We start from the raw sequence: 224,389 nt of genomic DNA, 5'->3' as shown, positions 1-224,389 counted from the left end.
GCTCCACATCGTATACAGCGGAATCATACTGTACGGTCCTCAAAATAACTCCCCCCTCACGCCCAGTCAGGAGACATTCTGACGTTTAAACAAACTGTTTTGCTGTCATTTAGCTTTTTTTTTTTAATGCATGGGTTTGTTTGTTTGAGACACAACAGGACCAGCTGTCCTTCTGTCATGTGATGTGAGGGATCAGTCAGACCCATGTAGATATACACTGTTTTCTTTCATCGCTTGTCTCGGGTTTCCAGTCCAGGGGGGGGACGACAAAAGAGCCTACGACCAGAAGGTAAACAGCGCTGCTACATTCCAATATTGAGGTCTGTGAGCGATCACAGAAGAGCCCAGTTGTGAATTTTTGCCTTTTGAATAATTAAGACTGTAGGATTCTAGAAATGAGCACAGGGCTGTACAGATTTGCTCTGTGATGAGCCGCGCTCACATTAATTATGCTAAATATGACTGTGCTGAGTTACTGGAGTCTCAGTCCCTGCATTTGTCACAATGGGAGCAGCGCGCTTCTCCTGCCGCTGAAACTGTTTATGTTATGCATGACTGGATCTACTGTAAGTGTTTTCCAGCACAAGGCCATGATTTATAAATAGCACCGCGTCCCTCTGTGAGCTACCATAACTGTTGAGAATTTGTAAATGCATATTTAATTACCTTACTAATGCCAGCCAACATGCGCTCATAGTCAAATCCTTGCGTTGCGTTGCGTTCTCGATGCCCCCTTTTGCACCTGCCGCTGGTTTGAAGGAGCCTGGTTCTTATTGAGACATCAGTGTCGACGCCTAAATCACTATTTGTGTGCGTTTGGTTTATTAATTAGGCTGCACTAGCTGGTACAAACTCAGAACACTTGGCGAAAAATATCAAAAGCTGACGCCTGTGTCATGATTAATTTCACAGTGAACAGTCTCCACGATGTCAGTGGTAATTAGGCATCACCCATTGCATAACACACCATGTGTTGGGGTGGGTGGCATGTCTGTGTGTGCGTGTGCGTGTGTGAGAATGTGTGTGAGTGACAGAAAAGAGGGAAAGGTGAGGGAAGGGGGGGTAAGAGGACTGCGGCTTTTTAGTTACTCAGAAGGACTTTTTTGATCCATTAAAACAAATAGATTTAAAAAATAGAATGCGTTGCCGTTTCTGTATGCTTTTTGTGTCGTTCAGGCGTTTCTCTCTCATCTCAGATGTGAAAACAGGAACTCTCGGCAGTCCAAATCTTTTCACCAGGTGGTTGAAACAAATGCAGCCGGGCTACTTTCATCCTCACAGCATGATTACTGTCCTACATTGTAGACTGTTTTATTTATAAAATGTCCTATTTATTAATGTATCTCTCTCTCGCAAAGAATTTTTATCTCGTAGCTATATTAAATCTTTATTTTTGCCAGTTTGGAGACATGTAATTTTCATCCGTGTCCTACGGTGCGCCTGGCGAAGCCATCTGCATAAACTTCAGTACAAACTTTTACTACAAAAGTGGTTTATTAATCCTGAGAGTGTTTTTTTTTTCCCCTCTTTCCCCCCCAAAGATAAACAAAGGCCCTTAACACTGAAATTAACACAGATTGGGATTTGATGTGCGGTGCAGCCAGATGGCTTGTGCGCTCGCTCTCTGGCGGGCTGGCAGAGCAGCTGAGGACGGAGGCACTTCCAGAGAGGATTTGAAAGAATCTAGGCCAGAGAGAGTGGGGCTGCTCTCGGAGACTAGCCGCCAGAGCTGTCATGTTTTAGTGCACATTTTCTATTTGAGGAAGCCGCTACACAGACGTGCAGTGTGTGTGTGTGTGTGTGTGTGTGTGTGTGAGCAGTGACTGGAAGTGAAGGAATGCCTTCATAAGAATGGAGAGGAGGCCTCCTCTTGGAGCTCCATAAACAAGCTAGCGGGAAACCTAAATTCTGCTCTGCACTTCCTCTCCCGTCCACCCTTAGAGACATTTTCAGAATCCATCCCATAATGCTTTTCTATACAAGGTAGTGCCGACGTTCATGCGCAACTTTCAGAGTCAGTCATTATTCAAAAGCCTAGCCGCCATCTGGAAAGTGGCAATGTTGGCTGTTTTCCTGGTGTTGTTGCTATGGAGGGAAACTGCGCCTGTGTGAAATTGCAGGAATCACGATACTTTGCTAAGGTGTAAATTTGTCTGGCTTTTGATGGTCATTTTTTTGCAACCAAGACCGCGCCAGCACGGAAGGGTTAAATTGGTCAGAAAGTTAACTTTGTGAAGCGTGAACAACTGATTGTAAAACAGGATGAATGAAAGAAGAAGAAGAATAGACATCAGACAGAGGGCGGGGGGAGCTCAGGCTGTACTGGGCTGGGAAGCAGGTTCTCGGTTCAAGCCCCTGTGCGGGCAAAACTTAGAAGGTGTTCTGGTATTATGGGGAAGTGCCAGGGCACCACCAAGGTACCCTTGAGCAAGGTATTGAACCCAAATGCTGACATTAGGCCCTGCAATGACTCATTCAGGTTACCTGCTTTTGCCCATATAGACTCCAGCATCTTCCCCGTGACCCTGAAAGGGATACAGCGGTCAAGGAAAAGGGGAAAAAAAAGAAAAGAATTATTCCACTGAGAGTAGCCACGAGTCCACCAAGTTCCCCTTTTTCTTATTGCTTCAAGGCCAGAGTTCATTTAAAGTTGGTCGCTATTAGAGGTTTTACCAAGAAGTGTTTAGTAGGGTGGGGAAGGAGTGAACAACAGCATTTTCACATGACCTCAGCTTTAAATGAGCTCCAGGTTATCAGTGTATCTGATACATTTAGTACCACTCATGCCTTATTTTCCAGCCTTGTTCTTCAGGACACCTTTGTCTTCCTGAAAATATATGCGCAACACGTCCATTGGCGCGCTAGCCACAGAAAAACAGGGCGCGCTAAGCTAAACAGCAGATCCACATTAATTGCAAACTGGCAAAGTTGTTGATATGACTGTGCACGGAAAGCCAGGAGTCTGTGCACATGGCCCGAAGTGCCAGACACCACCTTCTGTTTCGATCTATGCCCCCCCCAACTGCACTATTAATGTGGCTCTGCTGCACCGAACAGGCACCACTCTCAGGTGCCGGAGGACAAATTTCGTTTTATAAACTAACTTTTCTTTCTTTTGTTGTTCTGTTCTTTAGCAACCTCATTATCTGACTCTGCAAAGGGCTGCAGATGTGCTTCCAGCATCTCTGAGGAATTTCATGTATTTTTGAGATTAAAATACCGACAGCAGCCGATTCTCCGGCTCAACAAGTCAAATTAAATGTGTGTTTGTTTTTGAAGCCGATGGAATCGGCGACGTAGAGGTTAGACAACCAATGTGCCATTTGTGTGTTCTGACAGGATGTAACTGGGTTATCGGTAATTGTTGAACACATTTTGCTCTCATGTAAAACAACAACTTACTTAGCAAAGCGTTAAATTGGTGTTTTGGTGTGAAATGAAGGAAGCAGTTAGGCCATTAAATGATTCATTAGCGCACAGCATCGCAGCAACCTTTCTTTTTGCCAAGTTTCCAGCACACCAAAGACATTTTTCTTGCATGCTGATGATTGTTTCTGTCTCCTGGGAACTGGTTCACGTACCAGTTGCAATGAAAGTTGCTGGCGCAGGTCAATAAAAAAAACTTAGCCCCAGTCAAAGGTATTTAGACTTCCTGCTGGTGGATAGACCTTCACCCAGTCTGATGTTGGGTTGGACTCCATGGATGGATGGATGGAGGTCAGGTTGGTGAAATTAGTCAGGGCCATCCTCATCATTCTCAGGTTATATCGGCTGTCTAATATCATCCCTGTTACTTTAAACAGACCTTCCACAAACCCAGCGCTCATGTTTTACCCCTCTTTCCCTCTTCCCGAGGTTGCTGTTACTCCAGTTGGCTGCACCTCTCATAACGATGTCTTCTCTGCTGCGCAAACATGACCGCACACTTGGACAAAGTCTCATGTTCATTATTGAGGATTTTCTTAAAGGCCCAGAGGAGTTTTGTTTGATTAGACAGTGGTTAAAACTCAGAAAAGCCCCTTTGGAAATCATTTATTTCTCATAAAGAAGAGGCGGCAGATGTGTTTTAAATTTACTTTTGTGTCAACTGCTGGCTGAAATCCACATGGGCCTTTACATGTGCTTCAAGGCCGCTATTGAACATCTACAGAAAACGCCTTTATGCGCTCTTATTTTTGAAACCACAGACTCGGCTCTTCCTTCGTTTGTCGTTGCTGTGAGGGTCTGCTCTCATTTTTGTTGTTACTGTATGCAGGCAGGAATCCTGGGCCAAAAGGAAGGAGAAATCAGGAAAAATGGTAACCGCCGGTGTCTATTAACAAGCATAACTCACACCGTGGGCCCCACAGGCCCTTCCAACGGGGACCTCTTGTTGTGATTTGTGGAGTGAGTTTTGTGGAGTGAGAGTAGTGGAATCATCCATTAATGTCACCCCTCGAACTTGGGAGAGCAGAATGAAGCCCGTTTGTTGCGTAATCACTGCGCCCAAAATGGGCAAGATGGTGAAAAACGAGAGATTTTTCTGGAAAAATTGGACAAAGTCGATTCTTAATTCGGAGGGAGATCCCTGATTTGCAGTGGTGAGTAGAATAAAACATAATAAGACAAGAACAAGGAATTAAACGCAAGCGCATTGAGCAAAGTGTCCGGTCCCTGTTGTATTTACTCATGCTAATCATCTTGTTTTTCCGGTTTCTCTAGATCAAATATTTTTGTGTTCTGGCAACATTTGCCGCGGCACACTAGTCGAAACATAACCAAATAACTCCGAGGGAGACGAGCAAGTTTATATCCTCGCAACAGCTGCTTCGGATTTCCTGCTTTTGTGTCTCCATTTTTCTTCTTCTGCTGACATTTTTCAATCGTGTTGAAGGCCAAAACGTCAGACTCAGAATTCTGAAGCGGGGATGTATATTCGTGCTAAAGATGGCACCACCTCCTTGGCTCCTTGCTGTGCTTATAGGTCGAACGTTTGCATTTTTCTTCCCTGGTCTCCACTTTGTGCGTCCTCTGTCACCCGGCGTCTTTGGCGACATGATTTATCTCTGTGATTGCCTGTGTAGGAGGGACATTTACTGTAACAGGGAACTTGGGAATAGGATTTACTGTTCCATATGCCTCTCAATGACATTATGATGATGATGATGATGATGATGATAATGATGATGATGGTGACAGATACGAATCGATCCTGATGGTTTGAACAAGATGTAAAATCCATTAAATTTGTTTGAGAAAACTATGTCCTCATATCAAAACTAAAGTCATCAAACCGATTTAAATGATGATAAATAGTCACCATAACCCCGTCGTGGAATTATCAGCACTGCTCACTATTTCATTTAGATGTCAGGTCATATTTTTCCTAATAACACCAAGGATTATCAAGTGCAACGCCGGAAAGAACTGCTTTCATTTACGCCTCGAGTCTTTTCCGGCTCTTGACTGATTAGTTCTGCATTTACAAAAGCAAGTGTTGCACAAGTCTCCAAGGGCACTTCAGGGTTAGTGTGTGAGTGACACACACCTTAACGAACCCTACCGTTAGTGATGCTACTACAGGGACGCTAACGCGTCGCTTGTCTTCACTGTCAACCTTTGGATTCACAGTTAGAGGAGTGCATCATGCAGAAGCGACATTGAATCTGTGGCAGTCGACACCTCCGGTTTCACTTAATCATGTGCAGGCAAACCCAAAGGCAGCTTTGGACCTCAGGTCTGCAAGTCGGGTGTCTTTGATTGTGGCATTGAAGCCTCAACTTTAGACAGCAGACAAGTATTTCTCGCTGCGTTCATCCCGTCTCTGTCTGTCTCTTGCAAAGGCATCATTCCTCATCCACCCTGTTATCCCGCCACATGTTCCATTTCCCGTGCATTAATCTCACTTAACTTCAAACGTCCCTCTCTTGTCTGTTCCCCCAACATAAAAAACACGTTGCAGTAGCCAAAATCAACCACCCCTGCAAAGCTAAATATTATACCAGCATCACTCGCGACTGCTGTTGTGGATGCAAACTCCAGGATGACTGTACAACGCAGGCAGAACGGCCGGAACACTGTCCCGGCGAGGCTGGTATGAACTCGTCTCAATGCTCCTGAGCTAACCTTTTGATAAGCCCTGGAGAGTGGCTAAATTAAAGGCATTAAATCATGATTTTGTGGTGTGCGAGGGGACTCATGGAGACATCCCCTTCACACTCTGCTGGTCAGGGTAGAGGTGCGCAGTGGTCAGCGCAGACAGGTCATCCCACAGTGGTGATGGATCGCTTTCATCAAGGGGCCTACGGGCTCACTGGGGAAATGCAGACAGTGGCTGCTGCAAGAGGAACCGATATTTATCTGTCAGGGGTTCAGCTATCCGGGACCGGAGGAGACAGGATCAAAAACTTGAGAGTTCAGCGAAGGGAGCCGCTGTGAACGGTGATATTAAGAGTTATTATTGAGCAGTGTGTCTGGTCTGGTCTGCACACAGTGTGCACAAAGTTCAGCCTCTAAAGGAAACCTAACCTTTTACCTAGGAGACACGTATTCCTACAACATGACTCACTGCAACACATCGCTGCCATAATTTAACAGCAAATTGGGGCATTTTGAGATTAAAATGAAGCCAATTAGTGAAGCCACAGCTGATTTTAAAGCAATAATTAAGAGAGAAGCACAGCAGCGGTTTTAGGATTTATTCCCTCATCGCAGACCTGCCTCTGCCTGGACTGCTATTAATATCCCATGAGGCGTTTGGGCACACTGCTGGCAAACCACCAGATTTCCCGGTTACCTGTTTAAACAGCGTTGCCAGCTATTTCAGGAAGGCCACAATTAACTATGCATTTTCAGAGCTGTTATTCTTGTGAGCTGGTGACACTGTTTCGAAATCCCAGAGGAATTTTGCAGAATTTTGATATTTTATGTTTCATTTTTTATGTTGCTCCCCTTTCTTCAATTAAATATTACATCAGCACCATCAACCGATATTGTAAGGTTTTTTTGTTGTTTTTTTTGTCGAGTCCAACTACGCTGACACAAATATTCCACCGCAGATCTCTGCTTTAGTGATGAGCGACTCTAATTTTTTTCTCCCACTCCTGAAAATAGCTGCTTATCTCTGTAACCACTCCTAAATGTAGGACCACTTAATCCTTCATAACTGTGTCATTGTTGTAGGATTGAAGTGCAGTATAGAAATGCTTCTGGAGAATGTGATGTTAATGAATGGCACCTGGGTTAATAAGCCTTTCCAGGCGGCGCAGCCCACAGTAGCGTAAAACTTAAATGAGAACGCGGCTGGCTTTTGCAAAAGTTTTGTTGAACTGTAAACCGATTTAGAAGTGGGATTCCTGACGGATGCAAGCAGCTAAACACAGAGGATTAAATATACTGCTCAATTATGGTGCAAGAAACAAAGAAATCTATTCAAAGTCTTTTAGTCTATGTTATGTTATATATATGTGCATCGTTATCTAAGCAAAATATATGTTGACCATTAAAAAGAGACAATTCATTGATTTTTCTGTGATTTTTGAACAATGAAAACAACAAAACTGAGTATTAGCCTCGCAGGTTCTTTAGTGTCCGTAGAGGCAGGAAGGAGGATGATGGGATGCACGCAACGCGCTGATGACACCAGGGTCTTGATGCGCTTTCGTGTTCATTTCAGATGTAAGTTGGCGATGGACGTTGCATAAATGCCTGTTTTAATCAAATGGAAACGCTGAGATGCTACTGGTGCCAGAAATCTGCGCCCGGCTATCCAGACAGAGCAGGCAACCGAGTTTGGATTCATTCTGAGCTCCAGCAGCCCACACAGCAAGTCAAGTACAGTAGTAGACACACAAATACAAGCACACACCACACAGAGCTGCAGAGGACCAAGACAAAGATGCACAATAAGACAGAGAGAGAAAGAGAGAGAGAGAGAGAAAGGCAGAGAGAGGGAGAGAGAGAGGCAGAGAGAGAGGGAGAGGGAGGGAGAGAGAGAGGCAGAGAGAGAGAGAAAGAGGCAGAGAGAGGGAGAGAGAGAGGCAGAGAGAGGGAGAGCGAGAGGAAGAGAGAGAAGGAGGGAGAGAGAGGGAGAGAGAGGGGCAGAGAGAAAGGGAAAGGGAGGGAGAGAGAGAGGCAGAGAGAGAGGGAGGGAGAGAGAGGCAGAGAGAAAGGGAGAAGGAGGGAGCGAGAGAGAGGCAGAGAGAGAGGGAGCGAGAGAGGGAGAGGGAGGGAGAGAGAGGGGCAGAGAGAAAGGGAAAGGGAGGGAGAGAGAGAGGCAGAGAGAGAGAGGGAGGGAGAGAGAGGCAGAGAGAGGGAGAGAGAGAGAGGCAGAGAGAGAGGGAGCGAGAGGGAGAGAGAGAGGGAGAGAGAGAGGGAGAGGGAGGGAGGGAGAGGGGCAGAGAGAGGGAGAGGGAGGGAGCGAGAGAGAGTCAGAGAGAGGGAGAGGGAGGGAGAGAGAGGCAGAGAGAGGGAGAGGGAGGGAGCGAGAGAGAGTCAGAGAGAGGGAGAGGGAGGGAGAGAGAGGCAGAGAGAAAGGCATTTAGAGGGAGAGAGATCTTTTCTTTTCAAATGTTTGGATCTGATTGTTGGTTTGACTAAAATTCTTGCGTGCATGCGTGCGCTGGCTGTGTGTACCATGGGTCCGTGCTGGTGGGTGGCAGAATCCACACTTGAAGCCAGGGAGTTTGCTTGCCCACCAACACAGTTACTAGACAAGACATTCTAACTCCATCTTCACAGACATGAAGCTTGGTTCTCCATTACCTTTGCTTTTCTCTTCCATTCATTTTGACAAGAATGGGATGGCTTTTGTAAAGGATTTGCTAAATTTCTACACACATTTCTCTCATGTTACTTGTGAGTTTAATACCAGCTGACACGATTGAACAACGTCCCTGGTGTTATAGGTCAGGTGACTCAGGTGGCAGAACGGTTGCCCTAGTGACACAAAGGCCATTGGGTCGATCTTGAGCCCCTGTGGTGTGGATGCTAAACTTCTCTGTGTGGATCCTGTGTGAATGTGTGACTAACCCTTGGAGCGCCATCGCCGCTCACCGTGCACCGTCTGAGAAAAGCCGGCAATATCCTGAATTCTGGTGCTCCAGCAGCCCCAGTACACCATTCCTTCAGTACCGTGGGAGGGAATGAAGCCCCACAATTCACCGCAGAGGCAGCGTGGCAAGCCACCATTCACGGCTTTAAATGATGATATCTGCAAAGCAGCGGAGCAAAGATGGATGAAGACTTCCTGAAACTGCAGCTTAATCACAATGGAACTACCTCAGCCCCATCTGCTGCCACACTATCAGTAGAATTACCATCACTCCGTGATTTCTTATATTGAATCCTGACGTGTTCTCCATCAGATTATGACTTTGCCCACTTTGCATTAGTGAATTCAGGGTCAAGCGGCTGCCACGCCAGGTAGCGTAACAATGAGAAACCAGGCAACATTTTACACCCGTGTGCTGACGTGAAGTCCAGGTTGGCCAGGATTTGATTTCCAGTGCTTCGGGACTACCCGTTGAGAGGGGCGTCGTGATGGTGCACTTGTCTCAAGCACATAACACTCAGAGGCGGCTGGCTGCCTGTAAAACCTTTTATTTTTCCTGTTATTTTTGTTATAAGTGTCCATCAAGTGGAGGGGCAGGTAAAGGAAGTTCGGGGGAGTGAAGGTGATGCATGAAAAAGGGATTTCAGCGCTCCCCATCCCTGTTTTTTATTATTAAAAGGCAAAACTGGATTGTCTTCCATAAGCAGCAACTTAGATCAGTTCCTCCAGCTGCAAGTCAAAAAAACGAAGGCAGATATGAGCATGAGTACCGATGCAGGAAGGATTTAAATTCTTCAGCTGGATAATAAATAAATGCCAGATTAGGACAGGGGGAGCAAGTGGGGCAGGTATGTGTCGGCACAGGAGGCGAGCAGAAGGTTCAGACAAGAATCATCAGTTGTTTTTAATACTGATCTGGAGCGGTGAACAGGCTGGGCTGTTCCACAGCGGACGAGTGGACCAGGAGTTCGGGTCTGCATGAGTGAAGAGGAGGAGCCAGGTCTGTGAATCATGCCCACTCACTGAGAGGCTGAGAGGGGAAGGCAGACACACAAGGACGAGAACCCGTGAGGGGAAAACAGGCTAATGTTGCCATGGTTACAAATGCCTTATGGCTTGTGGTCACTATCAGAAAAAAACAAGATTCCCGTGCAGAATAGCGCCCGCAACTTTTGAAAAAACTGATTTATTTGGCCTTGCGATTCTTGTATGTAAGATTTGGAGGTGACACTTATTAAAACACGTGCACTCTTAAAATGAAAACATATCCAAGTGCATGTTTTCCAACCTTTGTGCACGTGTCTTGCTTCATCATCGCCTCTAATAAATTCCCTCTTGAGACCTTGAACCAAACTCTCCTAATAACAGGAGGCTAAATAATTAGCGAACACATAAAGGAGACCCGCATTGCATCAAACTGGCAGGCCTCAGATCTTTAAAGCACATATGTCAGCTGGTGGATTTGACTGGGATCCAGCGCTCTGGTAATGAAACAAGGGGATGAGGGGTGAGTCAGTCACTGGCCTTTGTTAATTGCATGTCTCACGTCATCCTGGCTGGGACACATAATTGGAAAAGATCAAGAGGATTTGCAGTGTTAATGAGCTTCCCGTGAACCCGATTCATATTTTCAATACCAGGGGAGAATTTACTACTCTTTACTCTCCCGATAAAGGCGAACTGTTCCAGACTGAGGTGGGGTGGTCCCTCCTGTCGCGTGTGAGGCATTCGTCTGGAGGAGTCAGCTGAAGAAAAACAATTATTGCTGCAAAGTTTCATTTATAAAGTTCAAACACTGCAGAATAAAGAAAATGTGAATGCATTTTTGGGGAATCACAGCGTTTATTTACATACAGGGAAGTCGAGGGTCTCTGATCAATGGCCATGATTTGGAGCCTATGGAAACCGAGGACCTTGTAAAAACCCACACAGGCACTGGGAGAACATGCAAGAACCACAAGCAAGAACCCTGAAAATGTCATCCCATAATATCCTACTAGGAACCTTTTTGTTGTTAGGTGACACTGCTAATAACTTTATGTGAAAAGAAAACAAACCACAAGCTGCTTTTGGTCTTTTTTGCTTTTCTAATGGAGTGCAAATAAATATACAAAAAGTCCAATATATAATGACCTTATTTTCAGGTTACTGCGGCAACCTGAAGCATGAGTCATGCTAGGTAAGGATCTGGGGTTATTTACGTGCATTTAAGATGGAAAAACATATTTTCCGAAACCACTTAAATATAGAACAGACTAATGTGGAATTATTGCCAAATGTTCTGAAACATCATTTTAATGGCAGTGAGAAGCTTCTTCCGTTGCCAGCAAATCAAATGTGTGAGAATACTGTGAGAATTCCCATCATTCCCGCATTGAACCCTTTCAGGTGTTTCTAAGAGGGAGATGTAGCGCATGAAGTGTACAAATGTTTTACGTACGCGTGAAATTTCAAGCATGTTCTCAGGTAAACGTGGCTTTCCGCAACATTGTTTTCCCTGTAAAGACGGTGTGTTCTCCTCTCAAATGGGATGTAAACATCACTCAGTGACACCAAAGCTTTTTCTGCGAAGCGCTTCAGAATTTTCCAGAGTCCTCCGCCTGTCGGCTGATGATACCAGGACAGAACTGTTCTCGGCTCGGTTCCGCAGCCCCGGGGACGACTGCAGAACAGTAATGGTTTGCAGCACACGGACCTGGACAGGCGCACCGCGCAGCCTCTGCGATCTGAAAAATTCAAACCAGCTCTTGATTATTTACTTCAACAAGTCTGTGCACAATCTGTTCTCTTTGCTCTGGGGATGCCTGAGACTTTTATTGTTGTTGGCGCGCTTGGATTGGAGATGAAAGCGGAGGCACCAGAGCAGTGGATGGAACGGAAGAGTTGTTTTAATCTTAAGCTTCTTTTAACCTTTCTTACGAATCCCCCCCCCCCCGGCCAACTTCTGCCATCCACCTTGACCTGCCAGCCAGACAGGGAAGCTGACAGCACACCCTGGTCTCCAACTGATCACACAGTTAAAGCTTTTGGGTTAGATCTCAACCATCGCCGAGCACCGGCGTCAATAAGAGCCAAATAATAATATTAAAATTCTATTTCTGGGTAAAAGCCGCAGTCACGTCTGAAGTAAATATGAACCTGTTTGGAGCTCCCACCCTAAATCTCTCTGAAAGAGCAGCTCTTTCCAATGTCAGTCTTCCAAGGAAAGCTAACAGCCGCTGAGCAGCAAAAAACGTGGCCCACAGACAAAAGGTCGGGGGGGGGTGGGGGGGGGGGGGGTTTGAATGTATCCTGTTGGGAACATGTGTACAGGTGTACAGCAAAGTGTGTTTGTGGCTGAGAGGTCAGGAGATACACTTGGGTGGAAATTGAAATGTTGGCCGGCTGAAAGGTCACGATCAATACGTTTCTCTTGGTGGAGGCAACCAAATGACTTTTACCTGTTCACTTATGTCTCTGTGAGGATGCGCCGAGCTCCCCGGCAGAGCTCATGAAAAGCAGAGATGTGCACGTGGCACTTGACACACACTAAATGGCAGATTTCAGAGAACGGACCCAGCCTGACCGTCTACGCCGACTCAAACCCGCTGACCCGTGTTTCCATGAATGCTGCAAGAAGAGAGCGGGAGCGACGGAGGATGAGGCGGAGAGGTGAGCGGCGCGGGGTGGGGGTGGGGGCGGGGAGCTGATGAGGGAGAGGCTTTTACTGGATTTAATCACAGTAAAACACTGAACTCTTATTGGGTTATCAAAACATTTTATGAGAGCAGCTGTTCTAACCTGCAACACTACAACAGTGTCGCCAGTGCAAAATAAATCAGCAGCAGCCCTCCGGGTCACCTTCTGCGCCTCATTTAGAGCCCAACTGCGGCACTACTGTGGAGAAATAAGTTGTTGACATCGTTTGGAATAGTTGCCTAATTTGCTTTAAACCCCTTCATTATACAGTGGGGTCCATCTTTAGATGCAAATGTGTATTAAATATAGAGCAAATTAACAATAGAGAACCTGTTCAGGCGTGGAAGAAGAAGAAGCAGACAGCGACGATGGCTGAATCCGAGGCTCCCCAAGGATGACGATGCACAGCAGAAGTAATCTACGCACTTCGGATAAATCCAAAGATCAGACGGCGAACCATTTTAATTAGACTTTCCACTGAAGAAATGCTTGAAACCTGTCCACAGCGTGTTCCAGATATCAGCTCTAACATCAGGGAGAGGCGCTTCTCTCGTATTCTGGTCATTTTTTATGCCGTGAGCACCTCCACGGTACCGAGGTGCTGGCAGAAGATGCACTTAAACGTGTCAAACTTGGACAAGTGAAACCAAAAATCTGAATTTTTTTTTTTCAGAATGGAAATTGAAAACGCTGCTTGTTTTATGTTAAAATACAGCCTTTAAAGTGGATAAATGAATATTTCTAATGCTAATCGGAAGCCTCAGAACTCGCAAGGTTCCAGGGCCAAGCTCTGATGGACAGATATGAAACCAGCAACAGATGGGGAGAATTGATGAAGAGTGAAGAAGAGACAATCCTGAGCGGAGCAGGATTCATAATAAACCATTCATTACTCCAGTCGGAAGAGAGCTCTGGTGGAGAAGCAGAGCCAAACTCTGCTCATTACACCGCGATTAGCTGGGAGCTAATGTACGCTGATGCGCAGACATTGAGGACCTCGCCCTCCCGAAAGATGAAACCAACAGAAACCTTTGCCCGGCCATGAATATCAAAGCCTAATGTCGAATTCATCAACATTCACATGAGAACAGTGGGTCGCATGACACCGTGTCAGGTTAGAGGTCTCGTTTCTTCACAAACCCGAAGAGACAACTAGCAAATGCGGCCGTTCCCTTCAGCCAGATTGGTCTGATTTACTGATCCGCTTGAGTCTTCGGAGTTTTTACATGCATCAGTTCTAAACACTGTTTCTTAGCTGTTAAACAAAACTGTAAACTGAGAAGTAAAGACGATATTTGTCTTAAAGTTAAACTTCACTCACTAAAATACGTAAATGGCTACAATATAACGTGATGCATCGTGATTATTACACAGATAGGAGGATAATGGATGCTATATAGAGGATGTATACACATTTATCACCACGTTGGGCAGTAATTCACGTATATAAAGAGATTAATTGTTGCGTAATTATATCTTTCCATTTGCTGAACATGTTTTTTTTAAATATTAAAATGAGAAAACCTGAAGACCTCCATAAATGGCACTTATTCCATATACTGCATGCCCGCTATTACACCATTTTCATCCTTAGAAGGTTAAATATGAAAGGCTTGTTCACAGCACATTGTCACAGTTGCTGAATTTAGACACACAAAGTCAGTGTGTTTCCAATTCAAAGCCTTAAAAACCTGACAATGTGGCCAAAAGGCCTTGAGATCCAACTGTCACAATACTGAGGGTCCTTGAAATGAAAGCGGCTGAATGGAATTCAACCTTTTTCTTGGCAGCCCTGAACTTCCCCTGTCGTGAAGTCGAAGGCGTCTCCTCTCTGAAAGTCCCGGATTCAGTGAATCATTGCGAGCAGGACGCAACGAAGCCTCCAACACGTGCGTCCCTGCAGTCCACTCATGCTCCTGCCTCAAGTAGGAGGAAGGATTCACCGGCTCTGGAGCAGAAACCATGAGGAGACCCGTTACCTAGCAACCACGGCGGTTGTCTCATGCTCCAGGTGTAACTCCAGCAAAGACGGTAGCCCCATGTGAACCAAGTGGGTGCTGTGCTATTTGAAAGCTTGTTATTCCTGTATGGAAGGATAGCTGAGGCTGGGCTTGTGTACACCGGGGCAGCTGCTGAGCTGGGTTAAGGCAGGGCATTATGGGCCCCAACGGTTCTCCCTGCTCCCACTTTGGCTCATTAATCATGCTCAACTGTCCCTCACTTTCACAGGCTGCGGTCAGTATGTTAGAATTCACTCACTTTCTACCGCTTGTTCCTCCACTGAGGGTCAGCTAAAACAGGCTGTTGATTGTACATCTTAATGTACGCATAAAGGCAGACGTGGAGTCGCCTTTACACTTCTGCTCTTTCTCTTTCTGCTTCTTTATGAGATAAAAAAATTTCAGTAGCGTTCTGCATCTTCAAACTGGGTTACACCCTAGTTTAAACACTTCAAATGTATTTTTGGGGTTTTTACTCATCGGTGGAGGAGCTGCTCAGACATCCGTCGAATCCACTACAGTCACACGTACATTAAAAAACACCTGCTGTCAGGTCACATTAGCTGGTGTGCAGCAGTTGGGATTGTTCACTCGCTCAGATGGAACCGGATCCGCACATGTTGCTGTTTTTATGTCAAACTTGGCTGGAAAAACCAGCAACAGATGTGAGAACTTCCCAAAGCTTCTTTATCGTGTGAAAATCTGCATTTTTTTTTGGTTATTTTATTTGTCATGACATACTAAATCGATAAAAACACCATCAGTTAGACATCACCGTTTCTATATATTTCTCCCTGAGTGATAAACAAACATTTCAAGGCCTCATCATGTCAACGCTCGGAACAAATGTGTCACGCTGCTACAGATTGTGTAAATCAAATCTGCCTCCACTCCCACATTTAAGATCTGTCTAATCTGCACAGGATGAAAACGCGTTCTATGCCGGTAATCTTTAACACATTTCTAATTTGGGAACTCGCATAATCTGTCGTTTATACAGCACTTTGATATCTTAAATGCAGTGATTTATTTATTTTTTTCATTATTCCCCCGCAGGATTCTGCTTGAAGCGGTTCCAAGATCACTTCAGCCAAGAGTCTGTTGAATTTTACTGAAGTAGACTGAACAACTATGAACTCCCAGAAGAGAAAAGTGACGGAGCGGCTTAAAGAGCTGGGAAACAGCGCCCCCTATCGACGGGCCCGTCTGCTGCATAATATTGCAACACCGAGACTTTCTGTTACTGGAAATATAAAGTATACATGATTCCGAAATACTAAAGTTTAAAATGTTTTAATATGAAGTTTAAAATGTTTTAATATGCATTTGAGAACCTTGCAAACGTTATAGTAATTTAATTGAGAAATTAAAGAATTTGGAGTCATTTTGCAATATAATTTTTATGTATATATATATAGTGAGGATAAAAGAATGACTGTAAAATGTCAGCTGTCTTTAACAGAAGCGTAAAACAAAACTTGAGATCGAAGCAGATTTTCGCTCAGACCATTTAGTCACCGACAACTGTTGCTGGATGATGAAGTTATCGGGGAGATTTTCAGTCAGTCAGCAGCAGATCTGAGCCGACAGACTGGCTCTGACATCAGAAATTCCTGTAGGTAGGAGTTTGTGAAAAGACTGGATGAGAAAGGACTTATTCACTGACACCATAGTTGATATTCACAGTGAAAGACATCCGTCAATGCCCAACTGCTCACAATGCTAATTTCTGACACATTTCTGTGAATTATTTGCCAGATCGGTGGTGACATGCAGTGGCTGCTGTTATTGTGCATCATAGTTCACATCACATTAACTGTTGTATCCGAGACGGTGTAACGCAGTTATACAGGCGGTGAACGCATCACTGAGGCTGGTTTAAGAAAGCTGGAACACGTCTGTATCTCAAGTCAATCTAAATGTATAAATCAGCTTCATTTTGATTTCAAGCCAGTGAATTAATTTGGATGCAACTCACATAGGCGCGGGGGGATCAGAATCATTTAATAATCTTTCATAGTGTCAGTTTATTTGGCTTTGTCTCCGCGCCTCTCTCTTTCTTCCAAACTGAAGTATCAAGATTCGCGGCCCGGAGACGCCCCCTACTGGCCGGGGTGGGAACACGCAGCGGCCACTTTCGCGTTTCAAAGGTTCCAACGCTTTTAGCTTTCAATCAAACGTGAAACGTCAATCAAAATTCGGAGAGTTTCAGAAATTTGGGCTTAACGAAATTAAATGCTGTGTCAACAGTTCTGCTAAAAAAAACTCAACTGATGTAAAACTGATGCAAATTGTGTGTGTGTGTGTGTGTGTGTGTGTGTGCGTGTGTGTGTGTGCGTGTGTGTGTGTGCGTGTGTGTGTGTGTGTGTGTGTGTGTGCGCGCACATATATGTATATATAATGGCCTTTCTTTTCTTACTTTCTGCTCACTATGCTGCAACAGTAAAAGAAAACTATTAGCATGATTTCAACTGTAATTGCTCTAGTCTGGAGCACAAAAATGCCGTCTGGTCTTCTTGGATTACTGCAGAGCTCACTGTAAGCATGTGACATGTTGGGACGCGCTGCTGCTTCTCACAGAGATAAGACTGCAGGACCAGTGATTTCCCTGAGGAGAAGCAGGACGTCTTGGATGGGATCAGGCCCGGGCGATGTCTTACTCTGACATGTGTCAGGCTCCATTAATTCCGACTGTTCGACGCAGTGACCTCTCTGACTGTAATCTACCATAACCGGCTCTGACGGATTAACACTGTTGTTAATGTCTGCAGGTTTTTCTCTTTTTTTTCTCCCTGCAGAGTAGCGGATTTGTCATTGATCTGAAGTGCGTTCTAATGTTGGCTGAGGTGGCTTAAAACAGCAACAGTGGAGCTCTCACTGACTTAAACAAAGATTTCGTTTTTTAAAGTCATTCATGCATTTCTCTTCTTTTTAGGGTTGAAAGAATGATTTAATTTCCCTGTTTGCTCTGCTGTTATAGCCGCCTTCTCTCAACTACCTCTTTACTTTGCTGTAGCTGAAGGTCAAGATGCATCAAATGTTCCCTGCAAGCAACAGTACAAAGTATTGAACTTTATAAAACTTTCATTCTCTTTCACCTTTTCCCCAAGTTTATTATGTTGCAGGCTGAGATTAAAAAAACAGTTGATGTTCGCTCTACACTCAAAACCCCCGAATGATAAAGGCAAACAGAATTCTTTAGCTTTTTGCAAAAGGATTAAAAAGAAAAACGGAAACATCGCCAGACTACAAAAACATTTGTTCCCAAGAGCTTAGTGGCCGCCATCATTCTGAAATGAAAGAAGTTTAGTCCCGCCAGGACTGTTTTCATGGCTGTCTGACCAAACAAAGTCATCTGGAGAAAAGGCTCTTGATAGAACACCAAAATCAAGCACTCACTACGCTGAGCTCCAGAGATCAGAAAGGTCCAGGTGTGCAAATGGTCCAAAAACTCAATATCAATTTTATGACTTATTTTTATACATTTGCGTAGGGGGAAATGCCTAAAAGGCTTTCAGCTATTTTTACACACGTCAGTGGTCTGAGAACCAGGTGTTGAGGCGCCCTCTGCTGGCCACTCATGTAAACTGTAGTCTTCTGTTTTATCAATAATTTAAGTATTTAATAGAATTATGGATTTAAAAAACAACAATGCCTATTTTTGCTCACGTCTTAACACACAAGTATAAAGGTCAGTTTAGGTCAAGGAGGAGGTCAAGGTGCGTTTATTGAAAAATAAACTTGAAAAGAAAAATTTCAAAGATCAGTGACATCACTAATCTCGTTTGGAGTAGAAATCGAAATCTGACTTTTATGTAATCCCATTTTAGATGTTATTCTAACTAAACTAATGCCAAGAAGTAAACTTCTGGTTCTTCTTTTCAGTTAAAAAAATCTTTCGTTTGAGGACAGCTCACGAGTGATTTGAAGATAGCGAAGGTCGATTAATCATTTTAGCATTTTAGGGTCTGAAATAGATGAGCAAATAAATGAGCATAGAAATATCTTCTTCTTTCCTTTTAATAATGTGCATCTTTAAGTTATCAAACATAAATTATCTGTTTCTTCATCTATATTAAGTAGTTTTCATAATTATGAAGAGAACTTTGACCATTTAATGTCGCTTACACAATCATACCACTAGAGGGAGACGTGTCGTTTATTTTCATTGATTTACGCGAGATCAGAAAGATTATTTTGAAGTTGATTAAATCAGATCAGGCTATAAGGTTGCTGCTCCGGTTACAGTCTTATGCAACTGAGGCTTTTTCCTGTCAAGTTTGGTGCTCACTCACTGTCGGCATTTAAATCATTAACAGGCATTTACAGATTTAGGAGCCATTGATGAGTTGGGCTAAACTGTTCATGTGCATTCTTTCATTTCTCTTCACTCCAAAATAAACGTCCTTGGTTCTGGTTGCGATAAAAACACAGGTCAAAGGCCATGTTTTACATTCTCTTTATTTCTTATTAGTGGTAAATGTGGTTCTAAATGTGGAACAAGCAACAAATTAACCTCTCATTTCTAGAGCAAAGAGTATTTAATATTTACTTCTAAAGCAATAATTGAGTAAAACTTTATTCTTATTAAATTACATGAAAATAAATGACATTTTCTTGTATGTATTACATTGTTAAATGCTCTGTTCCCTACAGATGGTGCCTGTACATTGTGACATACAGCTTTATTAGTTTTTGAACGGCCTCAGGATGCGGGCTGCTGCTGCAGCACTAAATGTGGGCTAACTCATCTGATTGTGCACTGCTGGCAGCAGAACCTCGGTCGGACTCACCTCCACCCTCCTCTGCAGCAGGTGGTGGTGCAGCAAGGGAACGGGAGCGCATGGAGGGAGCTCACCGGGGGGGGGTGGGTAAAAGTGGCATTGCGTCTAATCCGGGTTTAGGCTGATATTTGACTGCCCGTCCTCTTCTACTCTCTTACACAGATCTCTCTTCAGAGACTGTTTGTTTACACGCGCACAACAAAATATGGTTATAATAGTTATTTATGTGTTTGTGTTTTTGAATTTAGAGGCTCTGCTAAGGACAGAGGGCTACACACATGCATGTCTTTACTGCCATCCACGTTCAAGCACTCTGAATATCCCGATCTTTCATTTTCAGAGTTGGCGGATTTGTGGCCAAATAAAAGCCTTATTTATTATTGTAGTGGCATTTACACGCTGGGGCCATTAGGACCCTGGGGCGGGAGCTGCTCCTCCCTCGCTCATTAACGTGACAGCTTGAGCGGCCGACCAGTCACAGACTGGACCTGAACTGGGAAGAGTTTGACGCCGAAGACGCCAACTCCAGATCCACGGCGATGTCTCTCGCCCACAGCTGCTCGTCAGGATCACCGAGAACCTGCGCTTGGATTAATTCTCACCCCACTCTTTTGTAGTTGCACAGAATCTCCCGAATCTTTCTTTTGTGTGTGTCAGGGACTGAAAAGCAGCCGGCGGATCAGCTGTGGACTGGAGAGGAGGCTGGATGCTCACACGTGTCCCCCTGCCTCCCGAACGCACCCGCTCCACAACTCTGGATAAAAGTTGCGTCTCTGCGCTTGATTTCGCTTTAAGCTGGGACATAAAGTAGTCCCGCAACATGTCGCTGAGCAGAAGTATCGAGTTCGAACATTTCGAAGAGAGGGAAAAGCCCCACCGGACGCCGAGGACCAACTCCGGGTCGCAGTCGGGCTCCAAAGGCAACGGAGTGGTCCCCAGCCCTGCGCACAGCGCGCATTGTAGTTTCTACCGCACACGCACTCTGCAGTCCCTCACAACGGAGAAGAAAGCCCGCAAAGTGCGATTTTACCGCAATGGAGACAAATACTTCAAGGGTTTGGTGTATGCCGTGTCCAACGACCGCTTCAGGTCCCTGGACGCTCTCCTCATGGAGCTCACACGGTCCCTCTCGGACAACGTCAACCTTCCCCAGGGGGTCCGGACGCTGTACGCGCTGGACGGAGGCAGGAAGATCACCAGCCTGGAGGAGCTGGTCGAAGGTAAACATGGAAACGCCAGCATTGATAGACAGATAATGCTTATTGACCAGGACGCGGTGGAGGTTTGAGGTTAATGGTGCGTGAACGGCAGCGCCGCCTCGGGCAGGACGGAAGTTCAAAAGGTCTCTCAGAACATGTTAATGTCGCTGTCATTGAGCGCTTCAAACGCTCAGTTTCACTCTGAAGGGTCCATTTATGCAAACTCTGAACTCTGCGGGGCATTATGATGGGACAAAAGCCTTCCCAGAAGCGTTCCCATCACCCTGACACCTCTCATGGGTTTCCCAGAACCGAGGAAGCAGTTAAGCAGAACCTTAAAAGTTTGGAATTAAAAGCACCCGATCATAAACCCAAACTCAAAGTCCCATTCCAGTAGAGTGGGCCCATCTTAAAGAGAGCATGTTTAGATGATTACTGCAGTTGGAGCTTTTGCTGGAATGTCAAACGTGTGTCAGTGGAAGTGGAGCACGGCGCCGCTAAATGGGCCACACTGCCACACTGTCACTGCACTCCTGCAGATTTACTCACCCCGCAGCGACAGCCGCCTCTCACTAACGAGCTAATCTTCATGTTCCGCCCGGGCGTGTGTCTGTGACCTGACTGCAATCCTGTGCAATCCTCACACACACACACACACACATGCACACACGCCATCATCATGGCTGCTCTGACTTGTAACTGTCTTTGTTCTTTTTGACTCGGTCTTGCCCAAAGGTCAAAGTGGAAACTTTACAATTCGGGGGAAGGTTTTATACCAAATTACCCAATTTAAAATCAGTTGCAAATCCAGCCAGTCACAAGAAGACAGGCTTAGTTTGAGTTCCTTTAAAGAAAAGGTGCGTTGCCTTTTTGGTTTTGCTGTTGTTGTGGGTCCTCCTGAGTTGTGGTCAGAGTTTTATCCTCCTTCCCTCATGGGCGGAGGGGAACGGTGGAGAACAGGAGTGCACAGATCAGCAGTCTGCCTCCATAGACTGAGGCTGCCGAGGGGCCTCTTTTGTCTGCAAACCTAATAAGCAGCGTTCACATGTGTCCCTCGCGGCTGGACGGGATTACTGACCCAAACTGTCAACTGTAGGCTTTTTCTGCAGACCTGCTGGGTCCTGTGTGCACAGCAGCTTACCGAGGCCGTTTCTTTCCATACAAAGACGGGTTTTAGACGGACTTAAGAGGACAAATGCATGAGCGCAGCAGCAATATGTCTTTTAATTCACATGTGATGTGACGTCAACATCGATGCGGGATGTGTTGTAAAACCTGAGTGTCATATTTGTGCGACTTTTCTGGTGAATATTTTAAGAAAGGCGATGCTGGATTGAACTCCGCTGGGTCAGTCTTAACAATCTCTGCATTTCCCACAATGCATCCTGATGATCTGGATCCCCTAAACACCCACTCATTGGGTTCTTTTTGTTATTTCTCTTCTTCCACTAGTCACTTGGATGTCTCGTGCTAATTAGCTTAGCTCACATTCTGCTAGTGAACAGGAAGTGTATTTATCTTGCTGTGTGATGTTTCCACTCAGATGGCCACAGTTTTAGATCATTTTAGAGCTCTGTAGCTGTTTTTCTTTGTATCACCATCACCATTTGAGTCGTCCCTCCACCGTCTGGGTGGTAAAAGTGACCCGCTGTTATTGTTCAGTCACTGGCCCTCGCAGGTAATTGCCTAAACGTCTCTGTGAAGGCTGACCTCAGCTGTCGCCTGATGGTGGGCATCTGCCCCCCCCACACCTGAGATCTCTGCCCCACGGGGAATAAACCAGTCACCAGTCACCATCTGACGGTGTTTCAGCGTTCTGACGGTGCCTCCTGGTGAATGACGGCCCCAGTTCTCTTTTGTTATTTTTCACATTGGGTACGTCCCATCAGCTGTGGCCGAGTCTTTTAATTAGCCTTTAGATAATTACGGGCCTCATAAACCCTGGTATAGTGGGCCACGTGGTTGTCTTTGACCTTCTTTCTCTGTAGCCCAGTTTTCTGGCACAGATCAGATGATTGTTTTAATTTCTCAGTCGGTATCATCACAGGAAGTTAGTGGATTATGCTGCAATTTCCCCCATAAAGCCTTCCGGGGTTTCTCTTGAACCATAAACACGGGCGTAAAAGGCAGCTTTTCCTCTTTTATTTGTAAGCAAGCGCCTGCATTCTTGCCATAGTTTTGATTTTCCAGTCACGCCCATGTGCATGTTCACCACTTTGTTCTTGGGAGGGAAACATTTGCACGTTAACTCTTCAAATGGAATGTTGGCGGATAAGAAAATGTGCTCAGCTTTGGAGGAAGGCCAGCGAAGCAGCTCAGACAGCTGAAAGGGAGAGGACAATGTTAGCCCGGGCTCTGAAAACGCCTTTTTGTCTCAGCTGAGGAGTTTTAACTCTTGGCCGTCGGGCTAGTTTGTAAAGACGACACAATATTCTGACTAAATTCCTCAACTTCCGCCTCCTTTTTCCTCCCTCCAGGTGAGAGTTATGTGTGCGCCTCAAACGAGCCCTTCCGGCGGGTGGACTACACCAAGAACGTCAACCCTAACTGGTTGGTGGGCAGCAGGTCCGCCACGTCGCGCTCCCTCCCCTCCCTCCTCCCGCTGAAAAGCGAGCTCCAGCGCGAGTCCAAAGACTTCATTAAACCTAAGCTGGTCACGGTCATCCGCAGCGGCGTCAAGCCCCGCAAAGCGGTGCGAGTGCTGCTCAATAAGAAGACGGCGCACTCCTTTGAGCAGGTGCTGACCGACATCACAGAGGCCATCAAGCTGGACTCCGGAGCCGTGAGGAGGCTCTACGCTCTGGACGGCAAGCAGGTGGGTCCCAGCCTCGCCAACATGTGTGAACACGCCCCTTAAATGATACCATTTTTGGAGGGATGAGGCCGGGGGAGTTGAAGAGGAACCCCAGATTATGGGTCTGAGCTGAGCACTTGAGCTGGAGGTTTTATCTCCAGAAAACTGCTGCGATCTGTGGTCTTCAGCTGAGTCAGCAGTTTAGGCGATTACATCCTGTTTAACCGTCAGCAAGTAATTACACGGCAGAATTATTTCCAAAAGACGCTAATGAAAACCCAGATTCATCTGTTTATTTTCCAAGAAGCCACATGGGACCACTAAAATAATATCCCCCCCAGACCCGTGCCCACACGTGCACACACACACATACACATACATCTTATTGTTGCTCCCTATTGTTGTAAGGGGGGTGAGTTTCAGCACATGGTGCCCCAATTGGGCAGATTTATGTGACATTGTCCCATCTGGAAGAGGTCTCAGACTATAACTTATTATAATGTGAAGTGTATTTGACATAACGTCTCAATCCTGACCTTCCTCTCCTTTGATATCTGCTCACTTACTGCGTATTTGCTCCTTCGCTCCGCGTGTGTTGGGGCAGATGGTCGGAGTTCTCGGAGGCTGTACGGAGCCCAGTTCTTCTGTCTGAGCCCATAAAAAATGAAAAATGCTCCCACAAAGTGTGTGTATGTGTGTGCGGGGGGCGGGGAATGCATGGTTTACAGGAGTTAGATTTATGTGCTGGGCTCACAATAAACCAGTCAGTTATCAGATATCCATAAATCAATGTTGATAGCTGGGTCTTATATCCCTACGATCACTCCTGTGGTGCTGCAGGACAGAATTTCCTGAACCTCATGTCTGGCGCCAGCCCCCAAACTGGTCCTTGAAGGTCCCATTTCTGTCCTACCAGGTAGAAACTCTTTCACCTGGGATCCCCCTTTTCTTGGAAGAACCATTTTCTTCCTGGCAGGTCAGAAAACCAGGCTGGATTTCAGCACCCCTGATCAAATCAGAGTTCTGTAGATCCAGATTACAGCAGTCTCTGGCAGCTTTAACCCTAAATCTCCCGTCTAAAGTGAAATTACCAGGGACATTTCTCTTGTGGCGTCTTATTCAGAACCATGTAGTCTGATCAGAGGTTTACTGACTCATCAGGTGATGCCAGCCGTGTTTGTTGCTCAGGATTATAAAAATCTGGATTACTGCAACGCCCTGGTTGCTGCTGAGAGGATGGCGGATTGGAGTGATTCCACGCAAACGTCTTGGCCCGTAAAGCTTGTGTAGGTGCTGCGAGTGTTGCCGCGTCGTCGTCTGACCAAATACTTTTGTTTTGCTTAGTCATAAAACAGCCGGTGCGAGTTTACCAGACTATCTATTCTTCTAATCGTACGAAAATATGCTGACGTGCACGTCTGAGAGCTGCCGGAGGCGCCGCACTGCACTGGTCAGTGGATTCATGTGACCTGTTACCATTGCGTAACGTCTGACTCTGCGGCATGACAACGGCGTCGATGATGAAGATGATGAGCTTGAAGCTTTAAGGCTGCCAGCGCTCCTGCTGACCAGGTTCTTTTGCGCGTGTGTCAAGTTTTTGCCCTTCGGTCCTGTCAGAGCGATGAATCCAGCGCAGTGTAAGTGACAGCGGCGCGTCTGTCATCGCAACAGATTCCATGTAGACCAGGTTTGGGCCCTAAAAGTCTGAGTTCTGGGCGCCAACGTCTGTCTTCCCAGAATGGTCACACGCAAAAGTTCAGAAGTTTTACTGCCAATGAAACCCTCTCGCCCCTAAAAGAATAGAACATCTCAAACAAAACCTTAAGATATTTAAAATTGCTCACACAAATGATCTCAGACCAGTTTGCTTCATTAAAAGTAAAACGCTGAAATCCGAAAGACTGAGGACGCACCCACAAACATGCACGTGCTCCAAATGCCTCCCAGAAGCATCCTGCCATCTGCTCCTCCCACAGACCCATTCGTCTGGGGCCCTGTCACCACCAGATAATTAGACTTTCATGGTGAAAGTGCAGGTGTGTGTGTGTGTGTGTGTGTGTGTGTGTGTGTGTGTGTGTGTGTGTGTGTGTGTGTGTGTGTGTGTGTGTGTGTGTGTGTGTGTGTGTTTCTTTCTCAATACATCTCTGTCCACCCTCCTTCCTTCATTCAAAGCTGCTCTTCTTCAGCCTGAATGTTAATTCTAGATTTGGGATATTTGTGCCAGCAAGTTCAGCTTTAAAGGGGAAAAAATGTCAGTTCACATCCCAGAGCCGTGGAAGCAGAAGTGTCTGTGTGTGTTTGTCATGCGCGCACTGCTTTTAATCGATCATATCATTATCGATCCGCATAGAACACGATGAGGAACATTTGATCTGGCATTCACAAATGTCAGGAGGAGAGAGGACAGACGGACATTTCAGAGTCAATAGTTCCGTTTTTGTCTGTTTAGCGTTGGCATTAGCGCTGTGCTAACTCTCACCGCTTGCTAACGTCAGTATAACTTTAAAGGCAGCTGATCCGATTTGGTAACATTTTGCGTCCGTCATCATCTGAAGTTGAGCTGGGAGGACGTGTTTGCCTATCTGAAGCTCTTTTCCATAATCAGCTATAGCAAGAGGCCGCCTGTTTGGATGTTTGTTTCCGCAGCGGTCAGGTACTCTCTGCTGCGTAGCTAAAGCCATCAGCGGTGTGCACCCCCGACAGCAGACAAAGGTCACTCTCGGGTCTGCCCGCTGCAGCAGCTTATCAGAGCGCAAAGTTATGACACCACAGGCAACGGATGGTCCAGAAATAACGAAAGCAATTAGCCAAAACACTTTCCCTGCGTGTAAATGATGCACTGCGTCATTAAGAGAAAGCAGGGCTGATGGCGGAGCATCATTTCAGTCTCTGGCAGACAGCTGATGACTCTGCAGTCTCTGGTTTGGAGTTTTCAGCCTGGCATCGTCAGACCGGCCTCCAGCGAAGCCGCACAGTGGCTCCATCTGACATGAGCTGTTCTCAGGCCAAGTCTGGATTTGCTGTCAATATTCAGGTCAACTGAATTTAAACTTGCTTATTCTCTATTGTTCAATGCAATTCATGCACAAAATGACCTCAGTGGGAGCACATTCCTCCCCCCCCCCCCCCCCCCGAAATGTTCTCCGCTATAGGTTCTCATCCCATCTTGATTATTGATGCCAGTTTAATACTTGTCGATCTGGTTTGTAAAGCAATCACTCATGTGTAAAGCTCAGAGCGAGAGAAGAATTGGCGTATCGCAGACCCAGTCAGCCCTGTCAGCCCCCCCCCCCCCGCCTGGCAGATGGCGTGCACGCACCCACACATGCACACATGCGTCATGACTGCTGCCTGTGGTTGGCGACGCGTCCGTACTTCGCTCCGCTCTGGTGTGACGCCCTCAGTCCCTGCACCCACCAGCAGGAAAACAAAGAGCCCGCAGCCGCCACGAGCGGTTGGGGGGGCGGGGGCATCATGGGGTGAACGGGGCTGTCGGCCGCTGTCCCCCCCCCCCCCCCGAGGAGGGCGTCCATTGTGTGCGGTGTGATCTCAAGTGTTGTTTTGCTTCCTTTGTGCTGGCCTGGCCTCGGTCCATTCTTTATTCTGCCCACACGAGTGCTGGGGTTCAAACTTCAGCCCACGCGCTGGCGTTTGTCTGCGGGGCTTCAGTCACGCCAGCGGGATGAGTGTTGCCTTAACGGATTTTCCTGAGAGGGAGATTTGGAGCTCTGCATCCTGACATCCCTGGCACCTCCCTGGCGTTGATGGGGGAGTCGCACATCTGACAGGAGTGAAGCCATCATATCCCAGCAGCACCTTCTGTTTTAAATGACATTTGTCAGTAAAGCTGCAGTGGATGCGCAGCGCTGACCTTGGGGAGCTCCCACTTCCCCTCCCTTTGCGTGTCCCCTCCTCCCCACCTTGGCTGTCTCACGCATGGGAGATTTACCTGCTCTAATCCAGGAATTAGACTGTATCAGGAAGCAGCCTCTGTGTGTGAGCGAGAGTTCAAACGGAGTTGATAATCCGACCGGTTTTAGATTAACTGTCACCCTGACAGACTTAATTGGCATCAAGGCATCTGGAGAGTCCCCCCTTATCACCCGTCTGGAGGATCCACGAAGTTTGAGACTAAAAGAGAAGCCCGGAAGTTCAAATTTGCTGCTCTGACTTTTTGAATTCACTGATTCATTCGAACCTAAATGACCCCTCGCTGCTCCTGGCCCACATTTCCTCTGTTGCCACGCAAAGCAGGGCAGAAAGCACAGGCGGCGTGAAGGACGCAGTCGGAGAACAAGAGCAAAACAAGGTCAGATAGGAGAGGAGAACTTCAGTTCACCCTCCAGACGCATCGCCCGGCAGAAACACGACCCTGGAAAAAAGAGAGGTCGTCCTCTCTGGTGGAGACATGCAGAACCGATGCATTTTCAGAGGCCAATAATGGGTTTATGAGGGGGAAATTCTTGCCGATGATGCTCCAGAAGGATGTTGTGGCGTCCCGCTCCAGGTGCAACGTTGAGACTTGCATCTTAATGTGATTTAGGTTTTCCTGCAGGATTTCTGCAGGATTTACGCTAAGAGGCTAAAAGGCTGCAGATTTATTTAGATCCTTTGTTTTCCTTACCGGATTAGCTCATGGGATGACTCGGCCTCAGTCAAGTTCAAATTTACTTAATGTGTGAGATTAAAGTGAGATTAGGGCACCGTTCCTGCCCCTCCAGCATTCCAACATGTATTATGAGCGACCAGGTCATTTAGATGGGACATTTTCATGGTGTCGCATTTTTCACCTTCACGTTACTTTTTATATTATTGAATAATAATCTTAATTGAAGGCGTTTAACATCAGATTTTTTTATCCTTCAGTTCATGAATAGAACCCATTTTGTCCTCTTTGACTCTTCTTTCTTTCAGCCCATGCAGGAACCATTGCTCTCCATTTGTCTGCCCTCTCCAGGGCATCACAGGTTTGCTGAAAAGCACTTTGTCACAGGCCACAGCAGCGTTGCTAACCTTTCTAACAAAGACAGATGTGTTCTAGCCCCTCTCTTTAGCCTCAGATCTGTCCTGTGCCAAGACAACTTCATAAGTGGATGTGGGGCAGAATTCAGACGACCAGCATCTGATTTGGGATGATACAGTTATTTTCTGCTGTTACTTAAACACGGAGCTGTGAGTTATGCAATCTAAGTAGGAAGGGAAGCAGTTTGTGGAGCCCTGGTAGCTCATCTGTTGTCACACCTACGGTAGCCTGTAATGGAGAGGTCAGAGGTCACACACGCACACACACCTGATGTGGGTGTTTTACAGTTGGATGCATATTCAACATTCAATCAGTGAAAATATGCTAAATGTCTATATTTTTATACTGAGGGAGGAAGCAGAGCCAGCAGTTCTTTTTTCTTCGTCCAGCTCTCCTCTCCCAGCTTGGCTCCGTTTCCTTTTCCTGTTTTTGTCTTTTTTTTTCTTCTTGACTTTTTTTTTTCTTCTCCTCCTCCTAACTCTCTCATTTTGACGCATCTTCAACCTTCCCCCCACCCCCATTTCCTTCAGTCCATCACCATCTCGGATGTGCGTGACTCTGACCTTTGAGGTTTCAAGCAGTTATTTTTTTTATGTCCATCTACTTCCTGCTGCTGTTTCGGAGACATTTGACTTCCGTTCTGCCGTTCAGTCTCAGCTGGAGCCGCTTTAACGCTGAGCAGAGACAGTTTGACCCACAGATGTCAGTGCTCATCACCTACATCTATATTTAGGTCTGATTTTCAGCTGAAATCATCTATGTGGTGCATTTCTGCATGTCTGCCCGTGTGTGGGTGCTGGCGTCTGAGGGAATCGTTAGCAGATTTGTCCTCCTACGATACCTGTCCACCTACAGCTGCAGAGGCGATCTTTTCTCTGTGTGTGTGTGTCTGTGTGTGTGTGTGTGTGTGTGTGTGTGGGGGGGGGGGGGGGTGTAAATCACAGGCATCAGCAGAGAAAATGACGCTTCTGCTGTGAGGCAGGATTGTCCGTCTCATGACTGCAGGATCTGGGACTTTGCGGCGTCCTGACCTCCGTCACCATGTTGTGCTCTGTGTTTCTCAGACGAATAAATTCACCGTGACAACTAGGACGTGAAAGTGGAGCTGACACGGTTCTCTGTGAGGTGGCGCGCTGCTGCCCGCTGGTTTTAATATTTAACCCATTATTTGATTTACAGTGTCGTAGATCTAATTTGATTGAACAAAATTTCTTAAATAGCAGTTGAAATTGGTCTGATAGAAAAATAAATAGTGTAAGAACAAATTTGCCATTTTAATGGCCGAGAGGTGACTCGGTTCCAGTTTATAGAAAGGTGGTTTAAATCCAATGTAAGTGAAGGTAAAACCAAGCGTGCGTGATTGCGTCATCGTTCCAGGAGCCTTAAATGTCTGGCTCCTGATCTAAAGTTGTTGTTTTCCTCCTGCGGCAGGAGATAATCTCTGATATTCTCTGAGCATCGTTCCCTGTCGTCCTCCCAGATCACCTGCCTGCAGGATTTCTTCGGGGACGATGACGTGTTCATAGCGTGTGGGCCAGAGAAGCACCGTTATGCCCAGGACGACTTTGTTTTGGATCACAGCGGTAAGACTTCCCCAGCAGTGAAGACCGGTAGGCCTGAATTAGACTAACTTAACATCTGTGTGTGTGTGTGTGTGTGTGTGTGTGTGTGTGTGTGTGTGTGTGTGTGTGTGTGTGTGTGTGTGTGTGTGTGTGTGTGTGTGTGTGTGTGCGCGCGCGCGCGCATGTGCCTGGGTCCTTCCTTGCTATTCTTCCCTCTGCATGTGCATGCAGTGCTCACTTCCTCCAGGAAGTGGACGGCAGGAGCTCGTGGGTGCAGAAATCCCCACCCCCCCCAGCGATGTTCCTACAGGATCCCTTTGAGTTACATTGGCTTTGTTTGATTAAATTAATTTTGAATGTTAAAGCGCTGAGTTTAAGAGTCAGACCAGCATCTGCAAATCCTCACATTCCATTTGGATTGAGGTTAAATGGCAAAAAAATGAAAAAACAAAGGACTACCAACAGTCTATTATTAACGTCCTGTCGGATTGGGGGGAGGGGCGGGGGGGTATCCTGACATCCTCTATTTCTGAGGAGGGGCGACTGTGGGTCGCTCATACTCTGAGAATTTGCAGCTTTGTCCCAGTTAACTCTCCTGCGCTCCACTTTTAAGAATTAAATGGGGACACAAAAGACACTCTGCTCTGCTAAAGCTCCAAAAGCTGCTCTTTTTCACTAAATAAGTCGTAAAATGTAAGATGCTAACAATCATTTTGCAAAAGTTCTCATGTTCTTTTTGAACAAACCTTAATTTTCTGCAGATACCCGTGAACTTAAACGTAATCAGCAGACCTGCCCCACACAAATATGCTCTGTCTGTGCATTCTTGGACTTGGGAGATGACAGTAAAGACACAGTGGAGTGACGTTAGCATGATGTTTTCTGCAGAATGCAGAGCGCTGAAGTCGTCTCACGGACGAGCCGTCAGTCTGAACCGGTCCTTTAAGAGCTGCGGAGCATTGCGCCGCTGCAAGTCTCCCGGTGCAAGTAAGATGTGGTCATTCACACATGCGGCGCAAAGTTTCGTCCACTCATGTCAGGTTTTCCCAACATTACATGTGTGAAATCAGATTCCCAGTGATGAGAAGATGCCTGCAGGGAACCAGTTGACCTTGACAGCCTGATTTTCACTTTTCAACAGTTGAGCACCAGTGGCGTTATACTTTACTGCTCTGTTTTCTTCTTTTTCAGTCGGGGCAGCGAAACATGCTGCCCAGTACTCCACCAGTCACTCTCCAGTCAAATCTCCAGGTGAGAATGGGGCCACTTCATCTTGCCTTTCTCTTCTTTGTTGTATTTATTGGCGAGCGAGCTGCCTCTGACGCCTCAGCGCTCAGCTGCAGCAGCCTTTGCTGCTCGACCTGCTGAGGAAACGCGGCTCTCGCTAACAATGCACAAGCGAACCCGCTGTCCTTACGCAACAGGCAGCAGATGGATTCACTTGAAAATCTTCCTGGAGGTCGAACTGAGCTCAACTCAGGAATGACTGAGTGTTGGACTTGAATAGAACCAGACACTGACATAAGAACCCCCCCCCCCCCCTTCCCCACCTTTCCTCAGACGAGTTTAGAAGATAAAGAGTTTAACTTGGGCGCATTATGTCAGTTTCTGTGCCAGAAACGAGAACGGCGGGAGGGAGAATTAATCCGTCCTCGACTGGATGACTCACTCAGACAATTGAAACTTTCTCCCCCTTCGTGTTTTATTTTAAAATCCTATAACGGGAAGCATGTTTATGACACAGTGGGCACGGAGAACGGCAGAAATCAAGTGTAATAATGGGCATGTGCTGCGTTTCCTGATTGGATCGTTTGGTTCTTTCTGTAATTACTGAGAAATGAGCAGCAGCCAGAGCTGTTCGTGGTGTTTCTGGAATGAGATGATGATGACTAAATGACAGAAGCTGCACAAACAGAATCAGCAGCTGAAGGATTTGCATTTATTACAGCAGAACATCAGCAGAATAGAGCGACTGTTTGCGGCCCGCAGAGCGCCCTCTTGTGGAAAGAACGCGCCCTATAAATACAGATTTATAAATCTATTTAACTTTCAGAACTGTTTTCGGTGAAATGAAACGTTCTCATGTTCTCTATGTTCTCTTTTCCGCTCAGTTAACGGTGTGTCGAGCGGCCAGGTCTCAGCTCCACGCTCCGCCAAGTCCCTCGACAGCCTCCGACCCGTCGCCAGTTTAAAGGTAAAACTACACCGCGCCTCTTTGTGATATTCAGGAGTGATCACGGCGTCTCGGACGAGGGGCAACTGACAACAGATGGAGATGAGTAGACGCACGTAAATGCTGAACTCCAGAGGGCCCATCGATAGTCTAGAGAGCTCAGATTCATAAATAAATAAATTTAGATAGATTTGGCTGGACATTTGGACCATATTTACCTCAAAATTGAAGCGATTACATCACGTATGACACATTTGTGTTCACAGGTGGAAATGCTTAAGGTTCTGATGGGATTTATTGATCCATTTATCTGTCAGATATCCCAGTCCAGCCAGTTTAATAATCCCAATCAAGATGAATCATTAATGACAGAATGTTAGTTTTATTATTCGCGTCCATAAAATGCAGCAAAAACAAAAGATTTTTTAAAAAAGACAGTCAGATAATCCAGAAAAGCATATAGGAAATCTGCTGTTTCACTTAATTTAAAGGTATCAAAGTACAGCATTTCTATTTTTGGGGGTGTTTTTGTGTGTCCAGATCCCTCCGCATCACAACTCCTCATCAAATGGATCCCTGGACAATCACCAGGAAGAATCAACTAATCAGCTGAGCCCAGAAGGTAACCTCAGACCTCAGGTTTGATTTTCCCTGTATTCCCTTTGCTTCCCCTGACCTCTGACCTCTGCCTCTCCCCCCGCAGTGAACGGTAACATTTACCAGCCTGCTTCCGCCATCTTGGACCGTTACAAAGTTGGAAACGTCATCGGAGACGGCAACTTCGCCGTGGTCAGAGCGTGCGTGGAGCGGTAGGTGAACTCGGGTCACGTGACCACACGGCAGGACGCCGGCGGCGGTAAATGCTTTAATGGTAAAGTACTGCTGACAGGCGGGCACACGCGGACAGAAATAACCCTGGATTAAACCCAGCGGGGAGCTGCCTTCGTTAGCTTCTAATCCCCACAATGCCACACTAACCAGGAAGGAGGGTGACCCCCCCACCCCCCATCCATGGTGACGCTGATGGATGCAACAGAACTCTCACGTTCTGACTGAAGTTCTGGATCTGTGGGGCTCCAATGAACTTTAACCTTTTCTCCAGGTCCACCGGAAAAGAGTTCGCCTTGAAGATCATCGACAAGGTCAAGTGTGCTGGAAAGGTAAACTTGGTTCTGGGACGTCACTGCTAAAGAGATACATGTTGTGAGAGTGTGCACGTGCGTGTGCAGGAGCACCTCATCGAGAACGAGGTGGCGGTGCTGCGGAAGGTCAAACACCCCAACATCATCATGCTGATGGAGGAGGTGGACACGTCCTCTGAACTCTACCTGGTGATGGAGCTCATCAAGGTACCTTAACCATCCCAAAACTGCGCGAGTTTGTCCGTGTGACCCGATTTAACTCGTCCTTTTATGGGCGTGGCCACAGGGGGGCGACTTGTTTGACGCCATCACGTCCTCGGCCAGATACACGGAGAAGGACGCCTCGGTCATGGTGTCCAATCTGGCGGCGGCTCTGAGGTACCTGCACGGCATCAGCATCGTCCACAGAGACGTCAAACCGGAGAACCTGCTGGTGCGTCCACGCCGGCGCCACATCGTCTCTGGATTCAGCTGCAGGCTTTAACCCGGCGCTCGTTTTCTTTTCAGGTGTTTGAGTATCCGGACGGCACCAAGTCGCTGAAACTGGGCGACTTTGGCCTGGCCACTGTGGTGGAGGGGCCTCTGTTCACCGTGTGCGGAACTCCGACTTATGTGGCTCCCGAAATCATCGCAGAGGCTGGGTGAGCTCTAGCCTTCGGTCACCGTTTGGAATTAGAAGGAATTAGAATATCTGTTTAACGGTCTGCTCTGGGCTCCTCAGGTATGGTCTGAAAGTGGACATTTGGGCTGCAGGCATCATCACCTACATCCTCCTGTGCGGGTTCCCCCCATTTCGAAGGTGCGGTCTCTTCGTCCTCATCCAGCCGAGCTCCTCTCTCAACCAGACGAGCGAGCGGCTGGTCTGATCTCAGATAGTCCTGTCTGATCTGTGTTCGTCTGCTTTGGTCTGCAGCGAGAGTAACCAGCAGGAGGACCTGTTTGATCAGATTCTGCGGGGGCAGGTGGACTTTCCAAGTCCTTACTGGGACAATGTCACTGACTCGGCCAAGGTTGGAACACACACACACACACACACACACACACACACACACACTTGTGCAACCACCCAGACAATCCTTTTGGTTTCTCAGAATATTTCGGACCTGCTTGTAAATGTCAGCATCCCATCAAAAAAGACCGGTCTTCATCGTCTGCCTTCATCCTCCTGCAGGAGCTGATTGGAAAGATGCTGCAGGTGAACGTGGAGGCGCGACACACGGCTCAAGACGTCCTCTCCCACCCCTGGGTCACGGTACGTCACAGCTGCACTTCTGCCCGCGCACGTGCATCAGAGGCGGTTCAGCGTCGGCTCATCGGCTCCTTCTGGTCTCCTTTCAGGAGGACGTGCTCTTTGAGAACAACATGAAGACGGAGGTGTCAGGTAAACTGAAGATGCACTTTAACACTGAGCCCAAGCCCAGTGACACCACGGCCGGAGTGTCGGTCATCATGGTGAGCACCAAGAACGTCCACAGAAGAAACCCTGAACATCTGTAAACCTCACTGTGGTTTAATGTTTGTAGATTTTCCTCCAATTTTTGAGGTTTGTGACTGGTTTAATCATAAATATGAGGCAGATTTCCAAACATTTACGGCTTGAAATGAATGTTTGACCCAAATACTGAAGACTGAGCTCCTCATTAAGGACTTTATATGAATATCTGGCCTCAATCATCGTCACGGAAACCTTGTCAACGTGCCAGATGGGAATTTAGAGCGGGCGACATCATGGCTGTAGTCGTCCTGTCTTCCTTCGCTCGCACCACTTCCTGTTGTACAGTTTGACTTCCACTGCTGCTCGTGTCCCATCCGCCATTGCACTCTTCAGTCTGTCTGTCTGAACCGGGGAGGGGGGGCGTTGTCTCATGACAAGTGATATTTGATCCACGCGGCTTCATTTCTTTGTTGTAAATCTCATTTGACAGTTTGAGGTGTAAGCCTGGACCTCGACCTCGGTTCCTCCTCCTCCTCCTACTCCTCCTCTTCATCCTCCTTCTCCATTCTTCCTCTTCACCCCCTCCCTCACCCCCGACCCAGGACCACAGGGGACGCCTGAAGCCGAGAGCCGGGTACACGTCTTCACACCCCGCACCAACCCCTGCCGGCTCCCTTCTTTCCTTTCCAGCCATCGCCCTTCCCTCCGTTGTCTTCCCTTTTAACTACAACAAATCTAGACCCCCCTCCTCCCCCGCTCCCTTCCTTCCTTCCTGTTTTGCTCAGGCCTCCTCTGTTTCTCCCCCCGCCAGATCCAGTAACCGCCATCAATAACAAACTAACAGGGTCCTCGCCAACACATTCTGTCCGTTTCCTCCTCTTGTTTCTGCATGTTTCTTTCATCCACCACAAACCTTTGGGAAATTTTCAGTGATATTTCAGTATTAATATATTTTTGCACGTTTCCTCAAACAAGTTTGCCTCCATTTCTGCCACTGATAATTTCAAAACGGCTCAATTAATTCAATTAAATATATCCTCCGCTGTATTGTTGGTTCTACTGTACTCTGCTGCCACCTGGTGGGGAGATGTGGACGGCGCAGCTTCCGCAGAGCTGGACGCAGAACCTTAATGGCTTTACTGCCTGTAGATTCCCTTCAGTTAAAAAATGCAAGGCTGGGGTTATTCTCTATGTTCCTATTGTCTGCAGTATCCACTAAAAAAGGAAAACAATCAATACAAATGATTGATCTGGCTTCAATCTCGTTCCTGAATTTCAGCCCTTAAATTTTGCATTACTGCCAATAAGCTTGTTAGAGAATCACACCAGCCTGCAGCCTTGCTTCTTTAACTTTGTTCCGGTTCATTCTTCTGAATTTCAAATGCTGAACTGATTCTGAATCAGGAGTGAGCCGGAACAACGGTTCACTGGCTGTCACGATGTTGCTTGTGCTGACTTGATTTGGTGATGCTGTGAGTAAGACTAGTCTCTGTCCCTCTTTGCTTCTCCCCTGTCCCTGCATTACCCCCCCTCCCAACATAGCTCCAAGGTGATGGTATGTACTGACATTCATCTTTTATGCAGCGCAGGGGCAAATAAGAACAGAATATATCCTTTTGTTTCATAAAACAAAGCTTGCTTGTTCCTTATTGGCCCTTTGCTGCACATAGAGTAGCGCTGATCGTCTGACTTGTTTTATTTTGGGGTGTGCGCTGTCTGAAACATCCTTTGTTTTTTTCTTCATTTATGTTCCTTCATCGTGTGTTCATTAAAAGTTGATGAGCATTTGATCATTTCAGACGTGAGGAACTATCTGAGCGATTATTGTTCTCGGAACGATCTGATTGTGGTTTCTTTTTCACTCTGACAGAGCACAGCTCTAGATAAGGAGACCCTCCAGCTGACCACCCGTCAGCGGCCACAGATGGGGTCCGCTGGACGGGCAGCTCCACCTGCCCCCGCAGCCTCGCCAACAAAGTCTCCAACCAAAGAACACAAACCTGCCGCAGCGTCCGCCGCCGCCACCTCCTCAGCTTCGCCACCTAACAGTGTTGGTTTGTTGCCGTCTGCTCCTGCCAGCTCAACATCCCATCCTAGAATAAAAACTCCCCCCGCTGCACCCTGTGTGTCTCTGGAGACCCCCACGCCCCCAGACTTCCCCGCTGTGTTCAGCGACGGAACATCCCCTCCATCATCCCCATCCAAACCAGACCAGAGGCCCATTCCTCCCAATTCCCTCAGTAAACCAGCTTCAAAACCATCCTCCCCCTCCCCAGTCTCCCCCATCCAACCACTTGTGTTCTTCCCTCCAACCCCCCCGACCGGACGGGAACCTCCCCCCATCCATCCCACCCTATTCCCCTCTCCTCCTTCCACTCCTCCCACATCCCAGACACCCCCCTGTTCCAGCCCTTTACCTATGGAAGAGCTCATGGAGGTGATTTAACGCCCCCTACAGGTCAAAGGGCGCTTTTCTGTGAGTTTGAGTCTTGATGTTTATATTTATTGATGGATGTGGTGAAGGGACAGGACTGAACTGACTTCTTTGAGACTTTATTTGGCGTATTTGCGTGTTTCCTGCTGGTTTGAGTTTACCTCTACAAGCATTTCAGCATTTGTCTTTAAACTAACCCAACTGTGAATGCACAGGGATGGACGTAAACACCCAATAATGATAGCTAGGACGCAGAAACAAAAGATTTAGCCACTAAAACCAAAGATGAGTGTGGAATTCTAACTCATCCCCATGAAAACACTGCAGTTAAACCCGCCCCAACTGCTATAAATAACTCTGCTGTACACTGCAAATGAGCCATTTTAGTATCTAATTCAGCTGAAAACTGAAGTGTCGTCCTTCCTGATGTGTGTGAGCAGTTGTTGATCTTATGCCCTCTGGACGCAGACAATGGAATATATAAGCTGTATTCTGGTAGAAACCCCACATTTGCTGGAAAATTGTGATTCCAAAACCACTTTCTTTTGTTTAGCACCTGTTAAACTCCACATGATTTTTAAAGTGGTTTACCATCACTCTTGACCTCTTCAGGCCTTTCCCTGCGCATGTCCCACCCCCTACTTCTGGAACAGTCATTTAGCTGCTTACTGTACTGAAGAGGCTTATCTAAATCTTCTCATCATTTCAGATGGACCAGTTTTCATTAGAAATAGAGGCCTGTAATGTCCTGTTTTAAAAACGGCAAAGAAAAATAAAAATGCACAAGTTTCCAATGACTGTCATTTGTGTGATGCTGCAGGTTGGCCACTAGAGGGGACTGTGGAGTCACTTTTAAACCTTTAAAAACCAAAACCGGTCGGTTCAAGTTATAAAATTCAGTTTTTATTGTCAGAAGTTTGAACACAAAACACTCAAATGATTGGGGGGAAAAAAAAGGTTGATATTTAACGGTTGTCATAACTGGATATTCAAACCACATCAAAGCGCAATTGCTGAAGGAATGTTTTTTTTTTTGTTTTTTTTTTTCAAAAATCTAATAGAATTGGTTTAGTGAAGAAATTGATTTAATTTTAGTACTTAATGATATAAAATAAGTTCCTTCACTAAACTACACACTGCGACATGTCATTAGCTGCTTTGGAGACAGAAGTCAGGTTATACATTTGGACTTTTAGCGCAGATCATTTAGACAAATGATTAACCAGGTCAGATTTAAGAGGGAAAAAAAGAATGTAAAGGTCAAATCTGACATGGTTTTTCCAACATCCTCCTTATTTAAAGCTTGTTTTAATCTCAAAGCAAAGTGTCTTTTCAACCATGGACAGAACTGACTTCTCAGCAAGCAAAGATTTACAGAGGGGAATTAAATATGGAGGACGACATTTAAACAGCATATATAGATATTTATATGTGGAGATTCCCTCTTTGTATATCTGTCTTCATTTATTATTGAAGAGTTTCATATTCACCAGCCTCTGGTGTCAAAATATCAAAAAACTCTTTCACAAGTTCTCTCTCACACACGTCTACAGAAAGAAAAACACCCACTCACGCTAAAGTACACAAATATTTGGATTTTTAAGTCAAGAGAAAAGCCATTAGCTCTCTGACCCCACCTTTCTTGTCAGAGATGAAAATAGATTCCCAGAGCTAAAAATAGATCTGTTTAGCGGTACAGTAACACAACCCCCACCCTGTGATTTATATGAAAATTTTCTATCTAATCTACAAAATATAGCAATGCCCTTTTTAAAAAATAGTTTCTACTTTAACTGGACAGATTTGATTTTTTTTTCTCTTCATCTTTTATCAGAGATACATTCAAGATACAGACAGAATAGTGCTTTTGATAAAGGTCCGAAATGCAAACTCTTTCTGGACCTCTTCATGATCCAGTTCTGTCAGTCAGGCTTGTGGTCCAGAACCAGCTCAGTACCTGGTCTGGTACTCGTGGTGCCATCTGTTGAAGTCGTTGTAGAAGAGGACGATGCTTCCAGAGGCCATGCCGGTAATGATGCACCTGAGGGGGTTAACGACGCTTTAGCCATGTGAGCTTCTAAACTTGACACAAAACCTCACTTAACTAAGGCAGCTGTGCAGAAATTCTGATCCAAATCAAGAAGACATAGCAACAAGATGGAGTTCTTTTCTATTTGTCAATAAAGCTCATTTCGATCATCCGGGGCTGAACTGCTGCGGTGCCTACCTTTGGTCATGTGACATGGCCATGGAGCGGATCCCTGCGTCGCAGCCGGGGTAAGTGAAGAGCTGTTTGAGGTCATGGACCTGCCAGACGGAAACTACGCCTCCGTCTCCGCCCATGAGCAGGTACTGACCGTCACGGCTGAGAAACATGGCCTGGAGACGAGGAGAAAAAGCTGCTCAGTCTCAGGGGCAACAAAAAAAAAAAAGGTGCTCAAATAAGACAGAAAAAATAAAACACTGAAACCTAAAAATCAAAACACAGGAAGTTGTGCAACCTGGAACAAGCTGTAAACTCTTCTGTCAACGTCAACCTGCAGTGTGATGTGTGTTTGATCCTGGGTCGGCACCAGAATCCTTACGGGTCTCTGGACACTGACCCTGACTGGCTACAGAGACGGCTCCCCACTGTGAGGCCCGGTGATTTACTGGTCTCATCTGCTTTTCCAGCCAACCGTAACATCTGGACGAGTCTCTGAGGAGGCGCACGTGCACAAATCAGCTCGTGTTTGGAGTCTATTACGGACGCGGGGCTCAGTGGAGGCTGAAGCTGGAGCGGCCCGCAGCATCAATCAGCGAGTAACTGTAGCCGGTGAAGTGAGGAGGCCGAATGTGAGTTCTAAAAGCGGCAAATGACGCTAATTTGGAGCCTTGCTTGTTTGCGGTTTCATGACGCCGCGGCCTCTGAGACGCCGCCATCTCCAGCAGCATGTGTGTTCAATCAGGCTCATGTGAGGGCGAGAAATGGAACTCCGCTTGGTAAAGCAAACAAGAAGAAGCCTTTCCTGGCAGTACACAGCCGACGGACGCCCAACCAGCGCCGCCTAAATTAGGCAAATGTTTTTGATATAAAAAAAAAAAAAAGCCTTTTGGGGAATTTCCCACCACGCTGGGGATCAAATGAGTTCTGGTTCTCATTCTCAGCACCAACAGCAGGAGGAGGGAGGCAACAGCTCTCGCGAAGGCGCGATGGGCGACGTGCTGGCACGAGGCCTCCCGACGCCATCCTGGGTGAGCGGGGGGGTCGGATCACCGTCCAGGACGGCTGGGAATGGAGCGTGACGCTGGTTTGATTAGTGTGCCGCGGGTTCGGGTCCGTGCGTTTGCTAATTGGGTTGTGTGTCAACATTCAGCGTCAATCTGACAGCGGCGATTAAGAGAACGTGTGAGGCTGCGAGCCAAAAAAAAAGCAAAGTGTGTGTGTGTGTGGGGGGGGGGGGGGGGGGGGGGGGTGAGGGGGCAACAACATTAAACCCACTGACAGAAGAGTCCTGCCTGACAGGACGGAGCCGTTTCTGTAATATCTGCTGAGTGACGGCAGGTCGTCATAGCAACACTGTGGTTTACTAGTGATGAAACTACAGCACAGCTGGACCCCCCCCCCCTCCGTCCAACAAACAAACAGGTGTGACTGCAAATGTGTCAGGCTGTTGTCTGTAGGTGTCGCCATGACGATGAACTATTGAGTCACCTCAACTTCGGCCCATGAATCTGGCAAAGCCTATTAAATAAAACTGGGCCTTTTGTGTCGTGTGGACGGGTCTGAAACATAATCTGGTGCTCAAGGTCACAAATGTAAATACAGATACAAACGTAAGTACAAACCCACCACTCGACTTAATAACAACACCCACGAAATGGGATTTTGCAGCTATTTTCCAGTCAGTTTTGTTGCATTAATGCAGCCGAATATTCACTCATGGAGTCCGTGACCTTACTGGAGCCCAGCAGGGGGGCTGGGGAGCTGGCAGACATGTCAGCGGGGCCAGGTAGGAGCCTGCAGACAGACCTTATAAATCAGCCCTCTGCCACTGGCCACTCAAACAAGATGGCCGGCGGCTCTGTGGGAGCCTAGATGGCTATATGAGCTCAGATGACTTAAAAAATGACTCCAGCAGAAACACGTGCTCTTTTAATGCCCAGATTTTCCTACTTCTTTCAGGGGAGCGCGGGGTGGATTTCAAGACTGGGGAAGGTAAAAAGTTTATTTATGGTGCCGTTAATCCCCCTGTTACACGGGAAGGCGGCAGTGAAAAAAAACGGCTGGAATTGTTACTCGGCATGAGTTATACCAGTACTAAAAGACTGTAATCCATTCAGGATGGCTTCTGTTGCTCAGCCCCGGCTATTAGAATAAGATGCCGACATTCCGTCTCTCTCTCTCAGCGTGGACGTTGCAGGCTGGGACGGACACTTATTTATCTTGGAGTCGTAGCGCGCTGAGACTGAAGGCTGAGAAGATTGATTCTGGTATAAATACAGCTGGAGGCTGAGCGCCGCGGCGTGGAGCCCCGGGTGACGAGGGCGAGGAGGGGGTTAAGACTCTCACAAGCTGGCTCAGGGATGTTAGGGTTTCAGCCACACGGCTGAATTTACAACAGAAGAAGAGGCGGCACACGGCGTTCCCAGTTCCAAACACTAAGAAGGAATGCTGGGAATGTGTCTAAAGCACACCAGCCACTTTCCCAATCAGCGGTTGTCCGCTCGTGCTCGTCCATCATGTCTCGCAGGGGTTGGACTCCAGGCTCCGAGCGGAAACGGGCCGGTGGGCAGGTTAGAAGCCCGGCCGAGACGTTTCTTAATAGGAAACAGGCCTGCGGCTGTCTGTCAGAGCTAGCTTACATTTCCCAGGCCAAACCGGAAACAAAGGGTCAGGAAAGTGAAGGCAGTAGCTGCTATCTTGTGTCACTCCGACCACAAGGGAGGAAACGTGGGAAATGGGGAATATGTTGTCCTGTGCTGGCGGATGGTTAATGGCGCTGGAGTCCAGAGATGACCGCCCCTCTGGAATGTTCTCTGCCAACGCGAGCAAGGCAATCGGATCCGACGGCAGCGCTGCAGATCAAAAGGTCCCGTTTCCTCTGTTGTTTGCACGTGAGACAGAACAAAACGGACGTGAAGTCACAGCCCGCTTCCTCCCCACGGACACGGTGACCCCCAGCTCAGAAAGCCTTTAATCAGCGGTGTGTGTGTGTGTGTGTGTGTGTGTGTGTGTGTGTGCGCATGCACGGCTCCCTCACCTTGATGCTGTCCTCCACCTCCAAGTGTCCCAGCAATTTGCCGTTGACACTGAAGAGACAAAAGTGTCCCTTGTCATAGTAGATGATGCAGTTTCCTTCAGTGGAGGACTGAATGAGACGAGGACGCAGGCAGTCTTCGGGGGCCTCCAGGGTCCGCAGCAGGTCCCCGTTCATGGAGTGGATCAGACAAGGACCCTCTGAAGAAACAAAAAGGTTGGTGAGGCGGAACAACCCACTAGCTTTAGGACTGGCTATCAATGGACGCGTCTCACCTTTGCAGCCGCTGATGACGAGGCCCAGCTCCGCACACACGCTTGCACAGGTTACCTCGCAGTCGTGACCAGTCAGGATGGCGCGCGGTGTGGTGAACTCTCCTGGAAGACACGTTTGTTTGTTAAACGCAATTACACGCCGTGGCCACTAGAGGGAGTAATACATGGGACGAGAGCGTAACTTCATTCAACCATATCAACATGATTTTAATGGTTTCAGATGACCCAATATTTATTTTAGGTCTTTTTGCACATTTTTGATCCTCACTCACTCTCCCTTTCTAGCACTTGTCACCCTCTGCCTCTCCCCATCTCTGTGATTTCACCCTGACTGCTTTCACTGGATCCAGATGGTTTTGTGCAACGGAGCCCTCGGAGGGAAGGAACGGCAGTGAAGTACGGGCCAACTCATTGTAAGACTGTTTTGATTTCAGCTGTCAGGGTGAGTGACAAAACAAAAAAATCGCCTCCCATTTCTCCCTCAACGTCCGCCTGCAGTGCAGACTCTTGTTGTTTTATCAAATGCGATTTAACAAACGTCGACAGATTGATTGCAGGCAAACGCTGTTTCTAAACATTTTGTCCCGGTGTAAAAGTGTTGGATGGATGACAGCAATTGTGTAGCATGTGTGCTTATTCACAAGAGAACTGGCGAATTCTTTAAGAGCAGAGTTCCTGTTTTAAACAGATCTTTGCTGTTAGAGGGTAAAAAAAAAGCAACATTATGGAGAAAGTCCATTTATTACCCCAACAAGGTCAACCGAAGTCCTAATTAAAAGCTGTGTAAGCATAGTTAAAGACTAATTAACTGATTCTGTTAGATCTTATTATAAAATACAGAAAGCCCAGTTTTTGTGTCGAACTACACAATTTAGGAGGCAAATCCTAACTGCTGGTATAATAACAACAGAAAATATTCATTTTGTTTGGACCAGTTGGCCCTTTACGCTGGCTGTTCCTCTGAAGTCTGGTCACATATCCTGAAGATCTACTCTTAAACCAGCGTCACATCTGACAGCTAAAAATAATCAAACCAGTGTTTGTACATGTAGAAAAAGAGACTCTAAATTCTGATTGTGTTGTTAACTGTAGTTACCTGCTTTAAAATGGTAGAATATTTTGATATTCTGAATGTGATATTCGAATTTTTCCCATTTAGCGCAAAGGGTAAAGGCCAAACACACTTAAAAGAGGACTGAAATAAAGCTGTGAACACACTCAAAATAACATACAAAGTACAACTAACCAACACTGCCTTGAAAAGTTTCCCTCTCTGGCCAGGAGGTGGCAGTGTTGCCCGAGGAATTTCTACATTTTCTAGCAGCAGGCATCAAGTACTCCCCAGGTCAGCGTGTGCACGTACTCATGAGAGATGAGAGGCAAGGATGTTCACAGGGTGTTAGGCATCAGGAGGAATGTGCATGTGCATGGATCTGAACTCACTGGCATGCATTTAGGGACGGAAAGTGGGTTTGATTTCTGGAAGAGCAATAAAGGCAACTGTGTCTGCCTTTTCTCTGAGCTTCAAGAAGGCTCCTGCGGTCTCAGGCAATGGAGCATCACACTGTGGCGGAAAGGGGATGACGGGAGCTCTGTCTGCTACAGCACGGAACCCTGCATTACAGTGCTCGCATGTGTGCAGCACAGGCGTCGCAGCATTGATTACAACCACAAACTACTTGCAATCAACAGCCTTTTCTTAAATATGGAAATAAACCGTTGAAGCGCATGACGTAAAATCAGAAAGAGCAGCGTCTCGTGGATACGTAGATGCCGAGAACGAACCGGTTAGAGAAATAAGACGTTTTGTAGAACCTGGTTTCAGATTTTTCGAGTGAAAACCTGATGTGACTTATTAAACCAATTACGGTTTGTCATAAATTTCATCCCATTTGTTCCGGATCGCTTCACAACATGTATGCCAACGTGAGCTGACCAAATTAGCACTGAGAAGCAGGCCAGAGGTCTGTGTGTGTGTGTGTGTGTGTGTGAAGCTTTGATCATGGCTGAAGCCATATGTTATGGCCACGCCGGGGAGGCCTGTGACATTTTTCACTTTTATCGACTGGGGCGACCCCGTGGCCCTCAGATGGCGGTGAACTTTCATGTGCAGGCCAATGACCCCCAACATCACATTTAACGTCTGTAAGTGGTCCTAACTTTCACTCACATTAAAGACAGGTTCTCTCTCCCGTGCACATTTCTGAGAGCGATTCTGGTGAGACAGTGCTGCAAAATCCAATCTGGCTCGTCACACGGAGCCTGTTGTTACTCTAGGGTGGGGGTGGGGGGGCGTAAATCACACAACTGCGTGGGAGAGTGCACGCTGGGAGGGCACCCACGTGCCAGGCTGGTGTACTTACTGCCCGGACTCTCGCCGATGCTATTGTGCTTCCCGTTCCAGTACCACAGCAGGAGGGTGGCGTCCCTGGAGCCCGACAGGACGTAGCAGTCTCCCCCGATGTACGACTCGGAGCGGGCCAGGCACGACACCACGTCACGGTGCCCGAACACAATCTGGGTCAGTTTGCCTGCAAGCAGCACACAGATTTGTTTCGGAAAAAGGCAAAAACATGTGGTTATAATGCATAATCTCATAATGCTGGTGGAGAAAACTCAACAAGAAGTTGTTATTTGTAGTCCTCCAGTCCTGCCATGTGTTTGTTGTTCATCGGTCCATTTGGCTGCTTATCTTATTTACTTTCACCTCAGCTCACATGTCTAATAATTCCTTGACGACAATAAATATGTTTCAGTTCCCTGTGTGTGTGCGTGTGTGTGTGTGTGTGAGCTGCGATTGTATATAAAAAAGAGGCTAATTGCTGTCAGATTTCCAGACCACAGCTCCTCCGTCAGCTGTCTAATATTAATTACATTCATGGTGTGACCCCTGCAGTCAAACAGTGTTTGGCGCTCGTGACATATCCACCGTGTCAGAATCACTGTCGCGGCCATAATTGAGCTGTATCGCAGGAAAGATGGGGGCTCCCAAAGTGCGCACACATCAAAGAAGTCCAATGTTTGACGTCTTTATAAACAGTGAAAATAACTTGTGATGGCTGCAGCAATAATGGCTACCATGCAGCTCATATTTATACACACTCATCTGCTCGGAGACGCTTGCGCGCAACGGGCGAATTACGCTGGATGTGTGTGCACGCAGGCGTACGAGGCCGTCTCTTCGGTGCACCAATCGAGCCTTGTAATTGATAAAATCCCCGGCCGTTCTTCGACCTGGGGGCTTCGGGGACGCTGGTGGCAGCTGTTCAGCATATGCGATTGAAGTGTGCTCCGCGTTCCAGTCGCACAGCCCGGTGGCAGCAGCACAATAGAGCCGTCTCCGTCCTCCAGGCCCTCCTTCCCTTCCTCCAACATTACACACACGGAGGCCCCAGCCTGCACAAATTGAATCAGAGCGCGCTGGACTGCTGATTCTGATGAGGCTGCTGAGAGGAGCTGAGACGGGGGCTGGAGACAGTCTCATTTAGGACCCCTGACCTGGTGCGTGTGCACGTGCGTGTGCGTGTGCTGTACACATACAGGTACGAGGAGGAAGTAATGGTTTTTACTACGGTGTCCTTGGAATTTTTTTTTTTCATCTAACTTTAATTATTTCTTAAAATTCTTTTAATGGTGTAAAAGTTTGAAATAATTCAATTAAAAAAATCTTTAATTTGATTTTTAATTCCCCTCATTTTTCATCTATATAAAGATCATGCGGAACACAAAACTGTTTAAAAAATAAATGATCTACTCAAATATAAATATACTTAAAATAAAATCCAAACTAACTATGGAAGGTAGAAATATGAACAGCTCAGAAATATTAACAGCAGTGATCAAACTCCACCGTGCGTGTGCATGTGTAGGTTAAACTGTTTCTCTATTAAAATGAAGAAAGTGACCTGAGGATGGTGCTAGAGGAGAGGCCACGCACTCATTAACTTTAGGAGCTCTTTAACACCATTTTCTGCTAAATCTGCTCACGTCTTTATTAGACAACCAGTAATTAGGAGGTCAGAAAAAACTTATATTCAAATGCCTGAATGACAATGAGTTGACTAGCTTCATTAAAGTGCTAATTACCGGTACACTAACAAAAGCACCCCCTGATGTGGCTGGTTGGGTCGGTACCGTTATGTTTCATCTGACAGACTTGGAAGTGGGTCAGAGACTCAGAGACTACAAAATACATAACAATTGATTCGGTTACAACCAGAAACAGGTGTGCATTTGCCGGCCATATGTGCGAAAGCGGACTGAATTTAAAGTACAAGTGTTCGACGATCGCGGGTAGTTTTCTGTTTGTTGTTGAAAGTCGTAAAAACATCAAAGCGAAGATCTGACGGCGAGAGAAAATGTGCATGTTGAGATGCCAAATATGATTTACCCAAATTGGGAAGTGATATATGGATTTTTAAAAAGAGGACGCGCTATTTTGAAAGTTACATTTGAGGCAACAAATTCACAGCCTGTAATGCTAAAGTTCACCATATATAGTAGATTTTTGCCGTTCACCCAAGTGCTGTGTGTGTGTGTGTGTGTGTGTGTGTGCTATGCTAATACCCGAGTCGGTGGAGTAAACCCGGAAGCTCTTGTCCCAAAAGCCACACAGGAGGATGAAGCGGTTATCGGCTGTAACGACGAAACACTGCGAGCTGATCTGAATGCTCTGATCCAGCAGGTCGGAGATCTGACGCCGATGGTTGCCCACGTTATTGGCTGCAGAGGAAAGAGAGCAGGTTTGAAATCAACAGATGCGCGCGGAGACGGAGCAGAGGCGGTTCACATAGATCAGCTCCTCTCAAAGAGCTCAGACTTCCTCGCACCTCGGCTCAACCTTCGCAGCTCAGGGCAGAGATGATTTGTGAGGGAGTACATAAAACATCCTGGAGGTTAAGTTTACAGTACTTCACATTTTTCGTGAGAGTCTAAGAGTCTATTCTGAGTAATTGCAGTCTTGGAAAAAATATGCAGACTATTCAAGCTGCTACGCACGCTGCACATTCTATTCCACCAAGGATCGGCCAGGAAGCTAATTTACTGATGATCTCTATTGCAAAAAAGTGGTATTTTTTTTGTTCCTTTTGCAGAGAGATGCGTACGATGTGAAATATTTCACATTTGGTGTGACAAATAATGGAAAAACAGGTGTCGGAGGAGACCGTTTAGCTAGGAAACCTGAGACGGTCCAGCATACCAACTCCGGCCAATATTTCATCCCATTTTTAGCATTCCCCCAAAGCTCCAGTTGGCTCAACGCTCATCCTGAATTTACTGTGTTTACTGCAGACCTCTCGGGGAATGCAAACAGTGCAAATATATCAGTGACACACAGGGGCACACCCACAAATGTATATCACTGAGAACACTAGTTCTGATTTAGGGTGACAAAATGGGAGATGGAGGAAAAAACAACAATGGTAGTCGGGAGCATAAACTAAAACGACCAAAGATTAAAGATTTAATAGTAAGATTTGCATTAAAAGTGTACTTTCTGTCACTGATATCACACTCGCTTCCCTCACTTGCTTATAAAAGCGCAATCCTGTACTGCAAACACGCCCCTGAGCCCTGGTTCTCTTCAGCGGTCTAATGAAAAAATAAAACGTGTGGAATAAAATGTGTCTGGGGAGACAGAGTGACCACGACGCCAGAGAAAAAACAGCCCCTTGCAGATGTGCGTGAGACTGCGAGAGGCTGCAGGGAAGCGACGGAAGCGAGAGGCGGAGGGGGCTCTTCTCTCCCCGCTCCGTCCAGTGGATCCCATACATCACCGGCCTCGGCACTCTTCCCCTGCTCATCAACAAGTCGTGAAGGATGAGAGGCGCCCATATTGTCCTGACAGCCGTCCGCGCCGCATTCTCAATCACACATTATTACCACATTCATATTCATTTCCACTGACACGCGTCCTTTCCCTCCGCTCAAATTAAACCAAAGAGGATGCAGAGAGGGAGGGAGGAAAGGGTCGGTGTGGGGTGGTGGGTGGGGGTTGCAGTTGATGATGAAATGCCGGCCTAGGCCACAGCTCATTGCATTCCAATTTGCATGCAAATGGTTCCACGCGAGAGCAGGGCCTATATCATGAAGAGTGAATCGGGGCAGAGGCTGAGAAACAACTCTAATCTAGCGTCCAGGGACGCGCTGCTGCACGCTGCAGCACGCCACCAATGTGGCAGCCGGATCCACAAGAAAACCCCTAAAAAATCCGTCTGGATTTAACAAGTGATCTCCTTTATAGTAAGGAAATGACATCAAACCTATGAGAGGGTCGATTTCAACAGGAAGCTGGTACTGCTGGTCTTGGGCCACTGAGCTCTGATGACCTGACAGAGAAGAAGACAGATTGGATTAATGCTGGAATCGTGTGGCCTTGTGAAGTTGGATTATAATGCGCTCAAAATTAACATTAACATGACAGTGGCCTTGCACTGGTCAGAGAGTTACCGTACCCACATTATTGTCTCGTGTTCTCCACAGGAAGGCAAATAATGATACAAATTAAACAGTTTAAAAGGGTTAGAGATGAGGAAAATATAAATCCAAGGATTTCAAAGCTAAAGCCTTATTTTAAAGGGTATTAATTAATCATGCTGTTTATTTTAAACCCTGACTTGCTTCACTTTGGTCTGTGGTGCGCATGGATGACTTTGAATTGCTCGTCATCCTGATGAAGCTGAAGATATCAAATTTAATGTTTCTCGCGCTGCCGGGATGTGGATGTTGGGTAAATAAGGTTGTGAAGCGAGCGTCTGATGTATAGAGGTGGACGTGAGACCTAATGCCGGCTGCTGCACGCGTCACATTTGATACTGCTATCCAGTAGACGCAGTCAACTGTCTCCCAAATCAACGTCCATCCTGTGGAGACCGGAGGGGGTCTGAGGTTGACATGGGAAAATTAAACCCCGAGGACGAGAGGAGTATGGAATTAATTAGGATTTTGACGTTAGCTGCTAAATATTTACTTGAAATCAACCTGATGTGGCGACTTTGAGATGCAAAGACCTTTGGAATTAAGGTGGACCAGGAACCGACCACGGACTGACCTGCTAAGCCGTGCCACTTGTTGACGGCGAAAAGGCGGTTGGCGGTAACGGTGATGATGGCGGGCACCGTTAAGCCCGGCTGGGTGTTGGCGGCAATATGAGTCACGGGAGAGTTGGACGGGAACTTCAGTACCATTATGACGTCCTGCTGCATCTGCTCTGTGAACATCAGCGGCGTCTGCAGGAGAAGATACTGTTCAGGCCGGGAGGGGAGAGGACAGAGGCGAATGGGCGGGAAGGAAGAGGCGAGGAACCGCGGCAGAGAGGGAGGAAGAAGAAGAAGAGCGGGGAAGCAGCGGTCGGTGTTAGTGGGGACAAAAAGAGAAGAAGAGGGAGAAGGACGGACAGAAAGTTAGAAGGTTTAAGTAGGACAGAAGAAAGTTCGTATTGCAGTAAAGATAAAGTCTGGAAAAGGACAGACCTGTCTCAGCTACTCTACTACCTGTGCTTGACAGTCAACCTAAAGAGGTGTAATATGGAACCTTCTCATCCATAAACACAGCTCATTTACTCATTTAAATCTGACAGCTCACTACCTCCACATCACATGAGTAATCCATTATCAATCAATGGCGCTCGTGTGCCTTTAACCCAGGTTCCCGACTGTTTGCCCGACTGCGTTAGAAGACTCAAATATGTAAAATTGTTGAGAACAAAGTCGTCAAAGCGGGTCTGCTGAGACACGGCCTCACATGGCGTGTTTGTGCTAAGCAGCGCTAACGCGGCGCCGTTTTTTCCTCTTTGCGTGTAAAGTAGAGGAACATCAGTGTTAACATCAGGAGGAGACCCGAGTGAATCCGGGGCGCCTGACAGCTAACCAGACGCACTGACAGTATCATTACCGCCAGCACGGGCAGATTCCGACACACTGACAGCGTGCTGGTATGAGGGAGGATTGGAAAAAAGCGCAGGAACACGGAACAGCAGAGAGAACAGGGCGTGCTGAGGCAGCCCGGAGGGGTGGAGAGGCTTCGGAAAGTGTCTGAATAATGATGTCGCAATATAACGCAGGAGAATTGCATGTGGAATAAAAAACAAAAACACAGAGATGAATGCACCCCACAGTTATCCGAAGGCCCACTCCTGGCCTGTGCCTGTGTGTGCATGACTGTGCTGGGTGGTGGTCTACGGCCAGCTGTCAGCGCCACAGGGACACCACACTAATAGGGACTCGAGGGGCCCGGGCCCATCACCATCAGGCACTCCCTGGCCCTTAAAAAGCTGTCACTTCAGGGCTGCTGTTCATTGCTCTCCGTGGCTGATCTCCAGGGCTGCAGCTCAGGTAGGGAAATCTGGCCCGGGCCCAGATTTCCAGCACAGAGCTGCTCCTTTCCCTGCCGCCTTCTGCTTGACACACGTGTACACAAATGCTGGTGACCTTTCCCTTTCACACACACCTCCCTAATGATGAGAAAGGAGATGCTTTCAACCCCCAAATTGTACTTTCCCACAGTTTCAGGGGGCGAGGGAAGAACCGGGAGATAGATGAAAGACAAAAAGGGCGAGTAGCGAATTTCCAAAGATGAGACGTGAAGCAAAGCAGAGAGCGGACATCTGGGCACGGCCTGCTTTCATCCAGCAGAGGAACGGTTAATGGCACGGCTCTGCTGGCTACTGACCCACATTATGTCATCATATTTGCAGACTAAAAGATTACTGCCACAGTGGGTTGTGTGTGTGTCTGGTCCGCACGTCCGTGCGTCCCTCACTCACCACTTGCATGGCGGAGCTGCGAGGTGGGTGTGGCTCGATGAGCAGCTGGCAGGGGGTCTGTCCGAAGCTCCTGATTTGAGACTCCACCGCCTGAGATGAGACAAGAGGGGGGTGATAAAAGAAGAGAAATGTTACCGTTGTGGCTCAAAATCTGCAGGGCAACAATGTGGCGCACACTGAAACAATGAGGCCTCAATCTCGCTGATCTAAAACTCCTGCAGAGATGCTAAAGCTGCGGTTACCACGGAAACTAGACAATAAAAATCTGACTGATCGAATTCTATTACGCACAGCTTCACCTCAAGTTGCATTATATCAAAAGGCTCAAATGCTTTACAATATGAAAGCTGAAGACAAAAGCTACCAAAAAGAAGAGGGGGAAAAAATGTGGTCCTAGATGCACGCCATATGTGCTTTGCTGCACACAGACACGCACCTCGATTTATCTTACACACACACGCACACACAGACACACACACACGTGCGTGCGCAGGGGCAGGCGGGTTTCGCAGGCTGTTTAGGTGGTGTTAATGAAGAGGTATGGACCATAAATGTCATGTGGACTCAGCTTCTGGACATCATCACGCGGCTCACTGTCAGATCAACTGCAGCCGGAGACGGAACGCCGCTGCAAACGCGTGGAGATCCACAGGCGCCCGTCGGTTTATGCTACACCTCCACAAGCTTGTGCGACTATTAAGTTTAACAGGTTCTGCTGGGAAATCGTGCGTGCGGCCGAAGAAGCAGAAATGCTCTGAATGATCTGCGCTAATGCGGCCGAGCATTTGACGGATATTTTGAAAAAGGGACAAGGGGGAAAAAAAAAAAGCACGGAATGATGACAGCCCCGTCAGTACGTCGGTGTGCACAGTGACTAGTGTGTGGGAGTGACAGCCCTTGTGTGCAGGCCGAGACGTTTGAGTCTGACTTGGCGAGGCGTTTAAGAATGAGCTCATGGTTGAGGCCTCCATATGGTATTTCCATGAGAAAAAGACCGGGAAGCCGGTCGGCTCGTACTCATACTCATAGTCTGAAATTAACCAGAGCGGCGGCCTTTTTAAAAGTTAAAACGGCTCTGGAATTAAGGAATTACGCATCTAAACTCCGGTCTAAATATATCCTTAAAGATTTTAGAATATAAATACAGTATTTACAAGCTGCAGCCGCACCTCCTGCGTGTACTTTTTCCTCCCTGTAAATCTTTGGCCCTGACTATTATTTTTAAACTGCTAAAACTGAAAGAGCTCAGGTCTGAGACTGATTTTAAAAAAAATAAATAAATAAAAGAGAAATTTGCCCTTGATTTTTGGGTTTCATTGTTCGATCTGTTGCGAAGACCACAAAGGGAGAACCGGCTGTTGGTGCGGTTTGGAAACATGCAGAGGAGAGTTTAAATCACTCTCCTTGTTAGCGTGAGTGTTGGTGGTTTGAGTCAAAACTGAGTTCTTGTGCATGAGCCTGCTATTCCGGACAAATATGCATCAGGGATCTGCTTCCCGGTGTCAGACAGACCAAAACATAAAAAAAGCTGTTTGCTAGCGTGATCACACAGATCACAGCCTTGCACATGACCTCATTACTGACTGAGCACGACGTTAACATCTCTCATTGGTTCACAGACGCTAACGTGAGGACGCCGCTGCGTGATTCAAGGTCAAAGCACGCGGCGTCTCCTCTGCCCACGGAGCCCAGCGTTTTGCTTAAACTAATGTGAGGAAGACACTCCTCAAAGTCACTCAACCCATCTTCATTAAGCTGAGCCCTGACATTTACGAGGCTGTGTAATGTAGGAAAGTGGCGGCGTCTAGGTCAGCGTGTCCCGTGCCTGGATGCCAATGCGATGCTCAGGTGATTATATGAGGGAGCCAATCTCTTTTGGAAGCAGTGGCCCGTGTCTGATGAAGGTTTTCTATATTCTATACATTTAAATGGCTGAGGCGCCCTCGCCTCAGATGTCCCAGCATGCCCTTTGATTTACTCAGCCACTCGACAAGATGGATCCCTGTGTAAAACACAATAGATTCATGCAAAATGAGCCGACTCCAGGATAAATATTCATAGTTTTAGGTGAATAAAACAGGGAAGCACGCTAAAATAAACCAGCGGGCGGCGGTCACCAACTGTCAAATAATCTCCCCAAATGTATGTGTACCTGCCCCCATCTTCTGCCGAATTACGCAAACGCTGTTCAATTTCAAAGTGTCTGTGTTGTGTCGCTGCTGTCAGGGGCTCCGGGATTTTCCACAATCCCGAGTGAAAGAGGGGAAGCCCTTTACAAGTATGAAAAAACAAATGCAGGATGCATTTCTCCCCATGCGGAGGGAGGCAACACAGATCTGCAGGCGCACACCTACACACAGCCCTCTTAGAGAGGGGGGGGGGGGGGGTTGGACTCGCAGCGGATGCAGGACAGGAAGTAATCATGGTTTTGCAAAACACAGCAGCGGTCTCCACAGCATTCCCTAATCCGTGCTGAGCTATTCCAAACTCTCCCAGAACAGACACACATATAAACACACAACCCTACGCATTTATCCTGATGAGCACGCATAAATATACAAAGGTATGGGCACCCCCATGGACGTGTGTATACATACGCATGTGAACGTACAAACATGTGGAGCTAAGATCCATCCAAATCTTCCCAGAATGTGTTAGAGAGTTTGGATCTGGGTTCTGAGGAGTTAGCCAGTGCCAAAACAGCGTGGCAGGAATTACAGGATCCTGCACTCTGTCTGTGGCCCCTCCCCCTGACAATGAACAGCCTCGGGGCCCGTCCTGATGCAGCCTGGCTTGGCCCAGGCCCCAGCCCAGGCTGAAACAGTTGTCACTCAGTAATGGTGGACTCTGGGGACATTTTCAGACCCAAAGCTCCCGCAGCCCTCAGACAACCTCAGGATTCAGCCGCCATGAGGCCCAGGTCTGGAACCGGGTCACCTTCAGCTCAGACGGGGCGAGTCTCCTTCCACACACGCACGGTTTAAGGATAGGAGGGACTGGCAGGAACACTAGCATGGTTTGTTTAACTAATTTGAACACAAACACACACACACACACACACAGGGGGCGTTGTTGAACAGTGGAAATCAGATGTAGCATCAGAGGAGTAAGAGCAGCAGAATTTTTTCTTAATTTTAGGGAGTGAATCAAACAGATTTTCTTTCTTTAAATCTTTTACATGCAGCGAACTAATGTGTGTGATTTCTAGAAAGTGGCAGGAAAGTTTTGATCTTGTTTTATAGTGATCCACTACTGTGTGGCTCTGTGTGTTTGTGAAATTGCGTGCGCGGTTGGCTAAAGGCCAAAGCACATCTGGACGGGAATTAGGGTGAATGGGGTGATAAATCAGTGATCTAGTCCAAGTGCCCATGATGCTCCAGTCACTGAGCATGAAGGGCAGCAGAACGGAGGAGGCTCGGCGTTTGATGTCGTCTGCACTCATCACCATTTAGACTCTAATGTGACGGCGATCTTGGCTTCATTCTGGTTTATTACAAATTGGGTGTTGTACGGATTCTGTCATCGATCATTTCTTACTGGTAACAGCGTTCACCACTGCCGCATAACAACACAGCAAAAGTACAGTTAAGCCGCAGCGCTGGGCTTTATTATAAGAAGCTTTTAAACAAACCAATGGTTACTCCTTTTTTTGGGTGGCTAAGATCATATTCTGACCCCTCTTGTGGTTTTTATTATTACTAGAATAAATAAAGCGTTTCCATAGCAAATAAAATCATGTCCCAAAACAGACTGCAATAAACCGAGATTATTCCTCCGGGGAACGCTTCACATCTTTGTTATTGGATGCAGACTGGACTAAAAATAGGACATCAGAATGGTTGGATGCAAGTCAAATAGCACATTACTTTTCAGTACTACAGATTGGTGAAGTTGTCAGAATTGTGTTTAGCTGCGGGCATGCTAACTATTCTTTTCAACTCTGGGTGTTGCGTGGTTCCTGTTAGGCAGTGCCGACTGCAGCTTGTGCGCACGGCAGTTCAAAGTGAGGGGGATGAATAATGAATGAAAGCCGAGGAGGAGGCTGTGAGGCGCTAAAGTGGAACACTGGCAGAGTGCTTTCAGAAAAGCCTTTGCTCAGCAATACCCCGACAGTACATTGTTAGCTTAGCACTCCGGTATTATTCTCCAACCCTTCTCATGTGGTTAATGGCATCAAAACAACGCTGGAATAAACATGATGATGGACAGCCGCTTTTACACCAGACTATTTTCAGATTAAGTGTGGATCTCAAAGTGCTAGTGCTCCAGTGCACCTACTTTTTCATCTTACTCAGCAGCTAGGCTTATCTATGCAGGATATACATGAAGTAAATAGTACGTGCACACATACTGCTGCTGCGTGATTCTTAACATACCTCTCTGAGCATGGTGTCCCCGATGGAGCTGAGGTTGACGGCGCCTTCGTATGTCAGATAATAGAAAACGTTGAGGGCTCTAGTGGCTTCAGGACCCTGCTGCTTGTAGCCAAATATCAGGTCGATCCATTGATGCAGCTGGCAGGACACAAACTCGCTCTCCAGAGCCTGAAAACAGAGCAGAGGCAGAGCAGCGTAAATGTCAACAGAAGCGTTCCCCGAACCCGCGCCGCTCTTTAACCAACCGTCCTTCATCCCATTACTGCACAGCAGTTATCGCTAATTTCCCCTCCAAGATGAACCCTCGGAGGCAGCAAAAATTGTTCCTGAATCCATATCTGATCATAAGGGAGCGTCGGAACATTAGAAAACTCTTGTCGTTCATCAGGGAGCCGTTTGAGTCCAACTCTTTGTCCTCTCTGCTGGTTGCGGGCGGATAAGAGCACCGTGTTGCTCTTCTGCAAATGCCTCATCATGGGGCTCAGATACAAGCCGTTTTCCCTCCTCATTAGCCGGCAAAAGAGGGAAAAACACATTTATGGTTTCCTCATAAAAACAGGCAATTGTCTTAATTTGTGTAAAGCTGTCGGCTCACAAAAGCCCTCTAAACATGCCCAAATTAGAATGAGACAGCCCTTGATTGTCATTGCTGCCTTGTGTCACATTAATTTGTGACAAAACATTAGCCTGGTGCTACACTTAAATGGCAATTTATATCATTTAAATTTTTACTGCAGAGATGAACGCATCCCTCATTTAAATGTGACTTTCTGACAGCTCATTCTGCATCTAATTCCTCCCCGCTCTCTTAATTACAACTTTAAATCAGGGAGGCAAACGCAGGCATGAGGAGGATATGGAAAAAGCTTACGGTATGATCATGTTTCTACTGCTTTTTATGTTTTGCCCCATAATGAATGTGATTTCATTATAGACCGAATTCTTGCTGGATCATAATTTGAACTGATTAGAAGTGGTTTCAGCTTCACCTTAACAACGTCGTTTAAATAATTCACAGCAGAATATTTTTGTTACTGGAATGTGTATTTGGAAATATAAAGGGATGTAGTTGTATGCCTATTTGTTTATACCATTCATTTTTTCTTTAACCACATTATTATATTTCTTAATGTGTTTTCTCTTGTGATGGTTCACCACAAATATTTATAGAGGAACGCGTTCCACTGTTGCTTTTTTCCCCACATTATGTCCAGTTCTAAATCAGCCAGAGAGGTTATAATGTAGCAGAGGAAATAAGAAAATCACACATTTCTGGACAAACAGGTCACCAGATCAAAGAGATTAAAGAAAATAACCCCAAATCGACATCAGACATCTAGACTTGTTTTTTTGTTTGTTATTTTTTTTGCAGTTTTATGGGTTTAACAGCACAACATGGATTCTTCATCAGGCCTTGTGTTGAGTTGCTGTTCTAATGTTGCGAGCTTTTCCAAAAAACACAGCGCTCCACCCTCTCTAGAGGCCAAAACTCCTAAAATACACCCAGAAAATGTGGGAAAAAACAGCTTTAACTGTGATACGGCAGCAATAATCTGTTAATTTAGCACAAATCAGCAACACCATCAGATCATTTCTGTTGTAGGACTTTTGGAAGAGCTGGTTCGGGACCCATTAATGTACATTTGCAAAGTTGGCAAAATGGATGTTTTCTTTCCTCCTCCGGTGAGTCATTTGGCATATTTATCAGGCACAAGCTGAACTAAGGAAAAGTACAGAACAAAAGTGCACAACGGTTTGGTACTCAGATGAAAAGAACACCTACGCTGGAGCAGAAAGAGTCTACCCCCCCCCCCCCCCCGGCAGCAGTTGTTTTCATGGCGTTAAGTGTGTTTAAAGGCTCGTGTCATACATTAATGCCTTTTAGGAAGGTTAGCGTGTAAGCCGAGCATAGCTGCACTCACTCTGGTGGGTGGGGTGGAGGGGGTGGGAACGAGAGGGATCAGTTCATTATGCCTGCGTATTGACCTTTGACGGGCCTCGTTCCTCTGTTTCCAAAACTAGAGCTGGGCCTGATGGGCATCTAATGCGCACTGCAATCTACTGTCAATCAGGACGGGGGAAACAAAGAGCAGCCGTGTTATTGCAGCTCCCTCCGCAGAGGTCTGCCTTTATGGAAATCACTTGTATGTAGCATTTTAGGTGGGGGGGGGGGCAGTGAAGAGAAAGCATGTGTGTATATAACTGCATTATTGCATTTGTTTGTTCTGCCACTCCTCTCACACGGAGCTCAGCAGAGCTGCCTTCAAGAGATACAAAGAACATTTTCCCCACATTTGGGAGTAAAACCAAACGATCCGACCGTTTCTTTGCAGTCGGGTACAGACAACATGGCCCACCGGGACATCTGAGTCAGACGGAAAGCATTCAAATGATCGTTTCCTGGCAATTTCTCTTTTTTTCTCTGTAATTTGTGAGGAACAGGAATCGGGCATGTACCCCTAAGCCATTAACAACCGGCCAGGTGAGCAGGTGTGGTGTCTCCTTCTGTTGTTCCACACGGCGGCAGAAGGCTGAGGCCGATAGCAGATTCCTGAGGTGGGATCTGCTGCTTCTACGGAGGAACCGGGCAGGATTATTGATGTGGCAATTAGCAGCTAGTGTGTGTGTCATCCTCATCCACGGGGGACGCTCTGATAATTAATGAATAATTTAGCATTCCGTTATGTAAATGCTGATAGGGGGTAGAAGGCGGTGGAATCCCACTCCTCTATTGTTGAGGATTTGACAAAATTCATCTCCGAATCGCACCGGATCTCCTTTGTTGTTGCCCGAGATCCGCTTCCAGTGGCAGCAGCAATTCGGGATTCATTTTTGAAACGTTAATACCCGAAGGAATTCTACCGAAACTGCATTAATAAACAACTCTTTTTTTCCCCTTTTTTTTTTTCGGTTTTTCTTTTCCAGAAACATCTGCAGATCGTACTGTGAAATCGTAGCCTGAGGAAATCCACATAAACACAACGACAATTTAACTCCGTGTCCATCAAAGACGTTACTCTTTAGCGCGAGACGGGCCTACTCCTGACTCAGCCATGTGATTCTGATTCCAGACAGCGACTGATTGCGATTAAGCAGCTGGTGGACATTAGACCAGGATTACGCAGCGAAGTCCAGAGCAGAAAAATCGCCCGACGTCAAACCAGTGGCTGGTCGGCAGAGCACCATCATGGAATGCTTTTTCTACTTAGAAGCGGGTGTGCTCTTTTTCGACCTCGGCTTTTATCCGACTGTGGTCGTCCTTTGGTGATTATCATCCTGAGCTCAAAAGTAAAAGTATCTGTTAGGGGCCTGCGGGAGGTTTTCCTGACGGCCTTTGCGGCTTGTGGTTAGCTTTACGGTCGGGACCGAGCTTTAACGAGGTGAGCGTGAATGCTCTCCTCTTTTCCCCCGATCGGCCCTTAAAAACAACCTTTTAAAGCCGTGCTGAGAGGGTGTGGGAGGATGTTAAAATGTCACTTAAATCAATGCCCTCATTTGCATGCCATCGGTGATCCGGGCGACTGCGCGTGCACGAGGGCGGCGCGGGCTGTAATTGAACGCACATGTTGTGAGGAGATTGTTGTCAGCAGGAGACTGTTTTCTCTTGTATCGATTACGGATGGATAAAGCAAACACTTGTCAGGTCTGTATACTCCGAAACGACTGCCTCGGAATGAGCTGATCAAAACATCCTGGAAACCACATTCAACATCTGTGACGGTGAAACATATTGCATTTTCATTTGAGAAAAAATTACACAGCTAAACATTGGAATTAGTGCTGCAGTCCCTTCAAATTTGGTGTAATCATACTGAATCCCTAATTCGCGCTTTATTAAATCAAGCCCGCGTGTTTCCAAGTTGACTGAACATCATCACATTAGAAGAAGCCACATTTAAACACAGCTTCAGTTTGTTTTTTCTTGGTCCAAGTTCAGCAGATCCCTTTGATTTTCCCCTCTACTTATCCTCTCACTGTTGGTGCTGCTCCCTCTCTTCCTCCTGCCTTTCTTCCAGTCATCTGATCCTTTGGATCAACTTCTCCTTGCCCTGAGGTTGACAAGCGCTCTGATTAAAGGGCTTATTAGCTTGCTGTAAATGAGAAGCCGATTGTCATTTTGAAGTCGGAGGCCTGCTGCCAGCCGGGGGAGAGCTGCCCCACCAACGTGGAAGAGAGAGGGGGGGGCAATGGATGACGTAAAACACGAGCGTTTCCTTTATCCTCATATTCACGCACCAAAAGAAACCCTCCAGATAGGCTGTATGTGTTCCTTCAGCCCTTCCACCTTCCTGCTCTCCTAATTAGACAGGTCACAACTGTGAGAGTTCTGGACGCGGTTCAACAGAGGCGCTCATGCTGGCAAGGGAGACCTGAAACTCCAGCCCAGACTTACTCGTCCTAAAGCTCCCGCTAAAAAAGGTGCAGGAATAACGAGTTATGCTGAGAAAAGAAGAAGAACGAGCTGTGATTGTGAAAGGATCGTCCCAAAAACACCATTTCATGGTGGATTTATGTACTTCAGGACGGCAGTGCAGTGCAAGTTAAAGAGAAGTAAACAATCCTGCTTAAAAGAACAGGATGAAGTGTCAAATTTAGATGCTTGGTTTTTAACTAACATGAACAAATGTAGTTGAAATATGCTTTGTCATAAATACCTGCGAAAATTTCAGCTAAAAGATGAAAAAAAACACGTATTTAAAGGAACTGGTCATTTCCTGTCTATACTACAATCTGAACAGCAGCTAACAAGCACCTGCAGAGAACTTCCCCATCTGTCTGCTTCCATGCTGGACCGCTAACAAGCTAGCAGATACATCACAGCGTGAGCAGGCGCGTAGAGGCTAAATCAACAGAGGAGCTGATTTAAGGTGATGCCACAGAGAAGAGCATAGCCTGCAGAATGAGAGACAATTTGGATAATTGAGAAGATCGCTCCTGTCTCTGCAGATGATCTCTGAAGCTCCCTGAACCTCATGCTCATGTGATGAGGATCAATGACTCCTGTGATTAGCTTAAGAGAAGAGGTTCTCATGTGGGGGTCTTATCCTTATAATATTGTTATATTTTTACGCTACATATTACAAATGCAGTCATATAGTGATTATCAAACACAACCAATCTCGTTATAACACAACAAAGAATAACAATTAAACACTCGATTCCCGATTGACTTAAATCTTGACGAGACTGCATCAGTCAGACGTCCAGTTTTCTCAGTTCTGTACATGCCGGCATCTGGTCGCTCTGTTTGAAATAATCGATCATTGCTGAGGACAGAGGGCAAAGACATCTGTTCAAATGGAACAAAGATGGCAACACAGCTGTCTGAGGGGCAGCGGGAGTCTGAAAACAGGCAAATGCTGCAAAAGAGTATCTCGGTGGACTTTGGCAGAAGTAAAATAAGAGTGTGGAGGAGTGCAGGAAAAAGGGAGAAGGACAACATTAGTGAGTGAGTTTGTCAGCAGCAGTATATCATCCCATTTCTCAGGCTCTCATCGGCCTCCTCCATTACATCACTGAAGAGGAGGACGAGGGGGAGCAGGGAAAGAGGGGGACAGCTCGTAAAACACCGAGCACACAGTAAACATGTCTGCCCTCGTGCATGACAATACCCCTACAGTGAACGCTGCCTGACATTAACCAGATAACCCCCCCACTGCTGTCCCACGTGCTAGTTCCCATCCAACAACACAGCTTTTGGCGGACACCAGGGAAATAGATTAGCGCTGAGCTATCACGGCAACCCGCTCTGTTGCTCAAGCCTGTGTAGACGATGTTAAGATTTTCACCCAATCAGTCATTCATCAGTGCCTAAGAGTATGTTAGTGGTTAGTGACTGGTCCTCGAGGTGGTTTACCTCAGCTCACACATGAATTCCTGGGGGCGGGCGGCGTTCTGTGAGGATATAACATGGAGGTGGGTGGTGGGAACAGCGGTTTGTGCATCCCAGCAGCAGCCTGATCAGAAAGTGCTGTGTGGATGAGAGGTGAATGTAAACAGCCGTGATCTTTGACTCTGTGGGACTTGGGATCGAGCTTGGGAGCTTCCATGTCTTGTGGGAAAAAAAAGAAATGGGACGTGCTTTTGTCTTTGCGACCCCAGCCTTCCTCATATTTCAACATACTTGAGTATTTTAAAGTATTCTAAGAATACTCAGTTGGGATAGTGAGAAAACACAACACCCAACGCCCCCCCTGCACCCTTATTTGATCACTGACTGGTAGGATAATGGACTTGATGATGGCACGGTTTTCTGAAGGTGCGAAAGGCTGTCAGCATATAAAAATGACACACTTCAGGCTTTCAGAGTCCTCTGCGGAGTCTGGGAGGGGGGTAAAGGTGATTCGACTCAAATTAAAAAGACATTTGTCTGTTGGCGCCGAGCAGCCATGTAGATGTTCACCTCACACGAACAGCTGGGGGATCCATGAAACGGATCACCATCGGAGTTCAAAGAGCATGCTGGGTTGAGATACTCACTGCTTATTTCTCTTCTTGCTCAAATGGCAGTAACGTCTTTAATTCACATTGTTAAGCATTTGGAAAGCAGCGCGCAGGGTTGCTATTTTCGCGAGAAGCCGCTGCCAACAAATGCATGATTTAACATCTTCAGGGCAGAGGTGATCTGATGAATACTTGGATTCAAATCAGGCTGATATTGTTGGCTTTTAATCAATAGGATCTGTAGCGATAACAGCTCAAAATGTCACTGTTTATTCAACGAGACATCTCATCTCAAGTGGTCGGAATTTCAACAAGACGCCTGAAATAGAATCAAATCTGACAAACAATAGCCTAAGAAACTGCATCTGTCCTGGAGCGGGGGTGGGGGGGGGGCTCCATTGTGGGTGTTTGATTAGTCACAGGCAGTGTTTAGTCCTTTACACACCCCCTGCCTTCATGTTAGGCCAACATCCTCTATTTGGCAGAGCGATGGTGACCAAACCTCACTCTGGAATAAATCACTTGGTTAACATTTGTATTCTCACCTGATGTTCCACCAGATCACATCATGACTGCAGAAAGGCACATCACAACATCCAAACACGTGAGCCATCACTCAGTTGGTTCTGCCAATTTAACTGGAAAAGTCTTTGTGCGAGAGGGTTTCACAAGATGCCTCTGTCAATGTTCTTACTGAGTAGATGCTAAAGAACGGGCCAAAGCTGCCCGTCCCTCCCATGTGTGCTTCACAGGTCTGTCATCGACCCCGCAAATGTGGAGATGACTGCGAGGAACTGACGTCTGAACTACAGAGCAGCAAATGGGCAAATTCAGGGTGATTGGAAGGGAAGGAAATGGCCAATCTTTAATGTCTAAACAGAGAAACACGTTCAGATTTTGGGCTTTGCAATCAGGCAGCGGTTTTGAATGAGAAAAATGTGCCTGGTTGTAGCACGAGGGCATGGATCTGTCAAAGAGCTCCATATTCTGATGTGCAAAGAGCTTTCTTCACAGGTAAAGTTTAATTGAAGCGGTGTGGTTTTAGAGTTGGAGGGTGGTGACAGTAAATCTGGTTGTGAAATAAATAAATACAACTGGTGTGCATGTTAATAAAGTTTAAACAAATGGTCACTAAATCAGGGCCAGTAGGAGGTAGCTAGTATTACACGCGGTGGTTTAGGCTGTTCCATGTCAGTGGATCCACTGAAGGCTGGACGCATGACAGCACAGGTAAACACACGTAACCTTCCACAAGCATACGCACGCGATCACCTGCTATCACGCTAATGGTAAGCAGACCCGAGACGTGAGCTGTGGCCATATACAGCGGAATGTCACAGTGGTTGATATCACCCAGAGACGAGGATTTATCTGGCAGAGGAGGGATGAAGTTCTTAACCTCTTGTTTGACCTTCTGGTAAAAACAACAAGGAGACCCCTGATCTATCTGGCATGTCGCCTCAAAATCTGTGCATGTGCATGCATGTGTGAGAGTAGGGTGACCCAAAAAAAAGGGTGTGTGCCTTCACTAACTTGCATCTAAATGTTTAATATAAGATAATGCATGTTGCAGTTTATCTATAAGCAATAAAAAAAACACATAAATCAGGCTAAAGTTTGCCATGTGCCCATTTTCTTGATTCATTTTTTAATGCCCTTTTTGCACAGAGACACAATCCTTTACTGTGAGAGGATTTTAATGGCGTTTCCAGATTGAGCCCTAATTAGCTGTTCATCATCTACGACTCATAGCCGGAGTGGAGACAGCAGGAGTGTGTGTATCTGAAAACTAGCGTGCATTTGTGTGTGTCTGCGTGTTCTCTCCGCGTGTTGCGAGCCCATTAGCAGCAGACAAGCTAACGAGAGCCAAACAGCCCATTAACTCTTTCGGGCTTCCTCTCTGGTCCTCGCCGTGCTCATCCCTCTCGCCGCCCAACCACAGTTGCCAGCTGACACCTTCTAATGCCAGCTATCTGTCATGACCAGAGAACTGTCCACCCACACAACCCTCCGTCTATCGCGTCCTCGACTGTTCTTTCTTCTTACACGACATTACAGAACTTAACCAGCCTCCAGCAGGGCTGGTTATATTTGTGTAGACCCACATCTGCCTGCAGGACTTAGCTGTGAGCTTGATCAATACCTCACTCTGCACACGGCAAATAAAGAAGCCGTGAACTGAAATTTGATTAGCCTGCGAGCGTTATATGGGCAGGTGGCTCTGTGCACGAGCGCGAGCCATTTGGATAAAGCCAAATGGCCCCCGCTGCACCAAATTGGACACAAAGGGAAGGAGTAAATTCAGGGAGTGGAGGTGGATGAGAGCGGGGCACTTAAACAGGCAACAAAAAGCTGCTTTGTGCTTGCAGGAGCACAAAGCACATTAGCACACAGATGTTAACAAGTTGGCTTTTTCAATGTTATTGTTTTTGCTGATTTTTTTGTAGCCACAATGATGCCATCTAGATTATGAATATTTTAGAAGGTATGTTCTATGCCTCCATGTAAAACAATACTCTGGAGAACAAGAGGAAACATCGACTCATTATAAATTAAGGCCTTCTAAGATCCAAAAACAACACTGCCAAAATGCTATCAGCTTCAAATTATAAGTGCACTCCTACAAATTTAACTGCACAAGCTTCCCCTGAAGCATCCACCCTGGCCCAGACGGAGCTGACAGCCAAACACGGGGACGTGTGATTAATGAAAGGGGCCTGGTCGTATCAGCGGGGTGGTTAGCAGACCCAACCACCAGACTGCGCAGGTCACTGAGCACACCCAGCCCCATCAGCACCCATTACTACTGTGGGCACACATCACGCAGGAAGCTGCATCTGCTTCTAACCCAAACATCTGCCTGAAGGCGAGCGCTGCCCACGAAGAATTCATCATGCTATTATCAAAGTAAACGAACTTTCAAAGCTACAGGAACAAAAGTTCCTAAGATAAATCACTGCAGCACAGATATTTTTTGACCTTGGCAGAATTCACTGTGATCCAAAGAGTAACCTTCATTTTCCAGCTGTGTGTGTGTGTGTGTGTGTGTGTGTGTGTGTGTGTGTGTGTGTGTGTGTGTGTGTGTGTGTGTGTGAGAGAGAGAGGGGAGATCATCAACAATAAAACTATGAAAGCTGCTCTGATTTCCGACATTCATATACACAGAATATATTTCTGCAGGCAGGAAGGAGAGATCAGAAACAGGATACTGCATCATTTCTCTGCACACAAACACCAATGCATGCGCTGGCGCACGCCACATGTGTTTGCGTGCAGCGCGAGAGAAGAAAGAGAGATGGCGAGGTGGATAAGGACGGAAGGCGAGGTGATGTTGAATCACTTTTCCAACACAGCAACCCGAGAGTTGGGGCATGTTGAAGGAGCGGGAGGCTCAAATAACAGGAAGGACTACGAGACGGTCAGGAAATAACACTGTCTCTTTGAATTAGCATTTCCAGGCAAAGCGGAGAGGGGGTGGCAGAAATCCGGGCGAGACTTTGCATGACTGTTGGGTGAAATAACACGGGAGGCAGACCCAGAACTGTGTAGGTTCACAGTGTAAAATACTGATGAGTACAGTAATAATCAAGGGGATTTACATTGAAGCAAAGAGCAAACTTGTTTACATATGAGAACTTCTCACCAGGCGATTTATGCGCACAAACTCCTCCGGGCTCTTGGCCCAGGGGGGCAGCTCCACATCAGACACCACTGTGCCATCCTCCATCACGCCCAGGCTGTAACTGTTGGCGTTGACAAACATCTCGGGGAGGTAGTAGAACTCTGGAATCAGCTCCTGCAGGGGGACGACACACACATTTTAAATTGTGTTCAGTAACTTCAAAACATGTTGAAAAAAAAAAAAAAAACCCTCAGAGGGTTGACTTGGCTACAGTTTTGCTGCGATCCAAATGAACTCATTTGCGTTGTTTGTATTTAAACAGCAGAAAGGGAGTTTTCTGTCTCCTCTTCCAGAGGAAAAAAAGTCTCAGGCAGCCAAATTCATCCCTAACTATGATGATTTTATTTGACTGTCCCATACAACACAAAGCATTTTCAAATTGGCAGATAGGGAATAGAAGTACAGTTATGACAGGGGATGTAATCTCATATGTTTAGCTATTTGTTACTCTTAACGAAGCAGAACTTGCCACAATAAGCACAAACATGAGACAGAGTCTGATCTCAAAAGCGTATAGGCCACGCTACAGGACTACACTTTTATGTTGCTGACTGTAAAACATGAGGATGCATCTCATTTTTAAATGCACAGATGTGTATGTCAAAATGGCTCCATTTCTTCTAATGGTGCAGAGCTCCATTTGTGTCTGTTCCCTGTGTATAAACGCAAACGATGCTAGCTAGCTAGCCAACGAGGCGGTTGGTGACCCGGCTGCCTGACAGCCTGTTGTGTGACTGCAAGTGCTGACTGTTCCATTTGAGAAGGACAGAAAGATAAAAACATGTTGACAGTCTGACATTCGAGATGAGTAGAACACTACCAGTATCAAGCTGACAACCTGTCAGGTGACGACGACAGCATGCAAATACTCTGGACCACAGGCCTGACCGCCTTCTTAAACACTGGTTTACAAAGTCTTAATCAAAAACGAGCTCTCCAAAGGAAAATGTACTGAAAAGATTGCACGAACCACTATTTTTATTTCCTACAAACTAGCTATATGATACATCCATCTCTCTTCTGGGGGGGAACACATCCAATCAAATAAGCAAGCAAACACACGGGCTTAAAACAACAGAGCACTTCCTCACTTCTGAAATGTCTTCACCCCACAAAACCTGACCTGAAACTGAAAGGTCAAACTCTTAACGAATCCACCAGCTCACCCAGGTTCAACGACTGCAGCCTGGTGTAAATTTGAGCTGGAGGTGGCAGGGTTTACACACACACACACACACACACACACACACACACACACACACACACACACAGACACACACAAACCTGGAGGGCTTTGCTCACCCAACACTCAAACCTCTTTGCATGGACTATTATGTGCAATGGCCCCTTTGCTCTGGCCTGGTCAGAGGCCAGCCCCTCTGATCCCCAATCCTGTCCTGTCATGGGTCACTGGATGGGGCTCTGGCCTCTGGGCTTCTCTGCTACACTTCCACAGTCGCTACTTCTAACCCCTCTGCTGCTCTCTCTCCTGCACCGATGCCTTTGGGCTTAAGCTGGAGGTCAAGGGATTGGGAACCAGAGGTCACACTAGCGTCACCCAGGCTAGAGACACATTGAATCTGGGTGTTGTAACCTATTATCACCCATTCTTTTCTAGTGGTCTATGAAAACACTGGGACTTTCTGCCCTCAGGCAGGGGACAGGGGTTTGCTATGAATGCTTCTAATGCAAAAGCTAAATGGCGTACTTAGCATACTAAATTGATACATCTCTCCGCTAATTCCTCTTTTGCCTAGAACAAGAATATGTGCGTCCAAGTGGATAAAGTCGACTGACTTTCAATCGAAATATGCAAAAACCCTGAACAGACTGGAACAATGGAACGTGGTCCAGATCCCCCCTTTATTTTGATCTGAGGCTGAGCTCTCACAGTTTGATCCACACTGACAGGTCTAGACTGAGAGAGCAAACGAGGGCTCTTGTTGAGCTTTTGCAATCAAGCATTGGCCAGCGACGCCGTAACACAATCCATATGTTTTATCGTCAGGGTTTTTTGGGGGGGGAGGCGGTAAACTCATCCAAGCGTCAACGCCCCCCCAGCACCACCGCTGCTCTTCCATCTAGTGACCCAGTGCCAGCAGACCGAGCAATCCCCAGCCTTCACACAGAATGTCTGACCGTAGTCGTAAATGTTTGAGGGGGGCAGTTAAATTGTATACTAGGGGGTTCCAGGGAATGACCTGTGCCGTTGCAGGACAGCTCCCACAGCCCGGCAGAATTTGGGGCCCAGTGGGCAAAGATTCAAGTCCAGGTTATAGCTGGCTGAATGGGAGACAGACAGCCGGGACAGATGAGGATTAGAATCACACTTTGATCAGAGGACCAGGAAGCTTTCATTGCTTTGGAACATGAATTGGTAATGACTGGACATTCCTTTAGAGAATCTTTTCCTCCCATCTGCACAAAGGCGCTTATTCTTAATAGTGTGCAGCTCTTTATCTCTTTTCTAAGCTCCAACTGTCTTGAAAATCAAAGGGTTTAACTTTCTGAACCTGCGTAGAGTACCTTGACATCAGACGTGTCTCTCTGGCAGTTTCTCCAGGCCCGGGACACCGAGGAGAAGGCGCGGTCGGCGTGGTCAAACTTTCCTCCTTGGAAGTTCAGGAAAAATGTGGTAAAGGGTTCCTGCAGATCAGGGGGGGGAAAAAAAGTCTTTGTTGGTAATTGGCAGCAGCTATGATGAAATAGATCCATCCAACATGAATATAATGCAAGGAGGTGTTCCAGCATCTGACTTAATACAGCCCCATGTCAACAGCTTAGAAACTCTAGCCCCTTTTACATGCTCTCTAAGAACCTGGGGTCCAAAAATGAGCAAACAAAATAACAGTAATCCAAGAAGAGCCAATGCACTTGTGCAGCTGATGCATTTCTAATCATGTATAATCTGGTTAGGACGGATTCATCTGGCATAAAAGCCCCCGAGTGACATGAAAACAATATGCTGAGCCACGGCTAAAACTAATACAGTAGATAGCTAATTAAATTGAGCTTAAAATGACGTAAGCCTCGGATGGTTAAAAGGGACTTTAAACAGCTTCTCTCTCCTAAGGCAATCAACACAATACAGCAGGATTAAGTGCTAGAAAATGCACAAAATTGACACAAACAGTGTTTGATTACTTTGTGATGGGAGGTTTGATCTTTAAGTGGGAGGTTTCTGGTAAAGTGGCTTTAAAATAAGCCCACTAATGATGTGCAGGGATCAATGAAGTGACTCTACTGGGAGTCGCTGAGACAGTGAGCTACTGTGACAATAACAGAAAAAAAGTGCACGTGGGAGAAACTTAGTAACCTTCCTTCCTCCCTCGAGTGCAATATGGAATGATTGATGGCTTCTTTTCAAAGGTACAAAAAACATGCAGGGTGTTTTAAAAAGCCTTATTGTTGTTTCTAAAGCGTTACTGTGTCCAAGAGCAAAAAGGCTAAAGGGTTAGCATGATTTAGCATGAAACAGTGAAAGAATGACCTGAAATGACCTGTACACGATGGAATCATCTTTTTTTCTGTATCATTTTACCCGTCCCAGTAAAAAGTGCACATTATTTAGTTTAAATAGACTTACCATGCGCAGCAGCCACATGAGGGTGAAGCTGGAGGTGGAATAGTGGGTCCCATAGTGGAACTTCGGCACCTGATCATCCTCCCAAGACTCAAATCTGTCCGAAAAGAAAGCTGCTCTCTTTGGGTTCAGAGCACCGATGGGCTGTTTAGGGAAAGGGGGGGGGATATGCAGAAAGACATTTTATTTTTATACAATGAGTATAAAGTATAAAGAAATGCCATTTGTTTCTGAAATTTGGCATAAATGCACAGGCACAGCTGATAAATGCAACTTGATTTAATTTTGCTCCGACTACAATCTGAGATCTGTCTTTGCAAAATAAAAGTTGCAAGGCAAATTAAACCGGTAGCCTTTGTGCAATCTCACATGAATATTAGATGATGTTTCCCTTCAGACAGAAATCAATCCTTTCCCGCAGAGTGCTTTTTAGAGGCTGAGATACGGAGCCCCTGCAGCTGTAGTCTGTCAGAGAAAACTAATGTGCTCCAATGAAAGAGGACCAACTAGGAATATCAATAGCCTGGCTGTGGGCTCCTTTAATTCCCGCTGTTATTAATACGTATCTAATATACTGGTCACTAGTCAAGAAAAAAAAGGTTAAGTTGCATTAATATTACATCGCTCTCCAAAACCAATAACCCCGAGCTGCTCAGCTATTATTTAAATACTCATTTATAGAAATCACTTTCAGGCTGGTTCAATTTTTATTACTATTTGGCTCCTACCCTCAAACCCCCCTTAATCTCTCATAAACACACACACACACACACACAGACACCGCCCCACACACACACACAGACACCCACACACACACAGGCATACAGCAGATCAATGGTAATGGAATGATGGCCTTTTGAGGATGAAGGGCTGGTAGCGAGTGGATCAATTGGATCTTTTTCATATTAAAGGGGGGGCTGTCACAGCGAGACTCATCCAGGGCCAGGCATTGATATCGATCTGTGCTGTGGCTACTGTTTCATGCGGATGTAATGGGGGGTGTTTGTGTACATGTACTTCTGTGTACTGGGTGTGATGCTCACAGCGTTTGTGTGTTGTTGCTGTTTTAATTCATTGAGAGCGTGTGTTCTGCAAACCCCAGGATTTTAGACAGCAAAACTCCTCATGCTAGCACGCTGTGCTGCTCTGCTTTGACAGTGATACACTGAGGGCTTCCTCAGGGCCGCTGGGGGTGGGTGAGTACACACAGTGAATTATACATCAAGCCCATTGTTCTGATTTATAGCCCTAATAACAGTGGGCTCATTAAAAAAAGAAAAGGGAGAGGAGGCATATAAAATAAAAAAAAAGACTGAAAGTGCCACAGTGACAGAGAGCAAGAGGGAGAATTGTGTGTGAGTGCATGTGGGGGCTGTTGGTTTGCACGAGCCTGACATTGTTTACTGCTGTAAATTACTGTGGGGCGAGTGCTCTCAGCTTACAGTAGCTACAACGGAGCGGCAATGACGGCGCCGTACATCAGAGGACAGCACCAAGCTGATGGAGCGCCTGCTGCCGCCCAGAATGGCTTAATATATGGTGGCAAAGAATATCAATTGGAGGAGAATTCAGACAAACGATCCAGTCTTGTAGTTTTAATTAGACAAGAATGGAGCTGCAGAACAAGGTCGCACAGGGGCTTTGTAGAGGTAAACATGGAGGACTTAATCTTGGATTACTTTTAATCGGTTCTTCAACAGTGGAGAAAGGATTTAATTAAAGGTAAAAGGAATACTGAAACAAATCTGCATTTGCTACTCAAGATAAGAGCAAAGAATATTGTTTTAAAATGCCAGGAACCAGAGCGAAACACACTAGGAACAGGAGAAATGTCATTTATGCAGCAACGGCGAGTCTGGAGCAACGTGGAGATATTAAACAGACCGCCGAGGCTATCACCCTCCACAAACGCCATCCTCCTCAAAAATATCAAGCTAAACATTTACTAAATTATTGCACAATAATAAGATGACTCAGAACTATTAAAATAAAACATAATCCTGTGTTGCTTTGCTTTTAAAAGCATAATAGCTCGCTGGTGATGACGCATAATGGCTTTCCAACAACTTGAACATCACTTGGGCTTTGAATCATAAATCAAAGGAGCCTTTTGAAAGAAGTGTTTATGTATAATGTCCTATTTAAACAGTGAAAATGGTGTAGAGGGCCTGGGGGATAAACATATGGGGCACGTATGGTGAAATCAATATGCCATTAGCTGATGTAGCTGTGAGTAGTAGGTTATAGCGCAAAGGTAGAAGGAACGCTCAATAAATCCTCACCAGTTCTGCTGCTATGTAAATGTAGACCTGATCTTTGGGTTAACAATTCCTTTAACTGTTTGCCACACTCCATTAAAAGCTGGAGACAAGACGGCGTTCTTTCCAAAGAAAAAACTGATGACGTTCGACAGGCAGCAGGGGTGCCCGTTATGGAGGAAAGGTGTGACGGAGAGCTTGGGAGCGGAGAGGCAGAAGGAAAACAAGAGCGCTCCGACATTTGTAGCGGGCTCTTCTGCGTGCTTATCGCGTCTACAATGTTATCTCGGGGGTCGGCGTTTGATGTCAGGTTGAGGTTAGAGTTTATGATAAGAGAGTCCCTGGGGTCACAGTGGCTCTGGCAGTGGGGGACATAAATTCCGTGTGGCCTCTGCTGTGTGCCGCGGATGATGACAGTGTGCGAGACACGTGCGCATTCGAGGCAATTTGGCTCCTCAATGTCACCGGACGGTTCTCGGTTGACCCGTTTCTGTACGAGACGGCCATAACGTGACATAAAAGAGATGCGGATGGTGAGAGGGAGTGAAAGGCGAAAAAAGATGGAAAGAGGAGGGGAACGATTCAGAGGCACATCTATGGTATAAAAACGTGAAGGTCAGGAAATATTAACATCCGCAGAAAAGAAGAACCGTCCGCGGATGCAGAGGAGGGTGGGGGCGGCTCTGCAGCGCTGCGTGCCCTTTTCCCAGACAGCAGTTTGCCATGCTCCAGTGGAGACGCACCAATATCACATGTGAGTCAACAACATGAATAAAACAGATGTAATCAAGGCTGGCTGCAGCCCCCCCCCACCTCCATCTTGCCGCTGATACTCAGCTCCAAAGAGAAAAGACACACAGGGGCAGCAAATGATCTCTCTGGTTCTTCGACTCTCATTCTGCTGCTCCTCCTTCCACCTATCGCCCCCTTCGTTCGCTTGCTCCCCAGGGCTGTGAGGCATCACTGAGCACAGAGGCTGATCTGTCCAAACTCCAAAGGCGGTGCAGAGGAGAGGAGCAGGAGGCAGGCACACGATAATAAACTGGAGGCTGAGGGCTGCGCGGCTGTGAGAGCCTGTGTGCTTTTGTAGAGCAACTACAACTGTCAACACTGCAGCCTACTGGGCAACATGAAGGCAGATAAACAAAGGAATTACTCGGCTTCGTACGGCTACACTGGGAGGGATAAAAGGCAGGGGCACAGAGGAGCAGAAGTGAAAGGACTGGGGAGAACCTTCAGCAACATGGTGCTGACTGAGTGAATGTGTGTGACAGGGGGTGTGAAAGAATGAGAGTGAGAGTGGATGCCTCAGTGTTTGAAGCTCTCTGCAGGGGTACTGTATTGAAATACATTTTCTAATACCCATTTCTTTGAGCTATGGAACAAACACAAGTTGGTGCCTTTCTTAGACCTAAAATCAGACTGATGCGTTTTTAGCTAACACTATCAAAATTGCTGAACGTGCCAAAGTGCAGCCCAACAAATGTGGTAATGGGCTTAAGCGTACTTGACTGCTGGCCAGTAAAAACACAACCCAAGTTTAATTTCATAAACATAGTCAAACGTGATTTATGCATCTGTACGCCGACTTGAAAAATAAAACCATAACTGAATGACAATGAATAAAGCTTCCAACTAACTGATCAACAGCGATCCGCCCCCACCAACACGACTCATTTCATGCTTATGAGTGTAAAAGTTTCCATCCCGTCTCAGTCGCCAAGTCCTCCCTCCTCTTCTTCACCTCGTAGGAAGAGGAGATGCTCCCAGGACCAGAACAAACATGTTCAAGTGTACAGCTACTCTGAAATGTGTGTCCTCCAACACATCCCATGTCCATTACTGCATGCCTTTTTCTTTCCGTGGTTGATTTATTCACCCACTTTGCTTCCAGCATCTAGACATCTGCTCAATCATTTCCCTCTTTAAGTAATCTTCTGTCCTCCCCCTGCTGGACAAGATCACATGGAAATGAGGTTCCCTCTTAAGAGCTGGCAAAATAAGGATTACTTTTTGTTCCGTCTGTCAGTGGAAGAAAATCATTGCGTGATCTTTTCAAAGGGTGCATTTGGGGGCAAGTGTCATTGTTCTAAACTTGATAATAATCCGTAACTGCCAGTGACTGATTTAGTTATGATCAATGGCAATTACACAGACTTTGCTGTCTCTTACACACACACACACACACACACACATACACTCACACACATTTTTAATTTCATCAAACCTGATTCTCCCCCTATACAAAATACTCCTGTTGAGGAAATGACTGTCTGACCTTTGACAGATCTCGGAAGTTGCTGGGTAGAGTGAGGTCAAGTTCCTCTGAGTCATAGTTCGTGATGACCCAGGGGAAGACCGGGTACTGGTTCAGGTCATTGTAGGTCCGACCTGGTGGGGGGGAAAAAAATGACAATATAAGTAAAATCAGTGGTGTTTGTGCGATCAACAGTGTGACCTTTGTGACCTCATACATGTGCAGGACACACTTACCAGCGATAGTGTTGACAAAGATGAGGTATTCAAAGTTAGTTATCTCTCTCCGCTGCCAGCGCTGGGTCATGTTCGCGGCCTTGAAAAGCTGCTTTGGTGTAGCCAGAGAGATTCGTCTAACAAAGACGGAAAACCAGATTACATCAATTGTAGGTATCCGTGTTCTCTCTGATAAGAATCAAAGTCAGTCTGCGCATCAAAGGAAGAGCACGCGTGGAATATAAAAGAAAGAGAAGAAGCCGTGAGCTTCATTATGTCGCTTTAATACAGATGCCATGGAATGAGTAATCCATTGAACTTCAGTCTGGCAAATTAAAAAGAAAAATGGGCAATAAATTGGGTTCAATATGCATCTTCCCATGCATGTGTGCGCACAGAAGCTAGTGCCTGATGTAGTGTGTGCTGTAGGACAAAAACAAATGACCCACGATCCAATTAAAACTAAAGAAAATTATGGAATTAATCACTGTCAGGGAGTAAGATTATAGCCATTAGGCTTCTCAAAGGTGAAATACAACTTTGCAAATACAAATGCATAATGAACCCAGGTTTCTATAAAAATGGGAAATTTTATTTATTGGAAAAGACAGAAGGGGATAATTTAGAGACGTTTAAAAATGTGCGTCAATATTAAAACAAACAGGAAGTTTGGGTTTGTAATAATTGTAAATATTTGTTGTACTGGGTTTAGCATGACTCAAATTGTGTGTGTGTGTGTCTGTGTGTGTGTGTGTGTGTGTGCGTGTGCGTGCTGGTGTGTGGTCTTGCACAGCTGTCCGTAGGTCAAAAGTCGAGATGTCCTGACTTACTTGATTAATGAGCCTAGAGTACATGTACAAAGTTTTATTATTTATATCTAGATTATTCTTTAGCCAGTGAAAACCACCTCCAACAACTTCAATGTTGCTCCAATGGAAATAAAGGAATGACCCAAGTTCTGTTTGTAGCCAGAGAGAGGACGGTTCTGCCTCAGCCCTGCTGTCCCACGTCAGCTGTGTCTCACCTCGTCTGCGGAAGACCAAAATTCGTCCCCACCCCAACTCGTGGAAGACTGTGGACCACTTTCTTGACTGTGGCTGCATCTGGGAAGTTAAACATGACTGCCACTGTGGAGAGACGCAGAGGAAGGTCACATGATCTACCTACATACAGGCAAAACTATAGAAATCCTGCACATCTCTACGATCAAGTGTCTTCTCACTTCTGTTGGCCATGAAGATTTCCACAGCAGTGTTCTGCAGCAGGTATCGTCTGGAAAAGATGGCACGGATCTCTGTGAACAGCCATTTTCCATGGAGACCTTCTGTATAAGCAAGAATCTGGGAGAGCAAAGAGAAAAACAGAAAGTCGGTTACATTTGGTTCAAGAAGGGACAAGAACGAGGCCACAGTGGGACACAATTCCGGACAGGAAAGGGGGGAAGCAGACACAGCGCTGGGTGGGACCATTTTTCACTGTGATGACATCAACACCGGTACAGCAGGATTAATGTGTTATATTGATCAGCCTCGATGAAAAAGAGATTCTTTTAGCGAGAGAATGGGTGCTTCAGCAGGGGGAAGTGAGGGTAATGTTCACTTCACTAAAACACAATCCATATTACAGCACACAGGTGGCTTAGGATGCCAGAACTGCACAAGACACCGCACAAGAAAATGAAATAGTAGTTAAATATAAAGCTCACTGTGACATGAATGGGTTGGAGCAACCCAACAAGGTTGCATTGTTGGATAACTGCAGTTTTTTTTTTTTTTTTTAAATGGGTAGATGAGGTGACATTCCTGTCTTGAGATGCACTCCTGCTAGTTCAGCATGTAGAGTCGCCGCTAAAATGCTTAGCTCTCTTTTGCCAATGACGTCTCTGACCTGCTTTTAATTATTCTTCCTAAAAGAGTAAATCTGTGCTGCTATACAGAAATATGGCAGAAAGATAAAAGAGGCACCTTAGGTTTTTACCCCATGGTTCACAGGCTGTGTTATTAATCAGCAAAAAATTCAAATGTGAGCTAGCTAGCTGGCCAGATTTAAGTTAGAGAGGCTCATTAAGATGGAGGACAGAAGAAGGGAGCAGCTGAGGCCCTGGCTAACCAGCTGAGGACAACCTCTCCGTTGCTGTCACGATGAGGAATAAGACCCGGACAGACTCACTTGAAAGTCTCTGGAGTTCAATTAAATTTGGATTAGTGGCTTGGAGAAGCTTCCATAACAGGGGCTCAAGATGACTATACCAGTCGCCACTGGCCTGTAGCTAACCACAGCACGTGTGCAGCACCCCCGAGGATAAACAACACAGCCCAAGACCCTTTATCCACAAGAAAAATATAAATCTGTAGAAAGTGTGCAGCATTTTAGGAGCTTTATTGGGTTTTAGTTACTAAAAGCACCCCTGGTAATGAGTACTGAAATGAGATCAGGAAATGATTTTCTTGTCCGTCTGGTTATATAGCGATAGTTCAGGAGAGGATCCAGATGAAATTCATGTTTTAAGATAGCGAGTGAACGCGTAGGGAGTAACCTTTCACCTCTAACCAGTGGTGCTTGACTCGTTTCATCCCCAAGAGTATCGTCATAACCCTCCAAAAGGGTGTCAAGAAAACGAGCAGGGCTGTGTGATATAGTTGCAGGGTCTGATTCCACAGATAGATATGACACCAGAGGAGGCGGCGAGGGATCATTTTTCCCTGGACGGATGAATCTCCACGAAGGCACAGTAAATAGCTCTCCGAGTTCTGAGATCATCGTCCATGTCGGCAGCAGCCTTTCCTTTGCAGATGAAAAAGCCAAGCGGGTGACAAGAAGCGTGACAAACTATGCGCTGCAGTAATGCTCCACACGTTCTGACCACATCTGGACAAATGGCGATGGTGTGAAGGTTATTGTCCAGACTGGAATTATGTCTGCCATAGCCTTCGCCGTGATAAATAATAATGGCCCAACAGAATCAGTCACACTGGGGGGGGGTGATAATGGTACATAGACAAAGGAGGATTTCATTTTAAATCCCACCAAAGCATCACAGTGCTCGATTATTCTGTTATAAAACAAAAAAATAAACACCAAAATAAAACAGACTGGAGTTGGGGAGACTACCTGAATAATAATGAGGATGTTCATGGGATTAGTTCATTATGGCGTTGGTTTTATCCCAGGATTCAGGTCTGCTGCATTCTGAGATCAATTTCAAAGCCCCACAGAGGAGAAAACAGAAAACAAAGGAACTAGATGATTGCAATACTCTCTCCATCCCTCCCTCCTCCTCCTCTTTCAACCTGTTTGTGCGCCAGGCGGCTGCTCATTTTTGAAGCACTGTCGTTTGTCTTTGTCAGATGCCCAAAAGACTATGGAATGAAGAGGGACAGATGAAGAGGGGCTGGGTGGCTGTGGAGTGGAACCACGCACGCACACACACACACACACACACACGCCTTCACTGCAGAACCCTGCAGACACTCCTCGCCAGTGATCCCTCTCCATCACCCTATCCACTGGTTTCCTTTACCCACCGCTGCCTCTTTAGAAACACTGGTAAAGTCGAGTGGAGCAACATGGTGACACAGATGAAATTTAATTGAAACTGCACTGAATTGGAGGAGCGTAAAGGGGAGCAACAGACCAACTATCACCCGCGCGGTTTAAGATAGATGAGCCTCTCAACAGCCCGAGAGAGAGAGCGTGTGCGTGTGTGTGTGTTTGGGCTGATAAGAGACCCATGAGTTGAAGAGGACAGGAGCTTGTGCCTTTTCTACTCAAGCAAAATTGATATTTGTCATAAAATACAGCATAAAATTGTGCTCAGAGTTGCATAGGGGCATATTTGCTTGGGCAAAATGCTCTGTGTAGTATTACTGAAAGAAAATGGGGGTGATTGAAGTTCAATTTGTTGCCTGTTATTAAGTACTTCCGCATGGCTGCCTCAGTTAAAGGATAATGGATGAGGGATTTATTATTACCTTTTGGTCAAATGAAGTGGTGTGGGAGATAAGGTGATGAAATTAATGAGCGGGCAGAAGAGGGGTGATCCATCAACATCAAAACGGAGACGAGGGACAAGCCGCATTGGGGGAACTTGATAGAATTCATTAAACAAAAAAAAACCTGTGGACTTATCAGTGTGTATATGATGTCTTTCATTTTCTAAAACGAATGTTTACCTCCCCACCCCTCACACACTAACCTACAAGGGACGCTTAATGTATCTCATCCCAGTGTTACTGTTGGGAATTTTGAGAAATTTTGCCAAAGATAGCATCCGATTTGAGCTAAAGCAAATAAGAAAGGTAGCGCAGAAAAATATTAGCTAAAATATTAGGAGCTCTAAAAGGAACTTTAGTTGCCTCAGCTCTGAAGAATGCCATCATAGTGATAAGGCACCGCTTAGCTGGCCAATAAAAGCGTTATGAGGGAGGCCTGCACTACCTTGACCATGCACGCCACATGTTAGCCTGGTGTTTTGCGTGAAACGCGGCTGGTGTGATACCCCGAGACAGTGTTGATGCTCCTGACTGTAATCGATACCATATCAAAAAGAGGGACGTTACTGCACAGAGGGGACGGATCTATAGCATTGTGGACTGGTCACATACCATTCCAAACATTAGTCCAAACTCCACCCCCGGTGGTAACACAACTTTTGAACCTGAACTCATCAAAAAACCAGCTCTTAGAATTTTGCTCTCCTTTTATAATTTTTTTTTTTAACCTGCTCCAGTCATCTTCTGCCCCACCATCCTTCTGGTCCTGCCTGGTAAATGAGGCCTTGTCAACCCCCATCAGCAAATGAGTTCATCAGACTAACGAGCAAGCAAAGACCCCGACACGCTAACAAGGGTCTGTTGGCTGCCTGTGCCTCTGGACCAATCAGGAGCCTCATCACCATTGACACAAAGCCTCTCTGAGCCCTCTGGAGCCAATTAAGACAGATTTTGGTTATGAGATTGACTGATAGTCTGGGGAAAAAATGTTGGAGGAAGAAAGCGGGACAGTACTGGAAGCAAAAGGTAAAGAAGCATCAAAAAATGAAAACAATGCTGCTTCCAAGACAGAAGAATGTGGAATCATGTGACCTCAGGACAGCAAAGCCACATGACTCTGCTTTCACAGCTGAATAGTTATGCTATAACCTTTGTCCCTCAGCAGGATGGATTCCAGTTATTTCTGGTCTTGAGCTCAGTGAGAATAGTAAATCAATGAAATATTGACATATAAAGTGTAAATAAGCCATTCAGACTGTACTTATTAATGAGGAAAATGGACATTATATCTTTCCTGGAACACCCTGCGCTCTATCCCGAACCCCTATTTTGACACACCATCTTTGATATGTGAACAACAAGAGGATAGTTGCTGTATTGTGTCACTTTTAAGCAGCTCTGTTCCCCGTTCCCAGTCTGAATGTTGAGCTAAAGCCAACCGGCTGCCGGCCACAGCCTCATTTCCAACAGGCTGATATGACATTAGTATCAGTCCTCTCATCTAACTCTTGGCCAGCAAATATCCGCATTTCCCCAACTGTCAGAGCGCGTCAGAAACATAAACGCACCACTTGTGTTTTTACTCCCATTTCCCTCAAAAGAAAAGGGTCAGTAGTCATTAACATCTATGTAAAAAAAAAAGTATTAGGACAGAAACAAAAAGTTCATGGGCCGGACATGATTAGATGTTTTCCGAACTTCACATACCGTTGATATTGCTATTAAAAAAAGTATTTATATATATATATATATATATATATATATATATATATAAAACTAGCATTAGCCAAATCCAATAGCCAAATCTATTATATATACATTGTTGGATGCACCCAAAGACGTCATCAAATCTGCGCACTGCAATCTTTGTCATCATAACTCGTATAATTTAAAATAAATTAATTAATTAAAAAATTATAGAATTATTATTTACTAATTTCTATTGTTTGGGGGTTCGTGGAGTGATGGATGACTGATGGGTCCAATTGTTCAACCATCGTGTAGCAGTTTCAGCGCATATTCACAGGTCACACATAAAGCTCTAGTTGCCTTGAGGGGAGTAAAACAAACTACAAGGTCCAAAAAAATAAACACAACTAAGAAGCTGCGCTGTGAGAGAATTAAAACAAAATAAACAAGCCCAGCTTGCGGCAAGTGTAAGTTTATGAAGCCTAAAGGCTCAAAGCTTTCAGTCCCAAACGTCACTCAGTAAGAGTTTGCACTCCCTGAATAAAGTCCCCTTTGAAAGGATCTCTGGGGCCACTTAGTCTGAATTTAGTCTAATAAGGATTAAAGCCCCTTTTTCAGCCCATTCTACTGTTTGCCAACAGGTTAGCCTTTTCTCTTTTCCTTTTCTTGGCTGCTTAGCCTTTTTGAAGTGGGAACAAAAAAAAAGGTCTTGTGTGGATTTAAGGAAATGCTGCGATGGTTTCGGGGTTAATTGGGAGGGATGTAAAGACTTCAGTGTGATACAACTCATTAACATTCAGCCTTCGGGCAGAAAGAGGAAAGCAAGAGAAGAGCCCATGACAGGAGCAATGCCACAGAGCAACGGTGGACAAGATGATGAAAGAGGAAAGAATTGCAAATAAATCAAGTCGTGTGTAAATAAGAAAAAAGTATTCATTTTGTGGCGCTTCTTCAGAACCAACCAGCTTTTGAGGAACAAATGAAACCATATTGAAGGTCCTCAACTGGTTTTGGAAAAAGTTGCTTTTTTTGTCCAGTTCTAGCTTAGACAAGCAGCACAAAGGTTGGTAGGGAACAAATGACGCCTAAGGCTGCGTAAATGAAGGGGAAGAGGCCGTGAAATGTAGTGGACGTCCACAGGCGGAGAAGGTCTCTGCTCTGCAGGCATCGTTATTCCAAGTCCACGGTTCTGAATAACATGCACAGCCAGCGGCAGCTACACAGGAGTTAGGAAGGTTTGTGGCCTTCAACCATATTCTGAAAATCAAGGAGACAATCCAGAACAGGAGTGCTTTGAGCTCACGCTCTCGCCCCCTCCCGGTTCTCCTCTAAGCTGCCACAGAAAACATCAGACAGGTTAAGATCGCTGACCGGCTCCTATCACATTCTCAACGCTTTTCTTCAATCTCTCATTTCTTCCATTTAGTGATGGATAGGCTTTTTTCTGGGGAGGGGGGGCTTCGCTGGAGTAAATTCTTCTCAAATCCAGCTATTGTCACCAGCTTAAGTGGGCGTGGGGTGAAAAGTGCACCCCCTCTTGGGGAATTTGGGGTTAGCCTGTTGGAAGCAATGGAGGATGGAGAGAATGGGACTCTTTCAAAGAAAAGGACTGTTGAGGATTTGTAGGTGACTCAATTGGAGCTACAGGTTTATCCTCAGTTTCACCTGCAACAAACGGTACATTAATCATGAAATACAAATTAATAGAACGGTAACCAACCGAGTATAATATTCAAACTTCATCTTGCTCCACAGCATTACAGAGCGCAAACTGCTAGAAAGAATTTGCGGATGAGGAAGTCACAATGGCCCAATGGATTTGCCGTTTCAGCCATGGCTCATTAACCATAATGGCCATAAAGGCACCAGAATTCAGCAATGTAACATCCTGCCCTGCAGCACATAGAACATCTGCACACCAGTGCTGTCAGTAGTCCTTATCAAGTGCATGTGGCTTGAACAGATCAGGACTTCCTTTATTAAGAGCTAATCATGTCTTGATGAAGGGTAGAAAAAAGCTCAAACCTACAAGTTCTACAACACATGGATGCAATTTTAACATCTAAAATGCAGCCCAGGCGTTCCCGACAAAACAAGATCACATTTAAAATTCCAATTTCCAATAGTCTGGGCCAGACATCGATCTTTCAATTGGAGTCAGGTGTCTTTCTGACCTCGGATGAATAGCAGAAGCCTGTGTGAACAGCAGGTACACAGGTGCTGATTGTAATATCAGTAGCCTACCAGGCAGACTGGCATCCATAAACAGGCCTATCCATCAGGCTGCTGTGTTGCCGTTGACACATGTGTCAGAGGCAAGCGAAGGGAATAAATGATGGAGAGAGGGGATCAATCAAACGGAGGGAGGGGAGGCACCAGGCCCCTGACTGGTCCAGTCAAGCCCAGAGATGGAACATGATGGAGGGGCTAGGCTCAGGTGCACAATGGGGACGGTGATTCTTTGTCTTGAGGTGCTCGTATAAGTGCGACTCTGGTCTGAGCCAGAGCAGACTGTAGTTTTGTTGAGGTCCAAAGTCGGGTCGAGAGACAGGCCAGGAGTGCTTATCAGCACAAAGGGGGGGTTGTATTTGTGTTTGTTTGTGAGTAGCGAGCAGTTGGAATGGAGACATTAGTCATCATTAGGTGGCGAGATGTCACTGCGCCTAATGGTTCTTTATGTGATTGCCAATGTGGCCATTTTCTTTTCTCGACCTGTCCTACCTGGTTACCACCCGCTAAAGAGATTTAGGAGGCTGCTTTGCAAGAATTTCACCTTAGACCTAACATCAAAAAAGAAAAAAAAAAGAAATCCGGGATATAAAATCAATTGTCACAAAGATCAGAGAGTTAGTAATCAATTCACGGTGGTACGTTGAGCTAAAGGCTAGAATATGATGCTCGCTATGAGAAAGCAAATCAGCTCATGTCTGGCACCAATACAAATACAGACGAAGCTGTCCAGAATATTTAATGTTGCAGGTGTACGCTGAAAGAACCAAACCAAAATCAAAGGGATCAGGGGTTATTTTATCACTCTAAAGAAGAAATTACATCATTAACTTAACATTTTCCATCAAAAGTAACAGTGGGATTAGTTGGACCATCACAAACTTTAATTATGACGCTGTTGCAAGAGTGAATTTTAATTCAATTCAACAAATATTCTGATATTTTCCTGATTATCTTTAACCACCTGGTGACCATTAACTTGAAATGCAAGAGGGAAATGATTGTATTTCATGGCTCAGATCAGCTGGTGAGGTATGAACCAAACAAGACCAATAATTAGCCGATAATATAAGTCAACTAGTTTTTTAGAGCTGCAAAATCGTCACGGCAACAGCAAGAGAAGCCCGTCTCTTGTGCACTGACCTCATTATACAGGAATACGCAGAAGATATGATCCATAATAATCTTAAGGAGAAGCTGGTATCACCTCTAAGTTCATCATTAACAAGTATTTTCCCATCACTCTTTACCCGTCCACATCTGGCCAGGGAAGCACTGACCTCATCTGCACAGAATGAGTTCATCATTGTTGATGGATAACCTCCCTCAAACAAATGGAGTGAACGATGAGGGACTATATCACAGCCCTCAACGTGGTTTCGGACACAATAAGGCGAGTAAGTTAAGGTGACGTGTACAGGAGACGACGCAAAAAAATATGACAACCGTTATTGCTCTACTGGGGAAAGAACATTCACTCCATGGATCTTTATTTGGCCTTTTTTGGCTCATTTTTTTATGGCTTGTGTCTTTATGTTGGACAGCGCTTTGACATCAGCGAGATAATGAGATAATAATTGAGTTTCCTCGTGAATGGATTATCCAGCCGTTGCTAAGGGATGATGTTTTGAGTTAAAACTGAACAGATAAGATGAAACATTTAGGAGGAATGACACATTTTTCAGGCGTCATTAATGCCTGGTTGTAATATACAGTGATGTAACGTCAACGGCAGCTACTGGCCATGACTGGAACCAGATCCTGCAGGCAAACAAGTAATTTGTTAAAAAAAAAGTTGTTAGAAAAATTAAAGGAACAAGTCTTCCCTGTCTAATAAAGGAATGGCCTTACTGGAAAACAGGATGAGGGGAAAGAGCGAGGGAACGGAGAGAGAATGAAAAAGAAGGTCATCCCAACATCACTCCACGAGTTGTTGTTGCGGCGCAGTTGAGCGATTTATCGACCAGCTCAGGAACCGCTCTGTCAGAGGGGACGAGGAGGTGCGACAGCATGAGGGAGGCAGAGGAAGAGACTGACGCAGGCCAATATGAATGACCGAGAGTGAGGGGATCCGTTTCCTTGGCCTCATTGATAATGACATACCTGCTTGAGCTGTCCGTTAGTCCTATAGCACACACTACTTAGGCTCTAACTGGAAAATCAATAGGCTCCTCTCTCGGAGACCCCGCGCTGCCATGGCTCCCTGTGATTGGCAGCTGCAGTCGAAGGTCGACCCCGACGAGCATGAGAGTTGGGGGAATGAGCGCGGCGGTGGGGGGAGGGGGCCCGGTCCCTGTAGTTTGACACTTTAGGGAGAGCTTAACGATATGGGACTGGCCGCTACATAACGCCAGGGTGGTTTTCCCTGACTGAGTGACCATCCATTCAACCGCTCACGCTAACCCCGAGGAGCCGTCACCACCCCGCTAATTAGAGCTACCAATGCCTCCTGAATGGGAGTTTTTATGATTGTGTAGTCTGAGGTTCAACACTGACCTTTTGGAAAAATTTAGTGTGGTATTCCTTCCAAAAATATATACTGCTAGAGTTTTTGGAAACGCCACAAAAATTAAAATTGTACGTGTTTAACAAAACTAAATACAGTTAATTTAGGTTTTTAATACTTTGGAAATAAAGGGAAGGTTAAAATAACATGAACGAAAAAGAATGTACTATAACATTTGGTTTTAAGCAGGTAAAAGTCTTAATTATACTTTACATGCTTTGACAGTCCAATATAAAAATGTTAAGAATAAGCAACACAGGAGAAACTTCTCTTGCTAAATTGCAGTTATATTATTTTTATCAAATGTATTATTCCTAACTATTCATGCACAAACTGTATGAAATAAAAAACATAACTTTCACTTTTTTCCCAAGTTCAAAATATTTACAGTGTAGTTGGTATTAATCTATGGTGGCTCTAGACTGCCAAAATCTACATTAATATTATTAGTACAATTTTAAAAGTAGTTAAACTTACCAAATAAAACTAAGATTACTTTCTTCATTTAAGCATTAATTATTATAGCTGGACCAGATGCTGGAATAAAAGTAGAAACCATTAGTAATTTCCATTCAATACCACATTGAAATTGCAATCAGGATTTGAGAGACAGACCCTCCAATCAGATTTCTGCTGTGCTTCCGTTGACCAATGAGGTTGCAGTTCAGTGAATTTCACTTCCTCATTCATGCAATATGCAACGGTCTCCGGGAGCGGCTCTGCAACAATAACTGTACATTCAATATTGATGCTTCCATCTAAAGACACGGTATTAACCCGCACACACACGCACGTGCACGCAACAAACATCTGCTCCGTGACTTCATCAGCTCTGCTCTCTTATGAACAGATGCAACAGCTCTGCCAACCAATTAGCTGCCTGTGATAACTTTCTTTGAGCCCCCTGTGAGGAGAGCAGCTGGGTCCATCCGGGTTTGGAGGGAGGGAAAGAACGTGTGAACAAGAGGGTAAAAACAGCGCTCGCTGTGTTCCTGGTTGGGAGAAGGGCACTTTCACGAGCACTAGTGGATGCAGCAAAGCTTGACCTCGGACTTAATCATTCAGAATTCAAGCAGTTTGTGACAACAGCTTGTGTAGGTGGGGGTTCCCATCCTGATCAGGTAGAGGGGAATAAAACCGAAGCACAGCTGGGACAAATGGAAGACGAGAAGAAAGGGGAAGCAGAGGAGATGTGCACAGGCATGGACACTGTTTTTCTGCGTGTAAGAGGATCGCTGTGAAGTCGTCACACAGGCGCAGATCAAAGAGCTCTCTGACAGAGCCCTGATCTTTCCCCCCGCCAATATAAAGCAGGAGGAAACTCTTTAGGAAGCACAGATAATTCTGCATGTCTTCAAGAGATAAAGGGAGCTCCAAAAAAATGCATGAGAGGATGAAGAGTGCGTGCACAAAGGAGCGCCCTAGATGTAAACAAAAGTTGCACAACCCACTACAGTAGATAGCAGGAAAAATAAATAAATAGACTCCAAAAGCTGAAAAAGATATTTTCTTTTTTAGAAAATGTCATATTTCACCGGGCTTCAGTTCGCATGCCTTTCATAATATTTGGACACTTGCTCTCCAAGTGGTGTCGATTAATCTCCTCAGCGCTACGAGCTTGATAATAAACAGCCATCCTTAAAAATCAAACGGCCAGACGGTATTTTCCCCTCATTTATGCGTCTCCGTTTTTTATCTTTCTTAATTCCAAACATTTGGATAACGACTGCCTTCCTTCAGCGTGATGCCGAGGGAAGGAATGTCAAGTTTCAGGATGACATTTCTTTTACATTTCACTATAAATCACGTCGACCCACGCCTGAAACGTTAAGGTGGTGGGGGGGGGTTCATTGGGGGGAAAAAAAATATCCCAACCGATGTTGCGTGTTTGTTTGGCCACTTGTGCATCAAATGTAAATGTCATGACACGGCAGCACATTTTGAGTAGTGGTTTTTTTTGTCTATGCTGGAAAAGTCAAATTCAAAGAGTTATTATTTGAAGAAGGTTGGGATTTAAAGTAAATATTTCCACAGAGACCGAAGCTAATTTAACTGTTTTAAGTGAGAAGACGAGCCCCGCTTAGTCCCAGCTGAGAACTATGATCTATTCACACAAACAGGGTAATTCGAGTCGTGTATTTACTGTCTATAGTTTGTTTGACGAGTTTTGGCCTTTGCCCCGCATAAAACAAACTAGATCCCATCTAAACTGGCGCATTCGGAACAACAACGTAGTTGTCACATTGCGCAAATATTCCCTAACGAAATCAGCTTTTTCATTTTAATCACAAACAGGTTGCCTTTACCCTCCCTAAAGTGTCATCGGCTCTTCCAAAAAGGCTACGTGATGAAGTACAGAGGAGGTGGCGAGAACTAGGAAGAGCTGCTCAATCTTCCGTTCCTGAACTGTTTGTGGTTCGTTTCAGAATCCCTGCATAGTTGGCGTCTTCATATCAGTATGTAATTGGTTTTCTGGAAATCAAAGTTGAGTCGTGATGTGCAATACCTAATAAAGATGTAAGTTAAACTAAACATTTGAGCATTTCATGTAAGCAGGAACAGAAACAGTTGGTGGTAGGATGCCATTTGGAAGAGAGATGAGAAAACAGAATCCTGAAGTTTCGAAGGCATAAATAAGCTCATCATGTGGAAATCAAATAGGTACTTTAACTGCAGCCCTATTTTTTAAATTAACATCTGAAGATATGATACAGTGAGGCAAACATAGGTAGAAAATGAAAAATTGAGAATACTTGGATCAGAATGGCCATCGTAAAAAATATTAATGCATAAAAAGGATTTAGCATAACCAAATGACGTATTAAGAGTAACTTTATTCAACTGCATGCACTGATAACAATGACCTCAGTAACGTGCAGGACAGCACAGAGCCCAAAAGATGGTTTATTTTATTTTAACTTTAACACACACACACACACACACACACACACACACACACACACACACACACACACACACCACAAAACAGTACTTTGCATTCAGAAGTGCACATCTTCACGAAGGCAACTTCAAATACATCCTAGAAGAGCTACTGAATTATTAAACACGCAGGTTAACGGCAGACCCCTGGGTAAATGAACGGGTGTGCGTGTTACAGAATATCCAATATTTTTGCAATCGATAATTTATTAAAAACCTTGATCGGATTCATTCATTTCATCTTCAGTGAAATTCAGTTCATACCCAATCTTAAGCCTAAACTGTCGTGTCTGCGCCCCAAAATCAGTCCCTAAAAAGATGCGTTTACACAAGAACGCGGCAAAAACGCAATTGTGAAAAGATTTATGCCACCATAATAAAGTTTAAAATTTATGGGGTGAAGGCTTTATACTTCTATTTTGATTAAATTAAATACAATGACCGACAGACCGACCGTGGCTCCCGTATGAGGTCAAAATCGGACGGAAAAGAAAACAATCACACCTTTGTCGTCAAACAGACGTCACCCAAGGGATCAAGGCAAGCCTTGGCTTAAAATTAAGACTTAGCCATGGACATTTGCGCTTCAGTTTACCGAGTCATCCGCCTAAATTTGGGTAAATAAATGCGCAAATTTAAATTCAAATGTGAACGAACAGAAGATTCAGAGTATAAATGCGCCCATAATCCCACCGGTTAAAAGAAAAAAAACCGTGATTTTCTGAGCAAAGGGCGACGCTTTCCAGTAAATAATAATGCTTTCTGGCCGGCTGAGAGAATAAAGATTAGAATGCGCCCGTACAGACGGAGCTGCGCGCAGCGTTTGTGCCGCGGGGCGCAGAGCGGCGGAGCGACGCACCGCTCCGCGCGTCCAGATGCCGCCGAGGCGGACCGACGCTCCGCTGCTCTGATTGGCTGCCCGCGCTGACAGCTCCGCACATGATTGCAGCAGGAGAAGCCCGACCCCCTTTCACTCTTCCTAAAGGAACCATTCATAAAGTACACAAGTCCAGCTCACAGCTGAGTGTGGACGAAAAGTGAGCGGGTGCGCGGAGGAGAGAATAACAGCGGGAGGAGGAGATGAGTGCTCCCAGACGCTCTTTCAGCCCTTAGGCGTGTGTGCTGCAGGAGTCGGACGGTGACACACGACCCGAATATGAATCTACTTAGCAGCGGGAAGTGCTCGTAATTTGGAGCGATATTTAGAAAACTATTACGTTGCATCCCTATCCGCTTCCTCCTCATCACACTGACGTCCATCCGCTTCAGAAGCAAGGGGGGGAAAAAATCTAAACTTTGATTACACGCAACTTTGATTTCCTGCACGGGGAAGCGCTTGCCTCTGGCTTTACCGGTAAGCATTGGATCCGTCAACTTACTGCGACTCTCCGGTGTACAGCCCGGACCTCTGCCCGAACATGATTGCGACGCAGGCGAAGCTGGTCTACCAGCTCAACAAATATTACAACGAGAGATGCCAAGCTCGCAAGGCGGCCATTGCGAAGACCATAAGGGAGGTTTGCAAAGTGGTGTCGGATGTCCTGAAGGAGGTTGAAGTGCAAGAGCCTCGCTTTATCAGCTCCCTCAGTGAGATAGATGCGCGCTACGAGGGGTTGGAGGTCATCTCCCCTCATGAATTCGAGGTCGTCTTGTATCTGAACCAAATGGGGGTGTTCAACTTCGTGGATGACGGCTCCCTGCCCGGCTGCGCGGTGCTGAAGCTGAGTGACGGCCGCAAAAGGAGCATGTCGCTGTGGGTCGAGTTCATCACCGCCTCGGGTTACCTGTCAGCCAGAAAGATCCGCTCCAGATTTCAGACTCTGGTGGCGCAGGCCGTGGATAAATGCAGCTACCGCGACGTGGTAAAGATGGTGGCGGACACCAGCGAGGTCAAACTGCGGATCAGGGAGAGGTACGTGGTGCAGATCACCCCGGCGTTCAAATGCACTGGGATTTGGCCTCGTAGTGCAGCTCAGTGGCCCATGCCCCACATCCCGTGGCCCGGTCCGAACCGGGTAGCAGAAGTGAAAGCCGAGGGCTTTAACCTCCTCTCTAAGGAGTGCTACTCGTTAACGGGGAAACAGAGCTCGGCAGAGAGCGACGCCTGGGTTCTACAGTTCAGCGAGGCCGAGAACAGGCTGCTGATGGGCGGCTGCAGGAAGAAGTGTCTGTCCGTCCTCAAGACGCTGCGGGACCGACACCTGGAGCTACCGGGCCAGCCGCTCCACAACTACCACATGAAGACCCTGCTGCTGTACGAGTGCGAGAAGCACCCGAGGGAGACCGACTGGGACGAGTCGTGCCTCGGAGACCGGCTGAACGGCATCCTGCTGCAGCTCATATCCTGCCTGCAGTGCCGCAGATGCCCCCACTACTTCTTGCCAAACTTGGACTTGTTTCAGGGAAAGCCTCACTCAGCCCTGGAGGCTGCTGCTAAGCAGACGTGGAGACTAGCGAGGGAAATCCTCACCAACGCCAAAAGTTTGGACAAATTATAAAAAGAAAAAAAAAGAAAATAAGACGTGATTGTCGACGCAGAGCCGAGGTGCATTTTGGGATAAAGGAAGGACAGAAACGTTTCAGCTGATTCTCCAAGCAATGTGAAAAACATAAAAAAAATACAGAAATGCATCGCGCAAACGGGAGGCTTTTTAAAACGGAGCAAATGGGCCACTGCCAGAGACAAACTGAAGGTACATTTTCAAATAAATGTCATCACTTTTGTCTTCTTTAAATGTTTTCACAAAGTGAAGAACTTTTTATTTAAATACGTGCACAAAATCGTTAAGTGAAAGAAAAATGTAGCGTGCCAAGTTCTGTTGTTTTTCATTATGTGACTTAAAAAGAAATGTTAATAAAATGTTCCAAATTCAATAACTTGACCTCCAGACGTGGCGTGTTTGGACAGCTAATAAGAAAAAAAGATGTTGCGTTTATTATTTGCTCTAATGTGGTCGAGTGTAAAATAAGAAGAAAATAAAAAAAATCGTTTCTTTAAAATAGAACGAGGAAAAGTGCAGCTTTTTAGGCCTTAATTTACTATTAAAAACGCGTCAGAGACTTGAAGGTTTCTCAAATGAGTGTAAATCAGCAGAAGTTTAAGATCAGCTCTGTTCTGTTCTAACAGCAGACCTCAACTCTGACTGTGTGTGTGTGTGTGTGTGTGTGTTTGTGTGTGTCAGAGAGAAGGTGAAAAGCTTTTTATTGTTTTATTATTAATTTCAAAACACTTTTGCTATTGAACATAGTAAAAAAAAAAAAAACACACACACACACGCTTAAATAAATTTTTGGAAATGACTAATGACCCTGACCTCATAAACAACCTGTGGCTCAGCAGCTTCTGTGATGATAATTTTACTACAAAATTAGCACAATTCATTTATAACTTTATATCAGATTTTTTTATTTGTTTATTCATTTTTAATAGTACCGCAGAGGAGGTCTGACCCATGTGTCGTCGTATTTGACCCCCAAACAGCTGAGTTACTTATTACAATTCATTTATTTATCTAAAACGCTACAGAACATTTAAACAATGTCTGTTGTTAAAGCTAATTTACTTACCTGGTAGTTGAAACAATTCAATTAAAACTATAAAAAGCCAAAATGTTTAAGTATATTAATAAATAGCTGTCAGGGTTTTTTTTTTTTTACCCAATTACTGTTACTACCTGCATCTAAATTAGAATGCAAATACGTGAATATTTCTTCTGACCCTTGAGAAAACGTTTATAAAATAAAACATCTAAAATAGTAATATTTAATAAAAAACAAAATCCCACTAACGCCAGCTTTTTTGAAACGCTAACCCCGCATGCGTGGTTCATCGGTGACAGAGGCTGGATCAATGGAACCAGAGTCTCTTACCTTTGGATCGATGGCCTTGAAGCCCGGATCGTCTTCATCCACCTCGAAATAGAGCTCGGAGGCGGTAACGGACAGGGTTCCCTTCAGCACCGCGGCCGGAGCCACCAGCTGCGCGTTGGTGCTCAGGTTGACTGGGCCTGCAGGGACACACACACGGCGCTCACAATGGAAACTGCCGCAGGGACGATACCCTCTTTTTTAATTTAAAAAAACCCTCAATGGTGTTTATTGACGTGGCCCCTTCGATCAGTGACGCGGCTGTTGGTGAATCCCGGCGCACAATAACGCAAAACTGAGAGTTCAAACTCTTTTCAGTGGTGTCGGTAAGATATAATATCCTTTACTGTGACATGGCGACATTTAAAGATATATCCAACCAGCATGAAGTCAATGAAAAAGTTAATGACATCATATTGTTTGTCATTATTGTCAAAAATCGACCGTCAATCAGAGCGCATTGATCTCGGCCGGCTGCTCGAGCCGGTGTTTAATCTCTCATCAATCTTAATTTATGCCAGTATGACAATGAAAGGCCGGCTCGGGGGAGCTGTGGGTGGAAGCCCCGCTCACCTCTGCGCGTAAGACGCTTTGTGTTTGCAGATGTGAGCCGCGGAGAGGGGAGGCTGAGCGCGCCGCCGTGATTTCCCTGTGCGCCTGGCGCGCATGCAAACGGATGCAACAAACAGATATTCACGCCTCGATCCTTTATTGAATTCCCGCAGGTACTGACGTGTTATCCGTGAACCGAAATAACATTTTTTGCTGCCATTCGGTTAAAGACATTCAATTACGCCTGTAGCAGACAGCCGCTTACAGGGATCTGAACGGCTGCTGACAGGCTGCGCGCAGGTTCCAGCGATGTATGTATCACTTTATTAGGCAGGATTCAAGGCTGTAATCCTATTGTCACCCGTTTGCGTCATTTTAATAGCACTCTGAGCCCCCTTGTGAGGGCCGTCTCTGCATATAAAACTGCGGATTACGCAGGCAATCCGATTAACGGACTATATTAAATTTGATTAGGATTATTGACAGCTGCATCCCACGTGACAAAAAGGGTGAAAATGCAGAGAGGAGGGAAATCAATGGAAAGCTGAAACAAAGTTTTATTTTGGGTTAAAACCGCTTTTATTTCAGGGTGGTGGAAGAAACTTGGTTGCTGGATTTTTATTTGTTAAGTGTTTGGTGCAGGCTTGTGAGTGTGAAGCAAGGCTTCCAGTGGCAGTAAAAAAAACAAAACTTAAGTGTTTTCATGAAGCAACAGTTTCAAAGGGAAGTAAATAATGCCGGGTGATGCCTGCCTTATGTTTCAACCATTAAAAGCTGCAATAAAAATAAAACGTCAGCGCGCTTCTGTCATGGAGATACGGAGCCAAAGACAGAAAAACAGAGTTGATCTGCACCTGTGGGACTCTGAGGCTTCCATTCCTTTTATTTTGTCTGGGCTGCCGCACAAGGAGACCTGGAGAAGGGGCGCTGAAGGCGGTGAACCGTTTCTTTACCTGTTACGTTGTCCAGGTCCTTCTCGTCCAAGGAGGACAGAGTGTCATCGTCTCCGTCCAGTAACGTCTCACTCTCGGAGTTCTGATTTGCCAGAGCCTGACCCCTGATCGGCTGCTTTCCTCTGAGGATGTCCTCCTCAGACACTGGAGGAAGAAGAAGGGGCTTTTCATTTTACCTTTAATGCGTCAGTACTAAAATCACACACCATGAAGACAAACTGAAATATATATTTAAACATTTAGGTCAACACAACCAAACCCAAGTTAACCGTTCTCATATATTACATTTTCTAAGAAAACGCCCAATACAGTCAGATAATTAGAAGTTCTAATACACAAAAAAGAAAGAAGAGCTATTACCTAAAGCTGTCCATTCATATTAGTGACTTTCCTAAGAACTACATACAAAATCACCTGGCTATATTTTCCACTTTTGCTGTCAGAAGTGCATTCATTACCACGTTTCATAAATTCCACCTTGACTGGGGCTTAAGTAAGTTATGAGTTTTTAAGCAATACTTTACAGAGTTTGTTTTGCCCAAAGAAAAACCCTTTATTCACGGAGGGGCGGTGCTGATTTATGCCGCGTTAACACACTCGCAGTCTTACATGCAAGCAGCAGATGAGCGTGCTCGAGTTCACGTGTTAACCCTCAAGGCACAGATATGACTGAAACGCGTATCAAAATAAGATTCACAGCCTTTTTCTGATTACGAGTGAACATGGCATGAAATTCCAAATGGATCTATTGAGAGGAACGGGAACCTGCAAACGTTTACGGAGCCCTGAGGTTCCTGCTGGTGCACTGCAAGGATCTGCAGAACAAAGCCCGGCTGATGAATCTTTCCTGTTTCTATTAACACACAGAGCTTTTTATTTGCTTCTTTAGCAACAAACAGCAGTTTTCATCCAGTGGGATGCCAAAAACACAACCAAAGGGGTTTTTTCCCCCTCTTTCATCGTCACCTGAGACAAGATCAATTGCACTTCCTAAAACTGTGCCACCACGTCATCTGGATACACACTTTGAAACCAGGATAAAAAAAAAAATCTCTTGTCATGGAAAAAAATGCAGCTCACTGATATTTAGAATGCCTTCCTGTAATTAAGCCTCCCTGGAGGATTCTTTAGTTAGCAGCACTGAAATTACTACCAGCTCCTCTAATACGTACCACATGCCCATGTATTCGCACCAAAGCAAGTGGACGGAGGGACCCATCAGGAGCTTACAAAACACGGACGTTTGGAACTTTTTTCACTTAGCTGTAAACACACTCGACAATTTTCACCCCGATCTACCCGGAGTGATGCGTGAGCACTCTGATCTCCAACCGTGCTCCTCCAGAAAAGATCGAGTCATGAGATAAGTGTAACTCAGCAAAAAGCAGTTAGCGTTTTCTCACTCGACATGCCAGGAAATACATTTTCAAACTGTTTATTTATATTGGAAGCACACATGAAAGCAAACTCAAATAAGTCAATCTGTTTCCAAAGGTGGATTTACTCCGTTCTTAAATGACACTAATAATAAATTAAAATCGTAAATAGTAGCTTGTTAATACCAGAGTGTCGTTTTCATTAAAGTATAATTCAAAGAGAGCTCAGTGACAAACACGAGTGCCACACGCGCGCACGGGCATGAAAAACAGTGCGACGCAGCCCCATCGCTCATCACACGGGCAGCCGCGGCGTGCATAAATCCCAACAGGTTATGCTTTTTCCGAGAAGCCATTTCCCGAAGTGAGAAGTTCAACTACCTGCTTATACAACTGCAGGCCTGCATGGTGGCTGCAATTAAATTGTCAAAATTAACAAATTTGTTTTTAACGGGAATGTAGCCAGGAGTGGGGTGGAGAGACGGGTATTGATTACCAGAACGGAGACATTAGTCTTTAGGTATTTACTCTGCCACCTCTGGTACACAGGCCCGGGACCAGACCAAATCAATCCCCAGAAAAGATTGTTCTCTCCAGCCATAAACAGCTGACTGAAGGCCACTGGCAGCCACACACATGCACGCCCGTATTTGTAAAACTGATATATTTCCATTTTTTAAAAATGATTGAATTATTTCACTATGGGTCGGTTAGCAGCCAAGTCTAATTATTTCCCAGTGCCTCTAATTTCCTAACCATTCATAATATTTTGAGAGCGCTGACACGAGGAGCTGAGACAATTTCGGTTAATTCAGACTTGATCTCATGCTAAATATTTTCTTAGGGAGCGAAGCTGCATTTTCTCCCCCCGCATCTGATGAATATAATTACAGCCAGATATGACCTTTGCGCTCCCGCTGAAAACTCAACCCCGCGTTTCTCGTCTTGAGCTGCACTTCCGTAACAAATGTCGGGTCGACTAAAACAAGACGAAAGGTTACATCAGAAAATGGATGCCGTCAGGCTTCAATGTCAGAGAGTTATTTTAATGATATATTTCATTATTCAGCCAAGCTGCGGACTCTCCTGAGGAGGCATACCACTGCCACACATGGATGTTGGATATTTCTACACAGACTTGACTCTAAAACCAAATGTTGTTTGGAGGAATTTGCCCCCCCACCTCAGAAATTAATATATGCAGCCGTCACGTTTTCCGAAAAAAAATTCAAATACAAAAACTCAGAAGCCAGTGTCGGTTTGCAGAAGGAGCCGCCGGGCAAATATAGAGGTATTCAAATACTAAAGGGAGTTCGGAGGCTTGTTGCTGGAGAACAGAGGCCGACTGGACCCGGGGCTCCTCTTGGGCTCCAGATGCCGACGCGCTGCAGTCTCTGTACGCAAATCTCCCACAATCCTGGCACCCTGAACGCTCACAGCTTTTAGATCAAACTCTGTCATAACCTGCTAGTATGCGCCACTCACATCAAATCTAGATGGAATTCCCGGTACCTCGGGGACATTTTTGCTCCAGACATGTTCATTTACTGATCAGCCATTATTGCAAAGCCTCTTACAGGCTGAATCTTTGCAGAAACGAGGGGCTGCGTGCACTTTCGGAGAGGATTATGACTGCTGGCGTCCGTGTAAACACCCATCATTTACACACTGCAGCTGTGACTTCTGGAGACAGTTTTTCTTAATCACAACCTGTATTTAACAGAAAGTGGGCTGAAACGATGAGATATTGATCTGACCTATTCACGTAACATGTAAATCTGTCTTGTTAGCTTTAGCAGCAGCCTTGTACAAATGGACGTGTATTTGTATCTTAACCAAAACTGCAGCACAGTTACCACATGTTGGTTATCAATATGTAGTATTGATAAAAATAGCATTTTATTTGTTAATTCCCTTGAGATCAGAATCTCATAAAATAAAGGGTTTTATTTGCCAACACGTTACAGTATTTTCCAAATTTTGACTGCAAATCTTCCACAAAGTCTCATTTTTAAAAGGCAGAATTTTTAAATGACCTGCATATAATTTGACGCATGCGTAGAGGAAAGAAAGATCACGGTACTCACCGCTGATTTCAGCTACTGTTGTGCAGCAAAAGGGAAAAAATGGACAAGGGTTCACATTTAAGGTTCAGCCTGAGCTGTGAGTAAAGCATGTGACCCTTGCTAATTAGTGCATTTGTGCAGAATGGGTGGTCGTTTTTAATATTCCTGGTGTGAAATTCAAATGAAGGTGCTGTTTTACTGTGTAGTAAACCTTTTATTGCAACGGGATTGCTGATTTTTACGACCTTGTACCTGGTCTTGGCGACTAAAAACAACTGACGGGGGTTTGGACTGACCGTGGTCTGCTGCGGCTTTGAGCGTGGCCTCTGAGTGAGTGGATCCAAAGGGGTTCCTGATGAAGCGACGTCGACGCCTTAAATCGTCTTCCCAGTAGTCCAGGCGCCAGAACTCCCTCGGCCGGCTGCTGGGAGATAGAGTTAGCACATGTGTTAGCAATTACCAGCCAGCATGGTATAGGAGCCCAGCATTAGCACTCGGCCCGAGCAAGCGCACATAAAGCCAGCTTTGTGTTTGCGTTTCCTTTTAACCCACATAATGACTCTTTTTAAAAATTCCGTAGATACAAACTGGGACGTTCGGCGTCCAAGCCTGCACCCCCTCTTTGACAGTGACGGTTGTTCTATATGACAGAACAAGGAGTCCACGCTCCCCACCCCCCACCCCCTTTTTTCATTTCTGTCAGCAAGTACATCACAATGGAGGCAAATGACAGCTTGATCAGTTTCCATGCACTTGTGTGCCACGTGCTTCAGTTCACCTCATTTCAAAGTCAGCAGGATATCTCAGTCAGGTCTCAGGGTGGGCAGGAGAGGGAGGGGGCCATTACATGTCGGGAAAGCATTATCAATATTAATCAATGTCTACAGGACCCATTTCTCTTTCCCATTTACAACTTCCTAAATCCGGCCGAGTCAGTAAATCATGTAAGGCTTGAGGGGAGAAAGTGTTCCCTTTTAATGAGCGGTGTCACTGTCCCACTGTAACATATGTGTGCTGCGAGTGCCTCTGCCTGCCTTTCACTACAACCGATTAAAAAGCAAAGGAACTTGGAGCCAAATAACAGCTGGATCTCTGCTCATGAGGAATATCTTCTTCTCCTCGGCGGTTTCTGGCATTAGCTACACCGACACTTTACTGGATCGCCTGGTGATCACTGCTCTGGTCACCGGGGTCGCGCTAACCTTCAGACATCACACAATAAAATAAAGACCAAGGTGGTGTTTTCAAATCTATCCTGGCTGTAGGAAGAAGGGACGATCCAAAATACCAACAATCAGATTGTATTTATATCAGCGACAAGAGGAGATTCCATTTGTGAGAATGCCTTTTGAGATATTTAACGTGTGCAGAGGTTGGAAAGAGGCAGGCGGGCCCAGATTTCTCAGCAGTGACAAAGAGCGTGCACCGTGTTTGTGTGTGATAGTCTCTGGCCACTACATCATCCTGCCCGCGGCCGTATTCATCTGCGCAAAATAATTATGGAGGATGTGAATGCAACACGGCTCCAAATCTGGATGTACTCGTCTCTCATCTCACAGCACAGGGAGGGAAGGTTGGGGGGGGGGGGGGGGGGTTGTCCCACTTACACAATACACATTAATCCATCAGGGGGGAGCCACTGGCTGGAGTAATTAGTTAAGGCATTTTTTGTGGTGAAGGGGGCACCTCTGCCCATCGTAATGATGGGATTCTGGAAGAGGAGAATGCACAATGAAAGATTCCCCATCATCAATCCCCAAATACGGAGACTCCGAAACAAGAATGAGATGTACGCCGCAACGCTTCCCCCCCCCAATACCACACAGAGAGCGTGTTTCCATAAAGATGATAAATTATTCAGAACTCATTCATCCTCCGAGGGTTTCCTTGGAACAATTTACTGAAGAGCCATTCTTCAAAATAACAATTAAGTAACAAAAGGAGCTGCGTTGCACCGCGGCGCCTGCAAAGCGCTTGTGTAATTAGCAATTAGTTCGGTCACAAAAGGTGCCTGGAAAGCCGTCTCGTTAAGCTTGGAGTTGACGTTGAAGCAGGGTAGAGGCGGTGGGACGCAGGAAGGATCAGTCCTTTGAAACGTTAGCGAAAGTTAAAAACAAGCTGTTCTTTTCTGGCTAAAGGCTAACGAAAGCAGCAGAACCAGCAGATGGGGATTCCTATTTTGTTGAGTTCATCATTGAGAAACCAGAAATACAGTGATCAAAATGACAGGAACATCTCAGAAGGACAGGACATAATGTTCTATTTATACATTTTTTCCATACCGACCACTTTAGTCTCCTGCTGCATCAGCCCAGTTCCCCAGAGAGACATAAAGAAATAATCTCCTGAATACAAAACCAATCTAGCATTGAAAATCCCTAAAATTAACAATCACTAACCACTTTCGCTATTAATCATCATTTATCATTTAGGGTTATGGGTTGCTAAGTTCTTGATGAGGGTCTCCACTGCTGATCATTATCAATGGTCATTTCAAACACGTAAATAGATTCTCTCCATTTCTACGGGACAGTCGTTCATTTGCTGACAAGGACAAATGATTGCACGCCATTAAGATTCATAGAGGATCGTCCTGGGATGGGTCGCGTTGTTTACCATATTCAATCAAAAAGGGCCGTTTTGATTGAATGAGTTATCATTTCGTGGCTTTTGTGAAGACAGAACTGAGCCCTGGTGAATGAGAAATATGGCCATTTTCATGCGAGTTTGATACAGTTTGTAAATAATAAATAGAGCCGTATCAAGCTGCACAGGCAGAGCGAACGTGCTGCCATAAATCACTAAAAGTGACTGCACTTTGGTGCAAACACACATTCATAACCTTTCCACCAAATTAATTTGGCTACAGTCAATGAGAGCAGCGTATGCAGAGTAGATTTCCCTCCTAGCTTATTTGACATTAATTCCGGTTCCTATTGGCAGCAGTCAACATTGCCGCTCCTGCCCGAGATCATTTTGCTTTGATTTGCATAAACCATGTGTTTAGAAGAACTGGGAGGGCAGGCGCAGATTGAGGACTTGTCATTTTGAGGACTGGTAGAGCGCCGACTCTTTGTCAAACGGTGGCGGCGGCGGCGGCGGCGCCATCTCCAGACTCAAATTAAAATGAAACAGGACCAAACACCTTCCCGCTGAAATTGTTCGGCATGATTAAGTCTCGCCAGAGTGATTTTCTACATGTGCATTAATGCTCATCCTTCCCATTCCAATGAGGTTTACAGGAGACGCCACCTCCGTCTGCATATGTTAATTCACCTCAGCTAATGTTGTTTACAAGATTTACCAGAGGTAACTTTAGGGTCACAGTACCAGAAACATTTCCATCCCAGCCTCTTAAATCACACTCCACATGTCATTTTCCACACCATTCTTATTAATCACACCCACAGGTCTTTTAATTTCTCCATTTTAAATATTTATATAAATGCTACATAGTGCATGACACAGCACTGAATCATATCTGTGCAGAAGAATGTTGGAAATCTGTCTAATAAAAGCCTTGATTGTAGCGAGAGAGGGGGGGGAAAAAAAAGGTAAATCTTGGCATTAACACGAGCCAAAAAAATTTGCTCGCTGAAACAAAATCCACGTGCATTACGGTAAACTCCCCTTTCACTGAAGCACAACAGCGCACGAGCACCTTCCACTCCTCCCAATTAACTCCAATTTATCCCAAAGCCTTCAAAAAGGGCTCGGAAAACAGAGGGAGCGAAACGGAGGGAGCGAAACGGAATCTCCGCAACGTCGTCTGCTTGCGAGGATCAAAGATTTCCCGAGGGTGGGAGGCGAAAGGCTTTAGACTCCCCACAATGCAGTGCAGCCAAATGAAATAATGCAAATCAAGCTCTAATTGCCACCAGCTTAGCGCGCAGCTCCCAATTAGCTGCAATTACACTCAGTGTAAATTCACCAACAAAAGGCCCTGCAATTACAAACTAATTATGCAGAGATTTTGTGGGAGGTAACAGAAAAGTGTTTGTAACTCCCGGCTAGAGAAGGAAAACCTCGGAGAAAGATTTTTACTGTTTAATGTAACACCAACGAGATAGATGTGGCATTAAAATGATCATCAGCCTGGTAATAAATAGCACATACCGGCTAGTGCTACGTAGTTGAAGTGGTACCATCTGTATTTCTGATGAAGGGTCACATTTTTCCTGTGATTTTGACAACATGCATTTAAGGCCATTCATCACCACTCCTGCGAGGTAATGAGGGCATCCTCTGGACTGGAGTTGCATAATTCAGCCATTACTGGGCCATTGTAATAATCTTCTGACCTCTAGCTTTCAGTGCTGCTCTTGAATAACATGACAAATCTGAGCTCGTAGCCGTGTTTCCAACATACAAGAAAAGCATGACACACAGGAAGCTCAAGGTCAGCTCAGACTGAGAGACCCCCCCCCCACACACACACACACAAACACACACTTTTGTCTCAAAACCCGCTGCAGAGAACTAAAATTCTGAATATTAGGAGTTTCAGCCGCCCGTGGCCGTTTACATTACTTTTAACACTTGCATTTTTGGCTTCTGTCTCAGGAGGACAACGCAGGGCAGGCTGGTATTTACCAACTTCTGCCTCCTTCCTCTCCATCATACAGCGCTTGTGCACGCTTGTGCACCACAACAATGCAAAGGTTAAGCACCATGTAACCATAATTCAAACCAAATATAACTGCCATGTTGTGATCTTCATTCTTTGTCCCTTATATTTAACTTGATATACTTGATGGTGCTTATTACATTGTGTACATACAGTTTGATTATCTGTCAGTAGAACGTGTGACTTTAGCATATCCACTAAAAAAACTATTTTCTAATGGTGTGATTTGAATGTAAAGTAGGTTTAAACCAACAGCAGAAGGATTAAACAGGATAAAAGTGACCCACAGTTTTGGCACGGAGCGATTTTATGGGGGGGGGGGGGGGGGGGGGGGGGTTGTGCGCTGGACAGCCATGAAAGTGCTGGCCTCAAAAGATAAAGGCGATTTATTTTTTTATTTTTTTGGCAAATGGTGAAAGTTATAAAATAAATGACCTGCTGGTCCCGTGGTGTAATTACAGTGGCTGGAAGCGTACCAATCTATCACTGGAAAGAGGGGGGCTGACACGCTGCAGAGGGGTTAGTCAAAGGAGATAGCCTTTGACTAACTACTGCCCCAGACAATCGATACCGTGCAGATATTGCATCCAGGCAGGGGGGGGGGGCTTAAAAACTTCCCAAATGGTTTTTCATTCAGATATCGATCAGCACCTTTTATCATGACCTTGCTCCACCATGGCCATATACCTTCTTAAGGGTATATAAAACTCATAAATCTGGGTTGCTACGGAGTCACTGGTGTGTTTCTGGGATGGAGGGGTTCTCCTCCTGCCTTGTAACAAGGATTCCAACACATGTGGGAGGCGGTGGGAGGGGGCAGAGCTACGCCCAGAGTGTGGATGAACAGGAGGATCAGAAAGCGGGCACATGTGTGCAGCAAAAGGCAATAAAGTCTGATTTTTCATTTCTCCTTTTCTTTAAAAGACAATTTGAGTCAAATTGTTCAGTCTCAGACTCCAGTGCAACACTTAACCACGCTAACATATGGACATCATCAGCTGTTAATATGTTGCACCATGACACTTTGTTATTATTCCTTACAGCCCCAGCCACTGTACTGTATATACAGTGGAGGTAAATGTTATCATTAAGGCTATATTCTAATTCATATCCATGAGCCCGACTGCACGGTAGGGCCATCGTGGCACGTGGAGAGTTACAGAACATCCTTTTCGCCCCTGTCGCAACTTTTCTGCCCCAGACACGTGTCACCGCACATGATTAACGAGGTGGAAGGTTTCACGTAAAGCCCGTTTAAGGACTTTTGGGTTTTGAGTCGTGTGTGTGATGCTAAGGGCCGAGTTTATAGAGATGAGCATTTACCGAGGGGTTTGCGTTGCTGAGCTCATAATGTTTACGCTATATGTTTATCCATGACGGTGACTCGAGCCCCGGCTAATTGGTTTTGAAAAAGTCCGGAGGAGGACTAAAGGAAACAGCTGTCTTTTCCTCAGATGAGTCGGGAGCTGCGGGCCGCCCCAGCTGCCACTGCGCGGTACATCGGGTCATGATTGTGTTTACACAGCCAGCATTTATAAGCAAACCAAAAGCCATTATAAGTTAAAAACTGACTCGGTGATTGCTGCACCACGTGAGGGTTCGGTGTAAAGGAAGGATCATTTTATAAGAGAGTAAATACTGCAGATGCACTCAAAATATCCGTTGCAGAAATACAATTATTATAAAGATAAATTTAGATAAGAATCCGCTTTGAAACTCAGCTGTATAAATAGAAATCAAGAGAGACGGGAGAACCAGTTCCAGTGTTTATCCTGTCCTTAGATGCTCCAGAAGGAGATCTGACGCTCTGATAAGGAAGCAGATGTAGAGGTTTTCATCCAGAAAACAGCCATTTACATGCACGTCTGTGCACTTAGTCTTCAGCTCGGTACAGAGGCTTTCAAAGAGAAAGGACGTGGAAAAATGTCCCCGTCTTGCCTTTGTCCCCACCTGGACTTTTGACGCTTTGGCAACAAATCTCCCTCTGATCTCTGCTCTATCCATCTCTATCTCTCAGTCTTCCTGCCCCTCTCCAGTTGTGCATTTCCGAGAGTCAGTGTACTCTAAACAGTTATGTTCTTGTTTCCTATGGTTATGATCTCCGCTGACGTGCTGGAGTCCCATTTCCTTTTTCAGCTCTGCCTGCACCATACCGCCGCGGCCATAATGTATGCTCCATCCATAAAACATGCACGCAGAGGCGCTCAGACGCTGAGCAGGCCTCGGCTCTAACACGTGCCTTACATATCATAATTGTGATTTAAGCCTGGAATGGACGCACACAAGTGGAGATGAATGTTGCTGCGGCGGTTTCTCATGCGATCACTTATTGTTTATGATTAAATGATTACTGAAGAGGGCGATAGAGCTGCAATTTAAAAGACGCAGCTCAACGTAGCAAAACAACAGTGCAGCTACCGAAGGAACAAACCGAGATGTATCGCTGCAATTAGAGAAACTGCTTAAGACAATTAAGGGAACGCGTTCCCTTAACTTTTGTGAGCATTCTTGTTTTATGTATTATTTTTAGCACATATATATATATATATATATATATATATATGCATATACATCACTGAAATTACCTGATGAATAACTCAAATTCTATTCGTGGTCATTAGCTTAATGTAAATGTACAGTTAAAACAAATTGTTTTCGTACAGCGTTTTAGGTTATCATCAGTGCTAATTTAATATTTCTGGGCTTTTAACCTTTCATGTTTTTTTTTTGTTTTTTTTTTAAAATTTCACTAATTTATTATTCATTTTAAAACAATTTGTGAATCCAGGGACTAAAAGACACATTGTTTCCTCACTCATGAGGAAAAAAGTGAATTGATTAAATGAAAGTAATTAAATTAGAACACAGCAATGCCATATGTTCTCTCACATCTCAGAGGGTTATGTATTCATTTTCTATATTTCTATAGTTGTGACTGGCCACCGAGATGCACTTTATTCAAACACATGCAGAAACCCTCAAAATACACTGTGGAGACTTCATTTCACTATCGTTTCTTCACAACATATGATGGAAAATTTCTTTCTCTAGTTGGCTACTAGCTTGAAATGACACAGCAGAAGATAAAATAGTAATGCTAATATCAATAGTTTGTCCATTACAGGTCAGCTAACTGTCCAGCGGAACAGTTACAAAGCTGTTAGTTTTCGATCTCACAAGGCCGATCGATACCGGGGCATACTGTTTCAATTTTGCCCGCATTGATTTTCTCTATAACACTCCAACCCTAAAGCATTCGTCTTTCTGAAGGAAGGATGATTTGATTTACTGAAGAAAAATTGGAGTGCACATCACAAAGATTTTTTGCCGGGCGGGAGTGTGACACGGCAAAAGATGGATGTCCCTTGGCTGGGAAGCCTCTAGCCTAAGGGCGTCCATTAGAGCAGTGGTGCTGCAGAAAATGAGCTGCTTATATGAGGGAGGAGGAGCAGAGGGAGGCGAGCCTCTGCTCAAGGTGTGTGTGTGTCTGTGTGTGTGTGTGTGTGGGGGGGGGTTAAGGGGACCAGCTGTAGCAAAGGACTGTGGGAGTACACCGAGAATAAAAAGGATGCTTGCGCAGCTTTAAAAAGCAAAGAGGAAGACAAAGTAGGTGAACGGCCGGTGCCAAGGCCGACACCTAAAGCGCCACATCTTGAGTAATGTTTCACTTCATCTCGCACAGGCTGAGCCGCTAGACTGTCAACAACAACTCGGGATGAAAAAAGGAAAGCGCGCCGTGCCTTCACACCGCTCCCACCATCTCTCAGCTGCTGCCACCTTCCTTTTACACCCAGAGTGAATTTCCATGGTACATTAGTCTGCCTATTAGAATGCAATAGAAGATATGAGAGGGGGGAATAAAGAATAGTGTGTGTCCTCCGAGACAGAGTTGGCCCTCTCAATCATCTGCCCTCGCCTCGCCTCAACGTCCATTCACTTTGTCTAGGTGTCGTACACATGAAAGATGATGCCTGACCCAAATAAACAGTCTGGATGCTCAGCGGACCTGAGCTCAGAGAAAGGAGAAGGAAAAATGAAAAGATGTGGAGAGAAAAATGACAAGTTTCATTTGTGCCATTGTTACCAGACACTTGAGACAGCAGGCTGGCATGTGGTACACCTGAGTCTCAAGGCGCCTGGACAGAAATGGGTGGAGGAACAGGTAGCTGACCCAGATGTGTGACTGCAGATCTGTCCCCTGGCGTGACACAAGATGACAGACAAGGGTACAAAAGTGATGCATGCAGCCCCTGCATGCTGGGGGAATCCTCCCTGGAAATCTGGCCACACGAGCGAAGCAGAAAAGGACACAAAAATTGCAGTGTGAGAACACAGGGAGGGGAATAATGCAGCAAATAAGGAGACAAGCGCAGCCGGGGAACAAGGCAAGAGAATGGAAAAAAGAAAATCACCTAACGCCTCCGTTCTCCCGAGGCCAGAGGTGCTGTAAGCTGGATATTAAGACACAAATTGCATTCAGGCGGGTCACACCATGTCAGGAGATATTAGATGTCCGCCATGAGGAAACAACAATCCCCATCAGCTTGTGAGAAAATAATATCTTCATTTTCAGTCTCTTTATTGAATGGAAACTTTGGGGAATACATTCTTATGGCCTGACCGGGCGGGCTCGGGTTTTACACCGAAGCAGGCTGTAATCATAGCTGTGTATCTTCTTTGTGTACCTGGATTTCATTTCCACGGATGGCAAAAGGTTGCAGGTTTCACCGTGTGTAGCCGTACTCCCCCTCCTGTTTGTACTTATAGGCATCGCACAATACAGCCTGTAAATAATTAGAGAAACCCCATCTCTTATAGTGGATGCCTGCAGGGATTCAGGTGCACTTGGCTTTTTTTTCTCCCTGCGTCCATCTTGTTTTTGTTTTCTCTCCCCTGCGTTGCAGCGCCAGATGTTTCTGCCGTGCCCACATACCACAGGCTCCTGTGCAAAGCTGCACCACCTGACCTTCGCAGTAATTGACCAAAAAATATTGATGTAATGGCACCGGACTGATTGTGATTTATTAAAAGAGCGCTGCACTCCAAGGCCCGATGCCAATCGCTCCCTGTTCCCATCGGCAGCCATTAGGAAAACCATCAATAGCTCAACGGCATAAAGGGCCAGTAATAGGGGACTTTTCAAGCCAGGGCTCATAGAACATAATCTCCTTGGTCAATAGCTGGGAGTAGTCTGATTACATATGGAGAGCAAATAAAGCTGCATCCTGACAAAATAGAAAAGGAAGACAAAGGCAGAGACAGACTCTTGAACCAACAGAAACTAACCCTCACCAGACGAGTCCCGGGGGAGTCGGTTCAGCCTAACAAGCGTGAGCCGACGGCCGTCTGCAGCTCACCATTACACACTACCTGCACAAACAGCCATCATTAGGGAATAGCTACAGCGGATTCTGCTGCCTATTTGGTGTAACGCTCAGGATGTGGTTGCCTCTGTTCCTAATGGCAGCAGAGCCGTTAAAATGGCTTTGGTCGCCCTCCCGAGTCGCTGCACGATTCAACCCACAGATGATGGTTTCACTTTTGAAAATCTCACTCAATCAGATTCATTAGTCAGAACGAGAAAGTATGAGCAGAGCATCACAGCAACTGGAGTCATTAGTAGAAAACGTGCTTTTCATTACAATACTTTGACGACACTTAAACATGGAACAGCATAATTATTCATGTTTGTAGTATGTTTATTATTTCCAACTTAACTAAATGGAAATCAGTGTGTGAAATGACAACAATGCATTAGAGAAACAATGACATCATATTTTCAGCTGTCTTTAATATGCCAGGTGCAGGTTCTTTTTTACCTTGTGGGGGAGCTTCCCCAGGCGCCATGTTTGTCCGTCAGGATGTTGACGATCTTCTGGATGAGCTGCATGGCCGTCACATGGTCGCGGTACTTGGCTGCCCGGATCAGGTGGTCGCACATTCTCTCCTCGTCTCGTTTGTCCGCCGTATACTGTGCACAGGCGGACTGGCGTGGAAAAAGAAACAAAAACATGAGGCCACCGGGCCAAGAAAATGTACTTTCCGCTACAAACCAAGAAAATGTGCAATGTTTTCATACATGGAAACTCTTCTGTGAGTAAAACCAAATGAAAAGGGTCATTTCTGCCCTCGTGTCACGTTGATTAATAACAGTGGACACATATTCGCCAATGCCCTCCGGCAAATCACACCGCACCCATAATGCACAGCGAGGACATTTTTCTCTGTCGGAATTTGTTATCACAATGGGCCTTTGAACTCGGCAGTGATGCTAAAAGTATCGCGCCGCCTGCAAAAAAACAACTATAATTCAAAACAGTGTTTTGATTCCATCTCGATATCAGACTCAATTTCTTCTGCAAACCTGCAGTTTTCTTTGAAACGGCCATTTCGCTTAGATTTTTATTAAAGGTGAGAACATCGGGGGTGGGGGGGGGGGGTGGCTGTGTAGATAAACAGCTTTAGAATGCACGTCTTTGTGTGTCTTTGTTTTTAGTTTAGCAAATGGCTGCAGTAAGAAGGGCTCATTCGATTATAAATGCAGTTGGGGTTCAATATTACGCTCCTAATCTGATTAACCTTAAACAAACCCATTGCTACGGGAGTCATACCGGCCAGAATTCGCTCTAATAGGGGGACAGATGCAACCTGTTTTTGAAAAGTTACCAGTAAACGCTTCATAATGGGCCCTCCTCTTCAATTTCAACGGCAACATTTCACATCTGACAGAAAATCCATACGTATAAATCACATTACAGTGGCTTCTGGTGAGCCGCTGGGCCTAAATTATCAATCTATGTCTCTTTGTGTGGCATTAGAGTGGGGCTTGACCTCGCAGTGTGATGGCTAGTAACATGAAAACAAGAATAGCAATGATCTTTTTCTTTTTCAATAAATTTATTAAATTCACCAGCAGAGACTGTGCTGTTTGTTGGCCGGCCATGAATCTTGATCTGAGGAAAAAGAGGAGCTGGATCACGGAACAGGAGCAAGAGGACTGTCCAAGATGTTAAACGCTGGGTCCATCAAATCAATCAGACTACCAAGAGGTCCATTTTCACCAGATGAATTATTTCATGATTGTCCATCCATTTAACATCTATAATTAGCATGTTTGAGAAAGTCAATTTCCATCTGCCTGTGAGGGACACGTCAAGTCTGCAGGGCTAATTAGCAGCACTGGGTTTACCCTCATAGCCATAAACAAACACTTCATCACCTGTGCGTTCAGCATTGAAGCCCTCCATGAAACGGGCTTTCCTCCTGTCTCAAGTCCAAATTCACCCATGAACCCCAGAAATGCTGAACCACAATGTAGCATCACTAAATACCCAACTTGGGATAGTTTTCAGTGAGATAAAGGACACACTGGTAATTCTAGAAATAAGTCCATCACTGTGGAGTTTATGGTAATTTGGTAGTTAGAGCAAAAATGCTTCAATGTCGGCAACATTTTGTATTCACGTCTCGCAGAAGTATGATAAAATCTGTGTTTTTGTGCAGTATTAAAGCAAATAAATGCACTCCAATCCATGCGCCTTTTAAAAAGTAAAACCTTTTCTTGATTCATGGCTAAAAAAAAAAATGTGTTCCAGCCTACTTTATCTGTGTATTATTAAAATTTCCCAATATAACATTTGTATCCAGAATGATGGATTCAAAACCACCAGAAAAAGACCAACAATTCCATTCATACGGCTAAACGAGTGCAGCTGAGGTAAAAGGGACACTGAACTCTCTGAAGTTAGCTTTCCACCATCTCATCACCGAGGCGCAAGTGAGACTGTTATGACTTGCGACACTGTAATCACAGGCTGCACCTTCCATTATATGGTCTGGCTGACAGGGTCGGCCTCGGCTCGAGAGTCTGCTCTGCCAGAGGAGACAGCTTGGCGAAGATGAAATGATAATGGCTGGCATTAATCGAGTCAATTACACTGAGCCGTGTCACCCGCAATTCATCAACAGTTCAAATAAATAAGTATGGATGTGTATCGGAGTTTGGGGAAGGAACCGGGAGGCTGAAAACATGTCGTTTTCTTTCTAAAACTAAGGTATTTATTACAAAATGGCCTTGCTGAATCTAGAGATAATAAGCAGGGGGAACAGTCAGATAGGCTATGTCAGCCTTATCTAAATGCTGTAGTTGTTGTCAGATGATTCCTCGGCTCCCCTCTTCCTTACTCACTGGGTTGAGAGGGTTAACCAGTGTAATAGGCTGGAGAATGGAGTCTCATTAGAAGATATCAGCCCCGTGTTTATCAATTAGAGTGACAGAGAGGTCTAGCAGTGGGGCCTGGAGCTTTCAGCACGCAGGCTGACAAAAACAGGGTCTCGGGGTGCTGTTGGAGAAGAATGGGAGAGAATCAAAAAAGCAGCATCGATGCTATTAAAGCCCTTCATTTGCAATGTCTTGACACCGGTGGCACGTCAGAGCTTCCCACTCTCCGCGGCCGGGCTATCGCTCGGCACGAATCTCCAATTTCTCACATCCGTCGACAAGCACTCCCAGAGGGTTTCATTTACAAACCGGCAGAGAAACTGTCCCAAGGAAGGCGACACATCGGGCTTGTCCTTGTCTGGTATCAAAGAATGCAAATTCACTACAAGTAAATTCCTTCTGGAACACAATGGTGGTCTGGGGAGACAAGAGGATGAAATGAGAAAGGAGGATGGGGGGGGCTGCTAAACAAAAGTAGATGCTGAACCAGTCCGCCGTTATGGCTTCACAGAGAATCTCTTACACTTGATCTCTTGCCCTCGAGTTTTCCAATTTGAACATAAAACGCCACCAGGGGAATTCAGACAATGGGCCGGGGAAGAAATGGGTGAAGGGAAGAGGAGGGGGAGAAAAATGAGGGCTTAAAAGTACAATGGCGAACAAAAGTCACCAAATGACAATGCCTGACAGCCACTTCAATTCTGGAATGATCCCCCTCTGTCATGCCGTGCTCCCAAGTATTGATTTTTTCCTCCTCCTTTTGGGACACGGAGGGAAACCAAATTAATCCTGCTGCTGCTGCTGGCACCAGAGCCTGGCTACTGACCATCAAGGTTAACGCAGGCACCACACTTATCACCACGTCTGTGGCTGGTCCATAACGGACTGGTCAGCGTGCTCAGCTGGCAGCCTCTTCATCTCTACCCACAAACCTCTTCCCTCTGTGAAAACACGGCCCTCCCCTCGCCACACTTGTCTGCGTCTACCGCATTCTTTTTGGCCGTGTCTACAGCTCGGCTTCAAGGTCACGCCGAGTGAAAAATCGTACCCGCTAAACCGTCGAGTGTTGGTGAAAAATAGTCAAATTAAGTACGAACTCAACCAGATGAATAGAAAAAGCACATGTCCACCCCGGATTAGAACTGTGCTGTGAAGTGTTGGGGAAACGTAATTGAAAGAATTTAAATATAACATAACACAGCCCACTGCTGCAGTTCTTTGGCAGGCTTTTTATTCCAGCTTTAAAGCTCCTCGAGGGAAAAACAAAAGGGAATATTCTTGCTCTGACCTTTGAGGTGAAGTGGTCAAACATAACAATGGCAGCTGCACAGGAACTACCTGGGGACTTCATTATACGGAAAAGCCGGCAGAACCAAGAGGACCGTTTCAACAAGCTCGTGTACCCACTCCTGCCACCTTCCATGTCGTACAGTAAAAAAAACAAAATAACATTACTGATGGGAGATGTAAATTTGCTGTCTTCCATCATAATGAAGGTTTGGAAAAAAATATTACTCACAACCAACGATTTGTTACTTCTTGGAATTCAAACACTCCAACTGCACTATAAAGCACATCGCTATTATTACAAATGTGAAATATATTTGCATTTATGATGTATGTGTCTGTTCTTTTCCTGCTGTTCCTCCCCCCCTGCCATTTCTCCGCTCCCCAATCGGAGTCCCCCCAGATGAGCCTGGTCCTTTTCAAGGTTTCTTCCTATTAAAGGGAGCTTTTCTTTGCATCGTTGCTGGAGCAGAAGTCTGTAAAGTGCTTATCTTGATTGTAAATGACACAATATATATGCCAATTATTTTTTTGTTTGTTTCTTACAAATTTCACAAAAATCTCATGCAAAAATGAAGCAAAACAGACCGGATGATCTGACATGTTCAGCCAAGGAAGCACAAAGATGCAAAGCTTTAATTAGCATCGGCCTGCCTTTCACTGGATTTGATTCATTTACTCCACATGACAGCAGAAGCTGAATCAACTGGGCATTAAAAAAAAGTGAGAGAAGAGAAAGAAAGAAGAAAAGTGGCTGGGTCTTGCTCACACTTCCCTATCTGGACTTTCTTATCTGCCCTTGCGCCCTTCAGCCCGCCACATTTCATCGCTAATGAACAAGCCCATAAAAAGAGCCAGTTCGATTTCTCTCTTCTCCCTTCTATCGCTTGCTCCTCTAGAAGATATCAGAGTCTATCATTTGCTGGGCAGGGCAGCTGTATCCGATCTGCAGATCTCCTTTTACATTAAGGATCCTTTTAGATAGAGTACCCTAAGAGGTAATTGAATTTCCCCCAGTTATCTTCATCTGTTTCACCCTGAGCTCACTGTAATAACTTACTCTCAGAGGCAAAGATAACTCAATTCTGTCCAACAGAGAGCAAGTGTTGGTGTGAGTGAGAAACAGAGACAGCATGTGTTACACGTCCAAGGCAAATGGCTCTCTAAATCCTCTGCATGCTTTCACAAAGATAAGATCTCTGAAAAAGCAGGATGTGTTACATAAACTGATATTACTCAACAGAATCACATTTTGAGAGGATTCCGGGGTTACAAACATATGTAACTATAGACAAAAGACCCTAAAAATCAAGATAGGTTTAAACAAAACTCCTTTTGTGACTGATTTTAGGACCTCGGCTTAAGGTGGAGGATCTATTACATCAGTACTGGTCTGTAAGCACCTGAAAAATATTACTGTGAAATCAAATGATTGTTGGAAATTTTTGTTTTGGTTTTTTTTTTTCTACACTGCACAAGCTTGGAAGTAATATATTCCGGGGGCAATCGGGATTCGACTCACTGGTTTTCAGCTCCTTCAATTCACACAGAGCCATGGAGGAGCCTTCTAAAGTGGTGCCCTGATTAAATGTTAACTTGCTGTTTGTGTAAAGTCTGAGCTGGACTTCTATTAAAGTATGAAAACACATCGCCACCTGGGTAATTTCTGATATTATTAAAACCACTAGAGGAAAAATAAGGATACTAAAAGCATTAAACACAGGTGACCAGGTTGGTCATAATTTTGCTTTTTTGTGTTGTGGCTGTTGTCAAGTATCTGCTATTTTTATTTCCGATCATTTTAACTATATGGATACATTTTAATTAATTTACAGCTTTGTAAAACATTTCAGTGAAGGAGGTTTAAGCTACTGGTGCTGCACAATAAAGCAAACCTCATTTTGAGTCCATCGTGGCTGGAATTAGTCATTCTAGACACATCATTTCATGGGTTTCCACACAACAAAAACCTATAAAGTCCCATCAACCCAACACAATAGAACAATGCCATAAAAAACTGGAACAGAGCTGAAAATTATTTCAAAATCCGCCACCCACGCCCTCAGGGGGATGTTTCATTGGCCTGTTATTTTTATTGTGGCAGAGCAAAATGAAACCCACGATTCCAGCGGGCTCAGGCAGAGCTTGTATAGAGGCAAAAATCAATAGGGCAATATCAGAGCGAGACTTATCAAGGGTTTTTCTTCTTCTCAGGGGTCACTGAGGAGCAACTGCATTTAAGTGGGCAATTCAATTGTGAGACATAGTTGGGGACGAGCTGCAGTGAGTCTGATTAAAGTCGGTCCAGAGACCACAAAGATAAGCTTATAATGACAGCAAGAGAATGAACCTAATAACAAGGTATACTTTTGAATTTGTCGTGTTTTTTAACCTGACCCTGCCATGCTTATTTTAAAGCTTATTTTCATTGTTAAACATTAATACTCTACTCATTCTAATAGTTTTATAGCAATTTATTTTAGTAACATCTATAGTGAAGATCCAGAAATATGGTAGAGCAGAGAGCAAATGGACCAAAACACACATAAGACTAATTCAGGAATGAATAAATCTAGAGACTGAGGTCGAACAGGAACATTTGAGGGCTCCCTTGTGCAGATCAGCCGCCAAGTCATTCTGTCTGTCGGTCAGGCTCCATATGAAGAGGAAATTTCCCATGAGCTCCCCTGATGAGGACAGCCCTCACTATGGACGCACTATTTCCTTGCTTCTAAAAAGGCATGTACACTTTTAGATCAGGCATTCACGAGGCAGCCTCATTAGAGACGGGACACGGAAGGCATCGAGCAATAGGCTTGGCTGGACCCTGGAAAAGACACCTGTCCATTAGAGGACATACACCCCATACAAATCCATCCAAGCATGGAAGGAATACTAAGAGTCAACATAGAACCAATAAACGTAACCTAGAACCTTTTTTATATGAGGCTTATCTGCTAACCATTGCGCCACTGTCCCATCCAGGCTCCTACCAGATTCTGTTGTTCACCAGTAAAGAAAGGAGGGCAGAAATTTAGACATCAAAGGCAAACTTTGATTTGGAACTGTCCTGCCTCCTTCCTGAAGGGCTTTTAACACCCCTTTGAGAGTTGGCTTTACACAAATGTAAAAAAGAACCTTCTTTGACCCTAAAAAGCATCACATTTTACTGCGGAGTGGGGGCTGAGAGTAGGAGGTGTGGGGTTTACACACAGCCAGGCCTTAAGGTCTGCACCTCTCAGGTCTGTCTGCAGCTTTTAGTGCTGGCAGGTTCCTGAGAAATGAGGCTGGGAGAGAGGGAGGAGAGGGGAAAATGCCATATTCCTGTCACTGGCGAAATACATTCCCGGTGGGGGATAATGACAGCATCTCAGCAGGACAGGAAATGATTTGATGAGATCTCGAAAACAGATCAGACGGGACTCGAGCTGAGCTGGGCAGGGAAAAGGACAACGAAGGATGCCCGTGGGTCAGGACTGAGTTGACCAGTCAGCAACATATGAATGGCAACATCTGTGCTGAGAACTGGTAGAAGGGATGGGGGGGGGTTCCATTTTAGAGGATAAATGAACACTAAAAAAATATTTGTTTAGTTATAAATGCAAAAACACTGCTTCAACGACTTCAGTATGTTTTCCTGGATTGCTTGATAAATCAACATTTATCCACCAGGTTTGTTCTGACAGCTCCTCAAACTTGACTGACGCAGCTTTGGGAGCAGTTGAATCAACTGTTTTATGCTGCCACTGACTGAAATATAAAGCTATTAAACAGTTGTTAAAAGAATCTCTCTGTAATGAACCAACAGCTACAAAGAGCTGTCTGGTCATCAACTTCCTGGTCATCGCATAGGAGAGAAGCTGACCAATAACTTACCGGTAGATGGAATTCCACTCTTCCATAATTGTTCCTGACATATTATTATGCAAAGGTAGAATTGTATCAGTTATTATTCAATATTACCTTCTGAACTAGTTTTTAAACCATCTAAACATCCTTTTTCATCAGCTAAAATCTAACAAATTTACTCCAGCCGCATTTATTTTCCATTCGATTGGGCAGTTATGTTCCATATCTTACCTCAAACTCTGCATGTTTATGGATGTCTTCGGTCCTCTGTCGACTCAGGATGAACTCGGCTTCATTAGCGACACGGACCAGGTGGTCCTTCATGGTGTGACTCAGCAGCCTGGGCAGAGGACGGGTGGAATAATGCAGAGGTGCATGCGGACAATAATGTTTTATTAAGCCTGCGTGTGTATCATTTCACCTCGAGATAAAAATGTCACGCAGATGTTTAGCAATATCATAAAATCTTAAGCTTCGTTGTATTCAAAACAGCTGGGCGACTGTGTGAAACCCTGTGACCTGAAGGTGGAACAGCCGTGTAATATCCATAAAATCCTGAAGAAGCACTGCATAAAATAGCCAGGAAATCTAATTTAGGAGCAAAACCGTGCGCATGCTGATGGCTTTCCAAACTGGGATGCTTGTACCATTAATCTGTTAATGATATGAATCTGACAGTAGGAAGGATCTCTGCCTGTGTTGCTACATATGTAGTTTAACTCCCTCTTCTTATCAGTGTTAATGAAACAACATAGTGTGTGTGTGCGCCCGCGTGTCTGTGTAGTTTGAAGAAACCTCTCTGCAGCACTAAAGGTCAGGACTGTGCAAAGTGGAACAACAACAGACCAGGGGCCAGAGAAGAGGGATGGGGCAGGCTGGGACTGACTGTTGAAGGGGGAGGGGGGGAGGAGGAGGGGTGACTGTAACCTAAGCCCGCTGTTTCAGCACAGGGCAGCAGGGGAGCGGAGGTGCTGGGGCCTCTGCAGCCTCTACGGCCCCATCGAGGCCCTGCTATCAATAACCAAGTTACTGCACGTCTTTATGGAGCTCAGCGCTCTTAGGAAAAAGTTTTGCCTTTAACTGCAGTTTTTCCACCAGTAGGTGTTAATAAAACTGAATAAAATTTCCGCCAGACTGACCCAAATAGATGTCCTTGTTTGGCCTAAGAGATTGTATTGTGTAAGAAGTAATATTTTAATACCATTTCTGAGCTGCCAACTCCATTTCTGGCTCAACACGTTTGCCAGTGGCCATTAGAGTTAACATTTAAACGTAAACATGCAGGTTTGAACTGTCACTAGTGACCAGATCTCCAGCTATAGCTGTTTAAGTCTGACCTTTTACAATCTTTGCCAAATGGATTTTAAATCCAATTCTCCCCGGGAAGCTCAGAGGTCTACAACGCCAGCCTTATTGGAGTTACTATGGATTAGGGTCTGGTAATTGTTAATGCTAAAGATCAATAATGTGAAATGGGTGGCGTGTAAGTGAAAGTGATGAGGGAAGGAGAGAATCTTATTAGGGAGGAAAGTAAAGGCTTGTGGGGATAATGGAGAAATGGGCAAAAAAGCAGCAATGATGCCTACAGGTAGATGAACCAGAAAGACAAACGGTGACAGAAGGATGGGGGAAATCAAGAGTCATTTCCAATGTGTCGCAAAGGAACCAATGATCAGAAGCCCTCTCACCTCCTACCTGACCTCTCCCCTCTTCCCATATCCCATTGGGACGGGCAGATATTGAACGGAGACTTGAACTCACAGATAGTCCATCCTCATGCTCCCAAGCTCCACTTCAACCTCCCCCCAGAAATCATTGATTCTTTTTTAGCCCAGAATCATAAAGAGCTCCCGATCACAAGAGCAATTTAAGGAGGGCGTCCGCAAAGTGATGGAGGACTGGTGAAACTGGAAAGCAGCTGATAGCAAAGTGGTGTCACCCACCTGCCTTCGTTGACCAGCTCGATAAAGGCTAGACCTGCATTCTTCTGGATGGAGTTCTGCCATTCCTGCAAGTGAATAGAAACAATATCAATGATCGGACCGACACTTTATAGCAGAGATAAAGAAGGTACATTTTATCCTATTAAATATTTGTATTCATAAACCCAAAGAAATTAGCCACGTGGATATAGGACATTATACCAACACTTTGTGGCTGTCTCTAAGATTACATCACGGAGCTGTGAGCCAACAAATGGAACACACAACATCACATCTTAATCTCAAACCCATAAAGGAGCCTTCAGATTTTATCGAAGCATTTATCCACAGGATCTTGTGTGTTTAGAGGAAATATAGTCAGGGATTCATTTAATCTACAAAATGATTCCAAATCCAAATTCTATCCTTCAAAATCAACAATCTAAAGACAACCGAAAGGCTAATTTTTTTCTGGACAGTGAAGAAATGTGGAAACTTCAGAAGGAAACGTTCTTTTACTGATCCTGTACAAACATCCTGCTCCTTACGGTCGTAACCTACATAACGCGCGACAAGCTGGTGGAGAGGACTGAGAGAGCTGTGTGGGGAGCGCATTTATCACACGTAAACACGCAAATTTCCTCCTCTTTGACCAAGGTTATGGTTCCAGGTGTCAGTCTAAACAATCCGGCCGTGGACGCGTGCGACTCAGAATCCTCGACTTTGAAAAGGACAACAAGTGAAGGTAAACTCGGCGGGCCTCATCTCTCATGTTCTGTTCAATATTTCAACGCCTTCAACACAACCGTCAAAAGAATAATAAAGCAACAAGGTCAAGGGGCCTGTCGGAGCGTCGCCGCATTTCGCCCCCTTCTTCCTCTCAGGGGACGAGGAGAAAATATGCATGAACAAAGCTCAGAGAGCAAAGAAAGTCGCAGACGTTCTGCGTTTTAACTTCTGATTAAATGTTGTACAAATGTGACTCCGGAAAACCGTGACGTCCCGCATCACGTGGATTTCACTACCGAGGCCGAAACAGCAAAAAGCGCGCAGGGTCGGGGAAATCAAACAGCACACGAGGAGACGTAACGTGAACTTTATAAACTGCTGTCATCGTCTCTTGAGCTGATAGCGGAAACTGTGTGTTTATGTAGAGGCTGGCCTTTCAGTAAACCTGGAGAGCCCACCGGGGACCAGGATATCAGCGCTCCATCGAGGAAGGAAAAGATCAATTTACAGGAATCTCTAATATAGATTAAAAACGCAAACCTTTGAGAAAAATCACGCAGTTCTCTTCTTTCAACACAACAAATGTAAAACCATTAGCGGCGAGCGTGCCAAGAGAAACTAATCTCCGAACAGCCTGCACACCGTCACACCGTAACCAACTGCACATCGCAGAGACAACAAACTGAGGCTTAACCTCAGCTCAGGACTGCTTTCTGTCCTGAAGGAGCATATTGGCAATGACCGTGTTTACAGTACGCTCCAAATAAAAGAGGGCACAGCGGGAATAAAAGTCTGGGCTCGCGAGTGGAAACAGAGGGTTTGGAGTCGAGTGCTGGCAGAGGGCTTCTGCAGCCGAGGTTCGCTTTAGAGGAAGTGTGTGAGCGTAGCCTTGGGGGCCTCTGGTTTGAGCCGAGACTGTAGTTGACGGACATTAAACATGAGTGTTAGTCTGTGGCCGTGGGGATATTCCAGACCAGGCCAGACTGTGTGAGTTGGATTTCAAATAAACACCGCAGGAAGTGGGACCGTAAATAGAGACGCACTCTGCGGAGAGCCGGGAAACCGGTGACATTAAATTTTCTTTATGTGATTTCTTTAAAATTCTCTGGGCTTTGAAACCAGAGACGAGGAATTCGGTGCGGAGCTAAAGCAAGAATAGGTTATCGTAGACCTGCAGCTCGGAAAGGGGGTCCGGTTCTAAATTAGGTTTGACGAACGACGCAGAGGCCATTGGCATTTGGTGGACGCAGACAAAGGTGATAGCAAGACTAATGGTGTCATTACAGGCTAAGAAATGGCTCTTCTAGTTGAATTAAAAAAGCAATGACCCTGATCTGAGGGACATCTCCCAGTGACAAAAAGGAAACGAGGACAGTTCAGTGATAGGATATTGGATTTTAGCTGCCCTGGTCAGCAGTGCAGCAGCTTTTATGGCCACAATAGGGGCCGTGACCACAGAACTCCTGATGAGTAGATACAAGCAGCTATTTGTGACCCCCTCACCTTTAACCTGACCTCCCCGCCGATGATAGGGGGGACGAGGGAGAGAGGGACGCCCTCTGATCCCGATCAGAAATTTGGCCACTGTTTGGAGGTAGGGTAAAGGGAGCCACGTAGGGCTGCCTCCTCCTTTGTGTGATGGGAGTATGTATGAATAAAAGTTTAAACCTATTTAAGGAACTGTCCATCTCAATCTGAAGGCAATAAGACAGCTCTGTTTGGTCTGTGCTCAATGATGATGGCGTTGAGTCTAAACACACATGCCATGCACTTCCGTCATTACAGCTGATTATCCATAATCAACATCTAAATATACCACTACCGCTGGTGAGAAAACACAGACCTCCTCGGCAAAATGGCCTTTCAAACGTCAGGCTCGCCACAACACAAGGAAAACATTCTCTGACACTGGGGGGGGCGAATGTCCCGACTCTCCAGAAATAATAAATATTTCAGTTTTGCTTTTTGGTGGCATCACTCATAATCACATGTATTTGTTGATTTGAAAAGGCTGTGGGAAAACAGCTATAGAAGGGACCGCTAAGACATAAATCCTCGGGTAAAAAGGAGCGAAATTAAAGGGGCCAAGACCTCTTTTTTTCCTCTGATTACACAAAAAAACTGTTCTAAACAAAACAGGTGCTGCTGACAGAAGCAATTAAAAGCAGGAATCTCAATCAAATGTGAGTTTCTCTTCTTTTTTGGGCCAAGAGAAGAACCCACATGTGGGGATGAGTAAGAAGAGAAACATTATTCCTTTGACTGATTAAAGTAGAAGTCAAGGAGGTAGTTGCTTATTCATGGTGGGTCTGTGTCTGACAAACGCGTGTGTGTGAATAACTTAACACTGGCGTCTCCCTCTCTGCCCTCCACATGTGCACGTTGAGATAATATACGGCTAAAGAAAAACAGACACGTGCGATCGTGTTCACAACTACAGGGAAACTTACTGATGTTAAAATATTTACGCCGCGGGGTCTCAAACAGCTTCCTGACACTCGTTCCAACAGCAAAGTTAAAAAAAGTCGGCATCTACCACACAAACTCGACACAGACTAGAGAATTCTTCATGAATACTCAGAACTTCTGAAATAGGCCGACAGAAGCATAATAACCAGGCAGATGGTGGTGGGGGGGTTGATTGATGAGACTGAGTTTTCGCCACACTAAAAGGCAACTGTATAGAGAAAACTCTACTTAATATAGAGCATTAATGCAGGCTGCAGCTCTACGGGCACTGTTACTTGATTTGTGATTTGCATTCAATATAGGAAAGCATGTGGCATTCCTTTTACAGTCCACGTGCAACATTGAATATATTTCTTGTCACCATGTGGAATATAAAATAGGCAGAAATTATTTGGTTTCTTAATATGCGTTTAATTCAGCATGGCCTCGTGTTTGAAACACCCGCTTTCAGATGTTACCAGTAAATTCAAAAATAAAATGTATGACATAATATACCTTTGTGGCATCTTATCAATGGTTGTTGAATTATATTTTGGGGCAAACATTTAACAAAAGGTCAAAAGTCATTTCGACGCTGTCGGCAGGAGAGAAGGAGAAACTTTAGACGGTCTAATAACAAGAAACCTGTCAGGTTAGATAAACATTACATGAATATTGCCACTCAGTGGGAGCTCAGCTTAACTTGTCAAAACCCTTTTTTAAACACTTTTAAATGTGTTTAGCCTCTGCTCATAAACAACCAACTAAATAATTAAAGCATCTGATTTGTAACCGCTTTAAAGAATAACTTAATATTCTTATTTTGCTTAAAGGAGCCTCACTGTTCCCCTCTCTCTGTCAGACTTCACTTCCTGTCCGGAAGCTTTCCCCCGACCCCCGGGTCCCCCAACACAACACACCCTGCTGTTGCCCCCTCCGTAGCTGCATAGTTGGCACCGATGGGGAGCCTGCGGAATTAAGTGCCAGTTGGTGTTAGCGTGTTTTCTCTACGTCTCGCAGGAGAACGCCGTTTCAAAGAATAAACAGCATGAGATAGTGCTCTGAACTACGAGCCGCGTGGCACATCGGCGGAGCAGAATACTGGGGCGAGGGCGAGCAGGGAGGGAGGAAGAATAACACTTTGAGTTGCGCTGATCTTGAACCTAGCCGGCCTGTTTGACTCCTCGGTGGGGAGCGTGTCTGGCTGTGAGTAAAATGATGAGGAAAGTCGCTTTGTCCCTCGGCTTCAGTGCATTCCTCGCCGCTTCTCTCACCTTCCCATGTGGTTCATATACAACACAGCCTGTGCTTGAGCCATCAAAGCATCATTCATGTGTAAACGGATTCAGCATTTTCAGGGAAATGACCGATACGGTTTCCAACACAACTTGACATTCAAGCGTCTAACAAAGCTAATTTTGTTAGCCCCTAAACAACCAGGCATGTGTTACGACACACCAGAGGTGGGTTCACACATTCAGGGTCTCCAAGTTTCGAATCCATCTCTAACCAAGATTGTGCTGCTGCACAGAACAGGATGACCGTGCACTCATGACCCGCCTGCTTCACGACTGCAGGGGTTTAAACTGCCACTCTTTCTTCTAACCTGGGGGTCAGAGGGTCAAAGGTCAGGATGAGCCAAGTGTTTGGGGAAGTCAATGTCTTTCTCCCTCGACTGGGAGAGGGATGGTAGCCATCTGTTAAACAGGTTAACTGTGGAGACACTGGATGGGGATCTGTAATAAGGTGTGACTATTGGATTCACAGATTAACGGAAGGGTTATTAGTTTGCTATTAGATTAACCACACGAGTAAACAATGCACATTACAGTTGTAGCAGTACACAACTACAACGTCCGCCAGTCCAGAGTATCAATAGTTCACAAACACTGTCAACCATTTGTAAACTACACTCAAAAGGTTAGTTGGGATTAATTTGCTCCTAGTAAAGTGGAGCTCAGAAGTGATATTTTTCTATCACTCATGATTAGCACATAAAACCCATGTTGTTGTGACTCCAAATGGGATCTGGGGAAAAGTCTTCAGTAGGTGCGTGATAAAATAAGAAGAATTATGAATTTCTTACTTGTACTATAATTACAAGATACTGATTTCTTTTTGTGGGAGGTTGACAATCACGAAAATGGAGCCTCGCAAGTCTCTTCTCTCCTACTGCTCCACGAACCGGATGCATTTTTGATAAATGGCAGAAAGATGGATGGGCTGACAGAGGGGCCGGACAATAATGGCTGATCTACAGGACACAAATGCAGCTACTGAGAAGATTTATTGGCCTCTGCTCATCGTAGACTGTCCAGTTACCGATGAGATGATTTCTCAAAGCACTGGAGGAGCAGTTTGAGGCAAAACTCTTATACACCTACAGCATTCAGAACTATTTTAGCCTCAGAGTCTATGAAAGAATACAGAAATAAATGCTTTAGATGTGAAAACAAGGAAAAGACCAGACTGAGAAGGACTGGCCTAAACTGTTAAAGCCCATCAGGCACAAGGGAATTGGGGGAGAAAGGTTCTTAACAGTGAATGACTTTGTTACTGAAGAAAACCTATTTTCAGAAATTATGCACAAGGGATTTGAAAAAAAAATCTAAAAAATCTGGCACCACAAACTATAATATTTCAGATTTTAGGAATGTGTATACCATCACCAAAGCTACAATCTGATAGATCAATTAACCCTTGACAAAATCTGCAACGTTTCTAATTTTTAGACCGACCACAGCCTTGAACTGAGCACGTCGCCAGTGGCACAAACTGTATGTGGCAGCTCCTTCTATTATTTAGAGAAATAATCTGTTGTGGCAACAGTGTATGATCATTAATCCTCATTTTGTATATTCATCATCAGTCATCAAGGATCAATATTCCTGCAGAGAACAAGGCAGGACGCCACCTTAACACTTAATGTCTTGTCAAAATGGTTCTTTAATTGGGAGTCCCTGTGTAGTTATTAGAACCTGGGCGCTATCAAACGGTGTTTTACAATCCCATCCTCAAAGCCAGGCTGTTGTGGCCGCCAATGCAACTTTCATAGGATCCCTGATTAAAAACTGCTCTGTGGTCCCCAGCCTCCTGACCCTTCACCCGGGCTCCACTCCATCACAAAGCTCGTGAAATTAATTAAAATTTCACAGAGACGCCATCGCATCCTGGACGAAGGTGTGGGGGCGCAGGGGAGGGGTGAGCAAAATCAATCAAAATCATCTCCATCTAGTCCGTCTGAGGGTTGGCGCTCGAAGGCAGGAAGTTGCACAGCGGAAACAATGGCACTTCCTGTGAAAGAGCTGAGCAGGTTCCTGTGCCAAAGGGCCCGGCAAACTTTTTTCTTTTTTAAAGTAACATCATCAATCACAGCGCTGGCTCACTCTCACCATCCACAAGAGGAACAAACACAAATAATTATGCATTGTAATTTCGCCTGGAGGAAAGTCTGCCCCTGTTTTCCCCTTCTCCCTGGTGGCAGCAGCCCCCAACCCACCCCACCCCGACCCCACCTTCCTCTCTCCCTTCACACAACAATAAAATTACATTTGCATTAGCTCTGAGAGAATTTGGTTGGATGATTTATTGAAGCAATCAACACTATGCTGGCCAATGCCTGGTCCTTTCAGACGGAGAGAGAGAAAAATGTGTGTGTGTGTGTGTGTGTGTGTGTGTGTGTGTGTGTGTGTGGGGATTGCATGGCGTAGCTTGGAGCATAGAGAGAGGAAGACATATCTTGGGCTGGGAACCAAAAGGAAAAGCGAGGTTTGAGCTGTGCAGCAGAGCAATCACTGAGATCCTGCCTTTGATTAGATTAGCATTAAACAACACCCTGACAGATATGACAAATAGGTGCATTAGAGCCCGTCATTCTTTCCTCATTTCTTTCCTATCTAGCTTTTCACTCACTCTGTTCGCTCCTTTTGAACATTTTCCCTTCAAGTGTCCCACTCGCACACATTCATGGTCACCGACATCCAAACAGATGTGTAATCTGACTATATTACCTATGTGGGGATGAAGTGAGGTGAAAAATGGGAAGTAAATTACAAATAGGTTAAAGGGAGAAGTTAGAAGACAGGAAGCCAGCCGACAGGTGCTACTTCTTTAAGAAATAAAGCTGATAACAAAAAAGGCGCGTACCGCGTTGAGTGTGTCATTAATCAAAAAGACTTTGGGTTTTTTTATAAATGGGGGACACAGGGGGTGTTATCATCTCCTGTCCTTGTCAATGCGTGCGTGTGTGTGTGTGTGTGTGAGGGTACAGTAAGTGTTTCTAGTATACAATATGATAATGAGCTTCTACAGGGAAGAGATACTGCTCATGAGACTATTTATATAAAATAATTTAATACTACACACTATCAGTACACTTAAAAGGACACTACACCAACAATAAACCCCCAACAACACTATTTATCTCTAAAACCACACCCAGAGTAATGCAATGGTGACAGGTGATGAATGAAATTTCATTATTTTGCAGTCAATGTTTAATTGCCTTTGTAATTTTGATACTAAATATTGCAAAATTGTATCCCTTTTCCACTTTTCGAGCTTGTCTGCAAACCCATAATATTTATTTCGCAACACAACTGCAGCCTGTGCGTCTCATCTCCAGCCACCTCCCTCTACAATCAACTGGACGACACGCAGGAATGAGCGCACTCACTAAACAACTCTGCAGCTTCCCTGTTTGTAAATCCTAATCAGACTTCCTGCAGTGATCCATTGATGGCTGGATCATTGATCTGCCCACACCTGCTTATGATCCCTGGATTAGTATTCATGAATCCGACAGCGGCTAAATAAACTTGGCAACAAACACCCACAAGACAAGAGAAAGGAGAAGGATAATCAATGCAAAGCACCATCAAATCTACATTATCCCTTCTCATCAGTTTTGGCCAGGCCACAAGGGCCAGCGTTTGGGTCAGAGGTGATGCAGACAGGTCGACCACCCTTGACCCTCAAACCAATATTTGCTGCCAGAGATGCCTTCTCTCTGGTTTCCCTCCGCTCTCCACGGGACGAAGCGAATGTGGAAACGTAGACAGGGTAATGCGCTGGGGAGATAAGGTGTTGGCCGACTCGCTATCCGCTCAGATTTACTGCACTCAAGGTGAACCTGATAAATCAGATCAGCGGAGGGGCGGCGGGTGGAGGTATAGACTTGCCTGTGAACACAGCAGCATGACGAGCTCCACCACTGAGCTGCTTGACTTCATACACACCAGACCTGGAGAAGCAAAGACAAAGGCAGTCAGAGGGATACTATTGAACTTTACTAAATATTCAAGCCGCTTCATTATTCAACACTTTTATTACGTTCCGCATCATGTGATCAGGTCTTATTTATGCTCTTGCACCATGCTGCTAAAAATCACTGGTTTTTTTCTGAGTAGATTTAACCTTGTGCCATCTGCAAGGGAGCAGATAGTATTGATGGCCCTAATGAGCCAACATGATATTACTGTAAACTAATACATTTGGTCCTTGTATTACAGGTCTGACAAGACCAGCATATGTCCGATTGATCCCTAATGGGACGGTCAGGACTTTCAGGAGGGGCTAAGGGGCACTAAAAGTGTCCAGTGGCTGAGATGGTTCAAGAACACCCTTTGGTCTTTCTTTATATGACACATGCGCGTCCATACACAGGCACACAAACACGCAGGCCTCCCACCCCCCCTACCCCAGCTATCAATCAACTTTCCATTTTGTTTGGAGGCAGCAGACATCCCAAACACTGCTATTAGTGGCCTGGCCTCTGACCTGCCCCCCCGACAAACATTCAGCACAGCTACGAGAAAAAACAAAAATCATTACACTCTTCCACTAACGGCCATAGATGTTAATGTGTTTAGATTAGTGAGGTCTACGTAATGACCAACAGACCACCTATATAAAAGCACTGATTGAAAGTCTGCGCGCTTGATAGTTGCTGTGTTTCAGCACTTACTGGTGCCCTCAATAAGGAGCTCTTGTCCATGGCTGCCCAGCAGGGTACGAGAGAGGAAGGGGGCAAAATCCACAAAGATCTCTCTAAGTAGAGGCGCTGCCTTCTCCAGAGCATGCTCCAGGCGTTCCGAGATGCTGGGGATGGAATCCAAAGAACACACACTTACAAACAATGGTAAATAAAACGAAACGGACAAAATCCAAACCAAACACATGTGTAAAATATTATTTATTTTAATGCGGAGACCGGACAAATCAACAATCCTCGGAGGCGCGTTTAAAGTCGACTGTGTGTGCTTGCGTGCATAAAGAGCAGACAGGGGTGCGTGCTTGTGTGTATGCGAGAGGAGAGAAGATGAATCACCTCATATTGGGGGCTGTGTTCTGGGTCACAGGGGAGAGTGGGGGGACAGATGGCAGGCTCGCACTGGCTGGAACCTGGCAGCCTGCTGCAGGGAGAAACCAAAGATCTCTGTTATTAGTCTGGATGCTCGACAAGAAATGGATGCCATGCGCTCTCACATGCGCGCGCACACACACACAAACACACACTAGAAGCACCATAAACCAGCGTGGAAAGGTGCCTGTTATGAATTAATATAGTGGCATCCATTCAGATGAATGGAGTAGAAGGATTTATGGACAAATAGTGAGGCTACAAGTCTAATTTTATGATTAGATAGCAGATGATGTATTTCAAGCACAATACGTCTTCCTTATCAAGCAACAATTCAGAGACATTTCCGTGTCAGCTGTCATATTTCACACTTTGACTTTCAGATTGAAATATTTCAGCTAAACACTTAAACACAAAATCAAGCGCTTGATATAACTGGTAGACGACGAGCCACTAACAAGGGAGCCGACTTTTAAAATCCCAATCTTTCTTTTTATCTTATTGTTTCCATTCATTTAATCATCACATACCAATTTTAACAGTTTCCCTGACTGCTTCATTGTGCAGCTGAACTGTGCTTTACGGCTCTATTCTGGAGACGGAGCAACAAAGTCTGTGTTTGATTGATCTTGCAGTAAATTCACCTCCCTGTGGCTCATAAATAAGCTAATGCCCAGTTGAATATGGAGGAGTGGGATTCCACGGGTACTCCAGCAGACATGTTTTTTCAGGCAGGACAGTCTCTGAGCGGGGATAACTCTTGAGGAATGACAGACAGTGTAATGTAGGCTGGAATGTGTGTGTGCAAGGTGTTAAGCAGCACCATGTGGGCCTGTGGTGAGAGTATCCCTCTCAAGCTGAAGTAGCCCCTTCAAACAAAGAGGAGTAAATGAACGTCTCCATTAGTCCTCCGGCCCCCCATTCAAACACACGAGCACACAAAGCATATTTACTCAGCACAGCTCACTGACAAAAGCACCCTAAACGCACACATTCACGACACATCATTCACCCACTTAGAATACAAATCAAGGGATGATCCCTAAACTAACATCACAGTAAAGGTAGAGGGGGGATTAATAAAGAATACAGACCAATATTTACAGTAAGAAAGTTATTAGTATGTTATTTTATACACCAAGGAAAATTAACATGTACATAATCCGATCAAAATGTCATCTAATCTTATCTATAAACCCAACAATGGAAATTACAGATGCATTATTTATGCAGATAGAAATATTAATAGTTTTTGCCGACACTGAGTTCTAAACAAAACAGCCTTTTGGGGGCAGGTTCAACCAGGTGCTAACGTCACACCTAAGCGCGTCCTCACCAGCTGCAGCTTCTGCTGAGGTGCTCTGGGCAGCGTCGCCAGAGGATACCACAGCCACGCTGTCCATCGGCGTTCCACTCGACACGGAGGCGGCGGTGGCTGCTGGGGCCGCAGGGGAGGCGCTGATGGATGGCGCGAGGGCACTTTTCTTTGGTGCAACAATGACGCTTCTGTTGAAAGACCGCATGAATCAGATAACAGAAACATTGAAACCTTGGCCCAGTTTAATGCTCAACCTCATTAAGGTTTTTTTTTCCTAACCATAAACCATACAGCTGCCTGCTGCAATTACAGTACAACTAATAGACCTTTTATTCTTTAATTGGAGAAACAAAGTATGCAAAAACTCACTTCAGGCTTTGAAAACTAAATTGGTCAATGGGTAAGGATAAAAACTCAATCATAGTTATTTACTCTATGCTATTTCAGGAGAATGTCCAAATTTCAAAGCAGAAAAATGATTAATTGTTCTAAGAAAGAAACAGAAAACAGAATACTGTGTTTAATTCTAGACATTTTTATTTTCTGCAGCTTTTCAAAAGATCTGAGAACAAAGTTTTACGTCCACATAAATCATGGCTACTTTCAGGATGATGCCTGCGCACCTACAGATGGAATAAGTAAGCCAGCTACAGTACCTATAAAACGATAACACCATTCTTTAGATATGACTCCTGCAAAGTAACAGGAAGTGTTTTCTCATGCTGCCGTGGTAGAACTGAGAGGAGTTCAATTCCCATCGGACGAACACCAGATGGGAGGAGAGCAACATGCAGATAAGCTGTCAGTTTAGGCCAGGGCTCTGACAGACCACTGGCCATATCAAAGAGAGCCTGGCCCCCACTTATCAGTGCTGACACAGGGGAAAGCAGGGTATAATCACTGGCTACTGGTCCCACTCAGAAACACAAAGCAGGGCAAACTCACCAGGACACGTAAAGAATAAAACGCAAATCCAGGAGATTTAAATACAAAAACAAAGTAGCAGAAGTATGCAGACATTCCTGCATGGTCCCAGAATGAGCCTGGGACCCGCTGACGGGCCTAGCTCCGAAGCAGAAGCAGACAGATTCGTGGCTTCAGCATCCAATAATTTCCTTGCTTGATTTAAGGCAGATCTATTAATAGTTGACTTTTGTGTCAAATGGAGCACGATTCCGCATTTCCAAGAATAACAAAGCTGTATAAGGAAACGGGTGACATGACGGGTTTTTAAATAGAAACAAGTACTGAAAATCTCCAGAGTGACGCAGAAAAGCACTGACAGAAATGAGTGAAATCAGTACTGACGGCCAGGGAGGTAGAAGATAAGAGTTTCTGCTAACTTTTCTGCTGTCCCGACAGTAAGCAGACCAGACGGGGGTATCAAGCAACAAGGGTGGAGCTGACAAGGCAAACCACAGGTGTCAACAGCGGGCGGAGAAGAAGAGACAAAGGAGCGCGTGTCCACGTGTATTTGAATATATGCATACTGAGACTACAAATATATGCATTTGTGCATAGGTCTGTCAGCAAACACATCCATGTATGAGTTTGGCCTTCCATCTGTTCCGTAGCAAAGACCCAGTGAATTATTCAGCAGGTCATTAGCCACACTTATCATGAGTGGGCCGCCCCAGTCGATTAATCAGCCGTCAGCGGCTCCGCTCAAGCCACAAAGAGGAGCCCAGGGTGTGTGTGTGTTTTACTGTAGTTGAATTATTTAAAGGCTCCCCAACAAATGCATGCAGTAAATACTATGATTCCAGTAATCTTTGCTTTTTCAGGTAAAACAGAACAAGTAAGAGTGTTTGTGTGTGCATTTGTATTGTCAATTGCCTCTCTCTAGAATCGTACCTTTAACTTTACTCTCACATCTCACACAGGTGAATAATCATTCTTTAATTCATCATGATTTTATATTTAAACATGTGTTTTGAATCCACTTGGCGACTGAATTGTTCTCAGACTGGACCCTGAGGGCAGGTGTGGGAGGGGCGTTTACCTGACGACGTCTGAATTATACAGGCATGATTTGGTATAAATATAAATGCAGAATATAATTAGTTACTCTCCATCTACACTCAAGAGCAAAGGAAAGAAATGACAAAGCCTTAAACTTCCTAATTCTTAAACTTCGCCTACTACAGTATGAGTAATTGAATCACATTGTTGGCACAGTAATCAAATGTCATGTAGTAAAACTATTAGTGCAAACAGCATCATTTTAGCAGTGTTCATACTGTTAAAGTTGAATAGACTAATTAAATTGGACTCAAAGCAAGCTATAAAAGCTTTTAAGAATTTAAAATGGATGATGGCGTTTGCTAGACTCGTTCCTTTGCATCACTAGAGATCAACACATTTGATTCTTTCTTTTCTTTAAATACGATGCAGAAAACCAAACAGGGAGAACTCAGCTGTGTTTGTGCCCCACGTACTAACCGTATTCCCCCAAAAAAGTCCACTAGCAACACATCAACATCTACAAGACTCATCTGTACATAAACTCTCACATGCGTGAACAGGCTATTGCCAGGAATGCAAACAACTGCAGTATGTATACTCCAGTGTCTAACACACGCATATTCTGCTTAAACATGCAGACTAAATCACCGGCTTGTACAATGACACTGTTTAGTTCTGGTTAGTGTCAGCAAATATTTGCAGACTGGCTGTCATAACAGGGGCATGGCTGAGAAATGGATGGGAGAAATCCAGCAGGTTTCTACTAGTACATAAATCAGCGGTGATACTTTGCCCCCTGACCAACCCGCCGCAGTTTTTATCTGGGAGATCCCGGCTTTGTTCGTGCATTTACTCTCGTAAATCCGAGCCCCCTTGGTAAGTGGAAGGTTGCCATGTTTTGGCAGGAGATGTCAGTGCAGAATGTCAGCTCTGGCTTGAACTGGTGTCACTGGGAGGCTTACTGGTACGTGGGAGATGTTGAGCAGTGATAGGGTCATTAAAACAAAATAATAAACACAGAACATGCCTGCATGCATGGTAGCTAGTCAGCAAAGCCAAGGATTAGACATAGACTGATATACTAGTAAAAGGAGGAGATAATGGAATAAATATAGAAGACACTATCCAACTGGCAGCTGAGAATAAAAAAACTATTTCTTCCACGTGAATATATGAATGAATGAGTTAGCCTCTGTTGTGATGATTGGCTGGATTTGTTCTCCTTTAAACAGCTGAATAAGAAAGAACTCCAAAGATTCACAAATAATGCATGTTTGCCGGATGATATCTGTGCATGTGGCACTCAGAGTCGGGTCAGGAGGAAAAGCTATTGTCCGTGTTACTGATCCAACAAATACACTTGCGCCTCTGATCTTGAAAAATGATAATATGATGAATAATCAAGTACAGAGTATCATGCAGAAGCAATTTCTTCCTGATCACTGTGGTGATATCACTAAATACATTTGCTGGTATGTGTGACCTTATATGTACTGTATATTTTTAGGCACAGTCACTGGATGGCCAGAAAGGTTTTAGGATCCTAGTGCTGAAACCGTACTGGTATTAGAGCAGCAATGCTGGGTTCATACATTCGAAATAAAAAGTTAGTGACAACAAAGTGAATATTGTCAGCTCATCATTTTAGGCTGACATGTGCACAGTTCTACAACACATTTTCTCTTAAAAAAGAGCTAGCTTAAAGTCCGCCATGTGCGCCTGGGCTCCCATAGGCTTCAAGGGAGCTGTTAGCCTATGTTCTCCAGTTCTCCTGACGTCCTCTCGTCATACCGAGTGCTCAGCGGACAGGAGCCAGTCTAATCCCCCTGATATGAGGAGAGTCCTGAGACCTGACAAAGCATTCCTCAGATAAAGACGCACGATCACAGACATGCCGTGGAATTCCCACAGCTGGGGGTAAGCAAGTTGAGTGTTTCAGAGAGTCAGGGAAACAAAGAAATGGTTTTTTTACAGTACATGAAAACCGTGACTTGACATAACCCCCTTGGAGACTTGGTTAACCCCCCCTCCCAACTCCCAACTCTCGACCACCCTTGCCCCCCTCTGCACTTGTGAACATGTCCAAATGCAAACCAGACCTGTGACCATCTTCTCTCACCTGCACCCGTCTGTGGCTGCAGCACAAGGCTCAGCTTTTGAGGTCTTAGTCCTGACTGCTCATCCCTGCACCTCCAGACTAAACAGCTTTTGTGCCAGACAAAAAGACGGCAGCTAATGCTTCAACCATTAGATCAGCAGCAGGGGAGACGATAAAAGAGTGTCGCTGAATATCAGCGAGATGCTGAAAAGAAACAGTTTTCCGTCAACGTCGTCCAAGACAGGACTCCTGTTTTCCTTGAGACATTCACTGTAAGGCCGTGTGTGTGTATTTTAAAGAAAGAAGAAAGAAAGCGTAAAAGATGGAGGGAAAAAAAAACCTATGAACCAGATTTCAAAAGGAATTCTGTTGCAGACTTTTTCAAAAATTCACCAAAGCCTTCTCTGACAATACCACGGGGATGGATTTGAGGTCCCCCGCAGATATGTTGAGATAAATGAACAAAACTATCAAATGTGAAGTTTGAGAATCACAGGAAAATATGCACCATATGTGCTGGAGAGACACTGTTGAGGTTCGCAAGTCTGCAACACTGAATTAATTTTAGACCACGTTTTAGGCACACGTGTAAAACCGGAGCGCTCACCTGTCGAATGAGCGGAAGGATTCCCTGGTCCTGTCTCCCATACTCCCCAGAAAAGACGGTGGCAGCAGATTCGGATCCACCGTTACGTCATCGGACGGAGGGCTCACGAGGCTGCGAAGGATGTCCTTCACATTCTTCCCCTTTGAGTCAGCAGGTAGAGAAGGTCTGACCTCAGAAGATAAAGTGGACAGGGCTTCCGAGATGGCGTCTGGGCCGTGAGTCACGCCGGTGGATGACAGATCTCCTTCGCTGGCGGCGGTTGAGGTGTGATCATCGCCGATGCCAGAGTCATACCGTCGGATGGACACGCCGTTCTCTACCTCACCGGAAATGGTGCTGCTATCTAAGATACAGGGAAGGGAAAATGTTGATCAACTCTGTAAGGTGGGAATGGAATAGGAGCAATTGCAAACATTCCCGATAGGGATATATTTCGGAGAAGATGCTCTCTTTTTATTTGCGGAGGGATACCTGTGCTCCTGGCTGACTGTGAGCGCTGAGGATGCTTCTTGTCATTGTGGGGCTCCAGGATGTCGCGGTACTTGGACACCATGAGGACAGAGATGAAGTAAACGACAGCAAGAGCCAGAAACTGGGCCTGCTTACTGTCCTCCTGAAACAAACAAAATCCACTAAACGACCTGGGCCTTTATGGCTTCGTTATGGGCGTTGAGTTAAGCTGCTGAATGCGGCTCTTGGGTGACTTTTATGTTCCACTCACAATATCTCTGAAGACAACAGCCCTGAGGCGGTTGATGTCCATATCCTGAAGAAGCCTGTCCAAATCCCTCACTGGAGACATTCCACCTGTCACTGCGTCAACTGGACTCTGCATGTATGAAAATCAACAATCAGCTAAATGGTGCGGGGCTAGTTTTACACCTACCGGGATGCCTATTAATCCATGCGCACTTTGTGGACGAGAGTAAGGTTTCACAGCTTAGGGAAGACATCCCTCATGGGAGCGTGTCCTTAACATAATAGCTTTTCTATGGAGCGAATGCATTATAAATGAGCTTTAACACCCAGTTCAGGGAAAAACAGCATGCCGTTACTGGAAGCAACTGTATCAAATCAAAGGGCCAATGACAAAAGGTCTTGTGTGGTGTTACAAATAGCAGCCAGTGTGGTAATACAATAACATATGAGCTAAGGCGGTAACACTTGGCTGCTACCGCTGGACAGAGACAAGACTCCTGAGTCTGGGAATACCAGTCTCATTAATTATGCAGCAGAATGCGAGGGAATTCAGCTTTATATTTTCATTCAAATAGTTAAAGCAGACCAGGAAGTTTAATGTGTTTATGTTGAAACGAGGAGATGGAGATGGTGCCTGACTCGCCTGTGCGGATGCAGATTTGGATGTTCCTAGTACATTTCCGGGCAGAGCTGTGCAAGTGTGTGCTGTCCCATCTTTGCCCTGCTTGAACTGGGCTTGCTGACACTCCAGACAGTTTCTCACTGCCATAGCACAGACTGAGGAGGGGTGAGGGAGAGAGACACACAGCATGGTAACATGTAACTACAGCAATTCTCAGAGGAACATCCTTAAGAAGAATCGAGAGACAAAAGCAAAGGGATGAAGTGAGGCTGCGGCAAGGTCAGCACCCTGACCAGCTGTGGCAGCATCGTTCACTCTTCCCTGCTCCACCTCTCCTCCCAAGGTCGCAGCGTGTGGGTGTGCTCTTGAATCAAATCCAGAGTGGAGCTCCCATAACAAATGACACTGCTAGCTTGGGCATGTGCTGAGGTGGCAGGAAGACACATTCTTTTGTCACATTACAAAAAATATGGTTCAACAATTCGAGTTGGGTTCAAAACTGGCACGCTCTGTAATGCTCCTCGGGCGGGGACCCTCCCCAACCCCCTTTGCTATGCACTTGACAACTGACAAATGTTAACTCTGAGCCATTTAGATTACTAAGGCGGGACTTATTCCGTCTGGAAACGGGCTCGGTTTTTCCATTAGGACTACTCTTTCATACGGCCATTTATAAAAAGAGAGGGAAGGGAGGGGTAAAGATGCTAAAACCTTGTTACAGTCTTACAAAATCAGATTAGGTGCCAGCAATGGGGAGCGTATACCTCATCAAATATTCATTCTATAACGGCTGTGTTCTAAAATAGGACCTGTATTATGCTAGCATCAGAAAACCCCGGCAGTGGCGAGAGCCGTAATATGAGGGAGAAGTGCTTTTTTTTGGTCCACACACCTTTGCTGTAATAAACAACTTAGGGGGAAACTGATACCTGCATATTGGTCATTGCTCACACAGAGCAGAGCAATGTGTGCACACAATGTACAGTATATCTCTTTGAAAAAGAAAAAGCATCAAATAAAATGAATAATGAAAGAATTTTGTATCTTTTATTCATCTCGAGCGAGGCTCGGCTTCTGACGCAGTCAGAGGAAACTGTAATGTAACCTGAAACATGCCTCAGAAAAGGGCCTGAGGCTACGCTGCACTTCAGTACAGGCAAGGCCATTATGGGAGAGTCACTACATCATGATAGAAGCCTTTTTAGAGTATTGCCATGCAGTGGGGTTATAATAACAAGATAAGAGTGAGCTGATACGAGAGGAGTACAAGAGACGAGGAAGCTCAGCAGCTGGAGAGGAAGAAAAGGCAACAGGGAGCCATGACTGAAGCTAATACTGGAGGATACTGCCTGCTGATATGAGATAGATCAATCATCGGGAGGATGGAGCGCCCCGTTAAAGCAGTAGAAAAAGATGCAAAACCAGAGAGGAGAGGAAGGGGACCAGCAATCCAGCTGAACTGGGGCATTTAACTGGCCAAGGTGTTTTGCTGAAGAAAATGAGGGTTGAACATACCAAGACGAAGACACTGCCGAAGGACGCCACCAGACGACATGTTTTTCTCTGCTTCTATCTCCGTGAAGTTGAGGGAGCTGGCAAAAATGAGAACGTCCACCAGGTTGATGAGGCGCTGTAAGAAGGTGACGGAGGCTTCCACTGTCAAACCTTGAGAGGGTTCGATGTTCTCCAGTTCATGCTGGTGGATGAAAATAAGGACAATAATAAGGATGTGTGTGTTGATCTTATCATTTCTTAATATGTTAATATGCGGTCAGTTAAAAAAGGCCTGCAGGCAGCAGATGGAACCAAAACACCCAGAGGGTGTCATGACACTCACCGTAGAAGAGGTGGCAGCAGAGAGCAGGGGTAAAATGCCTCCACAGGCCATGATGAGGTTATCCACCACCTGAGAGATGAGGTGTATGCTGTTGTGGACAAACACAACGTTCTCGCTGCTGTTCACAAAGTCCAGAATGGTCTTTGTGGAGTGACTGAAAAGTGTGAAAAACAAAGGGAAGGGAAGATATAACGTTTTCTATGATGTTTAAGAAGTAACGTGATGCTAAGCTCACGCTTCAGTAAAAGGCAGGTTGTTGCCCCACCTCCTCCACATCTGGATTTCTGTTTCGACAGAGAAGAGCAGGTCAGTGAGGAGGCGCTGGTGCATGTGGGACCAACGGAACTCTGGGATGCGAAACATGGTGGATCGAGGGCCTGACATGCTCCCATCTCTCCTTGGACCTGATGTTCCTCCTCCACCTCCTGCTGTTTGGTTAGTTTCCTGCAGAGCCAGATGAGCGGTTTAATTCCATATCAATAGTGTTGTAAACAAATCTAAATGAATGATACGTACCGTCTCCTTTAATTCAAGTCTCTCCGTATCTGAGGCCACATTGGACACGTCCAATCTGGCGATTTTGATCTCCTTGGTTTTGCCAGAGCTGGAGGCGGCGGTGCTACTGTCCACATGCGCCGATGTGGTTGGTTCCTCAGCGGCGACCTCTGAAGGCTGTTTGTCGGAGTCGGAGGCTGATGTTGGCTCTACCTCCTGGACTGCAGGGGGCGTGGTGGTTTCTGAGGTCTGGGTTGCCGGGGTGGTGCAAGATTGCTCCAGTGTTTCTTCATCCTTGGATGTTTCCGTCACACCAGCTGGAGTCGTCCCCTCGGTATTTCCATCTGTTCCAACCTTTTCATCTTTCACCTCTTCACCTACATCGTGTTCGTTTTGGGCTTCCTCCTCCTTCACTGGCTCTTCTTCTCCGGCTGGACCGGTCACGTCAGATGACTCCTCTTGGCTATCATCATTGTCACTGGGCTGGACCTGGTCACTAACGGACGAGACATCTACCAAGTCTTCGTTGAAGACGGAGGCCCCTCCCAGCATGCTGTTTTCCAGGCACGGCGTGGCCTCGGAAGACATTTCTGACCTTCCTTCTTGTTCTGAACTCGGAGGAGCTTCAATATCAGCTTCATTCATGGAGTTCGGTTCAGAATTGCTTGGTTCACTCTCATCTTTCTTGTCCGTAACCGGTACCTCCGTTGTAGACACATCAGCCATTTTCACTGCACCGCCATCCTCCGTTACCTCCCCATCACGAACCGGTGTTTGTGGATGATCTCTCCTCTCTTCAGTAGACCCCTTGGGCTCTTTAATCTGCTCCTCTTTCTCTTGGGTCACAGTAGGTTCATTATTCTGATCCAGCTTTTGCTCGTAATCTCCCGCGCCTTCCAGGATGTTGGACACGGTGACGGATGCAGGCTTGGCTTCATCAGAAGGTTCCGTTGGGCTGGAGGCGCCGGTTGGACTGGACGGCGAGTCCACCGTCAGTTCAATGACAGTAGAAGGAGCCGACTCCTCGGCCGGGGAACTGCTTACACTTTCCATGGTCTCCATGCTTTGGCTGGCACCAGAAATAGTTCGGACCGAGCCTGCAGATTCCTGTCGCTGGTACTGACGGAACATGCGGGACAGATTCTCTTTGTGTTGCTCAAAGGTTACCTGCAAATAAACACCGTGGGTCAAATTTTCCTGTTTGTATGTATCAGCGAATATATGCATATATGAATGACCATGTGGTGGGGGGGTAACAGACCACAACCATGAATACCGAAAGCTACGAACCACCATTTCTAAAACTACAACCAGCAGGTTGCAGCATGTGTCCAGTCAGTTGATCACATTTTACACTGATGTAATGAAGTGGGTCAGACTTGGCTCTTGGCCTATGGAATAGCAAACTGGTTCTTTGGAGGCACCATTTTGGAACCAGTTAAGCACCTGCACCGAACTAGCGCCAGGTTCTTTTTAGTAGAATAGTGGTATCTTTGCTCCTGCTCAAGGCCCACACTTCCTATTTGATCTGGAGACACGGACATACAGTTAAAAAGGTTCTTCTGTTGTTTACTGATGCCCTGTGGGATCATTTGTGGTCAGTTGGACCATATTTAAAACATTTCCATTCACTTATGTGCGAGCTGCTCACAACCTATTAACCTCTATCAGTCTTCTTACATCTGATATGGGTCGAGCAGACTGCTAGTCTATAGCAACAACGGCCTGCAGTGGCATTCGAGGAAGAGCCCATCCATGTAAGCAGTCATAGATTAGCAGTAGATACTATTAGAGTGTGTCTGTTAGCTGTGCCGAGTGCGTGTCCAGCATTGGCAAATCCTCCCACGCCTAATTTAAGACCCTGCATTAATCACTTGGCTTAGAGGACAGAAAGTCAAAGATGGTCTGGTGCTGGAGGGGCATGAAATGAGGCCTACTCTGCTGCCTTTTCACCTGGGGCTATTTGGACAGGAGAGAAAGAGCGAAATGAGCATGAGAACAGACGAGAGATCAAAAGGGAGGAGGAAATATGAGAAATGGTGGGGAAGGACTGGGAAGAAAGTGAGCAATGGGGAAAAGACAAAAGGAAAGGAGGGAGAGGCTGATTATTTGTAATTAATTAGGCGTTATTGTTCTAAATTAGCCTGCAACACGGGTGCTCATTAATCTTCTCTAGCAGGAAGCAGTGATCGGTAATCTATAACTGCTTTCTGAGTGCACAGCCTGTTCTAAATGCACCAGTAGTCCACCCCCTCCCCCTTCTTCCCAGTGATCACACCACAAGACCTTCTACCCCATTAGTTTGAGCTTAATTTGACATTTAGCATTTTTAGCAATTAAAAGGCTGCATTCAGAGTGCTGCTATGGAAATGATGTTGGAGCTCGCCGAAGAACATCACGTCATAGATTCAGGATGCAGTTTGTACATTAAGATGATATATGTTGGCCTTAAATGGGGCTCTGCAACGGATCCAGTTACCACTAGACAGAGGTAGTATATGTCTCTGTGGTTTTTGAAAGAGCATTTAGCCTTGCAACAATATATAGAAACTGCCTTGGGTGGCTAAGACATCAGGGCTGATCTAATCTAATTTCACTCTCCTCCATGACTTGGCCTGGCCTCAGTGGGGTATGGAAAAATGTTATGGTAATGTACAAAAACATGGTGGGTTTTACTAATGTGACAGGTAACATGGTATTAACTGCACACAGCATGGCCGGATCATACAGATGACAGGAAGAGGCCACGCGGGCACAAAAATAATGTTTACTGCAATATTTTAAGTTTCATTACACATAAAAGGTTTTTTCTAAAAATGACTCTATTCATAAAAAATACATCACTAGAACCCTAATCTAGCAGTGCTTCTGCTTTTGGGCTGTGTGCTACTAGTTGCAGGTCAGGGTAGTAGTGCTGATCTTGGGAGACCCACACAGTAGGAGCCTGGGAGCCCCCATTTAGATAAATAGATAGGGACCAACCACAAAACAAAGGGGGGGGGGGGGACAGGGAGGGCAGCATGGCCCTAATCCGATTAACTAAATGCAATTCCTCCTCCTCCTCCTCCTAAAATCAATGTCATCTGCTGCCGGTTACACTCCTGCTGCATTATCTTTCTTCCATGCTGCTTGTGAAAATATTTTAGTGTGCAGCTTTCCGACCCAATAATATGCTGGAGTCCTTATCTGGAATTTCTATCACAAAAAGAAGGCTGTGTGGGGATCCTTCACTCTACTGTACATGGAAATGTTTTTTTCTGTGTTTTATCAGCTGACTGCTCCTAATTTCATGACAGTTTCATGTTTTTTGATCCGTATAACCAGTGCGACATGCATAAAATGCTTGACATGGATCTTGAAGGCAACTGGCTTCCGTGTATAGACAACCCCTGATGCTTGGCTATTATCTAGCATTGGCTTTTCCTTGTCTTCCTCTTTCCTTTGTCCAGCTGTCAATGCATCCACCTGACACTGTTTGCCAAGAACCACAGCTTCACTCTCAAGTGTATAAGGTCTCAATTACCCCAGGGGTGGTGACAAAACTGTTTGGGTATACTATTGAGAATGTCAGCGTGAAAGAGAAAATTAGCTGCAATTAAAATTCTTTGAGAACTGCTCCAATTTTCAGCATCACTGTAAAAAGGCTAGATTTACCACATATTATATTTCCACAAAAAGAGCTGTTGGCTCATTTCTTCTTGCATTTATCTCTGTGGTAAAATGTCTGGCAGGTGTAATGAAGTTAGCCGACGGTGGGAGGCTGAAGGACGAAGGCACCTTCATGCTCCAATCTTTTTCTTTTGGCGATCTACTTTTCAATCTGATTTGTGCGCAGAGATGGACGAGGGGCACCTTGGGTAGGTGCGTGGGCTGAGGGTGTGAGGGCTGTTGTGTCAGCGCGCCCACCTGCAGGAACAGCCGTCTGTGCCTGGAAACACAGGCAGACACACCGAGCAAAGACTGTGCAGGTCGAGGAGAGCGAAATATGTGCTTGACTGGCACAGAAATGAAATAAATGAAAATAATTTACTATAAGTTCAATGCAACTATTTGGACATTCCAAGCATGATCTGCTGAAGCAATAACTGTATTATATTAGTGGGCCAATAAAAACAAAACTTTTTTCTTGGAAAAATTTGACATCTTGCTGAATAAAATAGCAAACCTGTGCCAAACACTATAAGTCAAAACAGATTTAAAGGGGCTTAAAAAAAACTCAGGTAATATGTTAATGGGGGTAAACTTGTCAAATCGCAACATATGGATGGAACCGAATGAAATAAATTCTAAAATCTGTAGAGAAATTGTGCAAAAATGTCTCTGAAAGCATTTGTGCACTGATCAAGAAGCTCCCAGTGGGTCGGCTACATTTACGGGGTTTGTTTCTCTGGTGGTTCCTGCACAGTTCTGATGAATATTCATTGGACTCTGAGAGAATGACTTCTGGAGCTCAGGAGGAGAGAGGCCACAGTGAGAATGTGCCTGCTAACTCAGATTCACACAAAAACAGGTTTCTCTGTGTGTGTGTGTGTGTGTGTGTGTGTGTGTGTGTGTGTGTGTGTGTGTGTGTGTGTGTGTGTGTGTGTGCAATCATGTGCGTAGCCCTGCAGCAGTGGGAGGAGAGAGCAACAGTGACAAACAGCTTTGCTGCTACAAAGGTGGCAGGAAATCTATCAAACGGGACAATAAAATTGCAATTGAGTTTCTTTAGCTTTTTTTATAGCAGATGCACGGATCTGACTGGCTAGCACCCACCCTACCTTCAGAGATTCCCACTCAGCATCTCTGCAACTTACACATTTCTTACACCTTTAAACTGCATTGGTTGATTCACAGACAAAATTTATGCGATGGCCTCTAATAATAACGTACTGTACAACAAAAAGCTCAACCCGCCTTTATCCAAGTGCTCCACTGAGGCGAGGTTGGTTGATAAATGGTTAAAAAAGAAAGACAGGAGCAGAGAAAGACTTGATCTGATGGAGGCATGCGTCAATGAAACTCACACTGGGCTTTATCTTTACACAAAAAACACAAGGCACTTTCTTTCTCTTCCATCTACCTCTGTTGTATTCACTGCAGGTTAATTCCACAGTCTTTAGAGGTTTCCAAGGGGTGCTCTGGGGGGGTTTAGGATATCACACATATAGCCCACTCACCCTACTGCTAACTGCTGCCTCCATGCTGTTCAGCAGCCAGCCAGTCTGCCTCTGCCCCCTACTGGACGCCCTCACACACAGCACCTCCACACTGCAGTCTCATATCACAAGCACTTCTTTAACTCAACCTTCAATCTGCCAGACTTAAAAAGCCCCCCAGACCACAATCTGACACCAACCTCAATTACTTCACTGCGATGGAACAGTGCAGGGTAATATGATATAAACAGTGAATTTCTAAAGCAGTGTTCTGAGTTCTGCCTGTGGAAACAAGAAGTGCCAGAAGTTTATTTTTATCTGTGCAGCGTGAATGAAATCGACCCTGCGCAGAAATTAAGAGTGGAAGGGAACGTGGACTCGTTCCCTTTGGTTTATACTGCAACTTGCTCTTAAATTGTAATCATTATACATCTTGCAAAGCCTAATCTGACTGACACCGAGAGGCAGGATTCAATTACCCAGCTCGGCTAGGCTGCAAGTTAGAGGGTCAGATGATAATGCGCACTAATTTCTCATTTGGTGAACTGCATTATGTCAGATTTAAACGTATGGGTGACGCAGCGGACGGCTTTGACTCCTGCTATCCTTTTTGGCTGGAATCAATGTGAGGAGGAGGACGGTAACGGTTTCAATCAAAGGGCTGGATGTGAGCAAAAAATGTAAATTCGGCCTGTCTGTTTACAGCAGATAACTAAGGAGAACAGTAATAATGCAAAAAAAGAAGGAAATGAAGCAGATGAGGTGAGCCCAGTGTGTGTGTAGTGGTTGGATATAATGAGCGCCCTGACCTTGGAGTGCGTGATGGACAAGGTGTCCACCCAGACGCGCCAGCCGCCCCACTCATATTTGATAGCGTGGTAGAGCAGGATGCGGAAGACGGCGTACACCATCTCTGTGATTTTCTGCTCCTCGCTGTTTCGTGGGTTGATGAAGCACAGAGAGAGCATCCACTCCTGCCACACGGAGCACTGCAGCAAGCTCCTGCACACACACACACACACACACACACACACACACACACACACACACACACACACACACACACACACACCGCATAAACACCACGCGGGTTCGTGTGAGACGTGGATCTTAATCTTGGGAGTTGTTACCTGCGGTTCTCTTTGCTGTTGTTGAACAGTTTGATCATGTCTGACAGGAAGACCCTGCGCACCTCCATGGTCTCTGGCGACTGGGCGGAGTTCTTCAGCAGAATAGCTATGACCTTCAGGATTTCTGGATATAATAAACACATCTTGTTTGAAGGCTGAAGTAAAATTTTTAAAAAAAAGAGTCGACAGTACAGCAGAAATTACTGTACCCGAAAATATGAAAATACTCTTGTTGGGGGGATTTTGTGTTTGAGGGATTTTGTGTTTGTGTCCCCGGGTTTAAAGGATTAGAATGTTAAAACGGGCTGGATTTGAAGCCGTTTTACTTCATCTCTGGAGCAGATGGAAGAATTTGAAGAAATCAACAGCTGAATCGTGCGTCGGTCTCAACACGTGCAGATGATTATGATGCAGACTCTCGGCTGAACGTACCTGAGATCTATGCATGTGGTAAGAAAAAGAAAAGTCCGGGCCAATGATCTTTATCGTACTGTAATTGTTTCAGGATTGTTCCAAATGAGAACGCCAGAGTCAAAGGCCTTTGTGGAGGGCTCAGCTTTGGCGAAGGCACAGAGCCTGACTGCTCAGATGAATTATCGAGACAACGTCGGCATCCATTTGCTCTGAGTAGAGAGACAGTGGGGCTTGGATTTCACTCGTCTCTCTAGACTTTGGCGCTAACCGATGCCCCCTTGCTCCAGTAGACGCTCGTGTTGTTTCTACGCCTTAGTTGCTCAAATTATGAGTCGCTGAACCTTTACCGCCAGAAAATTACCCCGGCGCGCTCTGCAACCGAGGCTGCAGGGATGGCGTGTCCCCGTCTTTTTTCCATTTACTCCTGGTTCTTTTCCTTCGGGTTAATTTGGGGGAAACGGTACTTCCTTGGTTTGTTTGATTGGCTCTGACGTTACTAAAGACTGCAATCAGGAGGCCATTTTGGAAGTTTGTCACAGATTAAATCAAGAGATTGTACAGCAAAGGAGAAACAGACGGCCGTGCTGTGTTCCGCAGGACGCGCTCACTTGTAGGAGCGCCAGCACCAGGTTTTTATGATGTGTACCGCCTGTCTGGCACGGTTGCACGCCAGCATTTTTTTTAACACAATAAAGACTGAAGATCACCAAAGTGTGACAACAGCAGGTAAGATTAAGGGTGATTATAGCGTATTTACGAGGACTTTCAAATCCATCAAAGCTGCGCTGCAAGTGTGCCGAGACAAATAAGGATAAAAGAAGCTTCTTAAGTTGTTAAAACTAATAGGTTTTTAAAAAATTGGGACAATATATTCCAATATTTTTGAAAATGCATCTAAAAGTGATTGTTTATAATCTAAACATATTCAGCTTTATCAATTATTTACAGTCAAGCTACACCGCAAAAGCAATTCACTGAAAATAAAATGTGCAAATATTGAAAAAGAAAAATAGAAATTATTGACAAGATAAAGAAGTCATTGTTATTTACACATGAGATGAGATGAAACTTGAATTAATAGAAAGGACATGACATTTATCATTCATATATAGTTAAATTAACCTGACAAAATGTACACAGGCTTCTAATAAAAACAGCAGATGTGTGTACATCTGTCACTTCGAGTCTTTGCACCCTGCTCGTGCCAAGTTTACAACAGGCGTTGGCTTTTATGAAAATAACCTCTGGCTGCAAAATTTATGCCACGCGTTTGTTTGACTGAATACAGCGATCGCCCGGCTCCACGGGGAATTCTTCCTCCCCTCCTGCAGAGAGGAGCCGAAGGAATGCAGAGAGGGTACTGCAGAGGGTGATTTAGAGGAGCCGCGAGGTGCAGAGGAGGTACTCACGTGGGTTGAGAATCTTCACGGTGGAGTCGGGGTCCGGATGCTGTTTATGGATCACTTGAGTGCAGATCTGCTCCGTGAGGATCTACCAGGGGACCGAAACGGGATTAGAGCCATAAATATGATTTTAGCAACAACAGAGAAACAGAAGAATATTAAAATCTGCGGTGCTAGCACATTGTTTATAGTTTAAAGGCTGTATAAATAAAAACAATGCTATAAACAGACAAAATGCTTTAATAAATAAGGTGTCTTTATTTCTATCCTATAGGACCGCCCTGTTTATGTGCAGGTCACTGACCTCGAAGAGCACGTTGTATGTGGTCATGGTGCACTGGCTGTTGTGGAGCATCAGGCGTTCAGTCAGCAGGGAGAAGAGTCCAAAACTCAACATGACCTCAGATTTCCTCCTGAACGAGACATCGGCAGGTCAAAGGTGAGAACATCTGGCCAGGGCTGCTCTCAGGCAACACGCAGCGAGTGCACGCAATATACACAAAGCCAAATGGGCGCTGAGGTGACGAGTACAAAATCAGCAGCTCCTGATGAATTGAGTCACAGCAGCGGCTGAAATGTTTAACGGTGTAAATCAGCTGAGCTCCAGCTGACTTTGACTGGCAGGAAATGAAAAAGAGAATCCCCGCTGACAAAGTGGGAGCGTTCTTCCCAGACAAGTTTTCTTTTCTTTCATCTCTGATCGTAGATCAACTTCAATTTCAGCACTGTAGCTCAGCAGAGAACCAGAGAGCCTTTCGCTTCTTCTTCTTCTTCTTCCATCTGGATCCAGAAACTGCCAGGTCAACTTGTTTGTAGTCCTTTGTTAGTTTCATTTAATCTTTTTTTTTTTTTAAATATATATACACACGTTAGCATCGTAAATTGTACTGCAATCATGACATAACTGTATGGATTAAACATTGCCTTTTAAAGTATTTCAACAACCGCATGAATAAATTTACTTGCTTTATTACTTAACTAGATGAGTGAACAATTCAGCTCTAGTTTTATTAATCGCTATAAGCAGCATTTGAGCATTAACACAGTCTGAATGTGTTCAAACTACAGTTCAATACTCTGGATTTGAGGTTTCTGACTTTACTTACTTTGCTGGCATGTGTTTCAGAAAATATCCCATTACTTTCAGCGCTTGCACTCGTATTCCTTCACTTTTTGAGGCCAAAAGCTTGAAAATTACACTGGGAAAAAAGATTAAAGATGGCATAATTAGGGAAATAAATAGCTTTATCTACTAGAGTTAAGCCCCAAAAACATATGAACAAACTATCCGGGATGTATATTTGTATCTTTACATAAGTGTAAATAACTAAATTGTGAAATAATACTGTAAAATCTGGAGAAAAAACTACAGATACTCGCGTGGACATTAAACAGCCATGCTTACCGAATCCCATTGCGCTGGTCAAAAGCCTGGATCATGGAACCAGGATGTTCAGACATCAGAGCCACCAACAACTGCAGCACATCCATGAGGTTGTCATCCTGTGGGCCAGAACCAGCTCAATGTGAGGATATTCTTTAATAATAGAGACTTCCTTGTCAATAACAGATAAATACAAACATATTCTGTTGCTCTTGGTGATTTATAGCTGCTGTAATAGGAAACAATAGGGCATAACAGCGTTGAACAAAAATAAAATATGTTTCTGCATAACATGATCGGCAGGAAATACTGTAATCACCTTTAATGCTTAAAAGGCTCACTGAATTACTGATTGCTGAGTGATTTAGTTGTTATGCCTTATTTTACTGTAAACAAAAAACCACTTCTGTCTGTACTGCCAACTGGCACACGTGGAGAAATAACAAGTAAAAGATGTTTCTTTGAACAAAAGATTGCTCTCTTCTGGATATCAGAGCTGCAGTCCAGTTGGGTTGTGCTGCCCCCTAGTGGCGACTATCGGCCTACCTCATGCATGGTTAGGAGGTAGTTGAGGATGCTCTGTAGCTCATCATCCTTCACACCGTGATCCTAGAATACAAGAGCACAGATCAACTACATCGACGTCTCAACAAATGAGTCTTCAAAATTATTTAAGAACCGTGCAGACTTAGAACTCAAACAAAATCAGATGCTCTTTGTGTCAAGATGAGACTTGTAATGCATATATGACAAGTAGATGAAGCCTTTTACATATTTCTGTATTTGTGCACTGGTTCACTTCAGATAAACATAAAAATTTGAGTCTTCTCCCATAAAATAGGCCATCAGTACCGGACACGACAACTCCGCTGAATGATTCTATAATTACCTTCATTATGAGCTGTTTGACAAACAACAACAGAAATGCTCGCAAAGAAAGTATCTCCTTCTGGTTTGGCCTGGGACCATCTGAAAATATCACAAGAAAGAAGAAATTTTGCTTCATTTAGCTCACTTGCTATCGAAGTTCAGCATTTTGTGTGGCCCTGTGGAAGCTTACCGAGGCCTTTGGGCAGGACTCCACTGCGGTCCTGGGGGTTAACCACCCAGTAGTAGAACTTGAGCGTGTGCATGACCTGCAGGACGGTGCTCACCCTCCGAATTGTGTTGTAGATGGTCACTGAGCCAATGAACTCTGTTGCCAGGTATGTGTACAGCGTCAGCTGCACCTGGATATAAAAACACACCAGACGTTTGTGTGACTAATGACTGGGTGACGAGCCAAATCTCAGCCAACCAGGTCAGAAGACTGCAAGTGTGGCTGTATTTAGACTTTATTTTGTTTTCTAATTCAATGAAATACAAACACTGTATAAACGTGTGCACTAAAATGACCTTGGCTGGTGCATGGATCCAAATGGCAGGGTTGAACAGGATGTGGTCACACAGCTGTTTGAGCAGCATGATACCGTTCTGTAAGTTGCTAAGGTATCTGGAAAAGGTCAGCACAATGTCCAGGACAGACCGTGTCACGTGTACCTTGGAAGACTGAAAACAAGGCAGAGACAAAGAGTTAGAAACAAGGGGTGATGATGTCAGAGTCAGATGATGTTAGTTGCCTCTTATGACTAAAGGAAACACAATAATAACATGCTAACAGGGGAAAGTGAGCTTTATTTCTGTGATCATGATGTGAAGCTGTTGTAGAAGGAAGCTGGTGTTGCCTCACCTTCTCCAAAGTGTGGCCAATGACCAGAAATCCTTTGCAGGCCAGGACCTGCTCTTGCATAGCCACCGAGTTCTTCAAGAGCTCCATCACAAACGAGAGCAAAGTGCAGCTAACAAACAGACAGACGGCAAGTGCAGAGAGATGCAAAGTGAAGAGACAGTGACAATAATCTACTGTATGTATGCTGCTGACAAAGCCCTGGCTGTGACATGAACATCCCAAATGGAATGTGATTGAATGAGGGTGTCGTGCTCCTGTTGTGTTAAGGCTGCAGTTAAGATCACCTTGAGGGCAGAAGATATTACGACTCTGCACGATGGAAGCGAGGTAGCTGTCTCAGCTTTCAATCTGAGCGTTACAGGAAAGGTCGTGTACTGCAAAACGACCTGTTATTACAGTCCTAACGTAGGCCTTTTGTTGACAGATGCTGTGTTATCACCCGTTTTATATCACCAATTTCCATTAATACTGTAGCAAATGTTCCTAAATAAACTGGGCACAATCAGTTTGTACAATTTTACAAAATCCTCATGGCAAGTGTGTGTGTGTGTGCGTGTGTGTGTGCGTGTGCGTGTGCGTGTGTGTGTGTGTGTGTGTGTGTGTGTGTGTGTGTGTGTGTGTGTGTGGTTACCAGACAGAGGTGTCCAGCTCCTGACTGGAAGGCTGGCGATAATCCAGCTGTGCAAACAGAGGGAAGAGAACCTGCACGCCTCCGATGGAGTGTATGCCGCTCTGGACTGAGTGAGTCACCACGGCCTTCACGTCCTACGGAAACACACACAGAGGTGGCTTTATTCAACATGGCCTGTTGTTATTACTGTGGTGACCAGGTATAACAACTGTGGCACCTATTCCTTCAGTGCTTGGAAACATGTATAAAGCTTTGATTTCAGGTTGAAGACAATTTTCTTTTGTAAATCAATGGCTTAAAGAATGATGCAAACCTGAGAATGAATGTGTAAAAGGCTCTCTTGTCCTCTTAAGCAACAGGGAAATGATTCACTTAAATGTATTTTTCAACAGAAGGCTAATTGCATCATTGGAGCTCCGTGATGCCATTTTCAGCAGCTGCAAACAGTCTGTGTAGCTCAACAGATTCACGCCTCAGCTCTAATGAGGCGCTTAAAAATGAAGACACATACTGAGCTGCCATAATTACCACACGGGCAAAAAGACATGGCCATGCACGTGGAAGATCCAGGCAGTGAATAAATCCATGCCAACGCTGCTTTAATGTAAAGTGTAGCAATGTGAATTGAAATTAAACTGAAAGAGTGAAAGTCTTGGCTATATAATTGTCGTCAGTGGGAACTGCTACTAGATGCCATGAAGTCCTACCTTTAAAGCAAAGGGCACAGTTACCTGCAGCATGAGTGCATGAGGCGAGTGGACGAAAATGGAGGCGTTGTCCTTTGGGGAGGACTCAAGGCAGAGCTGGGCGTCTGTAGCACGAGGGTTGTAAGTGAAGGCGATGCTGGAGGACAGCTTGCCATCGTAAAGTAAGGTCTTGTGATGCTCTGCAAACAGCAGGTCACTCTCTGCCTTGTACTTGAACGTGCCCTGAGGTGCAGAGAACGGATCACAGAAAGACACAGGGTTTTAAATTTGCATTTATCCAACTGTTACAAAGACATTGCTGGCTTGACGCCTCCCAACCTGGTAGCCTGGACCCAGCTGGTAGATAGCCAAGATCTGAGCGGCGCTGAGAGCCTCCCCGAACAGGTAAACTGCCCCCATCTGTCCGCAGAACACCCGGTTGGTGTCCGCCGTCTCCGACGATCCCAGGAAACACTTGTCAAACGTCTGGAGGGTACAAATAAAACAAGAAATGGGGGGATGGGAAATATCTGCACAGAGCTAATGATAAAGGTCCAATTAATAAGACATGTGAACACGTGTCTTAGCAAGAGGAGGCCAAACATTCTGACGCATGTTTTCTGACGTGAACAGCGGGAATAAATACAACTCAGGGGAAGTTTTCTTCACTCTTACATCAAAGAATTTGGTATCTCAGCATATGAAAAAGCCACCCTGAGGACCGAGTGCACACAGTGATACATCAGAGGATCAGACAACAGTGTAAAAGCAGACATTTTCCACTCCAGCCTCACTAAATTTAATGATAGTGGTTTCAACCTGCCATGTATCAGAGCAGGAACAGGAAGTGTTTTGGAGTATTATTACTGGTAAAGTGGTTCTTTTCATTAACTTCTTCATGTCGATGAGGACCGATGTCCACCAACAGTGGAAATATAATTAAAGTGCTGCTACTTACGTCACTGGTGTTGACAAACCAGGCGATGTCTCCAAAAGAAGCCAGTTCACCATTTACATAGCAGCTAATTTCACTGTTTTTCCAGCGGTTGTAGACGTGCACGAGAGTCACCATGTACCACTGCAACAACAAAACAGCAACAGAATCAGGAAATCTGGTGTAAGAAATCTAAAGTTCTGATCACACAGACACACAACACCTACAGATCTTTATTCCGATTAGCTTATTTTAGCATTCAGAGCCCTCGAGCTAAAATCCCACCTCCTTCATTTTTGGATTTTCCAGGTCTTGTACCCACTCAAATAGGGTAATATCACCACAGTAAAAAATATGTTCTTCTGATATAAATTTAAGGTTAATAGCAACAAAAGTGAGAGGTGAAGCTTCATGAGCTCTTATGTGGAGGAAGAGGATGCTGAAGTGTCCACTGTCATACATCGTTCTGACTGCAGTGGTCTTCAGCGTGAGCAGTGCCTGGAAGGGACGGAGCGTTTCGGATAATCCTTCTCTCCCTCGCCCTCGTTTCTCATCCCTCCGGCTTTGCTTTTCCCCAGAGTCAGGTAAGATGTGACGGATCTGTCTAGATTAATCGCGTGAGCACGTCTGTGTGCACCCATGTGTCTGGATCCGGATGCGTTAGGATCCGATTTCTCTGATCAGCTGCAGAGACGTTTCGCGGTTTGTGTTCTGAAGTGCACGAATGTTTCGTTTGCTTGGGCTACACGGCCTGTTTTCCTCTTCCTCTCCTACCTTCTGGGGTTTGAAGTCGTACTTCACACAGTGCTGGAATCCTTTCGCCTTCGATTTTAATGAGGTCACTATCAAACAGCCGCCCACGAAGTGAGCAGAATAACCCAGGCCTTTACTGGTGCGGAAGCTGGAAAGAAAGGAACACATTTTTATAGCGTCTCCAATTTCTCCTAAAAAAGCCTCTTAAATGGTGATTATTTATCAACTTAAATACCATTCCTAAAAAGTCCTGTGTCTCAACAGGGGCCCCTTCAAGCGATTTAGTGAATTAATCTCTTTTCAGAAGAACACAGAGATGAACAGGAGCCTTTATTTAAAATTCCCTAGCGTATTCAGCCTCTCATTATCCTCACACGTGTTGAAAATGATGCTTGTTGTGTATATTAAACCAGACACTAACTCACTGATGATGCATTTACGGCACATCTTCCCCACACAGGTCCAAGATTCGCTCGATATAGGGTTTTAAATGTACTAGCAAACATAACGTCGTTGTTTCCTACCAGTAGAGATAAGGCTTGTCTTTGTCTACGTTGATATTGTTGAGAGGATCCATCCGAAGCCATGTGTGGAATGTAAACCCATTCTGGTACGGCCATTTAGCAATGGGGGGCAAAGCTATAGCCTGAGAAGGGAATGAAAAAAGGTTTTTACACATTTCTGTCCATCACCATCGACCAACAGAACTCCAGAACTCATCCATCCCTCAAATTTCTAAACAGGTCACGCATGAATAAAAAGGCATGACCTTGAAATGGATGTCATATTTGCATTTTTTTCCTTTTCAAATCAGAAAATCTGTTTAAGCCACCCCCACAGGTCTGACACCAGTGGTTAAAAAACACTAATGTTCTGAAGCAGCCACCCATATCAAAATTCCAAAATGCACCGCAACATTAACCCTGGTGCCCACAATCTCACAACATTAACCCCGTCTAAGTAGACGTCCCCATTTAGGCCATTTCACGTCACCCGACTGGGACTGTCCTCGGATTAAAAGGTTGCAAAAACGAGACATGAATTATAAATTGTGTTGTAGCGCTTTGAGTGTGAAAGTGTGAAAACTTGATGCAGCCGTCTGACTGCAAGCTCAAAATCTGTGTAAACATACTGGAGGGGCAGCGATAGATTTTATGTATACTCACGGCTGCGTTTTTCCCTGTGAAGCTGAAAAAGGAGTCGGGGCCGGTCCTGTGAGCCATGTACTTCAGAACTGACAGCAGCTTCACGGCGTGACGGGGCTTGGAACAAAAAAATAAATAAAAACACACGTGGAGGATTTTAGACGACTGATGTTGGTGTCAGAACAAGCAAACGTTCAAGAACCCGACTTCAAACTCACAGTTCTGGCTTCCAAAAGTGAGCAGGGTCTGTATTCTGTTTGTTCTAAAATTACCTCTCAGACATATCACACATCCAAAGAGATTTATTTGCTCAGCAGCGCAGTGAGAACTGTCCCTGTTGCACTGATTAGCGTGTTTAAGGGCTGCGTCCACATATTTCAGATCCTGGCGATATTACGACTACTAACGAAATAAAAAGTCCCATTTTGATGATTTTGTGAAAACTGCCCAGAATAAATGGAAAGAGGTGAAAGTTAGGAGCGTGAAATCAACTTGACCCATTTCCCGCCAACTTGATTAGCGTCGGTGATCGATGAGGACTTTTCCTTCTTGCCTCATCTCTATCCCCTTGTGTCTCCACTGTTTCTGCTTAGATATAGCAAATTGTCTATTATAGTTCCTGTTATCAGTAATGGCGAGGAGCTCGGCGCCCGGGACTGCAGTGAAGCCTTAACGCTGATCTATGAGGTCTGCGTGACGAGAGCATTGTTCTGTTGGGCTGCAGGGTGCGAGTGTGTGGAACGCATTCCTGGTCCTGGACGACCGTTGGAGGGGTTCTGACTCACCCATTGGCCCTTCTCCCCCTGCAGCTTGCTGAAGAAGATCTTCAGCTCTTTTACAGTGATGCTGTAGCTGGCCAGCACACCCAACATGTCCACCAGCAGGTCTGTAGAATCAGAGTCAAAAATAGAAACATGTCAGAATCGTTCAGGGGGAACAAAAGTACCCAATTACTACAATCCTTATTGACACAAGAATGATACTATGACGTCCGAGCAGGCATCAAAGATAAGACCTTCCCTGCTGCAGACCCCCTGCTGTATTTCCTACTAATGGTGATGATGGCATATTATGACAGATCACTGACTCGTGCGTACACGAACACACACACATTACCCTTGGTCTAATCCTACCAGGCGGAGGATGAGTGGCAGTTACATGAAGCTGGTCTTTTTTTCCCCTCTTAAATATTAAAGCCGAGCCATTTGATTCTGACTGACGCAAATACCGGTTAACGGGGATGGGAACGTCTGGAAGTTAAGAAATGTATTGGATTAAGCTGCAGGAGTAAAAAAAAAGAGCGTAATACTGTCTGTGAAGCATTTCAGCCTGGAAAGGTCGTCTGAAAAGGTGACTCTGAATACGTGAGTGGCTCTTTAAAACCTATGAGGGAATTTGGAGGAAAAGACTCTTGTCGCCCAGCGGTTACTGCTGGCTGATATCACCCCTGCCCGCCTGCATAAACCCTTCAGGCCAGCAGTGTTCTGGCGGGGGTTCACTGATCCAAACGCATTAGGATTAATTCGCACTAATTTGCAGATGGGCAACAGACTGAGAAACGAGGGAGGCTGTGAACATCACTGCCTGCGACGCATCCCAGCGTGGACCCAAACGGGAGTGAGGTTGATTTTCTAAAGGATGTCTCAGGTCTGCATTGCTCCGCCTCCTCACTCAAGACAAAGGTTAAAACAAAAGTGATGATTTCCACCTGCAATCATGCTGTCAGTTGTGGAGATGCGGTCCAGCACTTGCTGGATGAGCCCCACTTCGGTGCACGCCTGCAGGTTGCGGACGCTCTTCTTGAGGATGGCGGTGAAGATGCTCCAGACTTCCGCCTGACAGGTGGACTCGCACTTGTCCAGCAGCTCCACCATGCACCCGATGCTCTCTGGCTCCTGGATGATGAAGTTCATCTCCAGGTCAAACTGGCCTCCAACCAGCTGAGATACATCAGAAAAGATAGAAGAGTTTAATCTCAGTCCACGTTAGAAAGATAAAGCCGCAGCCAATTCTTCTTATCAATTTCAAAACGCGACAAAGAAGCGCTCATTACCATGCAGGATGCTCTTTCTTAAACACGTCTTTGATCATGCATTAGACACACTGCACGCCAGGAGGATTAAAGGTCAGGAAAAAAACACGGCTCTGCGTCACTCTGTACCACTTGGCTGATGCTGCATTCGCCACATTTTAGCTGGATTAGAGGCACAATGGGGGGGGTGGAAATTAAAAAGTCTGAGAGGCACTGATGCACTGACTGATGTGAGATGCACAGCAGCAAAGAGGAAGCAGGGTTCTGGGACGCTTGTCTCGTAGAACAGGACTGATGCTTTCTGTGTCAGGCAATAAATTGTCAGAGCCATAAATGTCATAATTTGTCTCTTTTTAATAGTTGTGCTGACATTTTTATTATTGAACCCTGCCTAATAGAAAAAGATAAGGAAAATAACAACACTGGTGTCAAATTAATATCACGGCTGAGGCTGTCGTGTGTGGTTAATGAATGTAAGATGGTCGTACGTGGCCGCACGGGATGTGAAAACAATCTGATTTGATGCTGGGAATGGAGCCTGTCCCATCAAGATGAGCGAGCTGGGTTTAGTCTGGATGTGTGTGGGTGGGAAATGAGGTCCTCTAATGCGACTGCGACCACATCCTTTCCTTTACTGGTGTGTGAAGTGATAACGCCAACACACATATCACCTTTTGTCCCTTTAACCTTCGCTCGGAGATGTCAAATAACAGAACAATAACAGTGGAAATCACCTCACTGATGAGACCAATTTGGTTTAGCATTCAGGCTGAGAACATTTCCTCATGTCTGAATTCTGGGCAAACATCATATCAGCGTTTTCCAAGTGAAAACTGTGACAGCTCTTGATGTGAGGTGATGCCCACTAATCGGGAATTTACGAATGCATCACAGACCAAAAGAAACCCAGTTCATACAACAGACTATAAATAGGTTTTTACAAATCAAAGATATCTCAGCAGGTGTTAGAAACCAAGTGTTTAACACCAACACATGCATCAATTATGACCCTGCTGGAAAACAGTCACCTTGGATGGTTTACCAGCTATTGTCAAGTCATCATCCACATCTCTACAGCACAAAATGCTCTCAATAGACTTTAGGTGCTATTTGGCCCAGTAAGATTTGATTAATTAGGCTGACACTTTGGGTGAGTTGCCGATTCATCATAGCAGCCTGACTGATGGGGCAAAGATGAGGCGTGAGCGCTAGGCTACAGCGAGGAACAGCGACTGATGTGTGTCCAACACAGAAATGACAGTAGCGCCAATATGTAAAGAAATGACCTCCTAAATATTTTGACATTCTGTAAACAGGGGGATGAGGATTTTTATAGAAGAAATTAAAACAACAATATGTTCTGTCTTCGCTTTAACGTCGATCGCTAGCGTTGTTCTATTTTTGGAACAGGTGTCCAAAGGTTGCCAGTTCCAGCCTCGGCTCCCGGCTCGGCACAGCTCCACTGGCTTTATTGCAGCCAGACACCAGATCCCTGGTGGAGTAACCCGGCCTGGCTGCTCTCCCCTGAGGCCCACCTGAATTAATCATGGCTGAGCGGCCGAGCAGCCACTGGGCCGTAACACAAAGCACAAACAGTCTTCTGTGGGCTCCATGAATAACAACAGTGAAGGATGGCAGGGTCAAACGCTAATACCGGCACCAGAATTTCAAAGATCCGAACAAAGCTTGCATCTCGGTTCAAATGCCGCTCGACCAATAGTTCAATCAGTCTTCAGGGCAAGAATGTGTTAATTCCATTTTTGTACAGAGTTAATTAATTTGTCTAAAAATAGGTTTCAGGCCAGGTTTATTCCTTATTACTGATTAGAAAGAAAGAAATGGGGATGGTAAGTTTAGGCCAGGTTACCAGGGAACAGGCATATTAAACCTGGACACTCCTTTAATACCAAAAGCAGGCATTTATACTCATACTGTAGTAAATAAAATTAAAAAAAACATTCTCGGCGGGCTGTGTGTGTGCGTGTGTGTGTGTGTGTGTCCCCGTCCCTCAGCCTAATGTTCTCCCCCTAATGAAACTGCGATTCATTTAGTGGGTGAAATTGAATATTGAAGTCGTTTTCCTGCAATAAACAAGGTCACAAACAAATGTGTGCGCGTGTCGAGTCGACTGCATCAAAAGACTGATAAAACCGGTATCGGATGTAACGATAGGACATCAATAAGAAGAAATGAAATTAAAAACAATCAGCTGCTTGATAAAGTCCTACAGTAAAAGAAAGAAATGTAAACGTCAGGCTTTGATTTCAGTTAATTCGAAAATACGAGCGTTAAATGGCCACAAATGTGCTGTGAGCTCACGTCATCATCCAGCCGCAGCACCTTCAACAGCTGCTGTCAACCAATGACACTTCGCCTGTACCCCCCCACCCCACCCACCCAACTGGTCCGCCCATGACCTCACCATGCCGAACGCCCCCCCCATCTCAGAGAGCCACAGTACCATTACTGATGACAACCTCTTATGATCCTGCACTCCTCTCCGCTGATACCGGGCCCTGCGGAACGCCAGCAGCAGCAGACGGGGAGGTGAACCAGATAATCTGTCCTCCACAAATCACTGGAGGGCTCCAGCTCACACGCTTACGGGCTTCAAATGCCAGAAAATCATGAAGCAAGATGATTTACATCAGGACATTTGCTTCACGCTTACATAAAAGCAGAAGATATTACAAAACCCTTCCAAAGAACTGCATAAATTTGGGTTTTCTTATACATGTGGTAAGCGAGAAGATATTTCCCATTATCTGTTCATGTGTTCAGAAAAATAACACACACTTGGCCAGTGGAATGTCTTCATCCTGGCCAATTATCCAGCAGGAAGTGGGAGACCAGCAACTTCCAAAGCAAATAAACTCACAGCAGGGTATGAAAAATGGAAGAAACTTTGAGAAAAACAACTTGAACAGATTCTAAATGGGGGCCATCCTAACAGAAATAAAGCACAAAAGTTCAGAAAATCTGAAAGAGACACACTAATAAACTGCACAAAATGTGCTCTTCATGGAGCCTCTAACACCACTCAATTAAAACAATTGCACATCTGCCCATGTTACTACTCTACCTTGGAAAACCATGGATGGAAACAAAAGTGGCCACAATTATACACTCATTGACCATGAAAAATAAGTGGTTCACTCAGCAGCCCGTACAGTTGTACATGTCATCCAATTATGTAAAAACACTCTGCAAATGAGCACTGCTTGTCCAAAGTTCAGAGTGTGTGCTGGCAGTGATGGACCACGGTTGTTGTTCGAGGTCAGCGTGGGTGGAGTGGCACTGGAGTTCATCGCATTGAATGATGTTAATCTGGGCCCTCGTGCATGCAAATTACTCCGGCCCTTTCATAAATCCACCCTCTTCAAAACCGAGGACTGTCAAACCAGAACACCGTTTCATTGGATTTTATTAGATTTCCTCTGAAGCGGTGATTTTGATAACGTCTGTTATTTTTTAAAATCGGCTTGCAAAATCATTTGGAGCTTTTATTTACTACTGGTGGCATTTCAGATATGAAAAAGGACCATCTGCATCTTGTGCTGTCTTTATACTGGTGCAGACAGACGACCAGCAGCAGGACGGATATTTTAATAACTGGGTTTCTAAGAATATCTCCAAGTCGGCAATTTGCCAGCCTTTTGTTGAAAAGAGCACTATTCATTTCCACACCGTGCTAAATGTGACGAGTGTATTTTTGACTTTTGTCTGCTCAGATTATTGGGCGTATTATGCAGGAAACAACAGCATATGGATTCTGATTATGTTGGATTTAATGAGAAATGAGAGTAGTTCATTTATGAAGGAGTTGATTTGGGGCTGGTTAATGAATCCTCTAATGACGTCTCCTGAAATGAATTTAGGACAATAATGTTGAGATTAGGACACTGTCTGGAATTTACAGAGATTGCAATTTACCGTAAATTCCAGCACAGCCGCTTATGTCAACAAAAGGAAATGACCCGTCAGGAAACGGTCCTGATTAGACAACGGGCCTCTGGGAAGCTTTGGGACGATGTTGACAGACAAAATCAGCTGCTTCTGGAATAAGATATTCAAAATAAAATATATGCATGACGGCGATCCATCGATTTTCTACTTCAGGAAATCTTTATGTCGCCTCCGTCTGGAATCAAATGTCGACTATTTACGAGGTTTGTGTGGAAGAATGACTTTGAAAAGTTAGAGCGAGGCCGCTACCGGATATCTGTCGTGGAAAGAGGGTTTGATCATGAGGGAAACCGCTTCAGCGTCTGACACGGCGGTTCAGTCTGGCTCAGGGACAAATGATAAAAATAGCTGGATCGGGAAGGTAAACAGGGACAGAGCTTAAGGAAGATTGAGTTCCAGAGTATGATAAGGAGAAACACTTCAACACAGTGGACCCATTAAAGAGTTAGAGCTATTCTGAGAGATCAAATTATTTCTTCAAAAAAAGAAAAATGGGCTCTTAAGTTCTTGAAAAGTTGCGCTTATATAAATGTGCATCTGTTCCAATGATGTGTTCTTAAAAAAAAGAAGAAAGAAACGTAGTGTCATATTTATGGATGTCATAACTCCTCGGGGAAAGCAAACCTTTTCCGATGAACCTTGATGACTTAATTCAACTGAACATTCGGGACGCAAAATGCCAAAATGATATCCGTGTCCATGTGAACAGACGTGACCTTTGGACATTTGTGTGCAGTCGGTTTGTGAGCAGGTGCTTCCTGTCTGATGGGCCCGGTGCATGTTGACGTCGCCCGATGCTGCGACAGGTAACGTTTACAGGTTACTGCGTCCATCTTAAAACATCAGCCTCGGATGAAATGTTTTTTGAAAAAAATCATTGAATCATTTTCAGTTGCACACACTGCTCTGCTCTCAATAATCTTCACCAACCCTCCTCCTCCTCCTCCCAATGCTTAAATAGGTAGACAGCATTCTGGAGGGATCACATGACAGCTATGGTGAGTGTTCAACTGGTTGACCTTTGGACGGAGACAGGGATTGGATATGAATGCCTTTTATCATCATTTTTTGTCTGCAAACACGCCATGTCTAAGCATCACGAGATCACCTGCCAAGAGTCACCTCACCTTGACAGGAAACTGGCTCATTTATGCAGTGAATCATCTGGGACTTATTCTTGTCCGTTTGTCAGACTATTAATATTGTAGGAATAAAGAAGTAACATCAAATTCAAGAGACGGCTTGAGCGGAATCCAGATATAAAATAATATCCCTAAAAGGAATCAGTCGCCAGCAATAGCAGTTGTTTTTAGCACTTGATTTTATATTGACATAATGGAGACTATATTTCTGCTAAGCTCTGTCATCAATGGATCAAAAATGGCTCTAAATTCCCGTCGGCGCAGTAGATAAAGATGACCAAAGCTTTTAGAATCTAAAAAGCCATTTTAAAGGGATTGGAAAGCTAAATTATGTCATGTGACCCCACAATAAACAGAGGAAGCTGCCACAGGCTTTTGGGCAGGAAGGGTGGGGAGATACGCTAAATGGTCCCAATTGTGTCCATCTCAACACTACTTTTACAATAACGGTCTTGTGTCTGTGGCAACACATAGTTTTCCCTCATTGATTAAATGAGACGGCCGAGAACGCAAAAAGCACTTAAACCAGCTGCTTAACGTGCACCAAACAGAGCAGAGCTGAGAGGAAATAATCATCCTATCCCCATTACTATATATATCTGCCAGGTCAGAGTTAACATCACAGCAGTAACTGTATCACAAGGACAAAACAGTGGTTGGTTAAATGAAAGGTGATCTAAATCCACTGTTGTTGCAGGCAGCCAGGGCCAAGAGTTGCTGCTCAGAACTTCCTCAAACAACCAGCATTGCTGTGTGAAAATGCTTTAGCGCGCTGGCAGCGGCGCTGCTTACAGAAGAAACAAGGGGGGGGTGATGTAGGCCAAGAGGGAGAATACATTACGGTCCGGTTTCCTGACAAAGAAGAATGAATTCACTGCAGCTATTGTTGCAGAGGGAGTGTGATGCGCACGAGGCTGAAGGAGTCATGTTGGTGTTTAACTGGCATGCCCAGTGTTTCTGTGTCCCCTCAGGCTCTCCATCCCATCACTGGCTCTATATCTATACACACGGTGCATATACTTTCCATGTGAATTCCTGAAAACAGCAGAAATCCTAATGTTCAATCAAAAATGTCATACGTTTCCTGTGTTTGACATTTTTGTGGCAGTCAATTAAAGATATGTGGAAATAGTTTCACAAAAAAATACAGTTGAAATGATTTCCATATGCAAACATTTTATTAGACAGCAGATTCAGTTTAACCAGAAAATCATTTTTTTAAAAAGGTTTTCTCAGGACTGATGTTCAACTATGTGGTGACAATAAAAACTAGAAGTGGTAGCAAAAGTGAACACACAAGAGAGAACCGATGCAGGACAGTGTAAATATTTGCAGGCCCACAGCGCCAACGCTGGCGATGCTCGCAGACAAAGACCCGTCACAAAGATCCCAGTGACAAAAGAAAGCTCCCTCAGAACTTTGTGTGAAACCATGCCATCCCCTCTTTGGTGCAGCCAAGCATTTGTGCATGACTCTACAGCTGCCTCAATTGTTATAACAGTATGTCTAATTTTGGAGGTTCGTCACCTCTTTCTGATATAATAATAAGGGAAAAAAATCAATATAATCCCAGTTTGTGTAAGATTGGGACAGCAGAATAATGAAGATCCCACAACGCCTAATGTATTCTGTTAAATATAGTTATTGGGAACTGGTTTGGGCAGTATCCAAGCTAGTCAAACCTGAACGCCCCACCTCAAGGACGGTCAGAGTTGACTGTTAACGCCGTTTAGGAGATGGTTGTCATCTCCCAATTTATTTTTTTTTTTTAAAAAGGCCATTTTTTATTTGAAATGAAAATGAGATTAAACTGAAAATAATCCAGATTATTTGGCAATGCAAAATCAACCATGAAAGCTTCAACCTGTTATTAACCAGAGAGCAAATGGGTGACGATGGAACTGATGTTCCAGATAGCTGAGGGGTGGCGATAGTGTGTCATTCATGTGTCAGATTAGAGGAGCCTTTGTTATGGCCACAGAGGGCAGAGCCCAGAGGATGGACAAGGACTGCCCTCATACCCTGCAGCTTTTGTTATGTGGGCAACTGAGGGCAGTTACTTTGCCATTTCTTTCCTCCGTTTGTGGCTCTTCGAGACGCTGGCAGCGAAGTGCTGTCTTACTCATTAGGGTCATGCGTCCGATGTGACCTCTGCACCCCCACAAATAAAGACACCGAGGTCAAGAAGCATTGGAACCTGCACTACCAAACATGAATGGTCAGAAGAGTGCACGTTACATGCATAGCAATGATGCAGGGTTCTGTACCAAGCCTACATATACAACCGTGAATCGCCTTCAGCCTTTTGCTTCCAATTAAAATGTCGTCGCATTGTGACAAGAGAGCCACACAGGAACAATGAAAACCACAGCGTGCACTACTCGCGTGTGACGTCATGCGTGCTCAGTGCGAGTCTTGCGTCAGGGTTGTATTCCCACCGTAACTGTAATTAGCTGCATTTAAGAGGTGCTGCTGAAGTAGAAAAGCAACCGCTTGTAATTAAAGCCACAAGAAAAAAGACGTGGAAATTCCATTTTAATGCTGGTAATAAGCAGAACAACATTGCTAAACAAGAACGGTGCAATTTTTAGGTGTTTGGCCGAAAAAATTAATGAAAAAATTGACACAAGAAGCAGAAGGTTTAATGAGTCCGAAAGCAAATGTTACGCCCAGCTCCTAATACCACAAGTGAAGCATGTAAAATCAATTTAACTGCTTTAAAACCTGATGCGTGATATAATAAACACAGCATTTCTGCAAGATCCTCCCTGGGGTTGTGTAGAAAAGAGTGTGAAAGAGGTACAGAAGGGACTATTTAAAGCATCGCAACAAAGATGCAGTTTGCAACGATTCATTTTATCTGCGGACGATCTCGGAGGAGGACGCTCGGCGTCGACATCAATGCCATCAAATTGTAGCGGGCGAAAACTCGTCGTCAAACAGATGCTAGCAGATAGAGGAGGAGGCCAAACTAATACGCCTATTTTCTCTGCAGCTGCCGCTTGAAACAAAGACATGAACCCATTTAGGATTAAATATTTACAGACCTGTATCAGGTGACTTTAACGCTACTGCTACAATCTGATATACTACATACTTGCCAAACATTTCTGATTAGGATTTCTAAGGCATTTCCTTCACAAGTAGGCAAATATTAATAATTAAGCAGGCTGCCGTTTTATAAATAACCAAGTTAAATAGTAGAATTATTTAGAATGAGACTCTGCAGCGTAGCTTATTCTTTTATTCCTCTGATTAAAAATGTATCACCCGTTACTTCACGTCATATTTTGCAGGGAAATGTTACATGAACCCAACAATGTGCCACAAAGACACATTTGTTGGTAAAGCTAGCAGCCAAACGCACGACTGGGATTGGAAGTAAAGCCAAAGTCACATTCCACTGTATCCTGTGTCACCTATGAATGAGGAGCGGCCATGAATCTGGAAGTAATGCAGCTTTACATTAGTCAATGGTTTACAGACTCAACCTCGGCTCTATGCTAATAAAAATGTGGGTTTTTTACTTTCCGTGCCCATTATCAGTATGTTATTGATGAGCGCGCAATTGTATTAGGGTTTATAACAGGGTATCGTTTCATTTACTGTTACCACTGTTTTCAACTAAAAGAAATCACTTCCAGTCATGTGCTGATAAACTCCGACCTTTACCCTCCCTAAACCAACCCCACCTTACCACGTCATCAAAGGACCCTTGCTGGAATGGCACTGAATACACACTTCCGGTGCAGCTGTACGCTTCCGCCTACAGCACCGAGTCTCAGTCTGAGCGTTCTTGCTTTGAAATGCACGGACGACACGCAGTTGTTGAAGAAAGTCAAACATTTACCAGGCCCATTTTCCCAGCGTGGTTTCTCAAGACCTGCTGGACCCAATTAGTGCTGAAACACTGGTGACCGTTGGACTTCTGTGCGACATGCAGCCAGGAGCGTTCCGCTTTGTCTGATGTTCTGCATCTGGTACCACAACCAAGCAGCGAATGCATATAAATCGAGGAACTGGCACCTCTGCTGACCCGTCTTCTGTCCGTCTTTTGCAATTTAAATGTTTAACCTTGGAAATGTCAGAGCGAAATGCTGCGGGTTGCTGCGTAACATTTAAATGCCCATGAATTTAAGTGATAAAATAGTTTCGTTTGTTACTTTAACCAGAATGATTCTAATTCTTCGCATACCTCTGACCTGAAATGTGACCGCAAACAACTGCGAGTGGATGCATGGATGGCTGAATCTTAAGTGGAAAAACACAAACACCCCAGGGAGAAGAACTGTATTTACATGACAACAAGATCTTATCAAAGCCAGGATTTGTGGTCATGCCCACCAGCGCCTGCATTTTACTTGCTCTGCCCACAATTTTTGGTCTTTTTTCTGTTTCTAAAGTTTGATTTTTGTTAAATCAATGCAACATTTTCAGCGACTGGTTCTTCCACATTGCTTGTTGGATCTTATCCCCGCTGAGGCAGGACTACACCCTGGACAACCAACAGTCCACAGCTCTGCCTTGATGATTTCTTAGAAACTGACATCACATAACCAAACTAGCACTGATATCGCCTCTAAATGAACTACTGATCAGGAGGCGATCGTATTAGCACGACTTTCTGAAGAATAAAGCATTTGTAACCAAAGAGGCATGAAAATTAAGAGTGTAGATTTCATTTTAAATGGACAAAAATGGGTCACTATATTAACGAGTGACTGGTGGATGATGGGAGTTCTTTGGGCTATGCAGATCTGCAGCCTCTCGAGGATAAACGCTGGTGTCTCCAGTTTCGTTTGGCTGGAATGTGGGGGTTGGTGTTGGAGAACTCTGACTACAGACATGGAGGATGAGCCTCCCTTATGTCTCCAAAAGCCTCGGCCGTGTTGCCACAGTGACAAAGCTGTTTTGCAGGTTGCAGGTTGCAGGTTGCACCTTGCACGTTCAACTTCCTGGTTCAGTCAGTTTGATTCATTGAGGCGGCAGCGGCTCAAAAGTCGCTGTGGCTGAAGAGATATCAGTGCTGCAGACAGACAGAGCTGGATCAGGACTTCCAAATGGCCAACAGGTACTAAACTAGCAACCCATTAACACTCAGCTTAACCTGGATCTACCACTAAAATCCTCCCCCCCCCCATCATCTTTTCAAACACGATGATCCTTTCCACTTGTTAGTGTGACATGTTTAACTAGATTATCGTGGGGTGTTTTTTTTTTTTATATGAGTAAAAACAAATGACAGAAATTACTGAGACATTACAATGCTTAAAGCTGCAGATCCATTTCATACGTAGGACCAAAGACTAAGAAACTAATTAAAGTAATTAAGGAACGAGGGGATGTTAATAAGCATTTAGGTTTAGCCTGTCCCCTTCCTCCATGTGTCAGATCTAATCTGGCATTCAGTAACGCAGCGTGACGGTGCCTGCCATCCATCCATCCATCCATCCATCCATCCATCCATCCATCTATCCAAGGCCTATTCCGAGCTTTCATAATCAGCTTACCAGGTTGAACGCCGTCTCCACGATGTCCCTGTTGGAAACTTCCCCAACTTCCACCAGACCAGCAAGAACGGCGAATTTCATCCTGATTCCCCTGATGGGTATTCCGGGGTTGAGCGCCATGGCGCCCGATCCCCCGTCCTTTCCCTCTCCTGGAGCCTCCATTGCTGGGGGGAAGGCAGGAAGGTCGGGGCAGGTGGCGTTCACAGGTAAAGCACCTGTTCACCAACGGTCGCAGAGGAGCCCAAATCGGAGGATAAAGTGGGATCTATCTCACCTTCCGAATCGTTGACAGTCTACAGACACGCAAATTAAAGGTCTTTCTCCCCATCCAAGGCAGTTTGATGATCGAGCCTGGAAAGTGGGTAAAGAATATTCTGTAGCCGCTGACGGTCTGGAAATGTCACCGAAGAACTCCGTCCCGGCTCCGTAACTTGATAACAGGCGCCTGGGGTAACACCATTAAAAGCCGCCAGGACAGTAGTTGGGGCTCAAAAGGACAGAAAAGGCGAGAACTTGGAAGTATCCTGGGTTCTCCTCCAGTCGGTCAAATGGAAAACTGGGACCCTGTGACTTTGTTATCTCCGCACAGCCGTGGAAGTTGCTACTGAGTCCAGGCACTTGACAGGTAGCGCGCCTGGCAGCGGCGAAAACTCACAAACTGGAGGGGGGATAGCTCCGCCACCAGCCTCGGGAAAAGTCGACGAAGGACTGACGTCCTCTCGGTGACCGCCGGCCACTTCAGGAGACTCGCTCGTTGTCAGTTGAGCCAGCTGCGCTGCATTCTCTTCCTGATTTACCCCGGTAGCTTCAGCTCGTCAGCGCCATGACAGTGGAGCCCTTGAGTGCGTCGCGCATGCGCCGTGGAGAGCAGGGTCTGCGCGGCTGGCAGGCAGGTGAGGCGTTCAGGTGGCCTTTCCAGTAGGATGTGCTGCGATTCTGGTATTTACTAACTTGGATTTCACAATAAAATAAGTGTTTGTGTTCTTCCATAAGGTCTTTAACCATTTGAGATTTGAAACGGACGGGGGGGTTAATGACATACTGTATATTATAATATAAGAAGGAGAGTGGTGTGCCATATATTAAGAATCGTTTATTTGGGCAATGATGCAAATCTAACAATCATAATGGATGCATTCTTTTGCTGCCATCTTTTGTGTTCTCTCTTAAAAGCATGAATAATGACCTCTCTCGGCTATTGCATTTGACAGTGTTTAACCACGTAAAGCAACAATCAGGTGGCGGTATTTCTTCACCACTTTGGTTGTTTCAGCCACAGAATCTGAGCTGTGGCAGGAGAATGTATTACAGTGGTGAAACACATCTCCCATTTTTAAAAGGAATTTAAACTGGCAGAAAACTGTCTTCAGATACAACATATTAAATAATATTAGTACAAATATCGAACATTTATATAACATAATTCAGCTGCCCGCATCATCACCAAAACCCCATCTTCCCACCACATCTCCCCCATCCTACAACAACTCCACTGGCTTCCCATCACTTTCCGGATCCAGTACAAAATCCTTCTACTCACCTTCAGAGCCATCCATAAACTTGCCCCTCCTTACCTGTCTGACCTCCTCCACATTGCCATTCCAACACGCCCCCTCAGATCCTCCTCCTCTCTCAACCTCACTGTGCCCCCTGTCTACCTCAGGACCATGGGGGCCAGAGCTTTCAGTCGCTCTGCTCCTCACCTTTGGAACTCCTTACCACCAGACATTCGAAATATCGACTCTCTCCCCGTATTTAAATCAAACCTCAAAACACACCTTTTTCGTCTGGCTTACTCACTGCACCACCCTTAATTGCTTTCTTTGTTTAGGTTTATGATTATATGTTGCTTTGTTGATTTTATGTATTTATGCATGTTTCACCTACTATTTTCTTTTTGTTGTAACTGGTGCTATTACAACTGTTATTGAACTCTTAACTGTGAAGCTGACCTATGATTTTAAATTGTAAATAGTGTTGCATAGTTGTACTGTAAAGTGTCCTTGGGTGTCTTGAAAGGCGCTTTGAAATAAAATCTATTATCTATTATTATTATTTAGCTGTGCACCACATGAACATTGATCTACAAAATGATGCATTCAACCCATAAAGAAAATATAATATGCAATAACATTTTAAAAGGTGTCCTGTTTTTATTAAAATTCAAGCTGGGGAAAGGTGGTTAAAATGCATTGGGAAGTTTGCTTCACTGCAGTATAGCATCACCCTGACAGATGTCTGCATCCTGCGGCTCTAGCACCCAAACGTTAAAGCAAAGTGACAGCTCTGCTTTGCTTGCCTTTTCAAATAAGCATGAACAACTCACGCCATGTGAGATATTTACATAGATGAAGGTTCCTCCCTCATGTTACAACAGGAGAACATCATGCAGTCTTCACCGGCAGATTATATGCATTCATCAGCACACGTGTTTTGTAGGAGGGCTTGTGCACTGTTGCCAGAGAGGCAGCTGGCGTCACCGTTACTGATGACCTCCCAATAAAGTGTAGCTGTGCCCTGAGGGAACCTGGGAGTCATGGAAGCCGGCAGCACAACCCACAAGACACAGGCCTCATCTCTGAAGTAATGACCTGAAATCATCAGTTGTTCACTGCAGCCTAAAGGTAGAGCTTCCAAACTAAGGCTCTGAAACGCTTTTACTGACCTTTGAATCAAATAGGGAGCATTGCTCTTTTTCTCTGCACGGAGACTGTGACATAGTATTTTATTACAATCAGCTTATTATCCATGTAGTATTATTTATGTCATTTCTATCAAGCCTTTATTCAAAGAATGCAAACAAAAAAATAAATCCCAAATATCAAATACAATTATTTAATGTTTCCAACTCATTAAGGGGGTCATTATGAAACCCAAGAGCATTGTCACATTGTCTTTTGCAAATTGCTGAGCAGCACAAAGGAATCTCTGAAGGAGACTAAACAAAACTATCCTGGAACACACACAAGAGACTTGGAAGAGACAGCTGTTTGGCATAAACCTGCAATTCAAATGAGACAGCACTGAGCATGTGCAAAAAGGTTCCGAGAGTTGGGAAAACAGAGGCAAACTCCAGCCGTCAGCGCAAGAAAGGTTCAATAAAAGCTCAGACAGGAAGAGCAGATGAAGGTGGGGCTCTCATAGAAAGAAAACAACTGTTTCTAAAGTTGGTGAGTCACTGATGACTTTTTTTTCCCAGCAATGGGAGGTCAGGGTGCAACAGAGAAGCCAGTAATGACAACAGATGGAGGAGCTGCTGGAGGAGAAGGAAAAGGCCAGACAGGAACTACAGGAGGCCAGCAAGCAGAAGATCCAGCATCTCCAAGGAAAAAGAAACCAGTAGACCTCAACTTATCTTTTTATGGATTAAAAAAGGGGAAAAAACCCAAAACATTAAAACAAAGATGAACCAAAGTTTCAGTAGATGATTTTTCATTATAAAAATAAATAAATAAACGCACACATTACACTACGGCTTCTATTTATTGTTGTTGACATGCTACACACCCATATAACGAATGAACACATACAGGTTTTACCTGTTCAGGGATTTAATGTTTTTCTTCATTAAACTCTGTCATGAGGATTTTGAATATATCAAAAAGGCTTTATTTTCCAATTTTACATATTTTTCCATTATAATTTGAACAAAATGTATATTTTATTTCTAGTACTGAATTGAAAGACAACATTAAAGAGCCCTGATATTAACCGAATTTGTACATATCAATATATGATGTTCAATTTTTGGTGACATTGAAAAATTGTCTTAAAAATGCTGTATATCCACACTTGTTGACATAAAAACGTTGACATAAAAAGTAATATCATTTGGTTAACTGTGTGATATATGAATTTTCTTCAATTTCAGTCTGAATTTAAAATGCACATTTTTTAGTTATAGTATAGTATAGTATAGTATAGTATAGTATAGTATAGTATAGTATTTTGGTATTTAGACAGTTGCCAACAGAGGGCACTAATGTAACTACATAATCTCGCGAGATTAAACAAATCTCAAATCCCCGGTTTTTCTCTTTATGTCTCGCGAGAGTTCCTATTTCCTCCTCTTTCACTCCCTGTAGCCAACATGGCAGTCGGCAAGAATAAGAGGCTGACCAAAGGCGGCAAAAAAGGTGCCAAAAAGAAGATGTAAGTATGAAATTTGCTCATCGATGTATGAGACAGTCTTTGTCTTTGCCATCAGTGGGATTGTTTTTAATTATTTGTGTAAGATGAACAAGATTTTAAGTAGATGTTACGAGGCCACTGCTAATGCCCGCATCGCCGGCCTCTATCGGTGGATGGGTTTCTAACGAGCTTCGTTCCTGTTAGAATTTGTCTTGAACTCGCACAAATAGTAAAAGTTACTTGTAGCTTATATTTTACCTTATTTGAAAGCAAGAACGCTGGAATATTTGTACAAGTGTTAAATGTGCACGGCTGCTATCATTTGGTTGCCTGTTATAAGCTAGCATGTGTTTAGCTGAGCGTAACCTTAGCTAGCTGTCAATATAGCAGAAAAGCTGGTTCTCGAACAAATTTCTGAATTAAGTTACGCAGCAAATCTGAAAGAATTCACCGAAACTGGCGTGCAAGACGTATTATCACTACTGAAGCGTTTCTTGCCGGCATGCTAAGGTAGCAAATGCTCATGCAAGCCAGTCTTGTCTATTAATTTGTACAGATAAATGAACTCCTCTTCATTTTCCAGTGTGGACCCTTTCTCCAAGAAGGACTGGTATGATGTCAAGGCACCAGCCATGTTCAACATCCGCAATCTGGGCAAGACCTTGGTCACTAGGACTCAGGGAACCAGTAAGTTAACATAAAATGAATTCCTTATACGCCAGGTAGTTGTTGGACATGTCTTGATTCATAAAGCTGTTTCTAGCAGTACAACAATAAATTTAGATATAGTTAGGTTTTGTGTGGTAAATAAATTTGTGTTGATGGAACACGTGTAGTTTGTGTGTCCAGCGATGGCTACTCATCATTGCTGTCATCTGACCTCTGCGTCTTCTGCCATCTTTTAGGAATCGCCTCAGATGGTCTCAAGGGGCGCGTGTATGAAGTGAGCCTTGCTGACCTGCAGAACGATGAGGTGGCTTTCCGTAAGTTCAAACTCATCGCCGAGGATGTTCAGGGCAAGAACTGTCTCACCAACTTCCATGGCATGGACCTGACTCGTGACAAGATGTGCTCCATGGTGAAGAAGTGGCAGGTGGGTCGTGTTCTGCAGAGACCTGCTTGGTATGATGCAGGGTTACAGTTCAACTTCTCAGCTGTTGGCGATCTGCTGCCTTACTGGTGTGCAGTCTCCACCGTTGTTTTCTCATCTTGGACTTTTCAAAAAGCATAAAATTGAAAGCACCCAGTGATCAAATCATTATCGCTGAAGGTTTCGCTATAAAATTCAAGATGGCTGTTGCTGTTTTGTGTCATCAAGATTATTTGAGTTAATTTTAAAGATGCGCTCATGAGTGTTCCTGGGGAACAATTCTGTCCACATTGAGATATGGAACTCAAAAAGACTAATGATTTTGTTTTCATTCAGACCATGATCGAAGCCCATGTGGATGTAAAGACCACCGATGGCTACCTTCTGCGTCTGTTCTGTGTTGGCTTCACAAAGAGGCGCAACAACCAGATCAGAAAAACATCCTACGCCCAGCACCAGCAGGTCCGCCAGATCCGCAAGAAGATGATGGAGATCATGACCCGCGAAGTTCAGACCAATGACTTGAAGGAAGTTGTCAACAAGCTGTAAGTTGCCCTTTTCTCTGGGTTAGTTATTCAGAATCTTCTCTGCTTGAACGTCTCTTGCGCAGAGACTTTCTACGGTGAAATTTTAGTTTCTCAAAGCATTTAAAGTTACTGGAGGAGAGGCCAGTTTTTAAGGAAACTTGAATTGCTGGTTTCAAACTGAAGATTTCACTGAAACTCATGAGATTTGGTGTAATGTTAAACTTTCAAAGAAGGCTGTAAATTGGTGATGAGATGTCACCTGTGCATCAGATTGTGCCACATTGCTTGTAGGGTCTCTAATGTGGAATACACGCGCTGCAGCGACACTTCCTGGAACTGTCGTCCAGCCTTGCTATAAACATTGGATGATTGTTGCTGTTTCATATCACACCTCATTTGATGAAAGGATTGGCATAGTTTTAAAAACTATACCAGTGGGCAGATTTGAGAAGTTTACCTCAGAAGGGACAACTTGATTTTTATCTGATCGGTGCATTTGTGCATTTCAGGATCCCCGACAGTATTGGCAAGGACATCGAGAAGGCCTGCCAGTCCATCTACCCCCTACACGACGTTTACGTCCGCAAGGTCAAGATGCTCAAGAAGCCCAAGTTTGAATGTAAGTGATCAAAAATGATGAAACTCTTTGGGGGAGCATATTTTAGTCCAAGCTGATGACCATTTTGATCACCTAACTCCCTCGAGGAAATGTGACATGTGAAAATGGAACAAATGCCCAAACAAGTTTTGTTCTTTTGCAGTGGGCAAACTGATGGAGCTCCACGGTGAAGGTGGTGCAGGCAGTGCTGCAAAGGCACCCGGTGATGACACTGGAGCCAAGGTGGAGAGGGCTGATGGCTATGAGCCCCCAATCCAGGAGTCAGTTTAGACACCAACAGATTTAATAAAAAATGTAAATGACTGGACTGCCTGTGTTTACTAAAGTGCTACTTGTTATTGTGCAGTAGTTTTTTTTCCCAGAATTGAGAAATTGGCCTGAACTGCACTTCCAGGTAAATAACTGGGAGTTGAATAACTTGGTAAATGTTTTTCTTTAGAACTTGTCTGCCAGCAGTAATTCAACCACTAGATGGCGCAAGTGGACAATTGATCAGACAGCTTCAAGTTTATTTGGACGAAAAAAGGCAGATGAAATATTTAAGAATTGTTAAAACATCACATCAGCTGCTGAAGACACATCTTCAGGCTTTCCAGTCAAGAGATTTAAAGTACTTGGATGTAATTTTTGGGAACCAGCGCCCGTTTCCCTCTCAAGTCGCCCACGAACCATTCTTCATCGATGGACTCCAGATTGGTTATTATATCCCCAACCTGAGAGAGAGGCAGTCATAAAAACACTCCCAAAACTAGACTGGAAAACCAAAACACCTCCATACCTGCAGGGAGAGTTCCTCATCACTGTCTGAGGAAAAGTCATACAAAGCTCTGCCTCTTTGAGCAGCAGTGGCTTCAGTCCTGTCTTCAGGAGGCTGGGGGCCTGATCGAAAGACAAACTGCCGTAAAACATGGATTCTAAATCCAGTTATAAAGGGAGACATTCTAAAATGGTGCAGAGAGTAAATATTAAATGACACAAAAGTGTCTTCATATCAAATATTTGCAGTATTTCAGGCATTTGTCACCTCACCAGCGTCGTACCTGCGCTCTCAACAAAGGCTGTGGGGAAAATCCCCTCCCTGCCATCCAGGCGACCGCAGCTCCACCCACCATCAATGTGCCGGCTGATCAGAATGCGATCTCCCTGCTGAAAGGACAGGTCTCCTTCTGAATTTCCAGCAAAGTCATACAGAGCCACCACCCATTCGGCACCAGCCTGCGGACATGACGGAGCTGCTGGTAAAACAAACAGGAGAACCGGCACGACGTGTGGAGCGGCCGCCCTCGCCGTTTATATAAATATCTCACACCTGAGCAGGTTTGGCGGCCTCGGACGCTTTGTTGGGCTGCAAATGCTGCTGGCTTGGAGGTGGAGGCAGTTCTTCAATGACCTCGACAAAGTTAAGAGGGAAAATGCCGATTAAGGTGCCCAACTGTCCCCGGGCCCAGTCCTGTCCCACGTAGGCCTTCAGCTGGATCACGTCCCCTTCAGAGAACGTCAGCTCGTCCCCGTGCTCCCCCTCAAAGTCGAACCTCGCCACACATCTGGGACCGCTTTGGGAGATGCAACGTTTAAAAATTCAGGCTGATTTCTTTGATTCAAAAACCCAAACCATTCAAACCAGTACCTGACTGTTGCTGCTGGTGGCTTTGTTTTCCGTGCAGGAAGAGTTCGGGGTGAATTTGACTGTTTTTAAAATCAAAATCCCATTTTTAGTGAAATGTTTCACTCTTACTTTCAAACAAAGGTTTATTTTGTAATCGTGTGGTTAAATTATGAATGGATCTCACCAGGATTTTGACATAAGTGATGGGGAAGAACCCAGTCGTCCCTCTGCAGGTTCCTCTGTACCACTCTGTGTCCACCTGCTCCACCATGGTCACAACATCTCCTGCTCTCAGACTCAGCTCTCCTGGACCTTCTGTGGACACGCATGAACTGCTCATTGCAACACAACCGCGAAAGTTCCCAAATTATTTGCAGGGCTTGTTGGAAATTTTGTTTTTGCCAGAAGAGGAAGTCCGCCATTGATTGATGCTGCCACAACAGAACCATTTCTCTCCTGCTTCAGGTCCTGTGATGTGTACACATGTTAGCCAACAGTGAGTGCAAAGCTTGTTTGGTTCTCTCCATAGTTTTAAGCTTCATCTGTGTGGCGATGACATCACTCAGAGAGCGAGACAGAGCCAACTTTTGCTTTTTTTAAAATTTGAGTAAACTCAGCTGCTCTCAAACATGTTTTTCTTAACATGGGATTAAGAGGTTCCGCATATCTCCATAGAACCTCACAATGATGTGCGAAAGGTATAAAATTAGCTTTCTACTTTGCACCAGTTCTACTTCTGAACGTGGCAGCAATGGCAGGTAAAAGGATGAATTCATAACCAGGTTATGTTTCCATAGGTCTTACCTGGACTGAAATCATATACAGCCTGTACAGTGAGCCCACAGTCAGCGTACTATAGAGGGAAAAACAGAGGTCAGGACAACACCAAAGGTCAAACGTGTTCTGAAAGATGAAGCTGAATACCTGTGGTGGTGGCGAATCCCCCACAGAGTTGAGGGGGGTAATGATCTTCATGTGTGACTTGTGGACTCTTCCTCTCTCGTCGCCGATCTGACACTCGTACGTGTCGAGGTCAATCTCCTCTATCAGCACCAGCACCTCGTTTTTCTGTTGGCGGGGACAAGAGCGTTCTAGATGGTGGTGGGTCATTTCCAAAAGTTAGCTTGTTAAAAAAGAAAATGTGTTGACAGACCTGGAATGACAGCTCTTCTGACTGACTGCCACCGTAGTTGATGGCAGCGACCCCATGTGGGAGTTGAAGCTGGTGAGAGTAAAGCCACAGCCATTAAAGACATCTGCTCATTAATGGAGGGATACAGGCTGGGGGGGGGGGGTTCTCACAGTGTATTTGTTGTAGAGACGGTGGCCCGGGTTGGGCCTGGGAGGCAGGACCGGGCCTTTCCTATGGGACTGGTTTTTTGCAGGAGTGTCCCATGATGCCGATTTGGATCGCCCTGTGCTCTGAATGCTGGGCGGGGGCGGTCTCCCCGGGCCTGATTTGGCTGGAGGCGGGCGGGGAGGAAGGGATTTGGTTTTATTCAGTCTCCTGAGTGGAAAACCATCACTGGGTTAGGTTAGGAAGCGGGCAGGACCAGACCAGAATGTTAGAGTCTTACCGGGGTGGCAGCACTAACTCCCCGACTGGTTTCCGAGCAGGAAGAGGAGGGGGGTTGTCCTGACTCATGTCTGACAAAGAGGAGGTCTAGCTTCAGTCAACCAACAGTCACATGATGCAGACAGTGGGTCACAGAGGACGCACTAACGTGCATCGGACTTACTGGGGATCCGGATAGTCGTCGGTCTCCGTGTTCCACTCTGTTTGGCAAAAGAGCTTCTGTTGACTGGGACGTTATCTGAACACACGCGTCCAGAGTTTAGACAAGGCAAAGAACACTGGTGCAACATAAACCTCCTTTACCTATAAATGTGAGTGCAGCATGCACAAATCTAATAGCTAGTACCAGTAACTGTCAACAATCAAAGCTAAAATTCCAACCCAAATAAAACGTCATGCGAGGAAAATTCTATGACTCACTTGACGGACTGTCCTCATTCTGATTCTGGAGCACAGTGGTGGAGTTGTGGTTGTTTATGTTAAGGTTCGGTTTTAGCGGTTCTTTGGCAGGCTTGAGCGGAGGTACTGGCAAAGGGTCCTCATCAAACACGCAGCTGGATCTGGTCAGTTTAGGAGGATGTGATCTGTTCGAGATGGAGCCTTTGCTGTGTAAAGTCTCTAGTTCTCCTTTAATAGCCAGGCCCACGGGTTTCTTAGGGGGCTGGGGTTTGGGCGCTGGTGCAGGGGGGTTGTTGACATACGACACATTTTGACTGTCGTCATCCACACTGTGGTTGAACAGAGGTCTGATTGCTACCGAAGGTTTAGCAGCAACTGGGGGTCTGGTTGTAACCTTCCTGGGTTCAGGATCTGGTTTAGCCGGCTCACTGGCCTCCGCCGGGCCGCCCTGGCTCTCAAAGGCCTGGATCCGGTCCCGGATGTTGCGATGATTGTGGCTCATGTCGCCACCAGCATCCTCACCTTCCCTTACGCCGTCTGCAGAGTGGCTGTTCTCCTCGCGCTCGTTGCTCAGGCTAAACACCTCCAGCAGCTCATTTAAATACTTATTTGAGGCGGTTTCTCCTGGATCCGATCGAAGGGTATCACAATCCTCGCCGAGCTGGACTAAAATCTGACCCTGGTTCTCCTCTGCTGGGGGCTGTTTCCGTTGTTTGGAACGTGGAAGTGGAACAGGTGCTTGACTGTGCTCCGGAGGTGGAGGAGCAACAGTCAAAGGCTCCTCAGTACTGTTCCAGTGCACTGTGACCGATCTGGTGCACGCTGGAGACTCTGATGGATGATGGTGATTTACAGACAATCCGCCATCAATCGGCTTTTTGGACGTTCCTGCGGATGATGCAAGAGTTGCCTCTAACTCTTCATCTGTGGGGGCAGCATTTTTAGGACTTGCTTTTCTGACCCCTGACTTCGGCAGCGACGGTCTCGGGGGTTTCTGCGGCGGTTTACCTGGAAAAATGACGACTGAAGCTTAGAACCGACAGCGGGTCACAGGGTGCGCTACATCTCATCTGACCGTGTCCCTCACCAGCTGGTCTTTCCTTTGGAGCAGCGCTGCCCTCTGGGACACTGGCGGAGGTGGTCCCCTTCACCAGGTTAGCCTGGGTAGCACTTGTTGTGGCGCCAGAGGCCCGACGGGGGGCTGCAGTGGGCCTCTCTCCGTGTTCTTCCCAGGTCTTTCCTTGAACCGCCTGATCATAGGATGGTGGGGGCTAAGGCGTGGAAATAAAAGATGCAATCGTCCAGCTGAATATTTTCGTATACCGTCATTACTTTTGGCAGAATTTTGCACATTTTATCTTCAGATGTTTGACTGAGGATTCTGTTTTTTTTTCCCTCTATTCAATTAAACTTTAAGTGTTTGTTATATTCAACACTGTTTATAGAATCCCAGAGCCTGACGTCAAGCGAGCAACAGTGGCAAGAAACAGGAAGAAACCTTGAGCAAGACCAGACTTATATAGGGGAACCTTCCTGCAGATGGTGGGTTGTGTAATGGAGGACAGAAAGAGGAGAGGAAGAGACGCATACATCATAGCATTGATTTTTTATGTAATTGTTTCTAATGACACCTTCCATCAGATGGGAACTACCTGAGGAACGGGCTCTATGTCCACAGACCAAAGTGGAGGAGGAGAAGGTGGGAAAACCACAGTGGTTCCAGAGAACCAAACGTCCCTGTCCAGAGGTTCTGCCGAGATGACGGTGATCTGCGGCCGTCTGAAAGACAAACAGGACAGAGCTAGAGAACCAACACACAAATGAAACACAACAGGAGGTCTTTTCTTTGGAAAAGTTTATTCCACGACCTTCTGTTGTGGTCAGTTTGGTAAAGAAGAAAAACTGGATTAATTTGTCTTAATTTCAGTTATTTAGGTCAACAATTGTCCAAGGGAACATTCTGCATTTGACAGCAGCTTGTTGAGAAGACTGAGGTCCCTGGCTGAAGAGAGAACAGAACTAGGCGTGGAACTCACACAGACAAGAGCTCATACTTCAGCAATGACTATTGTCAGAAGAAATTCCTGCCCATGGACTTTCTGCACAAATAATCTCCATCGAAGCATCTGCTTTCCATCAACGGAATTATTAAGTTTACTAAGCTTAATGAGTTACAACAGTTGACGATGTCAAGAAGGCTCCATGCACGGGCTCAGCGGCTCTCAGCTTCTCCAAAACAATTAAGATTTAGAAAGATTTAGCTGAAGTAATGATGCACATATGGAGATGGGGATAGAAGAAACAGAATTTAAAAATGTAAAAATGACAGAAATTGAATTGATTTTATAAGTTCTGACTTCTTCTGAGGCCAAAGTGATGGTAGGGATTTTTTTTGCATCGTCATCCAGCAGGAGAACCTCCCTGGCATCATCTATGATGCCACACGGTCCACTAGCTAAGCTGTAAACCACATTTAATGGCCCAAATCTGCCCACTACAACACGTTTTAACGAGGTTTTCCTCTCCCTCGTGTCCCTCAATCACAAACATAGCACAACACATTCATGCTCGTGTTGACCTTCAATCGCACGTGAACGGATCGCTGCTTTGTTAGGTTCTTTCGTGGCCTCAACATCAGCAGATCTGACGTTAAAGGGACAGTGGCCTTTTCCCAGCAGCAGGCGTGGATCACAGTACCGACATCACAGTAATTGAAATCCAGAATTAAAAGGGAAGAATTTACCTCAGCGGTAGATAATCTGATTTGGGACTTTCAGGAGGATCTGGAAAGTAAAGCAGATTCGGGTTTTCAGCATCATGACATAATTTAGCATTTAAATCTAACAAAAATGGAATGGATATGTTTGAATAGTAATGATATTAAGGTAATGCAATTCAGCCCAACTTTGTTTCTGAAGCAAGTTTAAAGCCAGAGCCAATCGTCATCGTCCCCCCAAGTGATTAAATCTATTCAAGGTTATGACAAGTGCAACAGGAGCTTCGCAGAACACAAGGGTGACAGCAAATCTCTGCAGAAAATGTGTAAGAAAACGTGAAATTAAGTGTCACAGACACACACACACACACACACACACACACACACACACACACACACACACACACACACACACACACACCAACAGGAAGTGACCCCATCCAAACATTTGTAAAATGAATTCCATAGCAGTCAAACGCAGCGAGGAAGCAAAATACTTAACAAATACTTTTACTAATTTGTTTGACAGCGTCAATTAAAACGACTGTATTTGAAGTCAACACTAGTAAAACCAGCACGAAGTCGTGACGTCAGCAGGTAACCACCTGTCGCACCTGTTCCTTGTTATCTATTAGCTGCTTTCAGTTACACTTTATCAATGCGGAAACTTTCCAGTCGGTGGATTTAAATGAGGAAAAAATTATCTGTGATCTGTGAGATCTGTGGAAATGTCCCACCTGACGTTACCGTGCAGGTAACTCAGCGGACATTAAGGCAGAAATGATCCCCCTACCTGTATGGAATTGGGTGAAATAAACCCGCCAAATCTTCAAGCTGACGGGGTGATTCCAACAGGAAAGTGGCTCCTGATCCAGGGAGTGACTGTTTTTAAGGACAGAGCAGATGGGAGGGTCCAGACACCTCAGCTCGAGTGTTTACGACTGGAATGTGGTCCATCAGGAAATACGGTCCGTGACGCGAGATATTGCAATGTAGTTCCACTTAACTTCTATTTACACGTTCATATTTACACAAATCCGACCATTGTTAATATACGTATTGACAGCAGACTATATATTTAACGCATTTGTGTGTTTTTAACCAAGATAAATGGGGCAAATACCTGCTCATACTTTTATGCTTTACTAAATAAACACCGGGAACTTAATTAAAGTGGAACCGTTTAAGTGACGTAATGCAAGTTCTAGAGAATTTCCCATACTATAGTGTTAGCATGACATTAAACTGCTATTGTTTTTTAAATTTATGTTGTAGTTTAAGCCAGGATTTCTGTGCTGTTCTCCATTTATTATACTATTTATTATACTATTTATACATATCTATTTATATGTATTATCGTATCTAGCTGAAATTTTAATTATTCTTATTTTGAAGGTATTTCCCCTCTTGCTTCCTCTCTATGTTTCACCTGTATCCTGTTTTCTGTGCTGCACCTGCTTGGGTGCTAAATTAGCTCCAAGGCATCATTTGGCTCAATTTTTGTGTGTGGTTATTTTATTTTTACCCATGTAAATTTACTTTTCTTTTTAATTGAAAGTCATGATACCAACTAGGAGCATACTGTTTCTGTGCTCTATGTGTTTAAATGTGTAAAGATTGATGGGGAAAGTTCCATTTTAGGACTTAGAGACTCTCCAGTTCTCTCCAGTTTCCCCAGTTTGCTCCTAGTCCAAACATACATATTTGATAGACTGGAAACTTTAACTTTCCAATTGATCTGAACATGTGAGAGTTAATAAAGTGTGACCCTTTGTGACCTCTGCTTGGCAGAAGTTAAGAGTAAATAAATGGAAGTCAGAGTCCCATCTAAAATGATAGCATCAGATTTGTCCAGTTTTCTGAAATCTGATGTCGATGTGGTGACTACTGCCTTTACATAAGCCTGACTAGTTTGATGTTCACAATCACTGCTTGACCTGACTCTTTGATTTGAGCCTGGAATTAGCATTCCAATCTTATACTGTGAAATTAAGCCCCCACACAGTGTGTCTCTTGGTCGCCGTTGGCCACTGACATGTGAAAAGGGCCTACAAACGCACGGGAAAAGCTGTTGAGTCAGCAGGAAACTTTCACCTCGCAGTCACACTCTGACTTGAACACATGCTGAGGTTGGTCAGCGTTGAACCAGCAGCTGCCGGAGCGGATGGCGACCTCAACGGACGCGAGACAATCGTGAAATCTAAAGGTTGCAGCCATCCTAAACTGCCAGGTATGGCTATCACCACAAATCCTTGACTGGAATAAACTGTCAAAGCAAAGGCTCATATCAGACAACCATTCTGAAGGGAAATCTGCACTGAGCCGCTTGTTCTCCATGCAGCCCCTCAGCCGTCCTGACAGCTGCGGTCCGGGTGTGTTTGAGGCCTGGTGGGGGTGAGGCCCGACTCACTGGTACCAGATAGTGTTTGCACACCAGGTGCCTGTTGGACAAACACGAGACAAAGACAACTGTGTAGAGGAGGGGCTCTTCCCGGGTCACAGCTACCGGCTGTGAGAGACAGCTGAGTGAAACTGAGTTCAGCTAAAACCACAGAGGTAACACAGATCCAACAAACCCACCGGCTGAAAAGTTTCCTGTTCTGCAGCAGGTGACACGGTGAGGTGCAAGAAATGGGCTCATTAAATCATTTTGAAATGTGAACCTGAGCCACAAAGCCAGACTGAAGATGAAGCTTTTCTTTACTTCTGTTAATATTCAGCATGTTTTAAAGCTGCAAACTTATAACGATCTGGCATTGTCATTTAAAACCTGACTGCAGTTTAAAAATATTAATGGGATAGTTTATGAAAATGCAGGAGAACTAACTTGATCCAACTAGACTAACAAATAATGTGAAGTTTTTCATTTCTTCAATTGAGCCAATATTTAATGATTGATTGAGAAAAAGCTTTCATTCAACTTTCCACAGACAGATTTCAACTTATTCCTGTGAGTTAAACCATCAAATCACGTCACTTTTCTCCAAACCGTTATCTGACTCACGTCAGCTGTTCCGGGTCAGCCTGCTGAATTCCCGCACGTACCTGCCGCTCTGTGGTTCCTGATCCGGACATCCCGCACATCTCCGCGCCCCTCCGCCTCCTCCACGCTTCGGGCCTCGGCCATCGAGACTCAAAGGAGCCAAGAAATCAAATAAAAACAGTCCTTGATTAGAAATGCGGGGATTCCATCTGCAAAGCGGTGGATGAAACGGAGGATCCCGTCCGGGGTGACTGTTGGTCCGGCCCACAGTCTCTCTCTCTCTCTCTCTCTCTCCACCCCCCCCCCCCCCCACACACACACACACACACACACTAGGGTTTGGAGCCAGTGCAGATGTTTTGTTGCATTTTTTCCAGCTCACAAGAACCAAAACTCTAAAACAGACAGACAAATAAATAAATAAATAAAACATCCAAAAACAAACAAGAAAAAGGTTTGTTGAATGGTCCTTATTTGATTCCTTGTAAAAATAAATGTGTGATGTAAAGTTGGAAGAAAGTGAGACACAAGCAAATAAAGTGAAGATTTAATGCTTTATTTCATTTAAGTTTATTTGTTTGCCCCAGCGGTGTCACAAGCGTTTAATGTGTTGAAATCAACAGCAAATAAAACGTTAAACGGTTAATAATATATGCATGAATCCGGGCTATAACTCAAAATATATAAAGCTGATCAACAATATAGTCTAATATTATCCTCATTAGTGTCTTGTGTAATCAGGTCGCATTGTGATTTTCCGGTTCCGCCACCAGAGGTCGCTGCAGACCTTTGGTCACTGTGGAAACGCAACCAGAAACTCTGCTCCCGTAAACAGGATTTTCATCTTGAGGAGGATTATTACACTTTGTTGAAACTTGCATGGCAACAGCAGGTGGTCCTGGGTGAGGGGCTGTATACTCTGACAATCTCTGTGCGAAACAAAATGGTGACAGAAAATGTATATTAAATAGGAAAGACAATCTTACGCTATATATGGTACAGTACCCATTTATGACGACAGGCGGCGTCAGATGTCAAATACGCACGTTTGTTTAATATGAACGAGTTATTATTTTCGCTTGTGCGTGTGCGTGTGTGTGTGTGTGTGTGTGTGTGTGTGTGTGTGTGTGTGTGTGTGTGTGTGAGATTCAAATATCTCCTCCCAGTAAAGATTTTTGGGAAGCCTGAACATACATAAAAAGTAGATTCCACCGGGGAAGGTGAATACGAAGCAGCCTGTTTGATTAGAATTATTAATTAAGTCTTCGGGGGGGGGGGGTCATGAGTCAACAGTGGGCCCGGCTGCTGGAGAGGGGAGGAGCACCGAGACGGGGAGCGGAGCAGTTTCACCTTCTGCGTGCGCGCTGCGCTGCAGGTTCAGGAGCTCGGTTACGCACACAATCCCCGCGCACTGTTGCGAAAGTGGGCCGAAATATGGAGCTGTGACGGGGGGATTAGCTCGGTTATTTCCGCCCCGAGAGGAGACAGAAGAGTCCGGCACAGTTTGGGCTGAGACCCGCTGACGTCCTGCGCGCTCCCCGCTCCGCCGTCCGGCCGAAGGATCCTCCTCGACGGTAAGACGGGACAGACAGAAGGAAAAGTCGACGGGCGACATTTTCCTGTTGTTCCCGGGCTGATCTTTAACTCCTCTGTCAGTGTTGAAGGCGTCACAGCTGCTGCTGCTTTTGGACCGCATGTGCGCGTTTTCGGTGACAGTTGCGGGGTCTGTGATTGACATGTGCGGGTGGGTGGAAAGGTCTGGGCAGCCCACAGTGTTTCCAGAGGGAATCAACATCCGGCTCTTTTACTTTTGTTCATTTTAACTCGTAATGATTAAAAAAAAAACTTCACTAAATCCATCCCAGTGACGACCCGCCCTGTTTTCGTTCAAGTCCGCACCGTCGGCCAATAAACGCGTCACCGTTTAACAATCCTTTAACACGTCCACGTGCTTTTGTTGACCCCCCCAGCCCCCCCTCCACACACACACGCGCACACACACTGGTCAAATGAAGCTCTTCTCCGGGCAGGTGAGCTCTACCTGCTCCTGATTCTCCTGCCTCCCCTTTGCTCTGGGATTTGTTGTGCAGCTGGTGTTTGGTTACCAACCAGGGAACCAACCGACCTTGTTAATGTTTCATGGCTGCCATTCCTCCACAGGGGGTTCCTCCCCCCCCCCCCCCCCACACACACCTGCCAAATCCGTGTGTCCACAGTCACGTGATGCCACCAGGGTCTGAGTGAAGAAAGAAGCCCCGCCCACCGCCCAAAAGCAGCTTTTCCAAAGTTTTCAGGCTCGGTTCTGCTTCCGCTGAGCTGCTGTCAAACTGTCAAACAGCAATAAAGCGGATTCGCTCGCAGGAGGAAGACGTTAGCGAGGAATGAGGGGAATGAGAGGAATGTGAGCTGGCTGAGTCAGTGGATCAGTGGCGTTCGCCAGAGGGGCCTCGGGCGCCACAGCAGCCGTCGGGCCCCAAAGATCCCAACGCGCAGGTTCTCGGGCTGGAATGTGAGCGACAGTCATGCTGATGTGATTAATCCGAAAGGTTTTGGGTCACAAGTTCCACATTTCAGCCGATGAGAGTCAGATTTACTTCACCTGGCCGGAGGATTCGGAAATACTCAGACTTCAAATGTGGGATCAGGGTGGCAGATCTTGCAGTCGTCAGTAGTGTGTGTGTGTGTGTGTGTGTGTGTGTGTGTGTGTGTGTGTGTTTGTGTGTGTGTGTAGGCGTAATAACCTGTTTCCAGAGAGAGAGCTAGCTCAGCTTTGTCTCGTGTTCAGGATTTGTTCAGGATTATCTTCACGTCCCCACGTTGACCCCCATGAACTGAGAGACAACAGGCCAGAGGGGCGATTAGCCTAGCTTAGCATGAAGCCACCAGCTGTATTCGTTCAGCTAACATGTCCTAAGCTTGCTAATTAGCCAGTAAGCAGATCGGTACATATAACATCCCTCTGGTGTCGCTCTGAGCTGCGCCGTCACGCCTTGAATTCTTCTTGAGCGGGAAAAAAACCCATCAGTATAAATAATCTCTTTTCAGCGGGGGGGCCAAATATCAACGTTCCAATCAACACTGTTTGCAGAAACCCAGAATCGGACCGCTGAACAAGCAGTTTCGTGCACCAGCGCCAAAGAAAAACCTGTTTTTAACAGGAAGAAACCTTGAGCAGGACCTGGGTCATGCGGCGCTCATTAGCTTTGGCTCGCGTCGGCTAATGACGCGCTAACAAACGCCGTTTTTTCCGCCATGATGTAGGATCTCTGCGTTTCTCGACAGAAAAAGAAACTTCAAAAGAGGGAGAATCAGGTCGGACCGCTTCTGTCACCAAAGAACGTCAGAAATGAAATGAACTACGGGGAGTTTTCACCCTCAGCTAGCATGTTGGAATCGTTTCAGGCTTCTCACGGCTCCCTGATGTACATCTCATGCTCGCCTTGTGGCGTCCTCCTGCCTCCGCTCCACATGCAAACACAGCCACTTCCTCTGGTTGGGCCCGGGCACGGGAGCCTCATGCAAAATGGGAGGAAGCGGCGGGTGCAGAGATGGGATTTACCCGCACGTAGACATGCTCTTATCACCAACAGAAGCCTATTGTGGTGTGTTCCCAGGGTCATAACAACGCCAGATTAAAGGGGTGACGTCACCAGCCCATAGTGTGCACGTACAATGTGCTCATTAAACCTTTGAGGGCCACAGTTGGACAACTTGTCCCCTGACAGGACGCCCCTGTGTGTTTCAACATGCTACATGCTAGTTTGTGGAACCAGTTTGACATGAATCCGCTCTCGTCTTCCACAGTTGACCTTTGTTAGCTTGGCGTTGCTCCGTCTGTGCTGACGGGCGACATCAAAACGGGTCCTCAAAACCTTCACCTGTAGATTTTAGCAGCTGCTATCCCTTTAAAAGGCTAGCAGCGTTGCCATGACTACAGAGTATAATTCCTCACTTTTCCTGTGTTAAATGATCAACCTAATTTGAATTCTGCTTTAGCCTAGCTAACCTGCATTAGCCAGAAAGATGAGCCGTATCTTGTGTCAGGGCGCGTCCTGCCCCGGGGGTATTTATCCAGGCCGCGCCTGTGTGAGCGGAAACCTGCAGGACGGCACAAAGGGGAGGCACAAATGAGAGAAAAGCGTCAACCCCCCCCAGAGGCAAACGTTTGCTTGTGTTTACTCTCTGTTTACTGCTGTCAGCCTCAGGCTTTAGCTGGTTTTATCAGACGCCGCATCGTCAAAAACGCCAAACATGTAACTTGATAGCCGAGTTCAGGTGAAGAAGGAACCCAAAGTTCTTCATGCTGAGCTAATTGTTGTTTAAGGTTTACCAAATCTCCAATCCAATTATTTATTATATTATTAAACATGGTTTTGATGAGCTTGAGAACTTTATGCTGTACTAAACTAATGTACTGAACTATTTTTAACCACGTTCACTACAAATCCAGGATTATTCCAACCTGTGCAATAATATTTGGAATAATAATATAATATGATCTATGAGCTCTGCTCTCATGTTGGCTGGTTGCACCAAAGTGGTAACTGGGACATATTAAGTTACTTATTCGTGTTGCATTTGTTTTTCCGGGTGAATTCCGCTTCTGACGTTTAAAGAAGGAGATCATTTGGCCTGAACACTATCAACAGCCCCAGATAAGCTACTGAACTAGCTAACGCAGACACAGACAGGCATGTTTCTCCTGCAACTCAGGTTATTTTAAGCACCTGAGGACAGTTTAATCTGTGGTCTGTCCGTCCCGCTGGCCTGGACTTCATTCATGTCCCGTTGCACTCGGACCCGCGTTTGTCAGGGTTCCTCGCACCTTTGCTAACTCCTGCTGCGTCACATCGTTGGCGGCGCCGCGTGTTTCGTAGCCCGACGGAACATATTTGTGGATTGCCATCATGAGCCCCTGGAGGGGCTCCAGGCTAATCTGGCTGTTTGGTTGCACCACTGAAAAATCACAACAGGGAAATAACAAACAGTTCCGAGGCTGCGGAAACAGGAATGATTTCCATGGGGACGGAACCGCGGCTGAAACTCGGAGTAGAAACCACAACAAGAAAACTGCACAGATTAACACACCTCCATGGGTGGGCCAGAGTACCCCCCCCCCCACACACACACACACAAACACACACCGCCTTCAGACTGTTTACATGACACATGATGGAGCACGGTTCCTCTTCCCCCAGATCTTCTGGGAGCTAACTAAGCTAAAAGAACGCTTCCGTATGAATGCAAATCTTCCCGATCTGACTCTCTCGCTCCCTCCTCCCTCGCTCGCCCTCAGTGGCCTCCTCCCCTGCGTCTCCATCCAAGTGGCGTCGGAGCAGCATGTTCATGTCCTCTTACTTCCCGCCACGCCTCACGTCCCACCCTGAGCCCGGCGTCCTGCAGCGTGTCGTTACGTGTCGGCTTATCCTTTTTTTTATTTGTGTCTCTCCCAACAGGATAAGAATGTGCTCCATTTCCCTGATCCGTGCTTATTAAAGATGGTGCTGCTAAGGTATGAACACACACACACACACGAACACACACCCACACACACACCCACACACACGTTGCTGTTACATTCCTTCTGAAGAATCCGAATCCTCCTAACTGGAAGCAGATGGGGAAAGTCTGAATCTGCGTTGTTGTGCCTGAACTCTGCGGTTGGTGGGATGTTTCTGTGGCACTGGGGCAAAGTGGGAGGCTCACACAGGGGGAGGAGGCTCGTGGCACTCAGCCGTGCACGGCCCACGGTGGACCCCCTGCTGTGAAAGCGGGCCAAAGATAGCATTTTCTGCTGTGCGTGCTCAGCGGCAATGATTAGCGCGCTATGCTACAAATGTTGGCTAAAACGGTCATAGCAGGACATCCAGGCGTAATCGATCACAATCTAATCTGCCAAAGCACTGGTTCTTCACAGCTTCCCAAGTCCGATTTGTTCACACCCGGTTGCCGTTTGCGACCCTCGTGTCAGAAAAATGTGCCTGTCACGTGAGTGACGTCAGCGATCCAGTGAGAATCCACTTTAGAGGTTCTGGAAGCCATCTGGCAGCTCCGTCTGAGGTCCAGGCTGCAACCAGCAACACTGAGCTAAAGTTAAAGCAGCTGTCTTCCTTTTGGGATTGTTCTCTTTAGAAATGGGCCACGTTCAGCTTCGCTGCCGGCTATTTTGGGCCGACGGCGTTTACTTTTCTTTGCGTCCTCAGGTCCTCCGTCATTATCCACCGACCGGCGGTTCTGGTTGTGCCCAGCAGGCAGTCAGACGCCTCCTCCTCCTGCCTGTGACATGGTTTAACCCTCCGCTGATCCGGTCACCGTGATGGCCTCCATGGTTGCCAGTGGAACCCGGGATGGGCAGTCCTTGGTCTTACAGGGGGTGGATCCAGAGACCTGCATGATCGTGTTCAAGAACCACTGGGCTCAGGTAAACGTCCAGCTGTTCAGCTGGATCTGATGCTGATGCTAGTTAGCATACAAGAGAAGGCAGGCTAGCACAGCGCGATGCAACTGGAGATTACTGTAACACACGTTGACGACATCATCTATTAATAATCTGCTTGATTTACACTCAGGTCAACGGGTTCTCTTTGGTATCAGTAGTTTCCCACTAGATCCTTCGGTTCCTTTGGAATCGGAGCCCTTTGAATGGTCTTTATCAGCAATTAGCATTCAAACAAAAAATGCACCGTTGACAGTGGGAACCTGTTCTCCGGTTTAACCAGACCACCACTCGACTGCAGTGGACTAATGGAGTCCTGGCGGCATAAAGCGGACTCCGGTGTCCCGTTTCAGCCTCACGGGACCTGCGAGGGCTTCTGCTCCCACACTGGCTGGACTGTGAGACCGGCCGGTGTCCGAGGGGCAGCGCTAGCTAACGTCCTCGTGGCTCCGCACGCCTTTGACCAGCGTAGGGATTTAAAGCTGCGGATGTAGCCCGGACCGGAGATCCAGTCCTATTTATAATCCCTGATCCAGAAACCCGACACCTTTGGACTGGGATGAACTTCGTCCACAGAAACTGGATTATTTTTCCTTGAGAGGAGGCAGATGTGGTTTTCAACACAGACGGCTCCTAAAGTCTCAGTTTGGTTTTTACAACAGGAAAAAGTCCTCCAAAGTCCTGTCCAATCCAAAATGGGCCCTGAAAATGAGCTTTTTGGGCGCTAATTAAAACTAAAAGCCCAGCAGATCAATAGGAAACAAACACGCTGAGCTAAATCTCCCCTTTACGTTGATGTTAGCGAATTCTTTACCGTAAAATGAAGACTGGGATCATTTTCTCAGGATTCTCTGGAGTTTTATTCAGGATCTTATTGAGCTACCCTGACGTATTTCCTTGAATGTGTATCAAAGGTAAATTTGTGAACACCGTTGATTGATGGGGCCTCCTGAAAGGTCAAAGTTCACCCTGATAAAAACTACATTGCGTAAAATTCGTCCGCTGATCCACGGAAACACGGAATTATTCTGCCGGATCATCTCATACGGCTCGTTTTCCTTCATCATTCCATGATGTCACGTGCATTAAATGTGCCTTTTCATGGCTGCTGGAACAGCCGGAGAGGCTGAATCGGACCGATTCAGCCTCTCCGGCTGTTCCAGACGGGAATCACAAACGGCGTCCTCTTGTTTCCAGCGTGTTCCTGATCTCCTGTGTGGAGCCAATTATTGTCGGGCAGAAGTGGGAGGCTGGAGACACTGGATCCATTATTGGGACTGGGAGGGAGGGAGGGAGGGAGGGAAGGAAGGAGGGAGGGAGGGAGGGAGGGAGAGAGCAAGGGAAGGAAGGAGGGAAGGAGGGAAGGAAGGAAGGAGGGAAGGAGGCAGAGGGAGGGAGGGAGTGAGGGAAGGAAGGAAGGAGCGAGGGAAGGAAGGAAGGAGGGACTGTGACCTGGTCCCTGGGCCCTGGTCTCTGGTCTCTGGGCTCTGGTCTCTGGGCTCTGGTCTCTGGGCTCTGGTCTCTGGGCTCTGGTCTCTGGGCTCTGGGCCCTGGTGCCCGCTGACGCTCCCATTGTTGATATTTAACCGGCTCGTCAGTGTGGGACAAAGGTCTCTGATGAATAAACCAGGTCTGATAGCGTGAGGGTAAAGGTCAAATGATCCATTCCATGGCTGCACGTCTTGACATTCCGGGTTATTTTCCGGCCAAATTTAAAAATGGCCTCCATTACCTTTAAGTAGGCCGATCTTCTCCGAGAGCTCAGCTGCTGTGTTCCTCCTCTCCGCTCCTGCAGGTGGTGAAGATCCTGGAAAAGCACGACCCCCTGCGTGGCAACGCCGCGCCGCACCCCCTGAGCGTCGTCAACCTGAGCCTCGGCTCCGGCGGCGGCCCCCGTTTCCACCCCGTCCCGGGAGACGAGGCCAGCGCCGTCCAGAACTACGTGGAGCACATGCTGTTCCTGCTGATGGAGGAGGAGAGCGGCCAGGCCGGCGCCATGGGGCCCATCCTGGAGTTCGTGGTGATGGAGAACGTGATGGAGCGCCTCTTCGTGTGGAGCCTCCGCCGGGAGTTCACCGACGACATGAAGATGGAGCAGCTGAAGATGTACGAGATGCTGGTGGTCCAAGCCCGCCAGCCGCTGCTGCACCACAAGCCCGTCCTGCGGCCGCTCATGATGCTGCTCTCGTCCTGCTCGGTGACGGCGGCGCCGCGGGTGGAGGCGGAGCTGGTGCTGCTGCTCAACCAGCTGTGCTGCGTCCTGGCCAAGGACCCGTCCATCCTGGAGCTGTTCTTCCACACCAGCGAGGATCAGGGCGCCACCAACTTCCTCATCTTCTCCCTGCTCATCCCCTTCATCCACCGGGAGGGCTCGGTGGGCCAGCAGGCCAGGGATGCGCTGCTGCTCATCATGTCGCTGTCGGCGGAGAACGAGCGCGTGGCCAAACACGTCGCCGAGAACACCTACTTCTGTCCGGTCAGTCCCGCCGCACGTCCCGGGAGGCGTGGTTCAAAAGCACGGCTCGTCTCGGGTTTAGGATCTCGTTCCCCGTTCTGGATCTCTGATCTTACGCTAAAATACACCCCGAAAATGCTAATGTTGACGCAGTAGAGGCTAGCTGGGTAGCGCGGGGAGCAGGTTTGAATCCCGCCCTGGTCTGAATGCTGGGATGTGATCTGCTGGTGTGTAGGAGGGAGAAACCTGGAAGCAGGTCCGAGGTGCAGGTGCAGGCGGCTGCCACATTGTTTATGGGTTGTTTGTTTTGTTTGTTGTTTAACGGAGCCGCTCCGTTTCTGGTGCTCAGGTTCTGGCCACGGGCCTCAGCGGCCTGTACTCCTCCCTGCCCACCAAGCTGGACGTCCCCAGCGAGGACTGGCACTGCCTCCACAGGGAGGACTGGCTCCAGATGCCGTCCCTGGTCCAGTTCCTCAACTCGCTGGAGTTCTGCAACGCCGTCATTCAGGTGGGGGCTGCAGCACCCTGGGGTGGGTCCGTCCAGACGCCCTGCTGGGCCGCCGCCTGTCTGACCTGTTGACCGTTCACAGGTCGCCCATCCTGATATCAGAGAGCAGCTGCTCGGCTACATCTATAACGGCTTCCTGGTGCCCGTGCTGGCACCAGCTCTCCACAAGGTTTGTTTGTTTGTTTGTTCCCCCTTTTAGCTTGGCCTAAAAGGCAGTTAGTTCTAGTTTAGAATGATTCCAGAGCAGTTTTAGCTCTGAGTGCTAAGCTAAGCTAACTAGACGATGGCCACGTGTGTGTGCGCGCGTGTGTGTGTGTGCAGCTGACCCTGGAGGAGGTGATGACCACCACCGCATACCTCGACCTGTTTCTGAGGAGCGTCACCGAGCCGGCGCTGCTGCACACCCTCCTCTCCTTCGTCCTGCTCCACCAGCACGAAGGCGTGCACATTTTGGACACGCTCGTCAGCCGGATCAACACTCCCTTCCAGGTACGGACGTTCTCTGCAGCACGACTCGGGCTTAATAAATGCACCAGAGGCGTTCTGGAACGGCGAGAAACATCAGCAGGAAAGCTGGCAGGAAGTTGGCGGATTGTTGCCATGGTGACTCTTGCAGTTCCTGTTGCAGATCCTGTTAAGAAAGCAAGTGATGCACCGGATCACTCGCTATGCTAACTCACATACAGGTGAGTTAGCATAGCAAGAAACTGGTGCTGCTCTGTAAATATTTGAGTTGCGGGCAAATTTGACTGGCTAATGTGGAAAAAAAGCAGCTTCAGGTTATTCGGGAATGATTCAAGAAATGTTTGGAACGTCGGAAACATTGATAGACTGAAGAGGACTCGGAGAGAAGAGAAATATCTGCGTATTGATCATTTGAATCTGGATTTAAAGGCTTGTTTATTCCCCGGTGTCTCCTCAGTTAGGCACCGTCTCACTGGCACTTTTCCGCACTCTCATCGGACTCTACTGTGAAGACGTGATGCTGCAGCTCATATTGAGGTGAGCCCCCCCCCCCCCACACACACACACACACACCTCGGTACTCCTATCATTGTGGGGACTCCTTAACCCAAAACCAGGTGTTGCGACCGGAATGTCCCGGCTTTGAGCCTCATCCCGACGCTCTTTCTGCAGTGTGACGCGTGTAATCGCTTTAGCTTTTGCTTTCTGACGCTCACCTTTTCCCGCCGCATCCGCCCGTCGGATTTTCCTAACAGGATCTGCTCCCGTGTGCCTCCTCAGGTACCTGATCCCCTGTAATCACATCATGCTGAGTCAGAGGTGCGTGGTGAGGGAGAGGGACTGCTACTCCGTGTCGGCGTCCAAAATCCTGGCGCTGACGCCGTCCTGCTGCTCCCCGGATCGCAGCCCGCCTCCCCTGCGGCAGCTGGACTCCATCGTCTTCTCCAAGGGTGCGGAGACTCCCGATAGCGGCGCCACCGGGGGTAAGAGCGGCCGAGCAAGGAAGGAACGTGGATTACGGTGGCATCATTCCCGTGCCGGTTCCCGTTGTTCTGGGCTCAGATGATCCAAGTTTTAAAGGGGAACATTCGTGCGGCGAGATGAATAAATGTTCTGTTGCTAACATCGGAATGGTTTTCCCACAGAGGAGATGAGGAGCCTCCCGGAAGGAGCCGACGACTCGGGTCATTCCTGCACCATCGGCTCGGAAATCTACCTGGATGTCAGTTACCTGCATTACCTCTACGACGCCCGCCGCAGCATCGGCAGCTGCTTACAGGCCTGCCGGGTGTGGTCGGCGCCGTACGATGGGAAGGACCCGCCCCCCGACAAATACCACCCCGGCGTCATCAAGGAGCCGGTGCTGAAGGGTCACCCGCCTCAGGGAATGCCGAGGAAAGTCCCGCAACCACTTGCACAGGCTCGACCCGGCAAGAATAAAGAACCGGCGTCCGGAAACCCGTTGGAGCTGGAGTGGGACGACAGCTATGACGCGTGCCTGGTGCAGACGGCGGACGCCGGCGAGGAGAGCAAGCCGGCGCCGTCCGCCGAGCCCCCGAAACACATTCAGGAGATGAGGAAAACGGCCACCATGCTGGTAAAAGGCTCGTACAACGAGGAAAACGACTTCCAGGATGACGTCATGGTGTACGACCTCGTCGCCAAGAAGGACAGCAGGGACTTGGAGCGCGGCGAGCCCAAGTCCAACAAGTCTGCACCCAAAGGGGCCCAGCCGGGCCCGGCCGAGGCCTCCCCGGATAAAGGGAGACCAGCGCCTCCCCAGAACACCATCGGATCGGACTCCAAGGCCAGAAGTCCGACAGGCTGTAATTCCAACCTCCAGAACGGCGCCGCTGCAGAGCTCCGGGACGACCTTTTAGCTCAGTATGAGGACCTGCTCCGCGCACTGGACCCCGGTCCGGGGGGGAAACCCGTTAGAGACGAGGGGGGGTCCAGGAAGGACGCCACACCTGCAGAGGAGGAGGAGGAAGAGGAGGAGATGGACTTCTCCTTCATTCCAGAGACCCCGGAACCGGAGAAGCTGCATCCGCCCTTCGGGAAGTTCTTCGGCGGGACCGCGGGTCGGGGCCAGTCGGTGCCTTTCACAGGTCAGTCCGGTGTCTCGGCGTTCCCGCCACGAGTGACAGAACCCAGAGCAAAACGGCCATTTGTGCGCCCGCAGGTCCGTTCGTCAGCGTGCTCCTGTCCCGCATGGAGAACATGCTGAGCAACTCGCTCCAGGTCAACCTGCTGCTGACGGGAATCCTGGCCCAGCTGGCGGCGTTCCTGCAGCCCCTCCTGCGCTCCTTCCTGCTCAACACCAACTTGGTATTCCAGCCGTCTGTCCGCTCCCTCTTCCAGGTAGGAGCAGATTTCCGGGTCTTCGGCCGCTTCTGTCGGGAGCGTAAAAACGTTCTCTTCTCCGTGTTCCTCCTCAGGTTCTGGCCACCGTCAAACAGCAGATCGAAGAGCTCGCCGCCAGCAGAGCGGACTTCCCTGAGCTCATCACCGGCGCCCAACACTGGCTGCTGGCCCGGGAGACCTCGTTCCCAGAAGCGGGTACGTTAGCCGGAGAACGCCGCGAGAACCTTTAGGTCTCTCTTTAGGTCAGAGGTCACAGCAGGAGCCGCATTCTGTAGCTGTAGTCGAGGGATCGGAATAAATTCCAGCCTTTGAGGCGCGGCCACGGTTAAGCCGTGTTGGATCGAGACCCCCTGCGGAGTCACAGCGACAGAAATGTTGTCGGGGCGATGTTTTGCTCCCGAACGGGAATTTCTTTCCTGCGGTTTTCCTCCTCATACGTATATTAATATAACGGACTGTGGTGGTGTTTGCAGACAGAAGCAGGAGCTGGAAGCCTCCGCCTCAGAAGCCCAGACCCAAAGCCATCTCCGTGGATCAGACCGAAGTCTTCGCCACCGTCCTCTTCGCCGAGTTCCTCAAAGAGCTGGCAGCCATTGCGCAAGAGCACTCCATCCTGTCGTACATTCCCACGGAAGAGGGACTGCGTCCCAGTTAGGCTCCGGTTGAACTGGGCGCTCTCTCATCATTTCAGACTTTACGTGTTGGGGAAGTCCAAATCAGATATTATTTATTTTTCCAAGCAGGAATCTTCGGCAGTTGTTGATCCGCCAACCAAAGACTGCAGACAATAACCTTTATTTAAGCGCCTGAAGGGGTCACGACCTCTCTGAATGTCTCCGACCAGGTCTGGTAGTAATCAGCGGCTTGCCTCCGCGCGGTGCCTCGGAACTGTGGAATTCCGCGCTGCTTTTCTGTATCTGGGGCAGAGCAGTCGGTCTCCCAACTTCACAAAGTGGAATTCTGTCACATCTTTGCCTGCCCAGGGAATGTGACGGCACCTCAGGAGAGTTCTGCCACAGTGCTCCGGTTCCTCTCAGTAATGAGCTCCATATTCTCCAGAATGGTGCCTTCACTGACCAGCAACGTCAGACAAAATACCTTAATAATGTAGAAAGCTATGCAAATCCTGAACACTCTGGGTACTATGGGATATTTTTAACTGGGAAGGGTTTTAGTATTGCATCTTTTTCAGTGAGGTTTTTTCTGGGGGCTGTTTTATTGAGGGGTTTTTCTTCTGAATTTGTAATAAATCATCATCTCACGGTTAGAACGCCGCCTCTAACGAGGGCAGTTTGCAGACGATATTGGATTAAGACGACACCAGATGAATATTTTCTTACATCGCTGAAGTGAAAATGACCAGGACTCAAACACACAGTGCCTGTTTTCTTTTTAGTGAATTACTCTTCACTATTACGGAATAAAAGCCTGGAACCGAACACTTCGGAGCTGCTCCCTTGTGCACGGTTTCTTATTCAATGATCCACTCAGGTGACGCTGCAAACGGTACGTTAGGAGGGAATGTTCTAGGAGAGGGGAGAACCAGGAATCATCTGGGTGTTCTGCAGAGAGAACCGGTTCTGCACAGCACATGTGTACTTTAAAGGCCCTGAAGAGAGTACCGTTTTTAAAAAGGAAAAAGATGAACCTGTTTCTTGGTGATCAACTGTAATCTACTCGGCTTCAGGTTCCGATCATATCTGTGTTTGTTTGTGTCCGAGTTCCCTGTTCAATAAATGCTATTTCTGGTGAATCTCACTTATTAAAGTGCACATTTCCTGCTTTAAGTTCAACTTAAAAGATTTCGAACCTCTTTCTGCCTGAGTCGGTCTGTCCTCCTGGGACCTGGGCCTGTTTGTTCTGCAGACACCAACACCCTCGTTTAACACACATTTCCATTGGAAGCGCCTCCCCCGCAGAGACGCTTCTGCCCAAGCAGCCCTTTGCTGTGCAGCGAGCTGCACTGTGGAGCCTATTTGCATGCAAACTAGTTATTTTGTTAAAAAGCAGACATCTCGGGGAAGTAATTAAAGTGGGAAAAACAAAATATTCACAAGAGGCAAAACAAACAGATCTGAGAGCAAAGTAGAAGGAATCATTAATGCTCAAATATCTCCCAACTGGAAGCAAGCAGTGTATAGACTAAAATCTCACTTTAAAGTTATCATTTTGTATCAGAAATAAACATTGCTCGTTACTGATAGGTACATTACCTGTTGTAACCACAAGAGGGCGCCCGCTGTTTTCTCCTGCCCGAAACCAGATGGAGATTTAACTTCCAGCTTAACACAAAGATGAAGATAGACGCAGTCTAGTAGTTTATAACTCACAAAGTTGAATTCAGAATGTTAAATTCTGCAATGGTTTTTAAATTGCGTTGAAAAGAATGCTCATTTTTCCCTGTCCAAACAGTGAGACGTTTACTGCTGCTGAGGGTCTCCATAAAAAAAGTTTTATTCCTTTCGCGCCCATAAATATTGTACACAAATATAGATATTAGCTTATTTACAATGTAATTCAACCCGTTCTTTATGATTCCGAAGCGTCATGACGTCTTGTCTTGTAAAATTGCCCTGACCAGGACAGGATCAGCTCTGCCTTTGGTCTCTTTCTGAACCAGCCCCATCAGCTTGTTCAGAACCTTCTTATTTCCATTTCTGATGGCATCAACCTGTGCAGGCAGAGAAGCATTTTTATTTTTTTCCAAAAAACGGACAGAAGCAGTCATTTCCGGGTGAACCGTCCTCACCTCATGGGGGTGCGAGTCGACCACCTTCTGGCAGATGCTGTGCAGCTGATTGGTGTCGGCCACGAGGCCCAGGTCCTTCTCCTGAATCAGCTGCTGAGCCGCTTTACCTGGTGACCTCCACATCTCCTGAAACACCTGAGTCAGACCCACGTGAGAGGTGTGAGTGACAGCCGGAACGTAAACAAGCAGGAGCCTGGGTGACAGGCAGGAGGGGATAATTGCGTTGCCCGTGCGGCTGACTGACCTGCTTGGCAACCGAGGAGGAGATCTGGCCCGTTTCCTGGAGCTCCAGCAGCTCGGCCAGGGCGGGAGGAGAGATGGGGCTGAAATTAAATGAAGCCGATGTAATCGGATTTTCACACGCGGACTGAAAAATAGCCGATATTAAACAGGAGAAGGATGAAAAATGAGGGGGCGGAGCCTGAGTGGTCAACAGTCTATCAGCATCATAGCGGTGTGATTTGTCTTCTCCTCGGGGTACCTGACACTGGATCAGAATGCCTGTTGGAATACATTAACCAGAGGCGGTTGCATTCAGAGTAACGGCCAGCCCATCCATCACGGCTAAACCTCCCCCAAAGACACAGGAAAATGAAAAGTATCCATCTTGACTGTTTATTTGTCGGATACAGTAATGATTCCTACTCCGACCAGGCTTGTGAATCTCATCATGTCACTGTTGCGACGCCTCAGATCTGCCAGCAGAGGCAGCCGGGAGCGACCTTCCCCATCCCTGCGCCTCCTTGTTTCTTCAATCAATTTAATTCAGTTTGAAGCCAGAGGTGAAAAGAGGTGTTAGCTAACTTCACAGGGAGCAGAAATAGTCAAAAACACGAGTTTATCCTCACTTTTTTCCCTATTTAAGCATCAAGTATCAGTTATTTGATGAACATTTGGTTTCCTTGCCTGCTGGCTTCGCTCCATCTACCCGTAATTCTTAAAAAAAACAAAAAACACGGAGGAGCTCTTTGCTTTACTCAAAGCGCCGTACTGAAAGAGGTCTCACCTCTGGCTCACGGGTATATTCTGCTCTTTGAGGTGACCCAGGAGATCGTTGGTCACCCAGCCAATCACCTTCCTCGGCTCCTTCGCGGTCGCCTTCAGCACTTCCTCAAAGTATTCCACAAGTCCCTCCTCATTCTGCAGCACACAGGCACGTTAGTTTTAGCGTAATACCAAAAATAAAGAATGGAATGTGCGATTGGCTTCTAATCTTACCACCAGAGTGAAGCTGTGCTCTGGAAGGATGCCGTAGCTTCTCACCAGTCTGTCTCTCTTCACGCCGGGCAGCTCCGGCAGCCTCTTCCTTATCGCTTCCACCACCACCGCCTGGCGCACGTCTATTCCGGGGGGAAGCGACGCGTTATCCGTGTAGACGATCAGAGGGGGCAGGTTGGGCTCTGGCATGAACCTGAATGGAGGGTTTGAAGGTTGGGGAGAAGGATCTTGTCAGCGATAAGCTCGGAGCGGAGAAGGCTGATCTTTGCTAACACTCCTCTCAACAGCAGGCTCGCCACATTTCACTTCTGGCCTCAATCATCTGACTCCATCAGCTTTAAACTTGTCCATCTAGCCCCCCTCTCTGCCGGAGTATTTACTTCTCCCCGTGGAGCTGCCACTCACGCTCCTCCAGCCACCGCAGAGAGCGAGATCGGATATCATTACTGCATCAGTGTCACCAAGGACGCTAAACACGGCGCCGTGGACGGAAGATGAAGAAGCTCACACTCGCCTGTAATCCTGAAGACCCTCTTTGTCCCTCATGGAAATGGTCTCCCTGCAGATTGAAAAAGCAATCGTGAATCAGCAAAATTTTAATTGGCACAGGCACAAGGCCCAACATCCGAAATGCTGGGGAAATTTTGAAGTCAAGCAATTAAACTGGATGAATTGTAGGGAAAAAATTAACTTTGTCCAGGTGTCGGGTCAATTAGTTACTATAATTATCAGTTTGTGGGTCCACAGAAATTAAACGATTAAGTTTGAAACAATTTAATAACTATAATTTTTTAAATTGGAAATTGTGAAAAGATGGTATCAACAAGAAGATGCTCACTAGTTGCAAGAAACAGAAAACAATTAACGATGCAGAATGATCCATAATCAATTACACCTGGGTTGAACAAATCTTTTTTTTTCTTTAAAAACAGCTAATTAAAAAACACTGAAAAATAAATCGAACGGTTTGTGAATTTCATTTTTTTGCTTTTGTCTGGTAAACAGTGTGGTCAAATCTGCAGCTCCAGGCTCAGAGACGGGAGAGAAGGAAAGGGTCACGGTCATCACGCTCCATTTAACACACTTTCTGGACTTCCAAAGCCTCATGGGAAAAGAACCACTGCAGCAGGAGAAGAGCGGGGCCTCAGGTGTGCGTGCCAGCCGGTTGATTCTGTGAAATCACGCGGCTGCAGCGGCGCCTCACCCACCTGACGTTAACGGTAGCATCCAAATGACTCCCTTCATCATGATTTATCGTGACGGTTTGTTTCTGAGCGCAGGACTAATGAGCCAGACGCAGCCCCCCGGTCAACGGGTGCGTCCTGACCCTTCATCCTCCTACCCTGATTTGGAATCGTAGGCTCGGGTCTCCTTCAGCACCACCCCTCCTCTCTGAAGGATATCGATCTGTCTCTGGATCTCAAAGTCTGTTGACGGGAGGGGGAGCACGAACACAAACATTTTATTCAATAACACGCTCCGCACAAACATAATTTCACAGTAAATACTGAAAGCGTCGCTGTTATGTGCTGGCTGCCACGTTAGAACTGTGATGAATGATGTTTTTCTCCAGGACTTTTAAAAACCGATTCAGAGGTAGCGTAAATTTGATAAATCATCCATCGCAGGCGCCACAGAGGAACAAAGAGGTTTTAAACATTTAAAATTCTTCATCAGTTCTCCTCCGCGAGCCTCAATCAACGGCGGCTCAGACCGGCGTTGACAGAAAAATCCTGATTATTTTTAAATGAGTGGCTGAGAGGAGCTAAATCAGCTTCGACCGCGGAGCAAAGTGTTCGTGACAGGCTGCCAGAGCAAAACGCCGCCTGACGAGTGGCTGCCAACGTTAACTTCCTGACAGGACGTCTCCTCATCAACTCCGCTGGTTTGTTTTCATTAGAATCAGCTCAAACAGAAAATAATATAGAGAAGAGGGAGTTTCCAGCGGTGGCTCCACTTCAGACTTTAACAGTAAGAGTTTTGGTGATGAACGCGATACAGAGGTAGCAATTTGGATGCTATTAACACGGTAATAACAACCTCAGCTTGTTGTTTCAATTGAAGCTAACCTGCTCCTGTGATAACGTCTAAAAGGAACTGTGCCCCCATTTGTGGTTCTGTGGGTGCCCTCGCTCCAGCTGTGGCCCAGTAGCTCCATAAATACCCGCTGTACTCTCAAACCACCTCCTTATCCTCCCCTCCCAGTTCCCGATCCTCACCGATCGCCTTTGCCAGGTATCTGATGCTGTTGATGTTCTTCACCTCGGCCCTGACGCCCAGCGGCTCGCCCGGCTCGTGCACCGACACGTTGGCGTCGACTCTCATCTGGCCCTCTGCGGAGGAAAGGAGAGGCGGCCTGAGCGCGTGGGTGGAGGTGGGTGGGCTCAGACGTGACAGCGGAGACGATCGGTACCAGCCATGTTGCCCTGACAGGTGCCCAGCGCCTGCAGGATGAGCTGCAGCTCCCTGACGGCCGCGGCCGCCTCCTCTCCGCAGCTCATGTCCGGCTCCATCACCAGCTCCATGAGACCGACACCTGACACGGGTGGAGACGGACACGCATTACGTCTCCGACAGGCCCGCGGCCTCCTCCAGCCTGAGCTTGTTTTGTGACGCGACCTGCTCTGTTGAGGTCGATGAACGTCTGGCTGCGGAGGTCGTCGTGAAGGCTCTTGCCGCTGTCCTGCTCAAGCTGGATCTGTTTGATCCTGACCGTTTTCTGGATCACCTGATTCCTCTTCTTTCCTCCGAGGAGGCTGTACAGCAGCGCGCCGTCGACCGCGATGGGCTGCCGCTGTTGAGTGATCTGGAATCCGGCCTGAAAATGTAGAAAATGTGGAAAAAAAAAGTGGGAAAATTCAGAGCTGCCTCAAAATACGAATGTTTGCCAATTATGTTGAGGCAGCGCACGGCCAGTCATAGACAGAGAAGGGATTAGCACTGCGCTAACTTCACTTAATCCCAGGAAGACGGGAAGGAAGACAGGAAAAACAACTCTGTGACGTTAAAGATAATATTTTGCTGCACTGGCAAACAAATTAAAAGCACTGCTTCAGCATCCTAAACCTCTCTGATGAGACACAAATTCTTAAATAACTAGAAACCTCTTATTCGTCACAGAGCTCCTGACTTAGTCCAAAAATTCCGAGCTAGGAATCTTAGAGCGATGTAACTCTGAGCGAGGAGCGGAAAGAACATTTTGTTCTAGTGAGGAGACGTGGTTGACCTCCTCTCGCAACATCCCATTCCATTCCAAGAAGAAATTCTGAGAAAAATCTTAATATTTGATTTCAGTCTTTGGCTTCTTTGTGAATACGGGCCCAGATTCTCTCTGACAACAACTCTTTGTCTACAAATGTTCTTTGTCCTCCTGTTTTACGACATCAGATGATTAAATCTGGAGGTGCAGCGATTGGGACCAGATGTTTACACAAAAACCCTGTTGGTAACAACCATCCGTGTAGAGGAAAGGAGAAAAGTCACTATTTTGTTAAACAGAGATGTGTGATCACGTGTAAAGACGTCGCTGGCTAACAAGCTGGGCCGTCCTTGTAAAAGTCTCTACTTACAAAAGAGTGAGAATAAATATTTTACTTCCTACTTAAATAATCTGCAGCCCCAAGTATCAATTTTCCCACATCACTATGGCAACCGCCTCAGAGGATGTAACCATTAATCAGATGAAGGCTAAAGGAAGTGAAGTGGGTGAATAAGAGAAGAGGGGAGTCAATGGAGTTTGGTGCAACGTGACTGACTGACAGACGGGCGGACGGACGGACTTTATTTATTTGGGCCTAAATAAATCAACAACCGCCGCTGTTGCGCAGGAAACAATAAGGCAAGATCACTGTCGACGTCCTCGCAGCCGCAGAGAAGTCCCTCCAACCCTCCTGTCTCAGCAAAACCAAGCTGAAGTCTGACAGTGGCAGGTAATCCCCAGCAGGGACGCGCAAACACACACTCAATCGCTTTCAGACTGATGTCAAAGTCCCCAAACGATCACGTCGGTTATCCCGTTACACCCGACAAACCCACTCCTCCTGTCGCTGAATCGAGTCTGTTAATCTGCCGCTTTAATGTCTCAGGGAAATCGTAATTACGTTCCCAGTATGTTGGCGTGGAGCTGCCGATGCATGTTAATAAAATTTCCATACGACAGCGATTGTCTCGCTCAAGGCGCGAACGCTCGTTAAGATGCAGAGTCATCGTTTAATGAGCAACTGTGCTGTTTTATGAAGCGCAATCAGAGATTTCTGGCAGAACTTATCAATAATGCACGATGCAATTTACAACTGTGTTTTGCAGGGGGTGGGATGGCGTCTCCCTTGGTGCTGCTGCCGGTTTGGGTGCATGAAGAGAGATTGTGGTCGATCTTGAGGTTGGACGAGAAAAGCGCGGCGTCGTCTGCATAATCAAAGTGTCGTGATTTTGAATTTTCTGTTTCACACGACACTGGAGGAGAGCACTGTAGCAGCAGAAGATGCTAATATGAACAATTAGCATGGACGGTTTTATTTAGGTGGGTTCGTTATCTTTAATTAAAACCACACATATGGGCTCAACCAGTGTCAGTGTGTCAGAAAGAACTAAAGAAATCACAACTGCTGTTTCTGCCTCTGCTGGAAAGAAAATATTCCAAAAGAGGTGATGCAATCTCTGGTAAACACACGAGAACAGCGAAAAGAACGCTAATCTCGCAGCTTCTGGGGGATTTAAGGCAGGATGATGTAGCGCTGCCACGGCGATTAGAAACGCGTCCTGCTGCAATGGTGCGATATCCGAGTCCGTCAGACAAAGAGTCGGGAGATCTGACGGAAAGTTCCTTCTACTCTGGTCGTTTAAGACGGACCTGTGACTTCAGACCACTCCAGACAGAAATAAGACATCATTGATTCCTAATTAACCTCTGCATCACCTCATCTAAAGCCATGTTGGCGCAATACCTGCCGCCTGTGTAGCGGCTGGTTAGCAAACTTCATAAGTTCTACGACTCCTCACTTTGAGGAATTATGAGCAGACGTCTCTATGGGCCAACTCACTGCTGAGCTTCCATGACGCCTCCATCTTCCACGTCACTCATAACGACAGTAAAAAGAAATCACCCAGGCGCTCCCACGAGATGGCGGAACTTTGCTTTGTGAGCACTTCATTCCAGACATCGCTTGGGAAAAGGAAACATTAAAGGCTGACACGCCTTTGCAAAAATAAGCTTGGCAAATATTTCTGAACGGGTTACATGGCTTTACTTTTGTGGATGAATTATTGGCCAATCTACTCGAACATCCAGCTACATCATCATTGCTCTTTGTAAATGTAGGTCCAACATTTAGAGTTGCCCATGTCAGAGTCCACAAACAGGCACATAATTGCAACAAATATCTCTTTTATTGCAGATATTCTCGGATCCAGCTATTATTCCTCTGCTAACCTCACAGATTGTATAATGTGAACAAAACTAGCTGTCAAATGTTGGAGCTCAACATTGACAGACCAGAACGCTCTTGGCAGAGGAAAAACGGAACTCCTTTTTATCCATTTTAAATTCCCTTGAGGCCGGGCCAATAATGCACAGCATGCCATAATGTTGTCTCATAATGTTAAAATTGCTGCTGTCCAAGAGATCATAATGCACAACAAGACGCTACTATTATGTCAAACATTCACAAGTGCTGATTCCCGGCTTCATTTCAGGCTTTGAAGAAATCATGGTGACTACACAAACACTACGTCTTCTCTTCGGCAGCTTTATGTGTCATTTGTCTGTCTGTGGCAAATAGCACCGCTGCTGCTTCAGAGAGGCGTAAGCACTATTTCAAATAGAGCTCGCGGCAGAGAGCGTTTACTGGGAGTGCCGTGATGAAGCGGTTGGAAGCAGATTCAATGAAGCAGCAGGACGTTCGGGACAATGACACGTCTGCCGAGTCGTTTGTCGGGTAAGGGCCTCCCACTAATGCCCCTGCAAGTGCTCTTCCAGGCAAGAAAATCTAGATGACACAGAAAATGAGGAAAAGATGGGAGAACCCCTTACCGGGAGGTCGGCGTAGAAGTAGTGTTTCCTGTCAAAAAATGACTTCTTGTTTACGGTGCACTTCAGAGCCAATCCTGTCATGACTGCTGCCTCCACACATCGCTTATTCAGCACCTCAGGGCAAACACAGAGACATTTACCTGATAAGAAAGCAACCCACAAACAAGTGATTTTCTTTGTTGGATCCACATTAAACATCACTCACGGGTAGCGTTCCAGGCAGGGACGCATCAAAGAATGACACCAGGGAGTTTGGAGGTGCTGAGAAACCCACAGGGGAGCCAGAGAACAGCTTGGTCTTGGAGTTAATTTGTGCGTGGATTTCCAAACCCACCACCCCAACCAGGCGCTGGGGATCACTATGGAGAAGAAAAGACAGGACATCCATCAGCAGATGCACACAGGTGGACTGAGGACAAGAAGAGAAAAATAAATATAAGACACAGTTAAAGAAATGACAGATTTCAGTCTCAATAGCAGGCATCTCAAACTGCAGCACTGCCTCAGTGATAATACATTTTATTATCTGCTGGTTGTCTCAATAGTCGCTGTGGACTTATAAATTTAGACCAGGAAGGAAAATGAAAAATAAAAGACAAGCTTCATGTCATAAGAATCTGTAATATCTGCACATAAAATGATGAAATGTGTTTGTTTTGTGTATCTTAAGGTGAATTTAGCAAATGGAGGAAAATATGAATGCGTGGGTCATATAAAAAAGAAAAAAATATTTAACTATGTTAAAATAAAACCATATTCTTCCCAACACATACATGTTCCACAACAGACCAGCAGCTTAGAGTGAAGGATTGTTTTAGAGTGTGTTATCTGAACAAATTAGCAATTTCTCTGTATTTCCACTTAACAATGGACACAACTGTGACTTTATTGATTTACATTTTTGTGGCAAGGGGTAGATAGGGCATTGATGGTATTTTCCTAATGTAGATGTAAAAGTTTTTGCAGCCTGAAATACATCCAACAATTTAACCATATTAAAAAAAAGCATAAGCATTTCAAGCCATAGTCCTAAAAGGAATAACTGTGCATATATTAAGCTAAAAGTGTCCAGTTTTGCTAGGTGGTTGATGGCTAAAACAACCAGAAATTCAGTTGCAAAGTCAATTACATCATTCGATGCGTTCAATAAAGTCATATACCGGAAGTTGTAGATGCGTGAACAAAATAAGTCATACTCAGCACACAAATTGTCATTTTCATCCGAGGAGCAAAGTGAATCTCTCGTGTATTTTGGTAATTATCTAAAGTGCTAAGTATTTCCTCGTTCACAGTTACTCATCTTACATTCACATTATTCAATAGGCGGGTCAAAAGCACTGCTACAGATTAACGTACTCACCGTTTTATTTTGGGCTGTAGCTGACTGGCGTATTGCAAGCTTGCTGTATTAATTCCTCTTACCAAAAACGAACATTTTGGATAAAATATTGACATTTGTTTATTAATGCTGTGCAGAAGTTCACCTGCTGCTCTATAGGAGGGAGCCATGTTGCTCACGTCTACTGAACAAAGGGAGATGTAGTTTTTTAAAGTGATATTTAATATTTTAGTCTGAGGCAGTAGTGCTAGGATAAAACTACAAATCCCAGCATTAGCGAGGTTCCGTGTTGTGACGTAACCTACTACATAATTTCCGTTTTGGCGTCTGGCGGGAGTTGTACATGTGTTGCGGTAGAGCTTGTTGACAGCCGCAAAGAAGTTGCTTTTAAAGACGTCGCTGTAAAAAGTCGTCCAATATGATGGCCACCAACGAAGACGACAAGTGTGGAATCGCCGGTGAAGCTCCTTCAGTGACTTCAAATGGCAGCGGACCCAGTAAGGCGCACTCGGTGGTGTTGAACGGGACCTCGTCACAGTCCAAGCTGCAGAACGGAGGAGCAGAGCGGCCCGGGAGGTTCACCTTCAGCTCGGAGCCCAACGTTGAGGATATAAGGCGGATGCAAGCGCAGTTCACAGACGAACGGGACTGGAACCAGTTCCACCAACCGCGTAACCTGCTTCTTGCTATGGTCGGGGAGGTGGGCGAGGTGGCGGAGCTCTTCCAGTGGCGGGGAGATGTGGCCGAGGGCCTGCCGGGCTGGACCGAGTCAGAACGCGAGCATCTGGCGCACGAACTGAGCGATGTGTTGATCTACCTGGTGGAGCTCGCCGAGAAGTGTCACGTCGACCTTCCGCAAGCAGTGCTTCGCAAAATGGCCCTGAACCGACTGAAATACCCCGCCAGCAAAGTGCACGGATCGGCCAAAAAGTACACGGAGTACAAGGACTGAGATGGACGACAACCACCGAGAGCTGCTGACTTTTGTCCTTATGTCCTCTTTATTTTATTTTATTTTCTTACGCTCTGATGGTTATTGTGGAAGCTGCTACAAGTTCAGAAAACCTTTTTGCTTGAGGTGTTGGTTGCAAAAATGTCACAGGTCTTAGTTTTTTCTGATTTTCCTGCGACCTAATGATGCAAATATCCATGACAGAAAGCAGATATCGTGATCCTTGAAGCTGCTGTTGTGGTTTTGGTTGCTTTTTTTTTTTTTCTTTTAAAACTGAGGATTTTTAAATCCCGTCTTTTCTGATCATTAGTGTCTGTTTGAGGTGGAGTTGTACTTTCTTAAGGTGGAAAAAAAAAACTTGTGCATTGCACTTCTTGAGACTGTTAGATTTATATTCTCATGGAATGTTTTAGAAGTTGTTGCTGATTTAAATTTTTTTGTCATCATGATTGGATCAGCTTTACTGGCACAAGTTTTGCCACTGGAGTAAACGAATGTGTTTAATTCTGATTCATATTTTCTGTGATTTGTCTCATAAAATGAGTGGAATCTGTTCTACATGCACATTACCAACAGAAGGGAACATGGGGTCTCAGAAAGCCATTTCGACTCAATTACTGGGTCATTAGACACACTCAACTGGGCCTAATGGTCTAATAACGCAACAACCCCATCTTAAAACCCAATTTCAAGGTTATAATATTCTCTTATTTAGAAATTTACTATGAGGGCTTGAATCAATTTTCTACTGCCATTTTGGAAGCTGTATCAGAAACACTAAAATGTACTTTGAAATCACCTTTGGAACAAGTTTCTCTTGATATATAATCAGCGACGCCAGAGTTGGAGCTTCAATTGAATTTTTCAGACTAACACTAAGAAAGGCTCATCCAATCATCAGAGTTCTATACATTTAAGATGATTAATAACTTGAGAAATTGTGCTCACGGGAAGCAGCTGGAGCCCCTAAACTCTTCACTCAAGGACACATACAACACTAGCAAAGTAGGTGTCAGGTGTACCTGTAGGGGGCGCCAGCAGTGACAGGACTGCAGTGAACCTACACATAATAAAGCAGGCGTAGAAGTCCTCATGCAACTACTGTAATTAATGGTGGATTGACTGCTAATCCCCCCCCCCCCAGGAATATCTACAACATAGAGCATGCAACCCATCATGGCATTTATTTACTTACAGATTCATGATTAACCCCCAAATATGCACATAAGTTACAGAACACTAGAACTGAAAACAAATTATTAAAGTAATCTAGTTTTTCCTAGCAGAAAGTAGAGAAGACTGAATCCCATTTACTGCCGACAGGAGTCTCTCCATGTGGTCTTCTCTCTTTGATGAATGTTATTTTCTCTTTATACAGCCAGGGTTAGCCATTGGCACAGAAGTGGTACAAAGACCTCAAAGCTCAGCTCCTGAGAATAGACTCGCTAAACAAATGTCATGGTTTGCAGGTTTCTGTGTTTGCAGGCAGAGTCTTTCCGCTCGGCCTGTTCCGAACAAAACAAGACACATCCCGGCAATGCAAAGTGCTGATTGTGAAGGATGCCTTTATATTTGTGGCATTTTGCTAAAAGTGGGCAAAATTGAACCCGTTATCTTCAAGTGCAGACTCATGCCCCGCGTGTTTGTTTTCTTACACTAAAACACTTGAGGAATTTAAATTAAAACTTTTAAGATAGATTTGGGCTTTTGCTGTTTTGAAATGGGATCATTTCTACGGTATTAACATTAACCCAGTCGATAGTACAACCACAGCTGCTGTTGCCGTTTTGTGGTTCTCCAAAGGAATTCTTAGTCTATTTTTCTCACCTTGTGATACACAGCTTTAGACAGTGCAGAGATGTGTCGGCTCTCTTTCACAGTGGGGTTACCGCGGCAGCGGGGGTTCAGTATCAAATCAAATCCTGTCATTTCACACACAAACCCAAAAAAATGTTTTCTTTCTTTCAACTTTCACCTTCAAAATGTTGGCTGCTGTTACAGGCACAGGTCTCTGTAAATGACACCAGCTAATACGATAAACCCCAAACAACAGCAAGAGGAAATAAGCCAATCAACATTTAAAGATGTTAATTTCTCATATCAGCCAATAAATGAGGATACCGGCCAAAAATCACCTGTAGAAATTAGCTGAGCTCTGTTCAGCTTCGTGTTTAAAATTCCTGTGTGTAACATTTAATTATCCTGCTGTTTGAAATGCAATAAAATTTCACAGGCAAGTGTCTAATCACACGATTACGCTAATGTAATAGTGAGGCGTGTCCCCCGCTGGGGTTTCAAGGACATGCCAAGGACATGGCTTCATTAGCTTTTAGCTTTGCCTATTAGCAGCAGTCAGTAACAACCAACATGCTTTTGTTTCTTTTTAGTTTTCAGGTGAATTGGACCAAACAGAGTAGCTCAATAACTCTCAAGGTCATTGCTTCTGTGCTCGATGCCACCTTCTTTGTTTTCTTAACTGACAGATATGAGCACCCTGTGGAGCGATACGGTCTCCTCCAATGACAGGGACTGAAAGAGCTTCAGATTGTGCCGTTCCCGAGGAATGAACGGTGCGTTTGGATCCCTCGTGCAAAGATGGAAAAATGCAACGTTTCAACATCTTTTGGTGCACATTTAGCGCCCCGTCCCAAAGCAGTTTGAGGTCAAACTACACCTTATGAGGCAAGAACACCTTCCAACAGCAGCTTCACATTGGGAAGACTGAAAAGAAAATCTATTGTAGATCAGAACAGACATTTTCTATCAGCCAAGAATTCACAAGCTGCTCACCGAGGTGGGGAAACTATATTTCAGCTGACAAAAGCACTCAGATCTCCCTCAACATCATCAGACCTGAGCGTCGGTGAGACCTGAGTCTAGAGGAGACGCAGGCAGTCGCACTCGATTCTTATTATGTTTTATTACTCAATCAGAAGCATGAAGTGATAAAGTATCAATAAGAACTAGCTTCACAATCCACAGGGTTGTGTTGGAATATCTGCATTGATTAAGTGGAACAGAAAAGTTTCTAAGTTGCTATGTATTTTTACATTTTACATTTCTTCTACCAGAACCTACACTTAATCCACTCATTTATATAATGTTGATTGTATTTCTTCTGGTGTATATGTCTTTGCATGCTAATTGTTGCTAATTCCTTACAGTAGAAACATTGGTGCGGGTCCCCATCCATGAGTGTAACACTGTAGCTCTGTTGTGTTCCTACAGCAGCCCAGGGTGGACAAACAGTCTAAACAGGAACTTTATACTTTCATTACTTGTCAGCTGGGATCTGTCACAGTATGAAAATACGTTCCTAATCTTATGAGACTTCATAGGTCCACAACTTGTGGATGTAGCCGCTGTAGCTTCCTCCATCACTAACCCTGGCAGGATAACTCTAATCCCTCCACAAGTCAATTCCCTGTTGCATTTACAATTTTCCATCACTATATTGCTATATTATGTTTCTGGCTCCACATCTTTGCTCCCACTAACCTCCTGGTATCCACTTCCTCCTCCTGACTTCCTGGCATGTCCCAATCCCAGAGTGCTTGGCCCGACAGCTCCTGGAGGGGCTGCCAAGGAGTGATAGACGGTTAGTGGTGACATCCTAAATCAGCCGTGCAGCCTGATCAAAGTCCTCCTTTGTTGGGCTGAAATTGGACTCGGACTGACTGCTGCATGTTCAATGCGGAGCAGGCCACCATCCCGTCTGGTCTCATTTCAAGCTCCGCGTTTTTGAATGATTCATCATAGGGGCTGTGGAAATGACAGAGGAAAAGTTCAAATGGAGAGTGACAAATTCTTGGTTCAGATCATTCTGCCGGAAAGTGCCGAAAAGGTGGCGTTATTCAAATGCAGCTCTTATGTCTTTCAACGCGGCTCTGCTGCCCATTTGTGCTCTGCGTAGATCTCCCACTTCATTTTCTTTCTCCCCTCCTCACATAAATTGGACATCAGTGGCTGATTTCCTTTCGTTTTACAGTTTGGATTCGATCCCTATTAGAGCATAATGGCAGGCAGCCATGCTGTACATCACATCAAGTGAATCAATAAACATGTGCAACGTGATACATGATGGTGCTGGATGACACTACGCATCCGTATCCTCCGTTTCCAAGATACGCGGTGCTCTCTGAGTGCACGTCCAAGGCTACCTTTATTCAAAGAGACTGTTGCCATGTAGGTCTGTTGCTATGGAGGAGCCTCACATTGTTTTTGAGGCAGACAGATGTAGCCTCGCCACAGGGAGGAGCCCTTTCTCTCTTTTCCTCCAACCTGCGGGAGTTCCTGCCTCCCCCGTCACAAAAAATAAAGCAGCGACTCACTTGTTTGGGGCGGGGATTGGGGGGGGTAGAGACCAAGAGCTACCCAAGCACACTCAGACATGCTGAGTTTCGACCGCATCTGTCTTCCAAACTTTTTGCACAAGCTTTAGAGTCGACAACCAGTCAAAGGCCAACCTGTCTTTAAAAAAGGGAATCAAAAAACAATGTCGTGCTGTATTTGTCTTGTGACTCTGATGCTCTGGCCTTTCAAGAAACTACTGACTAAAGTCTCCCTGGTCCCTTAGAGCTCTTCAATAAAGGTAAACAATGAGTTTACCTTTATTGAAGAGTTTCTGCTGCAGCAGATGTCCTGATACGGGTGAGAGCACCACCCCCGTGTTTTACCAAACAAAGCCACAATTCAGCTCATATCCCATTGGTGCCTATTGTGTTCTTCCAGTTTGGGTGTTCTGCTCCCAGCTCAATCAGTCTTTGAGACTTATATCTCTTCCCAGTTACGCCTCCATTTCCAGCCGCTTTCCCCTTCATTGTTCAGTAGCTCCCAGTTACTCATCCTGCCACACGGAGGACCTCTTGAGGAGCTTTTTTCACTTTGGCCCATAACAAGGGTCATCAGCTCTCGTTCCGCTCCTCCGCTGGCAGGCCATCACTCAGCACCACTGCCAGGAGGGACTCCCAATACCTCACGCCAACACAATCACCCCCTCATAAAGTAGGAGGGTACGAGAGGACATCGGGACAATTAAATCGACAACGCATGTTTAAATGGAAAACAATCTCGTCTGAAGAATTTAAGTCAGATGACGTGCACAAAACTAAGAGGGCCAAGAACCCTGCCCTGTGGTGCTCCAAACTATATGTCTGGCACATCCAAATTTGAAAACAACTATTATGCATCCGGCTGCATATAAAAAAACGCTGTAAAAATGTAACTTCAACACAATTCTTGTGAATGTGTGGACATAAAACCGCCATTTTGTTGTGCTCCTGCATTAGTTAACTGATTACACCCGTTTAGCGTGTGGGCTCTTTAAATGTCAAATGCGTGGACTCGGCTCATATTTAATGGACATTTAATCTGGCTGGGCCCAGCAGAGCTCGTCTCCCCCTCCCGTGTAATTCTACATCAGCTCGGCTGTCCCGAAGCGGTGGCCATCGGTGCAGCTGAACGCCTGCAGCCGCTCACATCTCAATTCCAGCACGCCGGCTCATATATTATGTGCGGTTCATGCGGTACCAGGCCGTGTCCTCCCACAGATCCCGAGGAGGCAGAATACTCAAAACACTTCAAATATATAGACTGCGGTTGTTATGAATGCCTGTGATTTATGTAGCTGTGGGACGTCACTCCTGCTGTGTTCAGAGGGGACCTGATTACAGGTGCTGACAGGCTGTATTTTATATGACGACAGTACCTAAATTAGATTATTATCTTTATCATTATCACATGACTGTTTTTGAAAGGTGGGCATTAAAGTCACTAAAGATGTAATAAATATCTTGTGCATGTTTGCAGCGTTCATGTACACTGACAGGACTCAAACATCCTTTTTTTTCACTCTTTTCAATCTGTACTTTGCAGTTAATTTGAAACTCTCTTTCCTGGGCTTGTCTTTGGAAAGCAGCGTGGGAATGCTTGTGCTGTTATTCCACTTGCAAATAAATTTTCCTCACATTCTTTCATGCCGTCCATCTCTGCGGGTTCTTCTGCTCTGCCCAGGCCACGCCCCCCCCCCCCCCCCCCCCCCCCTCGCCATCCTTCAGCCGTTGCAGACAGGGCCACGCTTTCTCCAAATCTGTAAAGGTGAAGATAAATCAGCCCTCATCCTGACCGTAAATCACTGTGCTAAACGTTTTGGACCTTCGTGCACCTCTCCAGAGGGAGGGAGAGTGATGTGGGCCAGGACCGTCGACCAAATCCTCCCCCACAGAACCCAGATGTGGCCCGGTAGCGAGGTGAGCAGGTACCAGCCAACGTTGAAAAGAAAATCTCTCCATATGGAGATTGTTTTTAGTACTTCAGTATGAACAATTTCAGGTCCCCTTTACTTATTGTTTCAGAATAACAACTAAAAAAAGGATTAAAATAAACAGAAAATGAGGCTTTTTGGGGCAGCTGCTTCTCCATCGGCACACATATGGCAGGCACCCTTTTTGGAATGCAGCACACCAATTTGGGGATTGATCCTGTCTGTGACTCTCCCCCCCCCCCCCCCCCCCCCCCCACACACACACACACACACACACAACCACCCACCAGCAGCTACCAGCCATCTGACTCGTCTCTCCTCAGATTTAGCTCGTGTTTATGTGCATGACATTAACTACCTGTGTTTATTTATAGGATGGCATTTTAGTCAAAATCTGGGTCTGATGAAGGTAAACACACACACACACACACACACACACACACACACACACAGAGGTTTATTTATTAGCAGGGATGTTCATAAACGCAGCCTCCATCTTAGTTTTACATTCATTATTGTAGATTCGACAAGACTGAATCTTATCTGCCAATATTCAGGATCATAATTGTTGGGTTCATCTCCGGCCCTTCATCATGGGTCCTTGTGTTAGATTATTTGGTTAGAAATAAGCAAGTCAGCTTCCTTGTTTTCTGAATAGACTTATTGAAAACCTGCTTTAGGTTTTAAAGGAGCTAAAAAGATTTACTGAAGCCAAACTCTGTCTCTTATTATCTGGGACCTCAGCAGCTCTGACACTCAGGGACTTAAAAGATGGTGTCGAGAGGAGCCTTCGTTGGGATTTTCGTTAAATGATTAAAAGGATTTTGACACTATTGTGTCATAGCTGCACCCGCCTCTTGTTTACTTCCATGTTTCCATGTTGTAGTAGCAGCTTTAGGATGATTCATGATTATTTAAGCGGGGATGTTCCTCCGTTCTTGCTTGTAACAAACGTGTTTTCTCACAGTTGCTAAGATCTTTCCCGGTCATCCTTAAAGCCCCGCAGAGCTTCATTATTCTGCTGTTTCGTACTAAACCGACTCCAGGCTGTGATGGAAAGGAGCGAGGAGAAAAAATCAGCACGAGTGATTTATTCTAATGAGCTGAAAAACAGATAATAAATTGCACAATCGGCCAGGGGGAGCAACAGCGTCAGGGTGGATGCGTGTCTTCTTCTTTTGTCCACACCTCCTGCCTTCCATTATTTGCCCATTGTTGTCACTTTGCCCCCCCCCCCACGCTGCACCGTATCCATCCATCCGTGACCTCCTTTACTCAGACCGAAGTGTAATATCGGAAATTATTCTGCAATAAGGTCAGAGACGAGTTGCATTATGACCTCCGTGTTGTCCTGGGAACCCTTTCATCACAATATTGCCCCAGGAGGATCTCTTCTGTTTTCAAACCTTTTCTTCTACTGTTGTAGGTTAACAAATTCACACCTTTTCAGGGTGAATTTGTCTTGCATTAATGGAACCGAGATGGAATTTATGTTGTTTTGTGTCCGTTAAATTGGTTTTGGCGGCAGCTCTGTTTAGTGCTGCAGCTCCGAACCAATCAACATGATCATCTAACGATCCCTTTGAAGGATCCCAGCCTGTTGCCTTGGAATGAATCATTTTCATGACAGATGTCACTCTGCTGCAGCGCCGTTGCCTCCTACCAACAACGCTCTTTTGCATGTTTTCCACCTCCTGCTAATAACGACAATTTACCTGCCTGGTAAATTTAGTTTCGGCTACTAAGGTTGCAGCACCGCTGCGCCGCTAATCAAATCAGTAAATCATCAGTAAAAATGAAAGTGCATCTTTTGGGACCTCCGCCGAGCGCCGAGCTTCTAATCATGCGTTTGTCCTGATGTAACAGGTTTCAAGGGACTGGGTAATACGCTGCAGCATTTCTGCAAGTCAAATGTTCCCCAAAGCTGCAAAAATATGCACAAACTGCGAGGAAGCACGCGGTCCGTCGAGACTGCGCCATTAATTCCATCTATTTCCACTTCCCTTTCATGTCGTTGAGACATGTTTTTCACATAAACGCGAAACAAAACCGCGTTTATCCTCACTTTCGAATGGGGAAACGCTCCGTTAATGCTGCGCATGACCTCGGGTTTATGCTAACGAGCAAAAACATTTCCATGACGGGGACACTGTCACCAAAGCGTGGCAGGTGCTGCGCTGCGCTTGCATATGCTGCCGCCGCTGACGAGGCCCCGCCTCCTCAGACCCCGGAGGGTCTTTATCTCTGTTGAACGTCGTCTGCTGGATTATTAGTTTGGTTGGTTGCTGCGATGTGCTGTTGCAGATTCCCCGGGAGGGCAGCCATATTGCCAGAGTAGACTGCTGATATCGCTCTTTCTTAAATATGTCATACAAGGTGACTCACAATCGACAATTATTGTAAATATTATAAATCACAGCTCTGTTACAGTGGTTGTTGGTTTGTTTGGCCTCTCGGGAAATCCATCGTATTTTTTCCAAAACGACGCATCACATCGCTCATTTACGCCATCTTTAGAGGAGCCTTTATTCAACTAATTGGCAAAAACTTTAATTTGAGGCTATAATCTGCGTATATTAAAGTGAAACGGCGACGCTCGGCCTCAAACAGACCCCTCTGACGCTGATTCGCTACAGCCAGACTTCCTGCGTCGTTATCCGATGACTGAGAGGGGAAATGGGGCAGAAGCGAAATTACACTTTGATGAACTGATATGGAGAGAGGACGTACAACAAAAAAGGAGAATTTAAAAGCTTTTCCAGACTTTTTTGTGCCCGTTTGTGGATGAGTTAAATCAGCGTAATGCTACAACTGTCTAGATGGTTACAGATTCGGATTCTGCCTCTTTCAGCCATGCAGACATTTGGACGTGTGTTAGCGTGAAGCTAGTGTGGAGAGAGAGGCTGCGGGCTCCACTTCTCACAAGTGGAGAAATTCCCACAGCCCATTCCCACAGCCCCCCCTCACCAGCTCACTCCTGTGTTACAGAAAACTCCACCGAGTGCTGTTACAGGTTCAGAGATGGCGCAACATCCACTGTCTCCATAACCTTTATCCACCCCGGTGAAGCATAACAGAGAGTCGGGAGCCAACAGGTTGTTTGCTTCTGTTAGACTGATGGGTCTTTACATTGGCTTTGAATCATGATTCATAACAGCTTATCTCACACCGGCCTGCTGTTGTGCACCGGCGGCACACAGATAATCGACTCCTTTAGCATCCAAAGAGCTCGATATTTGCTTCACTGGACCAAACCTGAAAACTTACTCGCAAATTCTTCCAGCGTTTGACAGTTTTCATTCCACAGAAGACGGGGGAGATAACATTTGAGCGCCGTAATCTGAAGTTAATTGACTTTAAAAAAAGGGGGAGAGAGAAAGGATAAGCCCAAAGTTACGATTAATTGAATGTACAGGCTGAAAGAATCGCAGGAGGGAGCAGGTTTTTGAATGAGATGCGCAGCGCCGAGAACATAAGAAACAAAGATAATGAAAAAGACAACGGGGCGTGATTATGTCCTCCCCGGCTGTCACACGGCCTGGAAGTGTTTCTGCGTCACAGGCAGAGGCTGCGCGCCCATAATTCAGCCTGATTTAGGGCCGCGATCAAGCGCTCAGGGATAATAAGCAGTATAATTTGCAGGAAGGTGTGACCAGACTGGATAAGAGGGACGCCCGTGTTTGCTGCACGTCTCGTCCTTCACTCGTTCTCCCCCAGTTCAAAGTCAGTTCAGCCCGGTTCCGTTGCATTCAGCCGTGTCCACTTTGTTTAGCGATGTAAATGAATATTTAAAGAGTTTAATCTGCAATATTCACATATCAAAGCAGATTAATGTAGTCAAACCACACTGACGCGGTGTGTTTGAGATTCTAACTGTGGTCATTATCTTAAAAAGACCATATTTCTTCAACTCGGCCAGACATCCCGGGCAAAGTCCTTCAATCATTCTTACAAATCTTTCTTTCTGCATGTGATGAACTTCCCCTGGCATGTTCTGACCGGCGGTAATTGCCACCCGTTTAAGGAGGGGACGAAGCAATAAACCTGTCAGCCCATATTCTGGTGGGGGACAAATGAGCGAGGACGGGTCTCCCTGCCCTCTCGTCCTAATGGCAGCCGTCTCCTGGTTTGTCCCCTCGATAGAGACCTCATTACGTCTGACCGTTAATTCTGAGCTGCAACGCTGACATTATGTCCAACGGCTTTCTTGCCGCCATGTTTCATAATGCAGATGTCTACTCAGCACATAACGTTGTTTGATAATGACCATTTAACGTGGCGCTCCCGCTGAAGGTGACCAACGTGTCAGCCCAGGAGGGACATCTGCTGGATATCACAGCTAGCTTGGTGCTCCTGCCCCTTCTCCCTGCTCAGTAACACAGATTACACGGAGAGTGGATCCATCCATCCATTCATCCATCCATCCATCCATCCATCCATCCATCCATCCATCCATCCATCCATCCATCCATCCATCCATCCATCCATCCATCCATCCATCATCCATCCATCCATCCATCATCATCATCCATCCATCATCCATCCATCATCCATCCATCATCCATCCATCCATCATCCATCCATCATCCATCCATCCATCATCCATCCATCCATCATCCATCCATCCATCAGCCATCCAACATTCACCCATCATCCATCCATCCATCCATCCATCCATCCATCCATCCATCATCCATCCATCCATCCATCATCCATCCATCATCCATCCATCATCCATCCATCCATCATCCATCCATCATCCATCCATCCATCATCCATCCATCCATCAGTCATCCAACATTCACCCATCATCCATCCATCCATCCATCCATCCATCCATCCATCCATCCATCCATCCATCCATCCATCCATCCATCCATCCATCATCCATCCATCCATCCATCCATCATCTATCCATCCATCCAACATCCATCCATCCATCCATCCATCCATCCATCCATCCATCATCCATCCATCCATCCATCATCCATCATCCATCCATCCATCCATCATCCATCCATCCATCCATCATTAATCCATCCATCCATCCATCCATCCATCCATCCATCCATCCATCCATCCATCCATCCATCCACTATCGTACTGAGGAATATCCAGTAAATCCATTTGTAGCTATTTTTACTACACAGAACTAACTGAACCATGATTGTCGACATCTGAGACTTTGGGATTCAGCTTCTGTAGATAATAAAGCAGAACTTGATGCTACAGGCAGACTTTAAGCCAGCCGGATTCCCAATGTAAATATTCAGCTCCCCATATTTGGTAAACGTGTTGGTTCCCACTTTAGGACCACCGAGCCTTTTCCGTGTGCCATCTCTCATCACCTTCAGCCTCCTTGGCGGGCAGAGGAGATGATGTTTGGCGAACCTTCGGGAGAACACAAATGTCACTCCCGAAGAGATCTTAATTAACAGCCCCGTTCTTAATGAAAGCGCGGCAACCCAGATGTAGCTCAGCGAAGAGCGGATTCATTACAGGAAGCAGAGGCTGCGGGAACATGCGCTGTCCTTCATCTGTCAAGTCCTGCTGGAAATAGAACTCTCCGGTCTGAGCCTCCATTTTCCCCCTGAACCTCATCTTCACCAGCTCTCTCTCAGTCCTAAAGTTTCTGGAGTGGCGATATATCTTTCACCTGCTTCATAAAACTTTCCCCACCCCCCCACCCCCATCCCCCCTCCTCTGTGGAACTCAACAAGACAGGCAAGACGGATGTGGGGAGGCGGTTGAAGGAGTGATTTGTATCCCTGTGTACACAGCCAATGAGGGATGCGCCGTTGCCCACAGTCATCCTGCATCAGCAACCTATTGTGCTGCTCATTGCATGTAATCAATCACGCGTCCCGCAAAGAGTCTGAATTATAAATTAGAGCCGTTTAGACTCCACTTCGTTGGCGGTTAATCACAGTGTGATGACCAAGAGACGGAGACACTTAGATGTACATTTACCAAGGGCACAGATGTACTTGAGTTTTTCTTCTTTCGTCTCGTCTCTGCGAGGCTGCATGGATTTATTTAAAATGAAGCAATCAAGCTGAGACTGAAGTGCAGGTTTTTACGCCATTTATGACTCTGCTTTTACTTAGAGTTGTCCATTTTCATTATATTCAAGCTGACTCTAATTTTAACTCCCCCGTCCCCATAATTTTGCTCATTAGTGAGAGTTTTTCGCACACATATTACGCTGCAGATTTTTAAGGAACTAAAAAAGTTCTTTCTTCTGTGCTACTTTTTGCATTAATCCATTCTTGTTAGGGGAAGCAGCTGCTGTTGGCGTGAGCAGCAGGTGGAGAACATGTAAGAGGCCCCCGAGTGGAATCAGAACCGTGTTGGTATGAGGCGGCGGCACGGCAGCGGCGTGACATCGAGTCATGAGAATGATTCATTCCAAATCTGGAGAGGCTCCTGTAATCTGGAAGAACGAGCTGTTGAGAATTAGATTTCTCCTCCAAAGTTCCAGCACATAACAGGCACATCTCAGAATCGGGGAAACCAAACACCAGCGTAAAGGCCGACTTTATCTTGTGTGAAATTAAATTAACGTGATATTTTGTTATACCTGTATAAGAAGCACGTCCCACCTTTAGATAAAGCGCATCTGTATGTTTTACTGCATGATGCGTTCACTGGCTCACCCCAGAGCTGTAAATGTCACAGCCCCTTCTTCCTGATTTTTTTTTAGTTATGGTTGCCCATAAGATGTTTGCAGACGTGCGGCGGCTGTAAGATATTGGTCGGGTGTCTGCCGGTGCGAGCGCTGTTGTTGGCTTCGGACCAGAGTAATATTAGGGCCGTCTGACAAAGTGTATCCAGCAGTCCGCTGCAGTTCTTTCTGGTTCTGACATTGGGGAGCAGGGATAGTTGTTGTTCTGATCTCTTCTCCCTTCCGGGTCGAGATTAAGGGGCGCTGAAACGCTGAACTCTACAAACGGAGCCGCGAGGAGCAGCCTTTAGCTCCCATGAACATGGTTAATGCTCGTTTTAGAACCACACTGCTGCATCTGAGGCCCGTTTTCCCGCACAAGTTGACGCACACAGCGGACAAATTGTATCTGCCCCGGTCCGAACCCATTAGGACGATGATCGCACGCGGCGTCACGGTCGTGTTTTTGGAGGATAATGAGCAGGGCGTGAAGACGAACTTTAATCGGCGGATCTTCACGCTTGCAGTGTCCTTCCCGATTATTATCACGGACAACAGATCCTTGTCTTCTGCTCACATCGATGTGAAGGCCAGAGGTTCTGAAGCGAGCCGCAGCCAAACCTCTCCATAAAAGACACAAATATTAAAATCCCTTGTCATCTCTCTCCCTCTTGCTTTGATCCGACGCGTACTCTGCGAAATAATGTCGAGCTAATCTGCTCTGGGGAACACAAGCTTAGCGCGTCTCTGCGCTGCTGCTGCTAACACCCAGGAACGTCTACCTTACAGTTGCTTACATGGAGCCTTTTGAAGTTGACCAGACGCGATGAATAATGCATATCTCCACTGTCTCCTAAAACAAGATTACCTTTGGCAAACTTCCGCTTCTTAACTTCTTCCCAGAGGACAGGTGGGAGAAGTTTTGCACTTACTTTCCTGCGGCGGGAGGAGCGGAGTTAGGCAAACACAATTATTCTTGGAAACACTTTTGTACAACTCTTCTTAGGGAGGATCAAAGTTTTTTCTTCCTCTTTTAATTTGAGGAGTTTTAACCTCCTCGAGGGCCGGGTTAATCCACAGACGGATCTTCTGATTGTGCCGCGCTTGACGAGAGAGAGCATATGTGATCAAGCGCGTCTTCATCCTCATCATCGTGGTCGTGGGTGAACGGGGGTGCGGGGAGCTCGGCTCCTTTTGTTTTCGCAATATTTTACCACAGAGTTGAACTTCATCGTGTCGCACTTATTAGTATTCGACTGTCTCCGCAGACTCACTTCAGGTTTCTTTTTTCCTGGATGAGGAAACGTCGCAGCCTAAATCAATTTTTAGGATATCTGCGGCAGTTTCTCTGCCTCCTCCTGTCGTTTTGAGGGACATTATAGTTCAGCGTTACCGAAAGCCCCTCGCTGACTTCCTGACATCATTATTAGGCTCTCTACTTGTTTACTCGGCTCATCGAAACATTACCGGTAACGAACCCCCGTCTGTGAAGGTTGTACTGGTTTTTTTATGGCTAAATCTCTGGATGTTGACAGCAGATGATATTTCCCCCTCGTCTGGCTCTGCACTGGCTCCCATCAGCGGAGGCATTGAGAAATCTACTGTCATGGACGGACGCCATGGCTGAGACATCCAGGCCCGCCTGCCACAAAGACCCCGGAGTGGGCTGGAATTACCACATATGCATGTTCAATTCATTAGCCGAGGGACAGAGAGGATGCCAAGATGGGGATTGTTCTTCCATTCAGAGCGAACGAGAAAGAAATCTGGGTGCAATAATGCCGCCACTGCAGCTTTGGCTAATTTCAGCCTCGTGGGCGTGCGCCAGTTTAAAAAGCCCTCCAGATATGAAGCGTGTCGCAAACTGGTATTTAAATTTCTCTCCATCGGAGACACAGTGGGTCCACTGAGGAGAAACTAGTTCCCATCTCATCAAAAGATTTTGTTCTATTTCTGTGTTCGGTAAACAGTCATAAATGATTAATGGACCTTTTATATCTACTGGATGACCCATAAAAAGAGTTTTTTACTTCTCTATATTGTCTCCATTTTTCTTTTTCAGCGGTTTGAAGCCCAACTGCAATAGGACACTTTAAATGTCCAGTGTGGACAATTGGCAATTAATTAGCAAAAACAATACTTGTATCACAGTTTAAATATTGACACAGGTCCCCCTCCACGCTTGCTGGAATCTTTGCCTGCTATTTTTCTAAATGACAACCTTCCAATGAGAACTGAAGTATTTCATTTGCCGCGGAGCCACTTAATCTCTCTTTTACCAGGGTGAAACCTTGAGCAGGACCGTGCAGGACAAAAGGGCGGGCACTTTTGCGCACTTGTTTCTTATCTACATGTTTAATATTTCTCGGTTGTATTCCTCATACATTTGCAGCTGAAAAATTCAATTAAAATCCAGCGAGCATCTGTTCGGTCGTGTTCCCTCCCTTTACAGGAAAGGAGCCGCTCGGCTGCACTTTACCGCCTCGACTGACAATCAGATAAAAAGAGCAAGACGCTGAACTGCAAGTTGCAACACGGCTCCATAAAACGATCGGGCACAGTGAGGGCGGATGCAACGGATCATAAAACACACCGTTTGGACCACCTTATGATTTGGAGTTGCTGATTTATACCGGTAAAGAAGAACTCCAGTATAAACATTTTTAACACAACTGAGTTTCAGGTTACTCACTGTCAAATCTGTCCTTTACGAGAAACATCAGTGAAACCATGAAACAGGAGCAACATTTGGAGCTTTTTGTTGACTATGTCAACACCTGAATATATAATCTCAGGCTAAATGGCGATAGTGCATATCAGCCCACACAGACAGAGAGTGAACATGCACAGAAAGGCCCCAGACTCAGAACTGAACCAATAACCTTCCTGCTATGATGTGGTCTTCGCGTTAGCGGATTCTTTCCTCAACCGAACCCGACTGTCCACCAGCGACAGATAATGGTGGATCCATTAGTTCCCCTGCAGTGGCGGCGCTCTTCGTATTGCGCTGACGTCTCCATCGTTTCCTAAATAAGCTTCAGCATCTGGGCTGTAAAACACAGTCCAATAAACTGAATGAATTTGATTCACTGCAACCGGAGCCGGCGCAGCCTTGGCGGCGCTGCAGAGATCCGCTAGAAAAAGATGTAACAAGTTTAAGGACAGTGACAAATCGACGACTGGCCCGTAAAGTGGTGGTTTCCTCCGCGCTCTAAAAGTCAGAGTAAAGGTGTGTCACCATTAATTTACTTTATCGTCTCAAATTTACACCGTCTCTTAAAAGCAAGGGAAGCCTTTAGAATGAACCCAAGTGCCTGAGCACCTGCCTGTGGGGCCCACACACACACACACACACACACACACTCCTCCTCTGTCCAGAACAATCCAGCAGATTCCAAGTCACAATATCGTATCCCATCGGCTAAACGCGCCCACTCCGGCTCTCAGTTCCAATTTACGTTCTTCAGGAAACCTTTGGCCCCTCCGCAGAGGAAGAGATGTCCGCCGTAGACCCAGTTTATCCTCATTGAGGAGTAATTTCTGTTGAGCGTGGAAGAGTCTGCAGTCAGAATCCCATAATAACAACGCTGCGCTTCAAGCCATCTACGAGATATCACTCTCACCTGCAACAACAAATGCTGCTGCAGCAGAAAATACAGGATTCAGCTGAGTGATGGTGATTTTTCCTGGTCCTGACGTAGTCTTAATGATCCCCCCCCAGCTCAAACAGCCATCGGTCTTGCTGCAGCATCTTAAGGATGCTAACCGTTTAGCCATCGGCAGCTTTGGGAAACTGCCTTTCATTTTCCTTGGACAAACAGCATTCAGTCATCAAAACGTGGCTCCCTTTTTTTTTTTTTTCTTACATTACAGATTGTTTTCAAAAGAAAGCAAAAACAACACAAAGGCCGCGGCTCACGGGCAAACAGGGCCACTGATCGCCCCGTAATTATCCTTCCAGCCGACGGGAAAATGTAATATAGGATGTTTTGAATTACCGTCTGAGGCCCTTTTAAAACCGGCACACAATGCGTTTGGCTCGGAAAAGCCTGTCTCCACCACCCAGAGAAGAAGATGAAATGATTCATCACGGGGCGAGACAGCTTCCGGAGGATGAGATGAGATGAGAAGCGGGAACGGTGTCGTTTTATATCTCCCAGAGACACACACACGCTGAAGATAAATCGCATTCGCTGCAAAGCGAAACGCCGCGCCGCCGGTGCCGAGCACCGACTGTAAGAGACAAAGGTGCCATACGAGGCCGCGGCATCTGTATTTACAGAGGCGACGCTCCGTTGGCGTATCCCGCTCTGGATTAACGAAAGGTCAGTGAAGCTTCCAGATTTGACGGATCTGAGCAGGTCGCTGCATCCCAGGAGGACTGCTCCATATCTGAGTACAGGCATAACCAACATTCTGCTGCTCGTTTGGTCAAGTTTGGAACCCTCTTCGTCTTTTTCTGTTACTATAGAAACTACCACAAACACAGGAATCAGACGTCATCAGCTCTGTAGCTTAATTTCAGGGGGTCGTTAGCTTCATTTAGAAAGCTAACGCCATCATAATGACTGGACTAATTTGCAGCATTTGTGTTAACCTGATAAGATTCTCCCTTCCATGGGATTCCCAGGCTTCCATCAATAATGTGACTGCCCGGGCTGAAAGTGATTTAAAGCCCATTTCACACTTGGCTTCAAAAAGAGTGATTGCTGGAAAATCCTCAGTTCCGCGCAGCCACATCCTATCAACAAATAATTCTGTATGTGTGGAGCAAACAAATAACTCTTTTTTTTGTTCCACCTGTGATTGTTTTGATCCCGTTTGCAGTCGCGCGCGTGTGTAATACACTTTACCACTTCTTTGCCTTCGCTGTCGCCGCGGCTCTGTGGAATGAGCCAGTGTTGCCATTTGTACACGTCAGCTAAGTTCACACATAAACCACCTCCAGAACTCAAAGACGGGTTTGTCGAGGCACACGGGGAGGCTGCAGGTTCTGCTGCATTGATGGTTCCTGAGAGAAGAGCAGCCTCCATCTTTCTGCGTCTGACCTGCTTCGTAGGCCTGGAAACACTCAGCTGGTGACCTGCTTTGTGACCTGATTAGTGTCAGACTAGAGCCGGAGAGATGTGAAATGGACATCGTGATGCTGGACTCCTGGCCAGAGGACCTCTGGATGAGGGGAGGAACTGGTGCCACTGGTTAACTGGGGTGTGTCTGGTTGAACTGAGGCTCACGGCAGACAGAACAATACAGAACTTTCTTTTCTCTCCCTTGAAGCAGACGTTCCCCGCTGATCAGAAAACACTCGGCCTTTGAAGATGTGAATTTCATCAGATGGTGAGCCAAGAGGGCTCCAGGCCAGGGGACAGTGCATTTCAGTGGACATGTCTGAATCTGTCTGGATACAACACAGATGGGCTGTAATCTGATTACACATCCATTACTTGCAGGGATGTGGAGCTGACAGAGGGAATCACTGCATAAGTACATCAAACAAAGCAGCACATGGACGAGATACTGTACGGAAATGTCCCCCGAGCTCGTCCTCAATGTTAAAACCTGCAAGATGTCGTTCGCAGTGGCGTCTCCTGATGACATATTTGACCAAATGCAGCCCTGAGTTCATCTCCTCATCATTAAGAACAAGCCCAGTGGATGGAAATATATATTTAATATATATATATTTCCTCCTGCAGTCCAAAAACAGGAACAGCAGGTTGACTGGAGGCTCTTAGCATTCCAGGAAGTGCGGGTGTCCTTATTTATGCGACGGCAGCGCGGATGTTGGGACAGACCTTCACTGTTGAGCTCACCTCAGCATATAAGACACATAAGCTAATATATCTGCAGGATTTGACCCTGTCCTCAAGGGAAAGAAGAGCTTTAGGATGGGCCGTCTAGTCGCTGGTTACACTTTTCTTTAACTCTTCCTTGTTTGTCGTCTTCGTTCATTCCGTGTGCTCGAGGATGAGGAGCCGATGCAGCCGTGGATTTAATTAAAATCCCGTCACAGCTGCTGTTTCCTTTTCCAGTAATGAGCAAACGTGGATGATGAGAGCGTCCTGAATGTGCCACAGCCTCCATGCTCAGATGGGACATATCCGTGTGTCGTTTATACATTATTTAACCATAAATATAATGATTAATGCTAAAAAGCTGAAGCTAGCATAATGGGAAGCTCCTGAGAGTCAGATATGCTTTCAAGGACACGTCGACTTTGGATCTGTGCTTCTCGCCATCACAGGAGTACATTTGCAAAAGATGTGGCGTCCTTTCATGGACGTTAACAGTCATCATTACCGTCTGTTCGGGAAAGATCGGATACAGGTTTTCCACCCGGGATAAAAAGAAAAAGTTCTCCAAAAATGAAGGATGTTGAGATCTCTCGCCGCTTTGCTGTGAAACTTCGACGTTGCTCGTCCAATTTGAGAGGTTGGGAGAGAAATAAACAATGGAACTGCTGCAAATTCACCAAAGAAGCTGATGAAATGGTAAAAGTTGCTGAGCGTCGGTGGACTGTAGCTCCGCATCAATCTCTCCAGGTCCTCTGTGATCAGAATCGTCTGTGATGCTAAATTGTTCCCTTTTCAATAATGCACGCTTAATCTCTGCATGGGATCTGCGTGTCTGGATTAAAGTCCCTCTTTATCTCATTAACGGATAAAAAGAAAACTTTCTCACCATGTTGTGCCCGGCTCTCTGTCGCAGTGGCTCCGACGCAGGAGAAATTGCTCATTTTAAACCCTCAACGTCGTTTATTACCCCCCAACAACTTCTCTCTCTCCCAAACTACTCACTTATTCCTGCTGAGAAGAGCATCGCAGTTTCCCCACAGGGCTGCAGGTGATCACAGCTTCAATCTCTCATCGTCACTCCAGACAGGGGATTGATATAAAAAGGGTGGGGGGGGGGGTCTTTATGACTTCCTGGAATTGAGATCCAAACTCCCTGTCAGAAAAGTGCACGCTAGCCTGAGCAGACTTTGTGCTCTGGTAAAATCGCTAATTAGCAGAAGAGGTTTGAAATTAAATAAAAAGTCAAATAACCTCTGTGACTTTAATTTTCCACATATTACAGAGTGAGCCGCTGCTGTTCGGCTCCATTGTCGGGAGAGCCTGGAGAGCCGCTCCCGTCTTCCACTAAACTGGCAGCCTTTTGTTCCTCAGTTAAGGGTAAAAGAAGGAGCATTTTAACAGATTTCAAGAGGGAAATGACGCAGCAGTAGATCAAATCATCAACCATCGGGACAAAGACACCCAGAAGAACATCTGTCTCAGCTCGGACTCTCGTCACAAACGATCCCAGGAGACCCGGGTGCTTTGTTATTTCCTGCTATTTTCCTTTCATTTCCGTCATTTTCCTTTCATTTCCGTCATTTGATGGGTTTTTTCCCATTGAAATGCTCCATCACTTGCTAATACTATGAAGAAAATAATCACAGTTTGGAAGAGGCTGGATTCAGTGAAGAGGAAGGAATCAATTGGCCACAGTTGCCTTGGAAACCACAATATAACATCGAGGTCTGAACATTTTCTTTGCAGGCTTATGAGTGAACAATCTTAATTACTTACTGGTGTCAAACAACCTAATTTATACAAGTCTACAGAGAGAGAATAATCATTTTACCTTGAACATCCGGACGTCTACCATGAGCGCGCAATCGTGCACGTACTAAAGTTGCTGACATCACTTCCGGTGTCG

At 45.7% G+C, this 224,389-nt stretch overlaps 8 protein-coding genes and 2 long non-coding RNA genes across 20 annotated transcripts; 7 read left to right on the top strand and 3 right to left on the bottom strand.

The window, feature by feature from the left end:
• The first annotated feature begins 19,949 nt into the window (after nt 1-19,949).
• Nucleotides 19,950-38,049, top strand: dclk2a (doublecortin-like kinase 2a). Of its 3 annotated transcripts, XM_029851068.1 has the most exons (18): nt 19,950-20,713; nt 23,170-23,507; nt 29,990-30,119; nt 30,960-31,058; nt 31,263-31,322; nt 32,183-32,265; nt 32,785-32,866; nt 32,948-33,053; nt 33,347-33,404; nt 33,474-33,593; nt 33,673-33,819; nt 33,894-34,027; nt 34,108-34,185; nt 34,300-34,396; nt 34,558-34,638; nt 34,725-34,838; nt 35,312-35,455; nt 36,692-36,829. In XM_029851068.1, exons 1-17 carry the CDS (start codon nt 20,314-20,316, stop codon nt 35,321-35,323), a joined length of 2,139 nt encoding a protein of 712 aa, XP_029706928.1. In that variant the 5' UTR covers nt 19,950-20,313; the 3' UTR covers nt 35,324-35,455; nt 36,692-36,829. The 3 variants fall into 3 exon arrangements, with proteins under 3 accessions (XP_029706928.1, XP_011611262.2, XP_029706927.1); XM_011612960.2 differs by lacking the exon at nt 35,312-35,455 and having other exon boundaries at nt 29,990-30,092; nt 36,692-38,049; XM_029851067.1 differs by lacking the exon at nt 35,312-35,455 and having other exon boundaries at nt 36,692-38,049.
• Nucleotides 38,050-38,136: 87 nt separating this feature from the next.
• Nucleotides 38,137-164,417, bottom strand: lrba (LPS-responsive vesicle trafficking, beach and anchor containing). Of its 8 annotated transcripts, none has more exons than XM_029851059.1 (57): nt 163,602-164,417; nt 152,660-152,891; nt 151,737-151,837; nt 150,973-151,068; nt 150,331-150,452; nt 149,828-149,954; nt 149,078-149,197; nt 148,459-148,605; nt 148,165-148,362; nt 147,434-147,567; nt 146,803-146,911; nt 146,469-146,621; nt 146,134-146,302; nt 145,963-146,042; nt 145,620-145,682; nt 145,095-145,192; nt 144,796-144,888; nt 143,994-144,102; nt 143,696-143,777; nt 141,873-141,996; nt 141,552-141,744; nt 135,626-136,771; nt 135,375-135,553; nt 135,110-135,263; nt 134,788-134,968; nt 133,294-133,427; nt 132,673-132,780; nt 132,423-132,564; nt 131,952-132,294; nt 127,300-127,469; nt 125,931-126,015; nt 125,568-125,701; nt 124,783-124,844; nt 116,447-116,511; nt 114,735-114,843; nt 106,966-107,132; nt 96,816-96,943; nt 96,541-96,555; nt 93,078-93,221; nt 91,576-91,712; nt 75,572-75,689; nt 75,374-75,476; nt 74,371-74,486; nt 74,156-74,268; nt 69,623-69,763; nt 68,563-68,682; nt 65,998-66,150; nt 55,911-56,078; nt 51,535-51,624; nt 49,822-50,014; nt 49,034-49,099; nt 47,337-47,492; nt 45,134-45,301; nt 42,771-42,872; nt 42,499-42,695; nt 39,483-39,634; nt 38,137-39,296 (listed from the first exon to the last, which is right to left on the bottom strand). In XM_029851059.1, the coding sequence occupies exons 1-57, from the start codon at nt 163,761-163,763 to the stop codon at nt 39,206-39,208; spliced, it is 8,562 nt and encodes a 2,853-aa protein (XP_029706919.1). In that variant the 5' UTR covers nt 163,764-164,417; the 3' UTR covers nt 38,137-39,205. The 8 variants fall into 8 exon arrangements, with proteins under 8 accessions (XP_029706919.1, XP_029706923.1, XP_029706924.1 ...); XM_029851063.1 differs by having other exon boundaries at nt 125,931-126,012; XM_029851064.1 differs by having other exon boundaries at nt 49,822-49,999; nt 163,602-164,416.
• mab21l2 (mab-21-like 2) lies at nt 88,688-90,587 on the top strand. Its single transcript, XM_011612958.2, has one exon. It carries the CDS (start codon nt 89,124-89,126, stop codon nt 90,201-90,203), a length of 1,080 nt encoding a protein of 359 aa, XP_011611260.1. The 5' UTR covers nt 88,688-89,123; the 3' UTR covers nt 90,204-90,587.
• LOC115253323 (uncharacterized) lies at nt 142,863-148,078 on the top strand. Its single transcript, XR_003891637.1, has 4 exons — nt 142,863-143,012; nt 143,964-144,128; nt 147,437-147,587; nt 147,826-148,078. It is a non-coding gene; the product is annotated as an uncharacterized lncRNA (long non-coding RNA).
• Nucleotides 164,358-167,376, top strand: LOC115253324 (uncharacterized). 2 transcript variants are annotated; one of them, XR_003891639.1, is made up of 3 exons: nt 164,358-164,494; nt 166,041-166,730; nt 166,801-167,376. It is a non-coding gene; the product is annotated as an uncharacterized lncRNA (long non-coding RNA). The 2 variants fall into 2 exon arrangements; XR_003891638.1 differs by having other exon boundaries at nt 164,477-164,540.
• A 252-nt stretch (nt 167,377-167,628) lies between these two features.
• rps3a (ribosomal protein S3A) lies at nt 167,629-170,276 on the top strand. The gene is made up of 6 exons (XM_003972418.3): nt 167,629-167,753; nt 168,316-168,419; nt 168,638-168,825; nt 169,159-169,367; nt 169,859-169,968; nt 170,111-170,276. The coding sequence occupies exons 1-6, from the start codon at nt 167,692-167,694 to the stop codon at nt 170,236-170,238; spliced, it is 801 nt and encodes a 266-aa protein (XP_003972467.1). The 5' UTR covers nt 167,629-167,691; the 3' UTR covers nt 170,239-170,276.
• Nucleotides 170,277-170,451: 175 nt separating this feature from the next.
• sh3d19 (SH3 domain containing 19) lies at nt 170,452-179,470 on the bottom strand. Its single transcript, XM_029850752.1, has 17 exons — nt 179,311-179,470; nt 176,293-176,332; nt 175,202-175,328; nt 174,637-174,820; nt 173,571-174,557; nt 173,314-173,388; nt 173,152-173,221; nt 172,877-173,081; nt 172,728-172,796; nt 172,499-172,642; nt 172,379-172,427; nt 171,759-171,889; nt 171,596-171,654; nt 171,278-171,521; nt 171,009-171,183; nt 170,747-170,847; nt 170,452-170,681 (listed from the first exon to the last, which is right to left on the bottom strand). Exons 1-17 carry the CDS (start codon nt 179,390-179,392, stop codon nt 170,574-170,576), a joined length of 2,850 nt encoding a protein of 949 aa, XP_029706612.1. The 5' UTR covers nt 179,393-179,470; the 3' UTR covers nt 170,452-170,573.
• A 1,095-nt stretch (nt 179,471-180,565) lies between these two features.
• Nucleotides 180,566-193,239, top strand: fhip1aa (FHF complex subunit HOOK interacting protein 1Aa). Its single transcript, XM_003972464.3, has 13 exons — nt 180,566-180,822; nt 184,705-184,760; nt 185,452-185,669; nt 187,480-188,160; nt 188,489-188,647; nt 188,730-188,816; nt 188,969-189,136; nt 189,570-189,649; nt 189,893-190,095; nt 190,258-191,220; nt 191,295-191,473; nt 191,551-191,671; nt 191,950-193,239. Exons 3-13 carry the CDS (start codon nt 185,565-185,567, stop codon nt 192,129-192,131), a joined length of 2,928 nt encoding a protein of 975 aa, XP_003972513.2. The 5' UTR covers nt 180,566-180,822; nt 184,705-184,760; nt 185,452-185,564; the 3' UTR covers nt 192,132-193,239.
• A 667-nt stretch (nt 193,240-193,906) lies between these two features.
• gatb (glutamyl-tRNA(Gln) amidotransferase, subunit B) lies at nt 193,907-203,023 on the bottom strand. The gene is made up of 13 exons (XM_029850605.1): nt 202,832-203,023; nt 201,677-201,830; nt 201,472-201,585; nt 198,063-198,261; nt 197,857-197,979; nt 197,663-197,776; nt 196,786-196,870; nt 195,958-196,002; nt 195,444-195,636; nt 195,232-195,365; nt 194,470-194,548; nt 194,226-194,360; nt 193,907-194,147 (listed from the first exon to the last, which is right to left on the bottom strand). Exons 1-13 carry the CDS (start codon nt 202,978-202,980, stop codon nt 194,022-194,024), a joined length of 1,650 nt encoding a protein of 549 aa, XP_029706465.1. The 5' UTR covers nt 202,981-203,023; the 3' UTR covers nt 193,907-194,021.
• A 97-nt stretch (nt 203,024-203,120) lies between these two features.
• dctpp1 (dCTP pyrophosphatase 1) lies at nt 203,121-204,272 on the top strand. Its single transcript, XM_011612961.2, has one exon. It carries the CDS (start codon nt 203,229-203,231, stop codon nt 203,760-203,762), a length of 534 nt encoding a protein of 177 aa, XP_011611263.1. The 5' UTR covers nt 203,121-203,228; the 3' UTR covers nt 203,763-204,272.
• The last annotated feature ends 20,117 nt before the right edge of the window (nt 204,273-224,389 follow it).

This window comes from Takifugu rubripes, chromosome 17 (assembly GCF_901000725.2).
Source record: "Takifugu rubripes chromosome 17, fTakRub1.2, whole genome shotgun sequence".
In the NCBI taxonomy this organism is placed as follows: Eukaryota; Metazoa; Chordata; class Actinopteri; order Tetraodontiformes; family Tetraodontidae; genus Takifugu; species Takifugu rubripes.
Note: the sequence above shows the minus strand (reverse complement) of the source record. Positions and strands in the feature narration are given on the sequence as shown.

Bases quoted from the DNA above. Each gene is read 5' to 3' on its own strand.
- gatb (XM_029850605.1), bottom strand. From the start codon at position 202,980: ATGGCTCCCTCCTATAGAGCAGCAGGTGAACTTCTGCACAGCATTAAT. The intron at 201,586-201,676 runs GTGAGTGATGTT...GTTTGCCCTGAG, and splicing joins CCCTGCCTGGAACGCTACCC to GTGCTGAATAAGCGATGTGT. The intron at 195,366-195,443 runs GTAAGATTAGAA...TGTGTGCTGCAG, and splicing joins AGCACAGCTTCACTCTGGTG to AATGAGGAGGGACTTGTGGA.
- fhip1aa (XM_003972464.3), top strand. From the start codon at position 185,565: ATGGCCTCCATGGTTGCCAGTGGAACCCGGGATGGGCAGTCCTTGGTC. The intron at 188,161-188,488 runs GTCAGTCCCGCC...TCTGGTGCTCAG, and splicing joins AGAACACCTACTTCTGTCCG to GTTCTGGCCACGGGCCTCAG. The intron at 191,474-191,550 runs GTAGGAGCAGAT...GTTCCTCCTCAG, and splicing joins CTGTCCGCTCCCTCTTCCAG to GTTCTGGCCACCGTCAAACA.
- dctpp1 (XM_011612961.2), top strand. From the start codon at position 203,229: ATGATGGCCACCAACGAAGACGACAAGTGTGGAATCGCCGGTGAAGCT.
- dclk2a (XM_029851067.1), top strand. From the start codon at position 20,314: ATGTCGCTGAGCAGAAGTATCGAGTTCGAACATTTCGAAGAGAGGGAA. The intron at 23,508-29,989 runs GTGGGTCCCAGC...TCGTCCTCCCAG, and splicing joins ACGCTCTGGACGGCAAGCAG to ATCACCTGCCTGCAGGATTT. The intron at 34,028-34,107 runs GTGAGCTCTAGC...TGGGCTCCTCAG, and splicing joins GAAATCATCGCAGAGGCTGG to GTATGGTCTGAAAGTGGACA.
- sh3d19 (XM_029850752.1), bottom strand. From the start codon at position 179,392: ATGGCCGAGGCCCGAAGCGTGGAGGAGGCGGAGGGGCGCGGAGATGTG. The intron at 174,821-175,201 runs GTAGTTCCCATC...TCCACGCCTTAG, and splicing joins ACATAGAGCCCGTTCCTCAG to CCCCCACCATCCTATGATCA. The intron at 174,558-174,636 runs GTGAGGGACACG...TCATTTTTCCAG, and splicing joins TCCAAAGGAAAGACCAGCTG to GTAAACCGCCGCAGAAACCC.
- mab21l2 (XM_011612958.2), top strand. From the start codon at position 89,124: ATGATTGCGACGCAGGCGAAGCTGGTCTACCAGCTCAACAAATATTAC.
- lrba (XM_029851059.1), bottom strand. From the start codon at position 163,763: ATGGAGGCTCCAGGAGAGGGAAAGGACGGGGGATCGGGCGCCATGGCG. The intron at 114,844-116,446 runs GTGGGTGACACC...TCCTCTGCCCAG, and splicing joins GAGCTGGTCAACGAAGGCAG to GCTGCTGAGTCACACCATGA. The intron at 68,683-69,622 runs GTAAGTCTATTT...CCTGATCTGCAG, and splicing joins TCATGTGGCTGCTGCGCATG to GAACCCTTTACCACATTTTT.
- rps3a (XM_003972418.3), top strand. From the start codon at position 167,692: ATGGCAGTCGGCAAGAATAAGAGGCTGACCAAAGGCGGCAAAAAAGGT. The intron at 169,368-169,858 runs GTAAGTTGCCCT...TGTGCATTTCAG, and splicing joins AAGGAAGTTGTCAACAAGCT to GATCCCCGACAGTATTGGCA. The intron at 169,969-170,110 runs GTAAGTGATCAA...GTTCTTTTGCAG, and splicing joins CAAGAAGCCCAAGTTTGAAT to TGGGCAAACTGATGGAGCTC.